A 231,924-nucleotide genomic window follows, 5' to 3' on the forward strand; every position below is an offset into this window, starting at 1 on the left:
AAATAAAAAATTCAAAGAGAAATCATATAATGGATTCAACAGACAATCCAATCAATAGCATTGCTTTTAGGCACTTTGCAATAATTCTCATACTTCCCTTTGGTTCAATGAGCCAAAATGTTGGATTGAGAAAAAGGGGAAAGTGATAAAAATTTTGTAAGTTATATTATTCATTTCCAAAGAGTCTAGCTATAAACAGACCAGGAGACCTCTGATTCATGAATACAAGATTTCTAGCGCTCCTCAAAGTGCTCAAGAACTTGTTTACCAAGGAAACCCTAGTACAAAACATGACAATGTTTCTCTTTCTCCATCAAAATCAAAAGTTAAACTGCTGTAATTTGTAGACATAACACATTAAAATTATGTTTTATAAAGCATCTGGAACTGTTCTACATATTCTGTTACTTGAAATGCAGACTCAAAATGGCCTAGTTTCCTTTGTAGCAACAACTTGACAGCTCATGATTTATTGGGTCATTGTTTCAGAGATATTTCTTTACTAAAACAGAATGACCAAGGTGGGGGGAAGCAGTGGGAGCAGGAGCAACCTCTGACTTCCTGAAGGCTTGATTATGGCTGATAACTCTCCAACAGCCAATTGGTCTACCTGGCCTTCAGTGGGCTACTACTCTACCTGATTTCCAAGAAGAAGCCAGCCTATCCAGGCACCTGAGGGTAGAACTGGTCCACTGAACTTCTGAGAGGCAGTGGATTTCTTAGAGGACATCAAATAAAAAAGGATTTAAATATTACTAACCAAACAATAAATAAAATACTTAGAGCATTAGTCTTTCTGTACAATTCTTACAAAATATTAGATGATAAGGCTGAAGATGATGACTGCATAAGGCAATAGTAGTATCAATAATATTTGGCTTTGCAATCTAGTGAGGCTTGGCAGAAAATGTTACTCTTGGGAGTTTGGCAAGGGTAATGTGACAAATGAAATAAACTTGAACCAACAGCATTTAAGAACATATAATTTTTTTAAAAGCATGAGGATTCACTGTAGTGTTTCTTGAACATGAATATTGTTTCTGTTTTGTGATGGAACTTCTAAAAGCCATATGAGGAACTGAAAGACCAAAGTCTTCTGTAAAGAGTAAAGGGATCAGACACTTTCATTACAATAATAATGCACCAATATCTACCACCCTTTCCATTGAGAAATAACTAACTCTTGGTCAGCTGGGGCACACAGACAGGAAAATGAATACAAATTAGAACCTTGGAAAAATAGAACAAAAATATAAGGCTGGAAGCTTCTAATTGCCATCTGTTAATTTTCTGCTCTACTTATGCCATTTCTAATAGTTGAAAAAAATAAAAAATTACTTAGGGTCCTAGAATCTTGTTCTGTTACTTTTTGAGTAACAATCAGGAAAAGGCCTGGTAAGAAATATAAATTTGCAATAGAATTTTCATCATAAAAAGAAATACATATGAAAGAAAATGTGGCTGCAAGATAGAAAATGAATCATCTCAAAAGTCAATTTTCAATTCCCAAAATAATTTTACGATATGCTGAGTGTTAAATGGTTAATTTCAAGAATAATCCGTAAGTCTGATATTTTGTGATATTTTGTTTTTGACCCTAAAGCAAATCACTCCCACAAAAGAAGGACACATGCTAATAAAAACAATCACTTTTTAATATTTGAGAAATACAGTCTATGAGAAAGAAAGTAATAAATATTCAAGACTAAATAATAGCATTAAGAAAGATAAATTTACTAAGATGAAGTTAACCACAATTTGGGTTTTCACACTTTGTCCTCCACTCCATCAGAGATTTTGATTTCATTAAGTTTGAATGAAGGTTTGATGCATCTTAGGATCATTTAATGGAAAAAAACACACTTGCTTTCATAATGGCAGAAACAACTAGTTAACATGTCACAGCATGGTCATCTAGGCATCAGCCAGACCAGCAGTTGGCAATACACTGGGAATGGGCATTGCTGGAAATACCAGAGAAGTCAGTCACATTTGGCATTCCCTCATTCTTTCTTGAAGGGTATCCTCCATTTAGGAATGCTTCCTCTTCTTCATAGTTTCTGCTTTGACAGCCAAGCTCTTTGCACAGATGGTCAAGATCACAATTAGGACTCCAACCAGGAATGTGACCACTGGCCAAAGGAAGCAGTGCAAAAGAACCGATTCGTCATGTGTACGTTGTAGCAATACATCATCTGGTCTGTAATAGGAAAGACAGCAGAATTATGGGTGGAGAGTTAGAATCAGCCATCCATGAAAATAAAAGATATGTTGTTTGCAACATCATCAGAAACAATACACTGTCATGATTTCTCTACATTTTTACAACAATCAGATTTGTGGGGAAGAAACTAAATTAAACACAATTGATCTTGATATGTTCTTGGATATGTTAATATGTTTTGGAGCCCTGGTGGTGCAGTGGTTAGAATGCAGTATTGCAGGCTGACTCTGCCCACTGCAAGAAGTTCAATCCTGACGGGCTCAAGGTTGACTCAGCCTTCCATTTGCTGAGGTCAGTAAAATGAGATTGTTGGGGGCATTATGCTGACTCTATAAACCACTTAGAGAGTGCTGTGAAGCACTATGAAGTGGTTATAAGTCCTATTGTTTTGCTATTGTGTGCAGTTCTAAGTCTCATGAAATAAAAATGCTTGCTTGTTTTTTTAATTGTCCCTTATTTGTGAAAGCTAGTGGAATAGTGGAAGCTATTGCATATATAGCAGTGGTTTTTCTGAGATGGTTTGTTTTTAATCTGTGAATGCTTCCACTGCATTATACTTACTGGCACCCACTTTCAGCATGCATGCGCACAGTTCCTAACAAAGTACAAAATTAAATACAATATACTTCTGCAAATCAAATTGCATGTTTAACTATTTATATGGAGCTGATTGTACATTTAAAATAAGAAACAATGAATATAACAAGCATGGGAATGAATGTCCTTCCAAGATATGCTATGTAACACATCAGTTGAGAGAAATAAACATTTCTAAGGTGTTTAGAAACAGAAAGAAGGATGGATATCTTAGAAACATATCTCCAAATTAAGTACTTATAGGAGAACAAAGAAATTCATTTAGAATTGCCTTTCATAGACCCCAAACTTGAAGATTATTGAAAAACCATGTGGAAATCTTAAACATGCAGTCAATGTAATAAACATAATGTTGGAACCTGACAGTTTGTCAGAGCTGCCACCTGGTGCTCCCCACCAACCTTTTTTTAATGTATATTTTTTTATTTTTAAACAAACATAGACATAAAAATGTCTTCCATTACATACAGTGTGTCGATTGGTTACAAGATTTTTGTGCATCCTTTCCATAATCACCACTTAAACTTTATATAAAGTCACATATTATCAGTCGGCTATATTTATATGCATTATTATTATAGTGCTTCTATAAAATTGTTTATCTTCTTGTATTCTAATTTCATATGTCAACTTACTCATTTCAGCACATTCCATTATTCATATCATCAATCTAATATATATGTATACAACTATTATAATTATTGAACATTCATTGAATATAACTATTATTACATCCTTTTTATGTGAAGCATGCTAAATTTAGAATAGATTTATATTATGGCATTTCATTACATCATCTTTAAATCATCCAGTGGTATTACATCTTTATATTCCCACTTACAGTTTATATAAAATTTCATATTATCAATCTAGTGTATATATGCATTATTATCCTTGTTAATCATTTATTGGGCTATAACTATTATTACTTTGTCTTATACATAATACTCAACATTTAACTAAGTTTAACTTAATTTTATTGTAACATTTCATTTCATCATCCTCTATACTTCCAGTAGTAGTGCCATCCAATATCTCTTGCCATTTGTAAAATCTGTATTCTATTTATTTTCTTGATAAATCTCATGTGGACTTATTTTGGCAACTTGTTGTTCATTGCATATCTTTTAAGAACTCGAAGCCCTCCATCTGTTCCTTCCATCAGCTTGCCTTTGGGTATCATTGGTGCTTCTGCCAAAATTACTCTCATTGTTTCTGCCAGATTTTATCCCTTTTCTTCTTCCATGTTTTGAGGTCTGAGATAGAAATCCAGTTCATCAACCTCTCCTTTCAATATTCCACACATATCATCTCCCTCCACTCTTGGTTTGCTGTCAATGTCAACAATTTTCTTATCACTTTGTTCATGTTTTTCTGGAATTTTTTGAACTCTATCTTCAATTTTCATCATTGTTTTGTAAATATTCTCAGCTCTTCCCTCCATTCTTTCTGTTCTTTGTTCTATACTCTCAAGACTCTTTTCAATGTTCTCTGTACTTATTAGTATTTTTTTAATTTCTAGCATAATATTTTGCAATGTTAATTCCTTTTCTTCTTCATGTTGCACCATTTTTCCAGATTGTAAGCACTGCCACTGAACCATCCAAGGCTTTTTGCTAGATTTCAAACAAATTCACTATAATCTTTCAAGTCCAGGCTTTCTCTTTACTCCAGTCCAACTACTGATAATACTCCAAAAGAGCACCTGTATAAACAAATCGTCCTCGTCCCACTGTTCCTTTTAATAAACAAAATCAAGGACTTTGAGATATAAAATATAAGTCAAATGTTCATAGGAATTAGTGTTTCCAAGCCTCTAGGTGGCAGTGTTACTTCTTTTCCTTCTACTTTTACCCTTTTCTTTGTTCCGAACTTGAGGAAAAAAAATGCTTAAAAGATGCAATCCATCCGAACGTTGCAAAAAGAGATTCCAGATCCACATATACAAAAAGTAAGGAAAAATAGAAGAAGGAAAAAAGAGACCAGTCCAATTTAAAAAATAAGAGGCATTTTTAAGAATTCCATCCATTAAAAAAATGAAGTTAAAGATAGCTAACACAAAAGAGGATCAAGATCTTACTCAACCAAAAAATTACAGACCTATGTCATTACTCAATATAGATTATAAAATTTTTACTAAAATACTAGCAAATAGGTTAATGTTGGTTATTCAGCAATTGATTCATAATGATCAAACATGTTTTATACAAGGGAGACAAATGAGAAGTAATGTAAGACAAATTGTTAATATATTGGAATATTTGGGAAAGAATAACCAAATCCCTGCTGCGCTTATATTTCTAGATGCCGAGAAAGCCTTTGATCGAGTGAATTAGCAATTTTTATTGAAATTAATGCAAAAAAATGCAAATAGGAGAGCATTTTTTTACAATCAATTAAAGCAATATATCAGGAACAAACAGCTCAAATCATAGTCAATGGAAGTTTAACAGATCCATTTAAAATTGAGAAAGGTACAAGGCAGGGTTGTCCTCTACCCCACATTACTGTTTATTATAATTCTGGAATTATTGTTGAACAAAATACGGGGATCAGATGATTTACAGGGAATCAAGATTAGACATCAAGAATATAGAGTACCGGCTTTTGCAGATGATTTGGTTATAACATTAACCCAACCACAGGAATCTAGTAAGATTTTAATTAATATGATTAATCAATATGGCCAAGTGTCCAGATTTAAAATAAATTTAGGGAAAACAAAGATGCTAGTTAAAAATATGAACACTAAACAAAGGGAAGAATTAGAAGGAATGACAGGGTGTGAAATAGTTAAAAAGGTTAGGTATTTAGGAGTCTATATTTCAACCTCAAATGGGAAACTATATAAGTATAATTATGAGCCACTATGGCGCAGCATACAGATAGAGATGAAAAATTGGGAAAAATTACAATTATCTTTGATGGGAAGAATAGCAGCAGTGAAAATGAATGTTTTACCTAATTTTTTATTTCTTTTTCAAATGATACCAATAGTTTAAAAAGATGCAAATTTGCTAGAATGGCAGAAGGGCATTAATAAATTTGTATGGACAGGGAAGAAGCCAAGAATTAAACTAAAAATAATGCAAGATGTGCGTGAAAGAGGAGGTTTGAAATTACCAAATTTAAAACTATATTATGAGGCAGTAGTTTTATCGCTAATTAGTGATTGGATTAATTTAAAAGATGATAGAATACTTAATATCGAAGGGCATGATTTGGTATATGGTTGGCATGCTTATTTGCTATATGACAAAAAGATAGATAAGAACTTTAAAAGTCATATTTTAAGGAATGCTCTACTGCGGGTCTGGAAAAAATATCAATATAAACTAAATGATAAGATACCTGTTCTGTCCCCCCTTCTCTGCTCATTAACAGACGACAGGCAAACAAACTTAAAAGGAACTCTCTTTATCAGTTCTCGGTTCAGACTGGCTGCGAGCCCAAAAATAAACATAAACCAAGTCTCTCACCAGATAACAGAATACAAAACAAAACTCTTACAAAGCAATGCACTTCTCCAAGTCTCTCTCACAAACCATGACCGATGAATGCTGAACGAACCAATGAACGTTGACTCCTGCAACCAGGGCGTGGCACCATCCGTCCTTTTATCACCAGAATACGCCACTAACGAGCCCCAGCTGCATTGGTAATCTTGCATCCCGAAAAGACTCACAGAAGACGTCTGCTGAGTCACAACAGATACCTATGTGGGCAATTCCTAGACACGCAATAGAAAACATAAATATAGTACAAAAACAAGATGTAATTACATACAGACAGCTTCTTACCTTAGAAAGAGGTGTATTACAACTAAAACCCTTGAATGTACTAAAAGAGGAAAAGGTAATTCAAACATGGTTTCAGTACGGGCAGTTACAGGCCAGATGCAGAATTAGTTAAAGACTGTATGATAAAATGGGCACAAAATTTTGAAGAACCAATAATGTTGGATACATGGGAAAAGATTTGGGTAAGAAATGTAAAATTTACACAAGCCCAAAATTTGAGAGAAAACTTTTATAAGATATTTTATAGATGGCATTTAGATCCTAAAAAACTGGCCTCTATGTATCCGAATTTACAACCTAAATGCTGGAGATGTGATTGTGCTGATGCTACATACTATCATATATGGTGGACTTGTAAAAAGGTTATTGGATAAAAATATAGTGGATTATGCAAAATGTTCTTTAAAAAAGGATAAAGTTTACCCCTCAGTTATTTTTGTTAGGTATAATTACTGATTGTACAGTTATGGAGACTAACTTAATTTTGCATTTAATAACTGCAGCAAGACTGTTGGTGGCGCAATACTGGAAGAAGGAAGATTTGCCTACTATTCAAGAATAGACATTAAAAGTAACAAACTTAGCAGAGATGGCTAAAATATTGGCATATCTCAAGGACCATTCCAATGAGAGATATAAATTGGAGTGGAGAAGATGGATTGACTATACTCAAAATAAATATGGGACTAAGAAATTCCAGATAGCTTATGACTGAGGCAACAAGGAATGACATAATCTGTTTAGAGTTAGCCTAGCAAAGAGGAGTTAAAGCTCAAATGATAGAGGATATTAATTTTTTACATTTAAGTTTACTTTAGAATATTTTTGTTAAAGATTTATACCCTGTATTGGTTCTGGGAAGTCGGGGGAGAGAAGGTTGGGAGGGGTGGGGTTTGGGTGGGGAGGGTAGGGGGAGGGAAGTAAACATTTGTAAAAGGTTTTTTTAAAAAAAATCAATTAAAAAAAGATAGCTAATTCTGATTCAAGTTTAATTCGCCACTTACTGTCTTCTGTCTTCAATTTTAATTTTGCTCTAAGACTTTTTGGGTGTTCTCTAATAGTAAAACTTTTCTCAGAAATTTTGACACATTCTCTCTCTCCTGCTCTACTTCTGTTGCAGAGGGCTGTCCCAACGTTGTGCAGCTTCAATGACTGCTTCTCTTGTAGCTGGAAAAAAGAGCTTCTCCTGGATCGACCAGGGGCTTTGCGATGCCCCTGAGATCAGCAGGATGTGCCCTTCTCTATCACTGTCTCTGCGGGACAGTTTAGGTCCAAAAAGGACCATCCAGCAGCAGAGATATCAACAGCAATCCTGGAGCCCCAAGACTGCATGTCGTGTTGTAGTGACATCAGCCCTGTCTCTTCCCCACCACCTTTTATAGCCATGAGAACAGAAACCCATGGACTTCATCGTGGATTTACCAGACAGCCAAGGGAACAAGGTCATTTGGACAATAATACACTTGTTCTCCAAGCATGCTCATTTTGTAGCATGTACTGGCCTTCCATCTGCTAGGAAACTGGCCAAATTGTTTATTACCCATGTCTATAGATTCCATGGCATCCCCAAAAGGATAATTTCAGACAGGGAAGTGCAATTCATTGCCCGGTTCTGGCACAGATTTGTGGCAATGGTGGGGGTCTTCACAGGGACTTAGTACAGCCTTCCACCCCACAACCAATGTTGCTGCAGAGAGAGCAAACTTGATGGTGGAGCACTACTTAAGATGTAACGTCCAGTACCAACAGACCGATTGGGCTGAACTCCTTCCCTTTGCAGAGGTTGCATATAACAATTCAGTGCACAAAAGTATGGGGCTTACCCCATTTCATGTGGCTACAGGGCAGGAGTTCATCCCAATTCCGGAGTGTCCTCAGGTGCGCCCAGATGACACGACCTTGCAGGAGTGGATAGCCCGGATGCAAAAAGTTTGGAAAGTGATGTCATTCTTTTGTCACATATAAAAAGAGTGCTGATGGAAGGCGCAAGGACCTTTCCACGTAGGCCAGAGGGTATACCTCTCCACTAAATATCTCAGGCTGCCGTTGCCATGTAAGAAACTTGGGCCCAAATTCATTGGGCCTTTCCCAATCATGCTAGTTATTAATCCAGTCATAGTGCAGCTAAGACTCCCCCCTCTACTGGGGAAAACACATCTAGTCTTCCACTGCAGCCTGCTTTGATCAGTTCATGCATCTGATATCAAAGGAGATTGGCTACAGCCGCCAGCCCCGGTTACTGTAGATGGGGAGCAGCACTATGTAGTGCAAGATATACTAGATACCAGGTGGCACAGAGGACGGTTACAATACCTTGTTTTATGAAAAGGTTATCCCGTCGGAGGCATTGTGGGTTCATAGCAAGGACTGTAGGGTGCCCCACCTGATAGTGAGATTCCACTGCAGACATCCCACAAAACCAGGGGGAAGGGGTCCTTCGACTCCTAATTGAGTGTAATTTTTAGCTCCCCAAATGCTGTCTCTGTGGTAAGAGGCCGCATGTCAGCTCTGGCCAGCCCAGAGGGCTGGAGCTGCCATTCAGGAGAGAAAACCAGGCCAGCTGCCAAGACTCACCAGGCTTCACTCCTCCACAAGCAGCTGAGTAAAATACAAAGCTATTGATAACTGACTGACAACAATCCATGATTAATTGCCTTATTTGTTGCCCATTTATTCATTGCCATAGTGTTTTGTTGGTCAGTTCGTGCCGGAGGAAGAATACAAACTGCATTTACAAACCATTTCTGTGTTTGGCTGTTTTCATTAACCCTCCAGAACCTGAGACATAAGGATATTCCTGAGCTAGAAGAACAGGAAGCAAGTCCAAAAACAAGAATAGAAAGGCTCTTAGCTGGGTACAGAAAACATTCAGAAGCTACAGATTCAGGTTCTGCCATCAATTTCATGCTGCTTCCATCACAAATGAGAGCATCACAATTTTTCAACTACTTATGTCAACAAGGATTTCAGCATAGACACATTTTCCACTGTGAAAGACTTTGGGGGAAAATACTGTACCATTTTGCCCATGTATAGTAAAGTATTGCTTGGAATAGTTCCAAATATTGCTTGTCACTTGCTCTCAGCACTACAATCCCTGTGCAGCAGGACTTCTCTGAGATTGATAAGACTTGTACTTTCTTCCTCTGTCCCCCTTCGGCTCTTTCTAACAATGAGATTATTGATTTTCTGGAAGTCCAGCATTCTTAGAATTTGTAAATTTAAAAAATCTTAACTGTCAGGCAAACAAAGTATATGAAATTAAGCTGAAGGGAGCTCTGATTATGTGCCTACAAATTCACTCCTGCTCCATGTTCTATCTTCCTTAACCCCACCAACTTGTTAGCCAGGCTATTTCTTCTAGAAATAGTACTAGCACTAGCAGTAAATATTTATTTTAGTACTAGCAGTAGTTATTTATTAATATCCAATAAATCAATAGAGCGCAGTTGGGCCATGAGATAAAGCAGGAGGAAGCTCTGCTGGTGTTCCTGTAAGCTCATTCCCTCTTCCACCTCACCAACTTGTTAGACGGATATTTCTGGAATAAATGGGAATATTGATCTTCTGAAAGACTGGCATTCCCTAATCAGAAATTCAAGTAACTCTGTATTCACTCAGAACATGGTTAATCAAACTTTCCATTTCAAGCTTATGCCCAGGGATCCTCAGCTCTGCCTTGCAATGTGTATGAAGACAAATTGATGGTTGTTTTTCTAATGGCAGATGGTGCTGGATAAAGAGACAAAAGAAAAAGTAATCAAAGAATTAACCAATCACTGCTTTGAAATATTTCCTTATTAAAGCTGTAAGGTCGGTACCACTTGCTAACCTTGTTCCAGAGATACATGAAGCTCAACTGACTAAGTGACCTGCGCAAACAATGTAATTTTTGCTGATATACCTTTTCTGATTGATTCAAGGAATGCATATTAATCTTGCTACCTGAAAATGCTTTTAGTTTATTTTTTATAAGACTAAACCAGAATCTTCCCACTTCTTTAATCAACAATACAATATGTGTAGTTTATAACCATAGAGCGACAACTAAGTTAAAGTGGGTTTAAAGAGTCTCTCTGTCTGCATTTGGATTCAGCACTTGGTTGCCACTCAAAAAAGAAAACAGCCAACTAAGATGACAAAATAAAGGTTGGCAAATGTTCTATTCTCTAAAAGCAGAACATTCTATTCTCTAAAAGCCCTTATTACAGAGGGTTCCTTTGCTGCAACAAAGCAATTATCCTAAGATGGATGACTCCGAAGTGCAGCATAGTGCTCTGCAGATGGTTATTATCTATTGCATTCTTTCATTTAGTAACTCTAAACAAATATTTGGGCACAGCATTTATCCTGACATAGAATAAAAGATATTCATGTTACAGCTGCCAAGTCACAATGGAAAATAAACAGTGGACTTAATTTGGCATGATTGAAGAGATTCATACCTGCCGAACTCTAGTGTTGCAGAGAATGAGGTAGAGAGAGAGACACAATACAAGTCTACTGTATGTGTGTAGAGAGGTAACTATATACTGCATGGCAGGGGTGAAAACATATTTCACTATAAGCAACCCTGTGTGAAGATTTCTCCCTACTGCTATGTAATGTGTGCCAAGAGGCCATGGTGGAGTCTCCAACCTTTTTGAGCTATAGGGTTGCTGTTGGATTCTGCATCTGTTGTGAGTGTACTTATAGCCTGGTTGCCTACCAGCAGAATAGCTGCAAAAATGGTCAGTCCCAAAAGGACTATTTGCTGAAAGACTGTCTGGTGAGGCTGTATTAGCCACCCACTAACTCCCAAAAGACAGTTTAAGTTTCCAACTCAAATATGTCTAGTACATTTTCAATTATGAATTTTCTCCTGCTTCCCTTTTATAAATTATTGTTCAGAAAAGAGAAACAAGTCAGAGGCAAACAGTGGTGGGATTCAAATAATTTAACAACTGGTTCTCTGCCCTAATGACCAGCTGAGTAGGCGTGGCTCAGTGGTCATGTGACCATGTGGGCATGGCCAATTCAACGTCACTCAGGTCAATGGGATCTTCATCTTAGCTGTTACAATGTAATAAGGGTTAACCGGAAAGGCAGTTTCTGTAAGCAAGGCACTAAAGATTAAGCTAGAAACAACACCAGAATGTTTCCTTCCTGCCTTCCTTACAGGATTAGCCCTGAAAAGTGGGGGGGGGGGAACAAAAGGTGGTTTCTTCCAACAACTGGTTCTCCGAACTGCTTAGAAAGTTAACAACCGGTTCTCCCGGCTAGGTGCGGACTGGCTGAATCTCACCACTGGAGGCAAAAGGCTAAAATGTCATTGCCAGCAGAATTTAGTTCATGAGTATGAAACACAAGGAGTTGAAAACCAAACTAACCAGAAGCCCATGCAATCAATTCCAACATTGAGATCACAAAGTAATGAAGACCAAGGCTATAAGTCAGCTCTACAGCCATACATTGGTTGCAGATCATCTCTCAGCATTGTATTCTTTTTGGCTGTTTGCTTTTGAAAAGGATTGTTCCTGAAGGGACTCCTGAACTTCGAAGTTCAGGAGGTGGGGTTTTTTTTTGTGAAAGAGATAAATCAACATAAAAAGCACCAAAGTGTACTGTATACTGAGAATTATTTCAGGAAAAAAGATAAATCCAGACAAGAAGAGCTGGAATAATGTTATTATTTGATAAATCTTGTGACCCCAAGCACAATGGAGATTCTGGTCATCTGAAAAGTTCTCCTGGATCTTTTTGTGAGTCTCAATCTCAGGATAGGAGTAGGAAAGCAACAATGGGCAATTTGTATGTTGAGATTATGTTGTGGGCACTATCACAAAAAAGCTAGCAAGTGGGAGGCCACCTATGTTAGTCTGTAGTGGCAAAAATCAAGACTTTGGTAATCCCTTTTCTGACTAGCAAATGTTATTAAAAACCATAAACTTTCAAGAACTGCAGCTCGATTGATTGATTGATTGATTGATTGATTGATTGATTGATTGCCATCAAGTCAGTCTTGACTCTTAATAACCAAATAGATAGGGTTTCTCCATGATGATCTATTCTTAATCTGATATTTCAGGTTTTCTATTGTTGCGTAGTCACTGTAACTGAGTCCATTCACGTTGCTGCTAGCCATCCTCTTCTCCTCTTTCCCTCCATCTTTCCCAGCATTACAGCTTTTTCTAGGAAGACAGGTCTTTGCCTAATGTGTTCAAAGTAAGATAATTTGAGCCTGATGATTTGCACCTTGATTCAGAATTCTGGATTGATTTGTTTGATGATCCATTAGTTTGATTTCTTGGCTGTCCTTGGTATTCGCAGGAGTCTTCTCCAACCCAATACTCTTCCTATCCTGCTTCTTCAAAGTCCAACTTTCACTTCCATAGGAAGTCACAGGGAGAACCATTACAGGCTCTCCTGGAGTTATGACTAAATTTGTTCAGCAACTGTATGAAGTTGCAGCACCACTGAATGAATGGCATTTATGCCGGGTCCCTGAAGTTACAGTTGTTGCAGTGCTCCCATAGTCACCTAATCAAAATTCAGGCACTTGATAGCCTCTCCACACTTACAACTGCCAGGGCTCTCCAACTGTTCCCCTCCCCATCCCTGTCCTGCAGAGTGGCACTCCTCAACAGCAGTGGCAGTACTGGAGCTGAAGTAGAGGCCAAAGGCTTTACGTAATTTCATCCAACCACCACTAACCCCAGGCTTCTACTTCAGCCCCAGGGCCACTGAGCAATACCACCTCAAGCCCCAACCATTCCTTCTACTTTTGCTGCCCTGCACTCCATTCATCCTAATACTTTGCTGTCTATCAGCACTGCTGCCCCAGAGGACCTTCGCTATTTTTCTCCTATTGCTGATGAGATGTACCCAGCCCGGTCCTACAGTTGCAAAAAAAAGTATGTAACCCCTTGGGATTACGTGGAGTTTTGCATGAATTGGTCATAAAATGTACTCTGAACTGCATCTAAGTCACAACAATAGAAAAACACAGTCTGCTGAAAATAATACTACACAAACATTAGATGTTAACTGAACATAACATGTAAACATTCACAGTGCAGGGAGGAAAAAATATGCGAGCCCCTAACCTAATGACTTCTCCAAGAGCTAATTGGAGCCAGGAGTGAGCCAACCTTGACTACAATCAGTGTGATGATATTGGATGTGTTGCTGACAGCTGTCCTGCCCTTTAAAAAAACACACCTGTTTTGGGTTTACTGGTTTCAAGAAGCACTGTCTGATGTGAATCATGCCTTGCAGAAAAGAGCTCTCAGAAGACCTACGATCAAGAATTGTTGATTTGCATGAAGCTGGAAAAGGTTACAAAAGTATCTCCAAAAGCCTTGATGTTCATGTGTCCACGGTAAGGCAGCACTGTTGCCACTCTCCCTAGGCGTGGTAGTCCTGTAAAAATGACTGCAAGAGCACAGCGCAGAATGCTTCATGAGGTGAAGAAGAATCCTAGAGTGGCAGCTAAAGACCTACAGAAATCTCTGGCACATGCTAACATTTTTGTTGACACATCTATAATAAGGAAAACATTAAACAAGAATGGAGTACATGGGAGGACACCACGGAGGAAGCCACTGCTATCCCAAAAAAATATTGCAGCACGTTTGAAGTTTGCAAAAGAGCACCTGGATGTTCCACAGCACTACTGGCAAAATATACTGTGGACAGATGAAACCAAAATTGAGTTGTTTGGGAAAAACACATAACACTATGCTGTTCAGAGCACATTTTATGACCAATTCATGCAAAACTCCACGTAATCCCAAGGGGTTCACATACTTTTTCTTGCAACTGTATATAAGGCAGATGCTGCCGCGGTTAGGCCTTCTTCCCAAGACTGCCCACACCGTTCTCCAAATAGCACAGACCACTGTCACAATGTTTCTGAGGCTTTCTAAAATGTCACTGGAAGGCTGCATCAAATCATGTTGGCCGTTCTACAGTTTTTCAGACAGTGTTCAAAAAGTTTCTGAAACCATATCAATAGTTGATGATCTATTACCACAACAAATGACTGAACTTACAATTAGACTTTCAGAATTTTAACTGCCTACTTCACAGGTGGTACTGTAATTTTATTGTCTGGATATCACAAGTGGGTCTCTCGTGTCTTTGAATGGTCCCAAACCAATGTTTGAGCAATGTAACACAAAAGAGGGAGCCACGTCCAGTCCTTTTAAGACAAAGTATGGGTTTTCCCCCCAGTTTTCAGAGCAAATGGCAATCCAGTTGACTCATCAAGTCAATTAATAGTTGCACTTCTGCAAATTGAAGCAGTCATAATGCTGCACCGATTCTAGAATCATCTAACTCTAGCTTGCTGTTATACTTGAGATGTTGCATTGGATATTTCTGCCAGGTCCCTGCATCTCCTTTCTAAAACTTGCCAACACTGGTTTTTTCCAAGGCTAGTAGATTCTCTGGGCTTCTATAAATCTTGCCAGGGATATAAGCTGTTTCCCGCATTTCCATCTTCCCCCAAGTCTGTTATGTGGCTTCTAATGCTGCAACTGAGTCACGCTGGCCACCACCTTTTCCAGATGCTATTACTGCAGCTACTGCCAAGTCCCTTGACAATGATCTCATTCCAAACCTTTTCCTTTGGATATTCTTCAATCAAGCCACTCTAATCTTTCTCAACTGTCTTTGCTGCATATGGTGCACCCAGCACTTATCAAACCTCTCTAGCTTTTTCCTCTTCTTCATGGACACTTCCTCCACCATTCCCAGCATACTAATGTCTCCCATGTCACCACTTCAGGTGCAGCAGGGCAGATGGCAAACCCATTTACAGAAATGCAGCCATTTTAAAGGAGGAAACTCAAACATTTCCTCTTTTAGATTAGATTAGATTTAATGAATTTATAGGCCGCCCAATCCCGAAGGACTCCGGGCGGCTTACAACAAATACATTTAAAAAATAGAAGGGTTAAAACAGAGAAACATAGATTAAAAAAACCACATCATAGACCCAGTCCAATCGGGGCTGGACCTCAGTCATGAGGTCAACAGCCCGGGGCCTGCCAGAATAGCTAGGTTTTAATAGCCTTTCGGAGGCCATGAGAGTGGGTAGGGCCCAGATCTCTGGGGGCAGTTCATTCCATAGGGTCGGAGTGGCTACAGAGAAGGCCCTCCCCCGGGTGGTTGCCAGCCGACATTGTCTGGCTGATGGCACCCGGAGAAGGCCCACCCTGTGCAATCTTATCGGTCGTTGGGAGGTATGTGGCAGAAGACAGTCTCGCAGATATCCGGGTCCTAGGGCATGTAGGGTTTTAAAGCACCTTGAATTGTGCTCGGAGACCAATAGGGAGCCAGTGCAGCTCGCGGAGGATAGGTGTAATGTGGGTGTACCTTGGTACACCCCATATCGCTCGCACGGTTGCATTCTAGACTAGTTGTAGTCTCCGAACACTTTTCAGGGGCAGCCCCATGTAGAGCACATTACAGTAGTCAAGCCTTGAGGTGACGAGGGCATGAGTGACTGTGTGAAGTGCCTCCCGATCCAAATAGGGCTGCAACTAGTGCACCAGGCGAACCTGGGCGAAGGCCCCCCCTGGTCACAGCCGACAGGTGATGTTCTAACGTCAGCTGCGGGTCCAGGAGGACTCCCAAGTTACGGACCCTCTCTGAGGGGAGTAGATTTTCACCACCCAGGCATAAGGATGGACTAACTGGGCTGTCCTTGGGGGGCAACATCCATAGCCACTCGGTCTTGTCAGGATTGAGTGCGAGTTTGTTTACCCCCATCCAGACCCTGACAGCTTCCAGGCACTGGAACATCACTTCCACCGCTACACTGAGTTGGCACGGGGCAGAGAGATACAACTGGGTATCATCCACATATTGATGGTATTTAATCCCATGCCGACGAATGATCTCACCCAGTGGCTTCATGTAGATGTTAAATAGGAGGGGGAACAAGACCGAGCCCTGTGGCACCCCATATTTAAGGGGCCTAGGGGTCGACCTTTGTCCTCCAACCAACACCGACTGCGACCTGTCGGAGAGGTAAGAGGAGAACCACCGTAAAATGGTGCCTCCCACTCCCACCTCTTCCAGCCGTTGCAGAAGGATACCATGGTTGATGGTATCGAAGGCCGCTGAGAGGTCAAGGAGCACAAGGATAGAGGAGTGTCCTCCATCCCTCGCCTGCCAGAGATCATCGATCAGCGCGACCAAAGCGGTTTTGGTGGAGTATCCAGGCCTGAATCCAGACTGAAAGGGATCTAGATAATCTGCTTCATCCAAGGTCCGTCGGAGTTGTAGGGCCACCACCTTCTCAACAACCTTCCCTAAAAAAGGGAGGTTGGAGACCGGACGATAGTTTTTGAAAATAGCTGGGTCCAGAGAAGGCTTCTTAAGGAGGGGTCTTACCACCGCTTCCTTCAAGGATTGCGGGAAAGATCCCTCCTGCAAAGACGAGTTAGTAATCCTCTGGAGCCAGCCTCGTGTTACCTCCCTGCTGGTCGAGACCAGCCAGGAGGGGCATGGATCCAGCAAACAGGTGGAGGCACTCATCGCTCCCATGGCCTTGTCCACTTCCTCAGGGGTGACAAGCTGGAACTCGTTCCAGGAAATCTGAGCAAGACCTTCCCTCCCTAGACTGGAGTCTAGGTCTGTCTGAATCTGAGTGATTTTGTCCAACAGAAACTGAACAAACTCCTCAGCCCGCCCCTGTAAAGGTTCCCCCGCATCCTCCCCTTTTAGGAGCGAGTTATCCTAAACAGGGCGGCTGGGCGAGATTCTGCGGACGCAATAAGAGCGGAAAAATGTACACATTTTGCCGCCCGTATCGCCACTAAATAAGTCCTAGTGAAGGCTCTTAGTAGTGTTCGGTCAGATTCGGAGTTGCTAGCCCTCCAACGTCGCTCTAGGCGTCTCTTTTGGCACTTCATCTCCCGGAGTTCCTTGGTGAACCAAGGTGCCCTCCTGGATCCACTGCCGCGGAGAGGCCGCAAAGGGGCAATCCGATCCAGAGCCTCAGTTGCCATTGCATTCCAGGTGGCGACCAAGGAGTCTGTCGGAGTGTGGGCAAGAGAGTCAGGTATCTCCCCAAGTTCCATCTGAAATCTCAGTGGGTCCATCAGGCACCTGGGGTGGAACCATTTAATCAGCTCCACCTCCCTGCGGAGGGGGAGTAGCTTCCGAAAGTCAAGCCTCAGCAGGAAGTGATCTGACCATGACAAGGGCAATGTCTCTATCCCCCTTAGTTCAAGATCACGTCTCCACTGCCCCAAAAGAAACACAAGGTCGAGTGTGTGTCCTGCTCTGAGTCGGACCCTGAATTACTTGGGTCAAGTCCATGGTTGTCATGGAAGCCATGAACTCCTGCGCCCCATCAGAGCATTTGCCCAGAGACGGCAAGTTGAAGACCCCCAGTACTATTAGTCTGGGGAACTCAACTGCCAACCCGGATACTGACTCTAGGAGCGTGGGCAGGGCTGTTGTGGCACAGCTGGGAAGTAGGTACATCAAAAACAAGCCCACTTGAACCCCAGCGCTCACCACTCCCTCCTTTGGGCGAGGCATAAACCGCCTCACCGGTACAGTCCGGGACCAGTCCGCCGTCTCCTCCGGCAGCAAAAGCTGGCAGCGAAGCCAAAAGCGCTCGCCACCCGCGCAATGCTGCCGCCGTCGCCGCTGTTCACACAGTACCGCCGCCGCTGTCGCCGCCGCCAGCCAACACAGGAACACCGAAGCCGAAGCCGCCGTCCAGGGGCTGCCCGAGAACGAGCCCCCCCCCCCAGGTAATCACTTCCCTGTGATGTCTAGTAGCTGATCTCCTGCCAAGACCTCCTATTGCAATATCTGGAGTCTCAGTCCCTTTCACTTTGTCCATTTGTCTTTTCGTATGCCTAAGCGGTAACGCTTGGCAGCCATTTCCCATCCTGCACATGCACAGATCCTCTTTGTCCTGTATGTCCTCTTTCCAGATTTGCAGTTGACCATTTTATTCTAGGAGGGTCTATTTGGAGCCCAGGAACATTCTAAATAAATAAAGTGCTGGTTAGAAGTTGATGCTTTACCCAGAAGCAGGTTGTTTCCTCCCCTTTTAAACTTTTCAAATTTCTACCTGAAATTAAAACCAGGAAAGACAAGCACTAACAAATATTGAGAAAGATGAAGTATGCCTGTGAAAAAGTTGCTCTCTTTGTGCTATCCAAGTTGAAGTTTGGGAGCAGAAATATTTTTCATCAATTCCTGGTGAATTGTTAGGTTTTTCCAAAGTCTTCAAATGATAAAGACAATGTCATAAGGAAACAATAGATAATGATAATGATGATGATAATTTAAATTTGTATGCTGCCTGATGTTTATGCTCTTGGTTAGAGGCAAGTTGGGAAAGACCATGAATCTTAATCTAAATTTCACTCTAGGGACTTGCCATTCATTCTAGATGAATGGCATACTCATTCCAAGGAGTATATGCTATAATCAACTAAGATTATGGTTTAGACCTCTGGAGTCTAAAGATGCCTATAGCTATGACCTATAATTGCACAATAGCCAACTGCAAAGAAATATGGGAGCTTCTGTTTCTATTTCTGTATCTATACTAAAATGGTACATGTAGTCCTTGACTTATTACCACAATTGAGCTCAAAATTTCCATTGCTAAGGAAAATATTTGTTAAGTAAATTTTCTCCCATTTTGCTATCTTTTTTGCCACACTTGTTAAATGAATCACTACAGTTGTTAAATTAACAACACATTTGTTAGGTGAATCTGGCTTCCCCATTGATTTTGCTTATCAGAAGATCACAAAAGGTGATCATATGACCCCAGGACCTTGCAACTGTCATAAATGAGGCAGTTGCCAAGCATCTGAATTTTGATCATGTGATTATGGGGGAATGTTGCAATGGTCATAAGTGTGAACAATGGTCATAAGTCCTGTTTTTAAGAACTGCTGTAACTTTGAACAGTCACTACACAAACTGCTGTAAGTCAAAGACTACCTGTATAGGCAGGGGGTTGGACTAGGAGACCCCCCCAAGGCCCCTTTGAACTCTGTTACTCTACTCTACTCTACCCATCTTTGTTTACATTAGCAACATCCTGCTCTTTTTTTTTTCTGCGCATGTGCGAGCTCTCAGAACGGCCGATACCCCCAGCGGGATAGAAGAAAGAACCGCCCGAAAAACATCTGATTACTAGCAGTGAGCCCCGCAAGGAAGGAGCTGTCCGGTAAAATATGACTTGGGGACCTTGGCCAGTCGATTTGTTGGAGGGTTGGCTCCTTGGGTTGGTTTCTAGCCTGTTTGGCTGCCGAAGTGCCTTTTTCCGTCCCCGGCGGCTTTGAATAACGCCGGTGTTTTCCAGCTTGGTTTTTGGACGTGGGACTTTATTTCTGGTCTAGACAAACTCAGGAGAATCTTTGGAGCCATATTAATATCATCCCACCAATGAGGGGGCGGTCATCTGGATGGCATTGAGTGGAATCAAGCAGCTGGCCTGGCTACTGCTGCCGCAGCTCCCCCCCCCCTCACATGCTCTTATCGTATCTTGGTTTGCGGCGTCCCGGCGGCCTCTGTCCTTACCCTTCTCGAAGTGGGAGAGCCCCCAGAGTTTTTCAGAACTACTTTGGCCCGCAGTCGACTTCCTCGGAGTGGGTTGGTTGGCTTATGTGGCGCTGGACGGAGGGGTCAGCTATTTCTACAATCCCTCCAGGCGTTTCCCCCACCCCCACTCCATTTGAATTGCCTGGCTTTACATCGTGGCTTTTTTCTCTGCCCTGTTATGGTTGAAAAGCTTCTACAACTACTAAAACCTATTACTCGCACCACCTGGCTCTCCCTGCCTCTGTTTATGTTTATGGACCTTGGACTGCCTATGGATTTTGGACCTTGGATTCTGGACCCCTGGATTTCCAGACTTTTTGATCTTGTTACCCTGTTCCGACTATTGCTGGCTACCATTACCTCAAGGACACTATCTCTAGATTGGACCTTCCTGCGAACCCACCAACAAATTTAGCTGAACTTGCACATTTTTTAAAATCAACTGCGCAATTTTCATTTTCTTTTTCTTCTCTTTTTGTATGGGGAGTGCATGTGGTACATATGTGTTGGTTGAATGATCCCACAGTTTTTAAAATTAATGAATTTTTTAGCTATTGTATTGTATTAATTGTATTTGATTAGTGGGGTATGTATGTGCAGAATGCTTGGCCGGTATAGATGGGAAGACTGAGAGCGCAGTCTGTAGCCCCCACCACTGAGTGCACCAGCAGAAGTGGATGGGGGCCCGGTTCTGCCTCTCACCCTAGAATGTGTGGTATGAACGGCCTGCCGGGGAGAACGGAGGCTTCGGGAGGGTAAGTAGGGTCTATGGGTGCGGGAATGGGCCAGTGCATCCCGGTCATAGTTGGGAGAGGCAGGTTTGACGGGAGCTATAGGGCTAGCCATTACCGGGGAAGGAGGGTTCGCTACGTCACAGCGATCCCTCCTTCTGGCCCTGTCAGCTCTATTCCAGGACCAGATGGCGAGAGTTGTCAGGGCCCTGGTCTCAGGCTGCTGTTGCTAAATGCCAGGTCTGTGGTTCACAAAGCTCCCCTCGTCCGGGACCTAATGCTAGATGAGGGGGCAGACCTGGCATGTATTACTGAGACCTGGCTGGGCCATGAGGAAGGAATCCCCCTCACTGAAATATGCCCAGAAGGGTTTCAGTTGCTACATCAGCAGCGACACAAGGAAGGGGTGGGGAAATGGCAGTCATCATCCGAGAGTCCCTAGTTCCTCGTGGGATCCCTGCTCCGGAGATTGTCAGGTGTGAGTCCCTTCTGGTGAAGTTGGACATTGGGGGTCAAATGGGTTGATTAGTGGGGTATGTATGTGCAGAATGCTAACATACCTACCTCCCAACAGCGTTACAACTGCCCTGCCTGTGCTCCTCGAGTCAGTAGCCGAGCTGGCGGTTGAGTTCCTCAGGCTTATAGTGCTGGGGGATTTCAACCTGCCGTTGCTCGGTGAATGCTCTGATGGAGCGCAGGAGTTCATGGCTTCCATGGCAGCCATGGACTTGACCCAGGTAATTCAGGGTCCGACTCATTCAGCGGGGCACATGCTCGACCTTGTGTTTCTCTTGAAGCAGTGGAGATGTGATCTAGATTTGAAGGGCATTAAGATCTTGCCCTTGTCATGGTCAGATCACTTCCTACTGAGGCTCGACTTTCGGAAACCAATCCCCCACTGTAGGGAGGGGGAACCGATTAGGTGGTTCTGCCCCAGGCACCTGATGGACCCTATGGGATTTCAGACGGCACTTGGTGAGATACCTGACTCTCTGGCCCACAGTCCGGCAGAGTCCTTGGTCACTGCTTGGAATATAGCAGTGGCGGAGGCTCTAAACCGGATTGTGCCTCTCCACGGCAGTGGATCCAGGAGGGTTCCTTGGTTCACCAAGGAACTCCGGGAGATGAAGCACCAAAAGAGATGCCTAGAGCGATGCTGGAGGGCTAGTAACTCCGAATCCAACCAAACACAATTAAGACCCTTTATTAGGACTTATCTAGTGGCGATACAGGCAGCAAAATGTGCACATTTTTCCACTCTTATTGCATCCACAGAATCTCGCCCAGCCGCCCTGTTTAGGATAGCCTGCTCCCTCTTGAAAGGGAGGGATGCAGACAAACCCTTACAGGGTAGAGCTGAGGAATTTGTTCAGTTTCTGTCAGATAAAATCGCTTGGATCTGGACAGACCTGGACTCCACTTGGACGGTACCAGCCGACGCGCCGGGGGAAGGTCCTGATCGGATTTTATGGAGCGGGTTTCAACTTGTCGCTCCTGAGGAAGTGGACAAGGCCATGGGAGCAGTGAGTGCCTCCACCTGTTTGCTGGACCTGTGTCCCTCCTGGCTGGTCTCGACCAGCAGGGAGGTGACACGTGGCTGGCTCCAGAGGATCGTTAACACCTCTCTTCTGGAGGGATCCTTCCCGCATCCTCTAAAGGATGCGGTGGTGAGACCCCTCCTTAAGAAACCATCCCTGGATCCAGCCATTTTAAACAACTATCGTCCAGTCTCCAACCTCCCCTTCGTAGGGAAAGTTGTTGAGAAGGTGGTGGCCTTTCAACTCCAGCGGACCTTGGATGAAGCAGATTATCTGGATCCCTTTCAGTCGGGTTTCAGGCCTGGTTACGGCACAGAGACTGCTTTGGTCACGCTGATCTATGATCTCTGGCGGGCCAGGGATAGAGGACATTCTTCTATCCTAGTGCTCCTTGACCTCTCAGCAGCCTTCGATACCATCGACCATGGTATCCTTCTGCGACGGTTACAGGAGATGGGAGTGGGAGACACCGTTTTAAGGTGGTTCTCCTCCTACCTCTCGGACAGGTCGCAGTCAGTGTTGGTTGGAGGACAGAGGTTGGCCCCTAGGCTCCTCAAATATGGGGTGCTGCAGGGTTCGGTTCTGTCCCCCCTCCTATTTAACATCTACATGAAGCTGCTGGGTGAGATCATACGCCGGCACGGGATCAAATATCATCAATATGCAGGCGATACTCAATTGTATCTGTCTGCCCCGTGCCAACTCAGTGAAGCAGTGGAAGTGATGTGCCAGTGCCTGGAGGCTGTCAGGGTCTGGATGGGAGCGAACAAGCTTGCACTCAATCCAGACAAGACCGAGTGGCTATTGATGTTGCCTCCCAAGGTTAGTCCAGACATTCCACCTCTTAGCCTGGGGGGTGAAATTATATACCCCTCGGAGAGGGCCCGCAATGGGAGTGGGCGGCATACAAATTTTATTAAACTTGGAAACTTGGAACTCTTCAAGCTGTTCATTATAACTTCTGGCCAATATGGAATATAAGAACTATCCTGTTTTCATTATTGTTACTAGTAGAAGTATTTTAATAGGTCTGAAGACAAATTGTTATTTGTGTGTTTTTACTACAAAATTCTATTCTCAAAGGGAATCAGCAATCAATCAAGATTTATATAGGGGAAAATGTTTTGTACTCAGGATACCAACCAGGAATCTACGCAAAATCTAGTAGTTTGACCTCCAAGGAGACGAGGTTGTATTTAGACCTGAGCCCTGATTTAGCTGAACTCTATCCCTAAATTTTGTGCACAACAAGTAAAGGTATAAAAAGACCAGGAAGAGTGTAGATAATATATACAAGTCAACTCATAGATGTGTGAAGATACTTACCTGAGGTGCTGATTAAAGTAGCAAGTGAAAGGCTGAGAACCTACTTCGTCTTCCCAATAAATCTGCCAGTGCATTACAATATCAGAGTTCTTCTCATTTTCCCGTTCACAGGGGGGGATGTATGAACACTGTGGAAATAAAAGGTCATTAAATGGCGTCTTTTTAGTATGCAGCATTTCAGTTTGGCTCTTCCTTAACAGTTTTCATAATTAAACTTAAACCATATGGCTCAGAAATTCAGCAAAAAGACAAGTGGGAGATTTAAATGAATACTGTTGTGAATATTACTATTCAAGAATGGTCACTGAACACTGAAATTCTATTCAAAAGAACTGAATTTTCTCCATCTCTCCCTGTGCACATCTCCAGCCTCTAATTTTAGGCAGTTACATAAAAAGGGTGTGACACAATAGAATAAATCTGTTAAGAACATAAGAGCTCTCTAGTGAGACTAAAGCCTTTCGAGGCACAAATTGAATTTTTATGAGAAACTCATAGAAACAAGGACAAAAGCTTAGTAGTTACTTCCCATATTCCCTTTTACACTAAGTTATGTCTTGAGTAAATGCAATATAAGTAATTGTCAATTTATGACCACAATTGAGCCCAAAATTTATGTTGCTAAGTGAGAAATTTGTTAAGTGAATATTGTCCCATTTTATGACTTTTCTTGCCACAGTTGTTAAGTGAATCATTGCAATTGTTAAATTAGTAACATGGTTATTAAGTGACTCTGGTTTCCCAGATTGACTTTGCTTGTCAGAAGGTCACAAAAGGGGATCACATCACCCCGGGACACTGCAACCATCATAAATGAGAGTTAGTTGTCAAACATCTGAATGTAAATCACGTGACCATGGGGATGCTGAAACAATCATAAGTGTGAAAAATAGTCATAAATCACTTTTTCAGTGCTGTTGCAACAGTCATTAAGTGAACTGCAGTAAGTCAAAGGCTACCTGTACATTTGATGAATATGCGTTGCTAGCATTTCCCTACATGGCTGATACAAAATAATATTGCATTCACTAGGGAAGCTTCCCATTCAGTCCAGAATCTGCCCCAGATAGGCAATTCTGGAAATAGGCTTTCCCCTCCTAAAGATTATTTCTCCGGACACACAAATCTTCCCAAACAGGAACACTTAGCTTCTGAATGAGTCATGCCTGACAATGTGTAAATCCGAGGGTTGACGACTGGCAGCCCTTCCTACTGGTTAGGAAGAACAAATGTTTCAAGAAAAGGGTGTTGGAGAAATCTTTTGCTTCAAAGGTAAAGGTTTCCAGTAGAGGAGCTGTAATCAGAGTTGTTGATTTGTTTATTTAAAAAAAAACAGATTTATTGTCTCTGGCATCTTGATGACTCTGGTAACTGTCTCTAGTTACTTTTTTGTCAAAATGTACTGCAAAGTCAAGTTTTGTGTTTACTTCTACTTCAAGCTTTGAGCTACAATTTCACTGTGGATCTGTGACCAGTCTCCTCGCTGCTTTTTATTAGAGACTGATGTTTAAAGAATCATTTGTGATTTTATGCTGCTCAGTGCTTTATTGACTTGCTTGTAAAGGTTTTGATAGTTTGACTACTTAAGATTATGATGATGTTTTTTATTGTTCTTATTTTTAATACATTTTTAAAAAAATTTACCTTGTGCTTCTCTGCCTCCATTCCAAAAAAAGAGAAGGGGGAACTGTTTTCTGTGGTCACCTGGCTTGTGGGTACAAAGGGCAAGAGCTCCAGATCTTAATTTCCTTTTCCATTACTATTAACACAATCAATACTGTAATTATTATTTCCAGTCTACTAACTAGTATGTGTTCAGGGATCCCTATTTGTCCCATATCTTATGGTTAATGAGGGGGTAGAAGACAAAGCAATTTCCTATAAGGCAGTTGCCATAATAATTATCAAAAAGCTGCACCAAAGGAGGAAAGTAGGAATGTAAAACAGTGGATTTCTGAGAGAGGAAAGTTGAATCCCCCAATCTTTTAACCTACAGGCTCAGCCTCCCACTGTTATCAATGTATAAATATAAAACATGCCATTTTTATTTCTAATCAAAATTTTAAAATTAGATCCAGTTTCAGAATGTGCATTCAATCTAACAGTTGTCTTATGAAATATAATCAAGCAATATAGTGAAGTCTGGCATCATCACTGGCCACTTTATGTCTGAGAGCAATGAGGAATTAGCAACACTGAGCAGCTAAGACTAGGAAACCAATCTGCCACCATTTTGGGATAGTCATCATCTCCCAATGTGCCTAAGAAATAGAAAGAAAGTTGGATTGGCTGCGTAAAATCAAACAACACATAGCACAAACCTATAGATTTAATACTCGACTAATCTGTTAGGTCACCATTAATTATAACTACCACAATATAACTATCTCTGAGAACTCTGCCTCATCAATGAGAATTGCTGATAAAGATGAATAACCCAAATAAAACTAGAATGCAGAGATTTTTCAGGAGCTCATCAGCAAAGAGCACTCTAGAATGTCTCTTCCTTTCTATTTTTCATGTGGAGAAGATTCTTACCATTCATGAGATTGAACATTCTGGATACAGCACAAGAAGTTGCAAATAGACAAGGCAGTGAAATATTATATACTTTCATAGCAGACAGCTGCCTGGAACTGTCTTTCTCTGGTCTCCACCTCCACTCCAACCCCCTAACAGTCAGGACTGTCAAACTGGTAGGCCTCGTGCCAGATATGCCATGTGCAGGCCACACCCACCCCAGCTCCACAAAGGCAAAAAACACCACACTATGTCCCAATCTGACCCGTGATGCAATCGAGTTTGACATTCGTGCCTAACTAAATAAAAATGCATTTTGTGCTCTTTTGGAGATAAAGTCATAGGCACTTTTGGCTGTATAGCAGAACCAATGCTCAGTTGACTGTAACCACATGCACCAGGCATCAGTACTGATAAACATTTATAGTGCTAGACTATATCAGTCTAGATCAACATTCTCTACTCTGATGAGTATGACTTGCCCTGTAAAATTGGAGGTTTGTTCCAAACAAGAAAGGTTAAATACTTTACAGTAAATGAAAATAATAAAAATGAGAATCTATGCAAAAGATGTTCAACCCTTTTCTAATTTTACCCCTGTACTTCCCAATGCTTCAAAGCTGTGCATCTCAGGCATAGACTAATACATTCATCTACAAAGATCACTATGGTTATTTTAATTTATCTTCAGAACTGAAGGTTTTTAATTGTATTGATTTGAAAAAAGAAAACTCAGGATATTTTTTCTATAGTATGTAGTTTATTTTTTATAATAAGTAATATATATTGAGGACCTTGTACCAATGATAAGAGTCCAATGATGCATGGCTCAGGAAATAATCTATAATTCTGTGATACTTGCAAGACTATATGACTAGAGTTATGGTTTTGAATCAGACTATGATACTATAGAAACTAGAAGATATTTTTATTGCTCCAAGCAGTTTTGGAAAGATTTCAAAAGGCAGCTAATTTGGTGTTCTATGTAGGTACACATTGTGCTACAATATTAATTTAAGAGATGGTAGATAACTCCACTGAAAAATAAAAGGGTGGGAAGAATTTTAGTATGTTTTTTAGTCTTCAGATAAAGATAGAAATAACAATTCAAATCATATTTTTAATTCTTTTAAAAAGAATCTATCCAGCTGAATAACATACTATAGCAGGGATGGCTAACCTCTTTTGGCTCGGGTGCCGAAAGCACAAGTGTGATAGCACATGCACACGTGCCCATACCCATGATTCAATTCCCCCCCTCGCACAACCCTACGCATGCGTGCATGCCCCCCCCTCCTGAAGCCTGGGGAGGATGAAAATGGTCTCCCCTGGAGGCCTGTTTCCAAACTTCTGGTAGGCCCGGTAGGCCCATTTTCCGCCCTCCCCAGGCCTCGGAGGCTTTCCTGAAGCCTGTGAAGGGCGAAACGCCCTCCCCCAGCTCTCCAGAGGCCGAAATTCAGTTGGCCGGAGCGTGCATGTGTGCTGCAGTTGACCTAGGGCAATGGCTCGCGTGCCCTCAGAGATAGCTCCACGTGCCACCTGTGGCACGTGTACCATAGGTTCACCATCACAGTACTATAGTGTTTCTCAAACTTGGCAATTTTACGATGTGCGGACTTCAACTTCCAGAAATTCTGGAAATTAAAGTCCACACATCATAAAGTTGCCAAGGTTGGGAAACACTGAATATATTAGGTTAGTGGCCTTCACTTTTCCCTAATCATACACTATGTGAGCTGAACATATTTGGAGAAAATCAAATTAGAGAAAACATTACTGATGATTAATGGCATATTTAAGGAAATAGGCAGCTGATTCACAAATGCATGTCTCTCACTTGACTTGCAAGTGTAAATGAATCTCACCTTGGGATTTGTTTTTAAACAATGAAAAGTGACCAAATTTTAATGAATAAATGAACTACTATACATTTAACGATGAAAGAACATTCATATTATCAATACCACTAACATTTCAAACACAATACCTGTCAGTGAACAGTTAGTGATGAACTGGAATGCATCCTTGTTTAGGAAGCAGAATGATCTATATCTGGTTTAGATATAGTAAATGTAACCTTGTTGTTTTTGCAAAGCAAAGTTGTTTTTGATAGTCAACAAAGCTATAATTCTAATATCTTTCAATATAGGCTGCATAAATGTTGAAAGTTCTGTAGGAAAAGAATTCTGACAAAGCATCAAATCCTTCAGAATGTGGAAATATTTGTCCCTTCACAATTCAGTGTTAGATGTTGGGATGTGAACCGTATTCTTGCCCCTGAAACAAATTCTTCTATAGACATGACTAGATTGTCCCCAGAAATATACTCTACAGCTGAAGGGCAATTTATCATTCTGAATGTTCTTCCTTGCCACCATTAAAGGTTAGCTAGTAGGGTATGCAGAGATGGTATTCAGCTGGTTCTCTCCCGTTCGGGTGAACCGTTAGCGGCAGCTGCAGGAGACCCCATCCACCCCAACATAATACACAATCTTCTGCACATGCAGACCAGTAGGGAAAGTAAGTGAATCCCACCACTGAGTGTATATACTTATTTGGATGTTCATGAAAAACAGTACACATCAATATAAACTTCCAATGTGAACAAATGCAGCTTTGGGTTATATATTATTTTGAATTTAGATTGCAATTCTATGCTTTCATATGAGGAAATAACATAGAAGGGAGCGTGCAAATGACAACATGACTAAATAGTATTAATCAGAATATATATCCAACAGTTAATTTTTCTAGGCTTTATCTAATTGAATTATCCCCAATGACCTTTATTTAAACAAATATAGCCACTATTCTATTGTTAGTCTCATTCAATTAATTAGGGCAGCACAAGCCAACAGGAGCATTATTTCTTTTTAACACAGGAAAAGGTAACTATTTTCAGTTCAAGGGCTACACCTTGTCTTTGGATGTCTTTGTTTTTGAGGTGAACTCAAAAAGTAGGAACAAATGGAACAGAAAAGTGGACAAGGGACTTTTCAAAAATCTTTTTAAAATCCTTTCCTCCAAAAACAGGAAGGGAGGAACAGCTATGCATACTTTAAAATACAGATATATACAGTATATATATTTTAAAGAAGCCCTTCAATGCCTCCAGGTTGTTGACAAAAACTTAATGAATACAGTGGTAATCTCTCAGATTTGCACAAGAGAATTGCAGGGCCTCGTGCAGAAATTGCTCGTCCCCTTTTTAGCACATATTGTTTTGTTCATGCAAAACTCTTGCAGTTTACTTTCTATCAGTGCTGCTTTCTGAAAACTTTTATTCCTTGCCTTTTTTCTTTATTCTTCAAAGTCAACTCATGCACCTCTTAAGCCATTATTTTACAGCCAGAACTACTTGATAAATGTAGTTCCAAGGAATGAGATCCAAGAGGAGAATCTTTCATATTGGAAAAGGAAACCTTGACCTTCAGCTCTCATCTCTCTACAAGCTTTAACTCATAATACAACATATTTTGGAACCATTTAGATTTTATATCTTGGCAACATAAAGAACTTCACTAGGCACCAGAAGAAAAAAAAGCATTATCTCCATTCCAGAAATATTTAAAACACAAAATAATGTTTTCTTCCTCTGCTACAGATCAGAAATGAACAACTTTGCTAGAAGGCATTTAAGATTATTATTTGTTAAATAATATCAAAGGTAACAATGTCCATATGAGTTGGACAATGTATTGGTTAGACAGAAATATTTGGTTGAAAATATATTTTACTGTAGAATTTGTTATGTGGTCTTGAGATGATTCTGTTGGACCAGCAGAAGTGAAAGAAGAAATTGAGCCCTTGAAAAAGGGGCAATCATGTTAGACATCAGAATAAAACTTGTTTCAGCATCTTGAAGATTACCCGTCATCTTTCCACCAGTATTTACATATCTATAAAATTATAATTTCCCCATATTTCCTAACAAACACACATCTAATTATCAATCTTATCCCGTACATGATTCTGAAAATACATGAAATTACCAATCACACATCTTTATCTTACTCCCTATTTAGTGTGGTACCATTCTATTTATTATCACACATGTATTATTTAGTTATTTTATTAGTTATAATTATAAGAATACCCAATTCAGCAGTGTTTCTAGGGCCTCTATTATATGCTACCATTATTACGGTCAGTAGGTAATCCTAAATCTCATTCTTTAGTATCTTTCCTTTTCTTTGATGTTCATTTTTTTTTCCAGATCCACTCTTGACACTCTCAAATAATACAATGTCATCCATTCAAACCCTCTCATCATCATCATTATACTCTTCACTAACTCTCTCAATCTTACAACATAAACAATCAAATAAATTCAGCTTGCAATTCATTCTTTTTCCATTAATGTGCATGAACTTGGGTGGTCTAAGAGTCAGCCTCTTTTCTGCACTTTCCTATCTTGTCCTTTTCATGTCACCTACCAGAAGAAAAGGATTTCTTTGACTACAAACTCTAGTTGCTTTCCCAAAATTAATTTGTTTCTTCTACTAATATCATTGCCTGAAGCACAACAGGCATTTCTAACCAAGGTAAGAATTTAGACAACAATCTAGATGACACCAATTCATACTTTACTGCCCTTTATATATTTCAGCATATATCATTCATAACTAAACCTTTACCATCACTAATCCATTCCAAGAAAATTAAACCACTTTTATTCAGACCTACTATATACTTCCCTTGTTCTTAATGACAGACTTCCTTTCCTATCTTTCTTTCTTTCCTTGCATTCACACATTCATGCTCTCTGGTATTTCCTTCTTTAAATTCCAAGTCACAGTCTTGAACAAGCAATACTTTAGATTTAGTCATACCTCCCCTATCTGCTTGATTCTCCACTAACAGTAAAGACAAGAGCAATCAACTTGGGCCCATTTGGGCTAGTATATCACAAAAGATAGCCAAAGCCCAATTTTGCCAAACAGGTTCATATTGTTCTGTACAAACTTGGATAGCTTACTAAAGGATCTCATATATATAGTGTGTGCGCGCACGTGCATATAAATAAATAAATAAATAAATAAATAAATAAATTTATATTTTTTATTACAGCATTTCATGAATGTCTGAGTTCTAAGCATATCAGCATATCATATTTGGATGGAATATTTTCTTCTTTTATGATTAATCGCCCTGTAATTGAGGGGACATTTTCACTCTGTAAGGAGGAACACACCTTTCAATTTCTTAAGTCCGTTTTTAGATTGTTTCATGCATTGTAGAGGATGGCAGTTAGCAGGCAACAGATGCTCTTGGAGAATAGTTAATCTAAGAGACTTTCTCCTCACAGATATGCCCCAGCAATTTGTTTTAGTAGCTTTGTTGTGTCTGCAACTAATGTCTGAGGCAGGCAAGTCTCACTTCTAACGTTACAGTGGATTGAAGTAGTTTGTTGCTACTGTACTTAAGAACTTCCTCCTTTAAATAACAAGCCACACTACATAGGATAATAGATGGGGTTAGTGCCATTGTAGGCTGCTGCAGGTTCTGATCATTGTCCTCTGCTTTGAGAAATGGGTGAGTCCAGAGCTTTCAAACCACCTTTCCCCTCTACAAGCCATGTTCCAACCGAAATCCTTATGTCAGATCCCTGGATGATGCCAATGATGTCAGAAGGGGGACTGCACAGTGGATAAGAAGAGAAGCAAAGATTTGATTGGAGAGTAAAAAGAGCCTCTACTTCCCCTTTGCTTGCTGCCTTTCCTAACCTGAGTGCTTATCTAAAGGCTGGAAGAAGGGTAATGGCAAGTAAAGGGAGGTTAAGTTCTGATACAAGGTGTCCAAATGAACTTCATTGACTTGAACTGATTTTCTGTGATGTCATAAGCAGTGCCTGTTAACATCATTCCAGCTGCATACAATAACAGATCCTACTTATTTCTGGTTACAATCAGTTATAATCCCAAAATAACCCCTTTGAATCAGGCTCTGCTCAGCCTTTACTACAGAGCTGAAACAAAACTGTTAGTGTTGCTCAATTAGAGAGGAAAACACGCAAAGGAGAAGAAATTAGTATTCAGGAATATTGTAGAAAATAGTCCAGAAGAAAAGGCATAAGTGTCTTAGATATGGATGGTCCGGTTTGCCTCCGGCCTTCTGCTCTAACCCTTCGGATCATTCAGTGTGTTATGCAACTACACTGTAATTTGCCTCACCTTGGAGTGGCTACGCTGCACTGCCACAACCTCCCTAACTTTTCGGAAAAAGAGCCCCTATTTTGGGAAGCCCCTATTTTGGGAAGAATCCAGCCCTTCCACCGTTTTTCAATCAAAGACCAAGCCCATCGTAGCCCGGCTGAGGGACGTGAAGAAAGCTGCTCTGCAACTCCAGAAACCCCACAAGTTCCCAGCAGCTTTTGACCAAGGAGGTCTATGGAGATTCTCAGTCATCCAGGTCAGGGTTGCCCCAAAGGTGCTTTTTTCCAAGAGGCAACTGGACTTTCTGTTTTTTTCTTTGAAGACGTTTTGCTTCTCATTCAAGAAGCTTCGTCAGGTTTTGACCCAGGAATGCTGTGCAGTTCCTTCTGCCCCCTCCTGGGGCGGGGGGAATACAAGTGGTTCACTCACCAACTCTAACAAGACTTCCGAAATTCCGAGCTTCAAGTGCCAGGGGCTGGCTTCTTTCAACTACAGAGCTCTCCATCTGAGCCCGCTGTTAGCGTAGTCCAACCTTCCTCTACAGGTAACCCTAGATCCTGCCATCCTTGCAGCTTCTGCGTCCTCAGATACCTTGGCGGGCCGACCTTTGCCCAAGATCAGAGTCCTTCGGGATTGGGCGGCATACACATCCATTAAAACCTTTAAAACCTTAAACCTTAAGATCAGCAGAAATTGTCGCCCCTTTTCTCTCCAGCCCCGCTTCCCTAACCCCGGTTCTGAGCTACGCTAAGACTAAAGCGGCATCCTCTGATATATGCCGAGAGGCGGTCCGGCCGGCCGGGGCTTGCTCGGCGCTTACCTTTGGGTTGGTGAGGAGCTGATGCTCGTCCGGGTGCAGGAGCGCCCGGGCGTTGGATTCGGAGTTGTTGACGTAGATCTGGAGGCAGGGGTACAGGGAGGTGCCCTTGCAGTCGGCGCCACACGTGAACGTGCACTCGAAAACCTCGCTGATCCGTTGCACCGACAGCACGGTACAGTTCGCCGCCTTCCCTTGCAAGTCCTGCAGGGCCGGGTTGAGCCAACAGAAGCCCAGGATGAAAAGGGACAAGATACCAGACACGATGAGGAACAAGCCCAGCCGGATGGTTTTGTCTTCAGCTTCGGTGTATTCGTAAGCCACTCGGATCTTGGCCATCGCCCCGCCTCAGAGCATGGAAAGCAGCGGAGCGAGGAGGGGGGGCGTGATTGGGGAGGGGGGGGGAGACTGGAAACAATCGCAGCAATGCCTGGGGGTTGCTTTCCGCCCACCGGGAAACGGAGGGAAACCAGCAGACGAAGGAAGAGCTGGAGCGCCCGTCGAAGAAACTCCGGCCACTCTTGAGTGGCCGATCCCACCTGCAGGGCTCGCTCCGGCTGGAAGGCGGCCCGGGAAGCGATGCCAGCCAGCAGCTGGCGCGCAGATCCGTTTGCGAGGCGGGCGGGCGGGCGGGCGGGCGAGTGGGGAGAGAAGAAGTCAAGGCAGGGTGCGAATCGCCAAGGAAACGGCCCCTGACTGCACCTCCTTCCTAGCGAGGCAAGGGGGCTTTCCGGCTGCCGGCCTCCTCCTCCCACCAAGGGATCGGAGCTGGCCGGGAGCCTGCCAACATCTGCCACGAGGTAAGCTGCTTAGCGGAGGCGGGGGGGGGGGCTGAGCGGGCTCCGACCTTGATCTCCTGCCCCCTCCCATTGTTGGCCTCGTGGGACTCGCCATTGACCAGCCGAGGGACTCTCCGGCCAGCCTTCCAACCTCCGCCTCCCCCCCCCCGCCCCACTGGGTTACAAGAAGGGAACAGCTTGGCTCGGGATTATCCGCCTTGGCGATTTAAGATCGGGAAGAAGCATCTGATTGCTTGTTTGGGTTAGGAGCCGCGAAAGGGAGGGTCCCGCAACCCTGAACTGGGCAATGCCGCCGCCACGTGAAAACTTGGAAAGCTGGCTCTTTTGGCGTGGAGGGAAAGGGCGGGTTAAACCTCAGGGAGACACGCGGTGTTTTTTTTTCTCCCGCCTCGACCTCGCACCCGAATCAGCAGAAGAGATCGGGACAAATGTACTTGACGTCGATGAATGGCGGTTGCTTTCTGCCCATTTGTGTTGTTTTGCAAGAGGAACGGAGTCATAAATCGTCGGACCGCCGTTTATCAGCGGGCAGAAATGGTCAGGCTCAATTTCCCCCACTCCAGAGACATTTTGCAAAGACCCAGCTCTCTAGCAAAGGCTCTAATCTGGGAATGGTGGAATGAAGGACCAGAGGACAATCAGTAGAAGAGGAGATGGACTCGGTTACAGCAATGTTGTGCCCACCATGGACCAAAGACTTCAAAGGCCCGTTTGGGAACAGACCCTCCTGGAGAAAATCTGATTGTTAAGAATTGATAGTGACTTGATGACCCATAATCAATCATCATTACCTGAACTGGAGATAGAACCACCATTTTTAACAAAACAGGGCCTATGAGCATTCTTCATCTGTGATTCTTCACTTTATTTCATTAAAGTTGAAATAACCGGAAAAACAATAAAGGTACTCAATCAGTCTATCACAGGAACCGGCCACTTTATAGGCCTCCTATCCTATGAATTCAGCTAATTCACAATGTATGTTTAGACCAATTTTATTTATTTATTTTTATTAACAAACATGTAAAATACACACACAAAACTTAGACATACAATATATGTTTAAACAGATACATCACCTGTTACTGAAACTTAGGAAGCTTGAAGTATTGCAAAATGTCAGCACTCAGCTGTGGAGTCACGCAAAATGCACAGCTCTAACAATAAGTGAATACAATGAAACAAGTTATAGTAGCTCAAGACAGAATGCCTTTAAGATGGATTTTTTTCAAAAATTCAAAAGTCATGGAATCAACAGAATAGTATAGCCAGGGGACAGAAAGTAACCCTTTCAGCCTTTTTTGTGCTCATACAAAATACTACTTCCTCTGAAACCTGTATTTACTTGGAAGATAAAGCCAGAGTGAGGCTTAGGTTTTACTTACTCCTTTTTTTTAGAAATGAACACTTCCTTTGTTCTTTATAAGTTAAAACAAAATGGCTCTTTTGTATTACTTTGATGATTTCATTTTAGTTTTTATTATGCTACCCCTTCCCTGAAAAATCTGAAATATATCACTTTCTTTCTTCCATTATCACCCTGCAATCTTGTGAAAATGTAGGCTAATTGTTTAAAAAGAAAAGCAGGAATATTCAAAGCCCATCAAGTACTTCTTTACATAACACTAATTAAATTGTGGCAAGTGCTGCCATCAGAGGTGATGATTGGAAACTGTTTTCACAAGGAGCTAGACAAATTCCTGGAAGATTGGACTGTTAAAAACTCACCAGCCTTGGGTTACAAAAGGGCTCAATGGCTCAGCAGTTAAAGAAGCTAAGCTTGTCAGCTGGAGAGCTGACTGTCTGGGTTCCAGACCTGAGCTTACTTGCTCCAGCTCCTGCCCTCCTAACAGCTCAAAAGCATGCAAATGCAAGTAGATCAATAGGTACCACTTCAGAAGGTAATAGCATCCTGTGTGGCTTTGGCGTATAGCCATGCTGGACACATGACCACAGAAATTTGTATAATCCCCGACCTCCGGTCCTTCTGACGCGCCCTAAAACATTGGCTTTTCCAGCAAGCCAGCCTGGCTTGAACAAAACAAAATAAATTATTGATCATTGTTAATTTTGATCAATTTTTTAAAAATGTTATTGTTAGTCCTAATTGGGTTTGTTTGGGATATTCTATTTAATTTTTTTTAACTTTTGTAATATGTGTTTTTTTAATGTTGGACACCGCCCTGAGTCCTTGAGAGAAGGGCAGCATATAAATCCAATAAACCAAACCAAACCAAACCAAATTGTCTTCAAACAAGGCTGGCTCCCTCAGCCAATACACAGAGATGAGCATCATGCCCTAGAATCGGACATAACTGACAGGGAGACCTTTATCTTTACCTTGACAAGCAGCCTAGCTTAAATTCCACCTGCTAGGGAATAAAGGTGCTTATGCTCTTCTGTTGTTCTTTTTTGAGTTTTCCTGGATTCCAATCTTGAGCATTGGTCTAATCCAGTGGTGAAATATAAAAGTTTTTCCTACCAGTTCTGCAGGCATGGCTTGGTGGGCTGGGTATCATGTGACTGAGTAGGTGTGGCTATGTAGTAATGTGGCTGGGGGTCAAAAGACAGAAACTCACTTTAACAATGTCCTGCTAGAGAAGGGGGTTGGACTGGATGACCTTCAGGTCCCTTCCAGCCCTGGATTGCTGTGCTCTTTCAAGATATCCTCTGAAGCTGCATCTAGTACTGGTGGTCCTTCCTCCCCCTCCTTTTCCCTTCCTCCCTCCCTCCCTCCCTCTCTTCTTCTTTCTTTCTTTCTTTCTTTCTCCCTTCCTCCCTTTTTTATTCCCATCCCTCTCTTTCTTTCTTTCTTTCGCAGCAACAGGCAGATTGGAGATCTCTGGTTTTCTTCCTGACAGCATCCCTCTGATCATTGATAGCTGCAGCCTACATTAAAAGTTACAGTCACTCCTTTCTCTCCCTCTTTTTGCTTTCATGGGCAACGGTCCTTCTGCAAAAAGAAAAGGTGGCATTTGGTGGGCATAAATTTGATGGGAGATGACTTTCAAAATTATAGCAAGAATTGCAGATCAGCTTCTTCCTACTTACTCTAAACCATAGAACAATCCAACAGCATCTATAACAAATGCAGTAGTGGCAAAATTACAATACAGTGGTGTCATCAGATATGTGACATTTATGTACAGGTAGCCTTAGATCTCACAGCTGGATTTGACAACTCAGTTCTTAAGTAAAACATTTGTTAAGTGAAAGTGCTTTCAGACCTGTAAAGATTTTGTGTGAGAGAGAAAAGGGGGGAGGGGGAGGGAGACAGAGACAGAGAGAACGTACATATAGCATAAACCAGACAGGAAATGATATCCTTTAAATACCAGGGTGTTTAACTTGGGGGCGGGGGGACTGAGTGGAATATGATAGCACTTTTAAGTACCTAGTGGAGTGCTACACAAAAGGTGAAAACGTCTGTCAGTTTAGAAGGCAGAATAATGGTCTTGAGGTGTAGGAAAGCAGATTCTGGTTAAATGTCAGAAAAAAACTTCTAAGAAGAAAAGTTTGAACATGGAATCAATTATCGAGCTGCTGGTGAGCCTCCTTTTGCTGCAAGTATTCAAGCAGAAGCTGGATAGAGATTTCTTGGGAATCCAATTTGTCTTCCTGCCCTGAATAGTGAAGTTAAAATCATAGTTTGAACTGTCCCCTTCCAGCTTAAAAGATTCTGTGAAATACTCTGCAGGAGTTCGACAATAGCAAGAGAGAAAAACTCAAGAATGATCAAGGCACGAGTAGAGCGAAACAGTGTCAGAATGTAAGTGAATGAAAATAATGGTTTCAATACATTGTTATACTTTTTTACCTTTAGGGAAAAAATGTGTAACAGTAAAATAAACTGCTATTGTTAACTGTTGTTGATAAGTTTGATAAATGGTCAGATATGGGGATCAGATGTATCTCTAAAATTATCATTTATTTATTTATGTATTTATTAATAAGTACCTCCTGCCAAACTGCAACTTCAAATGTGACAGGAACACTATTAAATACATAATTGGAAATTAATGATTAATTAATGTAGTTGTAAATGAAATGAAAAAATATTTTCCCTCCTGGATTCCACTCAGCATGCCATTCAAAGGTTATTTAAGTTTACAGGAAAAAAATTGCACTATTCTAAGTGTTCAGTGATTCAATGGTTGATGCAAAATCATCCCGATAATATTAGATTTCAAAATGGACTGCCATGTTTCTAGTTCAGCACATTTAAGTATTTAACAGTACAACTTTTTAAAAAAAAACTTAAACTCAATTCCTTTGGTATGCATTCAGAAAACTCTTTAAAAAAAAAAAAGGCCAATACTAGAGAATCCACTAGTTGCAAGGTGTTAAACTTTTTACTTTAATTTACTTTTCCAATACAAAAGAAAAGGAATAATTAAAATAAAACCAAATCAAAGTGATTTAAACAATTTTAAAAATTGCTCAATATTATATCAGTCAATTACACTAAAGAGCTTTGATCTGTTGATTAATTTATTTTCTAAGCCTATTTCCAGAAATGTGCTTTACAGATAAATTGTATTAAGTCTTACTGCTAAATTAAGCTCAGTCCCTTCAAATATAGCATAATTTGTGTAGTGTATTATATTGATATATAGATGAACACACATTAATGCTCAGAAATTGAAATCTTCCAGAAACTATACAAAACATTAAGTATCCAAAATATGACTTGAAAAGAATTAAAAGTAGTTATTTAATATCATTGCCATTTTTAATATATTTTAATATATATATTTGTATTCACGCTTAAATACTTTCCTGTGTGAATTACTTGTTTTAAAATTAACTCATTCCAGTGATATTGTTGCCAAATAATGGCCTGAAATGTTATTTTTAATCTTGCATTTTACAATCTACATTCTTGTTTTAAATCATTTTGAACCTATAAGACTAATTTTTATTTAAAAAAGAAAATGCCAAAAAGGTATTTTAGCTTATTTAAAATATTTTTTTAAATTGAGCCAATGATAAGCATGTTAATAAGTATGTACCATACACCAAAATTCATACTGCATTCATTATGCAGTATCAGTAAAAACTGCAGCAGTACATAAAAGCACTGATTGGGTTTAAATATTTGCATGTTCCTTTTCCACTAAGTTTAAATGGGCCCACTCAAAATATACTAAGTCTACTCAAGGCAATTTGCCTTGGTTCGTTAGAACTCTTTGAGTAGGAACAGTGTTGGATAACATATGAATCAATGGTAAATATAGCCAGGTCCTTCTTATGCTTTTATCCACAGTGGTGAACGTAAGTTGTGTCTTGGCCTGATTAAAGTGATGGCCTAGAAATTAGGATATACCTCCATTAATCATGAAAATCAGCTGGGTGACATTGGGCCAGTCACTCTCTCCGTCCAACTCAACTCATGGAATTGTTGTGGGGAAAATCGGAAAAGGAAGGAGTATTAGGTATGCTCACCTCCAATATATATATTGGAGGTGAGCATACTTAATACTCCTTCCTATATTATATATGTTATTATTATTATTATTATTATTATTATTATTAATCTTCTGTATTTATTATTCTTTGTAAAGGTATCTACTATAATTGACTGGATTATGGAAAGAGACCATGCCCTTACTTGAGTAAAGAGTAAATGCCACCTATAACAGGGGAGCGTTCTCCATTTTAAGAACATTCAGGGATCCTGGTCTGAGATATTAACACTTTTATATTTGCTGCTATGGCAATCCTCATTTTACCTGTTTTGTCCTTTTGATATTCCAGGGATGGTGCAGAAATCCAAGATACCTATAAACAATCAATGAAAAGAAGTGCTATGGCTGTTTTGTATTTTATTTGGCCCTTTAGTGTTGATACAATGTTCACACCATGCAAATCCATGTCTTCAATCTTCAACAGAAGCGGAAAAAATAATATAATTCTTGTTAGGAATATAATCTAATGGTTGGGTTGGCAATATATAAATCATGTAACAATGTAGTACCTGTTTCTTTAAATCATGCTGTAAAATGTGATTGGTTGCTGTTTCCTCAATCGGCCATAAGATGGAGCCAGAATCACTGTTAGATGCTGATCTGACCTGAGTGTTTGGAAGCTGGCTGCTAGAAGTGCGGTATAGTGATCAGTGTGAGCTATTGTAAGTTTTGCAACTGCTAGCAAACTTTGTGTACTGGACTGCTAGTATAATTATGGACTATGTTATTTGGAGTATCCCTTAACTGAAAGACGTTGATAACTGACTGTCTTAGCTGTGTATGACTTGGACTATTTGATGGACTCTGATACCTCTATTTCCACGGAAATAAAAGTCTATTTAAACTGCAGTGTCTCTGTATGCTGGTTTGTGTGTTCTCCAATACCACTCTCACAATGCTTCTCTGAACGTTCTAGTGATACACTTCTTGATATGCAGGTGGCTGTCTTTCTGGAGCCTTCTTAATCTTTGACTGAACGATCATTGGTCCTTGTCTATTCTAACAGGTAGCGAATTGTCACCTAACTGGTCTTTAAAAGTAGATATATAGCAATGAATCTAGAATGTACAGACTGAGCTATAGATTTTATATACACTCATGTCATCTCATTGGGATTTGGGACACTTGGGAGTGGAGCGGGTGACTGAATCTCTTTGAACTCAAACAAGTGAAAATAATAATCACAATATGCCAACAACAAAGGGAGACTTACAAATAAATTCTCTTACCATCCAGACAATATAACTATGGAAAGCTCTGTAATAATGCAGAGCGTTACTAAAATACTTTATATGAAGTCCTACTGAATTCAGTAAGTTACTGAGAAAGTTTCTCCAAGTTTAAATGAATAAACATCTATAGCAGAAAAGTACCAGCCGAGGTGGCGCAGTGGTTAAATGCAGCACTGCAGGCTACTTCAGCTGATTGCAGTTCTGCAGTTCGGCTGTTCAAATCTCACCGGCTCAGGGTTGACTCAGCCTTCCATCCTTCCGAGGTGGGTAAAATGAGGACCCAGATTGTTGTTGGGGGCAATATGCTGACTCTGTAAACCGCTTAGAGAGGGCTGAAAGCCCTATGAAGCGGTATATAAGTCTAACTGCTATTGCTATTGCTACCAGAAGAAAATTGAATTGACCCAAAGAACATTTTATAAATACGAAGGTAAGTTACTCAGTATGTGCCTTTAAGTCAGTGATGAAGCCCAGCAATTGCCCGGACAGTCTCTGGAGTTTTCTTGGCAAGATTTCAGAAATGGTTTGCCCTTGCCTGCTTTCCACAGCTGAAATAGAGCGACTGACCCAACTTGGCTTCATTCATTCATTTTATTCATGGACTGTAGGTTTCTACTTGAAGACTTAACCACGTCATCAAACTAGCTCTTAAACACCAATGGTATATACAAAATTGTGCAGGCAGAAATTTTCAAATGGCTCCCTATTCCATTTTCCCTGAAATCCCCAGCATCTGCCCTGTTTTTTAATTGAGTAGGCTTGCTGGTTGCCTAACATACATTCCTATTAAGAACATGAGGGTAAATACCCTGTTTTAAGAAACATGCTCTTTAGGTCAACTCCACAAATTGTAAAGATTTTATATTACAGAACAACCATTTTATGTTTGCCAGTTATATACTATTGCAAGTTATAGTAAAAGCTTCCAGTTTTTGTTGGCTTTATTGCGACCAGTTAAAAATATCCTGCTTTGAGGAATATTTAAAATCAGTTTTAGAATGCCACTGTTCCTGAAAATATTGATTCTGTATCTGTCATGACACCCATATGAGTAGCGCCCAGAGAAATGTACATTTAAGTCCCACATGAATCAATGACATAAAATTTGACTGATAATTGACCAGAAGAAAATTAGAATTAGACCGTTTCCAAATGTACTGGATAATTTTTTTCACCAACTACAGCAATTCTTAATATGTTCTACCCAAACATTACAAGTAGTCTTCAATTTATGGCTGGTTTATAATAACTGTTCCAAGTCATGAGAGACTTTAAAAAAGCTAATTACAACTCATCCTAAACTTAGGACACCCAATCACGTGACCACATTTCAGATACTTGCAACCAGCTTGGATTTATGACTGATTGCAATGTTCCTCAGTCACATAACTGTAATTTGCAATGTGCTTTTTTGGGGGGTGGGGGATTTTTCCAGCAGAAAACAGAAGACATATACTGAAAGACAGAATGGTTCACTTAAGAAACCTGTGGTTCACATAACCAGAGTGTCTTGCTTTACCACCACGATAAAAATGGTAAAAAAAAATCATGTCCACTCATGTGGTATGTCAACTTATGATCAAAATTCTGGGCTCCATTGTTGAGAAGTACCTGTATTTACTCCTGTATAAAATATTTTGTTTCACGTTACCCCAGTTATAGTTGCTATGTGATCCACAGCAATTAGAGTTGTTTAATTGCAATAAACCTCTATGAGATTTACCAGATAACATTATTGAGGTTTTGTATATAGAGGAAATCTTCTGTTTGAAAAAAATGATAAATCAATAAGGTTTGATATTATTCAAGTAATTTTATTCAAAATTGGTTCTCATCTCAAAATTGCTGTTTTGGTTCAGATGTTTTTTAACAAATACTGAAATACAGTATTTTGCTCTGCCTCACGAGTATTTTAAGAATCCAGAGAATATAGTCCCTCAAATAGCTTTAGTTCCTAAATGACATTGATTATAAGGGAGCACTTTCAAAAGTGGCTTTTTGTTTATTATAGACAACATTGAGACATGAAGGTCTGATTCTATAGTTCTAAGTGCAAAAGACACGTGTGTTTCCATTGATAAAACATGCTCAGCGTAGAATATAAATAATCCTGAATAATCCAGGCCTAGCACAATAGTCTAACAGTTGGTTTCTTATCAAGCCTTTTGGTAAAATGCATGTCCTTCTATTGTTGTTCCTATAACTAATACAAATATAATTTGGAGAACTGCCTTGCCCAGCTCTTGGTAGTTTTGCCCTCCATCCAATCCACTTTTAACCCAACCATTTTATGAACATTATTCTATGATGTAATGAAGAATACTTTGTTTCTGAATTTATTTTAATTGTTTTAATCCCCTCCCTGAGCAAAATCAATATGGCCTCTCTCTAGTTTACATGTTTCCTTCAGGAAAAGTAATATTAATTGCTGCAATTTCTACATCATCCTTAACCCCCTCTTTTACTTATTATTTAACAGCCCATCTATTTTCCTGGTTTGTTTTCTTCTTGAAATTATCAGTTTTGAAATTCTCATTGCTTCCCTCTTTTTTTGCCCATATGCTTTTTTGCATTCCAATGTGACACCTCACATTTTCTGTCAATGCTCTTTGTTCTCCTTGTTAGGACTGGTTTTCTTGGGAAGGGCTTAATATTTATAACCTCTTTAAGAGTTCTTGAAAGCTAGGCCTCTTACAAACTTAACATCCTTTCTTACACTGTGGAATACTTTCCAACTGAATATGTGCTATTATGGCTTTCAGTAACTTCCAGGTATTCTGGGAAAAAATGGCCCTTTTTCAATCATTTTTTAAAAGCCTTATTTTCTGGCATAAAATGTGCCTGTTGGACTCTGCTAGCTTTTTTCTCTTGAAAATAAGCTAAAATGTTAATAGCATTATGCAGTTGCAATTCCAAAATTTTTACATCTTACATTAGATCAGGGGTGTTAAATTTGCATCGTCAAGGCGTCGTTACATGACGCATTGGGACTTTCCACCCCTTTGCTAAACTGGGTGTGGGCGTGGCCAGCACATGAAGCACCCAGTCCACAGAGCGGGAGTTTGACGCCCCTGCATTAAGTGATAGATAATTCATCCCTATATCTAATGTATATTTAACTGTATATGTTATACTCTCTTTTATAAATAAAAGCAAATCTGCCAGTGTGCTCTTCCGTCCCAGAACGAAGAAACTCACCACAGCCAACTCACTGCAACTAACTCGCCGTAGGACAACTTGACATGGCAAACTCACTGCGGTACAATCAACCATTCAATTTAATCATTTAAAATTATTTCAAAAATATTTTAATTTTTGTCATTCATATTTTATTGTGTTCCTCCCTTTGCATCTTTTCTTTAATGATTCTATTCCACAATTTCTTCAATATTAATGTAACTCTTGTCTTGCAGTAAGCTGGAAGCAGCAAGTCATCCTAGACTCTCTATGTCCTTTCTGTTGTTTAAAATGATGGAAGCAGAGTAGAAAACACTATAAGTAACACTAAATTGATAATGGAGCTCACATGGTGCAGTAATTTGGTGCAGTAATTATTTTTAACTAACCACCATTTACAGGGTTGCTACTATCAGGATAACACTTTGAAGAATCAATCTCTAGCAAATGAAATGCAAGATATAATGTATAAATATGACATTAACGTCTTATGTTTTTCAGAGGACAGGGGAAGATAAAGTAAGAACCAAATTGAAATAAAGGACCATACATATAAACCTGGACCCAAATATTCTGTTTTATCTATCCCAACATGTGTCAACATTTACCCACCATATACTTATCCAAAATACCATAAAAAAATAAAAATAAAACTGTTATAGAAAGACAACAACAAGAGGCAAGCACACTTCCTATTTTGACTCAACTATAACCTCAGACCTTAGCCATAATCAAAACTACAATCTGGGTGGTATGCCCTCACAAACTCAAATAGAACTTACGCAGGCCTCCAAAGTAAGTCCTATTAAAATCAAGGGTATAATAAAACCAGTTGGTTTAAAGGCCAACTTAATCTAAAGCCTAAGTTTAGATTGCTTCTGAGCACGACACCATCACCAACAAGCAACCTATCAAAGGATCAAACTATAGGCTAATTGTGTTTATAAGTGCCAATTTCCAGATTCATCCAAATTGAGGATGAAGAATTAACTTATTTCCCTTGGTATTTTGATTTTCAAAATATTATGTCTTTCCCATAGATATTGGAAGAGGGGGAAAACTGTATTATCTGATCCAGGTATTTTTATTAGATATAGGTTCTGGTTCTGACTTCCAAACACTGGGCTGGATTCTTCTACATTAATTAAAAATATAGAAAGGAAATGAATACTTCTAAAAACATAAACACATATGTAATACTTTTTAAAGTCTTGAAATTATTATCTCTAATAGAAAGCACTGTAAACTAAAATACACAATTTAAAGAGGCTATGTGAATATCTTAGCAATTCTATCATGAAGATATATCAACCAAAATATTTCTTTGGGAAATGATGATTGTTAAGAAAAACCAGCTAAGAGTAGAGAAAAATGATACTCATCCCTCTATGCTACATAAATATGATAAGAAAGATATTGCAAGGATGGAGAGCAATATAAAAGAACACAATAAGATTTCTTCAAAGGCCCTGGCCTTAAAATGCACTCCTGTGGACATTGTCACTGGCAAGCTAGTGTATACAATGACCCCTTTGCATCAGATTTAGTGTTACATTAAAAACAGATCATGTAAATTTCCTGCTGAAAAATGTTTTTATCTGTATCTTGCGACAGTTGTTTACATACAGAATGAAATAAAAACATAAGGGGATGTTAGAATGAACTGAAAATAAAATTAGTTTACTAACTTGAGAATATATATTTAGAAACTTATTTGAGGTGTTTCAACTTAAGTGAAATTACATTGAATCATGATATTAACCACCATACCACCACTCACTTGGATTACTGCAAAGCAACCTATATGGAGATGACTCTGAAGACTGCTCAGAAACTACAATTGATGTAAAATGTATCAGGTCCTAGATAGCCAATCAAATCAATTGTATTCTTACATCTATTCTATGGTCACAACAGGGGTTACCAATGTATTTCCTGGAGCAATTCAAAGTGATGGTCTTAACATATAACCATGGCAGCAAGGAAGAACCATCTTCTCCACATAGAAGCAGCCTAACTTACCCTTTGCACCATTGTTTCACCATCTTTTAATGATGCCTCAAATACATGAAGGGACTGCAGGTAGCATTTTTTTGCTTAGAATTCTCTTTTTCCAGTGTTTTTCTTGAAATTAGGCTGATGCCTTCTTTGGCAGTCTTCTGGAAGCTATTAAAGACAAACCTGTTCCAGAGTGATTTGGGGTAATGAATTGCAACCTCTGTGCCCAATGTATTATGACAGATTTGTGTTTTATTTAGATACCAGGTTTTTATTCTATTTTATGTTTTATGACGTAAGGCAGTAAACTGCCTTAAGTTGCTTTCTCAGTCCAGGGGATACAAATGCAATAAATTATTAAATTTATTGCAATAAATAATCACTATAAAATTATTACTTATTTGCTGTAAGATGCAGTTTCAGTAGAGCCTATTAATGCTATTAGAGCTATTCAAGAATAAACGGATTGTAAACACTCTCTTACTTCAATAAAAGGATTAGTTTAATTAATATGGCTTTATCAAATGCTTCCAGTTTTAATTGTATTTTTCATGCAAAAATTTAAGTCTTTTCTGAAATTTTCATAAAAGATTGCTGGAACGGCTCAGTAAATATTTTTCTCTTACATACATATTATTCACAAAATATGAAATTCAATGTTAAGTAGATCACATGTAATAAGTTGAAGTGCATGGTTGTTTGGTAAATCATCACTGTCAATTCTTGACTCCATATTAATGACAATCTAGGTAGAATTTCTTTAATTGACAGCATGTAATGCTTTATTTTGTTAGCATTAACATATAATGGATCCTGTTCTTGTTTAATTTAACCAAAAGGTTTGTAAACGTACAATATTGCAAATTAGACCACAATAAAGTGCATCTAAAGTTGTATTTCTTTTTTAAAAGCCATGGTCTTTTGAAACAGCAACATTCTTAATTTAGATACATTGCTTAGTTGGGCATGAACTTGTCCTGCAATCACCCCATAACTTTAATTTTAAATAGCACTTGACTACATGAATTAAGCACACAATGGAAAAATCAATTTAAGAGATCACAGCTGTATTAACAGAATTTTTATGACATAATGTTTCTAGGTCAAGGTTGTAAATATTATGAAATTGTGAATATTTTCATTCTTTTTGAAAAGCTTGTAATTAGTAAATTGTATTTAAATAATGGAGCAACAAATATTTGCATGATATATGCTACCAGAAATAACTTTGCTCAGCCTGAGGAAGTGCTTTGCGTTAAATAATAAAATGACAGTTGTCTTTTTTATATTTTTATGTCTGCCAGTTAACCCAAAATACATATAAAATGTAGAATTTTATTTGCTGTACACCTGATATAGAAATATAATACTAGCAGCTGATTTCCCAAAGTTTTTTTTTAAAAAAGCCAACAATTTTCTTTTACACTATATAGAAAAAAAAATAAAACATTTCACTGACATTATTCTGCTGTATTTTCTTACTTTGGTAATTTCAGATAAATTGCACCAACTTTTAAGATCTGATTGCAATATAATAGCTGAGTTAAATTTGAAACAGTAAAGGGATATACACTTTCTTCTACTCACAGTCTAAATAATATAGTTACAGTGCTTTTCACAAATAGAATGTGTTCATGTTGGTTTGGTTTTGAACCTCCAGGAAAAAAAATCAAGCATCAAATGAAATGTTTCTCTCCTCTCAAAAGTTTAAAACAACATACCGACACAAAGTTATTTCAATGTGAATTTTTGGACCACCTTCCTTGATTGCTCAACTAATCCATCCCAACGGCTTAACATACATTATTTTATTATGCTGATCTGTTTGGACATGACAACATGTTTAATCAAGCATTTAGGCTATAGTGGAAAAGTATGCAACTCTTATTCATGAAATGTCTGCAGCAAAACTACTCTTCATATTAAGTGCCACAATCATCTTATAGCTTTGCATTTTTAATACTTCAACTTTTTATATATTTTCATTGTTGAAGAAATGATATCACAATTTCAAATCAAAGTCAACACTGCAGTGAGGAGAGCTTTTCTACTTTATTACAAAGAGAAGAAGCCTTTATGTGGTCAGAAAATACAAGATTGATCTTTTTTTTTTCTCTTCCTATGAAACGCTGCTGTTCAAACAGCCAGAGTGAATAGTTTCAGTTCACTTCGTTAAGTCCCATCACATTCACTTGGGTATGGATGTCCTTGGCTGCTGAGATCTGGCCCTTTAGTGCACAGGGCGACATAGACGTCCCCTGACCAGCAGTTCCAGAATGTCCCGTTTTCATATATTGCATCCATGCACACCTCCTAAAAATGAGGTACAGCAGGGCAAACATTTTCCAAAATAGATGTCATATATATAATATATACACATTCGTACATACATACCTTTATTCATGTGATGTCCAAAAATTTAAAAAAAATGTACACATTTATTACAAAATCGTAACAAAGACTGGACAGTGTTTTGCTCATTCTGGAAAGATGAAGCTCAGTTAACACACAACTTTGGAAATGAACCATAAGTTGTGGCAATATCTTTCTTCTAAACAGATATTCTTGCATTAAGTTGGCGAAAACTGCCTTTTCAAAAACTGAAGGGGAAGTAAAATGAAGGAAGCAGACCTTGCTCATCTTTCCAAATGAAATACGAGAAGGATCTTCACATAAAAATGCACAAACATTTTTTTTATTACCAAGAGTGCTACAATGAACAATGCAAATTTTATTGTCTATTTTGTTTCTTTTTTCCTTTTTTTACATTTTGGAAACTAAGTAGTAAACTTTTGTCAGTGTACTTGCTTGTCTTTACAGACCCAAGCTTGTCTGCTGGCAAAAAAATAAAAATAATATAAAAAAAAATCCGACCCTGCTCAAACTAAAGGAAAACAAATTATAAATTTAGTTGTTGGGCAGCACATAATTAGTAAGGCAGGACTTCAAATGGTGACCCTTTTGCATGAACCAATTGCCAGATCCTCAAAAGGAATTAAAACCGGGATGCCTGAGCCACTTCAGTTTTGCAGTTATGTTGAGTATTGTGCTGAGACAGCCATACCCCAAGACAAGAGGGAAGTCTTCAGAAGGCTTGCTGAGCAGGGTTGTAGTTGAAAGTAGATGGCAGATGGGGCCGTTCTTCTAGTTTATCATATTCCAAATGGAACTCCTACAAACCCAAACAATGGTAATTATTCTACTATCAGCCAACAGGTCATTAGAATTAATGATTCATATAAGTGCATAATTAACTCAAAAAAAGCATTGTTTCTTTCAAATAGATAAACTTCCTTAGAAAAGCCTTTTACAGCCTAAATTTAATATTTAAAAAGTCACAATTTTTTGAAGTTTGCAATATGTCTTACATTTATTTTATACCAACTACATGAGATCTAACTGCAGCTAGTTTAAGTTTTTAAAAATGAAGAATTCAAAATAGAAAGAGATTTATTAGTATTGTGAAAATACAATTCTGTGAGAATGCATTTGCTTCCTGTCAGATTTTCTAAATTTCTGCATATTTTTGCCAATGAATGTTATCAGAATTTAATGTGGGTTCCATAAAGACATAAATGTTTGGAGCTTATTTCAAAATAAAGATAATCCAATATATGTGCCAATATGAAAAGTAATCACATTCTTATATTAACTACACCATATTTAGCTGTAAATATAAACAGCCAATCAGTCTTCCACATCACTATGTTCTATTAGCCTAGTTTTTTTGGTTTTTTTATGGACAAATATTTTAAATCAGTGACATGGGAGTTTTCTAGCATGAACTCCTATTTCAACTCCTGCATTTCAATGAGGCTGAGGTCTGGATTTTGACTTCACCATTCCAAACTACCAATTTATTCTCTTATTCCAGTCCATTGTAGCCTTGCTTATTCATTAGGGACCACTGCCTTCTTACATGACTCACCTAAAACTCAGCTAGTGGACAGAATTCTTTGTGGAATTCTCCAATACTGTTAACATTTTAAACTTTCTGTAATTATGATAAATTCTTCAACTTTTGAGGCAGTAAAACATATTCAAACCATGACAGGTCTACTTCTATGCTTAATAGCTGTGATATTTTTATTATAGAATACAATATTTCATTTCTGTAAACTGTAATTGAACTGACTAAACCAGCGAGGCAATTATTTTTCACGTTTGCAATGCATATTGGATTATTTTAATTATGAAATAACTAAAATCAACAGAAAACAATCATTGCTTATCAATATATCAATATATGCTCTGTGAAGCTTGGGTAATATTTAGCAGCAAAGATATGCAACCATTTATAAAATCCAAGATGGATGAATATTTTCTCAAGAATTGTTTTTAAAAGTACCTGAAAAGAAAACAATCAAATATTAATTGCTAGAAATTAGACAAAAGATGGCACAAATGTTTCTCTTTCATTTCGGTATCAGGGATGAATCTCAATAGAAGTTAATATGTGTAGCTTAGGGTTGCTGAAGGCTGATTGGCTCTGGTAAGAGATTTTTTTTTTTTTCAAAATCTTAGGTTCAAGAAAAAGAATGCCTTCCTATCTTCAGTGATCCTTGTGATAGATCAGTCAACAAGTAGACTGGTACATATTCTGCAAGAAACTATTTGTAGTATTTGTTATGCAAAGAACAAAATCAATCTCCATCTATTCCCTCTAAAAGTAAAATATTTATCTTGTCATACTTGAAGAAGCAGAGAAAGGTACAAATTATAGTTTAATATCTCCCTATTAAGAGGCATATTTTGGAGTGGTAATTAAGTAAAATGCTTTTCATTATTAAGTGCTTCAAGAATATTACTAGTTTTCTCCCACTGATAATATTATATTTCTATTACTTACACACAATAAGGACAATTTATTCACTTTATTAGCACAGTATATATATATTCGTAGATTTTCACGGGTGTAGGTATGTTGGTCTTGTTGTATTCGGGTCTTTTCCCATGTAATCTCAATCTTACATGGGAAGAGACCCGAATACAACATTTTGTTTCAGTAAGTGGAATGATTGGTTGTGTGGTTGTATCTTGATTGGTAGATTGGTGCTGGCTGTGTGTCCGGTGTTGTTTCGTGTTGTAACAGTCTGGGTGGTGGGTGGGACTTGTTTGTTGACTAGGGTTGATTTGCAGATGTCTGGTAGGTGGGAGGTAACAATGGACACACAGCCAGCACCAATCATGATACAACCACACAACCAATCCTTCCACTTACTGAAACAAAGCCAGCACTCCACATACACCCACCAAACCCAGCCTGAAGATGGCGAGTGAGACCTTGCCGAAACGTTGCCAAGACAATCTCAACCTTACATGGAAAAAGACCCGAATACAACAAGACCAGCATACCTACGAAAACACACACACACACACACACACACATTTTTGTAGATTTTCAGAGGTGTAGGTATGCTGGTCTTGTTGTATTCGGGTCTTAGCCCGTGTAAGATTGAAATTGTCTTGGCAACATTTCAGCAAGGTCTCACTCGCCATCTTCAGGCTGGGTTTTGGGCTTAAAGTGTGATCGGAGCTGCCATCTTTCCTTTATAGAAATACATATACATATACACATACATATATGCCTTGCTATTTCCAGAAACTGAATGGCATACGGTAGTAAGTAATAGGATTAAAAACAGAAATAAATTAATACAATCACAACAATTCAATCCAATAGACCATTATTTGGGGATAGTGTGATCTTATTAATTTCCAAATTGTTTTCAAAGTCATGTTTTTGCAATTCTTCAAAAATGTAGTAAGAAAGCAGTGGACTAGTATTCCTCAGAAGGAAGGAGGCCTTCATCAAGAAGGCTCAAATTCAAACTCCCTGAAGATGGCATTCACTTTCTCCCAGATATTGTTAGAATAGTAAATTCAATTCAGAGATATCCTAGGCCCTAAGCAAGGCTTTCTGACACTTTCATTCAGAAAGTAACTGATAGCAACACAGCTCCCACAATACTACTGTGGCATGGGCACTCATAACTACCTCATCCAAACAGTTTTCAAGGTAGTTCCATCTACAGTAAACTGCAATAATCCAACTGGTGACAAAGTGGCAAGAACATGTGTGGCTACAAGGACTACCAACCGAGGAGAGACCACAATTAATACGCAAGTTGAAATTGTGCGATGTTTCTCCTGGTCATAAAATCCACCTGCTGTTCAACTAGAAGCTAGGACTCCAAAAGGACCTCAACTTGCAAGCCAATTCTATCAAAGGCAATAAAATGAATAAAAGATGAACTATTTCTATATTCAGTTGGATTCAGCTATAACCAGTCTTTCTTTGTATGTCCTAACCTATTTTCCCTCCTACTTTTCCCCTAAAAATCCTCAGGCACTGGGTCAGTCACTACATCTCTTGTCTGGCTGAAGTAGAGACACATAATGGCCTATTATCAATATGCTGTTTATATGTCACTCTGTGCCAGCAACTGAGCTCTTCCATAGTTTTACGTAGATGTTACACTGTGGGAAAGCAAGGACCAAATAGTAAATAAATGGCTGAAAAGTGATCTCCCTTCACTCCCATCACTAACTGGAATTGGCCACTTAGGAAAGAGTATACCCAATTAAGGGCATGATAAACGATACTGAAAGCTGCTGAGAGGGCCATCAAGATAAGTCAAATCCATCTATCCTGACCCTATTAAAGGCCATCAATGAGACTAAACAATATGGTTTCAATCTCTCATGGCAGTCTGGCTTGAATCCTGACTAAAATCAGTTGATTTGATATAGCCAGGTTCTTTGTAACTATGGTTCAATCTCTGCTAATGTCCCTAAAAAGAGAATGGTGTCTGAGAATGGCCAATTGCTAGTTCGAGCTATTGTTTCTTGAGATGCAAGACATCATCCCCTTTTCTAGTGGAAGGCATCACTTCCTCATTCAAGGATGCATTTACCCAGCATTTTCTCATCTTCCTATACTTTCACCAAATAGATACAGCAAGAAACTAATCTATAGGTAGAAGCTAATAGCACAGAGAACCCTGTTTACTTCTTCAGGGTTCACAGATGCAGATCAATCCGAGATAACTTCACAACACAAAGCTTGTATTACCTCAGCTGAATCAGCTCATCCCGTATCTGTTTAATTAAAAAAAAAAGCATATTGAAAACAAAAAAATAAGCTTCATTTAGTAGGGAGTCAGGATATGTTTCTGATCCATAGAAATAAAAGATCAGTTACAGTTGAAATAAAAACACAGTGCATGAAAACTGACCCAAGGCAACTGACATTAAATAAATTTAAAACAGTTTTCTTCCACCATATATGCACCTTCATTCACCTGGTACAAATTTTTAGAAATGAGATGTCATTGCATTTTAAACTAGTACTAGTCAGCATGTCTCAGTAAATAGAGAAGCCTGCTGAATAGCAGTAATTTTTTTGCAATTATCTGTAGTGTGTTTTCTAAACTCCAAGCATGTTTACTAATCCAAAAGACTCCATACTCCCAAATAAGAATCTTTAATGAAAAAACCCTACAGTAATAAATAACATGTATTTTAAAGATCTATCTAAAAAAATACCTTCGCTACTTTTCTCCAGTTAAGACAATCAAAGAAATAGTATGTTCCCCTCTCATATGTATTGGTTTTCATTGTTGGCTCCATGCCTGGTGCTCTGGTAATCCATACTCTCTCTTCTTTGTGGTATCTCCAGTCTCGATTAAATCTTTCGTCATCCAATCAGGAAAAAGAAGATTCTATTAGCTGGACTGATTTAAATTTGTTAAAAAGCAAAATTAGAATTAACAAAATACCTTTATCTATACAACTATATTAAGTATGTTCTATATGCAACAATAGCTTATAAAACTATTTTTATACTATAATTTTCCTTTCAGCACTTAACCTAAATAAAATGGTAGGTTCATTGAAGGAAATATTTAAATATTTAAATTGGAGCTGCTTGCCTTACAATATTTGAGAGTTTTATAGAAAAAAGAAACACTTATCAAAACTGACTATTTATAAATACAGGAGTCTGCTGAATAGCAGTCATTTTTGTGAGCATCCATAATGTCTTTTCTAAACTCCAGGCATGTTTACTAATCTAAAAGATTCCATACGCCTCACATACTTCTGCACCATGAAGAAAGTCTACAAGTAGAAGGTTTTTTTTTAAAGAAATTGAATAGTTTTTGCTTGAATTTCCATACTACAGTAATTTGCATACTAGAGTAATTTGTTTTTAAAAGAAAAGCTATTCATGATTTTAAAGTGAATCTGAATATCCTCTATGACAAAATTCACTAAAACATGACATACAGCTCTACTGCTGCTAATAGTTGTAATACATCTCCTCCATTCATATAATAGAGATAAAAGAGTAGATCTTCCCCATAGCGACCAAGCTTTATTGCAGCCAACTGAAAAGGGAGAAAAAAAAAGACTTTCAAAATCCAATTTAAGTTTTATTTATATTACTAAAAGATGATTAAAAAATAAAGATGTTAGAAATGAATTAATTATTTGATGTTACACATATACATCTATGTAGTTGGTAAGAGACAGAAGGGCTGCCAGAATTTTTAATTGGCTTCCCTAAATTTCCCCAATGTTTATTCTGGTACCTAAGTTCCAGTGGTGGGTTCCGGATCCCATTGCAACAGGTACGCTGCAACTGGGTCAGGTGCCCACCATGAGCACGTGTGCAACGCGCACATGCGTACCCACCGCCCGCGATGCTCCAGCTGCTCAGTGGAGCACTGCGCAGGCACCGTACACTCCGTGAGCGTGCACAAATGCCCCAATCGGCTCAAATAGCGGTAAGGAGAGCGAGTAGGCGGGCCCTCCGGAGCACCATACCAGAATGGTACCTGGTGCTCCCAGCAGGCACTGGTACGCACTGCTATGTTCAGTAAGAATGGTAAAACAAACCAGAGAATCTCTGTCCATTAGTATTAAACCTAAACCAGAAGTACTATTTCTCAATAAACCAAAATCATTACCACACACATAACTTAAAATTCCTGATAGTTAGGAGAGATTGAAACCAAACCTCTTAGTACTGATATAATAACAGACAAAACAGCGGTAAAGATTTCCTAGTCTGTTTAGCTATTCTTCTGTCAGGCATAACTAAGTAGAGATGACAAGCAGCATCCATACTTGTATTATATTTGAACAGGATCTAAGAGAATGTGCATTATGAACCACTATCCAAGTATATATTTTACTTTAATGCAATAATGTCAGTGTGTGAAGTATCCTACTATAATTTACTTATTTGGGAGTAAGAATTAGAAAAATTTTACTTTAGAACTTGTTTTCTATCAGACCATTATAATTCTGTACTCTGCCTGTAGATAATTAGAATTCTGGCCTTTGATAAAATAAATCTTCTGCAAATATAATTGTTTTAAGTACTTCATCAGACTGCCATTTTTTACATACATGCAAATTCCGAAAACACAGTAATACTTTTTCAATGGAAATAGCAAAACTGTACAATATATAGATTGATTATACTGTTAAAGTAGAATGTATGTTAATAAAAAATGTCTATCTATTCTTCCAAAATATAAACTAAGAGCAAATGAAATAATTTTATTTAATAAAACTTTTTAAAACTATTTATTAAGATACTTTATATTTTAAAGAAACTTCTCTAAAATATAGAATAAATGCATACCATAAAAGGAAAATGTAGGAATAATATTTAGCAATTATATAGAGATTTTTTTTTAGCATTGGAAACAATTTACATATATTCATCCAAAAAACAGCTCATTAAATTAATATTACTGCAGAATGACACTTTATTTATGCCATTAGATGTTAATACGATATATACAGATTGTCATAAATATAACAGCCTGAGAATTTTTTTTATTTCTACTTTATTCTGTTAAGGGACCATAAAGTATACTCACCTTATCCCTAATGTGAATATTTGTTAAGTATTCAGAAGGAACATGGAAGTCTGGATAAGGGAATGAGATGTGATTTAATTCTTAACTCATGATACTGATTTTCAAGAATATTAAGAGTATATCAAGTTAAAAATAGATATATTAATTGATCAACCTTACCTATGTCTTGAGGTCGACAGGGTGAAGAAGCCCAAGGTGATGCAAATTTGGGGTAAAGATTTCTGTACAGAAAATATTTATATATATATAATTGATAAAGATTATTCCTTCTCAAAATGCTGTTTCTTCAAATATAAAAACAGAGGCTGGTTTGCACGCTATCTAATTTAAATAGATTATCTGGAACTAGATTAATACCAAGAATTAGATATTACAATAAATACAAAACACTGATTAGAAATAGTGAGAAAATATTTAATAATATTCAATACTAGAAGAAATCTGTGATTAATTTTAACAAAATAGGATGTATCAATATTTACATATTAAATTAGAACCTAATATTCAGTATAAAAAGATATGCCAAAATGACTTAATTATTTTCACGAATTGCTATATACTATAATACTCTCTTATCAATACTACCAATACTTTATTGATAATAACAAGTAACTTTGTTAGATCCTAAGTAGGCCAGATGAAGCAATTAAATATAATTCTATATTGTGGTATAATGTTGTCATTGAAGAAATTATGCCATTATGTCAATACAACATAATACCAACTTCTGGCAATCATAATAATCACAAATAATGCAACTCATAATTTATTCTGAATTAATAAATGTACTTCTGTCATTTGACTCTTATATTTTTGAAAGAATTGAGATGTTATAGACCACGGGTATCAAACTCGTGGCATCACATTGCTGTGATGTCGTTTTATGACATTTTCCCCATTCACGGAGCTGGGGTGGCCTGTGGGCGAGGCCAGTTTTACACCCCTGTTATAGACAATCCCGTCCTAAAATTAATGTATTAAGTTGATGTTTCACCGTGTTACTGTTTTGTCATTGTCATTACATGTTGTTGCAGCAATCAATTATTAACATACAACTATCAACAAACTAACACTTTTTTTAGTCATATTATTTTTATGCGTATCATTAATCATATGTCATATTAGTTTTTGATTGTGACTAAATTAGCATTATTTCAATATTTGAAAAAGATATATGTTGGAATAACTATTAAAATATGAATGAAATTTGTTTTTATTAATCTGATATAAACTTAATTGGATCAAAAAATGGTGCAACCATACCCTACTTGTGCAAAACTTTTGATAGTCTCATTTTATTCATAAATAGTGGTAAAATATGAGTAAAATAATTTTTGCTGAACTCACAATTGGCTGAGAAACTACATAAAAAATGCCTCATAATAGTGTCATTTCAACTTGGAAGAAAGTCTCATCGAAATGCCACAGGACTATTGCTTTGGTTCTGTACTATTCAACATTTCTATCAATTAGCTTGGATGAGGAAGGTGGGAAGATACGTAGCATGTTTGTAGCTCAGACAAAGCTAGGATGACCAGAACCAGAGGGTGAAAACTGCAACTCAGATGCAATTTAACAAATAACTTCCTGACTGAATATGTTGCCAGCTAGTGAAAAAGGTTGCATATATGAAGTGATTTCTTTTTCACTACTGGTCTTCAAACAGAGGCTAGATAATCAATTGTTAAAAAATGTTATAGTGGATTATGTACTGAGTAGACATTAATGGTTATTGTTGTATTATTTTGAGGGGACATTTATACTGTTATACAAGCTGTATACTCACTACTTTATGCTGTAGTCAAGTGTCATTTCTTCAGTGTTGTCATATGAAAAGATCTCCTTAAATATTTACCAAATGTGAGGGGATGTATTCACTTCTATGATATCACAAATTTGTGGTTTTTCTGACGTGTTATTTTTATGAATATTATCCCCAATTTATTAAAATATTGTTGAATTATATATTAACATCTTGAAGCGAATTGCATGAATGCATATTTTAATTAATTTTTAGTTTACCTTAGTAAATAATTTGGAAGTGTTGTTATTCAAAAATAAGTGACTAATTTATATTAAATAATGATATTAATTTGAAAATACTTACTCGGGAGAATTGAGATTGAGACCTAAAGTTGTCAAGTCACTTCCTAATGCAAGATGTACCATGCCAGGGTCTGTCTCTGCTGCCCTGATGAATGTTAACAAACCAATCATTCCAAACTGGTCTGTCACCATCCCTTGTGGAATGTTGGTAACCCGACCTAGAAAACATAAATCAGAGTATTATCTAATAATACAGAACCAGTGTCATATGAAACATTAGTAAAAAAATTTACATTAGTAAAAAAAACAGCAGATTTAGCAAACATACCGTCAGGTAACACCTGAATCCCCTTTTTCTGCTGGTTATTGTTTTGCGTTGTTGAACTTTTATCTCCAGGAAATTTTGGACCATCTGCACTAGATGATGTTTTGCCTGATGTATTCAAATTCTGTTAAGAGATATAAAGAAAAAAATCAATATAAAAATTGTAAAAAAATACATGACCAGCTAATTTAGTTAACTGGTGTTTACAAAACAGCATCCTACAGGAAGTTCTCTCATCTCTTATATTTCAATATTTATATGAAGTAAGATCATCCATGTATCAATACATTGTTAGTAACAAACAGCTTCTCTATTGTGTACAATTCAAGGGTGATAGATAGATAATAGATAATATTGTCTGGAATTACTAATGGTTTTAATGACAATAAATTAAACTTCAGTCCTCCCAATATTAAAGTTCTGTTCAGGGAATTCAGCTATTTTTAGGTTTCTAATCCAGGGTCTGTGCAAAGCCATATGTATTTTACTGGATAAAGTAGACACGCCAAACAGAGAGAGACTATGATTAACCCCTTCAAATTCTTAAATACGATTGAGGATTCCAAAGACTTTTGGTTTACATGGCTTATATGTACTGTATGAAAACTTAAAATTAAGAAATATTAATATAATGTATTTATTTAACTTTGCAGACCCCCTGAAAGGATCTTGGAGACCCACAGAAGTCCCCAATTCACACTATGAGAACTGCTTTCCTAAAGCATTTCTCTGAATGGTTCCCTTTAACCAGAAGTGAAGCAAATGGAAATTGGGCAAATTTCCATTAATAAATACAGCAGAAGAATATTGTCCCCATGTTTGCTAATTACTTCTGTTATTTGATATGGTTGGGCAAGGAGGACTGGTTTACTTCTTTGTTCCTTTATTTTCCATCATTATTTTTCCAAATAACTCAAGCCGGCAAACAAGCCCAACACACCTTCCTCCTCCCATTTTCCCCACAACAATCCTCTGAGGTGGGTTGGGCTGAGACAGAGTCAGTGGCCCAAAGTCATCCAGCCAGCTTTTATGGCTAAGGCTTTTACCCATGATTTAACTGCCTTCTTAAAGATAAATACATACATAATACATACATATAGTACATACATTCATGTGTGTGTATGTGTGAATTGTTTTTTCTTTAAATTACGGCAAACTTACAGGTTTACTGTCATCATTACTTGATGTTGGATCTTTGTAGTTGGAGCCTGGTAATGCTGGAAAATCTTCATTGTGTATTGAAAAGTCCTGGGTTTGCTCATTTGCTGGTTTTGTTACCATCCCAACTACATTGGGAGATAAATACACCACACTGAATTATTTAAATTATAATAGTTTTCATTTTCATTTTATTTCAATTTATTTGTACTATTTTATTATTATGGATTTTAATTTTCATGTTGAAAGTGAACCTCAAAATATTTGAAAATGAAAGAGACGTAAATTGAGTAAGTAAAACTACAATTTGATAAAAAATTTCCATAGCATATGATTTTACTTTAACAAATATAGAAAAAGTAAAATATCAATCTCAAACCTTCTATTTGTAGAAACAATAATGAGTTTAGAGGAATATATTGACCCTATTCAGTTTTTGATTTCTTTAAATAGTCAAAAACATTATAATTTTTATCTATGAAGCTAACAAGATTTTTAAAGAAATATATATATTTAATGTAAATGTGTAAATTAGGTTTTAAAAAGCACTAGCAGTTAATTATTTTTCAAATTTGTTTTGTTACATTACTACAATATAGTCACAAAATTTGTAATATTCCAAATTGTACTAATGATTTATAGTAACTAAATGAAAGTATAAAACTGTAAGAAGAAAATACACGGTTGAACTACTAAAACTAATTATATCTAAGAACAAAGGTATAGTTTATGCACACACATTGGATACACAAGGTAGAGGTGGACAAAATGGCTATATCAGCCGAGTCCTCTCATGCTGAACCTTTGTAAGTTTAGAGTGATGGATTGTGTGAAGGAATCCTTTCTTATTCTGAAATTAGCTTGTCCTGATTCTAAGTCTTTGCCTTCTGTTACTCTTCCTTGCAGAGAACAAGAAAAACTATTTATATTTACCGTTTAGTATTTCATATGTATTACAATAGGATCTTAATCTATTCTGGGCTCCTACCTTTATCACCAATATAGCTATACCATGATAACTAGGACATCTAGATTTGCCTCCTATTGCCTCTGATGAGTCCCTGCATTTTTTTTTGTTTTGCAAAGAAATATTTTGTTTTGCTATTGCCTCCTTCCTTGGGCTGAGAGAGAATGACTGCCTCAAAGTCACTCAACTGGCTTTGGGCCTAAGGTGGAAACAAAACACGGTCTTCTGGTTTCTAGTCTTGTGCCTTAACTACTACTCCAAATTAATTTTCTAGGCTCTGGTGTCATCTTTAAAGGTGCTGGTGACTACCTTTAAAGTCCCACTTGGCTGGAGGGGGGGGGTTACTTACAAAACCACCTCTTCTCATTCATTTCTATGTGTCCTTCATTCTGGCAGGAGAGACATGCTGTAAGCACCATCAGCCAAGAAGTATCAGATAGCAAGATGTTGAAAAAGATCCTTTTATGCCATGACATTTGACTTCTGGAGCATCATTCCTTCTGAGATTAAGTTGGTCTCCACCCTGCTGGCCTTTTGTAAGGCCCTGAAGATCTGGTTTTATGTTCAAGCCTTTGGTACCAGATATGTGACAGAGCCGATGTATTGGGTGTGTTGAACCCACACAATTTTAAACTTGTCTGTTCAAAATTCCACTCGATTCTATGCATTTACTAACAGCAAACAGGCTTTGGAGTGGCAGCTAAATAACTTACACACAATTTTCTTTTAGGAACCTTCATTTCTCAGGCAAAAGACAGATTAAATAAATAATAACCCTAGGCCAAAGGTTACATTTAGCAAAAGCTGTTATTAATTATTAAGATATCATATTATCATTACTGTAAGGACACCAGATTCACACTCACCATAGGGTGCCCTTCCAGCTAGAGGGTTTATTAATGGAGTTGGATTTCCACTTCCTTCCCTTCTATTTCTGTCCGCTAGTGCTGGAAAATCTGAAAGATCCAGTCCTGTAACATTTTCACTGCCATCTAAAATAAAATATGTTGTTTTTAAGTTTATAAATGTCCAATAATGTATTTGGAGAACCATACATACATATCATAAATACACAATTCTGTAGAAACTTAATGATAATTATATTCCATTTCTTCCAAGTTATGATACCTGTAGCTTGGGAGAAAGAAGACATGGGGTAGAGGAGAGAGAAGGAAAGAACAAATAGTGATTTAGCCTCTAAAAGAAACAAGCTTAAAAGATAAGTATTAGCCTTATGTAGCCTTATGCACATGATACTAAAAACAGGAGAATTCAAATATGTTTATATCTGCTGGAAATCTATCTATGCCAAGAGTCAGAGGTCCAAGAAATCCCTGTCCTATCTTGCTGCCAACTTCACTTGTCAGAAGATGGTAGAAAGAACAAATGGGTAAGATATCCCAGACATAATCCTTACCAACAGGGAGGAATTGAAGAAGTGAAGGTGACAGGAACCTTGAGAGAAAATGGCCAGGTTATCCTTGAGTTCATGATATCAGGGGGAGGAGGAATAGAGAAGAGTCAGACTTGTATACTGGATTTCTTGAATTCAGACGGAAGGTAGGAGGGATCAGGCTTGAAATCCTGAGGAGAAAAGTGTCTGGAAAGAATGGGAAATCCTACTAAACAAGGTACCGAAGGCACAAGTATAAACAATTTGTACCAGAAGGAAAAACTGGAGACATCTTAAGAGAACATGTGGATACATTTATACTGTCTAAATGTTAAAAAGAAAAAGGGATATGGATACAAAGTGGAAGGAATGGCAGTAAGGAAGGATACAAGGCAATCAGCAGAAACTGTAGGGTATGTTTCAGAAAGGCTAAAGTGTAGAATGAGCGGAGGCTTGCAAAGAAATACTTCAAACAACAAAAAGGCTTTTTGGAGGGGGTGAGGTGTACATCAGAAACAAAAAGGCAAAATAAGGTCTGCTGTGAGCAGAAAGAGATAAATTGGTGATGGATGATGAACAGAAGGCAGAGAAGCTCATATTTTATATGTCTACTTTCAGAAGTGAAATTACACCTTCATTGGCCATCTATATTAGATTAGAGTGTAGTATCAAATGCGCTCTGTGCTAGACAATGTGCTTTTCAACATTTTTAATAATAACCTCGATGAAACTGAGGGAATGATGATCAAAATTTATGATACCACAAAACTGGGAGGAATAGTTAATACTTCAGAAGAGAAAGAGAAGATCTAAATAGGTTTGAACACTGGATCTCAAAAATAAACAGGATGAAATTTAACAGGAAGAAATGTAAAAAATTGCATCTGAGAAAGGCACAAAAGTATAAGATGGGAAAGTTCATGTGAAAAAGATCTTATAGATATATTATATAAGCCAGCTGTGTGATGAAGTGTTGCTGAAAAGGTAAATGCTATTTTGGAACATATTAACAAGAGCATATAGTCCAGATCAGGGGAAATAGTTTTTCCACACTACTGTATTTTGCATAGTTCTGGGCATCACAGTTTTTTTTTTAAAAAAAAGACTGATAAATGGGAGTGCATCAGAGAACACTAAGATGATGAAAGCACCAAGCCCTATGAGAAACAGTTAAAAAACTGTGCATGTTTAGCCCACAGAAGAGAAGACTGAAGTACATAATAGCAGTCTTCAGGTTCCTAAAGAGGAAATCTATTATCCCATATTCAGACAAGAGCTGAATCAATAACTTAAAGTACAGGAAAGGAGAGTCAAGTTAAATATTACGAGAAACTTCCTGGCAATAGGAACTGTGAACCAGTGGAATAGCTGCCCCAAAAAGTAGCATGTCCTCTTCGCTGGGGGCAGGATAAGCATCTGTCCAAAAGGCTTTAGCAGATCCTGCACTGAGCAGGGCATAGAAATAAATGACCTCAATTAACCTTTCCTATCCTATGAAAACCAACTAATACTTGTGATCCAAAAACTACAAGATATTCAACCTAGGCTTTTCTGTTCCTGGGTAGTGTGAGAATATCTACTAGCTGGGAATAAGCAGACACTTTTTTTTGCTTATATTATAGATTTAATTGTAATTTGAATTTCCCTTTGGTTTGTTTATTGTATACTGCCCAATAACATGATCAAATTGAGTTGGGCAGTATATATGTATGTAATAAATAAATACAAAAAGCCCATGATTCCAGAACTGTTACATTCTGCTTCATTCAGTTTTGCAGATACTAGACATCTATGGCAACATATGGATTAGTGGATTTGGTTCATTATTAAAACTGGAGGGCAAAGGATATAAGGGGCTATGGAAAAACTGGCAGAATCACCTCTTTCACTTATGAAAATGAAGTCTACTGAAGACTATGAATACCTATACAAATACTGAGAAAGTAACATAAAATACACACACAATAAGCTTCCAAATGAAACTCTAAAGAATGAGGATTTAAAATAGGCTTACCTGTTCCATTAAAAATATTACTTGATAAAGAGTTATTCATTCCAAATGCCTGATTCCTATTCATTCCAAATCCAGACATGCTAACATAAACAAAAACAGAAAAAAGAAAGCTTACATATATCCTCTAAATAATCTTCTAAATAAATATAGATCACCTTAGTTTGACCTGCAGGAGATTAAAAAAATATACAAAACAAGCACATCGCTGGTATTGTCCTCAATGGATCAATTTAAAGATAACATAAAAGAATATCTTGTCTTGATAATAGAACCAACTAGCAATAAATGGTTATCATCTGGTTGGTAGCAATTGCTTCTCATTTGTGAATAAACACTCTGGCTAAAATAGGAAGTGAGTTACTGACTCCAATTGGAAATTAAATTCTGTTTTCTAAACTGGTAATAATCTAGGCTGATAACCCATCTATGAACTCTTAATGACTATATCCCAAAACCAGATAGGAGCCTGATGGAAGAGTCAGCCCATAAATGCTATCCAAGAATTATAACCTCAGTACTGCAACCTTTAACAGGACATAACTGCACATTGTTATGTTAATGCATCAAAAGGTGCCCTGAAATATAAACTGAATTGGATATAAAGCATTTAAAAATTAACACTCTGTGTGTTCCAAGGCTATTGTTTGAAACAAATGGTTATCATAAAAAATGTTGGGCTGATACTATCTGTTACAAAACAGAATTGAAAGTAAAATGCAGCTGTGAAGATACGTAAGCATGATCAGCCCCACAAGCTTTTAAGAATCAAAGAAATCCAAAACTACTTCAGGAAGTTACAACAGTACATATCATCTATGTACCCTAACCCTAACCTTTACATGGTTTACAAACAATGAAGATACTTCCTTAATGTCACATCTCATAATTCATAAGAATAGGGCTCTTTCTACTTTGTCTTTCTTCTTGTTTCTCACTGTCACCAACTGTTTTTTCCTCCCATTTAGCCTTTTCTTTTTTATATATAAAAAACAATTCAAGAGGAATATACCACTGGTTTATTTGTACCACCTATGCTTGAGAAAGGACTTAGTTATGAATATAAGATTATATGCTTATTAATATGTTGTCCATAATAGATCAGATGCAACACAAATATTAATTTAATCATTTAATTGAAAATGAATCTCTAATTGGTAAGTTAAACACGCCGGGAGGAAAACTATTAGAAACAGGAGTAATTCTAACACTATTTACCTGTTTCTTAGAAACATTGTATTTGATATAGATATTTTCCTAAACAAGTGTTAATAATTACTATCGTCAGTCAACAAGTAACCAAGACTGATACATTGAGTTAATATAATGATGGAAAAACCTGCCTTAAGGAATCTAAAAAAAGAAAAATAAACCATGAATTCCTACTTAATATTTGCTTTCCCCCCACAATCTTTTAATCTTGGATTGGAAAAATGTAATGAAAGAGAATCTAATCCAAAACAGGCTTCAGAAGTCACAAATGATATAGCAAATAATTTTGGAAAGAAGATTAATTTGTAAAACATGAGGAGTTTGCTCAGAACTAAGGATATTATATCATTCCAGGGATGAAAAAACCATAGCAAAACACAATTTACCTGCCTGTTGTACATTTTGAAATATGCTCCACTTCTTTATCAGAAAAGTAGTGTGCATAGGAATGGAGAGGAATGAAAATGGAAACTCTTTGTGTTACTGAATGACCTTCATATAACATAGGATATATTACCCTGAATTTATCATACCTGTTCACAGTAAAAGGTTGTCGAGAGGGTTGTTGCTTTGGCATACAAATTATGCTGGGTGAACTTCGATTAGGACTGCCTAAACCTGAACTGCTCATGCTGTTTGTCCTGCTGGGAATTCCAATGCCCTGACCAACCTGGGAGTGGTTCATCATATTCCTAGGATTCATAGGCAATATACCCCTGAAAAATATGATACAAAAAATAATGAATATGTCAACGTATCATTATTTCTACTTTGTCCAAGCCAATCGTTTCTAAGAGGACATTTTATACACACATGAAATGAATCATTTTATAATGAAGACCACCAGTTGTCCATCTTTTTCATTTGTATCAATAGTAATTGGTAGTGTTTTTGAAATTTTAGATTCATACTGAGCTCCCAAGTTCAATTATGCTCCATGAAAGCTCTACATGAACTTGGAAAAATCAGTATGGTCTTAATAGGCTAGAACTGTTCCCAGACTGTGCACTATGGTGCCTCAGGATGCTGCAGCAAACATATTTTATTACTTAATAAATAGAACTGTTAGTAAATTCACTGCAGGTCCGTAAGCTTCAGTTAAGGAACAGCCAGGGCCGCTGAAGGAAGGAAGTCCAAGAACCCCTAAAGCTAATGTACAAAAATTACAATTCCTACTTGAATTTGGAATCCTGAATAACATCAAGTAATGCCAGCAATAACACTTTCATTATATGAAATGTATTTTATTTATTTTACTTAAATGTATTTTAATTTTTAAGTTTATACAGCTGCTTACACACCAAGCAACTATTTTATCAATGCTGCAAGATTTTCCTAAAAGCATCCACCTATCTACCTCAACAAAATGTATAAATTATTTTCTGTAGTAGAATCAATATTGCATTAGAAGTTTTTGCCCTACGTGTTCACAAAGCAGAAGCAACAATCCAGGAAACAAACACTTGGTTTATTATTTCAAAAATATCTAGAATGCAAATACTTCTAAGGAAATAAAACGACATAATAGAAAATATCCTGGGGAAATATTTGTTATCAATAAATACCTGCTTGGAGATGGAGGCGTGTGAAGTGACATTGTTGGTACCCCTGTTGTTGGTGTTACGTGGCTTGGTAACTGAGTGCCTTGTGATAAGCTGCGATTTAACTGAGGGGTATTGTTGCTCATCCCCCTCATTGGAAGGCCTAGTGCACCTATTGGGGGGGGGGGGAAATCAAAAGAAGGAAATGGAGAGAATTAAGGGATAATCTTATCTGTTTGCTTTAATAATCAAAAACAATATCTTAATAAATATCAAAGGAACATTTAGATAAGCATACCACCATTTTATGAAAACAAGATTTAAAATTCCCCGTTTTCAATTTCCAAATTTTATTTTTTATTTAAAAGCTTAAGGAAAGGATTTTTGAGTAGAATAATTATGGATTAAATATGCAGTTTAGTTTTTCCCCCAGAAACACTTGAGAATCAAAAATGTGTTTTTTTTATGAACAAATCCAAGCTAAATAGTTTCTATGTCTATAGGAATTCCCTAAATGTCTTAGTCAATAATCTGCTTCATACAGTTTAACCCATTGTTTAATTGATTGTTGATTATCAATTATCAACAATTAATTCTTAAAGATCAGGATAGTTTGCAGAGTACATCACAAGTTTGCATTTCCAACATCTATTAGCTGATATGACACATTTATACTCCAATTACAGTCACAGCTGAAATCTATGCCAACTTACTAAACAATAACAGTAGACTTGCATCAAACGTATTATTGTGTACTATTAATTAATTCAATGGTGTCCATCTGCAAGTAGAATGAATACTGCTGGCATAATGGGATTTTTTTCTATTTTCCTCTTAAAATAATTCTCCAGGGAGCTTCTGGAGAGGGGAAAGGCAATGGGAGTTATAAGATGGGAAGAAACAAAGAGAAAGGAAGAGAAACAGATGTGAAATTCCTCTTCCCCTATGTCTCCTGAGTAATATGAGTAGGACAGTGCTGTGTTTTGGTCACAAATATAAACATTTAATTTTGATGCAAGCTATGCTTCAAAACCCTAATTTAAAAAGGCCAAATGAAGATTTCCTGGAGGGATCTGAGATTTAGTAGCTTATGTATCATATAGTCTGCTTTTTGGAGACAGAAAAATAACAGACAAGGCAATATACATTTGTAATTCAAAACTACATTTGAATTTATGTAACAAATCAAACTATTCATATTATTCAAAAGTTACAAAAATAAATTGCTTTCTTAAAATATTTAAAAACATATTCCTTCTTTCTGTTTTTATGTATTAAATATTTTAAAGATGTCTATTTACATCCATGGGTGTTATACACCCATAAGTGTAAGACAGAAAGAAGATCATATGAAAATATTAAGGACAGTAGTAAATAAAAACATATAATATATTGCTCATTCTAATTTAAGCAATTCTTTTGTAACAGGATAAAGAATTTAGAAGAACATATTTCAAGAACTTCAAGAACATATTTCAAAAATAGGCTTATGCAGAAAAAGGAATTGAAAAAAGAATGGCTTTTTATGTGCTATTTTAAGTCAACTATAAACTACTATTTAAGGTAAGACTACAGACATTTATACCAATACAACCAGCATACAACAAAGGATAAATAAGATGAAATGTTTATCCATGCTGAGGTGGGAAGGACTAAAGCTATGACTATTTGTCTTTAAATTTTACATATACATGCATACACATATAGACATACATGTGGATGTGTTATTTGGTATAATGAAAAAAGACATGCATATTACCATCTCCCTAAATGAGAAGGGAGCACTGCTAACAATGTTGTCTAAAGGGACAAATTCATTCATCTGTATCTGAGAGAACTCCCCAACAGCTTAGAACAGCTGCTAAGGATATGATTATTCTTTGCTGTAAAAAAATTCTTAGAGCTTTCACTTTATATGTCAAAATCATAATTTCCCCTTGAATGCTCTGACCAGACGTTCTATCTTCTGCTAGTCTTGCATGCAGGTCACAGGTCTGAGAGAAAAAGGCAAATTTCTAAAATACACCACTACTCTGTTCTCTTACACGTGAACATGAAGAAGAGAAACAAAGCATTCTGAGGAGCCACTTAATTTTGGAATGGTAAGAATTCCTAAAGCATCCTAGTCAAGAATTGCAATAAGGTGCCTCCATCTTGGAAGACAGCGTTTATATCTTTGATACCCAAAGAAGATCAAGATACCACCCAACCAAAAAATTATAGACCTATCTCATTACTTAATGTAGATTATAAAATTATTACTAAAATAATAGCAAATAGGTTAATGCTGGCTGGTTATTCAACAATTGATACACACCGACCAAACAGGTTTTATACAGGGGAGACAGATGAAAAGTAATGTTAGATTAATTATTAATGCATTAGAATATTTGGGAAAGAACAACCAAATTCCTGCTGCGTTCATATTTTTGGATGCTGAGAAGGCCTTTGATCGAGTTAACTGGCAATTTCTGTTGAAGATATTGCAAAAAATGCAGATAGGAGATAGCTTTTTACAGTCAATTAAAGCAATATACCAACAGCAAACAGCACAAATCATAGTCAATGGAAGTTTAACAGACTCTTTTCAAATTGGAAAAGGTACAAGACAGGGCTGTCCTTTGTCCCCACTATTGTTTATTATAACTTTGGAAGTATTGTTGAATAAAATACGGGGCTTGGATGGTCTAAAAGGGATCAAGATTAGGCAGCAAGAATACAGAGTGCACGCTTTCGCGGATGATTTGGTCATAATATTGGAACAACCGCAGGAATCCAGTATGGTTTTAATGAATACGATTAATCAATATGGTCAAGTGTCTGGTTTTAAAATAAATTTAGGAAAAACAAAAATATTAGCTATAAATATGAACACTAAACAAAAGGAAGAACTAGGAGGGATGCTAGGATGTGAGGTAGTCAAAAAAGTCAAATATCTTGGAGTTAATATTTTAACCTCAAACGGGAAATTATATAAGCATAATTATGAACCACTTTGGCATAGTATACAGATAGAGATGAAAAAATGGGAGAAATTGCACTTATCTTGAAGTGAAAATGAAATGTTACCTATACTTAAAAAAGATGCGAATCTTTTAGAATGGCAGAAGGATATCAACAAATTTGTATGGCCAGGAAAGAAGCCGAGGGTAAAGATGAAAATAATGCAAGATGTACGCGAGAGAGGAGGCTTGAAATTACCTAACCTAAAACTATATTATGATGCAGTGGCGCTATCTGTAATTAGTGATTGGACTCATTTAACTAATGATAGAATATTAAATATTGAGGGGCACGATCTGGTATATGGTTGGCATGCCTACCTGTTATTCAACAAAACATTGGACAAGAATTTTAAAAGTCATATTTTAAGAAATGCTTTACTGCGGGTCTGGAAAAAATACCAATATAAATTAAATGACAAGATACCCATGTGGGCAATTCCTAGACACACAATTGAAAATATGAATATAGCACAAAAACAGGATAGAATTACCTACAGACAGCTTCTCATTTTGGAAAGGGGGGTACTACAACTAAAATCTTTAGAGGTATTAAACGAGGAGAAGGTAGTTCAAACATGGTTCCAGTATGGCCAATTACAGGCCAGGTGGAAAATAGATCAAAAAATTGGTTTTATCCAAATTGAGGATAATCTGTTTAAACAAATAAGAGATCAAAGCTTAATGCATATAAAGAGGATATATAATGTACTAATACAGATGGATTCAGAAACAGAATTAGTTAAAGACTGTATGATAAAGTGGGCTCAAAATATTGAAGAACCAATAATGCTGGATACATGGGAAAGAATCTGGGTAAGAAATGTGAAATTTACACAAGCTCAAAACCTGAGAGAAAATTTTTATAAGATGTTCTATAGATGGCATTTAGATCCTAAAAAGCTGGCTTCTATGTATCCGAATTTACAGCCTAAATGTTGGCGATGTGGTTCTCTCGATGCTACATATTTTCATATATGGTGGACCTGCTAAAAGGTTAAGGCATTTTGGATAAAAATATGGTGGATTATGCAAAATATTTTTAAAAGAAGGATAAAGTTTACTCCTCAGTTATTTCTACTAGGTATAAGTACTGATTTTACAGTGGTAGAGACTAACTTGATTCTGCACTTAATAATGGCAGCAAGACTGTTGGTGGCGCAATACTGGAAGAAGGAAGACTTGCCTACAACTCAAGAATGGACATTGAAAGTTACAAATTTAGCCAAGATGGCTAAAATATCGGCATATCTTAAAGATCATTCAAATGAGAGATATAAACGAGACTGGAAAAAATGGATTGACTATATACAAAACAAATATGGGACTAAGAAATTCCAGATAGCCTATGCTTAAGATCAGGAATGATTTAAACTGTTCAAAGTTAGCGTAGCAAGAAGAAGCTAAGATCAATGTAGAGATGTTATTAACCCTTTTTTTTCTTTATTTCTTTTTTCTCAATATATTTTAGACTGTGTTTGCTAAAAATCTATACCGTGTACGGGCTCTGGGAAGTCGGGGGGGGGAGGGAGGTGGGGTGTTGGGGGGGAGGGGGAGGGGAGGGAGGGATATATACTAGGTTGGGTTAGATTTCAATATAATGCGACTTCACATGTATACTGTTTTTCTTTAATTTCTCTGTAAAAATAGGATGTTAAGTACATTGACATATAGTGGAAATACACCAAGGGGAGGAGGAGAGGAATAGAAGAAAGAGGGGTAGAGAGGGAGGGAGAGAGAATAGGAGGGAGGGTGAGAAGGAAGGGAGGGAGTGGATCGGGAGAGAGGAGTGGTAGAGGGGGAGGGGAAGTAGGGTAGAGGGGGATGATGGAGGGAGGATAGAAAGTTGGAGGGGGTGGAAGAAAGAGGTGTACGGAGAGTGGAAGAGGTATATTGGATTGCTATTTTTTGGGGTATTGTTGTCAAGAGGAATTGCTGCGATTATTGTTTAATGTTGTATGGCTCCAGCTATGCACAGTATATATGTGAGTGTATGAAAATGAAAAAATGGAAAATAAAAACCCTTTTCAACGAAGAATTGCAATATAATCATTCAAATACAGTCACTTGATTATGTCACTTCAACTCTAATGAAGAAAACCTACAGTCTCACAGTACAATTAGAAAGACATCTAGGATAGTTACAAACTTAATAATGTACATGGAAATTATTAAATAGAAGCAGAAGTAATTTTGGAGCAATTTAAAATTTACCCATATCTGGAAACATTTCTGACCCATTTTATTATAATGAAGGGGCCAGCAAAATAATACCCTCGGTACTGATGGTTTTTATTTAAAATCCAAGAGGATGTTGCCCTTCCTAAAATATGATTCATGAATATTCCCTTTGTAACTAATAAAAGTTTGCAATTTATTTACAGAAAAAAAACCTACTGCCAGATGAGAAGATATCTCTAAAATATAATCCAGTAATAGTATTATTGATTCTCGAGTAATTTAAGTGATAGGAACCTAATATGAACAACTGAATGTTCTGTAGAAGTGTTAAAATTAAAAAAGCTATTTATGAAGGGTTCATTTTTAATGTCCTCAACTGAAACAACTGCTTACAAGCATATTACAGGAAAAAAGTTTGCATCATATTTTAAGATGCAGTTATGCTGAAATTATTAAGGATATACAAAGCAATTAAAATAGGTTTTTGCATGCTAACATGAGCAAAGCACCTGTCTTTAAAGCACAAAAGTAGTAACAGTTTTTGGAACACTTTTGCATCTGCTCTGAAGCTTGTTTCCAGTTGTCTGCATTGGACACTTCTGCTGACAAAGCAAAGCAGCTGACTATGATACATATGTACAGATAATCAAAGACAGCTTTCAAAGCAGCTGTGCAGGACCTCCAACGACTCTACCTTTTTTAAATACTCTGAACAGCTTTAAAAGTTATATCAATAGAAAAAAGTCTACATTAAATGAACCTAATTTAAGGTAACTTACAAATACATACAACCATTGGCCTATTATAAAAATAGATTTCTTACTTTGTTGCCCATATAAACTTGCCCCAAACTGAGACAGCTGACCTGATGTTGATGGTGATGCCAGCATCTAAATTGGAAATCAAATATTAAAAAAATAGTCAAGGATAAAATATAGTGGTTATGAAATATTAAAAGCACTGAAACTCATTAAACACTGGTATTATATTATGTGACAAGGAGGGACTTTTAAGTTATAACAAGGAGTATGGTACCCATAAAAGCTGGATGACCTCATTTTCTCTTACTCCAATTCACCTCAAAGGGTTGTTGTTGTGAGGAAAACAGAAGGAGGAAGGAATGCTTGATGTTTATTGCCTTAAATTATTTGTAAAAATAATAAAGATAGGATACAAATAAATAAAATGCCTTATTATTTAATTAATTTAATTATTTAATGTTCATTATATGCCCAGTGCTATGAAAGAAACTGCAGTTTGTTCTGTCCTTGGGGTTTCCTGGACATTCAAGATGTGAACAACTAGTATCCAATTATAAATATCACTTTCTTGAGCAAAGTAATAGAAAAATAATGACCAGTCAGCTACATATACACTCAAGAGAAAGCCTATGATAATTTCAGTTTGGCTTCAGGCCTCAAATCATCGGTTCAGGTAACTGAGGAAATTTAACACAGGTAACCCTTGACTTACAACAGTTCATTTAGTGACTGTTCAAGGTTACAACAATATCTAAAAAATGACATGACCATTTTTCACACTTACAACTATTGTAGCATCCCCAAGGTTCATATGATCAAAATTCAGACGCCTGGCAATTGACTCATATTTATGACAGTTGCAGTGTCCCAAGGTCAAGTGATCCCCTTTTACGATTTTCTGACAAACAGTCAATGGGGAAGCCAGATTCATTTCACAACCCTAACTTTACAACTTCAGTGATTCACTTAACTGTGACAAGAAATATCATAAAATGGGGTAAAATTCACTTGACAAATGTTTAGCTTAGCCACAAAAAAATTGGGGCCCAATTGTCATCTTAAGCCAAGGACTACCTTTACTGAAAAAATTCTTAGGTATCCGAACTGATTAATTTTACACGTAGATAATACAAGTGCTACCTTTAGATGTTTTAGATATCTTAATTGAATTTTGTACTATTGGCAATTTTAGTTGCTAAAGTGACACTGCAGGAAATGAAACTGAGATGTTGTTTGCAGCTCTATTTGTAGGACCACCACTGAAGAGCATTTGACCCAAAACTCCACCCCCTTCTTTCTTGTATTTATATAACGCCACTGAGGAAAGTTATCCAGCAACTGAGAACATAGTTATCATCATTAATACAACCATGATATACCTTTACAATTTTGCAGAGCTCTCTGTGGTTATAAGAGTAAGAGTAATAACTATAGCACTTAGTAATGGCACTTAGACTTATATTCGCTACATAGTGCTTTACAGCACCCTCTAAGCCAGGGGTGTCAAGCTCAAGGCCCAGGGGCTGGATCCGGTCGACTGGGTGGTCAGATCTGGCCTGTGGGGCCACCCAGGAAACAGTGAAGGACTGGTCCATGGTGCCTCTGCCAATAAAAACGGAGCTTGGGAGGGCTGCTCACAGCAGTTTACAGAATCAGCACATATTGCCCCTAACTATCTGGGTTCTCATTTTACCAACCACTTTACCGAAGAAGGCTAAGTCAGCCTGGAGCTGGTCAATATCATAGTTCTGGCAGTGGCAGAATCAGCCTGCAATAATGCATTCTAATTACTGCATCATCACACTGTATAGTAAAAATAATTGTGTTTGGAGGGGGGGGGGGGGGTAATTCTGTACAATATTATAAAAACCTACTCTCATTAAGCCTAAACTTTAAATTTAAATATAATATGCACAAAAAAACTTACATCTTTTTCTGATCGATGTGGGAACATCGATGACTGGCTGTAGTACATATTTTCATCATGGTAGTCACTGTCGACCCCCTCTACAAACTTCTTTCTTGAAGCACCAAACATGCTGTTTGTCACCTAAATGATAATAAAGAGCATTGTTCCCTTTCGTTATTTATAAAATAAAAAACCCTAGTATTCAAATAGCATAATTATATTTATACAGATTTATGCAGGTTTGATCTGATATATCGTAATGCATTTCTGTATGTCTTAACATTATAGGAACAAACTTTCAGCTTTTGAACTCTGTACCAGTGTAATACCCACAAGGACTTGTTTTATATTCAACTAATCAATTTATTCTTTTCACCTCTCTAGAAATTAGTTTTAATTATAATGGAGATAAGCAACTTCAGACTTCATGATTCAAGGTTGTTTTTATAAATTATAGTTACATAATCATTGTTTCAATTTTAAACATGAACAATAAACTATAGTTAAATTGAAACTGGAAGCAAAACCTTATGAAAAATTGCTGAGGATCATAACAGAGGGGAAAGGAAGTTCAAAGCTTATGCATATGATTCTGAACTTCGGATCAGAACTGTCTAAACATTTATTTTAAAGTCAAATTCTACAGTAAGAAGCAATTTAATTTTTTAGCTACAGTTTTTAAAATTACTCATACTTATATGGATTTTTATCAAAAAAACCCATCATATGCAGTTAGGCTATTTGTGCAATTTGTTACTTATAATATTTGGTTTTTACTACTTTTTAACAGCTTCTCTGTATTGCTTTTTTATTGTAGAACTGTATTTTTGTCAGAGAATCTAGGTTATTAGACAACAAACATAACATGTAAACATATATAAAGAATTGTATCATGTCCCGTTCTTTGTAACAATCCACTGAAAGTAACTTTCATATCCACTTTCCTGATGAATAATGGAGATACATGTGCAAAATTTTGCCCAGTCATAGTAACATTTTACCAAGAAGGCTATATGTTAATATCTGCATCTCTGTAGTACTGCAATCAGAAAAATCAAGTCATGGAGCCTACAATAGGATGGTTCCTTTTGTGTCCAGTCACTATGACACTGAGTTTAATTGAAGGTATTGTTTCTTAACTTCCATTTTATGAAAACCATATCCCATCTTCCTCCAATGCATTTAACTAGTGTTCTCACTTTATGATTACCACATCCCACTACACAAATGTAATTATCACCTACAAAAGGAAATGCTTAACAGACCACAGTGATTATCTTCTCCTTTATTCTAACTGGGCAAAGTAATGAGAGGAGAAATCTTGAATGGCAGGGATGAAAATCAAAAACAACAAAATACTATTCTCTATATATTTAACCAGAGAGAACATTCTGTAAGATAATTCTTTCCTATTGCTTGTAATTTGGGAATATCACAACTAATGCCAAGTATCAGATATTTAAATTAGAAACAAGCTGCAACTGCTCCCATGTATTCAGCCTTGATACGCAGAATCCCATTTCCACACTATGTAGTTTGTTAGATTTACACCTCACCTTCCTTCAAGAACTTGAGGTATCATACAGTGCTCTGGTTCTCAGTAGAGCCCACCACTTTGTCTAACTACTAAGAATGCTGAGACCAGTAATTCTTAAAACAAAGAATGCCATGTTATGTTAATACCAGGTATTAAGTCAGAAATATTAGACATTATTGAACCAAGTTGTATGAGTTGATTGAGTACTGCAATTTATGTATCTTTTTACGATCTATACTGTGTATAAGATTCTTATATGACAATGGATATCTTCAATTAGTGGGGAAAATGAGTGTTGACTTACCTGAATGGACGTTCTCTAGGCGCTGCGGGAGTGTCCAAGCATGGGTTAACTTCAGCTTGCTGCCCAAGGACTGAGTTCAAAGTTTGTGTAGCCACGCCTCTTGCTCCCTTCAGAGGCTCAGTTTAAAAAACAAAGAATGAATCCCAAAAGGAAGATGTATACAAGTGATCTATGTCCTCAAAGGTGGTAACATAAGCACCTATGGACGACCCCAGGGCGGGGTTGGACACTCCCGCAGCACCTAGAGAACGACTATTCAGGTAAGCCAATGGTCATTCTCCTAGGCACTGCTTGGAGTGTCCAAGCATGCGACATACCCAAGGTATGTAGTCCCAGGGTGGGAAGAAGTGTCCAGGCCAGTGGAAATCCATTGTAAGACCCTTCTTCCGAAGGAGGCCTCCGCAGATGCAAAGGAATCTAGTCTCTAGTTCCACACGAAAGGAGATGGTGACGACCAGGTCGTGGCCCTGTACATCTCCTCAATGGACGCTTGCGTGGTCCACACAGCCGAGGTCGCGGCGCTCCTTGTGGAGTGTGCTGTTATATGAGAAGGAACTGGTCTAGCCTGCTGCTCGTAAGCTATCTTAATACAGGCCATTATCCAGCAGCCAATGGTGGAAGATGATACTTTCCTGCCCATGGAAACGGACTGGAAGGACACAAAGAATGATTCCAACATGAGAAAAGAAGCAGTTCTTTTCTTGTATATGCACACAGCACGGCGAACATCAAGCTTATGCCACATGTGCTCCCTTGGATGGCTGGGTCATGGACAAAAATCAGGGAGAATCACCTCTTGTATCCTGTGGAAGACACTGTTAACTTTCGGAACAAAGGCCGGGTCCAGTCTGAGAATGACCTGTCTGAATGCACCATGCAAATGTCCTCTCTGACTGAAAGAGCTACCAGCTCAGAAATCCTGCGGGCCGAGGTGACAGCTATAAGAAAGGCTGTTTTGAGAGACAAGTGATGCAAACTAATGGATCAAAGCGGTTCGAATGGAGTGACGGTCAGAGTCTGTAGGACAACGGACAAATCCCAGGTTGGGTATTGGTGTATTGCAGGAGGGCTGAGGTTGGTAGCTCCTTTGAGGAAGAACCTGAGGATGCCTACTAAGCAGAAGAGATGAGTCTGTGGACAGAATGGTGGCCAAGGCTGCTGTCTGCCGACAGAGCGTGTTGGGTGCTAGGTCCTTGTCCAGTCCCTCCTGTAGAAAATCCAGGAGTTGCGGAATAGTTGCAGAAGTGGCGATAAATTGATGAGACTGGCACCAAGATGAAAAAGCACACCATGTCGCCTCATAGATTCGGACTGTGGAGCGCCGTCTGGACGCCTGGATGGTATGGATGACCTTGTCTGAAAACCTGGTTAGCCTCAGGAGATCCCCCTCAAGTGTCAAAAGGCTAATTGTAGCCACTGAGGGTCAGGGTGTTAAATGGCCCTTTGGCAGAGGGAGATTTGCTCCTGAGGTATGCGCCAGTGTTTGGTCACTGACAGGCTGACAAGGTCGGCGAACCAGGATCTCCTCGGCCAGTGTGGTGCAACTAGCAACACTTCCGCCCCCTCCGACAAAATTTTCCTGATCACCAAGGGTATAAAGGGGAGAGGCAGAAAGGCATATAGTAGGCCGGGAGGCCAGCAGCATCGGATAGCCTCTGTCCCTTCCACGACGGGGCACTGAAACCTGGTGAAGAACCGGGGGAGATGCGTGTTGCCCGGAGTGGAGAACAGGTCAACTTTGGAAGGCCGAACTTTTGCAACAGCTGACGGAACAGCGATAGATGGAGCCGCTATTCCGAGTTGTTGATGGTAGTCCTGCTCAGCCAGTCCGCAGCCACGTTGTCCTCCCCCAAGATGTGGTCCGCCCTCAGCGATGTTAGGTGACACTCTGCCCATCGGCCTAGGGTTTCCGCCTCTGCCATCAGGGCTTGTAACTGAGTGCCACTCTGGTGGTTTATATATGCCTTGGTGGCAATGTTTTCAGTCAGTATTAGGATGTCGCGGCCCTTGATGTCGTTAGTGAAAATGTGAAAATGACGCAGGGCTAACCTGGCGCCCCGGAGCTCTAGCCAATTTATGCTGTGGGTGAGCTCCGTTTACGACCATCTGCCCTGTATTACATGAATCTGAGCGCCCCAACCGTATAGGCTGGTGTCCATTGTTATGACCAGGTGCTTCGGTTCCTTGAAGAAGGATCCCCCATGCAGGGCTTCCAACTGCCACCACCTGAGTCACCAAACCACCCTTGGTGGGAGGCGTACCATCCTCCTGGTGTTGCTGGCCTTGCGTCTCTGGATTGGTAGCAGGAACTATTGAAGCTCTTGCGCATGCAGATGTGCCCAAGGTACCACTGCAATGTACGAGATTAGTTTTCCCAGCAACTGGGAGAAAGACACGATGTACCCTGACCCAATCGCTCGGATGCATCTCACCAGAGATATGATGCTTTCCACCCACTCCTGTGTGAGAAAGACTTTGCAGCTCCTGGAGTCGAACACCATGCTGAGATGTTGAATTCTGGATATTGGAGTCAGGTGCCTCTTGTCGAAATTGACGGAAAAACTGTGATGTTAAAGAACGCGGATGGTGATGTCGAGATCTCTCTGGGCTTGCCCCCTGGATGATGAGTGAATGAGAATGTCATTCAGGTACTCCTTTCCTTTATTTCATTTATGTGCCACCCATCTTGTTGAGAGACAAGTTTGGATAACTTACAAAGATTAAAACTACCACACATTAAAATAATAAAGGGGGAAAAAACCCTACCAGTCATAAATTCGGTTAAAAGACCGGGAGGAGGAGAACACTAAGTACATTTAATAAAAACTTCAGTTAATGAAGCTAGTTGTGTTTGAGATTTTGCAGAGCTGTGTTTGGGATTTTGGACACTGCTAATCTTCATATGTGGAAATTGGAGAAGATTCCTTCAGAGGAAAACTACATATTTTTTTAAAAAAAGAAACCATAACATTAGAGCAAAAATCTGACACAATTGAACAAGAATGTGTTGTTAGAAACACTAAAATAGGATGTTAGAATGCCTGACTATGGCTTGTTGTTCAGTCCCTAGGTTGTGTCCAACTCTTTGTGGCCCCATGGACCAGGCCCCCTTGTCCTCCACTGTCTTCCTGAGTTTGCCCAAATTTATATTCATTGTGTCAATGACACTATCTAACCATCTCATCCTCTTCCGTCACCATCTCCTAGTGCCATAACAATGTATTTATTTTTATTTGGCTTTGTACAACTACTGTGAGATTTTGTTAATTATATGTTTAAATTATAAGTACATTCTTATTATCCTTTACTGTAAAATTTCATTAATATAAATATGAAAATTTATGCCTAAAACTTTTCGTTCCTTATTTCATCAAGCTGGAACCAATTACCATATTTTCCATAGAAATATTACTTTGAATAGTGCAAATTGTAATAATGTGACCATTTCAAGGGATTTATTAACTGTATTAATTGAGATTTATTTGTATCTTGTTTTTATAAATTTAATATTTACAATCAAAGATAATTTTCAGTGAAAAGCAATTTCTTAACCTCCCAATTTTTGTATGTTGCTTTTGGTTGGCTTTATTTTCTTATTTTTTAACCCTACACACCCAATATTTTCTCATATGGTCCGCAGATTAGATTCTCTTTTACAGTACAGGTAGACAAATAACAATTAATCCCTGCAAATCATAAAACTAGGCAATAGTTGTATGATTAGGTGGTCAATAAAATGAAGCTGAATCCTAAAATGGTAGAGGCATTATGAATTTGTAGTTTATAGGTCTGGAAAATTGAAAGGCTTTTGTCTTTGAACAAGGATTCAATGTCTCTGAAGGAATAAGTGTAGAGACTGGGTAAATTTCTGAATGTATCTTTATTACTCAAGGTCTAGGTGACATATATTGTCTGGAATGCATTCAGCAAGCTTCCCTTGACAGGGATGGTCTCTCCATAGTAGTCTTTAGTAACATTTTGGTTTCTTGTAATACCTTTTATCTAAGTTTGTCCTTGAAAATTATTTGAAAATTGCAAGAAATACAGAATACAGCTGTGAATCTATTCTAGAACATTCTTCAGAAATCATATAGCATTTGTCTTAAAAAAGCCTCTATTAGCTCATAAAGACTGATAGTTCTAGCAGTGATTTTTAAGGCCTTTAACAATTACTTGAAGATAAACTGGCCCAGATGTTAAGATGTGCAATGTAGACATTCCTATGTCTCACAGCTGGAAGAAATATGTCATTCTTTTGTTCTGCTACTCTGGCCTTTAAATTCCCTTTTTTGACAGTAATATTCTATTCTAGATGAAATTTAGTTTTTTACCCTTGCACTTGGGATTTAGCAGGTTTTTGGCTCTGAAATGCCACTCTGTACTACTTCTTAATTGTTTTTAATTAGTTGGGTATATTACAGAATTTTATTCTTGTTTTTATGAATTGTAACTGGCTTACAAATATTCCAAATAAATAAAATTAAAAAGTAAATGACCATTGGCTTACCTGAAGGGTCGTTCTCTATGCGCTGCAGAAGAGTCCAAGCAAGGGTTAGTCTGGTTGCCCTAGGACTGAGTTCAATTTTTCTTCAGCCACACCTCCTCTTCCTCCTTATGGCCAGTTTTTCAACGATCACTGGAACCAGAAGGTGTGTGATGACATGACGTGGCAATTCTTCAGGTGTTCCTGAACCTGGACCTGAAAAGACCCTGGGCAGGGTTGGACTCTCCCACAGAGCACAGAGAATGACCCTTCAGGTAAGCCAATGGTCATTCTCCTGTGCACTGCTTGGAGAGTCCAAGCATGGGACATACCCAAGTTAAATGTCACTAGAAAGGGCAGAAGATTTGTCCAGGGTGTCAGATGTGGAGTTGACCCTTTGTAGTACCCTCTTGCTGAAGGATGCCTCGGCAGAGGCATATGTGTCCAATTTATAATTCCTCACAGACGACGAGGGAGACGACCATATTGCCATCCTGCAAATCTTTTCTATCGTCGCCTGGGTCGCCCAGGCTGCCGTGGTGGAGGAGCTCCTCATAGAGTAAGCAGTGATATGATGAGGAATAGGTAGAGATTGTTGCTCGTACAGCAATGCTATGCACACCCTCAGTCATCTGTCTATGGTCGAAGATGTCTCCTTCCATCCTATGTATCCTGGCTGGAACAACACAAACAAGGCTTCAGATTTGCGAAATCCCACTGTTCTTTTAATATAGCAACGCTACGCCCGTCTGACGTGTAGGGTATGCCAGGTTCGTTCCCTGGGGTGGCGAGGGTGTGGGCAAAAATTTGGTAAAATTATCTCCTGCATCCTGTGAAACCAAGTATTGATCTTGGGTATGAACAAAGGTTCCAAGCAAAGGATCACCCTGTCTGGGTAGATGATGCATAAATCGTCCCAGACAGACAGAGCCGCTAACTCAGATCTCCTAGCCGACGATATGGCGATGAGGAACATGGTCTTAAGAGTCAGGTGCCACAGATTGGTAGAACCCAGTGGTTCAAATAGAGCTGATGTTAGAGCACGCAAGACCACAAAAGCTGCCAAGTTGGGTAGCGATGAACCACCAGGGGGTGCAGATTTGAAGCACCCTTGAGGAAACTACGTACCCTTGGGAGTCTGCTGAGAGGCTGGGACGGGCCTCCTGATCAAACGATGGACAGCACAGTGACCTGACGTTGAAGGGTTTGGTGCAAGTCCCTTATCAAGGCCCTCCTGTAGGAAGTCCAAGATGTGTAGAACAGACACTGTGATGGGATCAAGGTCTCGCGTGGAACACCATGTGGTAAAGAGAGTCCAAGTGGAATCATAGATTCTAGTGGTCGTTGGCCTTCTGGATGCTTGGATGGTCTGAATCACTTTGTCTGAAAAGTTATGTCTCCTCAGGAGATCCCCCTCAAATGCCAGACGGCCAGTTGGAGCCACTGGGGATCCAGGTGGACAATGGTGCCCTGGCTGAGGGAGACCTGACCTGGAGAAATGCGCCAGGGATTGGCCACTGAGAGGCTAACAAGGTCGGTGTACCAGGATCTCCTGGGCCAATGCAGAGACACTAGGAGGACCTCCACCCTCTCTGTGATATTTTGAACCACCTGTGACAGAAGAGGCAGGGGTGGAAAGGCGTATAAGAGGCATGGGGGCCATCTGCAATGAAGGGCATCCATCCCCTCCATTTGGGGGGAGCAAAAACGGGAGAAGAAGCAGGGTAGCTGTGTGTTCTTCTGGCTGGCAAACAGATCGATTATCGGAACGCTGAACCTCTGTAGCAGCTGGAGGAAGAGATCTGGGTGCAAACGCCAGTCTGAATTGTCTAATGTGGTCCTGCTCAGCCAGTCCACTTGAGTGTTGTCCACCCGAGATGTGGTCTGCTCGAATTCAAGTGACGCTCCGCCCATCTGCCCAGGGCTTCTGCCTCCGCCACTAGGGATCGGGATTTCATGCCCCCTTGGTGATTGATGGCCACATTGTCTGTCATCAACAGAACATGCTGGTGCTGAATGTCCTGGAAGTGATGGAGGGTGAGCCTCGCTGCTCTCAGTTCCAACCAATTGATAATGTGAACTGACTCCTCCAGTGACCACATACCCTGAATTACTTGGTGGCCGAGGTGAGCACCCCAGCCAAACAGGTTGGCATCTGTTGTTACGATGAGGCGATGTGGCTCCTTAAACAGGTACCCCTTCTTCATGGATGGGGACAGCCACCACCTGAGGGAACGCCTTACCTTTGGGGAGAGATGAACCATCACAGGAGAGTTGCTTCTGTTGACTCTTTGGAATGGTAGCAAGAGCCATTGGAGCTCCCTTGCGTGAAGCCTCACCCAAGGGACCACCGATATGCAATATATCATTTTGCCTAATAACTGGGATAGAAGCAGCACAGGAACCGCTGTGCTCCCTGAACTCTGCGAACTAAGGCTCCTATGCTGTCTAACTTTTCCTGAGACAGAAAGACTTTGCAGGCCAAGGTGTCTATCTGCATGCCTAGATGTAGAAACCTGGTAGTCGGAATCAAGTGGCTTTGCTCCAGGTTCACGGAGAACCCGTGGGCCTGGAGGACCTGCATGGTGGACCGGAGGTCGCGGATTGCCTGTTTCCTGGATGGTGACTGAATGAGTATGTCATCCAGGTAACACTGGAGTTGCACCAGTCTCTGTCTGAGGAATGCTGTGACAACTGAGAAAATTTTGATGAAGGTCCTGGGGGCCAATGACATGCCAAAGGGTCCTGTATTGGTAATGTCGACCCCCGTAAAAGAACCTCAGGAACCTTCAATAATGAGGCCGAATTGGTATATGTAGGTATGCTTCCCTTAGGTCTACAGACGTGAGTAGATCCCCTTGTCTTATTCCTGCTAGGATGGTTTGTAGGGATTGCATTTTGAACCTCCTGTAGATCAGGTGGTAGTTGAGGCCCTTTAAGTCCGGTATTGCTCTCCACCACCACCCTGAGCTCTTCAGTACCAGGAAGAGGATGGAGTAAAAACCCCTCTGTTCTTGTTCTATGGGTACCCGTTCTATGGCATTGATTTCCAGATGTTGGATCTCCTGGTGCATGAGCTTTCTTGGTTGGACATGAGGGAGTGGGGCAACAGACGAAGGTTCTCAGGGGAAGAGATACAAACTCCAGGGTGAGACCTTGTGTCACTGTCTGTAAGACCCAGGAGTTCGTCGTGGTGAGTTCCCATTGAAGCTGCCCCCAATAGGAAGCCACCTCACTTGTTCTTATGGAAGAGCCTGTGGGAGGCCCCGCCATGATTTGGTCTACGAAAGGAGTACTGCTGCCTCCTCTATCCAGGAAAGGACTGCCTGTCCTGGGAAAGGTCAGAGGGTTGAGAAAACGGTCTGTTAAAGGTAGAGGTTTGAAAAGATGAGTCAGGCACTCAAAAGGACTGCCTCCTGAAGTAAGGAGGGTTCTTCCTTTCCTATTTCTTGCTACTGGTGGTAAGTACCTTTCTCTTATCCTTTGATTCTACCAGGACCAAACCCAAAGCCTCCCCAAACAGTTTATCCCCCTTAAAGGGAGCAGCCTTTCACTTCCACTTAGATTTTGTATCTACTTGCTAATGGCGAAGCCAAAGGAGGCGCTGTGATGTTACATTGGACGCCAGGGCTCTGGATGCGAATTTCACAGCATTGAGGGAGGCATCCGCTGAGTATTGAGTCGCTGAAATGATCTTATTCACATCTTGGCAGAGATGTTTGTCTTCTGCTGGTAACTTGGACTGCAGTTCAGGTCACCAGAGAATGGAATTTTAAAATCCTATTAAAAAAGGAGGTGGAGGTAGAGGCCTTAATGGCCCAGGTGGCTGTTTGATGAATCCTATGACTTGCCTTCTCTGCCTTCCTATCCTTGGCTTTGAGGCCTTCCATGAGGTCAGCAGGAAGCATCGAATTAGAGATCAATGAGGATACAGGGAAGGTAATTTTAAGATGGTTTCCAAATTAGGTTCAAATGAGTAGAGCCTCTTGTCACCCCCACTGGATGTGGCTAGGGAACCAGGGTTGATCCAATGGTGTTGCACCACATCCATGAAAAGATCAGGCACAGGAACCAAGTCCTAAGGCGGGGCCTGGAACATACTATCCCTGTGGTTGGGAGTGATCACTTCATTACCCCCTGAGCCTGCCTGGGCTGAAGTACCCAGATGGGTGATGGACTTAGCTTTATGTAGGATAGACTTAAAGGTAGTAGGCTGAAATAAGCCTGAAAAGGCAGGGGTGTCTGGAGGAAGCTCCTTATCCTCAGACAACTCCTGCTCATCATGTTTGTATTCTTCCCCCACAGAAACCTCAATCACCAAGGATTCTAGGGATGGATGTCTCGCTCTGCATCTACTGACTCCAACCCCATCCTTCCTGGGCCTGCTGTCTGTGCAAGTATCCCTAGGTTGAAGGCCCTCAGCTATGCTCTGAGAAATGGCTTGGGCTATCACCTCTTGCATCACTGATAACTTGGGCCCCTGATCTCCCCTGCGGCATCTAGCCTGAATGGTGGGAGGCTCCGGCCCTGAAAGAATGGGGGGGGGGTGATCCAGGTGGAGAATCAGGTTCTGAGGGCAGAGATTTGACCGGGGATCCAGAGCTAATCACCGAGTTGTCAGGGGACAATTCTAATAGCTCCCCTTCCTCCCCAACAACCTGCATAGGCTCTGGGCGTGGATCAGGGAAATAATCACCCTCCCCTGGTGGCCCGGCCTGTTATTCCATTGCCCTACTCAAGTGCTGGGCCTTTTTGAACTCTCTCTAGGACACGTAGGCAGCGTTCAGCATCCTTGCCTCAAGCCTTGGAAGTCCTGCCTTTCTGTGCTGCCTTGCCCTTCCCTGCTACCTTGCCTTTCCTCTTGGCTCTGCTTGCAGCCTTGGCCCCAGCAGAGCTGGATCTACCATGACTGTGGTCATCTCTGGAAGGGCCAGGCTGTTCTGATGCAGCGTGAGCATCAGCCATTCTGCAGACGAGAGAGGTTGGGCTGTCTTTTGCTCACTTCCCAGCCTTCAGAGGCTCGCATGAAAGGCTGTGGCACATGCAGGAGATTTGCTCCTGAAGCCCAGGCCACAATGGAAGCTGACCATAAAGGTATAGCGCCGAGCAGGTCCACCGCGCCTCAGGGCAATTATCATTGGTGTAAGGGTTTCGTAACATGCCGATAGCTGGGGTGGCCAAAGCTCTGAAACCACCTAGTGCAAAAAAGGGGGGATGGCTGTGACCCAACTGGCAACCCGGACAATGTCGCACACCATCTGGCAGCAGTCCTCCTGGAGTCGGGCAGCATGGCAATAGGGCTACAAATAAAAGCGTGTGAAGTGGAGGCTTAAAATGGCCACCACACACATTGGGGAACTGGTTGGAAAATGGCGGCCATCAAAGCTCAGCGGCACGGAGTCCAGTGAGGAGAGTTCTTTTCACCTGATAGCTGGAAAATACTCCCCAAGCATGCCAATGACCAGGGCAAATAAGCAGCCTTGTCTCTGATGTAAACGCCACGGAAGACAATTACCCCAACAACCTGCTCTTTCCTCACTGGAGATTCAAATGAAAAAAGGGGGAAAGTCTAAGTAAATGAATAAAAAAGGAAAAAAATAAACTAACACAATAAACCTGCACAAAATTTGGAGAGTCGAAGCTAAAATACTGAAAAAGCTGGAACCCACTCAACTGTGTCCTTACGGTCCAGACTGAGTTGAAAAACTGGCCATAAGGAGGAAGAGGAGGCGTGGCTGAAAAAAAATTAAACTCACCGCTAGGACAACCAGACTAATTTAAACCATGCTTGGACTTTCCAAGCAGCAGAGAGGAGAATATAAGCACTTTTGTCCCAATTACACTAAGAATCAATACCTTTAAATGCAGCTTCTGAAATTAGTAATATACTATCAGGAAGGTACTCACATTAATAGAATAGAAAGCAGAATTGGACAGCACTGTGGAGGTCTTCAAGTCCTACCCTCTGCTTAGGCAGGAAACCCTATACCAGTGATGGCTAACCTTTTTGCCATTGCATGCCAATGCAGGGGGGATGCAGGGGGGTCGCGTACGTGTCCACACCCATAATGCAATGTCCCCCATGCACCCGCTCCCCACCCACCGATGTGTGCCGCAGCCCCGCCTGTTTTGGCCCTGGCAAGCCTCCCTGAAGTCTCCTGACACCAAAAATGGGTCGCTGGAAGAGGGGGTGCCACTGGAACCCAGAAGAGTGTCAATGAATTGCCCCCCCCAGCCCACCACCAAGAACAATCCAGGGCAGCCCCCCTCCCGCCCCTTCTGTCAAGGGAGTGCAGCCACTTCCTAACAAGTGCATCTCTTACCCTGGCACTGGCTAGACGTTCCTTTGGCGCGGACTCCCCTCCTGCCACAATGCTACTTGTTCTTGGTGGCAGGCAAGGGAGGGAGTGGCCACCAAGAACAAGCAGCATTGACCCTGCTATTCTCCTGGGGTGGTGGGGGCTGCACAAGAGATGCATAGCGATTTTCACCCTGCCGCTTACAGGCGGAATGCTGGAGAACCCCCCCACACACACACAAGCAGCACTGCCCCTGCTATTCTTTGGGGTGGTGGGGTGGTGGAGTGGTTTTCATACTGCTGCTTGCGGCTGGGATTCTGGAGAACCGCCGCCCACCCTCCTTCACCAGCCACCGAGAACAAGCAGCGTTGCTTCTGCTGCTGCTCTTCTGGGTTACCCGAGCTGGCCAGGTGCTCCGGATGAAAGATGCACATTGACATGGGCTGGAGGGCTGGGTCCCTGCAAGAAGCTCACTTGGGCAGGGAGGGAGGTAAGCTCCAGCCCACCAGTCCTGGCTGACAGCTCTGCTCCCCTAGGAAGCGACTGCTGGGATCCCGTCTGTGTCCTGTCTGTGGGCCGTTCTTCTGGCATGCATGTCAGAAGCCAGAAGACCAGATAGCCAACGTGTATGCCGGAAACCAGAAGATAACTTCCCGCTTCATGCATGCACACCAGGCAGCTGGTCTTTTGGTTTCTGCCACTCCCATGTTGGTGAAGACCAGCTGGCTGGTGCACTGGAACCCAGAAGAGCAACGGGTGATGGTTCTGTGTGCTACTTCCGGCACACCTGCCATACGTTTGCTGTCACAGCCCTATACCATTTCAGACAAATGGTTGTCCAAGTTCTTCTTTAAAAGTTCCAATGTTGGAGCATTCACAACTTCGGGAGACAAGATGTTCCACTGATTAATTGTTCTAATTATCAGAAAATTTCTCCTTAGTACTAGGTTGCTTCTCTCCTGATTAGTTTCCATCCATTGCTTTTCAGCTTATAATGTGAACTATCAACAGTATGAAACTCACCCAGGCATCCCAATTACTTTTACATGTAAATAGTAGTACAAGTACTTTGAAAAATACTGACAACACTGAATCCATGCTTTAAATACTGTCCTGCCAAGGAAAAAAGGAAGCAGTGTTTTTCTTGATTAAATATGGAAACCAAAGTGCTTTGATCTTTGCTAGTCTTCTGAGTTTCATGAGAACATTTTTTCACTTCAGTTACTGAAACAGTATAACCTCAATAGATAATTATAATTCTTGCTTACTTGGATTTATGATCTTTTAAACCACAATTCTAAGTATATTTCCATTTCCTTCAATATCCAAAGTGCATTTATATACACTCTCTTCAATGGAAAAACTCACTCATTCTAGAGAAAAATTAAGATTTCAACAAATCTATTAATTGTATTGGCGAGCAAAGCTGATTTATATTCTTTAGCAATCTTTTTACCTCCAGATTAGATATAAATTGATTATCAAACTTTGTAAACAGGAAAAGCCCCTGAAAACCTGAGTATCAGTAGAAATTATCCAACCATATTAAAGAGATATCAATACACCAATACCTACCAGTTCAATGAAAAAATACTAGTCATGATGACAATGAAATCCTGAACTACACTATATAATACCGTGTTTCCCCGAAAATACAACATGTCCTGATAATAAGACCATGCCACGTTTTTCGGGTGGGCAAAAATATAAGCCCTCCCCCCAAAATAAGGCCTCTGGACAACCCCCCTCCAGCCAGGCAGAGCACCACTCACTGACCTAGCGGTATCCTGAAGGCGCCAAGCTGTAGGAACGGGGTGGGGGGGCAAAGGCTCGCATTGCTTGGCGCCTTCGGGATACTGCTAGGTCGATGAGCGGTGCTGTGCCCAACTGGAGAGTGGGGGTTTCCGGGCGGTTGCTCTCTTGTGAGCGGACTCCCGAAGAGCCGGGCACAGCCTCAGGGTTGAATGGCTGTGTTGCGCTGTTGCAGCAGCACTACACAGCAACCATGAGGTGACCATGCTCATGAGCAGCCGCCCGGCAACCCCCCTTTCCAGCCGGGCACAGCACCATTCACTGACCTAGGGGTATCGCCAAGCCACATGAGCGACTGTTTGCCGCTCTCTAGCTCCCACAGCTTGGTGCCTTCGGAATGCCCCTAGGTCAATGAATGGGGCTCTGCATGGCTGGAGAGGGGGGTTGCACGAGCGGCTTTTCCTCTCTTCGCTCGCGCACCTCCCAGCCTCACAATGTCCTTGCCTAACTCTCCCTGCAGAACCAGGGCACCTCCACTGCCACCACTGCATTGCTTTTTCTGCGGTTTTCAAAGCACGGAGGTAGGATGCCAAGTCTTCCAAAAGTTGCCACTCTGGGAATACGCTCTATGGTTGTACGCTCTGGAAGTACGCTCTGCCTCAGCCAGCTCACAACCATAGAGTGTACTCCCAGAGCAGCCACTGCCGAAAGACTCGGCTGTGGATCTCTGGAGTTTGGAAGCTGGAGAATAGGTTATGCTCGGAGCGCCACCGCAGCGGCAACACACTGGTCCTGCAAGGAGAGTTGGGCAAGGGCATGGTGAGGTTGGGAGACACACCAGCTGAGGACAGAACAGGCGCTCGCACAACCTCCCTTTCCAGCCAGGCAGAGTGCCATGCACTGACCTAAGGGTATCCCGAATGTGTCAAGCCACGGGAGCTGGGGGGAGGGCAAAGCACCATGTGACTTAGCGCCTTTGGGATATTACTGGGTCCATGAGTGGTGCTGTCTGACTGGAAAGGGGGCTTGCCGGGTGGCTCCTCATAAACGTGGTCACCTCATGGCTGGTATGTTGCATTGCTGCGACAGCACAACACAGATGTTTGCCCCGAGACTGTGCCTGGCTCTTTGGGCACCCGCTCTCAAGAGAGAAGCCACCCGGCAACCCCAAAACAATAAGCCCCCCCAATAATAAGACCCAATCAATATTTTGGGGGGTCAAAAGAAAATGAGACCCTGTCTTATTTTCAGGGAAACACGGTAACCATCCTGGAATTGGTACTGATTCCTTAGAAACTATGGGAAGAGAGAGAGGCAAATGAACCTGTCAGCTGGAACCTGAAACCCACAAGATGTGACCATGCCAAAGACATCTCCATCTCTCCAATTACTTGATTTGACTTATATTCTTTTATTTTACAAGTAAATAGGAAATGACTGTGCTGCAAAGCACAAACACAAAGAATACTTTTTTTATTTTCAAGAATAGGACTGGATTCCCAAATACACTTAAGTATCTTTAAAAATTCAGCATTGACAGGCCTGTGGCCCACTACTATACTTGAACTCTAATCTGCTGCTCCCCAAAATGAATTTAAAAAGCATCCAACAAGAATCAAGGAAATGATGGAGCATATTATTATAATTTAATTTTCTGGTAAAAGGGCACCATGTGACTTTCATCGCATCACAGCAATTGTTTTGTGAGAATGCCCATGTCATGTTATCAACATTTCAATTACAGTCCCCAAATATTAACCAGAAAAGCTCAAAAATATTGACCCCAAAATTCTATATCAATCTCAATGTGAGATTTTATCAATTAATAATTTTGCGGTCCAATAAATGTTTGCATTTTGTGGCAATTGTGACTCACATCCTCACCACTATGAGGAGGAATTAGGCGATATGCCATATACATTGATCTGCATTGAAAACTATTTGAAAATTAATTAATCTAGACTGAAACTGCCCATGTGCTGGTGGAGAAAGACTGTCACAACCCTGCAACAATAGTAATACAATACTAGTTTTATTTAATTTTTTCAATTTTTATTGTTTTCATTATAATCTTTGCTATAGTGGAAATATCCATAATTGCTAGGCATTGCTCTTAAATTAGCGCTGCCCAAATAATATGTAAATGCATACAACCAAATTACATATATTCTAGATTGATATTTGTCCAGATTAGAGATTCAAACTGGTTGAAAGAGCCAACATGATGATCACAATTTTCTTCCCCAGCTTTCAGGCCTATAATGCTACTGCATTAAACATCAGGTGGCTATGGCTAGAAGAATCTTCAGTCAAGTATTGGTAAGTTACCAGGTAAACCAGGTAATCTACAGTTACAAAGATAGATTTATCAAATAGCAAGCAGACCATAAGACAGCCTGACAAGGTGACACATTCAATAGAGAGACCAGATGCAAGATCTATTTCTATTTCTCCATATTAGCTAAGTCATTCAGGCAATAATTAAAGGTCCAGTAAAAACAAGTAACCACTTGGGAAGTAGCTTCTCTAGTGTTGGACTTGCCAACCAAGCCAATGCTTCTTTCAAGGTACTACACAAAGTACCGTACTTTTCGGAGTATAAGACACACCAAGGTTTTGAATAGGCAATTTTTTTAAAAAAAGTAGGTAGGTAGAGGGATAGAGGGAAGAAAAAGAGAGAAATACAGTAGGTAGGGAGGGAGAGAGAGAGAGAGAGAGAGTAGTTAGGGAAGGAGGGAGATAAAGGGATAGAGAGAGAGAGAGAAATACAGTAAGTAGGTAGGGGGAGAGAGAGATGTGTAGGTAGGTAGGCAGAGGGATAGAGAGAAATAGAAAGAGATAGAGAGAAATACAGTAGGTAGTTAGGGAGGGAGGGAGGGAGGGAGAGAAATGGGCATTTGGAAAAGGTTACATTTTTCAATATGCTGTGCAAATAATTCTGTAAGAGTTAAAATTATTATAAATATTACAATTAATTGCTATGTATAATTCACTGAGAATGCAAACAGCAGCAAATAAAAAAATGCCAATTCAATTTAAAGAGAGTTAATTTTTAGTACCATAGCCTTAACATTAAATCTATTCCAGGAGGTACAGTCCTATGTGGACCTCATTTTTTCAACCATACATATATTTAACAAACAAACAAAGATACAACAAATTTATCTTATTATTCCTAAACATCTTCAAATGTTTAGCAAAGAAATACTTTTATCAACCACTTAAAAGTCTTCCTAAAAGAATCACCTAACACACACTAGGAAAATATCTACCTACCTAAAAACTGTAATTTTGCCCATTAATTTTTTTGTCTGTTGAAGCAAGCAAGCTTTGATGGATACTTCCTGTAAATGAAGTAGATTGGGTTATTAGAAAAGTTGTGTGAATTCACAACATTATCAAATACAGTAAGTTTTATTTTATTAAAAAAGTCAAACATCAATCTTCAAAAAAGTTAAATTTATTTCTTAAAGGAACCCTTAAAGTACAACCCAAAACACTACAACAATTTCAAAACATATGCTATCTATGAATTTGTCTTTATTAATCTCTGTTCCAAATTTAATCATCAAAGGTTAATTGTACTTTTCTTTTTCTTAAAACCTAGTTTAAAGTACTCTCAGACTTCTAAATCTGTTATTTAATACGCACTTACTGTCAGTTTTAAAAAAAAACCTTCTCCAATCTTAGTCACAGAGGAATAACTCTACATAATACATATTGCTGTTGATTTGATTTGATCAATCATAATTAATTTATAAATACATACAGTAAAGTGCAAAATATTATTTAATGCAGATAGATCTTCATGAATGAGCTCAATTGAGCCAAAAAATTCTGTTGCTAAGAAAGACATTTTACAAGTGAATTTTGCCACATTTTACAATCTTTCTTGCCATAGTTGAGAAGTGAATCACTGTCTTTGTTACGATAGTAACAAATTTTTTAAGTGAAGCTGGCTTCCCTACTGATTTTGCTTGTCAGGTCACAAAAGGTGATCACATGATCCTGGGCCACTGCAACTGACATAAATATGAGTCAGTTGCCAAGTGTCTGAATTTTGATCACATAATCATGGGAGTGGTTAAATGCATGTGAAAAATCACATGACCATGGGGATGGTGCAATGGTTATAAAATGTGAAAAATGGTCATGTCATGTTGTTCAGTGCTGTTGTAACTTTGAATGGTCACTAAATGAAATGGATTACCTGTACTGGATAATTTACTGTCTCGTTTTTTTCCTTTTTAACTCTACATTTATGAACAATGTTAAAGACTGTACTATGCTCATTATAAATCTTAAAATGCAGCTTTTTCTTTTTCAAATATCTTCCTAGCTTAATACTTCATTTCTTAACTCATCATTTCCCAAAGCAGGGTACTTTGTTATACATCACTATCACTATTACTAATACTGTTTATTTTCCAATTCTGAACTTTTTTTCTTCAATAAAAACAGACTATGAAAATTATTTATTATGGCAGCAGCACCATATTGCTGAAACAGACAAGCATGGCTATGACAATTTTCCAAGACACTTACATAACAGATATAAAGAAGATTCATTTCTTGTTTCTTATCATTTTCTCTTAATAAGGAATTGTAATTTGTGGATTTATTCCACAAACTCCCTCTATCATTCAGACAGCAGAAATAAAGTACATGGGGAAACAAATGGAAGGACATTTTAAAGTGGAAAAAATTGAAACTTTTTGTAGAGTTGAATTCTCTCTTAATTAACATATTGCTACAGCAGTTTGAATCAAGAAAGCTAAATTATAGCGATGGCTCATATAACAATGTAAATTTGAGAATTCTGAAATTAGTTAAATAGTTAGATGAGAAGAACAGTTACAAAAGCCAGAAACTAACAACTGAAATAGCTTACAATTGAAACAGCTAAATAACAAACATGATAGAAGTGTAGGACTCTCTATAATGGTTCAGATTAAAGAGAAAATTAATGAGGATTCTATTTTTATTTTAGGGAAATGGGATTATAGAACTGGAAATTATGTTGATGTCATTTTCTGACCAAAAGTTTTGCCAACTGCCAATTGTTGGGCTAAAGTTCAGGGATATAAAGCTAATAAAAATGAGCGATACCAAGCAGCTATAAGAATAATAGGTAATTTTATGTTCGAGACTTCCAAACAAAATAGGTAGGGTAGAAGTCAAGTATTTCACGTATTTAAAAATGAAAATAATATTCACACACTATACCTACACTTTCCCTTTGAAACATAAATGGAAACAAGTTAAATTTAGGAATAAGAATTTATTCTTCCTTAAGCAGACCAATTCTGAATGTTTAATACCTATACACTAAATATAATCTACATAATTTTAAGTAAATTGAATAAATGAACCTGGATGACTTGAGAATCTCTACAGCAGGGGTGTCAAACTAGATTTCATTGAGGGCTGCATAAGGGTTGTGTTTGATTTCAGGGGAGCGTGGCCAGCTTGATGTCACTCATATCGGGGCCACCTGTAGTGGCCCAAATGCTCTGCCAGCGAAAACGGGCTACCGAGCTCGGCTTTCAGCTGGGACGGTCTCCTGAAACCCTCTGCCAATGAAAATAGAGCACGAGAGGGCCACACATGGCCCTCCCAAGCTCTGTTTTCACTGGCAGGCACTTGAGGCCGATCTTTCGCTGTATCCGGGGTGGCCTCGCAGGCCAAATCTAAGCACCCTGCAGGTCAGATCCAGCTCCTGGGCCTTAAGTTTGACACCCCTGCTCTACAGACTTTTAGCTATACAATTTGGGATGAACATCTTTGGAATGGCGTGGGAGTAGGAATGGATTTCCAGAGAAAACATTGCAGATTACAGGAACCATGAGCACTACTCAGGTGACCCTGAAGACATAGATAAACCTCCAAGCAAGCTTGTGTGATAGCCTCCTGCAACCTTCTGCCAATGAAAATGGAGCTTGAGAGAGCCGTATGGCAGAGGCACCATCAGCCAGTCCTTTGCTATTTCAGGGTGGCCCGACAGGCCTTGAGTTTGATACCCCTGCTCTAAAAGGATGCAAATGACCAATTGCCTCCTGAAAAAAACACCTTTGGGACAACCATGACCTGGATGACTGAGAATCTCTACAGACTTTTAAATTGAATGAAGTAGCAATGCATAGAGCTTGTTGGTGCAATGGTTAAAGTGCTGGTCTGGAAACCATGTGACTATGATAGTTCTAGAATCTAGACCTTCCTTAGGCATGAAAACTAGCTAAGTCAGTGATGGTGAACCTTTTTGGCATGAAACGGGAGCGCGTGTGCACATGCACACCAGAAACCAGAAGAGCAGCCACCCAGTGTACATGTGTGCACCAGGTGGCTGCTCTTCTGGTTTCCGCCACTTGGTCTTCTGGTTTCTGATGCACACTGGTACACACTGGCCAGCTGGTTTTTGCGTGCACATGCAAGCCAGAAACCAGAAGACCAGGTGGCCGGTGCGCATGCACGTGCTGCAAACCAGAAGAGCAGTCATCCAGTGCATGCATACACACCAGCAGCTGCTCTTCCAGTTTCCAGCATTCCCACATGTGTGAAGACCAGCTGGCCAGTATGCAGAAACTCGGAAGAGTAACGGGTGATGATTCATGAGCCCAGAGAGATACCACTTCCGGCACGCATGACATAGGTTTGCCATCATAGAAGTAGATGATTTAGCCAGTCATTCTCTTTTAGCCCACAGAGTTGTTGTAAAAGAACAGGAGACAGGAGTATTGGATATGTTCACAAAATTTATATATAAAAGAGATAAGATAAAAATGTAATAAATGATCATGATGATGATGTATATAAATGACAGTAGGTCTTACCTGAACTGTTATTTTAAGAGGTGTTTGCAGGATGGGCCAGTGATGGTATTATCACAGCCAATTGGCCTCGAGACTGGGTTGAAGCTGAAGCCACACCTCTGGGCTCCTCTCCTCTGACTCCAGTTTCAATGTAGTATGTTTTCCCGAAATCCTGAAAACAAGTCACAAAGGAGACACCTCCAACCCCAATACTGTCTATCTAACCTAGGGTGGGAACTGGTCCATCCTGCAAATACCTCTTAAAATAACAGTTCAGGTAAGACCAACTGTCATTTTCCAGAGTGGGTTTGCAGTATGGCCCTGTGATGGGATATACCCAAGTTTCCGTCCCATAGAGTGGGCCCTCACTGATCCGACAGGACCTGTTGCAGGATCCTGCGGCCAAATGTTGCGTCAGAGGATGTGAAGGCATCCAGTCTGTAGTGTCGGATAAAGGGCGACGGGGAGGCCCACGTAGCTGCCCTGCAGTTGTCTTCTATAGGGGCCTGGGTGGCCCAGGCCGCTGAGGTGGCTGCACTCCTGATGGAGTGTGCCGTGATTCCGGCTGGAACCGGCAAGTTTTGCGCCTCGTAGGCAAGGTCAATGGCCAGACGAATCCACCAACTAATGGTGGACAGGGAAACCCTCTTCCCTAGCGCCGAGGGTTGGAACGATACAAACAGAGCATCAGACCTCCGGAACTCCGCCGTCCGTCTTAAGTAGATCCGTAAGGCCCTTCTTACATCTAAGCGGTGCCACCTGACCGGATCTGGGCAGAAGTCTGGGAGAACCACCTCCTGGGCACGGTGGAAGACCGTGTTCACCTTGGGCAGGAATGCCGGGTCAAGGTGAAGCACTACCCTGTTGTTGTGAAACCTGCATAGATCCTCCCTGGAGGAGAGGGCCCCCAGTTCTGATACTCGCCTAGCCGAAGTGATAGCCACCAGGAACACAATCTTACAAGTGAGTAGCTTCCGGCTGACCGTCCCAAGCGGTTTGAAAGGCTCGGCCGTAAGGGCCCATAGCACCATGGGAAGATACCACATAGGAAACCTATGGATTGGCAGTGGATGAAGGTGGGCCGCCCCCTTGAGGAACCTTTTGACTAAAGACAAATGAAGCAGCGGAGTGGGGCTTTCCCCAGGAATCACCAAGGCTAGTGCTGCTAACTGTCTCTTAACAGTAGCTAGGGACAGTCCCTTGTCCAGACCCTCCTGGAGGAAATCCAACACCTGGGGGACCGAGGCCCTGGCAGGGGTCATGTGGGCGGCCTGACACCAGGAAACAAATGTCAACCAGGTGGCATCGTAAATCAGTTGGTTGACTGTCTGCGGGAAGCCTCAATGGTTCTGATCACTTTCTGGGACAGAAGGGTGCCTCTCAGGCACTCCCGCTCAATCTCCACAAGGCCAGTTGGAGACACTGTGGGTCTGGGTGGATCAACTTCCCCTGTAGTAATCTCACCTCCCTCCGGGGAATCCTCCACGGTCTCCCTGCCGTCAGGCTCAGCAGGTCCACGAACCAGGCCCTCCTGGGCCAGTAGGGGGCCACTAGGATTACCTCCGCCTGCTCTCTGACTGCCTTCTGGATGACCCTGGGAAGGAGAGGCAGGGGGGAAAGCGTACAGCAGCCCGACTGGCCACCTGGAGCAAAGGGCATTGACCCCCTCCATTCCCTGAGCTGGGAACCAAGAGAAGAACTGCGGCAGTTGAGTGTTGGACGGAGTGGCGAACAGGTCCACCACTGGTCTCCTGAACCTCTGGCAGATCCTCTGGCAGAGCTTCTTGGACACTCTCCGTTGTCTACCATCTCCTGGCTCAGCCAGTCCACCTGATGGTTGTCTACACCAGTGATGTGTTCCACTCGGATGGAGCGTAGATGTTTCTCCCTCAGTATTCCAGCAACATTGCCTCGGAGTGCAACGCTCTGGATTGTGTGCCCCCGTCGATTGATGTGCGCCTTTGCTGTAACATTGTCTGTTAAGACGAGGATGTGGTGACCTTCTACCGAGGTTTGGAACCGTCGTAGGGCGAGGAGGACCGCCCAGAGCTCCAACCAATTTATGTTGTGTCGAAGGTTGCTCTTTGACCACCAGCTGGGAGTCTAGTGTAGCCGCCCCAATCGAGCAGGCTGGCGTCTGTTGTTAATATGAGGTACTCCTGTTCCTTGAATTCGCAGCCCCTGAGCAATGCTGGGGACATCCACCACTTGAGAGACATCAGCACCTGCAGTGTTGCTGGTACCTTGAGCGTCAAGTTGCTGGAATTGGCCCTCTGATATGGCAGCAGCCTCCATTGGAGCATCCTGGCATGTAGTCGCACCCATGGGACCCCTCCGATGCATGAGATGAACTTTCCAATCAAGCTGGAAAGAAGAGCTACGGGAACACAATGACCCTTCTGGATCTGGTTAATTAACTTCAACAAGCTGGGGTATCAATGACCCACTGGAGATCTGACCTAATCTGGGCAGAAGACGCCCCCTGAACGAGGATGTCATCCAGGTAACAAAAGAGCCTGATGGGAATCTCCCTCAGGTGGGCAGCCGCTACCGCTAGCACCTTGGTAATGGTTCTGGGGCCGAAACCCACCCAACGGAAGCACCCTGTACTGGAAGTGAGCCCCTAGATAGGAGAAACGTAGGAAACGCCTATGCTCGGGGAAAATGGGGATGTGCAGGTAGGCTTCAGTGAGGTCGATGGATGCCATATAGTCTCCTCCCAAATCCCTGCCAGGATGGACTTGAGAGGCCATTTTAAAGCATCCGTATACCAGGAATTGGTTCAGGCGTTTTATGTCTAAAATGTTTTTCCATTCCCCCGATTGTTTTGGCACTAGGAAAAGGTTAGAGTAGAACCCCTCGTCCCTCTGGTCCCCAGGGACCGCCTCTATGGCCGCAATGTCAAGCAAGTGTTGGATGGCCTTCCGCATCTGCAGATGCTTATCAACGTTTCTGGCCGGGGGGGGAGACACCCAGAAACAATTGGGGGGAGAGGAAAGGAACTCCAGACTGAAGACCCAGGCATCCGTGGAAATCTCCACCCAGGCATCTGCGAACAGAGCCAGATGGCCACCAAAGGGTGGGGTCGTAGGGACCTACTTGCCCCGGCGGAAGGGGCGACCCCCCCAAAAGGGCGGTTTGTTCTGGGGCTGGAAGCAGGATCTGTCCCAATTGAATCCCCTGTCGGGTAGCCTATCCGACCTGCCGGGAGGATACCTGCTCTGGTGAGTTTCCTGCTCCTGTGGTTGCTGTGCAGACCTGCGGTAGTAGAACATGGTCCTCTGCTCCACCTTCTTGGTTGATGATGGTAGCACCTTTTTCTTGTTCTTGTCCTCCACCAGGATTGGGTCAAGGGAAGCTCCAAAGAGGGAGCCCCCTGTATAGGCTGCTGAGGCCAGCTGCCACTTTGCCTTGATGTCTGCCTGCCATCCCCGGAGCCACAGGCAGCGACGAGACGCGACGGACAATGCCATAGCCCTGGAAGAAAACTTCATAGCATTTAAGATTGCATCAGCTGAAAACTGAGCAACTGCCACTAATTTGTTTAGGTCCTGGTGTAGACGAACGTCCTCCGGTGGAATGCGCGCCTGGATCTGCTCCATCCAAAGGATGACCGTACGACAGAAGAATTACACAGAGGCCGCCACCTTAATGGCCCAAGCCGATGAATGGATGCTCTTTCTGAGGATCATCTCTGTCTTCCCGTCCTCTGCCTTCAGGTTGTCTGTCACATCCTTGGGTACCAGCGAAGCTGGAGCAGCTAAGGCCACCACAGGCGGATCCACAGAGAGCATCTGCAATGCTTGGGAGAAATCTGGTTCGATATTATATCTGTCATTACTGCCTGGAGTAGGAAAACCCCCAGGTGTCTCCCACTGCCTCCTAACTACTTCCAGGAATAAATCAGGAGCCGGGATCTCCTCCTTAACAATTTTTGGCTCAGAATATACTGGGCCCTGGGGTTTCTTCGCCGGCTCCCCTTCTTTTGCCCCCTTCACCCCCCAGCTGTGTCGTGGCACATGCTTTGCATAGGAGGGACCGGAATAGGGTAGGAGGGAACAACCCAGTGAAGGTGGGGGGGGGGTCAGGCTCCAAATTCTCCTCATCTTCAGAAAGATCTGGGTCTCGCTGTGCCTTGTCCCCCAAGACTGATCCCTCACTCGCCTGGGTAGGGGACCCAGGAGGACAGACCGGCAGGGTCGGGCCCTGTAGCTGGGATGATGAAGAACTGGGGACCATGACCTCACCCTGAGGTACAGGCCAAGGCACCTGGCGCTGCATGCCTGCAGCCATACCTGAGGCAATGGCTCTTTCAATGAGATTCTGGAGGCCGACAGGCAGATCCTCCATATCTAAGGAATCCCAGCTGGGTCCCACTGGCACCTGACCAAGGTTGGGGATAGGTGCCAGGGAAATCCTGGATGGGTCTTTCCCTCCCCGCTGTGTCTCTTGAGAAAGAAATTCAGCTTGATTGTCTACCTGGTTAAGGTCCTCCATGAAAAGGGGGGGAATGGGCGCCCCCCCCACTGCACTCCCTCAAGGAATCTGGTGATCTAGGGGGAGAATTCTGCCTAGAAAGACCCCCTAAGGTGATCTGGACCTGGAGGGGGAGGGACTGATCCTGCCCTGCAGAGCCCTCAACTTCTCTGTCCTGGAAAAAGTTCTCACTAGAGCCCTTTGCCTCCTAGCTTCATCTCTTTGGCTGGCACGGGAAGGGCGAGGATCAGCCGAGGCTTTAAGCCTCCTGGAAGAAGCAGTGGGACACTGCCTGGAGGAAGTCCCCTCCCCAGGGGACATGAGGGGAAGGGGATCTATCCGCCATCACGCAGCTACTTACGACCACTCCTCGTGTTTCCTGTGGTTCGCTCCTCACCTCCACCTCCACAGCCAAAAGGATATAGGTCCTCACTCCCTTCGCTGTACTCCCCAATCTTTTAAGTGCTGCAAGGGCGCGTTTCAGGGTTGCCGCGGCTTCTCAGGGAGTCCGTTGCTGCCACTTGCCTTCCCAGCCACTTCTGCCGCCCCTGGGGCTTCAGCAGCCTTCGCGCTCTTCTGCGCCCTCTTTCAATCCCGCTGCAGTGAGGCACGCTCTGTACTAGGCTTCTGGGCTGTCGGGCCGGAAGCCCTTTAGCCCCCACCGGCTCTGATCTGCCCTCTCAAGGCTCCACGTGGTCACCGGCCAAAATGGCCACCGGGACAGCGACCCAGCCACAAGTCTCCAAGCCTTGAGATTTAACCCTCGAGTAGCTGGAAACACCCACAGCTATCGGCAGGGACTTACTGGGAGGTGAAGGAAGGGTGTCCTTGTGAGAAGGAAGCAAGCTGAGTCAAGGATGGTCCAGAAAAGGTAAATCAGATCAGGATTCAATAAATTTCAACCTCTCTTTGGCCAGACTGGATTGAAACTGGAGTCAGAGGAGAGGAGCCCAGTAGTGGCTTCAGCTTCAACCCAGTCTCGAGGCCAATTGGCTGTGATAATATCATCACTGGACCATCCTGCAAACCCACTCTGGAAAACTCATAGATACCATATGATAAAATTAAGATTCAAGAAATTGCTACATTTTCTTCAATTGTAAAATAATCTAGAATAAATTATCTTGTTCCAATGCATTTAATAACATACAATAACTGATTCTTGAGGAAGATTTTTAAGAGAATCTCCAATCAGTTTTTGGAATTTTTAATTTTAGGGACTGACCATGAGCATGAGGTCAGCAAGCAAGCTTAAAATGGAGCAATTTATTGATTGTTTTCATTTCTGTTGTCATCTTAGCTCCAGAGAAAATCATACTGCTGTTAAATATTGTGAAATACAGAATAGTACTATGTAATATAGTTATAGTACGGTAAGAGAATATTAGGACATCAAAACATGATGGTATTATATTTAAGTCAATGTAATAAGAAGCATTTAGGAGGAAAGTATTCTGACTTATCTCTAGTTGCTATATGATCTGAACAAGGTCATGCAACATAAACAAAGTATGTTATTTCAAAAGATTTTAGACTTGACATTTACTTGATTTTGCTGACAGATTGTAAAACTTTTATATGAAAGAAATTACAATTCATCCAAATTATACTGATTTCCTCAAGAAAAAAATATAAAACATAAAGTTTAATGTAAATCAATATGTTAGACTTGGAATTTTAGGTGGGGAAATCCCATGATTAGGATAATTAGAAATGTTACTGAAAATAAAAAGTCTATACTGCTCTTTTACAGACACATGGTTTGTCCTGTGTTAATTCTTCTGGTCACATTTGGCAAAAGATGTAACAGAGCTAGAAAAAAAGGCAAGCGGCCAATCAAAAGAATTAAGGTTTCAAATACTTCTTTCTGGAAAACAAATTTAGGATGTTTGAGACCATGCCTTTGGGGAGGGGGGGAGATAACCAAATGGAGACATAATAGAGAAGTATAAAATCATATATTGATTTTAGGCCTATGAAGCGGTATATAAGTCTACTGCTATTGCTATTGCTATATATGGGGTAGAGAATGTAAAAAGAGAGAAAAAAAATAATTTTCAAAAGACTAGAAATAGGCTACCTAACACAATTGATTGTAAGGAGATTTAGAAAAGAAAAAGAAAGCATGTATTTACAGTGTATATACTAATCTGCTGCAAACATTATCGCAAAGTGTAATGAAAATCATTGGTTTTAAAAAGAGAACTGGTTAAAACCATAAAGATTTACAGAACTCAGCCTCAATCTTATCTTACATTTCTAAGTATTAATTGCAATGGAACAGTAGTGGGGAAAAGTATGTCTCCATCTCTTCCTTTTGAGCATACAAGAAGCACATGACTGGCCACTGTGAAACAAAGTGCTGGACTTAAAATAGGTCTTGGCTGCATCTAATGCAACTATTCTTATGTTCTTCATTCATAACAGTCATATTCAAGAACACAAATAAAAACTCAGGCACTGAAAAATTATTCAATGAGAAAATATTATGAAAATGTTGTATCTTTTGTAATATTTTCCTTCTGTTAACCCTTATGTTTTAGAATTTAAGATGTGTTTCTAAAATCTGCCTATTCCTTAATTGAAAAAAAAAGCTAAACAAAATACTAATTACTGCAGAACCAAATATGAGCATCAGCAAAAAAAATATTTGGAGGAATTTTTGCAATATTCAAGAGACCAGGATTTTTGATGCTAGAAAGAAGACTCAGCTTGCTTCTGAAGTACAAGGTTGACTGTGATTCTATTACCTGAATATATCAAAAACAATAGAAGAGAAAAAATGAAGAGCTATATAAGAGGATTCATAGAACAGATGCTACATGTATCTGTGTTACGAAAGTCCATAGCCTTTTCTTTACCCTTCAGAATTTACTAGTTTGTGCAAATCTGTATACCGTATATACTCGAGTATAAGCCGAGTTTTTCAGCCCACTTTTTGGGCTGAAAAAAGCCGCCTCGGCTTATACTCGAGTCTACAACTGGATCCGGCAGTGCTGTTGCCTGTTGGAGGAGGAGGAGGCGAACCAGCCTGCCATCGCCGGCCACCGCTAGCCCTGCCGCTCTTCCCACCCCCTTCCAAGCCCCACAGTCCAGCGGATGGAGCAGCGAAGCCCCGGGGCTTCGCTGCTGCTCCCCGCATTTTCTGCACGGGGATCCCTTGGAGAGGGGATTCCAGCCTGCCATCGCCATACGGTAGCTAGTTTTAAGTTTTCTCCCCATTCTTCCTGTGCTTACCAGCATCAAGCGGCTTGGGAAGGCGGGGTGGGGTGGGGTATGAGCGGACGGCTAAAACGAGACACCTGGTCGTTGGGATCAAGGAAAGATGACATTCGAGATAAATAATGATAATAATAATAACAACAACAATAACAATTGCTGTTGTTTGTCCAAGGTGGGAATCCGTCGGATCCCTAGCCTTAGTTTGATGCAACGCACGCAGGAATCAGGTCGGGGGAAACAGCTGGTTTTCCAGGGAAAGGTTGTTAAGATTGCGCAGCCGGCGCGAGCCTGTCTACAGCTGCTTCAAGGCAGGAGGACGGGCGCCTCCACCACACCCCCATCTTCGTGCCCCTCCGCCAGCCTAACCCGGCTGTTTTAACGGGAGCGAAAAGGGGAGGTTGTACCCCCCCCTTTTCTCGAGGCTTTTCTGGTGTTTGTGTGTGTGTGTGAATTCCAGCGACGCCTCGCTGATAATTGTGGGGAGGCAGCAGGCGAGCGGTGGTTCCGCTGGATTGGCGACTGCGGGGTGCGCCGCGGAGAAAGCATGCGATGGAATGTGCTTTCCCTACGCGGCTGAATTTTCAAGGCATTAGTGGAGATGGGGGCTTTCATGTGGGTGGGGGAGTTTGGGGAGAAATAAAGCCGCCTCTCCGGTGAGAACTAAGAAGAGGGGCGAGGGGGAGAGGAGTGGAGAGGCGGCTTTTTCCTCAGTCGCCCCGCCATTGGGGCGCTTCCATTCCTCCCAACCTTCCCCCCTCCGAGAATTCTTGGGGCGCTTAGGAAGGCTTTTCCCGCGCCGCCCCTTGAGGGGAAGCCTCTGCTAAGAGAAAATGTACTTCGGTTGGTTTGTTTTTCTCTCGGGTCGGCCCGAAGCTGGGAACGCAGCGAGAAGGCTCGGCTTGTATTTATGGACGCGGCTTAAAGGCGCGTTTGAGTGCAAGCAAGTCTTCTCAGCGGCTGGAAATAAACAAGCCGTTCTCGCCGTCGCGGGCGTCTCTGCTTAGCGCCTTCTTGAGCGAAGGGGAAATGGCGGGGCAGAGGAAATGGGAGGCTCAGCGGCCGCAAGACTCCTCGGTAGTCGAAATAGGGTAAACCCGGGGAAAGCGACTCCCAGAGAGGGGATTAGAAGTCCATTAATTCGAATGCGATGGCTTGGGGGAAACGTGGCGGTGTTGACGCCCAATAACTTGAATGGGACGACCTGTGGGGCTTGGAAGGGGGTGGGAAGAGCGGCAGGGCTAGCGGTGGCCGGCGATGGCAGGCTGGTTCGCCTCCTCCTCCTCCAACAGCACTGCCGGATATCCGCCCAACGCTGCGGGGGCGCCAGCGGGAGCTTTGGCGGCTTCACCTCAGCCGCAGCGCTGGGCAGCAAATGTGCTGGTGCTGTTGGAGGAGGAGGAGGAGGCGGCGGCAGCAATAGCACCTGAGGACAGGACAAGAAGCAATGGAAACTTGTCAGAAGGAGACTCAAGCTGGAAATAAGGAGAAATCTGACAGTAAGAACAATTAAAATCCTAGGAAAATGTCCTTTCATGAAAAATTACTTTTTCAGTTAACTCTGCCTGACATTAGTTGGGCGAACAGAAATATTAGTTGGCCAATTCTAAAAGGGAGCACCAGAAAGAACTTAAAATATTTTTTAAGAGAGCTGGGTTTTTCATTTATATTATATGTATGAACAGAATTAACACAAATTGCAGATACCAAACATAAAGAAAAAAAGGGTGAAATAATGCTCATTTTTAAAAACTCAGTGAAAATAAAAACAATATACCAAGAAGGTGGCATACTGGTTGTGATTTGATCTCTTCGTGGGATCCCGGGGATCCCCTATACAAGTATTTTAATATTGCAGACTTGCAGTATTATAAGTCATACTGATATTATAGAACACTTTAATTAAGCGGGTCCCTTGAATAAACATAACTTTGAGTTTCAAATAACACTGATTTTTTATTTTTGAAATTTACCGTAGCTGCTGCATTTCCCACCCTAGGCTTATACTCGAGTCAATAACTTTTCCAGCTTTTTGGGGTAAAATTAGGTGCCTCGGCTTATATTCGGGTCGGCTTATACTCGAGTATATACGGTAACTGAAATCTTAGCAATTTATCATGACTTCAAACTAACAAAATGTTCTAAAACAACAGATTCCTTCATTGTTGAATATAGCATACTTACAACTATCTCTAAAAGATGCTATGATTACAAAGCTACATTTGTCATATATAAATAATATGACTGGCCTTCAAAACATTTTACAGCAGAAAGGAGACAAATTATTTCCACAACTACTACAAAGCCTTCAGCTTAATACAACATCCTCAACAATGGTAAGCTTCTGGACTTGGAGGGGTGGGCATTATCTTAAGAGTTGTATTCTTCCTACCTGAGGATTCATTTTCATTTGAGAAAAGAGATGCTGGGTTCACAGGAATTTTAATGTTGGATGCTACAAGAATTGGCACTTTTTCTGCTGTACAAATACATGAAGCTGCTTGGAGAGGTCCATCAGCATGAGGTGAAAGATACTCAATTATATATTTTCAACTTAAGCCAAACAGTGATGCAACAGAAGCCCTAATCTGTTGTTTAGGGACTATGAGAACCTGAGTGTTGAAATATATATTCTGGCTAAAACCTAGTAAAATGGACTGAGCTAGAAATACTTTCTTTCTCTGTGCGCTGCGGGAGAATCCAAGCATGGGTTAACTTCTGTTTATCTATAACCATTAAGATGCTGAACCAGAGCAGAAAGCCCCAGGTTCCAAACCTTGGAAGTTCATTGTGTGACCCTCGGGCAGTGACTACATGATAGAATTGCTCTTGTAGTGATAAATAGACTGCTGCACAAAAGGTGACATATATTGTAATTTTTGGAGTGTAAGAAAAATGTAGGGGGGGGGACTAAAAGTGAAAATTTGGATGCATCTTATAGACCAAATACAGGCATTCTTGGCCTTCTGAACCCTCCGTGCGTTTTTGCCCTCCCTGGCCTCCAGAAGCACTCCAATGGGTCTTTCTGAGCTCCCAAGCCCTCTGTGAGTGGTGTTTTTGCCCTCCCAGGCCCCTAGAAGCACTCTGCAGTGCTCCACACATTCCATTTTTTCCAAAATGGGCCCGTTTTTGGGCTCCCAAGCCCTCTGCACATCACGTTTTCGTCCTCCCCAGCCCTCAGAAGCACTCTGCAGGCCAAAAACTGGCCGTGTGGAGCACTGAAGAGGGTTTCTGGAGGCCAGGCAGGGCAAAAACGCGATGCATCCAGGATGTGAGAGCCCAAAAACAGGATGTGGGGAGCACTGCAGGGTACTTCTGGGGACTGGGGAGAGCAAAAACATGAGGTGCAGAGGCCAGAAACTATTTTTTTCTTGATTTCCTCCTGTAAATTTAGATGCGTCTTATAGTCTGGTGCACTTTATAGTCCGAAAAATACGGTAAATCTAATAAAAATATATTAAACATAGAATTAACATAACGTAATACTTTTCCATTTTTTTCTAAAGCCCTTAAACATTTAAATTCAGCCTTCACTATTTTGCCATTATCTAGTCCTTCACTACATAAAACCCTGGCACAGGACTTACATGGCCTAAACAACCCAAATATAAATGAGAAACATTAGCTGATGTATACTATACTGAAGTATGCTTTAATTCAGTGTTTTTCAACCTTTTTTGTGCAAAGGCACACTTTTTTCATGAAAAAAATCACGAGGCACACCACCATTAGAAAATGTTAAAAAAATTTAACTCTGTGCCTATATTGACTATAGGCGGGTGTTTTTCCCACGGCACACCTTACACTATGTCACGGCACACTAGTGTGCCGCGGCACAGTGGTTGAAAAACACTGCTTTAATTCACTTAACAACTGACTTTACAGCAAATACTTTTTCCACATCCTCAGATTACAACAGCTGAAACTTAAATAGCTTGGACAAATCTTTAAAGTTTGGCATCCAGGCCACCAAAAAGATAAACTATTTTATTTTCAAACTATTAGACAAGCTTATTCTTATTGTAGCAGATCTTCTACATAACATGGCCCCAAAAATGGATCATTTATATGTGAACTGGGATCTAGGTTTTCAAAGCAATATTCACAATTATGAAAGTTCGTTACTTTTAAATAATCCAACTTTTCTCCATTCTGCTGTGCTTTATTTTAAAAACCATAAAGAACATTAATATTTTGAGTTGAAAGGCTGTTTTAAAAAATAGAAAAAACAGATTTAAACTGCAAGACCTCATATATTTTACTGCACATTACAATGGCATAATTTATACTCCTGTTATGAAAGACATTCAGTTGTGTTATAATTTCATTATTTAGCTTCTTTGAAATAGCATATGAAACTCTTCAGAATAGTACTGAAATTTATCTTCCTAATTCCACTGTCAAAAAGCAATTTTAAAGAAATTTGTGAAAAATACATTTCATATTACACAAATTAATAACAATTACATTAAAAGACTCTTAAAACACCAAGAAGCTACTTTTTACATTAAAAAAAAATAACATCAGCACCTTAAAAAGTAAAATAAGTTTCTCTTGTGTTGCAAAAATATTATATTATTTTTTCTCTAGATAAATGGAAATGAAATTCTAGAAAAGCAGTTTACAATGCTGTTTTCTATAAAAATATTTATGTACTTTAACAGATTAAAAGAGTTGGAAGGAACCTTATAAGTCATCTAGTCCAACCCCTCGCTCAAGTAGGAGACCCTACACCATTTCTGACAAATGGCAATCCAATCTCTTCTTGAAAGTCTCAAGTGATGAAGCTCCCACAACTTCCAAAGGCAAGCTGTTCCATTGGTTGATTGTTGATGTGATTTCACTTATTTAAACTCGGATTCAGGAACCAAAAGTACTGACCAATACTTATGTATTACTCATCAGCACAATGGAGAAGGAGCATTGGTCTTACCTGATATGCTCCTTCTCGGTGTGCTGAGAAAGAAACGAGGAATGGGTTGATCTTGTCTCCTGGATTCCCTCATCAGCACAATGGAGAAGGAGTGTTGGTCCTACCTGACACGTTGCTTCTTGTAGGGAAGGGAAGAGGATCCAGGAATGGATGTTGCTCTGCTCTTCTGCCTGGAGACTGAGCCTGTCATCTTTTTGGCAACGCCTCCTTAGGCGGGAAATCCTCTCAGTTTTGGCGAAGGCGTGACAATGCCGAGGCTTGTGACCTGTGAAAATATTAGCTCCTCCTAGACTGTGGACCAGATGGTCTCTTAGGGTGGGGCTGGATCCTCTTCCCTTCCCTACGAGAAGCAGTGTGTCATGTAAGACCAACACTCCTTCTCCATAGGGGAAGGGAAGAGGATCCAGGAATGGGACTTATCAAAGCCCTCCAAGCTCACGAGTGGGTCGCAGTCTGGGCCAAAGTCCCTTGATCCACGTGGACCCACTGGAGGACCCTCCTGCCAAAGGCCGCCTTGGCCGAAGTGAAGGTGTCAAATTTATAATTGCAGATGCAAATCTCCTCTATAGAAGCCTATGTCGCCCACGCAGTCATTGTGGCCACACTCCTTGTTGTGTGGGGCATGATACGTGTAGGCATGGGAAGATCTTGTGTCTCGTAGGCCCTGGCAATGGTCGCCCAAATCCATCACCCCACCATTGTCAGGAAGACCCTGCTACCCAAGGAGGAAGGCTGAAAGGAGACAAAAGTGACTCCGTCCTTCAGAAGGAGGCAGTCCACTTGATGTAAATATGCACAGCCCTCCTAATGTCTTAACGTTTTCCCGGGCATGAGTGGGCCCCGGGCAGAAATTTGGCAGCAACAACTCCTGGGCCCTGGAGAACCAGGAATTCATCTTGGGGACGAAGGAGGGATCCAAACACAATACCACTTTGTCTGGATGGACTATGCAGAGGTCCTCCCTCACCAAAAGGGCCTCCAGCTCCAAAATCCTTCTGGCTGATATGATGGCAACCAAGAATGCCACCTTGCAAGAGAGGCAAGTAGACCAATCTCAGCAGTTTGAAGGGGCTCCAAGTGAGTGCATTTAACACCTTTGACAGGTCCCTTCGATAGGTTGGGTACCTATGAACCACAGGAGGCTTTAAATTGGTTGCGCCTTTAGAAATCTGCGGACGGTAGGATGTTGTGAAAGCAAGCCCAGGGGTCCTGCTCTTTGATGCCATCTGGTGACCAGGAATGGAAATAATAGGGCTGCAAGAGGCTCGAGTCTTCCAACAGTCGTTCCAAAGGGTAGGAAAAAATGGATTTCTCCTGAGGGCAAATCCCCGGCCCTGTGCCTCTTGCTGCTTTTTTAGCCTTTGCAATATGCCACTCTAGGGCTTTTTGCCGCCTCTGGGCATATTTCTCAACCACCTTAGAGGCTTTCGTGCTCTTAGAAGGTTGAGCTTGGCTTCTGATTCTTGCTGCTGAGGCAGCAGACCCTTGGCTAGTAGAAGGGGCCCTGGAAGGAGAATCACGTCCCTTCCTGTCTTGTACCTGAGTACTTTGGATGCTGGACCCTGCGAGGCTGTCATGTCTCCACGCGGCAAAGCAGGCAGGTTCAAAATGAACAGCAGCTGATACAGCTTTGAAATTGGTGCCAAACGTTCCACCACTGTCAGTGTGCCCGGACCAACCCAAGTAGACTGTAATCCTTTGTGCCAGAGCCCTTGGACCCTTAAAGGGGTGAAGCCCCTCTCCACTGTGTCGCAAGGTGGCAGGGGTCTGGCTATGAAGCCAGACAAGCGGCTAAACCGGCGGACCATTTAACTGTGCGATCACTAAAGAGTGATTTCTAGCGATCCTTTTTTTCCTTTCCTTTTAAAATCCAAGAATGATTGTTAGAGGAGCAAAATTTAATATGTCTTGACTGGCAAAAGACTAAGCTGAAACTGGGAGGATTTCCCGCCTAAGGAAGTGTTGCCAAAAAAATGATAGGCTCAGTCACCAGGCAAAAGAGCAGAGCAAAACCCATTCCTGGATCCTCTTCCCTTCCCCCTATGGAGAACAGAAGAAAATATTTGAAGAATCAGGCATCTTGAAATAAGACAATACAAGAGATCTACTTTGTATTTTTAAAATTAATAATGCCAATATAATGGCTGTCCATTCAGAATAACTAAAGAACCAGAATCCCCTTTCTATGGAAATCTGTAACCACTGTCATTTCAATTATTGGCTAAAATCTTTTAAACATTTAGGAATAAATATTACATAGAAGTGCTCTTCATCTGTAGATGTAAATATATCTTATATCAGACCAAAATAGATATAAATTGTTTAAAATGTTACTCAGTGCAAGGGGAATAAATTTGTAAGTTATGGAATTTCATTGACATATATACTTAGAATGAAATACCTTTAAATAACTTTAAGCAAAATTTAGATTTCTAGCACCAATTAGGTGCAGATAATCCTCGACTTAACAACAGTTCATTTAGCGACCATCTGAAGTTACAATGGCACTAAAAAATGATTTATGATCATTTTTCTCATGCATTTGACTACCCCAATGATTTGATATGTGATCAAAATTCAGACACTTGGCAACCAATGCCTATTTGTGATGGCTGCAGTGTTCATCTTTTGCAACCTTCTGACAAGCAAAGTCAATGAGGAAGTCAGATTCACTTAACAACCGTGTTACTAACTTCAGTGATTCACTTAACAGCTATTGCAAGAAAGGCCATAAAATGGGGCAAAATTAATTTAATAGATGTTTCACTTAAAAGCAGAAATGTTGGGCTCTATTGTGGTCATAAATCAAGGACTATTTATATGTAAGACCTAGGATACGCATCTAGCTTGTTTAAATCTAAATTATGGTTATCATAATATAGTTTTCTAACTTTTCTGACCTTCCACTTTATAATACAATGTATTTTGCTTTCAAGATAATTAATCAGGTTGAAACAAACCCACAGGAATAATTACAAAGTCGCTATGTGTCCCCTTTAACATCATAGCAGGGTCTTGGATCTACATTTAGCCACAACTCTACAATATTGGATTCCTACTGTACATAAAAAACTGCAAGGTACGTTTAGCAAATATTGGTACAGAAATGTAATTTTGACCTTTGCTCACAAGATAAACCTATTCCTTGGGACAGCCTCAATCTGAAAATAGCACTGGGGAGAATAAGGACAATTAGTCATATAAATCTGTATTATGAGCTTATTAATTATGTTTGCTAAACATATGATTTATTACAAGAGGATTTTGGATTATATAAAATTTCAAACCAGATCTTTATTACTAAATTTATACTTTGATTTCACAATTCAGCCTTAATGCAGTAGCAAAATTTAAAATTCTTCAATTACTATTAGCATGATTCTGAAGAATACTGTGATTATATGCATAGATAATACTCATCTCATGTCTACAATTGAACCTGGAATTTTTCTGACTTGATTTTTGACCATTTTTTAATGCTTGTTAAGCGAGTCACTATGGTTATTAAGAGAATGACCATTATCAAAAATTATTACAAAAGCAAAAATCATCACAAAATCCATTCACATGACCTGGAACATTGCAATCAAGTCATAAATGAGTCAGTTGCCAAGAACTTGAAATGTGATCATGTGACTATGGAGGTGGGACAGCAATCTTAACTTCCGGGTACATTGTAACTTTGGTCGTTAAGTGACCTATCATAAGTTGAAAATTACATGCATTGTTGTTATCATATCTGACCCATCGCGACCCCATAGACAACGTTCCTCCAGGCCTCTGGAGTTCATTTAAGCTCACGCTTACTGCTTCAGTGATTCCATCCAGCCACCTCATTCTCTGTTGTCCCCTTTTTTTTCCAGTGAGTCCTTCCTTCTCATTAGGTGGCCAAAGTATTTTAAGTTTCATCTTCAGGATCTGGCCTTCTAAAGAGCAGTCAGGGTTGATCTCCTATAGGACTGACCGGTTTGATCACCTTGCAGTCCAAGGGACTCGCAGGAGTCTTCTCCAGCACCATAGTTCAAAGGCCTCAATTCTTTGCTGCGCAGCCTTTCATAGCCATACACTGCAACTGGAAAAACCATACCCTTGACTTTTGTTGGCAGGGTGATGTCTCTGCTTTTTAGTATGCTGTCTAGATTTGCCATAACTTTCCTCCCCAAGAATAAGCATCTTTTAATTTCTTGGCTGCAGTCTCCATCTGCAGTGATTTTGGAGCCCAGGAAAATAAAATCTGTCACTGCCTCCATTTCTTGCCCATCTATTTGTCAGGAATTGAAAGGGCCAAATGCCATGATCTTAGTTTTCTTAATGTTGAGTTTCAAGCCAACTTTTGCACTCTCCACCCACATCCAGAGGCTCTTTAGTCCCTCTTCCCTTTCTGCCAGTGGTATCATCTGCATATCTGAGGTTGTTGACATTTCTCTCAGCAAACTTAATTCCGACTTTTGATTCATCTAGCCCTGTCTTTCTCATGTGCTCTCCATAGAAGTTAAATAGGCAGGGTGATAGTATACAGCCTTGCCGGACTCCTTTCCCAATTTTGAACCAATCAGTGGTTTTGTGTCCAAACAGTGGTTTTGTGTCCAATCAGTGGTTTTGTGTCCAATCAGTGGTTTTGTGTCCAATCAGTGGTTTTGTGTCCAATCAGTGGTTTCGTGTCTCACTGTTGCTTCTTGACCTGCACATACAGGTGAAACTCGAAAAATTAAAATATCGTGCAAAAGTTCATTTATTTCAGTAATGCAACTTAAAAGGTGAAGCTGATATATGAGTTAGACTCATTACACGCAAAGCAAGATAGTTTGAGCCGTGATTTGTCATAATTGTGATGATTATGGCTTACAGCTCATGAAAACCCCAAATCCACAATCTCAAAAAATTAGAATATTGTGAAAAGGTGCAATATTCTAGGCTCAAAGTGTCCCACTCTAATCAGCTAATTAAGCCATAACACCTGCAAAGCATTCGAGCCTTTAAATGGTCTCTCAGTCTGGTTCAGTAGGAATCACAATCATGGGAAAGACTGCTGACCTGACAGTTGTGCAGAAAACCATCATTGACACCCTCCATAAGGGGGGAAAGCCTCAAAAGGTAATTGCAAAAGAAGTTGGATGTTCCCAAAGTGCTGTATCAAAGCACATTAATAGAAAGTTATGTGGAAGGGAAAAGTGTGGAGGAAAAAGGTGCACAAGCAGCAGGGATGACCGCAGCTTGGAGAGGATTGTCAGGAAAAGGCCATTCAAAAGTGTTGGGGACATTCACAAGGAGTGGACTGAGGCTGGAGTCAATGCATCAAGAGCCACCACACACAGACGGATCCTGGACATAGGCTTCAAATGTCGTATTCCTCGTCAGTTCTGTGTTGCTGCAATGTCCATAAGAAAAAAATTGGCTACAGAAGTATAGTTGTTATCTTGTACCAATTATCTGGACATATCTCTAACAATCTTTGGACCATTGTATTTACTCCTATACTTAACAGCGTTGCACCCAGGTAAACCAGGGAGTGACCCAAACAATCTGAGAACATGTATGTTATTTTCCATTTTTAACGTCAATACCTTTTAATTATATCTTAATGTCAGTATTTTTTAACATAGTGTAAAAACTAATGTGTATTGCTGGTCTTTGACCGTAATAAAGATTTACTTACTTACTCTTGTCAAGCCGCTCCTGAACAATAAACAACACCAAAAGCGTCTTACCTGGGCCAAAGAAAAACAGACCTGGTCTGTTGCTCAGTGGTCCAAAGTCCTCTTTTCTGATGAGAGCATCTTTTGTATCTCATTTGGAAACCAAGGACCCAGAGTATGGAAGAAGAATGGAGAGACACACGCTACAAGATGCTTGAAGTCCAGCGTGAAGTTTCCACAGTCTGTGTTGATTTGGGGAGCCATGTCATCTGCTGGTGTTGGTCCATTATGCTTCATTAAGACCAGGGTCAATGTAGCCATCTACCAGGAGATTTTGGAGCACTTCATGCTTCCTTCCCAGACGAGCTTTATGGGGATGCTGACTTCATTTTCCAGCAGGACTCGGCACCTGCCCACACTGCCAAAAGCACCAAAATCTGGTTCAATGACCATGGGATTACTGTGCTTGATTGGCCAGCAAACTCGCCTGACCTGAACCCCATAGAGAATCTATGGGGCATTACCAAGAGAAAGATGAGAGACATGAGACCGAACAATACAGAAGAGCTGAAGGCCGCTATTGGAGCATCCTGGTCTTCCATAACACCTCAGCACTGCCACAGGCTGATAGCTTCCATGCCACGCCGCATTGAGGCAGTAATTGCTGCAAAAGGGGCCCAAACCAAGTACTGAGTACATATGTATGCTTATACTTTTCAGAGGTCCGATATTGTTCTATATACAATCTTTGTTTTATTTATTGCATGTAATATTCTAATTTTCTGAGATTGTGGATTTGGGGTTTTCATGAGCTGTAAGCCATAATCATCACAATTATGACAAATCACGGCTTGAACTATCTTGCTTTGCATGTAATGAGTCTATCTCATATATTAGTTTCACTTTTTATTACTGAAATAAATGAACTTTTGCACAATATTCTAATTTTTCAAGTGTCACCTGTAGGTTTCTCAAGAGACAAATAAGATGGTTTGGTACTCCCATCTCTTTAAGAACTTGTCACAATTTGTTGTGATCCAGACAATCTAAGGCTTTAGCATAGTCAATGAAGCAGTAGTAGATTTTTTCTGGAACTCCCTAGCTTTCTCCATGATCCAGCGTATGTTGGCAATTTGATCTCTTGTTCCTCTGTCTCTTCGAAATCCTGCCTTGTACTTCTCGATCTACATACTGCTGGACCCTAGCTTGTAGGATTTTAAGCATAATTTTGCTAGCATGTGAAATGATGCAGTAGTTTGAACATTCTTGGGCATTGCCCTTCTTTGGAATTGGAATGTAAATTTTCCAATCCTGTGGCCACTGTTGAGTATAGCACTTTACTGTATAGTCTTTTAAGATTTTAAATAGCTCAGCTGGAATACTGTCACCTCCACTAGCTTTCCTGTTGCTCAGATTTTCTAAGGCCCATTTGACTTCACATTCTACGATGTCTGGTTCAAGGTCAGTGACCACCCCATCTTGGTTATCAGGGATGTTAAGCTCATTCTTGTATAGTTGCATGCTACATGCATTATTTGCAGGTAATTCATAATAAAGAGAATATACAAATTAAAAAATCTATGGCTAAATACCTTTAAATTATTAAGAAACATCTTTATGATCTAGAGAGTAGTCTAATTCAACTATTTTGTCAATGTTTTGACCATATCAGAAAATGTTTTAAAAGGGCTTGTTACTGATTTCATTATGCTAAAATGGTTGAGGAAGCACTTTCTCATAATATGGGCGTATCTTATTATTACCCCATTCTGGTTTGAATTTCGATTTGTTTGTTAATATGGTTTAAATATATGAAAGTATATTTAAATTATAAACTAAAAACTTTATCATATGAATAATTACTGTTTTATAAAGCAGAGTAAAAAATGATTATTCTTCAATGTTGCAAAAACAATTTACAACCCCAGGTTTACATCCTGAATTTCTGGTGTGCATTCATTTTATTTTTATGAGTTACTTATCTATCAATGTAATACAAGACCAATCAATATTATTTTGTGTGGTCACAGTTTAATGTGTTAAAATACTAGACTGAATGACTCCTTGTAGGTAACTTGCTTTTGTTATTTTAAAGCCTCTTTTTTTTCCTTTCTTTCTGTAAATTAAGATGATAAAACAGCAAAATTAGAGATTCTTAATAACTGTCTCCACACTAAAATATAATTTTCTTATCTATTTAAATTCCACTGAAGAAGAATGGAGATTATCAAATAGAACAAAATTAAGAAACCTGTTCAATTCCAGAACTGATGGATGTGGGGATTCTGTCCCAGATGGAAATGAGAAAGACAAGGATATTAAATCTGATATTATTGAGAAACTAACATAAAGAAAAATTTTATTAGAGCTAATGAGGCAGTCAAAAGTAAAAAGAGGAAATTCCGACATTGGTTTACAATCTGTAATATTATTAAATGGATTATCATTTAATTCAGCAACTGTCTCAATAATTATATGTAAAATTGGCTGACTTTTTAAATATCCCACTTCATTGCAAAATTTACTTATTAAAAACTAGATAAATAAAACTAGATAAATAAAAATATCTGGTCTAATCAGGTTTAACACATTTAATAAATTTCCAATTTTGAACCTGCATGGTTTTTTATCTTTTGATCATATAAATTTTATCTTTGAATTCCTCCGTTAGATAAAAAAGGTAGAAGTACCTAAAAAATGGAAAGTAAGAAGAGATTCTACTATACATGTGCTTTACCATCATATTACTGAACATTTGGCAGATTTCCAAATTGCACTTTTAGAATCTAAAGATGTTTATATTTGGCAGTTTTAGACATTACTTTTTTCCAACAGCTTTTACTAATGTTATTTAATAGATCCAGTGACATAATTACTACATCATTTCTGCTTTTGATCTAAATCTTTGAAGATATCTGCAGCAATATAAAAGTTATGTAATTTTAAGTCACTAAGTATTTTACTCTTCAAAAGTGTTGGGGGGTTTTGCCCTTTGGCCTCAAATAAAAAATGAGAATACTTCCCTCCTTATTCTCATATTTCAAATATTTACTGAGACATCCTTAAAGAGACAGTGTTTACTTTCTTGAAAAAGGTACTTATTTCTATAGGTGAAACATTACATTTTCTACCATGGTTTTAAGATTCCTATTTATAATAACAGTTTATATCACTTTTAGCCCAAAACATAGAAACACAGAAAACTGACAGCAGAAAAAGACCCAGTGGTCCCTTGAGTCGGCCTTTGAGTTTATTTTTTATAATTTTTGTCAGATGATGGACATATGTGTTTATCCCAAGTATATTTAAACTCAGTTACTGATGATTGGGCCATTACCTCCACTGGAAATTGGTTCCAAGTATCCACTACTCTTTCTGTGAAATAATATTTTCTAATATTAATTTTGAACTTCCATCTTGTCAGTTTGAAGTTATGTCTCTGAAGTTTACCCAATACTTTTTTAAAAACAATGGGTCATAGGATTCCAAAGATAAACACATTTAAGTATAATCAACTTTAATATGACAGCTAAGGATATTCGTACATATTGTTACCTGAAATATATATACACTTGGCCCAAACATGTCAATATTACAGGTCAATGTTAAACTATAGATGTGTTCAGAACTGTATAAAAATATAGAAAAATGAAGATTTTTAGGCTGCTATATAAATTATACTTACATATAAATATTTTCTATATAGCTTTGTGAAGTCAAATTTCACACTTACTGGGCATGCATTCTTAGATCTCATAGATATATCATATTTGGGTGGTTCCAGGCGGCGGGGATCTTCACTTCCACTCAGATTTTGATAATGAGCTTTTTTATCCAATTAAAACAAACCCTATCACCCTATGCGTATTTAACTGGAGGGGGTGGGGTGGGATAGGATTTTCATGGGGACAGAAGAGGGACTTGGCACTGAAGGCTTCACTCCTGGATGCCCCATCTTCCTACCTATAACCGTAAGCATTGAAAGCCTGGCTTTCTTGCAGCAAGCATGATAGACACGCAGCACTTTAGTCCTGCTGGACACTACCATCTCATAAACACATTGCCAGGCTTCCCAGCTAGCCCCCTACACCTTTGCTGCTTCCCAAAGTGGCCCTGGGAAGCGCAGGGGTTGGGACTCTGTTGGCGAAGTGGGCACTGCGCAGGAGGCATAAGGCAGTTGCCGTGATCTCCACCGCCTGGAACGCCTTCGTTTCAGATCCGCTGCCTTATGCACGCCCAGTTGAAGATCCACCAGCCTCTTTCCTACATATTCATACGATAGGACAGCTTTATTATCATGACAGTTGTTGAAGCGGAAGGTGAACTGCCTCTGCTTCTGATTGTGATCCACCTGGATGGGGAAGAGAGCAAGGAATGGGGGGGGGATCCATCCCCCCAAATCCTGATTAAGCAGTCCTTTCAGGCCAGCTGTCATGGGAGCAATCCATGTGGTTCTCCTACCAGGAAACTTTGTAATGGGAAGAGGGGGGAGCAAGAACCTATCTGGCTGCGAAGCCCGCATTTGGCGACAAGGGCCAAAGCAGCTTTCCACACACCAGGTTTTTTATATCGGGAAGGAAAGCTTTTCCGGGTGGCACCGCCATGATTCCCTCCCCGATTGCAAAAACGGTGCGTGCAGAAGGTGGTGGATCTGAAAAAAAGGCGTTCCAGGTGGCGGATCTCACCAGGAGGAAAGAGAAGGTGAGTCTGCAGTGCCCGCCGCATGCGCTGTTTTTGCAATCGGGGAGGGAATCATGGAGCTAATGGCCCTACATTTTTTTTAGTTCAGAAAGGATATCCCTTCATCATAGTTACTTTTCATACCATTCCTGTAAAAAGTATAATAAACTTTAATAAATTAAAGAAATTTAAATAAAATTCTCCAGATTTATAGTATTTTAAAGAAGTGAATAAACTTACTTTAAAGATACATTTCCTCTTTTTTAAAATGTAGCTTTGCTTAAATTTAGGGGGTTAGCTTTCTGAAAAATACGCTGATTTTTTTAGCACTGAAATATTACCAGCTGAAATATGAATATTTTAATAAGTAAAAAAGGAAGATTTGAACTATAAAAGCATGATCCGCGTATACTGTAGGTACTACTGAGATCTGCCAAAGCCTTTGTATACTAAATTATTAATATGTAGAAAAGTCTTCAACAGAAGTCTTTTAGATAGGGAAACTACATATGCAACTGATCATGTGCAGAACATCACACCACATATTTTTCAATGCAAATCTAACCTGCAAATCTAAAATCAGACAAAGCACCTAATCATGAAATTTTTCTTCAGAAATTTAGCAATAAACCAACTGACTATAAGAACTGTAAACAACGTAAGATTAGTTAACCAATACTTCAAACTGCAATCCTAGACTGAATTACCTGAAACTAAGTTCTATTTAACTACCTATAGGATTGTACTGTTAATTCTTTAAAACTCAAAAAATACAAATGATATGCTTATCAACTAATGTACTCTGACAAATGCAACTGACAGAGAAGTAATTCAAAACACCAAAAGATATTCTTCTTTAATATGTTAAATTTTGATATTTCCCAAAGTTTTTTAATCCCAATATTCAAATAATCTTACCTGCTTTACACTCAAAATTATCTCTATTACATCAAATGTGTTGTAGAGCATCCTAAGGAAGTCAGAAAACCTGAGAATCTGGAGAACATGTACTGTTTCCAACCTATATCTACAACATTTGAGCCACCTAGAAAATTGTATATGAACCACATAGTACAAATGTCAAATGCATATACAATTCCCTTAATTGTACTGATTGTAAACATAGGTTTCCTAACAAAATGTAGCAATCTATATTTTATAAATCATAGTTATTAGATACTAAACTGCCTCAAATACTTCTTTAAAAAAGAAAAATACAGTAGGATTTTTAGAATATATTGTGAGGAATTCATCAAAAAATATCACACAATCCTGGTCTAACAAGCTGCAGTGTGAATAAGTTCATACTCTTTACTCAATATGTGTAAATAGAAAAATAAAACAAAAAAGAGAGCCTCATATGCCAAAAAAACCATATGCCAAAATCATGTTGATTTTGTCGAGGACTACAGGTAGTCCTTGACTTAAAACAGTTCATTTAGTGACCATTCAAAGGTACAACAGCATTGAAAAAAGTGACTTATAACCGTATTTCAGTTACCACCTTTGTAGCATTCATGTGATGCGATCAAAATTCAGATGTTTGGCAACTGACTCATACTTATGACCATTGCAGCGTTCTAGGGCCATGTGATCACTTTTTTGCAATCTTCCTGAAAGCAAAATCAATGGGGAAGGCAAATTCACCTAACCAGATTACTAATTTATCAACTGCAGAGATTCACTTAACAATTGTGGCAAGAAAGGTCGTAAAATGGGGCAAAACTCACTTAACAAATTCTCACTTAACAACATAAATTTTGGGCTCAATTGTGGTTGTAAGTCAAGGGTTATCTGTATTCAATATTCAACAGTTAAAAGTCAATATAAAAGAGGAATGCACAGAGAAAGGCATTTATGTTGTTTTTTTATTAAGGCAAACATCTTACTGATTAGATTTACAACCTGCAATATGCTTTAACATAATTTTTATATTTTATTTAACACTGTGCGATCCTAGCTATCATAGCTGGTTTCACAGACGATGGTTAAAACAAATCACAGAGTACCATGATATCTGAGCCAGTTAGTATATTCAAGTTCCATTAAAAAGTGAGGCTATAAAAATATGTATCGGAACAATTGAAATAAAGTCATTTTATATTATCAGTAACTATATCTAAATACCCTATTGTAGGAGAAACAAATTTTTGATGTCCCAATATTACTTTAACATTTGGAAGGACACTGACACTGAGAGCCATATTACAAATGGGTACAAATGAGCAGTAGTTTTTAATTCAGCAACATTATATTAAGCAACACTTAATATAATATATTATGTTGGACCACTTTTCACTAAGTTCTGATTTCTTTAACTTTGGTTTGTCAAATTAATGACAACTGACTAATTTTGGGCAACATACAAAGAAAAAGTATAGTTTATACATAACAGTGGGCCTTCTCTGCTTTGGCACCCAGGTTGTGGAATCTTCTCGCCCGGGAGTGACAATGGTCCCATATCTTCTGAGCTTCTGAAGATCTCTGAAAATGGTTATGCTAAAGATCTGGAATACCAGGGGACTGATAAAGTAGTGAGGTGGCTCCATTATAATTAACATCTCTTCATCTATTATTATTGCTTTAACTCTCTTCTTATATTTTTTAATTTTTTAATTATTTAATGATAAAGATTTTAGATATTGTTTTGTTGTACACTGGCCAGAGTTTCATTTGTGAAATAGGTGATTTTATAAATTACATAAATGAATAAATACACAAAACAAAAAACAAAGCAAGCTATATTATACATTATGTTTTAGCAGGAGTCTGTATTTCTTAACAAAAAAGCTTAACAATTTGAGTGTTCCATCACTATTAATCCAAAACGTTTAAAATACTAATCAATCTTTGTACAATACTAAACTATTCCTCAGGTATCTGACATTGCACTCAGGTATCACAATAAGCCAGAAAGATAATGAATTCTGATTATAGATTCCTCAAGATAAGACTTGGTGGAAAAAACATGTACAATTAGTCAATCTAAAGAAAAGCCTCAAAGAAAAATCTGTTTACAGCATAAAAATATCTAATAAAAGTATAAAGTATAGGAATACATTCAGACAAATTTTAAAATATAAGAACAGCCTATTTTCCACTACATAGTACCAAAGTTTTAAAAACTGGTGTTGTGATTTTTAATCAGAGTTTTTCAGTTTGACATTATGGGGAAACCTGTTTGTGGTTTAGCTATTGGGGGAAGGGGAAAGTTTGAGCAACTAGAGAAGAGATGACTGATTATATATTTATCTACAAATGCTTTGCCAAATATTTACAAACTATAAAGCAATTCATATTTAATATTACTTATATCTCACACTTCCTGGAAATTAAACAATAAAACGAAGACAGGGATACTACAAATTGCTGTTAAGAATACAGCATGGTCCTACAGGTACTTCAGAATTCTATAGTTTACATATACATGACACCATATGTATGTTTTGTAAAGGCAATGCACTTCTTCATTTGCAACAATAGTTTCTTCTCCCAAAAGCAAAAAAAAAAAAAAAATATGCACAAAATTCAAGTAACCAGTTGTAGGATGTTTTGACACTCTTGAAAACTTTCCAAAAGTTTAGGAGGCAAAAACTGATACCAAGAACACTACATGACACATGCTAATTGTAATTTTTAAAGCCACCTTATTATTTAAAAAGTGGGGGAAGAGTGGATAAGGCTGGTATTAAAATACAATAATACATCTAGTCGTCCATAGAGCAACTACAATGTAGAGAGCAAATTTCTGTTATATATAGGGTATCAACCTTTACATACCTGCCACATAAGGAAAGGATTACATCATGTTTTAACCTGAGTGGATGCACTGAACAATTTGTCTCACCAAAACCTAACTCCTGTTCACTAAAATGTGACAAGTCTGATCACGTCCCTACATGCAGCAACAATGCAAACAAAGGATGGCTTTGCATTTTGCAGTAAGGAAGAAAATATATTAAATTTGCCCACTTAAGCTTATGAGCGAGGAGCTGCAGTGCTTATTGCAGAACCAATGCTTTCGAACCAAAACAAGACCTTCAACACCTCGTCCCGAATTAAAAAAAAACCGAAACCGAACAGCTAGAAGTTTCTCCTGCAAACATCGCTGGGCCGGAAAGAGATTTTCTTACAGCTGCCCGACGAAGTTCTTGAGGCAACAGGATCTAATAAGGGCCTTTTTCACCGGGAAAGCAGGCCCCGAAAGTAATAGTCCACCTACGAACCGACACTCTCACCCCCACACACTTATTAAGGAGGAGCGGATTCTGCACTGCCCGTTTCTTACCCCGAGTTTCAGGCATCAGGGGGAACTCGATGCTCCGACGCGGACCCCGAACGGCGCTCGCACCCCGGAGGCATAAAGGGCAAGGAGAGAGACAAGTAGGCCGAGCGCTGCCTCCGCCAGCGATGCAGAGGAGGGGGAGGCTTGTGGCGGGAAACGCAGCTGCGGGGCCGGAGAAGGAGCTAAACCGGGACCCTAACAGCCGGGCTCCCTACGCTGCCTCCCGCGGCGGGGCCTCCCCCCTTGCTCCTCCAGGCGCCGAGGAAGGAAAGGCGGGAGGACGCAGACGGGCTGGGCCTCGAGGCTCCTGCGCTCCCGTGCTAAGCGCCGCGCCACCGCCGCGACGTGTTCCTCCCCCTCCTGTTTCCCTCACACATCTCCCCCCCCCTTCTCGCTCCCTCACGGAGACAAAAGCAAACGGAAACCGAGGGGGACGAGACAGACCGCAAGGAGCCCAAACCGCCCCGGACCCGACCGAAGCCCTTCCCCGGCCGCCGGCGGATTCCCGGGCAGATTCGTAGTTGGGCCGCAGCAGAGGAGGTGGCAGCGGGGGAAGAATAATAGGGCCGAACTCACCGCATGAATTTTCTTGTCCCGAGGATCCAAGATGGCTGAGCACCCCGCACGGAGGATGCTGGGGGAGCGACCTTTACCCTCTGACCCCAGCGCTGCCGTCGTGACCCCGCCGCCGCCGCCCGGCAGCGACTACGGGACGAGCGGGAAGGCGGACGTGATAGGCCGGCCTAGAACGGCTTCACCGACCCAAGACTCGCTCCCGCCGGGGGCCCTGACAAGAAACGAGGCCTCCTGCCTGCTTGGGCACGCGGCGAGTATTCGAGTCTCGTTCCCGCCGCGGTTTGCCCTGCCGGAGCGGCTGAAAAACGGCGAGGGGGCCGCCACCGCCGGGATCTCGGTGCCCAACTTCCGAGAGAGCGGCCTTGCACGGACCGCGAACTGATTCCGAGACATCCGGGGAAAGGGGGAGGGTTGTTTGTTGTTTTTTTTTACACGGTGGAAGGAGGAAGCTTCGCGCGCACACGCTCCTTCGGGCCGTTTGGGAAGCACGGAAACGGCGGCCGCAGCTTTTGCACCATATTTAGAGTTGAAATTGGGGCGAACTTGCCGCCGCCGCCAAGCTGTAATACTTTGCAGTTCCTCTTCCGCAATCACTTAGGGATGTTTTCCAAAGTGACATTTCCGAACATGTAAATAACGACCCTGGATTCCTTACAGGTGTATTTCAAGAGGCCTATGTGCTGCTTCCTCATTCTGTTGTACATGTAATTCTTTTGTGTAAGATTGTGACCACGTTGTGCAATCCTCAGAAAAACAGCCTGATAATAGAAGGACATGTATTTTCTATTTCTACCCAATGCAGAAGGAGGGATGGATTCATATTCCAACTAGGAACACAGCAAGTCCAGTAATATGCTTTCAACATTGATTGAAATAGAAGAATCCCAAAGCTAAGTCACTGTTGGGGATACACTCCCTTTGCCAGTCTATTTTTCACCCCTCATACCTTTGGTATTTGTTGTGAGAATAACAAGGACAGGAGTATTAAGTATAACATCCTTAGTTTGGAAAACCTTCAGTAAATAATAAAATTCTAGAATTGGGTATGGTTCCTTTACACAGGACATCAGATGCAACACTCTATACCAGGGGTAGTCAACCTTTTTATACTTACCACCCACTTTTGTATCTCTGTTAGTAGTAAAATTTTCTAACGGTCCACAGGTTCCACAGTAATGGTGATTTATAAAGTAGGGAAGTAACTTTACTTTATAAAATTTATAAAGCAGAGTTATAGCAAACCCCTATCGCCCACCATGAAAGCTGGAACACCCACTAGTGGGCGGTAGGGACCAGGTTGACTACCACTGCTCTATACCCTAGGAGTTGCGTTTAAACTAAGGTCTTAGGACCCATGTATGTGGTGATAACATTCTAGCACCACACTAATTCAGTGTGCTAATCTTAAAAGCAATTAATTTAATTTTTGTAATTAGATCAGCCATATCTATCGCATACAATCTTCAGTTCATGTTTAAATTTGGGTTTCTTTCCCAATGAAAATAGAAATAGTGCACAACAGCATCTCTTGTACTTAAACGACAGTTTGAAGAAAACACTTCAAAGAAACAACTCCCACAAATATAATCTTGTAATTCCTGATCTTTGTAGATCACAATATTTTGAATAATAAATTATTCTTTTCCCATGCCTAGTATTCTATATATGAAACTGGTACAAAATTGATTTTTTTAATAAATGAAACAATTGGGAGGGACAAATATTTAAATTGTGGAACATAAATTAAGCACTGTAATTTAAGGTAGTGGTTAAAGCACAAGACTAGAAACACAGACAGTTCTGGTCCTACCTTAGGCACAAAGCCAGCTGGGTGTCCTTGGCCAGTCACTCTCAACCCCAGGAAGGAGGCTGTGGCAAACCATCAGGAAAACTGCAGGAATTTGCCTAAGCGGTCATGAGGAGTCAACATTGACTCAAGCATAGATACAAATTGTCTAATAATGATGTAAATACATATAAACATTTTACAATGAAGAACATATTTGTATTTAGAAGGTTGTGTTCCCTAAAAATGTGTTTAGAATTGCAGGTTTTAACAATGCTTGAATTTTATTTGTGTTACCCATGCCAAAATCTTTGCACCTAATTGAAGTCAGTATTTTTACAGAAGAAATTCCTTGTAAGTCTCATGTAAACATTCAGATTTTAATGTGTATAAATGATCCTCAGCAAAGAATGTAGTCAAACGTAACTCCTGGTAACTTCATAGACACATGTTGGGCTTTCTTGGTAAAACTACAGAAATGACTTTCCATTGCTTTCTATTATGTTTTTTCAGCTAAGCTGTTTAGCCTATTTTCTAGTGGTGTTTCATCCAAGTTTTACTGTGTCTAACCTTGTTTTTGAGATCAGCCAAAAGTACTTCCACACCCTATGTAGAAAATGTATAATACTAAAAGTAGCATTAATTGACAATTATGTTGGGAAATGCCCTTACTGAATTTATTTTTTAGGGAAGTATAACTTGTTCTACTTGAATTAGGAATCACAAACCTTTTTTTAGTAGACAATTGTGAAGCACTACTTAACTATTGGCAATAAAGATAGCAGCCCTTATTTGACCATGGCTCATCCTCCAAAAGCTGAACAGCATTGGACCTAGTTAGTGTATAGGTGAGAAACCACCAGGAAATAAGACTGTAAGTTGGATTGAATGGTTGAAAAAATATAAATGACAAGCCATTTCTATGCTACTACAAAGAAACTATGTAGACTTGTCCATGTTGCTTCCAAAAACTGAACTGAATTGAAGTCTTAATTCCTGTTTGCTTGATCATTCAGTTCTTTATAACTCTTTGCATACAGTGAGTTAGTGCAACATTGGAAGAGGTAGAAAGACCCAGCTTATGGAATTGCCAAAAGTCAGGCATAACTAAATTGATATCATCATCATACAATATCTTACAGTGGGCAACAGTTTTCCAGTCTGTTGGTCACTATCTGCTTTTCTGAGTATTTGTGAGCTCATGCTCATGATATTAATGATAATGTCTGGTCACCTTTTCATTTGCTGGCTTCTTTCTAAATTGCCTTTAATTTTTCCAAACATCAGTCTACTCCAAAAATTCTTGCTTCCGTATTATGAATCAAAAAAAGTTTCACTATCTGCTTGTATATTCTAACCTAATCATCCTAATGAATGCTATTTTCATGCTATTGGAAAAAAATCCTCTCAGCAGTTTTCTCCAGCACCACTGTACAAAAGCATCAATTTGTATTTTTTCAGGTTTATAAAAAATTTACAAATCTTTCTAAATTATTGCTTGTCAGTATGGTTTTTGAGTACATTTCTTATGGCCTCCAAAAAGCAGATGTCATTTTGTTTCATGATTACAGTCTTCAGTGCAACATTTTTTGCATCCAGGAAGATAAAGTCTGCTATTTCTCCCATCACTTCTTCAGGTATTTGCACTGGACTGATAATAATAGCTAACTTTGTTTTCCTTCAAGTTACTCTTAAAAACTGCCTGGATAAGTTCCTTTGTGTTTTTTGACAACATTTTGGGGAACTGGTTTGATGTTTTAGGTCTGAGAGAGAATTATTGATGCAATCACCCAGCTAGATTTCTACTTAACTCATGGTCTCTGATTTTAACCATTTAACCAACTGGCTTTCAACAGCTGGCATGACCCTATTTTAAAAAAATATTGGGCATAAGAGCAACCTTTGTAACTTCCACTTTGATCTTCAATAAGACATAACTTCAACACAGTTCATCACAATCTTGAATTAGTTATTCCATGTCCTATTGCTTCCTAATCAACATATATATTTTAACTTGCAGATAAAGTACTGTAGTCTGATAATATCTATGTTTTAAAGGACAATTTACAATACATTATAGACTGCAACTCCTGCAATTTAAAATTTTAATATAATCAATGCAGCAAAAATAAATATATTTTAATCCTCTTTTGCCTTTTTCATTACCTTTTGGAAATTTGCAATGTGATCATTCCTCTAATTTCTCTGAAATCTTCCCAACACTAGTAATTCTTGTTCCATATATATTGTTTGTATGCGTGCACTTATTTAGTAGTTGAGCATTCTTTAGAACGGCTCTTGTAGTATTGAACTATATAAATTAGTCTATTCCAGTTCTTTGGCCAACACTGTTTTCTATAACTGCTTACAAACTTACAAGTTGTGCTTTAAAACACTTCTACCAGTATTTTATCATAAACTCCTAAAAGGAGTTTTTGTTAGCAATATTTTCTAGAGCTACTTAATTTAGTTTTGAAAATGCCTGGTTCTGGATTGGAGCTCCAGAATTCCCTCAAGCCACTGCTGGACATCCATCTATGACTATATCTACTCACATCATGGTCTAATGCTTTTATTAATTCTAAATACAAGTCTTTATTGGTAGGTGTGTTTTTCCTGACCCACAAGTTTTAGTCTAAATTTTATTATCTCAGACCTTCACTTGGAAACAGTATTTCTTAAAATGTCCCATTTCTCCATGCTTGAAGTATGAGAAGGCTGATTTGTCAGGAAGTTTAGTCCCTGGTTGCAGATTGGGTAGAATCATAGAATTGTAGAAACGGATAAGTCCACCATGATCATCTAGTCTAACTCTTTGCAATGTGCAGTAGAACCAATGAAAAAGTCCTATGAGAGCTGACTGTTCAGATTTTTAAAATTCTTCAGACATGGAATACCCATCTGCCTATGTAGGTAGCCTGTTACACCTTGTACAGATGTCATTTTATTTAAATAAATCTAGTACAATTTACAACTCTTATTTTTGGTCCTAGTTGACAATCTTCCCTGCAATTTCCTTTATGTGCTTGAACACGTTACTTCAAGTCTACCTTCCTCCACATTAAGATTTTTTTTTCAGCCTATTATCATAGGGTATGTTCTGAAATCCTTGTATCAGTTTTTCTGCCTTGTCTCTAACCTGTCAATATCTTTCTTGAAAATTGGTATCTGGAATCTACAAAGTATTCCCAAAGTGTTCCCCACTGTTGAGTATAGAGGAATGTTAACTTCGTATTTTTCTGATACAGTGCTTCTTTTAATGCAGCTAGATTTCTGTTAACCATTAACAATTCTGGCAGCTGTCTCATATATCTTGTTGTCGATGATCGTACTACATCTTTTTTGATGTAGCATTTTCAGGCCACTAATCCCTGTTTTGGCAGTCATAGAATGGATCCTATTTGATAAAACTTGTCCACAAAAGAGACCTGATGGACGACATCAGCAAGTATTGTGGGCGCAATTGGCAAAAGAAAGCACAGGACCATATTGGTTGGAAACATGCGGAAGAGGCCTTCATCCTGCAGTAGACAGACAATCACTAGATGATGATGATGATGATGATGATGATGATGATCAACAGCAATAACACCTAGACTTATATACCACTTCACAGTGCTTTGCAGCCCTCTCTAAGCGATTTACAGAGTCAGCCTATAGCCCCCAACTGTCTGGATCCTCATTTTACCGACTCGGAAAGAGAGAAGGCTGAGTCAACCTTGAGCCCATTCAGGATCGAACTCCTGGCAGTCAGCAAAATTAGCCTGCAATATACTGCATTCTAACCACTGCATCACCAATGAATCCCTCTTATATGTATACCCTTCATTTTTTCTCACTTATTTTTATTTTATTGTGGTGCATTCTAAATGACATCTAACCTATTTTATCTACTTTACAGCTTATTAACAATAGCAATAAAGAACCAATGGTATGACCTGGAGGGAAATGGACAAAAATCAAGAAATAAGCAAAGAAGACTGAAACATTCCTTTAAGACCTTGGAAACTTGGTAGTATTTAGAATAGATTTAGGTAAGCCTCCCTAATTGACTAGACCCCACAAGGGTCGAGTGGCGAACTGCGGCTTTTCTTTTTTTTTTCTTTTTTTTGAAAAAGTTTTGTTTCAATTAAACAAAAACAAAAAAAAAGAATCATCTTTCATTACATCTTGTAGAAAGCGTGTCGATTGGTGACAAATACATTTCGTGCGTTTCTTCCACAATCCTTACATATACTTCATTCAGATTGAATTATACATTTTAAATCAAACAAGAAAATTTATGTATTTTACTACCACTGTAGCACAATTCTCATTTAATTACAATTATTTAAACATGTTTTTATCTAAAATCATTTCTATTTAAAGACACAGCCACTTACTGGCATTCATTTGCCGTTTCAATAAACCTCCAATAACATTACACCTTTATAATATATTCTGAAACAAATTCAGTTAGTAAAATATCTAAGCATTTCCCCCCTTTCCCCCCAACTCACAGTTTAAAGCTTATCTCCAATTTGCTTTTACTAGTTATATATATATATATATATATATATATATATATATATATATATATATATATATATATATATATATATTAGATTTTTTTACAACCCCCGGTATGCCCAAATATGGGAGGAAGATCACTACTTCCATTCTCTGTCCTTCGGCTCGTCACAAGAGACTATCCAGGCAGAAACCCAATATTTTTACTGTTACCTTTTTGCCTTCAGCACAAATACAACAATATATATATATATATATATATATATATATATATATATGTATGTATGTATGTATGTATGTATGTATGTGTATGTATGTATGTATATGTATGTATATGTATGCTTAATGGTTAACACATCTGCCTAAGATGCAATACAGCCCAGGTTCGAATCCCAGTAAGGGTATGGCTAGCTGATGAGAGCTAAACAGCTTGAAATAGATCTATACTAGTCTCCCTTTATTTATTTATCAGCACAAATACAACAAAAAGGCAACAGTAAAAATATTGGGTTTCTGTCTGGATGGTCTCTTGTGACGAGCTGATGGACAGAGAATGGAAGCAGTGAACTTCCTCCCATGTTTGGGCATACCAGGGGTTGTAACTTTAAATACATACGTACGTATACATATACATATACATATACATATACATACATACATACATACATACACACACACACACACACACACACACACACACACAATTATCCATTAACTTTTCCTTGTTTTTATTATAGTTGGCTAAGATTATTTACTATTTATATCACCTCTCCTCTCATCAGGCCCAAAAGGAATTATACCTTTATAGCAAGCTCTAAACAAAAATTTATTAATAAAATTTATAGGTCTTTTCCCTAAGTCCCAAATTACAATTTATATCCAAGTTATTTTTACTAATTAAGGTTATCATTTCATTATTATTATAGTTAATTATATGTTAACAAATGAACATTTAATAAAAAATCTAAAACAATCTACAAAATGCTAACATTCCTACTTATTAATCCCCAAAAATATCCATTAAAATTTCCCTGTTATTATTGTGATCAATGAAAAAATTATTTAGTATTTATGTCATTTCTCCACTCTTCAGACCCAAAGTAATTATACCTTTATAACAAGCTCTAAACAAAAAATTATTAATAAAATTTATAGGTCTTTTCACCAAGTCCCAATTTACAGTTTATAACCAGGTTACTTATACTAATTAATGTTATCATTTCATTATTATTGTCGTAGTTAATTATATGTTAATGAATAAACATTCAATGTTAATCTAAAACTATCTACAAAATACTAAAATCGCTACTTATTACTACCCAAAAACCAGCTAACTTTTTATCATCAACTTTCATTATCAACCTGTCTTTCCAGTGGCAAAACAGTCTTATCTCTCTTGCCAATTGTTGTGTCAATTCTCTTTTCAGCTCCTTTATAAAGTTTTTATAAACTTCTCTCCACACTTTATTGCTTAAAAGATCTCTCAAATAGACTCGTTGCCCTTGAATTGTTATTAACATTAGCTTGTCTTTGATTTTCAAACTTATTTCTGAGTAGGTTTCTCTTCTTAGCTCCATCATTATCACCCTTTTTTTCCCTCCTGTATCTTGAACTCTGGGATAAAGCTCCAAAGTGTCAAATTCACTTTTCCATCTTTCCTTCTTTCCGCTTTCACCCATTTTGACGTGATGTGCCAGTGCCTTGAGGCTGTTAGGGTCTGGATGGGGGATAACAAGCTTGCACACAATCCGGATAAGACCGAGTGGCTGGTGTGTTTCCCTCCCACTAATTGGCCAAGTTTTCCATCTCTCAGGCTGGGGGGTCAAACAGTACGCCCCTCAGACAGGGTTCGCAATTTGGGAGTCGTCCTGGACCCACAGCTGACTTTCGAACACCACTTGTCGGCTGTGACCAGGGGGGCATTTGCCCAGGTTCGCCTGGTGCACCAGTTGCGTCCCTACCTGAACCGGGAGGCCCTCACAACAGTCACTCGTGCCCTTGTGACCTCTAGACTGGACTACTGCAACGTGCTCTACATGGGGCAGCCCTTGAAGAGCATTCAGAGACTTCAGCTTGTCCAGAATGCAGCCGCGCGAGCGATTGTGGGTGCACCTCGGTTCACCCACGTAACACCTATCCTCCGCGAGCTGCACTGGCTGCCTATTGGTCTTCGGATACGCTTCAAGGTGCTAGTCGTCACTTATAAAGCCCTTCATGGTATTGGACCTGGGTACTTGAGAGACCGCCTGCTGCCAATTACCTCCAATAGACCGATCAGATCCCACAGATTAGGCCTCCTCCAAATTCCATCCGCCGGCCAATGCCAACTGGCGACTACCCGGAGGAGAGCATTCTCTGTGGCTGCTCCCACCCTCTGGAATGAGCTCCCCGTGGAGATTCAAACCCTCACCACCCTCCAGGCCTTCCGCAAAGCCCTTAAAACCTGGCTGTTCCGACAGGCCTGGGGCTAAAGAGTTTTTGCCCCCCTTCTCGAATGGTATGGTTGTTGTGTGTTTTTAAATTTTGTATTGTTATGTCTTGTCTTTTTTTATCCCCCTGTCTGTACCCCCTTCCCTGATTGAACTGTGAGCCGCCCTGAGTCCCCTTCGGGGAAAAGGGCGGCATATAAATGTAATCAATCAATCAATCAATCAATATTTGCTCCATTAAAAAAAATCTATTATCTTGTCTTTATCTTCTATATTTTCATTCTCTTCTTTAATTTTGGGGGCTCCAACTCCATCATCTTTTGCTGTGATAAACAATAGTCTATCCAACTTCTTCAAAAGTACAAGTTCTTTTGTACATTTCAAAGGAGAAGGGCTCTATCTTTTTCTTTCCTTTTCCTTCTCTAGCCAAAATATTTTCCAAGAGCACCTGCAAAAAGCAATTTGTGTCCTTGATTCTTTATCAAATTTTGTAAGCAAGTTGCAAACCCTTCAGTTACAAAGTCAATAAGATCAAATAGGAATGAACAAAGGATACATTGTTTCAAAGAAGGAACTTCAGACTCTGGCTTCTGAATGGCAGATCCCAGTTTTTCATTATTTTTTTCTCAATTTTATGGAAAACAAAAATCTTTAACTGTTTTTGGTGGGATTTAATAACAAATAGAAGGGAAAATTTATTAAAATAGAAAAGAGAGTTTTAATTTAAGCCAAAAAATAAGGTAATAAAAAATAGCGGGGGGAAAAATCAATCCTTTCACTTCAAGCGGAGAAACAGGAAACGTTGCAATCACTTCAATCTATAAAGTATTGTTACAAGAAAGAACAAACACTTTTCAAGGCAGTCCAATAAGAATTAAATTCGCCGCTTTATTCTTTTGCTTAAAGGACTAATTTGTCTTTTTTTTAAAAAAGTTTCTTTGGGCAATCTTTCTCAAAGTAAAAGAAAACATCATCCGATTGACTCACTTTCACTTCTTTCCTTCCAGAGCCGTCTCCAACTTCATCAGCCTGGGGGCTGCCTGTTTGCTGCCGGCTTGAAGCGCTTCCCTTGAGTCAATCAGGGACTTTGTGGTGTTCCTGAGACCAGCAAGGCTTTGTCTTCCTGGTCACCGTCTCTCCGGGACGGTTTAGGGCCTGCTGGACCATCCAGTGGCAAAAGTGTCAACGGCTGCCTCGGACTGACGAGACCACATGTGTTGTTGTGACGTTGGCTCCTCCTTTGCTTAATCTCAGGGTCTGCAGTCACCGTGCCCTATCACAGCACACTCCACACGAAGCGCAGCCACTTCTACGGCCTGGGCCACACAGGCTTCATTGACTGAGATCTGTAGGGCAGCCACGTGGTCTTCCCCCTCACCTTTCGTGAGGAACTACAAATTGGACTCCTTTGCCTCGGCAGTGGCATCATTTGGTCGCAGGGTGTTACAGGCTGTTCACAAGGCGGGGGACATGTCCCACCAGGCATAGTTTGGCCATGTTCCTTTCATATGTTACCCTCCCTAGGGACGTGTAGGCTTTGGTACATCCCATCCTGGATACTCCTCCCCTCACTATGGAGAAAGGGCATTGGTACTTACCTGATACGCCTCTTCTCATAGTGGGAGAGGAGTATCCAGCCCCTCCCTGATATGGTGATGTAGCATGTGTTATGTTGGTTGTTACACTGTTATGTTGAAGGTATGACTCAATAAAAGTTTGAAACTAAAATAAAAGTTTGGAGTGGATGGCACAACGAGTCGGATACAGTTCTTCGCCGATAACTGGGCAGTACCTGGTGACCAGGGCATGTCCCAAAGAGCTTATCTGACTCAGTCCAATCAACGAGAGGACAAGGTCAACCCATCCTGGATACTCCTCCCCCCACTATGAGAAGAGGTGTATCAGGTAAGTACCAATGCCCTTTCTGATGTAATGTACCTCAAAAAAGTGTATCTTTATTCTTCCTATGGAATCTTCTTCATCTGACACTCTTGAAATCTTGTTACAAGTTTCCTGAAATCAAGGTAAACTATATCCAGAGCATTATGGCTATCTGCTAGAATAATTGCACTGCCAAAGAAGGAGACAAGATTTTTTACCAAGTCATATTACCACGACAAGGGACGGAAGGATAAAGACAAGATGAAATTTTATTAGTAAGAAACAAAACAAAAAATAAATCCTTTTAGTTCTAAATATTCAAATGAAGGAAATCTGTGTTGAAAAACAAAATTTACAGTGCAGTTCTAATCTGAAGATCCAACAATTGCAAATGAACAAGAAAACAAGTTCCAAAGAATATATAAAAGTAAATGCTAAAAATCAGCAGACCATAAAATGGACATTTTCTATTACAAATAAGAGAAAACTGGTTTTAAGAGAACAGTAGCACAGATTTCCTGAATATTTTGTTCAAACTGCTAGAAAATACAATATATGCAAAAAAAAATTAAAATGTTTGCAGTATATACAAAAGACAAAAATTAAACTTTGTTCAATTCTAATGAGATACAAGCAGCTTATTTCTCAGTTGCACTGACTTAGGGTGGTTATAGTACAGCTAAAGACTGATCCTAGCCATCAGTGATAGTGATAAGACTGTCACGCTAGTACTGCAGAATTAATTTTATGGTATTGCAAAACCATTTTCAGTGCTCTGGCAGACATTTAGCAAGCAGTTATGTGTGATGTGATTGCTACATACCATATTAAATTGCGACTCAAAGACTGGTTTAATCATTAAGTGTATGGCTTGAAACTTTGTATTCAAATGGTGTAGATGATTTTGACAAAGAAAATGCATAATGATACAGGGCTTATAAGGTTGGGCAGTGCAGTGATTTACAAATTAGATGTCACCCTTTGGGGAAAATTGTTTTAAAATGAAATAAATTCTGATAACTTGCATATGATTTTGGGGGAAGTGGATCATTTTTTCTCCATTTGAGATAACTTAATATTAGTAAGCTATTTTCCCTGTACCACTTGAGTTTGGTTCTTTTCAGTGCATGTCAGGTGACAGTTGACCAGGATGAAAAGAGGGAAGAGAAAAGAAGGCAATTGGCAAAAAAGAAAGAAAATCTCTAATGTATAAATACTCAGGCTTACTTTGTTGGTATACCTTGATAAAGGTAATAGAGGTAAGATATGAATTCGAAGAACAGGAAGATATAGGACTGAAAACATGGAGACAAATGGAAGTAAAAATCAGAGAAAGCTAAAATTCTAAGGAAATAAATTATGTAATCCAAAAATGAGAAAATTTATTGTTAAGGAATCTGAAGAATAGAAGCATGAGGGAATTATTGTTGTGGGCTTCTATAAGAATTGGAGGGTTAATCAAAATTATAAAATAGCATGTAAACTACTCCCCAATGCAGTGGTTGCAATACACCCATTTTATCATTTGCAGAATCCCATGATTGATGTAAAAATTAAGAGTGCAATTAATAAAAAGTTAAATCACAAAAGCCCAAATCATGTAAGTGCTGAAAAGATGCAGTTTTTAGGGAAATGTGTCTGAGATAATTGAAGATAAAAGACAAAGTTCAATGTATAAATGAACAGTATAAACCAGCGTGACCAACTCAAGGTCTGTGGACCACATGCAGTTCCCCAAGATACTAAAAAAATAAAGTTTATATAATATTATATATATATATATATATATATATATATATATATATATATATATATATATATATATATATATATATATATACACACACACACACACACACACACACACACACACACATTAACTATATACAGTATTTTGTATGTGGCCCAGGACAATTCCTTATGTAGCCCAGGCAAACCAAAAGATTGGACAACCAGGGTATAAACTAAATGTGAATTGATAGTATTCCTTTGGTTTTTGCCTCATTCCTATGGAATATCCTCTTGTCAGTGTTCAAGAGAATTAATAAAATATGGAATTTTAGAAAAAATGACTTCATGAAATTCATCTCAAGATGCAGCAAACTTTTAAAATTATCTCTCTGACAAATAAAACTGCTTTCATATGATACCTTTAAAGCAATTGTATGCACAGTTTGATTTTTTTTCTCCAGAAAAAAGTGTGTTGATCTTGATATACCAAAGTAACATAATATTAGATAGGACAGAATTTTTGTAATTATTAAATAAATGATAAGACAAGAGTAAGATACACAGTTTAGAATATATGATAAAATTGATTCAAATCTAGTGTTTTCAATTAAATGAGCAGTTTCAAGTTATTTTCAAATTGAGTATTTCTAAACAGAAAGAATTTAGCCTGAAAGACTTGTATAATTTGTTTTGGTCAGTTTTGGCCAAGGAATCCACAGTAAAAGAAATGCAAAAAAAGTTGTGGGAAATTATGGCCAAAAGGAGCCAAAGAAGGCTGATATTGTAGTTTCATTGGGGGCCCAGTGGTTGACAGGAAACCAGAACCATGAAATGAAGTGCTACAAAAATAGAAAACAATTTTATTCATATCCACTTTTTAAATGTCAGAGTATGTGTGATTTTGGCTAAAAAAAGGAGGTGGATGATTGTCACAGATGCTATTTGTCAGTTACATTTTCTGAACTAATGGATAGAAAATGAATTGTTCCTAAAGATTAGGAGGCAAAAATCCTTTAAAATTGTCAGTATTGGGTTAATACTGGAAAGAGGGCTATTTTCAATAGATATAATGGAACATCAATCTGTTACCATTTTATTAATGAAACATCATGATCCCCAATAAAGGTTTGAGGAATTTGGAAAAAGAAACAAGAAAGCTGCTTTTTACTGCAAAAAAGCATGCAGTTAACAGCAGTAAACAATTCAGCAGTAGAAGAAGCCTTAGTAAATGTTTCAGGTGAGTCAATATAAAAATAGCAAATGGTCACTGCTGTTAAGAAAGTATTCCAAAAATGTCTTTGAAAAAGATGCAGTTTTCAGTTAAAGATGAAGGCTGTATTTTCCTGATTTTTTAATTGTATCACATATATACACATATATTTATGAACAGCATATTTTAGACAGCTTGGCTTAATACAAATTTTCCTTCTGGGGCCTTTTATCATATAATGCCTATATTTAAGTTGACTGTTCTGAGTTTAAAAAATTATATAACATCTCTTTTCTGCCATTACCCAGAACCAATCTGTCACAGCAGTTAAAAACAAGTTGGCAATATGGCAAGGAATAAATTAACATACAATGAAATATTAGAACCAATATGAATAATGGCACAGTATTAAATTTGCAAAAATATTAATGTGAAGTAATATGAGTTCTGTTATAATACAACATATTTTCAGAGGATTGTCCCAATACCAAATTAGATTTATCAGAATTCCAAATAATTCAAGCACTAGTAGTGTACCATATCATGAGAGGCACTAATCATCAGTATGCAAAAGACCATTCCACAGAGGGCATAGCAGCTCATACTTGTAAATATCAAGGCCAGTAACACAAAGATCTAGATATACAAGTGAGAAGTTCATAAAATAAAACTCTTTGCATAAATAAAAATGTCCAACTTTATGCAATATATGCAGGACTTGTGAGTTGTGTAGAATCCCTAACAATAATAAATTGAATCCCTAACAATAATAAATTGATATACCTTTTAATTCTATCCCTAAAGGAAAAAGCAATCCAAACACCCAGACAAAAATTTCACATTGAAAGTGCAACTCAATTTCTCCAATTTATTTTTAAAAAATGATTTTGAAGATGGATTTAATCAAGAATGCACATACAATTTTGACTAAGACATAATCCTGTAAGCACCCACATCCAAATTCCATTAAATTTATTATTCTACATTTGCCATATCTTCATGCTACTATAAATTTAATAAGCCAGCCTATTTTTATATTCTAGTGACATAAAAAGATTTATTTAATAGTGATCTGTTCATGCAGCAGTTGCAATTCAAGGACAGAACTGAACTATAACATCGTGCAACATTTTGAAGCACATGTTTTAACAATAAATTACCTTCACTGACTTGAAAAAAGGCTCAAAGAAAGCAAGTAAATTATTATCAAACACCCCCTCCAAAAAAAGACCATGGAAGGAGAAATGAGTCAATAGAGATTCAAATTAATTTAATTTAAAAATGAAAGAAAATCAAAAGTGAAACATTTTGTAAAGTAACAATTTAACCCCTAAAGACTATACAGAAAGAATTGTTTTTGTAGAAGAACAATATACTATGCAAGTGAAAATGGAAAATGATGGAACAGAAAAAGTGATCTACAAAATATGGCTATTAAAGTTCATGGTCAATCTTAGAGATCAGGATGGAAGGAACCACTGAATGTTATGCAATGTAGTGAGTGATCCTAAAATATCCAGAAATGTGAGGATTAGCTTGGGGGCTAGATTGAAAACTAGCTTTCATGGATATTTCAACTTCTTAAAACAAGTGCCAGTCAAGATAGACAGGTGTTGAATATATTTTTTATTCATCTTATCAAAATGATTACATTTACCTAATAATTGATTATTTTAACCAACAGTAATAAGAAAGTTTTTAAAGAATACAATATACTACTTTATTTGGCCAAGTGTGATTAGACCTATTAGCAATACATTTAGTAATTAGTAATAAGTCTAGTAATTAGTAATAAAAGTAGAAATATTATAGATTGTGTCTTGATTCTTAGTGTGCTAAATATGAGTGTTGATTATTTAATCTGTTATTTTTTTATTTCAGTTTATCTGTCATGATCCTTGTAGAATTAGTACATCATGTGTTCTTATTTTAATATATTAATATACCCGTACTACACAGAAGTTGTCGGAATTTTACTAATTTCATGACACACAGACCATCTTTTTTCCATTAATGCTACATAATTCATAAACTCCTTAATCTATTATTTAATTAAGTTTCTAGGGTTTACTTCTGCAATTGAGGTGTGTGTGTGTGAGTGTGTGTGTGTGTGAGAGAGAGAGAGAGAGAGAGTACTTGCAAGAACTTTTTTGTTAGCAAATTAGTATTTACTGATTTAGTGTCCATTGTTAGGTTTAAAGGTGATAAAAAGTAACTATGACTAGCCCTTGTATTTATAACCTTTGCAAGTCTGCAAAGCAAAGGAAACCTGAAGAAAGATTGTGCTAAGCACAACTGAGGGTTTTGCTTAGCAAAATTGCTTAACAATCAAGTTGCCAGTCCCAATTGTGATTGCTAAAAAAGGACTACCTCTATTGTCAAATCGCATGCAGCTGGGCAATATTAAGAAATCAAGAGCAACAGGGACTTCAGAAAGGTATTTTTACTGCTTATGAGGAATTAATATAGATTCCTAGAAATTCTTAAGAAGAATTTCCCACTTTCATTTATAATGAATTGATAAGATAGAGTCTCTATGAGTGACTTTTTCCCAGATTTTTCACCACTTAGTCTAAGTTGCCATTTATGAGATAAATGAAACCAAAAGCAATCTATAAGCAATGTAGAAAATAACTCGGGATGCTATAGCATGGTATTAAAAGAAAAAACAATGTTATGGATTTTTTGACAAGGATTTAATAGCGAATAGCAACTACTATTGTGTGTGCGCATGTGCAGAAATGGCTGCCCAAGCTAAACGCTGGGCTTACAAAGAACGAAAAGAACGAACAATCTGCGGATTGAGATCCCGGTGATCAGCGAAAAGGAGTCCTGGCAGGAGATTAACTTACTGGGCAAGCCAGAGAGGCATCTGGCTTACGTGGGGGGCTGCTGCTGGACGGCCCCTGGATGGTTTTTGTGGTCCCATTCTGGCCTCAGCGGTGTTGAAGACAGCGGGCGAGTGGCGGGCGTTTTTCTAAGCTGCGCAGCGCTGCCGGTGAGACCCTGGGTTTGGGGCTTGTGTTTGACTGCTCTGGGTGGTGTGCTACATGAGGCAGCTTGCGCCTCGCCCTGAGGAAGGGGCGGCTGTATTCCAACGGCAAAGTGGTCGGGACTGGGCGGCTGGTTTTGCCGCCGCCGCTACAGTTTCCCCAGGCCGCCTCCCCCCCACCCCCCTTGTCTCTCTGGTGTGGCTCCTTCGCTGCTCGCTGTTGCCGCTGCAGGCGGCGGGCAGATGATGGCGGCGTTTCTTTCCATCCCTGGGTGCCTGCAGCATCTTTCGATGGTACCCACCCGGTTTGCTGAACCCCTGGGGACTTTCCTGGACTGCCTCCGCTCCAGAGGGGGAGAAAATGATCTGGGCGCCCGTAGAGACTGGACGAATTGGGCGGCTGACTACAATTGCCACTGCCATAGCCCTTCCGGACGTCCCCCCTCCCCTCCCCCTGTAGCTCAGCCTTTATATTATCACTGCCCTCGTTCTCTCCTGAGCTCTGTTTGTTTGGACTTCTTCCCTTGGTGGATTGGGAGAGTTTCTCCTACAGCCTGTCATCGATATTGTGGAGCTTTTGTCTACTTCCCTTGCTGGTCATCTGGCCCTTTTCCAGCTGTGCTTTTAAACATCAAGTTTTGCCTAACCATAATCCCAGGGCCTCTGGACGTGCTATCTCAGCCCCAGCTGCTTTGACTATTATTAGCTGCAACTGCCCTAGGAATGCCAGTACCATCTTGAACAGCACTTATTTAATTTCATCTATCATAGTGCCTTGGTTTTTGGACAAACGGGGATGCCCACTGCGCATAGGAAGGCCTTCTGCTCCCCTCAACCACCTTAGACTCTTGGGACCTTTTCAGCCTTACCGGAGGGGGGAAAACGCGACTCCCCCCTGCATACTCTCTGTGGACTGCTGCTGGGCTTTTAACCATCTCAGCCAACTTAATCGTCATAGGAAGGGAGAGGAGCGGAGTACCTCTCCCTCCTTCTCCTCACTCCTGTTTCATCTAAGAACTGCGCAAATTTAATCTCTCCGCAATTTTATGAATGAGGTGTGTATGGTGTGATTGCTGATGTGTGTACCCACTTTTTAAATTCCTATTATCATTGTAACTTGTTTTTTTAATTGATTCATGTGCGGATTGTATGGGTGAGTGGCTGTGTATGTTTGAGTGGATTGGGAATATAGTCTGGTGCCTCCTCCACTGAGTGCTATTGCAGAAGTGGTAGGGGGGCCCAGGCCTACCTCCTATCCTAGAATGACTGATATAAATCGCCTGCTGGAAGGAGCGGAGGCCATGAGAGGGGAAATGAGGCCTACGGTTGCGGGGGTGGGCCAGAGCATTACAGTCATTACGGGGAGGGGCAGGTATGACAGGAACTTCAGGGCTAGCCATTACCAGGGAAGGAGGGTCCGCTACATTACAACGATCCCCCCTTCCGGCCCTGTTAGTTCCACTCCAGGGCCAGATGGCGAGAATTGTCAGGGCCCTGGTCTCAGGCTGTTGTTGCTAAATGCCAGGTCTGTGGTTCACAAAGCTCCCCTCATCCGGGACCTAATATTAGATGAGGGGGCATACCTGGCATGTATTACTGAAACCTGGCTGGGCCCGGAGGGAGGAGTCCCCCTCACTGAAATGTGCCCAGAAGGATTTCAGGTGCTCCATCAGCCGCGACCCCAGGGAAGGGGTGGGGGAGTGGCTGTCATCGTCCAAAGGTCATTAGTTCCTCGTAGGATCCCTGCTCCGGAGCTTGTCGGATGTGAGTCCCTGTTGATGAAGTTGGACCTTGGTCAAGTGGGCTTGTTGTTAATGTACCTACCTCCCAACAGTGTTGCAACAGCCCTTCCCTCGAGTCAGTAGCCGAGCTGGTGGTAGAGTTCCCCAGGCTTATGGTGCTGGGGGATTTCAACCTGTCCACACTTGGTGAACGCTCTGACGGGGCGCAGGAGTTCATGGCTTCCATGACAGCCATGGACTTCACCCAAGTAATCCGGGGTTTGACTCACTCAGCGGGTCACACACTTGACCTCGTAGTCCTCTCAGAGCAGTGGAGGTGTGATCTGGAGTTGAGGGGTACTAAGATCTTGCACTTGTCATGGTCAGATCACTCCCTGCTGAGGCTTGACTTTCGGAAACCAATCCCCCACTGTAGGGAGGAGGAACCGATTAGGTGGTTCCGCCCCAGATGCCTGATGGACCCTATGGTATTTCAGACGGCGCTTGGAGAAATACCTGACACTCTCGTCCACAGTCCGGTCGAGTCCTTAGTCGCTGCTTGGAATATAGCGGCGACAAGGGCTCTAAACCGGATTGCGGCTTTGCGACCTCTCCGAGGTAGCGGATCCAGGAGAGCTCCTTGGTTCACCGAGGAACTCCGGGAGATGAAGCGCCAAAAGAGACGCCTAGAGCGCCGCTGGAGGGCCAGTAAATCTGAGTCAGACCGAGCACTGATGAGAGCCTATATCAGAGCCTATCTCATGGCAATACGGGCGGTGAAATGTTCGCATTTTGCCGCTCTTATTGCATCCGCTGAATTGCGCCCAGCCGCCTTGTTTAGAATAACCCGCTCCCTCCTGAAAGGGAGGGATGCAGATGACCCTTTGCAAGGTAGAGCTGAGGAATTTGTTCAGTTTTTAACGGATAAAGTCGTTCGGATTCGGACAGACCTGGACTCCAATTGCACGGTACCAGCCGAGGTACCGGGGGAAGGTCTTCAGCGGAGCTTATGGAGCGAGTTTCAACTTATTGCTCCTGAGGAAGTGGACAGGGCCATGGGAGCGGTGAGTGCCTCCACCTGTATACTGGACCCGTGCCCCTCCTGGCTGGTCTCGACCAGCAGGGAGGTGACACGTGGCTGGATCCAGATGATAGTTAACACCTGTCTCCGGGAGGGATCATTTCCGCTCCTCCTAAAGGATGCGGTGGTGAGACCCCTCCTGAAGAAACCTTCTCTGGACCCAGCCATTTTGAGCAACTATCGTCCAGTCTCCAACCTCCCCTTTGTAGGGAAGGTTGTTGAGAAAGTGGTGGCCTCTCAACTCCGATGGTCCTTGTATGAAACTGATTATCTGGATCCCTTTCAGTCCGGTTTCAGGCCTGGTTACAGCATAGAAACTGCTTTGGTCGCGCTGATCGATGATCTCTGGTGAGCCAGGGATAGGGGTCAGTCCTCTATCCTAGTGCTCCTTGACCTCTCAGCGGCCTTCGATACCATCGACCATGGTATCCTTCTGCGACGGTTGCAAGAGGTGGGGGTGGGAGGCACCGTTCTTCAGTGGTTCTCCTCCTACCTCTCGGACAGGTCGGAGTCGGTGTTGGTTGGAGGGCAGAGGTCGACCCCTACGCCCCTCATTATGGGGTGCCGCAGGGCTCGGTCCTGTCCCCCTTCCTATTTAACATCTACATGAAGCCGCTGGGTGAGATCATACGCCGGCACGGGATTAAATACCATCAATATGCGGACGATACACAATTGTATCTGTCCGCCTCGTGCCAACTCAGTGAAGCGGTAGAAGTGATGTGCCAGTGCCTGGAGGCTGTCAGGGTCTGGATGGGAACGAACAAGCTTGCACTCAATCGCGGCAAGACTGAGTGGCTATTGATGCTCCCTCCCAAAGATTGGCTAACTATTCCATCTCTCAGGCTGGGGGGTGAAATTATACGCCCCTCAGAGGGGGCCCGCAATTTGGGAGTCCTCCTGGATCCACGGCTGACATTAGAACATCATTTGTTGGCTGTGACCAGGGGGGTCTTTGGCCAGGTTCGCCTGGTGCACCAATTGCGGGAGGCACTTCAGATAGTCACTCATGCCCTCGTCACCTCAAGACTGGATTACTGTAATGCGCTCTACATGGGGCTGCCCTTGAAGAGTGTTCGAAGACTTCAGTTAGTCCAGAATGCAGCCGCGCGAGCGATTGTGGGTGCACCTAGGTACACCCACGTTACACCTATCCTCCGCGAGCTGCACTGGCTGCCCATTGGTCTCCGGACACGCTTCAAGGTGCTAGTCGTTACTTATAAAGCCCTGCATGGCATCGGACTTGGGTAACTGAGAGACCGCCTCCTGCCAATTACCTCCCAAAGACCGATTCGATCGCACAGGCTTGGCCTTCTCCGGATTCCATCTGCCAGCCAATGTCGGCTGGCGACTCCCCGGGGGAGGACCTTCTCTGTTGCTGCTCCGGCCCTCTGGAACGAGCTCCCCGTGGAGATCCAGACCCTCACTACCCTCCCGGCCTTCCGTAAAGCTACTAAGTCCTTGCTGTTCCGGCAGGCTGGGGGCTGTTGAAGTATCCGGCCCCACTTCAATTGTGAATGTTGCTGTATTTTTTAAGTGTTGTATTGTCTTGTATTGTCTTATTTATCCCCTCTCCCTGTTTTATTGTAAGCCGCCCGGAGTCCTTCAGGAGTGGGCGGCATACAAAACCAATAAAACTCTAAAAACTCTAAAACTCTAAACTATTACATTTATGGCACAAACACATATAAACTTCTCAAGAGACTTCTAATAATGCCATATAAACAGCAATATTGCAGAAGAAGCACCACCATGCAGCTTAAAATAATTGTAATAAATATTTTCTTAGATGCTCAAAAGGTGTAAAACACTGGAAACATAACATTATAATCTTTCATTGGAATACAGATAGTTAAAAATAACAAGCTACTTTGGTCAGGAAGATAACAGCACAACAATGCTTTATTCTTGTTTAGTCTTGAAGTTCTAAAAAGAACTTCAAGGCTAAACAAAGTTACAATTTACCCTTTATGTTACATACTTAATTAATGAGAAAACCTCTAATATAAATATCTTCAAAAGAAAATTAAATTATGGGTCATGGATTCCACTAGCTATTAGCAACTATGATAGTTTTTCTTCCCTATAGACTCATGCAAGCAATAGTATTTTCTGTGAGACTGCATGAAAGCAAAAGTGTGATTTTGAAGAAACAAGATAGTAAGAGTATTGATGCTTTTGAACTTTGGTGTGCAAGAAAACTCTTACGAATAATGTAAATAGCAATAGCAATAGCATTTATCTGATTACTAAGAGGAAGTAAGTTCAATGGCATTTGAACACACAGCTGTTTTGAGTGCTCTAGGTTAAATGGCTAGGGATACCTGTTTAGCTAAAACAGATGTAAGGAAAGAATAAATTGGTATGATTGTTATAAAACATTCAACATCATCATTATAATACCTACTGTAATACAACTGTATTTTTGATAGAAATATGTGTATGTACTGAAGGCAGCATTGTTCCAAACTACTTACTGTTGTAATGCTGATATTTTAATATATGTCAATATAGGCAAAGATTAACATCCAAAGCATGAGCTTTGCTTGGAGAAAAAGGAATCAGATTATTTCAACCAATTGATCTCTTGTACTAATCTGCATAGAGCTTGTTTCAAATAAAAATATGTCATTGGCTAAATGTGAGGTGAAACACATTTCTATTGAGATAGAAACAGGAAAAATGTTAAAATACATTTTCCCATTCAATTTTAATTTTCAACCATTTTCAGCATCCTATGGGATCTCAACAATTGCACATTATCTCTTATTTGACAGTTTGCTACAGAGATTATTTCATAATGACAGTGTAAGTTATGATTGTTAATAAACCAAATGCTGAGCCATGGAGGCACAATGGTTAGAGTGCAGCTACTTCTGCCGACTGCCTGAAAAGTTGGCAATTCGAATTCCATCAGGCTCAAGGTTGACTCAGCCTTCCATCCTTCCTTCTGATGTGGGTAAAATGAGGACCAAAATTGTTGGGGGCAATAGGCTGACTCTGTAAACCACTTAGGGCTGTAAAACATTGTAAAGTGGTATAAATGCTATTGCTATATAGGAATTGAGGCCATGTCTTGTTATTATGCTTGGGTTTTTGGGCTGAACATAATAGATAGCATAGTAGCTATACTATAGTATGGTATATTTTCATAGATAGATAGTAATATGGTAACTGAACTGAAGAGTGACATATATAAGGAAATGTTCCAAAGATGATTGATGAGAGATCAAAACCCAAACAACTGAAGATGATATAGATGGTAGCGCAGACTGCACTATGCAAGAGACATGCATGGTATTATTCTTTTAAATGTTCTTTTAATTGTTTTTATAGTTTTGGAATTGTAAACCATCCAGAATCATTGTTTGAGATGGGCAGTTAATAGAAAATTGAATGAATGAATGAATGAATGAATGAATGAATGAGTGAGTGAGTGAGTGAGTGAGTGAGTGAGTGATGTGAGTGACCCTACCACTAGGTATAAGCTGAATTTTAGGGAAAGGCAGACCAAACCTAAACTTACGAAGTTGTTTCTGAAACAGTAAAATTGTACAGTTTACATTGCTTTGTTTTATAGATGCTACCCTTTGAAGCTCTGTATAAACCACAAGGCCTTAGATTATGTTTGAACTTCAAAGCCATTCATCATTTGAAAAAAATGAAGGGATTAATATTTCAGTCCAACACTTCACTTGCTAGTGTCTGCTATAGGATTCCACTTTTCTGAAAGTGCAAGTTTATTGCCAGATATATCTTAGGATCTTGTAGTTTTGTTTGTTTGGATGAGTAGGTGGTAAATCATTCTCCACAACAAAATGTGACGGTGTGAAATGTTTCATTCAATCATTTAACTCCTCCATAACATTTCCTTTCATTCTTCCTCCCAGATATAATGTACTCCCCTCTCCAAACAAAAACACACGCATACATGTTCATCATCAATCATACCCTCTCAGTAATTATTTTCAGCTCACATTTAGAGTTTTTATTCTTTTGACTATTTAAGCAGTGATGTTCTTGCCTGTGTGTCCAAAATAGAAAGTAACCGGAAACCACTCAATTTTAAATGTGTCCACTGCTACAATACAAAAAGCCCAATTCCGATTTACCGATACACGAGTAACTGTACTAATGATGGATAGTTTGCACATAGGGATAAGGAGCCAAGAGATCACAGCAGTACTGTAGTGCGCTATTCAGTCAGTAAATCATAAGCGGTGCTGCTACTGCTACTATGCCACATGAAGACTGACTCAGAATCCATCCACATGGAGCTTTTGAAAAAGACTGAAATGGTATTTGATCTCTTTCCAAACTCTGAAGTAGAGGCAGGGGGATACAACTGCTGTTACAGTCCTGTATAAACAACATGAATTACATCATCTCTGCTATTGCTCTTTATCACTGGAGAGAAATTTACAGGTCATAAAGAAATAGAAACAGAAAAAGGTGCAGCTGCAGAAGGAAGAATGCCAGGACAGATAGAGCAATTTCTGTTCCTTTTCTATGAATCTGTTTTAGCAAAGATTGCTTTCTGTATACATAACATGTCAAGCCAAGCCCTATTTCAAAGGACTTCCTTCATTGTGCCCCATTTGATGGGAACAGTACTGCTCTCAGAGCACAGCTGAACAAATGGCTGAACCCCTGTGTGGAAAATGAAGGATTATCTCTATATGTGCCTGTTGTGTTGGCTTCCAACTGTTTCACTAATATACGGCTCCAAATTACCTCCTGCCCAGTCTGTCACTCTCTTCTTTTAAGGAGGCTTTAAACAGTCCTTCCCTAAGATTGTGTATCAGATACAGAGGGGAGCTTCATAAGCCCTGGGGAAGATGCAATTATGTTGAGATGTTCTTGAAAGGTACTGTGTGGGTATTTGAAAACACCTTTTGTCCATGGAAGCCCGAGTTTTATTTGACATGCATATACTCATACACTGACATTAAAACTATTTTTAATAAAAATTTCTCTTTCTATGCAGCATTAGTAGTGCCATTTTGTGAGACCATGGCTTTCTGTTCAGCTCTCAGAAGCAATTCCATACTTATTTAGTATTATAACTGAAAGAAAACCAAGCAGGTCCTTTAAAACACTGTAACCTTTTATTCAGTAGCTGAAGGAGTGTAACAAAACTCGCAACAATGTAATAATTGAAAGCCGGCTGGGCGGCTGCAGGAACAGCTGAAACAATATAGCAATCAGCAAGGTTGTTGCTCTAACAAGACAGTTAACTGTTGAAACGGCTTGCCTTTTATACTGCAAGCACCTGGCTCGTGTTACAGCTCGCGCGGATGACAGCTCGGCAACTGACAGGCGCGTCTGATTGGCTAAGACGCGCCTGGCTGCTTCTGAGCTGTCATTCGTAACAGCGAGGACTTTCTTCAATACACAACACTTCTTCCCCCCCAGCTGTGCGCAAGCACGCGTAGTCTTTTAAATAAGCAGGGGAACGACGGATTCGCTCAGACCGCCTTAATTCTATTGCAGGCGGATCCTGGCAACGATGTCCTTGTGGTAATTGTGGAGGAATTGCACAACTAAAAGGTGAAGTGTGTGGATGAGACATGGTGGCAGATGATGCTGGAGGGGCATTAGGCTGGTAGTCTGCCTCTGAGGGGTTTGGGCTATGTATATAAGGATCTGGAACCCTTGGAATGGGAGGAGCATTTACACTGGCTAGATTTTGTTGAACTTGCAGTTGAAACCCTTGAACATCCGCTTGAGAAGCTACGGCTGCTGTCTTCCGTTTCCTCAATTGATCCAGGTGTCTTCGCCATGAGGATCCATCGGATAAGTCAACCCTATAGGAAACGGGTCCTGTTATTTGTGATATAACTGCTGGAACCCATCTCAAGTCCCCTCCATAATTTCTAGCCCAAACTAGATCCCCCAGTTGGAAAGAACGGGATGGGGTTGGAGGCCCCAGGTTGCCAGACTGAATTCCTGAATAGACGGGATGCAATCTATCCAGGGTGGTCCGCAGGCGCCTGCCCATCAACATCTCCGCGGGGCTCTTCTGTGTCAGAGGGCAAGGTGTGGAATGCTGTGCCAATAAGTAAGCATCCACCCTAGCCTGCCAGTCACCACGGTTTAGCCGGCCCAAAGCCTCCTTGGCCGATCTAACCGCCCTTTCCGCTCGGCCATTGCTTGCCGGGTGGTAAGGGGCAACCAGCGCATGTCGTATCCCTAGTTCAGCCAGGAAAGTTTGAAAAGTTGTGGCTGTAAATTGCGGGCCGTTGTCAGACACCACTGTGTCTGGCAACCCATGGGTTGCGAACAACCGTCGCAAAGCTCGCACCGTGCTGTCAGATGTGGTGGAGTGCATTAGCAATACTTCCACCCATCGAGAGTACGCATCCACAACTATAAGGAAAACCTGCCCATGGAATGGACCAGCGAAATCAATATGTAACCTAGACCAAGGCCCTCGAGGCATCTCCCATTCCCGGGAGGGAGAGGAAGGAGGAGAAGGCCGGGACTGTTGGCATGTCTCACATTTGGCAACCCAGGCTTCAATGTCGGCATCTAACCCTGGCCACCAAACAAAACTGCGAGCAAGAGCTTTCATTCTACTGACCCCAGGATGACTTTCATGAAGGCGTTGCAAAATCTGTTGTTGCAGGACCGTTGGGATGACCACACGGTCGCCCCACAACAGGCAGCCGGAATGAATTGAAAGCTCTGCTTGTCTGTTTTTAAAATGTTTGAATTGAGGTGGTAATGTACCAGAAGGCCAACCTCTCAGGACCCAATTAAGAAGTTTTGCCAAAGTAGGGTCAGACCGAGAGTGGGCTGCTATGTCTGTAGCAGACAAAGGCAATTCTAGCTCTGCAATTGCCAAAACTGAAAGGCAAGGAACTGGTTTAACTTCCTTCAATGGAAGTGGGCAGCGACTCAGGGCATCTGCATGCCCTATCTGCTTGCCCGGACGGTATCGTAAGGCGTAGGAGTACGCCGCTAAGAATTCCGTCCATCGTGTCATTCTTGGGGATAGAATAGGAGGGGTTGGCTTATCACCTGCCAAAAGCCCAAGGAGTGGCTTATGGTCTGTAAACAAGGTGAAATGCCGCCCGTATAAGTAATCGTGGAATTTTTTAATTCCTGACACTGCAGCTAGAGCCTCCTTGTCAATTTGGCTGTAATTCCTTTCTGCTGATGACAGTGTCCGGGAGTAAAAAGCTATGGGAGCTTCTGAACCATTGGGCAGGACATGGCTCAGAACGGCTCCCAAACCCACGGGTGAGGCATCACATGCTAGAGTCAGAGGCATCTTGTCACTGTATTGGACTAAGACTGCATCTGACGTCAGCAGGGATTTGACAGCTGCGAACGCTTGTGCTTCGCGGCTGCCCCATTGCCAAGGCGCTGATCGGTCCAGCAACCGATGCAGGGGCTCGGCCAGTGATGCCTTGTGTGGAATGAAAGGTGCATAAAAATTTAAAAGCCCCAGGAACGATTGTAGCTGCGCCTTGGAAGTTGGAGCAGGTGCGTCCCTGATAGCTGCCAATTTTGAAGGGGTAGGGTGAATTCCCTGGGCGTCAATTGTGAAGCCCAGAAATTCCACTTGGGGAACAGCAAAGAAACACTTGCTGCGTTTCAATTTAAGTCCCGCGCCCCTGAAACGGTCGAGGACTTTCCTTAGAACTTTGATGAGGTCTGATCGGCTGTTTGCAGCGATCAGGACGTCATCAAAATATGGTACCACTCCTGGAAGCCCATGGAGCAACCGCTCCATGAGACTCTGGAAAATCCCCGGGGCAACGGATACGCCAAATTGTAGGCGGCGACAACGGAAAGCCCCCCGGTGGGTGACGATGGTTTGGTCAGCCGCCGCATCGTCATCCACAGGAAGCTGCTGGTAGGCTTGCGCCATATCCAGTTTGGCAAAAATACAACCCTGCCCCAGGGAATGGAGCAGATGTTGTACAACAGGGACTGGATAAGGGTTTGCTTGCAAGGCGAGGTTGATGGTGGATTTGTAGTCGGCACAGACCCTAATGGAGCCGTCGGGCTTCACTGGAATGACAATTGGGGTCTCCCACGGTGAATGGTCGACTGGCTCCAGTATGCCCTGTGCCACGAGCTTGTCGAGCTCGGCTTCAACCTTGGGCCTTAAAGCAAAAGGCATCCTGCGGGCCTTCAGTCTGATGGGAGCAACCTGGGGATCCAAGTTGAGAGAGATAGGGTTACCCTTGTACCGGCCCAGCTGGCCATCAAAAATGTCAGCGTAATCTGACAAAACTAATGCCACATCAGCAGAAGTGTCTGTCATGGAATGAATTCCATGTATTGAGAGACCCAGTGGGCTGAACCAATCCAAACCTAGAATGGATGGCAAGGGCTTAAGCACAATTAAAACAGGCAAAATTGTACAATGCTGCCCATAAGAAACTCTGACATTATAGGAACCAACAATAGAAATGCTAGACCCCTGATAGTCCTTTAAGATAGAGTCAGGAGGAGAAAGGTGACAGCGTTTAACATGGGGGCACAAAAGAGAAAATTTGTCCCAAGATAACAAGGATTTGGAAGCTCCAGAGTCTACTTCCATGTTGCAAGGTTGACCTTCGATCAATGGAGTGACAATTATCTTGTTCGTACCCTCTGAGGAAGAATTGATGGAGACATCAGGAAGCGGCAGGCCAGCTTGCTTGACGTTGAAGCAATTATCCTGTCGTTGAGCAGACGCGCGGGGCTGAGGACTTCTGTTTGAAGCAGCTGTCCCATAAGGAGGTGGAGGAGCAGACAATGCAGCTGTAGCAGGCTGAGCAGCTCTACAAACTTTGGCCAAATGTCCTTTTTTTCCGCAACGGCGGCAGTCTGCAGCCTTAAAGGGGCAGGAAGCCCTGGCATGTGGACCACCGCAGCTAAAACAGGCATTTGAATTAGAAAGTGGACGGCTGATAGCCTGCTGCTGACACGGTTGCTGTCTGCGGGGCTGTGCCCCAATCCTGTCCACCTGTAAATTAAGTAAATAGTCTGGAAGAGGGGCAAGCTCATCAATTAAATTGGTGATGTACGTTGGCTGTTGTAGTGGAGGAGTAACCAAGGCAGTTGAGGCTTGACCCGTTGGTAAACTGCCAGCAACTGTCATCTGCGCGAGGTAACGTTCTATCTCGCTGGATGACGAATCTGCCAACTCCGCAGCGCGAGCCTCATCTATGGCATAAACTAACGTGACTTTAGGCTTGCCCAAAAGCCGGCGTCTGAGGAAAATGTCTTTTAATCCACAGACAAATTGTTCTGCAAGGTTAGCCTCTAAGTCAGGAAAATCGCACTGTGCTGCAGCAACTCTTAAAGCTTGCAAAAACTGGTTGACATTCTCTGCAGGCTTTTGGACGCGCCTGCGGTAAGCAAAACGTCTTGCTATTTGGGAGGGGGTAGGGGCATAGTAAGCCTGAAGCCCATCTGTGAGCTCTTGCCAGGAGAGGTCATAAACTGCTCTTGGGGCGGCAAAAGACCTTGCGGTGGCAAACATTTCCGGACCGCAAGCTGTAAGAAAAAATCCGCACTTTCGCGCTTGAGAATAACCCTGGCAGTTATTTGCGATCAGAAAGCACTCAAACCTTTCCAGGAATGCTTCCCAAGTCTCACCTCCGACTCCAAAAGGTGCAAAAGTAGGCATACCAGCCATGACGGTGAGGAGAACTCTAAACAACTGAGAGAAGAAAATTGCAGTTGATTTTCTTCAGGTTACAGGTCCCCAGTCTTCGTCGCCAGTATTATAACTGAAAGAAAACCAAGCAGGTCCTTTAAAACACTGTAACCTTTTATTCAGTAGCTGAAGGAGTGTAACAAAACTCGCAACAATGTAATAATTGAAAGCCGGCTGGGCGGCTGCAGGAACAGCTGAAACAATATAGCAATCAGCAAGGTTGTTGCTCTAACAAGACAGTTAACTGTTGAAACGGCTTGCCTTTTATACTGCAAGCACCTGGCTCGTGTTACAGCTCGCGCGGATGACAGCTCGGCAACTGACAGGCGCGTCTGATTGGCTAAGACGCGCCTGGCTGCTTCTGAGCTGTCATTCGTAACAGCGAGGACTTTCTTCAATACACAACATTTAGGATTGGATTAAAAATACCTGATAAGGCTTCCTAAGTACATTTCTAATGGTACCCCCAAACCAGGAAGCTAGTTAACTATTTATTGATCAATTATACTTCTAATTTACACAATAACAGAATTCTGATTATGAAAGAGTGTAAAGAATGTTAAATCTTAAACTAATCAGCAAGTTCACACCTAGGATTTATGCCACAATAAGCTATGTCACGTGAAGGTGGGAATACCATCTGATTTTTTTTGTTTATTGTTCGTTCATTCTCTGTTGGCTTCATTTGCTAACTTCATCAACATTTGCCTTTAGTTCATCTGTAGTAGTTGCATAAACAATGAGAAGGGAATATCAGCCAGTTCATGACCTTTTTAAAGATATGTGTGATATGCATAATAAACTAAGGAAATACGTTAGAAAATTCCAAATATTAATCCAATATAAGAAAATCTTCCTCATGTAAATAAAACTACAATAATTCAATTCAGTAGAGCTGGAAGGTACCTTGGAGGCCTTCTAGTCCAACCCCTTGCTCAAGCCGGAAACCCTATACCATTTTAGACAAGTGACTGCCCAGTCTCTTCTTTAATAACCTCCAGTGATGAAGCACCCACAACTTCTGAATTTAAGCTGTTCCACTGGTTAATTATTCTCACTGTTGGGAAGTTTCTCCTTAATTCCAGGTTGATTCTCTCCTTGATTAGTTTCCATTGTTTCTTGTTCTCTGGTGCTTTGGAAAATAAGTTGACCCCTGCTTCTTTGGGGCAGCACCACAAATACTGAAATACTGCTATCATGTCACCCCAAATCCTTCTTTTCTCTACACTAAGAAAAAGGACTAGTAGTGACATGGTCACAGTATTCCAATATTTGAGGGGCCTACTGATGTCTGTACTGATGCCAGTATTTGAGGGGCCTAGTGATGCCTGGTTATCACATCTTTTACTTTTCTGGCAATGTTATGAAAATGGTTTGTCATTGCTTTTTCTTATTATTTTCTCTTCACAGACCAATTACAGCTCAGGAATATTCCCAGCTTGTATACCATTAAATTTTAACTAGGGCTGACCCTGTTTAGCTTCTAAGGTCAGCCAAGATTGGCAAGGAGTTGCCATTTGCAGGGATACTCTTATAAATAGAATAGCTCGCTTTCCTTCCCCAGTAGGACCACTTTCATTTCATCATATAAGGAAATGACATAGCAAAAGTTTAACAACACAGTCTGATGTACTGCTGTTGTACTGAGTTCAGTCGGAATTACTCACATCTTATTAACATTAGGAAATACACTAAAGAATTCAAGAGTATTTCAGTACATTTGTATGGCTGGATTGTATACCATATTTAAGGAATTCTTTTTTCATCAAAGCTAGATTTAACAAAATGTGTACAGTGTTTTTTTGGATCAGAACTGACGTTCTGGACATTGTATACTAAGTTCTGTCTTAGTATGATATGAGAACTAAGTCAGTCTTGAGTGGAAGAAAGACAGCACAATGACTGATGGCATGTGTTTAAGGGGTTTAATTTTCTGCAAAAATAAAAACTGGATAATTGCTTGATGGCACTCATAATACTGCTTGTTTTTGTCACATATTCTAACTTGGATGAGGTAATCATTTCGATAAAAAACCATCTAAAGCCAAGAATAATAAATTGGACAGTGTGGTACTATGTGACACAGTCGCATGGATTCAGATTGTTTAAAAATCCAAGTAAGAGTATTTCATGACAAGAATTGGATGCACAACCCTTAATTAGCTTTGAATAGAACTGAAAGGGGCAATTTATATTTTTCTTGTTTCTCCACAAAGAATAATTTTTCCTTTGCTTTTTCAAAGTTTCAGGGTCTTTTGTTTTTTTCATTCTAAAAGTGGATGTTAAATTGCTTTAGCAAGCATTATTTGTTATTATAAACTATATTTCATGATGATAACAACAAATTGCCATATTATATTATGCATACATTACCAAGCTAAACAGCAGGCCCAAGTACTAAAGGTAGAATAATATAGAAAAGTTTGCTAATTTGGCATGCTGAATGCAAGGTGGAGTGAGGATTAGAGGGTACTCATTAGTCTCATTTACATGTATAGGATCTGAATGCAAAAGGAGTTGCTATTTCCAAGAAGCAAGTGCCCAAGTCCAATCAAAAGATAGCCACTGTTGTCAAGTCCATTCTCATGGGAAGGGGGAAGGCAGGAATTTACACAATTTCTAGTTAAATTGATGCAAAAACTGTTCAGACAATGGCTCTCCTCTCTGTGCAAGAATTAAATAACAAAAGCTACTTCACTACCCACACAGGCGAAGCCTGGGTTCAGGCTACAAATTTCAATTCCTATCAGATATTTTCCATGCAAGCAGTTATTAAAACTACAAAACATGTTGCTTGATTTATCGGTTATACGAAACCAATAATACTTTGCATTGTCTGCTGTAGGAAGTGGGAAGTCACTCCTGCTCCAACTACTTTTTTGCCCACCTGTGGTTATTCTGTTTATCTGTTTAGGTAAGTAAATATTGACTTATTACTGAAGTTCATTCCCACTACAATTACAGATGAAACTCGAAAAATTAGAATATTGTGCAAAAGTTCATTTATTTCAGTAATGCAACTTAAAAGGTAAAGTTAATATATGAGATAGACTCATTACATGCAAAGCAAGATAGTTCAAGCCGTGATTTGTCATAATTGTGGTGATTATGGCTTACAGTTCATGAAAACCCCAAATCCACAATCTCAGAAAATTAGAATATTGTGAAAAGGTGCAATATTCTAGGCTCAAAGTGTCCCACTCTAATCAGCTAATTAAGCCATAACACCTGCAAAGGGTTCCTAAGCCTTTAAATGGTCTCTTAGTCTGGTTCAGTAGGAATCACAATCATGGGAAAGACTGCTGACCTGACAGTTGTGCAGAAAACCATCATTGACACTCTCCATAAGGAGGGAAAGCCTCAAAAGGTAATTGCAAAAGAAGTTGGATGTTCCCAAAGTGCTGTATCAAAGCACATTAATAGAAAGTTATGTGGAAGGGAAAAGTGTGGAAGAAAAAGGTGCACAAGCAGCAGAGATGACCATAGCCTGGAGAAGATTGTCAGGAAAAGGCTATTCAAAAGTGTTGGGGACTTTCACAGGGAGTGGACTGAGGCTGGAGTCAGTGCATCAAGAGCCACCACACAGACGGATCCTGGACATGGGCTTCAAATGTCGTATTCCTCTTGTCAAGCCGCTCCTGAACAACAAACATTGTCAGAAGCATCTTACCGAGGCTAAAGAAAAAAAGATCTGGTCTGCTGCTCAGTGGTCCAAAGTCCTCTTTTCTGATGAGAGCAACTTTTGCATCTCATTTGGAAACCAAGGACCCAGAGTATGGAGGAAGAATGGGGAAGCACACACTGCAAGATGCTTGAAGTCCAGTATAAAGTTTCCACAGTCTGTGTTGATTTGGGGAACCATGTCATCTGCTGGTGTTGATCCACTGAGCTTCATTAAGTCCAGGGTCAATGCAGCCATCTACCAGGAGATTTTGGAGCACTTCATGCTTCCTTCCCAGACGAGCTTTATGGGGATGCTGACTTCATTTTCCAGCAGGACTTGGCACCTGCCCATACTGCCAAAAGCACCAAAATCTGGTTCAATGACAGTGGGATTACTGTGCTTGATTGGCCAGCAAACTCGCCTGACCTGAACCCCATAGAGAATCTATGGGGCATTGCCAAGAGAAAAATGAGATATGAGACCAAACAATGCAGAAGAGCTGAAGGCCGCTATTGAAGCATCCTGGTCTTCTATAACACCTCAGCAGTGCCACAGGCTGATAGCTTCCATGCCACACCACATTGAGGCAGTAATTGCTGCAAAAGAGGCCCAAACCAAGTACTGAGTACATATGCATGCTTATACTTTTCAGAGGTCCGATATTATTCTATGTACAATCCTTGTTTTATTGATTGCATGTAATATTCTAATTTTCTGAGATTGTGGATTTGGGGTTTTCATGAGCTGTATACCATAATCATCAAAATTCTGACAAATCATGGCTTGAACTATCTTGCTTTGCATGTAATGAGTCTATCTCATATATTAGTTTCACCTTTTAAGTTGCATTACTGAAATAAATGAACTTTTGCACAATATTCTAATTTTTTGAGTTTCACCTGTATTTTTCTATTTATGCTATATACTCCTCTTAGCTGATCACAGGACCACCCAGCATTGGAGTAAAAAATATTGTCAGCCTAAAATTTAATGTTCCTTCTGATCACATCTATCTGTACTACCTTTTTTCAAAGGTTGTCTAGTAATTACTAATCTTAAAAAAGGAAAGGAATGTAGGAAACTGTTGTCTTGTTATCTAAATAGTTATCTCAAACTAATTGTTTAAATAAACCAGGGTTGTTAGTAAGTATGCAATTTCTTACACAGGACACTCCCCAAATGCTTCCTTACTGCATTAAGACTAGAGTTTTAAGGTTGAAATATTCTGTTTTGCTAGCAAAACCAACATTTGTTGGAGGTACAATGTCTATTTATTGCACAAAATGCATCCTCCTCAGTCACAGGATTCAAGAACAATTGATGTACCGACATATATGCAACAAATGCCAGTCTTATATGCAGGTATGCTGTCATCCTGGTTTTCAAGCATCTGAAGAATTCCCTTTTGTAATAAGGGAAATGGAAAAACTTTCAAGTTGATGATACAAGGAGAGCTGGAACTTTTCTCTAATTATGTTGTGAAGTGATCCTACTAGGAAGGCATCGATGCATTTACAACACTGTTTCTCAACTTTGAGAACTTTAAGATATGTGGACTTCCAACTCCTAGAATTCCTCACCAACATGTTTACTAGGGAATTCTGGAAATTGAAGTCCACACATCTTTAAAATGCCAAGGTTGAGGAACGCTGAATTGTAACATTGAAAGGTGTCATGAAAAAAAGATTTTAAGATTGAGATGCTTCCTCTAACAGAAAACAACAATAACAAAAAGTTGTTGGGTCACTGACATTACTTCTCATGGCACACTGGGTTATGACATGAAACTCTCTGATTATATAGGGAAGGGGCAGGATGAGTTCAATTATTGCATTGTTATTATTGCTATTCTTAGCTTCTTTTCCACAGGGCCTTAAAATTGCAGTTCTACTATCAAACCTCAGCAACCTCCCATAGCATAAAATACAGGAACTTTGCAGTATGAAAGTAGTATTTTGTTTTACTGCATTTTAAATTTACTACCCTTTAACTTAATCAAATATTCCCGTTCTTGTGAGGCAGAATATGGGACACAGAAGACTAATAATATTATATCCATTACAATCAGTCCCTTGCCAAGTCAACTTCTTTCCAAAATAAATAATCAATCATTTCCGTAGGTTTTCATTAAATGCTGATCTCATCATACACCTAAAGCTTGTTCTTTAAAACATACCCGTTCAGCTGATGATAATCAATATAATTTGCCACAGCACATACTCTTCTCCACACACACACACATATGTGATCAGCTTAATAAAGTTCTTTTATTATATGCAAGTTTTTTTTTAAAAAAAATCTTCACCATTTTAAATAAGGCTTATTTATTAAAATACAAAAAAGTTACAACCACAATTGAGCCCAAAATTTCTGCTATTGAGACATTTGTTGAGTTTTGCCCCATTTTATGACCTTTCTTGCCACAGCTGTTAAATGAATCATTGCAATTGATAGGTTAGTAACCTAGTTGTTAAGACAATCTGGCTTCCTCATAGACTTTGCTTGTCAGAAGGTTGTGAAAGAGGATCCCAGGACCTTGGGATACAGCAATGGTCATAAGTATCTGTTGTCAAGTATCTGAATTTTGACCATGTGATCATAGGGATGCTACAAAGGTTGTAACTGTGAAAAATGATCATAAGTCGCTTTTTTCGATGCCACAGTAGCTTTGAACAGTCAGTAAATGAACTGTTGTAAGTCAAGGACTACCTGTAGTTCCAAATATCACTTATGCCATACTCCACTACCCTAATAGTTACTTAGAAATAAGAAGATACCTGTAATTGTAACTGGAATTGATCCCAAACCCATTTTGGTAATTAATGCATTAATAAAAACTGATATTTTAAATACACAAGCAATGTTCCCTCTAAGCTGTGCGGCTGCGTGGCTGCGCACATGGTGGTTTTTGTGAGACGCTTTCCACGATAATAGGAGAGGAGAGCCAGCCTGGAGACAACAATCAGTTCTAGGTCCAGGGACAGGCTCCCAGCAGCAGCTGCTCAGATTTGCTTTCTCTCTGTCTCTCTTCTCTTTCTCCTTCTTTCCCACTCTCCTGTCACTTTCTCTCTCCTTCTCTGTCTCTTTCTGTCTCTCTTCCCTCTTTTTTCTTTCTCTCCCTCACTCTTTTATCACTTTCTCTCAGGGGTGGGTTCCTCCCGGTTCGCACCAGTTCGCACGAAACGGATCGTCGGTGAACCCGGAAGTAATTAACTTCCGGAACACCGGTACAACTCCTGGCCCCTGTTGCTGGGTGCCTGCAGGGTTTTTCTTTTAAAAAAACGCCTCTCCGGATGATCTTGAAAACCTGCAAGGTTGCTTTGGAAGGGGACAGATGGGCAGCATTTCCCCCTGCCCCCCACCCTGGGAGCCTGCAGCCTTAAAGTAAGCCTTTGCACAGTAAAGAAAATCTCACGAGCAAGAGAAGTTCTGAATTGCCTTTACTGTGCAAGTTGCGAACCTTCCAAGGCTGTAGGCAACCAGAGATGGGGTGGGGGAATGCTGCCTGTCTTCCCCCTCCCAAAGCAATCTCGCAGGTTTTCAAGATCGTTTGCAGAAGGAGAGAAGGCAGTGAGCAGTTAGCAGTGAGAAGATGGAGTTTCAGGCTATTCCTGAAATTCCTCTATACTGAAGGATTTTTGGACGGGTTTTTGAACCCTAGCTGTCCCGGAGACGACAGTGAAAGGTGAGGGGAGACCCAGTGACCTCAGAGACGTTCGCAAAGTCTCTGGGGGGGGGTATTAACCCCTCTTGCCAATTCCTTTCTGGATTAGCTGCGTGCTAAATGAAACTGCAGGTTGCCCCTAAGAATGGCAGAAGTGATGTCATCTGGTAAGCTGATTTTATTATTCAAGAGAGACTGTCTGCACTAAAAGCTCAAGCTAATTGAAACCAAAGAATAGAAGAATCTAGCGGCGAATTGGTCTTTTTTTTAATGGATTTATGGCTGGTGGCTACTTTATTTCTTAAACGCTTCAAGGAACTCTTTGACATCCCCCCCTCTGATTCTCTCTAAGTGGATCGTAAAGTTTACTTTCTACTAATTAGCCCTTCACGATCTGACATTTTTATTACTTGGCTGTGTTTACGATCAGATAAGATTGCACAGTTTCCAGCGTGTCTTTACTTGTAATTTTTAACTGCGACACATCATGGCGTATGAAAATACATCTAAGATTTCACTCCAGATTCTTTTTTCCGCATGTCAAGAGCTTTTTGACTCTTTTCAGAGATTGGAAAGAAAATTGGATCATCTGATTTTAAAATATGAAGGAAAAACTGAGATTGTTGAATGTTTGAATGTTCCTGAAATACAAATGGAAAATGTGAGAAATGGCGTCTGGTCTATCCCAGAGGAAGAAAGGAGGGGGGGAGCTATAAAGAAGATTCATTTAAAGAGACAGAGTGTAGGAGAAATGAAAGCTCCACCCCTGAGAATTAAAGTCAATTTGAAAAGTTTTACAAGCCCGGGACAACATTATTATTTCATCACCGACATTCAGAGCCAAAAGGTGCGAAGATATCTTTGTTTGGACTTGCTTATAAAAACATTTGGTAAATTTATCCAATGCGTGGCAATTGGTTTGAGAAGATTTTGCTATTGGAGGGACACAGGCTGACAGATGGAAGAACGCAATTTAAAATTAGCTAAATCTGATTACTTTAATTTGTAATAGATATAGCTGAATAATGACTGATATGGATAGTAATGTATATAATTTGGAATTGGCTGATAGACTGAAGAATACAATTGAAAACTAGCTAAACCTAATTGCTCTTTTTTGTAACAGATATAGCTGAATAATAATTGATATTGATAGTAATGTATATAATGTGGAGTTGATATGATAAATAACAATTGGATATGAGAAAACATTTTTGGATTATACATAAAGAGTATTAATTACAATAATTATCACTATTAAAAAAACTAAATAAAATACATACAATCAAATGTTAATCAATACTGGGAAAATGTTATGATATATGATATAATTAAATATTATGGATGTTCAGCTAAAATAGGACATGAGGACTTGATGATAATAGAGGATTTTACAAGTAAGTAAATGAAATGTCAGCATGTGTTATGGATTAATTCTTTGGCATAGCTAAGGATGAAGGATGTTTAAATAACTATAGGTAATTAAAACTGGAGGTATAATGATGTTGATATGGTAAATATTTGAGTTAAGATATTTGAATTAATATGAGTTAATAGAAGAGAAGCACCAAAGCATGTTGTAACCAGTTGATATACTTCTTCTTTTTTATAATAGATACCTGTGTTTTGTTTTGTTTTCCTGCCTTGTCCTTTGTCGTTTTTGTCTTTTTTTTGTATTATTTTTATTTTATTTTATTTTATTTTTTTTGCCTTTTCTTTTTGATTTTTTCTTTTCCCACCGGTGTGGGCAGGTATTGTTCAAGATTATTACTTTTATTAATATCTTTAAATAATAATTACAGTCAAATGAAAATGGATATATAATAATGCTTGAGTTAATATGAGTTATGTTGGTTGACTGTGGAGGAGATGTACCAAAGTTTATCTGTAATTGATTGACACATTTTCTACAAATGTAAAGAAAGATGCTGTACCTGTTTCAAATTAAAATTAAAAAACATTTATTAAAAAAAAAAAGATCGTTTGCAGATGTGTTTTTAAAAAGAAAACAGTTTTCTTGGGAGGAGGAATGGGCTGCACTCAGAGGAGCCGGCGGTTGGGGCGCCCTGAAACAACGCATCCCCGCCGCCTCATTCTACTCAGCAAGCGGGGACATCCCATCTGTGCCCGCTTCTGCTGCCGCCACCTCCGCTCCCAAATGCAACTGTCAACTGTGAGCAGGTGCCTGAAGCTGCTGCTTGCAGTCATTTACAGCTGCAGATAGATTGTGCCTGTAGCGGGAAGCTCTTCGTCCTGTGAGAGCTCCTCTCCAGCACTCCTAGTTTGGTAACGTCATCAGTGCTAGAACGGAGTGGGGTTGTGGGGGAAGGAAGAGAAAGTTAGGACAAAAAAGAAAAAGATAAGGAGGGAGAGGACTGTGGGGTCCTTTGGTGTTCTCTGAACGTGGTAGTTTTTAATTATTTTAGGGAATTTTTATTTATTTATTGTTTATAGAATGTTTATTACAAGAAATGTTATTCCTTTTTGCAAATGTTTTATTTGTGATGCAATATGTTGCTTTTAAGTGTTCAGACCAGGTTTATGTGTCTCAAAGTGGCTGCTTTTCTATGGGCAGGCCAGGTTTGTTGCAAGGCAGTGTGTTTCACCCTCCTTGTTTAGGTAATTCTGAGGTGGTTGATGGTTCTGTGAGCGCCTGTCCTTTATAATTTTCCACATTGCCTTGATGGTTTTTATTCCAGTGACTTTGTCTTTCCTGTCCTTAGGCTTAGGAAAAAATATCTGGTTTCATTGGCAGTCTTTTTTTTCGGGGGGGGGGGGGGTGTTCTTATTTTTTTGGTGTTTTCCTAGCACTGTCATAGTTTGTGGGTGTGGGTGTGGGTGGGTGTGTAATGTCCCACAGTTATCTATGCATTAATAATGATCTAGTAATATTAATAATATCTAGTAATTAGTAATATCTAGTAATAACATCGTCTTGGCCACTCCCATCTGGTCACATGGGTGGCAAGCCATTCCCATCCGGTCACATGGGCAGCAAGCCACTTCCACAAAGGAGGCCACACCCACAGAGTAGGTTTGAACAATTTTTGAAACCCACCCCTGCTTTCTCTCTACCGCCCAACATGTCCCCATACTTATCTTCTTTCTTTTTTTTTAAATATAGTTTTTATTAAACATTATTACCTTTAAAAAACAGAAAGAAAAATACAACATAAGAAAGACAAATCATACATAACAATATAAAGTAAATATACAGCCTTTTGTATCGGCATTCATTAGTTATACTTTTTTTTTTAAGCGTAAAACATACAGATACAAATACCGTTTTAAACATACAACCACCACCACCCCGCAGTGACAGTCATTCACAGCCCAACTTTTTCTTTCCTTCCTCATTGTTAGGTCTCTAAGCCACATCTTCTCATTGCAAAGTTCAGGGATCTATTACAATACCCATGTTAACTTTCCCCATTTTAAGTCCCTGCTGTTCTCCTTGTCGCCCACATATACCATAGGTTCCAGCTAAGATAATGTTCCGTTTCTCCTTTGTCCCTCAGCCAACCCGTCATTCTGTCCATTTCTGCACATTCATAGATCTTTTTAATTATAGCATCTTCCGACGGTATGGTAGTGGATTTCCAAAATTGTGCATAAGTTATTCTTGCGGCCACAATTATATGTAGGCTCAAATGCCATATTGAACTGCTTTTGTTTTCTGGTTTAATGCTTAGTAGAAGGTTCTCGGGTCTCCATTCCATGTTTGCCCCGGTAACCTCTTTTAACCATTTTTTAATCCTTTTCCAATATTTCGTGGCCTCAGTACAGGACCACCAAATATGGTAGAATGTGCCATCCTTTCTTCCACATTTCCAACACAATGGAGATAACCCAGGGAACATATTGGCTAACCTCGTTGGGGGGAAGTGCCACCTATAAACCATCTTGTATATGTTTTCTTTGAATGCTGTAGATGTTGTAAGTTTAATGGTCTTACTCCATAGATCCCACCATTTGCCCATTTCAATTTCATAGCCAAGGTTTCTCTCCCATGCTATTAGAAGGCTTTTGTCCATCTCTTCATTAGCATCTTGGCAGGTCAAAAATTGGTAAATCTTCGATAACATTTTCTTGTCTCCACCAAACAGGATCTTATCTAGCCCCTGAGGTTTTGGGTAGATCTCAAAATGTGCCTTATCACTTTTAAACCTGTTTCTAATCTGTAAATATTCCCACCATTCCAAATTCCTGCCCTGTTGCTCTAATTCCATCTTTGTTTTCATGTTGCCATCTTCTGTCATGATGTCTTTATATGTTATGTTTCTTGTCCAATTAAATACACTCGGATGCGTTAAGGCCTCTAATGGTGCCAACCAGCAAGGAACCCTAAGATAGTATTTTTTCCTCATCTTTTCCCAGACCTCCATCAAAATCTTCCGAATATAATGTCCCATGAAGTACCTATGGGGGGTGTCTCTTTCTTGCCAGAGGGAGGCATGCCATCCCTGGGGGAGGTCATGTCCCTCTATAGCCAATAGGCGCCTTCTATTCAACATCACCCAATCTTTCACCCATGTCATGATTGTGCGTTATAGTATGCTTCCCAGTTGGGTACTCCGAAGCCTCCCAGTTCTCTACGTTTTTGGGCTTTGATTCGTGCTTTCTTGCCTTGCCATATAAACTGTGTCACTATTGTCTCCAAAGATTTTAAAAATTTTTTGTCCAATTTAGTTGGTGCCGTTTGAAACAGAAACAAAAATTTTGGTAATACATATGTCTTGACTGTCGCAATCCTGCCCATCAGAGACAGTTGTTTGCTACTCCAATTAGTCATATCTTTAGATACCTGTTGTAGCAATTTCATATAGTTATCTACCTTGATAGAGGAACATCTCTCCGTGAGCCAAATTCCCAAATATTGTACTTTGTGGGCCATGTTGATCCCTAACAGGCTTTGTACTTCCCTTTTCTGGTTCAGAGTCATATTCTTAATTAACAGTTTTGTCTTCTCTTTGTTTATACGTAGCCCCGCTATCCTACCGTACTCCTCTATTTTACGTAAAAGTTATATCCCAGAAGCCATAGGATCCTCCAGGATAAAAACAAGGTCATCGGCGAAAGCCTGGACCTTAAATTCCTGAGCTTTAGCTCGTAACCCTTTAATTTGTGTGTCACTTCTCACTATTCTAAGAAGGTGTTCTAATGTGAGGATGAACAGTAGGGGGGATAGCGGGCATCCTTGTCTTGTGCCTTTACCAATCTCAATATCACCCGCCTCTTCTCCGTTTACCAATATTCTCGCGGTTTGTCGTACATAAATTGCCCGAATTGCATTTAAGAAGCTTTCTCCAAACTTCATATTTTCTAATTGTGACAACATAAAGTTCCAATTTACCCGATCAAAAGCCTTTTGTGTGTCAAGAAACATAAAGGCCACTTGTTTATCCGGCCGAGCTTCATAATATTCTAAGGCATCCAAAATAATTCTAACATTATCTTTCAAATGCCTTGACGGCAGGAAGCCGTTCTGATCAGGGTGTATAAATTTGTTAAGGAAAAGTTTAAGTCTATCTGCCAATATAGCTGCAAAGATTTTATAATCCACATTCAAAAGTGAAATGGGCCTATAGTTTTTAATTTGGGTGCGGTCAGCTCCAGCTTTAGGCAAAAGGGTTATATAAGCCTCGGCCCATGATTTCGGTGTGATAGAATCCGTCAAGACAGCATTAAATATTACTATCATCTCTTGTCCTAAAATTTCCAAAAAAGATTTATAGATTTCAACTGGCAAACCATCCATGCCAGGAGTTTTGTTGTTTTCCATTTTTTTGACTGCCTTTTCTAATTCATCTATTGTTATCTTTTGGTTCAGTACCCCTTTTGCTTCATTTGAGATCTTGGGTAGATTTGCATTGTCTAAAAATTCCTTAATTTGGTCCTCAGAAACTTCTTCCCTACTATATAGTTGCTGAAAAAAACCTTGGATAATTTCCTGTTTCTCCCCCTTGGTTTCTACTAATTCCCCTTTACTATTCTGCAGTTGAGCTATACATCTGCTCTCTCTTTCTTTTCGAAGTCTATAAGAGAGCCAACGACCCGGTTTGTTAGCATGCTCAAAAAAGTTTTGCTTAATCCCCCTAAGTTTTCGAGTGACATCCTCCTGGTCTAAAAGAGAGATCCCGTGCTTAATTCTAGCCATTTCTTCTTTTTTCCTATCATCTAGTGGGTTCTGTTGCAAGGCTTTTTCTACCACCTCCAGTTTAGTTACCCATTTTGCCCTCTCTTCTAATTTTTTCCTGTGTGTACCTATTGTATGTTTAATAGCCAGGCCTCTCATATAAGCCTTGGCCGTATCCCAAAGTATTTGTGGGGTTACTCCTTTCCTATTTTCTTAAAAAAAAAACCTCATTTCCTTTTTAAACATTTGCTGAAATTCTTGTTCTTTCACTATCTCTGTATTCATCATCCACCTTCTCTTCCTCCCCTGCCTTACTCCTTTCCACACCAATAAGAGTGGATTGTGATCGGCCCAGGTATTAACCTCAATTGCTGCTTCCTTAATCAAGTCCCCAATTTCTGGTGTCAACCAGGCCATGTCGATCCTAGAACAGGATTGGTGTCTATGTGAAAAGAAAGTAAATTGTTGTTTCTGTGGGTGGAGTTCACGCCATACATCCTTTAATTCATATTCCTCCCTCATGTCTTCAAAGGTTTTGGGGAGAACTCTCCTCCTTTCTCTTAATTCCCCCCCCCCTTTTGGATGTTTCCTGGGTTGTAATCCATTGTCCTATCTGCCACTGCGTTATAATCACCCACCACACATATATGATCATAGCCTAACTCTGCAATTTTTAAATGCAACCTTCTAAAGAAAGTACTTTGGCTGTCATTCGGAGCGTATATGGCCACCAGCAAGATTTTATATCGACCAAATTTCAATTCGACCATTAAGATTCTACCCTCCCCATCCGTATACACCAATTTAGAATCGATATGGTCTTTAACATACAACACAATGCCCCTTTTCTTTTCATCTGCTAAACTTGTATACATTATACCCAGCCGGGGGTAATACAACACATTTTGCTGGTGGTTCGCTATATGTACTTCTTGCAAGTATGTCAAATCACAATTCTTTTTCCGTAGAGCATTCAGTATTTTATTTCTCTTTCTTAGTGAATTCAAACCATTTATATTTAAGGAAATTAAGCGGAGTTCATCCGCCATGTTTATTTGTTTAAGGCTTTAGCTTTTGTTGTTTGCCTCGTTTGCGGTCTCTCATCTCTGCTTTGTTTCTCATTTCCCCCTTTCTCATCTCCCGGGACACTATTCTTTCGCTCCTCTCCTTGGCTCTTATTGTCCAGTTCTCCCTCATTATTCTGAGTTCCCTTCTTCAACTGGCTTTCCATAAAGTCTTGTGCATCTTGCAATGATTCAATCCGAAACCTCTGGCCTTGCCAGAGAAAAGATAGCCCTTCTGGGAAAAGCCACCTATACATCACCTGAAGTTTCCTCAATTGTGTTGTTAGGTCCTGATATTTCTGCCTCCTTTCCCTCACTCTTCTTGGTATCTGTTTTAGTACTATGACCATTTCCCCCGCATACATGGTATTCTGGTCACGTGCCTTCTGGTAAATTTCTTCCCTCAGGGATCGCTTAGTAAACATCACGTGCACTTCACGTGGCAGTTTCTGTCTCCTAGTATAAGAAGTATAGACTCTATATACGTCATCGATGTCACTCTGTATCAATAATTTATCTTTCTGAGCGATCCCTGCTATCATCTCCACCATAATTTCCTTCAGTTTCTCCCCTCTTTCCTCTGGAATATTTTGAAATCTGAGAAAGAAGGCTGACTTTTCTAATTCCAACATAGCAATCTCATCTTCCAACCTTCTATTAATATGTGGCTGCCTCATCTCCCACCTCACCATATTCTCTTCACTTTCCTTCATTTTTACTCCTAACTCTTGAATTTGACCCTCCTGTTTCTCCATTTTTGCCCAAATCTCCTTTTGCTGTAAATTCAGCTGTTTCAGTTCACCCCTCATGTCTCCCATTTCATTTTTGATGTCGGCCAGGGATTTTTCAGTGATCCCTTGATTCCTAGCAATATTATTTTGTATCGATAGCAAAGTTGTCTGTATATTTTGCAATGTGGGTGCCTTCTCTACCCCAGCCATATTGTCTAAAGTTCTGTGTGTTATTGGAGGAGTTGTAGATGGGGACGGCTGAGTAGGTAATGCTGAGGTTTTTTTCCCCCCCCTTTGCCCAGCTCATATCAATTAAGTTAAGAATATCCCACTGCTTCATAAGCTATCTGCTACCAGTTTAAGCAATGTTCCAACTTACTTTGCTGCTATCTATACGGAAAAATATATATAAATATAGTCCCATAGAGAGGTCTAAAAAAGGTACAGGAGGGGGCTCATATCAGGAAGAAAGGAAAGAAGGGGGGGCAAATACATCAACACAAAAAAAAATCAAACCTCAAAGAGAAGAGAATAAAAAAGAAGAAAGGTTCAGCTCGAAGTGTTCCCCTTTCAAGTGTCCAACGCCAGCTCCAAAAGGAGAAAAGAGAAAACAATGCACACGGTGGATATAATATTGACTGTCTCAAGTGGAGCCTCAGCACAAAAGTTTTCCAAAAGTCTTGGTAGCAGGCAGAGCAAGTCCGCTGATTACTATCAGCTATGCCTCTGGGTAAAAAAACTTCCCTCTTCTCTGTTTCCACCAACCTAGGCCGCCTTCAACGACTCTTTATGATGTAAATCCGTCTTCAATTGTTAGTTCATTTGCTCCTGTTTGTCTTAATTGCCGCTAAAAGTCCCATCAAAGAGGGGGAAAAAAGATTGCCAGAGATGCAGTAACCAAATAGTAAATCCAACTTACTCTTCAAAAAAATTTAGGACGTCCAGATTCACTCCGAAAATCCTATGCCAGACAAAAGTGCTGTATCATGGCTGGGACAGCTCACGCGTCCCTCTCCAGAAGTCTGGGATCAGTGCTGAGCCTCTGTCTTGCCGAGGAGATCGCACTTCCCCCCGCCTGCAGAGAAGCACCTCTGTTCTTCGCTGAGTCCCTCCAAGACCAGCGAACGACTGCTCTCTATGCCGCCAGACCCCTGGTTGTCAGCTAGGCTTCAGAGCTATCTCCAAGCCTGCCGCCATAGCCAATGACGTCACCGGAAGTCCCCCCATACTTATCTTCAACTGATCATGTTTGCAATAATTTACCTTCTTTTCTAAATAGGCACAGTTCCCTTACCGGATCCCTCGCTCACTCAAACACACACACACACACACACACACACTCACTCACTCACTCACTCACGCACGGACAAAACCATTTTTCTCCATTCCAATTCAGATCCTATAAATCAATTGCTCTGTGAAACATCTGTGAAAAAAATTCAGGCGCTCAGGCATGAAATGTGCCGCTCAAACACTATACTTTTCTGCACACACTGAAAAAAAATTAGAGGGAACATTGTATGCAAGGTACATGAACAATGTTTGCATAGATTTTTTTAAAAAATGTGATAAGCAAATATTTGGAAATATTTTTATTTGGTTTGTAAGCTAATAAAACATTTTTCACTGAAAATGAAATGATGTAAAAGGATATTTCCTGTTATATATAACCGGAGTAACTCTGTAAATAAAAACTATTTGAACCACATCTATGTCTCAAAGTAACTGCCAGAAAGAAAATCAAATGGATTAATAGGCATAAAAACAAGGTTAATATTCTCTTTTCATGCCAAAGAAACATCTCAGAAACTTTCAAGATTAAATTCTGCATAGATGGACTGAACTGAATTTAAATTCAGAGCTGTATCAGCGAACACATTTATTGCACAGGGTGACTGCAGTATGCATTATTCCTCCTCCTGAAGAAACCAATTCCTTACCTGGAAGCATGAAAAACCTCCTTGCTGCAATTTTTATTTCACATCCCACCCATTTATTATGGCGATATCATCTCACACCCAATCGAACCTGTTACTAATGGCAAACAAACTAATACAGAAATTGGACAGTTTCTCTTATGTAGATATTATCCACATTCTAAATTAGCTCCATTGCTTTTAACTCAAAGGAGTTAAAAGTTTCATTTTTTAATATTATCTTTTTAAAGAATGTTGTCATGCCTGATAGTGATTCTGAGAAGACCAGTCTATCCTATAAGCAGATAATGAGATTTTTTCCAAGTCATTCCACTAATTTTTCAATACATTTACTGGAATAGTCTCAATAGTGTTTGTTTATGAATGAAACTATGCTATTAATGTCTTTCTTTTCACTGTTGCTCCCCACTCCCTTTGGATCAACTTAAATATAAAATTCTATTTCTCCCTGCAGATTTTATTTTTTAGGAAAAGTAAACAATAAATTCAGTACAGCAAAGGTTGTACCCCAATTTACATCCATAGTACCATAAATTAATTCAATTATTTCAGCAAATAGAAATATGATATCTGTAAATAAGTATAGAAACACCCCTCAAGAAGGAACGCAAGACTCATTAAGAAGTCAAACAATAAATAGAATACCATTACAGGTAGTCCTTGACTCACAACAGTTCATTTAGTGACTGTTCAAAGTTATAACGGCAATGAAAAAAGTGACTTATGACAATTTTTCAACACTTATTAGCGTTGCACCATTCCCATGATCATGTAATCAAAATTCAGATGCTTGGCCACTGACTCATATTTATGACGATTGCAATGTCCGAGGGTCATGCCTTTTGTGAACTTCTTACAAACAAAGTCAATGGGGAAGTCAGATTCACTTAACAACCATGTTACTAACTTAACAAATGCAGTGATTCACTTAACAACTGTGGCAAAAAGGTCGTATCATGGGGCAAAATTCACTGAACAACTGTGCCTCATTTAGCAACAGAAATGTTGGGATAAATTATGGTTGTAGGTAGAGAACTACCTGTATTCCTTGTGTTTTCTGTTCCTTGATTTGGCTGTTTCAAAGGGCTAACACTCTCTCAGGTAAATTGAGCCTACGCCACATAAAGCTCTGAAGATTGGTTTGTTCATCCAGAAACAAACGCTCCCAACCCATATTGCATTTCCCAAGACCTAGATGTTCTCCTATGCACTTCAGATGGTTAAAGAAGTCCTTTTGGTGGATTAGTTTATTTGGTTGTATGGGTTAAAACTGCTTTGTTTTTAGACCCAGGCATAGATTATATGTTATTGTTATTTGAGTTCTATCTGGCATGTTATGTTTTGGTTTTAATCTTTTGTGTGCTGCCCAGAATCCTGGCTGTGAGATGAGCAGCTATAAATTTTATAAATAAGTAAAACAAACCTGAAAAACAATTAAGGCCTTTAGTACCGCTATAATATGGTCTCTTTGAATTCTTCCAGAAGCCAGCCTGATTGCCAAGTTATGTACCAACTGAATATATGAGATCAGATGTAAAAACTGTAGAGCATATAGCAGTCAACCTAGAAGTCACCAGTGTAAACACTCAGATGTTTAAGTTACTTTCATGTAAGAAAGTATACCATTTAATAGGTTTAGAAACAGAATTGTATAGAATGGTGTATGGCTCATTCTGGATATTTACACTGCTTCTTTTAAATTAAAAAAAAAAGTTTTGGAGGAGCAGTGTACCCTCTTATAAATAGTGCAATCTAATGAAGATATTCCACTATTTCCTATTCTAATGGTAACCCTCAGTGCATGATGGTAGCCTTTTTGAATCATGTCTTCATAGAGTATTTTGGTAAAACAATAAATTCTCCAGTCCTCTTCTTGATTCTCTTATTGCTCAATAAAACAATTTAAACTCATCCCTGGGATTTAATTAAAACAGCTTCTTTTGTGATGCAACAGCAGATATAGTGCCCCTAATTCAGTACAAGTCTAATATATATGAAAAGCCAAGAATAACAAAAATATTTCTACACATCAGCCATCTGTTACTATATGTATTTTGGTATAATACAGGCTATATTTGTTGCTGCACTTAATAGCGTTCAAAAAAAACACTATAAAAATTTTTATGGCCCTGTTATAAAGCTTTTTGGCTCATTTAATGATAAATTAATAAACACACGTTTTAGCCAAATCCCTAATTGTAGATTCTTACACAATTCCATTGGATTGGTGCTTTGGGAACTACTTTGAATAACGAGCCCCTCTCACCCTTTGGGATCATTTAAACATTTTTTAAATTCATATTTGCAAGAGAAAGGCTTACTTCCCATTTGTTTTGGGAATACTAAACAAAATAGGGTGTCAAATATGAAAAAGTGAGACCTACAGAAATGACTTTTGTAATGAGAGAGATGATTACATATATTCACATGCCTATGGTTAAGAGAGATTTTATAAAAGCAAGCCATTCAAAAGGTAGAAAAGTCATCTGATTCTGCAATAACCTTGATACAAATAAATTAAGGCCTGAGCAAAACTCAGTGCAAGATGAAAAAGATTACAATGTATGTATAACAGCCCTTGAAAACATATAAAAGAACCCCCACTGATGTAGTTATGATGGGAGATTAAAACAGCCAAGCAAAGTAATCAGAATTTATAGCAAACTCCAACTGAGGAAAAGAGGAGAAAAACTGTGTTGATTGTAGAAAAGGAATGCTGACTACAGAACCCTGAAATTTTGTCTAGTCTGAAAAAAAAAATTTCAACAACCTTGCATTTTTCATTTTAAAATATATCTTGAAAATAAATTATATTACAACCTGAAATATATGCTATTTTATTTCCCGTCTCTTCTGATAAATTAAATGCATTTTAATTTCTTTTAAGACAGAATAATAGGGTTGGAAGGGACTTTGGAGGTCTTCTATTCCAATCCCTTGCTCAGGCAGGAAACCCTACACCGTTTCAGACAAATGGTTGTCTAATCTCTTCTTAAATGCTTCCAGTGTTGGAGCACCCACAACTTTTGAAAGCAAGTCATTCCACTGATAATTGTTCTGTCAGAAATTTTCTACATTGAGGTGGAGATAGCATCCAGGAATGGGGTTGACCTCATCTGCTCGCTGATTGGACTGAGTCTGTCAAAGCTGTTTAGACTCTCCCCTGTTGCTAGGGCTCCCCAGCTTTTCGACTCAGTCCCTCAGCATGGGCGGATGTGTCAAAACTTCTCTGGTGGCGAGGGGTAAAACAAACCCCTTCTGGTAGCAGATGGCAAAAATTTTCTCTTATCCCTGGTCTCCACCAATGGGAGACCGATGGGATCTAGGGATTCACCGAACAAGGATGCCACTTTAAAGGGGGCTGATGCCAGGCGCCACTGGTGGCAAACATCCGTCTGCCACTGACAGAGCCAGTGACACATCACTACAGATGAAGCCATGGACTTGGACGCAAATCTAGCAGTGTTGAGAGTAGCATCCATGGAAAACTGGATAGCTGCCACCAGCTTGCTGACATCCTGGTGCACCCTGGTGTCGTTCATCGGGATCCTCTCCTGCAGCTGTCTCAACCAGAGCAATGAGGCTCGGTTGAAGAACAAGGTAGATGCCCAGACTGCTCATGCTGCTACTTGGTGGCTCCTCTGTAAAGTTAGATTTGGCTTCAGGTATTCTTCCGGCCCTCCGGGCATGGTGGAAGAAGTGTAGAGAGCTGCTATTGGTGTGTCTACTGTAGGAAACTGTAGAGTCTGGGCGAGTTTGGGTCCCAAATTATAAAAACACTGATCAACTGAGGTAGGCATAGGATGCCTTTGGATAATGTCTATAATGAGTCTAGGAGATGGAATTGTCTCCACCTCAGTGGGGTTGTTCTGAGAAGAGTGGGTCCACTGAGGAGGTCGGGATCTGTGTTGCCGGCAGGTATTCTTAACCCTGAGGTTTGCTGAGGCTTTAGCTTTGAAAAGCAGCAACTTAAACAAAGTCAGTTGGGACAATCCAGTGAAGCTGGCTGTTCCAGAATCATGCCCTCATCCTCTGACAAGTCTGCCTTCCTTATCTCCCCCTCTTCCAAGGAAGGAGAGTGACTGTGTTGTGAATTGGCTGGTGAGTATGCCCCCAGGTCTGGTAATGCACCAGAGTGCTGTGGGTAGAGTTCAGGGCCCAAGAAGACCTGTCTTGCAGTCCTGCCGCAATGCCTTGCCTAATTGCATTAGCAATTATGTTCTGCAAATTTGGCTGGGTCAATGGATATGGCTGTGATTCTGGCAAAGGCCTGCAGCTGTTGGTGTAAATGTGGCTTCTGGGATTGCCCTGACTGATGACTGAGGTTGATCTGCAATGGCAATTGGAGTATGCAAATTTGATACTGATCCCCATAGACCAGAGGTACTGATGGGGAAGACCAGGCTTGGGGGAGAAAAATGCCCTTCAGCACCCTCTGGTGACAGAACTAATGAGTGTCTGCCACAGGCATGGCTTGACTCACTTCTGGCATGTGAATCTTGAATCCTTTGGCTACTAGCCTTTGAACAAGGGGCCTTATCTCTTTCCTTTTCGAACTTTGTAATAGCTTAGGAGCCCCTGCGGGATTTCGCCTTTTTTTGAACAGCGTTGGAGCTGTGCCTGTGGCTCATTGATGTAGAGGGATGCAAAGGTGGTGGTGGGGGCTGCCAGTGGCTCTGGGATAGCTGCTCTGTCCCTGTCAGACTCTTGATCACTGAGACCGATGACTATTGCCACCATCTTGGCTCACTGACATGCAGCTCACTCCTGTCAGAATGCTGCTTTGTGCCTTTTTAAAAAACAGCTGATTTGCGCCTACTGAGATTGCTTACGGTGATCGAGGCCTCACACCTGTCACTCTTTCTGTGAGTGCGATCTTGCAGTCAGCTCCATGGGGTTGGTTAAAACTCCTGAGCACTGAGGAGACTTAAATGCACCAGCATTTTAAAGGGGCTTGCGACGCTTCACGACTAGTATGATGCCCGGAGAGCGTGAAGCTCTGCTTGGCTTTGGTGCAGCTGGAATCGAGATCCCAAGGCTTCCTGCTGCCTTGTAGAGCAGTGCATAATCTGCCTCCCTTATCTTCGCTTGCGATTGCTGTCTTTGTTGGCCGTAAGAAAAAAAGAGTGCAAAGCTCTTAAAATAGCCACTGGTCTAGATTGAGCCTCAAGAGATATAGCCAGCATCGTGACAGCCCCAAAAAACTTGGCCTTGGCTTGTAGACAGGCTCTGGGGGCCCTAATGTCCTTTTAAAGGTGGCTGGCTAGAGGCTTGGGCGGAGAGAAGCTCCTGTTGCCCAGTAGGCTCAATAGGTTTCAAATAAGCCTTTAAACTGAGTGCAAACCTCAGCCAGATACCAGAGGCCTTCGTATTCAACAATTTACATTGAGCTTTGAGCCAAAGCTCTGCCACCAAGGGGAAACCAGCGACTGCGAGTGAAAGGAGTCAGCTGACAGAACTCATGGATTCGAAAATAGTTCAATCTCTTGTAAATACTATATCTTTGTCTTTTTCTAGACAAGAGCTCTTCTATGGCTCTTTTTGCCGACTGATGGGAGGAAATTACCACAGATGCTTGGGTCAGAGATACGGTGAGGTCAGGGCTCTCCCTTGAATTCATTTCCACACCCCCAAGGTTTTTCATTCAATGCAGAGTCTCAAACAATCTGGCAAAGAGGGCCCTCATGCAAGCTGCAATTCAGCACCTGCTGGAAATTCAAGCCATACAGCAGGTACCAGAAGGCGAACGAGGGGAGGGATTCTATTCAATTCTATTTGTGATACCCAAAACCTCGGGGGAGATGTATGAAGAGTGATTCTAGACCCCAAACTCCTGAACACCATCTGCTTTACAGGCATTTTAAGATGCACTCATTGCAAACCATTCTGGGGAATGTACAGGAGGGCAACTTCCTCATGTCTATAGATTTAACGGAGGCTTATCTCCCTATTCCCATTTTGCCTCTCCACCAGCAATAACTTCAATTTTTATTATGCAGGCTGTCACTATCAGTATAGGGCCCTACCATTTGGACTCTCTTTGGCACCCAGGGCATTCACAAAAGTCCTAGCAGCATTTGCGGCTCATCTGCGGGCTATGCCTGTGTGGGTCCAATGCTATTTAGATGATATATTGATCCAGTCCTTCTCTATAACCCGAGCTAAGGAGGATCTGAGAGTCACAGCCCAGACACTGCAGTACCATGGTTTCTCTATTAATATAGAGAAGAGCCAACTTGAACCAACTAACCAGCTTCTCCACTTGGGAGCACTTATTGATATGGTGGCATGCAGAGCTTACCTGTCAGCCTCTGCTTTGCTGCTGCTTCGGCTGCCATTGTAACGGGGAGGGGGGTCATGGTATTTGGGAGGGGAATCATGATGTGCTGGAGAAAGATTCTAGACGCTGACCTGACCATCTTACTGCGCATGTGGAGGAAGGGAGTTTCCCGCCAAGGTTAACTGTCCGGCATTCCATCTTGGTGATGTCTTTTGAAGTTATCTCCCACCCGACATTTGGGTGCATTATAATTGGACTATGGACTGGGGTGCCAAGGGAAGGGGATTGAATGATACATGATATTCTTTGCTTTCGCGCCTAATTAACCAGATTCAGCTTAGTTTTGCTACTGTTCATTTATAATTAGTAAAAGTACACTTGATTTCAAACAAATGGAGTTGAGTGGTTTCTTTCCTGATTATTAAATGAAGTCGCAGCTGACATTACCTGTCCCAGGAGCGAGAGATCAGCCTCAGGGACCTAACAGGGCAGTTCAAGAGGGAGCAGACTGTATCCTAGGCCAAGCTCTCACAGGTCCTGAGCAAAATGGTGCCCAGTATTTCCATCATTCCATGGACACCAGCCTCTATGGATGGGAGGGAGGTGCATCTTCAGTTGTAGACGGCCCACGGACAATGGGACCAGAGGAACCGGACTCACAATATCAATTGGCTGGAGCTACGAGCAGTCCACCTGGCCCTCCGTCAATTTCAACAGACAGTCTCAGGTAGGCATGTACTGATCCTGACGGACAATGTGGCCCACGTAAACCATCAGGGGGGACCTGCTCCAGGTCCTCCTGCAAGAAGTGACTGTGCTTCTGGGCGGAGAGTCACCTATCATCTATCATGGCAGAACACATCTCCGGGATGACAAATGTGTAGGCGGACTGGCTCAGCCGAGCTTCAGTGGACCACGCTGAGTGGTGGCTGCACTCGCCACTATTTTGAAAACTCACGGACTGTTTCAGTTTCCTGGTAGTGGACCTCTTCACCACCCCAGACAATATGCACCTACCAAGGTTTTACACCAAGTTTACAGCACCAGAGGTAGAGGGGGTCAATGCTCTTCAGTGCCCTTGGCCTCCAGGAATGCTTTATGCCTTCCCACATCTTCCCCTTATCTCAAGGGTAATACGGAAGGTAATAGAGAAGGTGGAGGTCTTGCTTGTTGCCCCATATGGGCCAGATGGCCATGGTTTGCCGATCTACTGAACCTGTCAGTGGACCGGCCCTGGAGGATCCCTCAGGACAGGATCTCACTCAGCCAGGGGTCTCTGGTTCATCCGGAACCACAGTGGCTCCATCTGACCATTTGGAGCTTGAGTGGAGTGTTCTGAGGGAGGACAATTTCTCATCCAGGGTAATTAAGACCATCCAGGCCTCTAGGAGGCCCTCCACAAAACACATATATAACTTGTGGACCTTTTGTATCTGGCGTGCTAGCGAAGGCATCCATCCCACAGGGGTGATAGTGCTCCAGATCATGGATTTCCTCCAGGATGGACTGGACAGGGGTCTGTCTCAAAATACTATCAGGAGACAGGTGGCAGCACTGGCTTCAGTGCTGACTTGTGGAAACCTACAGTCTCTCAAACAGCATCCTACAGTGTGCATTTCCTAGGGGGCGCTACAAAACTCAGACCACCGGTGGTGCACAGGTACCCTACTTGGGACCTGTACAGGGTTTTGAACTCTCTCACTGGAGCTCCCTTCAAATCTTTGCAGATGGCCACCTTATGTTTCCTTACCCTGAAGGTGGCATTCTTCGCAGCAATCACCTCAGCCAGGATTTTAGAACTGCAGGCTTTCTCCATAAGGGAGGACCTGTGTATTTTCCACCCCAACAGGTAGTGTTACATCTTGATCCCCCCCTTCATTCCCAAGATGTGCCCCTGGTTCCACAGGGCCCAGGAATCTATCCTACCAAACTGTGCCTGTGGCTCATTGATGGAGCCTGGCTCCTTCTCACCCCTTGGAGAAGAAGTGGCACACCTTGGATGTCAGGAGGGCTCTCAAGGTCTACATAAAGAGAATTTTCCCCTAGGAAGTCAGAGTCCCTAATCCTGCCCTTCCAGCCTTCATCCCTGGGCAGGAAAGTAACTTCCTTGATTACAGGTAGATGGCTAAGGGTGTGTATCACCAAGTCATATGATTTGCCAGTTCGAATCACCACTCACTCTACCAGGAGTGCAGCCACTACTGCAGCGTGGGTGATGCAGGCATCATTGGAAGAGCTCTGTTGAGCGGCCACATGGTCCTCTCCTTCCCCATTCATTAAAAACTATAAACTGGACAGCTTTGCCTCATCTGAGGCAGTGTTTGGTCAAAGGGTGCTGCAGAGTGTTCACACGGGATAGGGAACCTCAGACCGGGCTCTAGTCAACCCATAAGGACAAGCCAACTTTGGCATGTCCCATTTCTGGATGCTATCTCCACCTCAATGGAAAAAGGGTGTCTTACCTGATACGTCTCTTCTCATAAGGTGGAGATAGCATCCATCCCCAACCTAACAGATGCTGGTCCTCGCTTCAAACGAACATAACTTCAACACAAGACACGTCGGGTCTGTCACTTCAACTTTGCTGAAAAGCTGAGAAGCCCTAGAAATGGGGAAGTGTCTAAACAGCTCTGACAGACTCAGTCCAATCAACGAGCAGACAAAGTCAACCCTGGACCCTATCTCCACCTTATGAGAAGAGGCATATCAGGTAAGACCAATTCCCTTTCTACTAAGTTCTAAGTTGCTTCTCTCCTTGATTAGTTTCCACCCGTTGCTTCTTAGACATAGGATGGCTAATCACATTATATGGTTCATCACTGAATGCCTGTAACATGGCACCAAGGTAGCCTTTGAAAAAACACACAAATTGGGGACATATGATTTTTGGCATGAATGACCAATAAACCCTTCAGAACCTTCTGTGATATTGCAGAAGATTTAATCTTTATTTGCTTTGGACCCATTGGCTTAAGTCCTGCCTAATCCTGCTGTCCTTGAAATTAATGCTAACAATTTTTATTTGATGTCCTCTTTCACAGCAAGATGTTTGTATGCATCTTTATATGTGTGTGTGTTATCAATTATGGGCATTTTCTATTTTCTGTTTTAAAAAGAAGCTGACAATAAAAAATTTTACACTTACAGTGTCTGTGGTATTTCTTCATGCATCGTTACTCACAAAGGGAAGCTTCTGTAAATTCTAGAGCAGCTTGTAGTGTAATTGAATATGTGCAGCTTTTATGAGACTTTCAATATCAAGGTGAGGGTCACAGTCCAGAAATGGAATGTGTTAGAACACAATGGAACTTTGAAATTGTCATCTAATTATATTACATTTTTAATAAAACTCTGTGACAGATCTGCACAAAATGACGCGTCCTCAGGATCTGTAAATAAGTTTCCCTTCACTGTTGACTTAAAAAGAAGCTCATATTTACAGTAACTATATCTTTCTAATTGGATGGATTGACCAATTTTATTTGCAAATAACATTTGGCAAAAAAGCAATAAAGGAGAGATCTAATAATCAGAAGAACAATTTTATACTGCAGCAAAAACTTTTGTAAGGGTATTAACATACAAATTAGTTTTCTGAGGCCTGTGTGTTTTAGATAGAAAAACAACAAAACATTTAAAATATTCTGAATTTTTTAAAAAAAAAATCTGCAGGGATGGAATATAAAACTATAACTTCAGAGTCATTATTCCATGGGAGGCATATCTTATTTATCTGGTGTCATCCATTGAATTCTAAAGTAACCAAACACCATAGTGAACAAGATCTTATAATCATATAATAAAATCCTTTAGCCACAGTGCATGCTGCATCCTCTATGAAGGAACTTAAATTGAAGCATACTGGTCTGATAGTTGTCTATCTTCTGCTTGAACTCTTCTAAGGAAGGGAAGACCTTCATCTCTTTAGATCACTGTCAAAATGCTCTTACATCAAGAAGTTCCTGCCCCCAAACATTCAGTAGTATCTGCCTTGCTGCAGCCTAAATCCACTATATTATGACCTGCACTCTGGAATAAAACAGACCTTGATCTTCATCTATATGAATCATTTCAAGTGTCTATTACATCATGCCTCATCAGTCTTCTTACAGCTAAGCATGGGGTGATTTCAAAAGTTAGATGTTAATTTGAGGACAAAATCAACCACCACCATCATTTAAAATAATCCAAGAGAACAAAAGGCTAGTATACACAGAATAATTGAACAAAAACATCCTTATCAAACTAACAAATAGTGGTAGGTAGGTAGGTAGGTAGGTAGGTAGGTAGAGATAGATAGATAGATAGATAGATAGATAGATAGATAGATAGATAGATAGATAGATAGATAGATAGATATGATTAAACAGAAAAATCTGAGATGCAAGTACTATTTCCAAAATATTTTGTATTCTTTTAAACTGCAAAAAATGATCATTTCCTTTAAAGCTAGCATTTGTAATAAATACATTTAAGGACTTAAAGAAAAATAGTAAATAATGATGGATTACATCTGTGGTAAACAGTTTTTGCAAATGAATTACTGTGGATGTTGGTCATTGACCAATCTTATTTAACTTAAAACATCAATATAAGATAAAATGGAATAAAAGATAATATAAGTAATAGAGGTAAAACTTTCTTAGTTTTGATAAAGCACTTTGAAAACTAACACTATTAACTTCAGTAAAAAGACCACTGAAATTACAGCTAAAACAAATAAATGGGAGTTTTAGGAGTTATTGTTATTACTAAACTTGGAGCAACTTTAATCAAGTCATGTACCTCTAAGGGAATTGTTCAGACTTGTATTTTAAAATAGTAGATCATAAAAATCTTTTAAATAAATAATCTGTTGAATCTTGTTGGTTATTAAATAAAACTTAACGGTGATAGAGTGCATTACTATGGTCAGATAAAAGATAATTGTAAGAAAAAGAATCCGTATGATCTGGATATTGAACTAAAAAAAGTTTGATAATTTTGCATTTCAGATCTCTGTAGGACTGAAATTAAGAAACATTTGACTATTTCAATGGCTAATAATTGCAATCTTACTGTTCTTCTTTCTCTTATTTAGTACACATCATTCTTAATCTTCATACGTCATCAATTCTTTTTTTCTTTCAGCAAAGAGTCCATATAAAGTTTCCAGCCTTTCAGAAATGTTTTTGTTGTTTTCTGACCAAAAGGTCAGTTTTTCTGTTTCTGCAAATTCTGACATCATTCATTTCTTCACCATGGGAATTCTATTATTCTTCCATGCTCTTCAAAATTTTGTATAGTGATAAGCTCAAGAAACCTGGCAAGCTTAAAACTGGTAATTTGATTGCCTAAGAAGACATCAGGAATAATATTAATGCAATATCGGGTTTTCAATTTAAATTATATAGCATGTGAAGGATGTGTATTTGTGTTTTTATTTTTATAGTTATAATGTACACTGAAGATGGCATTTAATTTCATTGTATGATGTGCAATGACAATAAACTAAACTAAACTAGGAACTAGGCTATTCTCAATTTGATGGTCCACATCAATTATTCACTGTCTAATATTCTTCCTGGCTAATTATACCCCAACAACATTAATGGCATAGGTCCTTCAACCCTGTTTTTTCATTTTGACACAAAGGGGTCATCCAATGATTAGCCAACCAGTTGTGGCTAAATTTACACAGGAAATAACAAAATTTAGCTTAAATTCAAAGATTTAACCCCTGTTCCATCTTCAACTATAAACAGTACTACTTTTATACAACAAACTGCACTGGACACACCCTCAGGCACTTGGAAAATATGTCTTAGGAACTGTATTAAGCACGTTCAATTCTTGAGAACTTGAAATAAATCTCAAGTTGCACTCTATAAAACACATGAGCTTTTTCTGAAAGGAATTTTACTGTAATAGGAATAAACCAGGCACCCTGAGAACAGTAAACAGCTTGGCTAGCTGAAGCAAATTTACTGGTACATGCATTTTGTGTCACATAATCTCTATGGACATGTCTTATCCAATACATGGAAGTTTATTTCAAGATATTTAAAGCAGTTTACTTGTTCTAACCTGTGCTCACTTAGTGACCAATTTAGCATCCTTGGCCTTTTAGTGAATGTCATTATTTTACTTATGTCATAATTAATCTCTAAAGATTGGTTGTCATAGTAGGAAGCAGGAATGGGTAATGCTGTTTTAAACCTACTGGGATTTCAGAGAGAATCATCATGTCATCCATGGAAGGAGAATATCAAGAGGTTTGCTTGCCTGTTTTGGACAATCATAGGTAGGAATGTCCATGGTAATACCTTTTGAAAACTTTTAAATGTAATAAACCACTAGGAAAGAAATATTTTCTGGAGAATAAATGTATACATATATAATATATACTGTATATTAACTACTGTCTTTCAAGGCAGTCTTTCCTTGGAAAGTTTTAAAATGAGAATAAAAATAAGATGGATTTTAGTTAGTATATAAGTTAACAAGCTAACTTATTTATTTATTACTTATTTATTTTGTATACAAAGATTTTGTATGCCCTAGTTTGCAGTACAATGTTACCAGAGAAGAAGCTTTGCAAAATTAGGTTAACAACTCTTAATGTCTTTTTGCCTTAATGCCTGTTACAGTGAGCTCTGGGGCTTAAATCGTTTGAGATGAGTACTCCTAGGAGGTCCTTGACAGAGTGAGGGTCGTCTACGAGGTCATATCCACCCAGCTTGTATTTGATGTTTTGATTTTTATTGCCAATGTGTAAGACAGAGTATTTGTTGGTTGAGATTTGGAGTTCAACCATACTGACACATAGTTAAAGTTGCTTTGTAAGGCAGCAGTATTGTTGGTGCATTTATAATATGATTGCGGAGGTCATTTATGTAAAGCAGAAAGAGTGTGGGTCCTAAAACGCTGCCTTGGGGGACACCGCTATTAACTGGTGCACAGTTTGATAGGGCACTCCCTATTTTGACTACTTGTTGCCTGTTTGATAGGAACGCAGCTATCCACTTGTGCAGGGATTTGGAAATGCTGTAAGAGCTTAGTTTTAACAGTAGTTTGTCATGTACCACTGAGTCAAAGGCTTTGCAGAAATCTATGTAAATTGCATGTATTGCTTTACCCTGATTGAGTTGTGTAGTCCAAATGTTTCTGCAGTGTAGGAGTTGCAGATTACAGGACACATTTTTCCTGAAACCAAAATGCTTGTTAGAGATTAGGTTGTTTATCTCTAAGTGGAGGGTAGTGGGTTGGTTTATAATTGATTCCATGATTTTGCAGGTGATGCAAAAACAATGAGATTGGTCTGTGATTTTCATCTAGGCTGGGGTCTCCCGTTTTGAAGATAGGAATGACTGTGGCTAATTAATTAATTAATTAATCGAATTTATTTATCTGTAAATAAAAACATCTTCCTAAATGCAAATCAGTTTTTAGCTTAGTTTATTGTAGACAGATAGGGAAGAACTCATTGGCTTCAATTTATCTATCAGCTTTTAATTTATACACTAATGAATTCATGCCACCTCTTAGCAAAATATAATGAAATTATAGACTTTGCTGCCTGAAATCACAACCAGATCTATTTATGGAGATCTATTTTGATGGATGACAGATCAACTATTTGATCCTAAAACAGATACATCTTGTCTATTTCCAAGGTTTAAGCATACTTGCAATGCAGCTGAGAAATTCATAAATCTTGGCTGCATTCATACTCATAAGAGAGTCAGTTTAGTGAAGTGGTTAATGCACCAGGCTAGGAACCATGAGACCATGAGATCTAGCCCTGCCTTAGGCATGAGCCTTGGGCCAGTCATTCCCTCAGCTTTAGGAAACAGGCAAAGACAAACCATTTCTTGAAATTTTGTCAAAAAAACTGCAGGGATTTGTCCTGGCAGTCACCCGGTTTGATGGCACAATAATAATATCTCATATTGTTGGCTGTCCCAGTCTGCTTACTGCTGTGCAAAATACATATAATGCTGAAATCAGTGGCCCATCCCAAATATCCAGGCTGGTAGCTGTCTCCATCTCTCCCTTCCATGTTTGGAAAAAAGGGAAATAAAACCACAACTATGAATAAAAAAATAAATCTGTAGAAATGGCCTAAATTAGCTTTGTTCTGAGCTGCTCTAAATTTTTATGTCACTGCAGAAAACCAAAATAGAGAATTAACCAGTGGTGGGATACAAATTTCTTTTACTACCAGTTCTGTGGGCGTGGCTTGGTGGGCGTGGTGTGATTTGGTGGGCATGGCTTGATGGGTGTGGCAGGGGAAGGATACTGTAAAATCTCCATTCCCTCCCCACTCCAGGGGAAGGTTACTGCAAAATCCCCATTTCCTCCCGATCAGCTGGAACTCGAGAGGCAGAGAATACATGGAGGCGGTGGCATTTACCGGTTCTTCAAACTATTCAAAATTTCCACTACCAGTTCTCCGGAAGTGGTCAGAACCTGCTGAATACCACCTCTGGGATTAACCCTATATTAACCAACACCTCTTTTCCATTTTTACCTGGTATGATGGACCAAGAAAAGATGAAATTCCAAATAATGTTGTTTGGGTTAGGTTGAATTAAAAATTACCATTTCCTACCTTGTATATCTGGTTTTATATTTGCAACGTACTAGCTCACCCTTGAGAGTTCAATATGTTGTGGGAAGATAGCTATTATTAACCAAATATATGTTCTGAGAATGAATGCAGCAAAAAATAGAATGCAAAAAAGCTTTCAGGTAAAATATACTGTTAGCTTTCTTCCTTCCCCCATTCAATGTCTTTCATCTTCTGTCACACTGACTTTATCTCATAGATGAGTTGGAACCTGTGGCCCCCTGGATATTTATAAATAGCAAGTCTGAGCTGCTCACCAGGGTGGTCTATTATGAGAAAAAGCTGGGGATTAAAGTGCAGCACCACAGTATCTTTTTTGACACTGTATTATATACAGTTGACAAGGATACTGTGATGTGGTAATAGACTGCCAGTGCTAACATAACATTGCTTATTGTTTCACTTGTTGATTTGTTTTCAGGAATGAATGTCCTCTTTTCAGCTACCATATAAATTCACGAAATTAAGCTGCTTATGTCCACATGTCTGCTTTTTCTCTTCCTATAACTCTTGTCCCTATTTTCCTATTGTTTGTTTTTAGGTTCCCATCCCCATTAATGAACTGTCCTTTAACTCAGTGTTTTTCAACCTTTTTTGTGCAAAGGCACACTTTTTTCATGAAAAAAATCACGAGGCACACCACCATTAGAAAATGTTAAAATTTTTTAACTCTGTGCCTATATTGACTATAGGCGGGTGTTTTTCCCACAGCACACCTTACACTATGTCACGGCACACTAGTGTGCCGCAGCACAGTGGTTGAAAAACACTGCTTTAACTTAAATTGATCCTTGTTTGATGTTCTAGGACAGTCTTATCTGTTGCAGCAGTGAAGCCTTATTTTAAAATCAGCAGTCTTAAAATGTAAAGATCACTCCTTTGCCTGAAGATCATAGTTTTCTGGAAGGACATTAATATAATTCCTAAATAACATCATGAGGTGTTCCACACTCATATAGATTCTAGTGGTAAATTAAGTTATTTCCCAAAGAACAAAGACATTGGATTAAATCCCAGAAAGTATAAAACTTTGGGACTATGCTTAATAACATTAAACTATATGTGATTTACAGCTGATCATACACAACTGAATGTATAACATCAAGGATTTTAAAATAAAGCAAGCAGCAACTGTCTAAGAGATGTATATGACAAAGCCTAGATATAGTCATTTAAATTCATTACCAAAGTTATGTATTTAAGTTGGAAAGTTATATAATATTTACCAATAAATAAATAAACTTTGCAAAAGTGACAGAGATAGGCATGAAGTGAGGTGCTGGATTCATGGGGAATCTTGGGAGGTTGGTAAGGAGGTCATCTATTAGTGAATGACGCAACTGATATTTTAAGACAAATATTGGAAATCTATGATTAGACAAGAAAAACTAGAAAGCAATATTCAGATCAAATAACACTAAGCCATGATTTGGCTGTTTTGGCTGGATATGCACAAGACACTAATCCATTTATTATAATTTGGATTAGATTAATACTAATTTATTAAATTAACATGCTGATTAACTCCCAGTGACTCTGGAAATTATATGATTGTTAAATACATTTTAAATCAGAAATTAATACAAAAAACACATTAAAAAACCCAGCACGCAATAGAATAACAAAAGCAAAGAAAACAAACCAGGAGGGGAACAAGAAAGAAGAAAGACATATCAGCCATCCTCACAAAGACCTGGATGAAGAATTAGATTTTTAAGGCTCTTTGGACTAGCAGTGGGATAAAAGCCACTTGAATATCAAAGGGTGGATCATTCTAGAAGACAGAGAAGATTTCATGGTCCTGATATATAAGATTGTTTAATTAATGGAACTTGAAGCATGCCAATCCTGCTATATTGAACCAGCTGGGAAAATATTATGGGAGACAGGCAGTCCCTCAAGTAACCAGTTTCTGGAAGAAGGCGGGGCTTAGCAGTGAGAAGACGGAGTTTCAGGCTATTCCTGAAATTCCTCTATTCCGAAGGATTTTTGGACGGGTTCTTTGAACTCTAGCTGTCCTGGAGACGACAGTGAAGGTGAGGAGAGACCCTGGACCACAGAGACACCCGCAAGTCTCTGGGGGGGGGTATTAACTCCTCGTGCCAATTCCTTTCTGGATTAGCTGCGTGCTAACTGAAACTGCAGGTTGCCCCTAAGAATGGCAGAAGTGATGTCATCTGGTAAGCTGATTTTATTATTCAAGAGAGACTGTCCGCATTAAAAGCTTAAGCTAATTGAAACCAAAGAACAGAAGAATTCAGCGGCGAATTGGTTTTTTTTTAATGGATTTATGGCTGGTGGCTACTTTACTTCTTAAACGCTTCAAGAAACTCTTCGACATCCTCCCCCCTCTGACTCTCCCTAAGTGGATCGTAAAGTTTATTTTCTACTAATTACCCCTTCACGATCTGACATTTTTATTACTTGGCTTTGTTTACGATCAGATAAGATTGCACAGCTTGTAAAGAGACTAAGAAAAGTGCTTCGAAGTTTGTGAAAAAAAAGAGCTTGTAATTTTTAACTGCGACACATCATGGCGTCTCAAAATACCTCTAAGATTTCACTTCAGATTCTTTTTTCCACATGTCGAGAGCTTTTTGACTCCTATCAAAGACTGGAAAGAAAATTGGATCATCTGATTTTAAAATATGAAGTAAAAACTGAGATCATTGAATGTTTAAATGTTCCTGAAATACAAATGGAAAATGCGAGAAATGGTGTCTGGTCTATCTCAGAGGAAGAAAGGAGGGGGGGAGCTGTAAAGAAGACTCATTTAAAGAGACAGAGTGCAGGAGGAATGGAAAATCCACCCTTGAGAATTAAAGTCAATTTGAAAAATTTTACAAGCCCGGGACAACATTATTATTTCATCACTGACATTCAGAGTCAAAAGGTGCGAAGATATCTTTGTCTGGATTTGCTTATAAAAACATTTGGTAAATTTATCCAACGAATGGCTATTGGACTGAGAAAATCTTGCTGTTGGGACACAGGCTGACAGATGGGAGAATACAACTTAAAATTAGCTAAATCTGATTACTTTAATTTGTAATAGATATAGCTGAATAATAATTAACATTGATGGTAATGTATATAATATGGAATTGGCTAATAGACTGAAGAATACAATTGAAATCTAGCTAAACCTAATTGCTCTCTTTGTAACAGATATAGATGAATAATAACTGATATTGATAATGTATATAATGTGGAGTTGATATGATATATAACAATTGGATATGAGAAAATATTTTTGAATTATACATAAAGAGTATTAACTACAACAATTATTACTATTATAAAAACTAAATAAAATACATACAATCAAATGTTAATCAATACTGGGAAAATGTTATGATATATGATATAATTAAATATTATGGATGTTCAGCTAAAATAGGATATGAGGATTTGATGATAATAGAGGATTTTACAAGCAAGTAAATGAAAGGTCAGCATGTGCTATGGATTAACTCTTTTGCATAGTTAAGGATGAAGGATGTTTAAATAACTATAGGTAATTAAAACTGAAGGTATAATGATGTTAATATGGTATACATTTGAGTCAAGATATTTGAATTAATATGAGTTAATGGAAGAGAAGCACCAAAGCATGTGGTAACCAGCTGATATACTTCTTTTTTTTTTATAATAGATACCTGTGTTTTGTTTTCCTTTCCTGCCTTGTCCTTTGTAGTTTTTGTCTTTTTTTGTTTTATTTTTTCTTGCCTTTTCTTTTTCTTTTCTTTTTTTTTTCCCCACTGGTGTGGGCAGGTATTGTTCAAGATTATTATTTGTATTAACATTTTTAAATAATAAGTACAGTTAAATGAAAATGGATATATAATAATGCTTGAGTTAATATGAGTTATGTTTGTTGATTGTGGAGGATCTATAATCGATTGATACATTTTCTACAGATGTAAAGAAAGATGCTGTACTTGTTTTAATTAAAATTAAAAAATATTTATTAAAAAAAAAAAAAGTAACCAGTTTCTGTGCAGGATATCCGGCTGATGTTGTGGCAAGATTGGATACGAGAAGCGGGTCTCTGTGCTCCCACGCCTAGTTCTCACTATTGGAGGGCTTCAAAAGGAACTAAAGCCACCCTAGAGGGGTGGTAAAAAAAGGAGGGATGCCCTGTAGGTTGCAGAGAGTTGCATCTCTCCCACTTGACCCAGGGTTCTTTTCCCTCTCATCCACAAGGAGAAGAGGCAACCATCATAGCTGCCGTGAAGCTGGGACAGCCGAGACAACAAATAAAGTGCAGGAGTGGTATAGATGAACAGTGATTGGATCTGGGTGAGATGATTCCTTTTGTACCTAGAACCTAATCCTAAAAGGAAAAAAAATTAAGAAAAAAGACTCTTAGAACTATTTGTTAAAGCAGCGAATAACTACTTAGAGAAAAATCCCAGACCCAAAAGAAAGGACTAAGGGGAAGAAAGCAAAAAACTTTTAAAACATAGAGAATTGGACTTTTATACTGGTAGGCATTGTTTTTGGAAAGGTATTTTAAAGTGATGGAACTATTACTTAATAACTGACTTTGCTTCCATAAATAGAATTAAAATTGGATTAAATACTTGTGAGATCTGAGACAATGCTGGAACCTAAGCTGAGGGCACCACCTTCTGATGAATGGAAAATATACCTTACCCCTACAAGTCTGGGAAAAAAATTGATAAGAGAAATAAACAACATTTATCTGGAAGATTGCAGTGATACCTACTCTTAAGTACTTGGAGTAATCTACATGTAAATAGCCTTGTAAGTAGTTTTCACTCAGGTCCGCTGTTACCAGCAGGAATTCATTCAAATCAAATTGATTGGAGGCCCTGCCTGAGCCCTATAAAAGAGCTGTTGCTGAACAGTGTCTTTGCTGGATTCTGAGTCACTAATAAAGAGCTGTTGTTGCTGAAGCCTGAGTCTGCCTCATCCATTCCCACAATCTAACATTGGCAATGAGGATGGTATAGGAAGGAAACCAAGAGCAGAAACGATCCAGCAAGTAATCCAGCCTGGAGCAAAATAATGGCAGTGAGAAGCCATCTTAAAGTGGCAGATTTGAATCAGCTTCAAGCAAGAAATAAGATGACTATAGATGCCCCACCAGCTCTGTTCGACCCAGCCACCAACACTGGGAGTCCTACATGATGAGGTTTGACTGCTTCCTCGAAGCCAATGACCTCCTGGGCCTGTCCGAAGGCCAGAAGAAGGCGATATTTTTAAGCTACTGTGGGCCCGAAGTGTTCAAGATGGTGATGGACTTATCCGAATCAACGCCACTCTATTCAGTCGCTTGATCAGTACTCCAACAGGTGCTTAGGAGCACTACGCTCCCAAACCGTCCAAATACGTAAGGAGGCACGAATTCAACCTCCAGAATCAAAGGGAAGGCAAGACTATTAATCAATATGTTGCCGCGCTCTGAAAAGCTGCAGCATATTGTGAATTCAGAGACCTGGACGAGCTCCTCCTTGTGGGATTCGGGACATTAACTTGCAAAAGAGGCTGCTTGCTAAAACTAACCTCACACTCCAGATTGCCTTAGATCAGTGATGGCGAACCTATGACACGCGTGTCAGTGCTGACACGCGTAGCCATTTGGGGTGACACGCACAGGATTTCATGCGATTCATCCTCGGCTCCTGCACGCCCGCCGAGGATGAAAGAATCTGTGCTGGAGGAACGGGGGGGGCGGGACGTGTGATCTCCCCCGCCCACATTCACTTACTGTATCGCCGCTGCCCCTTTCTGAGCGCAGGGGCTGCTGGTAAGGCGTGCGTGCCGTGCGCACACACGTCATCAGCGCGGCGAGGGAGGACCCGCAGGAGAGGAGCGCGGGAACAGTGCGCGCCTCTCTCCAGTCAGGCCGGCACAGAGAGTCTACTCCTGGGACTGTCGGTTACGACCGCACCACACTTATCTCAGTTCACGGCAGGGCTGTGGAGTCTGCTGCTTCCAGCTCCACGTCCTCATCAACATGCCGCTCCGGCCCGCCCCCGCTATGAATATTCATATTCTTCGCCCTTGCGTCACTAGGAATATTCATAGCAGGGGCGGGCTGGAGCGGCATGTTGATGAGGACGTGGAGCTGGAAGCAGCCGACTCCACAGCCCTGGTTCACGGCACCCCAAACAAGTTCAATAATATCAAGGGCAACATACGAAATTGACTGATGAACAAAGAAGTTACTAAGCAGGTATGTTAAATAATTTGTTTTTGGTTTATTAAATACAATTATATATTGCAATTATACATTTTTGTAGTTTAAACTATAAATTGCGCAAAATTATGTTTTTGTCGAAGTGACACACAACGCGAGTTATGCTCAATTTTTTGCCGATTTTTGACACACCACGCCAAAAAGGTTGCCCATCACTGCCTTAGATGAAGCCAGGGCCACCAAGCCCTCGACCAAGTTGACAGAAACGTTGCAGAAGCAGAACAGCCCAAAGAGCGCATGCAAAACCACCAGCGTGCATCACGAGACCACAGAGCCAAAAGCGTCAGACAGCAATGACGATGTCTATTGCATGCGCACTGATCACAAGGAATCAGCATGGAAATTCGAATCACAGTTTCCACCCTGCACCAGCTGCGGAGGCAATCACCAAAGATCGGCTTGCTGTTTCAGGGACACCATCTGCCAGCGTTGCGAGTGGAAGGGACACATTGCCAGAGTCTGCAAGAGCAAGTTCCCAGCAGCAACCTGATAGCCACAGAATCAGCCGTCGTACCCAAAGCCATAGAGATGTGGAACATGGCAACCGTGACCCAAGCAGCCAGAGGGAGCCACTGGAGCGACTTACCACATGACCATCGGCCAAACCTGCATCACACGAACTGCAAAGCTGAGAGTCACAGTCCTCCTTGAGGGATCCCCATGCTCCATGGAAATCGACACAGAGTCATCACTGACCATTATGTCCTGGGCTACGCTCAAGAACATTGTCCCCAACCTGAAGATGCACAAGCTGCGAGTTCCAGACATCCGCCTAAGCAACTACCAAGGGAACTGAGTCCCGGGTCTTGGACAAGGCACTTTCCAGGTGCAATACAAGTCATCCAATGGACTGCTTCTGGTGATGGTAGTAAATGGTGCATTGCAAAGCCTCTTAGGATTGGACTGGTTCATCAGGAGATGAGTGTCCAGGAGGACCCCCGAATTGCAAACCAATCTGGGTTTGCATCTAAAGTCAAAGCTATAATATCCCTAGATATTGTAGTTCAAACACGCACAGGATGGCTTCTCCTTGCTAACCAGCAGGCACTGGAACCAGTTCCAGAGAAAGGAAGAGAATCACCATAAAATGGTACCCCAAATTCTCAATCCATGGAGCCAGCTCAGGAGGATACTATGACTGATAGCATCAAAAGCTGCCAAGAGACCTAGGATCACAAAGATGGTACCCCAAATTCCCAATCCATGGAGTCAGCTCATTCATTCATTCATTTTCTATAGCTGCCCAACTTAACCAATTGCTACTCACTGCTGTTTATTTTGTCCCCTGCAGCCTAAAGAACAGATCAGACCAGTGATGGGTTCCTATTGGTTTGGACCGGTTCGGCCGAACCGGTAGTGGTATGGCAGCCTGGGTTGCTGGAACCGACAGCGATCCAGGCCTGCCATGCCCCTGAACCAGTTCTCCGGTATCTTTTGCTGTTGCCGGCATGTTTCTGCACATGCATAGAACAGTTTTCAGTCAACTGCGCATGCAGAGCAAAGTGCCCTCTCAGCGAACTGGTAGTAAACCGGTTAGGAACCCACCACTGGATCAGGCCAATCTGCAAGGTTTGTGCAGGAGAGAAATAAGTCCCTGATGGTGACCCTTGAAGGAATTCGAGTCTTGAAAGAAGCTTCTCACTAGTATTAGGCTGATACATGAAAGGTAAAAGGTAAAGACTCCCTTGAGTTGTGCTTTACTTTTGGTAACTATAAAGGCATATCCATATGGCTTGGATGGCCAATAGTATGGGCAGTGATTTGCATGGCCATCTTCCAGGATATTTTCCTTCTTTCTTTTTTTAAACTTTCCATACTCTGACCATAGGAATTCCTGGTGATCTCACATCCCTGTTTATCCCTGTTTATTTTTTCAGGATCAAAGTTGGCTACTTGCTGCCACCTATTGTGAAAAAAGCTATATAAAGCCTTTAAAACCAGCATTTTGAAGAGTTTAATAAACCTCAATTAATTTTGCCAATTACAAACTAATATTGATGATGGGACACTGTTGGCTTTATAGTATCATGATTTTTTTTAAGGGAGTTGTTCAAAAAGGATTTGTAGGGTTTGTTGCGTATTTGATTTCATCTTTGAGGTATAGTTTGTAGGTCCAGATCTTAGATCATTTTGACTAGAAGCAAATGAAAGCTATCCATTTAATCAAGAATCCCCATAGACTATATTTTCTTCTGAGGATTATAAACTCAAATCCTCCAAGAGTATTCTTTGATCTTAGCCATAAGCCCGTCTCTTGGCAGCAGGGTGCAGCCTGAATAGATCATTTGCAGAAACATCCATGTCATTCATAGCAGTGGAAGACACAATATAAGGTTAATTTTAAAATGAATAAAACTAGATCATGCCAATAAATTTCAATAAATTGGTGAGGATAAACAACTGAATGCTTAGCAAAAGCGATTACATTCTGAAGTTATAATGTGTTTTTCTTTCAAGAGAACAAAAAATAATTTGAATAGGAGCCATAAAACATAAGAACATAAGCAATGCTCTGCTGGACCCCTGACCCAACCAGTCCAGCAATCTGTGCTAACAGTGGCCAACAAACTGCACAGAGGCCCACTATGCCTCTTATCAGTATCCAAGTATTCAACAAAAGGGAAAAATATTAAAAGTTGATCAAATAGGTCAGATATCTATCTTAATCAGAACTTAATGCTTATAAAGAAAAAGTCTTACAGAACATGCCCACCCACCCCCAGTAAGTGTTTATCCACAAATATTTTCTATTTAAGGTCATTCCAGAGCAGTGGTCCCCAACCCCCGGTCCGCGGACCGGTGCCGGGCCGTGGAGTACCTGGCACCGGGCCGCGGAAGCCGGGTGTTAGCTGTCCCAGGCGGCCGCGCTGCGGGGAAACGGAAGCCCCGAGAACAAAACAGGCGTCAACGCAGAGAACGGGAGCCTCGCAGAAACAGCCCTTCGGGCGCTTCCTCTGCAGCCGGAAGCTTCAGCGGCCAAGGCGGCTCCGCTTGAAGAGGCTCTTCGAAGCTTTTTCCGGCGCCGAGAGGAGGGCTAACCCGCCCTCCCTAGCCAGGGCTCCGGCTTCGCCACATGCGATGCTCGGCGCATCCCCCGCTGCTGCATGGCCTGCGAACCCCGGCAGCTCCGCTTTCCGGCTGCAGCGAAAGCGACAAGGCACCTGCCGAGCGGCCCCAGCCCAGTTGGCAGCGGGCATACGGTCCCAGCCCAGCCAGCCTCATCGCAGCGAGGGGCTCTTAGGGAAGCCGCCTTGCTCGCCCCCCGACCGGCTAATTTGCAGGGCGAGGCTTCCCCGGATGCAGTCCCGGTGACTTCCCTTCGGCTCGTCGGAGCTGCCCCGCGGCCAAGAAGTAGCCGGGAGGGCGGCCGCGGCTCCCCTGGGTGAGGCCTGACTGTGTCTCAGGAGGCGCCCATGTGAGCATGGCTCAGCCAGCAGCCGGGCGGGCCTCCGGAAGCACTGGCGTTCCTCTTCAGTGGGATCGCCGAGAGGCCGAGGGCAGAGCCACTCCCTTCCTCCCCATGGAGCCCACCTGGGGAGGGGGCGAGGAGGGAACCGCCGCCCGTCCCGGCAGGTGGGGGTGGCGGTTCACCGGGGAGATGATCCGGAGGTAAGCACGGCTGACGACCACGCCCGCCCACCCACCTCCTTGCGGGCCACTTTGGCCTCGGCGTGCCGGAACTTGGACACCCTGAACAGGCTCATGCACCTTTCCCCGCACCTCTGAAGGACGCCGACCAATGACCGCCCTCTGGGCTAGTGCCCAGAACCGCTTCGCGGGAGCCCTGTGGGCGGAGGTGGTGGGCAGGCAGGGGCGCAGGGTCGCGAACAACATCCCCCCACCCCTGCGCGCGCTCAGCGGGCCACGGTAAAATTATCAAAGGCTGACTGGTCCGCGGCGATAAAAAGGTTGGGGACCACTGTTCCAGAGCAATTGAATTTCAATGAAAAATAGACTGAGGAAGCCATGAAAGTACATTGCCAAGTTCTATTGTCAGTGTGTGAAATCTAAGAAGGCATAGACAAACAACATTCTGTTGGATCCCCACATACTCAACACTTGCTACACAAAAAGAATTTATTTTCTGTGGAAAGTATGCATTACAGGAGGTGGCAGCACTTAGCCAAGGTTGACTTGGCTCACAAGCCAGGTAGGGTCAGATATAGTATGCAGGAGATTTCCAAAAATACCAGGTCTGCAGGTTAGATGGAAAAGTTTTTTTTTTTTTAAAGAAGGCAGCAATGGCAAACCTCTTCTGTATTACTATCAAGAAAATGACATGGATATGTCAATTTAAATCATGAGGTATTGAGTGTTACTTGATGGAAACAAAGGCTAGCATGTGAAGATCAAGAACATCACTGATAAGGTGGTTTATGGAACATGCTGGAATATGTATTAATAGCAAAGGAAACCAGTTACTGTGAATTGTAAGATTCCCTCTCCCTCCCTCCCTCCCTCCCTCCCTCTCTCCAAACTTGATTGCAGAAAATGTGACTTCAGCAATAGAGTGATCAATGCCTGGAATGCAATACCTGACTCTGTTGTTACCTCCCCAAACCCCCATAATTTTAACCTAAGACTGTCTACTGTTGACCTCACCCCATTCCAAAGAGATCTGTAAGGGGCGTGCATAAGCACACCAGCATGCCTACTGTCCCTGTCTACTGTCTCCATTTATTCATACCCATTTACCATGTTCATATTTATATTTATACTTATACCTGTTGTCTTTTACATGTTTGACAAACTAAAATAAAACAATAAAAATAAAGCCTAAAGGGAAAGAATATTGCTTTTTAAAAAAAAACTAAAAGCAATCTAATTCTTCTTACTCTGCAACCATTTGAATATAAAACGTCACCCAGTTTAAATAATTAAAAAATGTAAAATCATTAAAATTCTTTGTGATAACTATCTAAATAAACATATACATTGGGGGTTCATATTATACTATGCCTTATTTATCTTGCTACAACTATTTCCAGGAAACCTTCTCAACTATTAAATTTGAACTTATCCTTTTTGGTACAAATGAAAAAAAAATAGACAGATGATAAAGACATTCTTGAGATAAAATAGAAATAATTCATAACTGATTTTGATTTTATGAGATCTTTTCATGCTAATACATCTCCATCACAATATTTTCATGAGTTTACAAACTATTCAAGGTGTTTCTTTGGCAAAGATTTCCCAAAAGTTGTCACTGTATTTACAATTACCTGTAAAGGTGGAATTAATTTTCTACTACACACTTTCAGGTTCAAGCACTGGGGATACATGCTAGCATCAATTACTGTCTGGAAAGGGGAACTTTCAAATTCACCTACTCTTGTAGTTGAGAGGTAGTAACTAAGTAGTCTCAGATCCCAGCATGAATTGGGATCCCCGCTGGTGAAGAACCAGTTTCATAACACACTGAATGCTGGAAAACACTGGGCATTTCAAATATAACTTTGACCTATTTACTCCTAAGAAGCTTACGTTGTGGGATAATTGCAGTTTAAAAGTGGTGTCTACATCTGTTTGGGGGATAAACTGGATCTCTCACAGCATTATTTCTTTATTATACAGCACTGGAAGGAGAAATTTGTAGCAATATATTGTTGATAGTTTTGTTTGTCGACATTTCAAATAATGATGGTGTGCATGTTTTGTTTTATTAGTTTTTATAGTCTTTGACAAAACACCAGGGAAGAAGACTCCTCACAACATGATGAATGTTTGTGCTGTTGTTTATAATATAATTTTCAGCTCTACTTTTTTCTCTTTTTTCTTACATTCTTTATTGCTATGCTTATCATTTCTAACGTTCTTCCTTTAATTCTACTAAATACATTTCTACTTTTATTGTGTTTATTAGTTTGGCCAGTTTGGTGTAGTGGTTAAGTTAAGGCACCAAGCTAGAAAGCCAGAGACTGTGAGTTCAAGTCGCGCCTTAGACATGAAAGTCAGTCACTCACTCTCAGCCCAACTCACCTCACAGGGTTCTTGTTGTGGGGAAAATAGGAAGAAGATCTGTTGTATGTGATGTGTTCACTGCCTTGAGTTATTTATAAAAATAATACGATCAGAAATCTTTCTCCCTTCCATCTCATTAAAAAAAGTTTAACTTTGCCATCTGTCGCTCTTGATTTTTCAAATGAGAAGTTTGCAGTGTACCTCTGGGTTAACAATCTGGAATTACACTAATCTGATGGTTTCTTAAGATTAGTTTATAAAATGAAAGTATATGAATTGCAAAATATTTTATACTGTTAAAGGAAAAATGTTTGTAAAAAATGTAGCACAAAGGAACAGTACTTGTTTTTATTTTTGTTAATCAATATATTTTTGTGAGGTTTCCTTTAGGTCTTTACCTTTATTTTTGTCAGTTATGTTTTTTAGTATATCTGGCTGCATCCATTTTCTACCAATCCCAGGCAATTCAGCATTTTTAAAATTTTGCTTTGTATTTAAAGGAGAAATATAGTTGTGAAACATGCAGGAATTTTAGCCATTTTTGTCCACATCTCTAGACTAGTCATTCTATTAACTTCCTTGGCCTTTTTAAAGGCCAAGGAACATTAGTGGCCTTAGAGCAGCATGCATCATTAATATACCTCCTGCTACCCCACACACCTTCAGAAATAGCTCATTTTTGCCTTCCCCAAAAAGATTGCCCACCCGTATCATTTTCTGAAACTTGAAAATGGTCAAGTAAAGCCTTCAGGCTTCTGTCATGAAGTTGAGCAAGCTTGTAGTGACCTCAAATGCATATTTCTAAAGTGAATGTATCAGTAGACTGTACCAAGATTCATTATGAGAAAGGGTGCACTAGGAATCGATTGTACTTATTCAAAATTCATGGCTGATTTTACGTGGTGGAAAGAAAAACAAAGGAAGGAATGGAAAACAGTGTCACTAATTATGTTTTTTCTACATCATTGGTTTGTTTCCCTTTCAAATTATCCAAAGGCAAGTTTTTGCATACGGTAATCAGAAGCTCCATAATAAGACAATCAAGATTTGCTAGTACTCCTTTGTGAGGTTTTCTGTCATGCTCACATATATAGTTTAGTATAGGATGCATGGGAGAACATGTGTTGGGTCCCAGAGAGTTTGTGTACTGATAGCTTTTGGCAAAGCTGCATTATTTCACAGAAGATCTTCCATCTGTCACTGTTGTGGCCTGGCAGGAGCCATTGGAGCTGCCACCAGACTCCAACAGCGAGGGGCCTTATGAGTCGGCCCTGGAGGATGTGGAGGACCCTGGACAGGGTTCCGACTCCGAGCAGGGCGCAGAGAGACTGGTTGGCCACCAGGTGGCACCTGAGCCTTGGATCAGTGGGGAAGAGACAAGGGAGACTGATCCAGAAACCACCTGTGAGTTGTTCCGGGATGCACGCCGTCGAAGGGCTACTTGGTGTCAAGAACAACTACGTAATTACAGGAGGTAATTACGTTCAGATGATACTCTTTAAGCTCCTCTCCAGATTATAAAAGGGACTGCTTGTGCCACGCCCTTCTTGCAGAAGACAACATTAGGGACTAACGAGAAACAAACTTGGCAGGCTGGATTGCTGCCAGAGTTTGTTTGCATTGCTGCAAAGTTTTGTAGGACTTGCTGCCAAAGTGCTTATCTGTCTGTTGATTTGGCTTTTAACCACTGAGAGTCTGGACTTATTAAAAAACATTCTTATTTACGTTTGTCTCAGCTTTCGTTTCTGGATGGAGGAGGGGGGGTCAGAACATGTCACTATATTTAGTTACTGAAACTGACCTTAGTGGACTCAGGAGTTCTGACAGATTAACATTTAATGATGCTTTCAGCCTAAACCCTTATTATTTTTCATTTTCCAGGAAACTGACACAGCACAAAAGCATATTGCAACCCTGGATTAATCATTAAGAAAAATAAGCATTTTTTTAGTACACTTGGGGAAGGGGGCACTCACCACATAGTTTTACCTCTAGCTATCATGCCCTTAACTCTTATCCCTGCCATACGTATTTATTTATTTATTTTATGAAATATATTTATATGCCGCCCAATCCCGAAGGACTCTGGGCGGCTTACAGAAAATAAGAGAAAAAAACATGTAACGAGAAAAGAAACAGTTTAAAAACAGCAACACCCTCATACATTCATTCTAATCGGGGCTGGACCTCAACAGTGAGGTCAACAGCCCCAGGCCTGCCAGAACAGCCAAGTTTTTACAGCTTTCCTGAAGGCCATAAGAGTGGGTATGGTCCGGATCTCCGGGGGTAGCTGGTTCCAGAGAGTCAGAGCAGCCACAGAGAAGGCTCTCCTCCGAGGGCCCGCCAGCCAACACTGTCTGGCTGACAGCATCTGAAGGAGGCCCAATCTGTGGGATCTTACTGGCCGCTAGGAGGTCTACTTGTCTTTAATTTTCACTATATTTTTGTATTTGCATTTTTCACTTATAACAATTTTATTAAAAATACACTGAGACATGGTAATTTTCATTTTTCTGTTGTCCCAGTTGTAAGTAAATATTTTGCTTATATTATATATTGCTATTTAGTGTTAAATAGATTAAAATGTTTATATTTAATCTCGATGGACCGGAGGACATTTTAATCTCTAATTTCACTTTCAACATTTCTTGTCAGTTAAGCAGTGGAAGGAAGTGTTGATTTAAATTGGATTTTATTTACCCTGGCATATTGTAATAGGCTGCTAGGACATACTTTTGCCATTCCTGCCCTACAACCATGAATCATTTTTGGATAATTTGATAATTTGAAGAAAAATATGCTATCTACTCTCTAAGAGGGAATCTACAATAATCAGACAAACAAAATAAAACCATCTTTCTTTATAGATATGAAAAGTCAACAATTGCCTCAAAGTTGTATCCCAAGTTGTATTCTACATTTAGGCAACAAAAATGAAATGCACAGGTACAGTATAGGTGGTACCTTGCTCAATAGTAGTAACTGTGAAAGGGATCTTGGAATCCTAGTGGACAACCATTTAAATATGAGCCAGCAGTGTGCAGCAGCTGCCAAAAAAAGCCAACACAGTTCTAGGCTACATAAACAGAGGGATAGAATCAAGATTATGTGAAGTGTTAATACCACTTTATAATGCCTTGGTAAGGCCACACTTGGAATACTGCATTCAGTTTTGGTCGCCACTATGTAGAAAATATGTGGAGAGCCTAGAAAGAGTGCAGAGAAGAGCAACAAAGATGATTAGGGGAGACTGGAGACTAAAACATATGAAGAACAGTTGCAGGAAAGAAGGACTAGGGGAGACATGATAGCAGTGTTCCATTATCTCAAGGGTTGCCACAAAGAAAAGGGAGTCAAACTATTATCCAAGGCACCTGAGGGTAGAACAAGAAGCAATGGGTGGAAACTAATCAAGGAGAGAAGCAACTTAGAACTGAGGAGAAATTTCCTGACAGTGAGAACAATTAATCAGTGGAACAGAAGTTGCCTCCAGAAGTTGTGAATGCCCCAACATTGGAAATCTTTAAGAAGATGTTGGATAGCCATTTGTCTGGAAAGGTATAGGGTTTTCTGCCTAGGCAGGGGGTTGGACTAGAAGACCTCCAAGGTCCCTTCCAACTCTGCTATTGTAAGATGCTGGTGTCTCTCCACACCTATAATGACTTCCTATTCACTCATTTTTTATGATGTTCACAGTCAATTTAGTTCTCTGTGGAATTATGAACTTCAAATGTTATTTGCTCTAGGATGCCCACTGCATGTTCTAGAATGCAATGGAAACAAACTGCTCATTCATACCTTTCACACTGGCTGCAGCTTCTTATTTAACACTGGGAGTCTTTGTTCAAACTTGAGCAGAGTGTATGAAATAAGCTCAAATTATATTGATTTTATTCTTGAGGTTTTTTTTTAATAACTTAGATTCCCAACAAATTCTGAAACATACCTAGGCAATTTCAAGTCTATTGCTGGAACATTCCTAACAATAATTTTAACATTTTAAAGTTGGGAGAAAGGAAGCAGTAAGTATTGATTGAATATGATATGAATGCAGCACTCAAATAGAGAGATAAAGTGAGTAATTTATATGGTAAGAGCTGGGGGTGTCTAATGCAGATGGACTCCACTGGTTGTGCTTCACAGCCTCTCCTTTTAAATACTGTATGTGATCATAGCTCACAGAATTCCCCAGCTGTCATACATATTGTTGAGAATTCTGGGAGTTGAAGTCCACACACCTATAAGATGTTGAGATGGGGAAAGTTATGGTGACCTGCGACAAAAAACTGCTTCTCAGTTGTACCAATTGATAGTCCTCAACTTTCAACCACAATTGAGGCCAAAATTTATGTTGCTAAGTGGAACATTTGTTAAGTGAATTTTGCCCCATTTTACCACCTTTCTTGCCACAGTTGTTAAGTGAAACATTACAGTTCTTAAGTTAGTACTGTTTTAAAGTGAATCTGGCTTTCCCGTTGACTTTGCTTGTCACAAGGTCACATACGCTGATCACATGACCCTGGGACACTGCAACTGTCATAAATATGAATCAGTTGCCCAACATCCAAATTTTGATCATGTACCAAGGGATGGCTCTAATGGATGTAATTGTGAAAAACAATCATCAGTTATTTTTTTCAATAAACAGTCACCAAATGAACTGTTGTAAGTCAAGGACTACCCGCATTCATTGAAGCAACACATCAGTTAAGCTTTTGGGTTTGCATATCACATTAAGCCATAGTTTATACCTGTATTAACTCTGATTTGTTGAAAAATCCAAAATGACCTGATTGTGTATAACACTAGCCCTAAATTGGTGTTATAATTACCTTCATGTTTCAGATAAGCCCAAACTGAAACAGACATATTATGATTTAAGTTACTGTAAACAATACATATAATAAGTAGTCATAGTTTGATACCTTCTTATTATTATGTTTCATTGCACATTCAGCCAAATGTTTAGACAGGATTTGGCATTTTAATCCATCTATTGAGTACTTCCCAAGGTCCTGAGATAGGGAGATGTTGTTTGATTGTGCTAAAGATACAGTATCATTGCAGGATGTAAACTGTTCCAAGTGAAGCTGCCTTTTGCAATTGACTGATGATTATTTTGTCAATGCTGATATGTTCCAGTAGCACTTTGGATATTCTAGTATTGGTACTATCTTTGCTTACTTTTTATTCTTATTTATTAAACTTGTATGCTGCCCAGATCTTAATGGGCACTACCTAGAATTACTGAATGATTGTATTTACAATCATGCTTTTCAGTGAAAACCTCAAGGAACCATTCTATTATAGTCTGAGTATAATATATTGTGGTCATTTTTCTAGCAACAGCAGGAAGAATTAGTAGAGTTAGGTACTACTACATTATAGCATGTTAATTTTTAAGCTTAAAGGAGGAACAAATTTGGACCCAATTATAATTTATAAATTCCAATTATGTAATAATCTCTGCCTTTAAAAAAATCTCCAAAAATTAAGGTCTTCATTGGTCTGTGTGTTAAATAATGGTAAGAATCATTTAAGTTTCAGGACAAAACCTTTTGTACCAGCCTCTAAATGTTTTTAGTGTAGAAGAAGGCACAATTACATTTGGTGACAAACAGTTTTCTTTAATGGAGTAATTAATGGAGATTTTATTCCAGTTTCTAAAATTGCCATGGTAATATGATCGCCTGCTAGAGAGATTGCAGCAACTTTAACATTATCTGGCAGAAACTGAACAATAAATCAAGTTTTATATCCTATTTTTCAGGATAACAGTCCTCTCAAAACTGGCTAACCAGCAATTCGACTTGTAATTAACTTAAATAATCATTTTCTTTAGCTTCCTAAATTAAAAAAGTTGGGTATTTGACCTCGTATGAAGTTCTAGAAATGGTCATAGAATTGTTGTACCCCAAAAGAAAAGTGCTTCTGTCCATCACATTAATCCTTTTTTCCATCAATCACCTAGAATTTATATAATGCACAACTCCAGATTTTCTATTCAAATACTAATATCAATAGATCAAAAAGAACATTTCGAGAGAACTTTCCAAATTAAATGCTGCATTTAGCTCTAACCAGTAGCATTTAATCCACTGTATTTCAGAATACCGTTTCATGTACACACAAATTAAATCAAGCACATCATCGTCTCACATGTGAGAATCAAATAAATAAATAAACATATAATATTCAGGTTATAGTAACTTAGTTTAATTTAGTGGATGTTAGGCAATCTGAAACTGTGATTTGTAAATCATGGCTTAAAGCTGAGTGTATTGTAAAAACTATTTTAAAGAAACATGATTCAACATGGCTTGTTGTAAATGTGCAAATCCATTACCTTTCTTATAAGATTGTTTACTAAGACAGCTTCTAAAAATGTGTCATAGCCAAAAATCCTGCAAAAACTTCCTCCTCAATGATTAAGGTTATTATATAGTGTTTGTTAATTTATCTCACTCCTTGAATCAAGTGATGATAACACGGCCTACAACCAGAATAGAAATAGAAATCACCATTCTTAGTTGGATAAGTGAGAAGTATAAATAGTTCTGTAAACCATTGGTTTTCAAATAGTGGTCTGTGGACCTCTGGGGGAAGGGCACGATGTCATCACATGGGGTCTGGGAAGGCTTGAAGAAATGTTATGATTTAAATATTGAGTTAATATTGAGTTAAATGGTATATGGCCATGAAAAGTATTTAGGGGGGGGGTCTTTGATGAAGAAAAGTCTGAAAACTACTGCTGTAAACAATTCTTATTAGTAGTATTGAAATTACAGCAATAACAACGTATCCTTTCCACCCTCTCAAATAATGGACTGTGAATTTTTGAGATTATGTTAAATATGCAAACAAATAAAAGGGTGGAAGTACAGTATCAGCAGACAGGTTCCACCACAAAACCGCGTTCGACTAAAGCGCGCTCGATGAAACCGCGTAGCTGACGTCATCACAGCACGACGAAAAAAGCACGCTGTGAACGCTAAAGCTAAAATTAACCCCTAAACCTAAACCTAACCCCCCTAAACCTAACCCTAAACCTAACCCTAAACCTAACCCTTAACCTAACCCTAAACCTAACCCTAAACCTAACCCTTAACCTAACGCTAACCCTAAACCTAACCCTTAACCTAACCCTAAACCTAACCCTAACCCTTAACCTAACCCTAACCCTAACCCTAAACCTAACCCTTACCTTAACTTGAATCGGCTTGCTTTCAAAGCGCTTTTTAAAGCGCCCTTTTTTCTCCGCGGTCGCTGTTGTCGCGCTGCTGATGACATCAGCGACACAGTTTAATCGGGCGCGCTTTAGTGGAGCGCGGTTTTGTCGTGCCACGCAGCAGACATCATTGCTGAAAATTGTGGATACCTTTGGGGTTAGTCTGAACATTAGCCATGATTTGAGATAGGCTACTTGCTTGAGGAATTTCATTCTTTCACCAATAGATAAATGTTCCCAGTCTTAGAGAAAGAGATCATGTTCAGACTTTGCAGTTTGATAAAGAACAGAGTAGTTTCACTACGTTTTAGGTATACCATATTTGAGAGTGATATAATAGTGTGAGATACAGGGTTCCATGCTGAATTGGAGAATGAAGCCCTAATTATATTGCAATAATACTGTTCATACAAAATCAATATGGCATTTCTAAATATGATAAAATTGTGAATATGCTTTAATACTGGTAGTCAATGGAGAATTCATTTTAATTTTCATCAAAGAAAGAAAAAATATAGATTGGAAAGGTTAAATGCACATTCATAATTTTATCTATATACAGGTCAGATTTCACTCCAAGAATAATTAACAAAAATTATGCAAAATGGTGCAAGCTTTTATATGCATTCTGAATTCAATTAAAAGTCCAGGATACCCAAGTTGTTTAGGAGACAGTTAAATATGCCGAGGGATTGTTTAAAGGAAGACAACTTTTGTACAAGTATTGTGCACCAATAAAATAAACAATTAAAATCAAATCCAACTTGATCAGACATACATTTGAATTTAATTTCATTGATTTTTATTGCCTAAATCAGTTTATACTAAAGTAGGCTAAATGTTTCATTTGTTAGTAATCATTTAGTTTTACCAGCAATGGCTACAAAGAGTTCTAACAAAAGAAAGTGCTTCATTTTGACTTGTTTCCATTTATTTCCAGCACAAAGGTTTTGTATTAAACCAAAATTTAGTGGATATTTATCAGAGGGAAATGGGTATGATAATAAAACTCTCAGTAAAGGGAGTCTTTTATTTAGAAACTGCCTTATTTAGCTACCGTTCACAGTTCTGCAGTGATTTTTAAAAATGTAATTTTGTGGTCTATCCTCACATTTACGACCTTTGTAGGTCTGTAAAGCAAAAGAAAGCTGAAGTAAGATTATAAGCAAAGTCTCAGTTTCACTTTATGACTGCTTTGTTTAAGGATCAAGTTGCCAGTCCAAGATGTGATTTTTAAATGAGGTCTCTATACCAATATTCTTCCCTTTCTTTTTGTTTTTCAGAAAAAAATGCTATCCTTTCAAATACAATTGTGATAAAAATACATGTAATAATTATATTTATATTAATAAACACACACACATATATAATCAGAGTAATAAAATATAACAAGTAATAATTGTGTGTATATATGTATAACATAATAAGGATATGTTGAACAAATTGCTAATGGCAGAAAACAGAACAGAAGACTAAAGCACACCGAAAGCATCTGTATGTTCCATTCCCTTTGAATCTCAATTCCCTTTGGAAATAGGATTTACTGAAATAGCACCACAAAAACAGTGCAGACATTTAGACAGGGGGATGAAAGGAAGAAGCCAAACATCCTGCAATCCTTATATTACCTATGAGAGGGAAAATGCCGCTAAATTTTGCATTTTTGTGACCTGAGTCAGATCAGCAAATCCACTTCTTCCATCTAACTAAAGCTATGTAATTGTTAATTTCAAAAATTGGTTGAGATATACTGCAAAGATCTTCCCATGCTGCCTATTCCAATAGCCATAACGTTATTTTTGGGTACCACATACCAAAAATACATTTTGCTTCCAAAGTCTTAAGTTCCCTAACTTTACAAAATTTGTTACATAGTTAAGCATTTTTTAATATATCTAAATTGATACTTTTTCTAACCATCTCAACCTAACCTATTCTGGTGTTCTGGTCCCAGACAACTTTCCTGTTCCGGCATATTTTTTATTATAAGGGATAGAAAAATGGGCTTAAAACAATGCATTAAGTAAAACGATTCTAAGAACAGTACAGAGGTGGTATTCAGCAATGGATTTGCAAGGCAATGGGATGTGCATGCGTGAAGAAGATGGCAGCGATGGTAGTTGCTTTTTCGCCAACTTGAGGGCTTTTCAGCAGCCTGTGGCCAGCTGCCGGCCTCTTTCAGAGCTGGTATGCAAAGAAGCAGCAGCTGAGAGTCTTCTTTGCCTGTCAGCCATTTCCCAGCAGTAGTGGCTGGCTGGGGGCCGCCAAAAACTCCGGTCAGCTTGCCTGCCAGACTGGACCAGCTACTGCGGAAGGTAAGCAACCAAAGAGGGGGAGGGAGGAAGCGGGGAAATGGGGTGGAATAGTAAAGGGAGGGCGGAGATAGATACCGAAAACTAAAACTTTTCCTACCTTTCCCTGTGGGCATGGCTAGTTGGGGGGGCATGTGACTGAGTGGGAGGGGTGGGAGTGATATCATGTTGGCCACAACCACTCAGTCACATGGCCCTGCCCTCACCTAGCCATGCCCACCAAACCTGTAGCGAAAATTTTTGAAACCCACCACTAGGACATATTAAATAGCATATGCATCAGAGGTGGGTTCCCACCAGTTCGGACCAGTTCGGCCAAATCAGTAGTAACATGGCTGCCTGGGTCGCTGGAACTGACAGTAATCCAGGCCTGCCATGCCCCCAAACTGGTTCTCTCGGTGCCACTGTAGGTGCTGCCATCTTGCTTTGGCTGGATGGAATCACCAAAGCAGTAGGCATGAGTTTGAATGGACCCCAGAGGATGGTAGAGGACAGGAGGGTCTGGAGGAATGTTGTCCATGGGGTCACGATGGGTCAGACTTGACTTCGCAATTAACAACAACAAAAAGAAAGAATAACAGAAATAGACAAACACAATTGTTGCTGCTGGCTACTCTTTTCTCAATGCATATAATAGAATAGTTAAGGAATTTAAGGGTTGGATCACATGGCACATCTGCTTAATCTAGTATTATCAGGTTGACTTTGTGCTTTGCAAAAAAATAATAATCCAGATATACAAGAATAATTCTCTTCTGGAACATACTAGAGACATCTATTCCTGCATTCTTCTTTCTGCAATGGTTAACCAGATGTCCCCAGAACTCAAAGTTCCTGAGCAAAGCAAAATGAAATAATAATTGCAGCAACTGTGACATGGCATTTCCATCAAAGTACCTATTATGTCTAATATTAATGTTGTTCGCCACCCAGTCATTTGTTGAAGAAGGCTATACAAATTGATTAAATAAATAATACTTTTCTTCTATGGATTATTCTTTTCTTTTTCTAAAACTATGTAAGCTCATAGCTACTATCTTGTTTGATGCCTATGAGAATCCTGCACATATGTAAGTTATTGCATAACATTCTATTAATCTGTATCGATTTTCATGTTTGTTTGTTTTTGGCTGAACCTAAAATTATAACTTATTTGTTTTCAGTGTATGGGAAGCTACCAAACTAAATCATCTCATTTATTCTCCTGCTGCCTTCACATCTCTTCTTGTGGACTCCCTTGATACTTTTTATTCCATTTTAGAATGGAATATTTCTATATTTACAATTTGGATGAAAGGAAATTTCTTCTTTTTATTAATTGGAATAGCAAAAACGGTTTTTGAAAAGTTCCATTTTCTCCAACAAAGGAAATAATAATGGTTATAAAACCAAAATGCCATAGCAGCAATCAAAGTAATTACAGTGAACTGGAAAATCCTGGAGCTCGACCATGGTTGCCTTTTCTTTGTAATATACTGTATATCTAAAAGTGGGCTCACTGCTTAAATGGAATATGGGCTCACTGCATAAATGCTTAGACAAACTGCATCTAGAGAAAAAATACACAGAATTTTTAAGGCAAACATACTCCATATCAATGGCTTGGGTCACATGTAGCATGGTTTATTGGATGAACTGCAGAGTCTACTAAACCCATAAAAGTGGATTCAGGTATCATATTAAGCTAGTAATAAACAAGATGGCTTAATGTTAAATTTGACCCTAAGCCTCAGAAAAGCAACACATTTTTTAAAAAATTACTTAAAACTTGCTAAAAAGTTTTTGTTTTATGGAAATGATTTTCTTGATACCAAGCAAGCAGCAGCTTGACTAAATTTCCTAGAATTATATATCCATTATTAAAATGTATTACTTTCCTTCTCTGCATGTCAGTAAATAATGACATAAGCAACGTTGGAGAAGGAAGGTCAGAAAAGATGAACATTTACAGGAAGCAAAAATCTACTGATAGTTTACTGTCAAAATGAGTTAACTTAGAATTATGAATCCCATTTTTCCCCACAGAAACTGCAATAGGAAATTGGAACCAATGTCTGTTTGAAAATGGTTTGTGACTAGAAAAAGGGTTGCTTTAATGCTGGGGAAAAAAAGAGCTGTGTTGCATCTACAGTTAATTGCCCTGGACCATTGTGCAAATTTAATGCACTATCACACCAAAATACTGTTTCAATTAGTGTGATCCCTAGTTGTTAACTATATCACAGCAGGCATCTGAGGGTCTTAAAGGTTTTGCTCTCCAAACAGTTTTCTGAAGACAGGTCCAGATTTTACTATCAGGTTTATATTCAGGCACGTCAGATGCTGCTGATAGGTTCAGCTGAACCATTTATCTTGCAGTTCCCAACACAACCACCCAAGGGGGAAAAAGACAGATGGAAGTCAAGAGTCCCTTGTGCTATTCTGAAAAGAGAGTATTTTTTTTAAGAAGAATAATAAACATAGGACTAAAGAAGTTGCTGGTAGTCTCGCAGGCTTCCTGTAAGGGACTAAAATCACATTACATTAAATGCATCTTTTAGAAAAACAACAAAGTTATTTTCCCTCCTTTATACTAAGTCAATTCAAACACATGGTTGGATTAAAATGGTTAAAATAGAAAGTGTCTTAAAAATATGACAAAGTTGAATGAACACTATTCAGCTCACATTATACTGTATTATGTATTAATATTTAATGAAATTTTAATGCATAGAAAAGTTGCTATATTGGGGTTAAGGTATGGAACCTCCAGATGTTTTTGCATTACAATTTTCCTGGATTATTGGGCAATGCTCGAGAATAATATCTTAAAAATGATGGGCATCAGTTGCCTTTCCCTCTCTGTATAAGGAGGAATTAGAGATGGGTGAACCAGATTTATTCTAGTCCATATCTCTTGCATTTCTCATAAATCCATTTGGATTATCTCCATATTGATACATAATTTTCAAAGCAGAAAAGAGATTAACTGAATTCTTAGAAACAGCTAATGCTATTGATTTCCCCAATAACATATTAGTTCAGGTTAGCTTATTTCGTTTAAGACCAAAACAAGTAGATTATTCATTTCTTAATAGACCAGATATACTTACAGTACTTTAACTGAAGTTTAGGTACCTACCATATTTTTGGAGTATAAGATGCACCTGTTCCCCCCTAAAATAGCATGGAAATGTTGGTGCATCTTACACACCGAATACAGCCATTTTTGGCTTCCTGAAGCCCTGTCCCCACATCCCATTTTTTTTTAAAAAGGCCCTTTTTTGCCTTCCCTCAGTCCCCAGCAGCCCTCTGCAGGCTTCAGCAGGATTGGGGCAAGGCAAAAACTTTTTTTTCTTACTTACCTCTTCAAAATCTTATACACCGGTGCATTTTATAGTTCAAAAATATGGTACTTAACTTCTTAATGTTTTTGGAAAAAAAAACAAAAGAATTAAACTATTGTTATTAGAAGGCTCTCTAATTTTGATGAGACCAGGGGTCACCGGTACATTGACAATTGCATTTGGTCCCATAAGGACCAGATTGCCAACCTCTGACATTAAAATTCATGAAGACTGTATCCAAAAGTAAAAACACATATTTAGGCAGAAGTGGGTTCTTACCAGTTTGGCCCGGTTCAGACAAACTGGTAGTGGTATGATGGCCTGGGTTGCTGGAATCGGCAGTGAGCCAGGCCTACCACACCCCCAAACTGGTTCCCCGGTCACCGCTGCCATCTTGCTTTTTAGTTCTGCGCATGTGCATGCATCCAGCATGCAGTGCACAAAACACACACCTGAGCGAACCAGCAGTAAAGCCAGCCAGAACCCACCCCTGTATCCAGCCTATGTAATTACTTCTTTACAAATGCTGTTAATGAGACCATCTTAAAACAACTCACACACATCATAAAAATGGCATGTGAACTGATCCAAAAACTTCATTGTATTTATAGGGACTTTATACACAATAGGAAGGGGCTTGTGCTCCCGTATGCACAATTAAGTCTTCCTATTGTCTTTCACTCCCACTCAACATAAAATTAATTCATTTCATCTTTTATTTCTCTATGGAGGTCTAACTATTCATGTGATTTGAGAAAGGTTATGCAAATACTCCATAACACTGTACTTGGTGCATTTACCGCTTGTGAGTAGCATCTGGAATGTTTCTCTGAAGCATCCAACAGTAGTCTGCCATCATTGTAATGCTCCATTTTCCCTGGTATCTCCTTTCCATCTCTTTAATGTCTTGGTGGAATCGTTACCCTTGTTCCTCACTCACAGCTCCCACTGTACTAATTACAATGCTCCATTTAATACAACTCTTTCCCCATGCCAATGTGTAACATGAAATCTGCCATTGGATTTGAATGAAGCAGGAATTATTATGGGCATATTTAAACTGCTGCACCATGTTAAAGCCATATAGGAACATTATTTGAAATGTCACAGAGTTTTTCTATTGCAATAGAATCAATATTGTATACTCACATATTCTGTATTATAGATAACAAAACCTAAACAGCATGGCCAACTCACTGAATTAATACATGCGAGAGGTTCACAGTTCAGGTACTGAAAAATATCTTCAAAGCATTTCTGCCACTGAAGACCAGGAATTTATTGTGCAGTTCCTGGCCTTCTAGTACTATTATGTGAATTATGTTTAGGAAATATGTGGCATTAAATAAGTAACATAAAAGCCCAAAAAGGGTGATTATCTGGACTTCATATTCAGTAATAGCAGTCGTAGCATTTTTATTAGTAGTGTGTATATCTAAACATGGTCAACACCTATTCTTGGATCACCTTTCTTAGATCAACTGCAAGCTGTGAGTATTCTTTTGTTCTTCAGCACTCAGGTTCTCTTCCTAATGTATGTATATGGCTAGAAAAACAAATTCATTTTTCTGAGTGCTAAATCTTTAAAATGGAGATTTGGTGGCTTGACCTTGGTATCTGTGTTTTTAGTTATCTGTAAATGCCATCTCATGGGGCCCAACTACCTTAGATGAGCAAACTGCTATTTAAAAGAAAGAAATCCTTCTTTTGTATAGCTAAGACTGCACTCTATACAAATTCTATTTGTAGGGACTCACTATATCTATCTGAAACCTAGTAATCTTTTTTGCCTGCTGGATTCTAGCTTGTGGTATTGGAAGTTAGAGATCAATAACTTACCTTTTAACAAATGATTATATTTCTTGATGTTTCACAGGTCTGCAAAAAAAAAAAAAATTCAAGAGCTGTTTTGGTTATTCCACATAATCTTTATGTTTTTTGGTGCGCTGAATCCGAAAATGTCCTCCATTTTGTCATAGGACATCACGTTTCCTGACAATTTAGGTAACTATGTTAAATAAGGCAATACCTTAAAATAAATGGAAATAGACTTATAAAAATTAACGTTTTATTACAATATTTTCATGAAAATCCTTTCTTGAACTGAAATGAGCTCACCTACACACACTAAACTCGATTCTTCTTCCTTGTGAGGCTCCTCTTGGTGCATTTACGCTTGTGAGTAGCATCTGGAATGTTTCTCTGAAGCATCCACAGTAGTCTGCCATCATTGTAATGCTCCATTTTCCCTGGTATCTCCTTTCCATCTCTTTATGTCTTGGTGAATCGTTCACCTTGTTCCTCACTCACAGCTCCCAAATTTTCAGGAAAGTAGTCAAGGTGGACTGGAGGAAATGCAACTTTCAAACTCATCAGGCACCTAAAGTTTGAAATGCTTTCAGCATTCTTCCGACGATCTTTTTGTAGTGAGGATCTTTGTTATTGCCTAAAAATTTCTGTACGACTTCTTTAAATGCAATCCACCCTTCTTTTTGAGGATCCGTCATGGCATTGACAAACTCTTGATCAACTATAACCCTTCTAATGTCTGGTCCGATGACACACCTTTATTTTATTTATTTATTTTATTAACCACATTTATATGCCGCCCAATCCCGAAGGACTCGGGCGGCTACAAAATAAAGAGAGAAAAAAAACACATAACAAAACACATAATGAAAGAACAGTTTAAAACAGCAACATCTCATACATTCATTCTAATCGGGCTGGACCTCAACAATGAGGTCAACACCCCAGGCCTGCCAGAACACCCAAGTTTTTACAGCTTTCCTGAAGGCCATGAGAGTGGTATGGTCCGGATCTCTGGGGGTAGCTGGTTCCAAGAGTCGGAGCAGCCACAGAGAAGGCTCTCCTCCGAGGGCCTGTCAGCTGACACTGTCTGGCTGACGGCATCTGAAGGAGGCCCAATCTGTGGGATCTTACTGGCCGCTGGGAGGTATGTGCCAGTAGGCGGTCTCGAAGGTACTCTGGCCCTAAGTCATGTAGGGCTTTAAAGGTGATAACCAACACCTTGAATTGTGTCCGGAGACCAATTGGTAGCCAGTGCAGCTCACGGAGGACAGGTGTAACATGGGTGTACCTCAGTGCACCCAATATCGCTCGCACAGCTGCATTCTGGACTAACTGCAATCTCCAAATGCTTTTCGAGGATACCATGGTCGATGGTATCAAAGGCCGCTGAGAGGTCAAGAAGCACCAGATAGAGGAATATCCTCTATCCCTGGCCCGCCAGAGATCATCAATCAGGGCGACCAAAGCGGTTTCCGTGTTGTACCAGGCCTAAAACCGGATTGAAAGGAGTCTAGATAATCCATTTCATTCAATGTCCATCGGAGTTGAAGCGCCACCACCTTCTCAACAACCTTCCAACAACTTTCCCTAAAAAAGGAAGGTTGGAGAACAGGATGATAGTTTTTTCAAAATAGCTGGGTCCAGGGAAGGCTTCTTGAGGAGGGGTCTTACCACTGCTTCCTTTAATGGTTGCAGGAAAGACCCCTCCTGCAAAGATGCGTTAGTAATCATCTGGAGCCAGCCTCGTGTCACCTCTCTGGTGGTCGAAACCAGCCAGGAGGGGCACGGGTCAATAAGCAGGTGGAGGCACTCATCGTTCCATGGCCTTGTCCACTTCCTCAGGGGTGACAAATTCGAACTCATCCCATAAAATCCAATTAAGACTAATCCTCGGCATCTCGGCTGTTACTGCCCAAGCGGAGTCCAGGTCTGTCCGAATCTGAGTGATTTTATCCGACAGAAACTGAATGAACTCCTCAGCTCTTCCCTGCAGGGGTTCCCCCGCTCCTCACCTTTCAGGAGGAGCGGGTCACCCTAAACAGGGCGGCTGGGCAAGATTCGCAGACGCAATAAGAACGGAAAAATGCATACATTTTGCCACCCGTATCGCCACTAGATAAGTCCTAATAAAGGCTCTTAATAGTGATCGATCAGATTCAGAGTTACTAGCCCTCCAACGTCGCCCTAGGGCGTCTCTTTTGGCGCTTCATCTCCCAGAGTTCCTTGGTAAACCAAGGTGCTCTCCTGGATCCACTGTCACAAAGAGCCTCAAAGGTGCAATCCGATCCAATGCTCCAGCCGCCGCAACGTTCCAGGCAGCGACCAAAGACTCGGCCGGATTGCGGACAAGGGAGTCAAGCTCCCTCTGAAATCCCTCGGGTCCATCAGGCACCTGGGGCGGAACCACTTAATCGGCTCCACCTCCCTGCAAGGGGTAGTAGCGTCCTGAAGTCAAGCCTCAGTAAGGAGTGATCTGACCATGACAAGGGCAAGGTCTCCATTCCCCTTAACTCCACTGGCCGCGAGAGAAATACAACGTCAAGCGTGTATCCTGCTCTATGAGTCGGACCCTGAACTACTTGGGTCAAGTCCATGGTTGTCATGGAAGCCATGAACTCCTGTGCCCCATCAGAGTGTTCACCAAGAGACGGCAGATTAAAGTCCCCCAGTACTATTAGTCTGGGGAACTCCACCGCCAACCCGGCTACTGCCTCTAGCAGCACAGGCAGGGTTGTCGTGACGCAGCTGAGAGGTAGGTACATCAACATCAAGCCCAATTGAACCACTAGGTCAACTTCAAGAGGAGAAACTCACACCCCACAATCTCTGGGGCAGGGATCCTGCGAGGAACTAACAACCTTCGGACAATAACTGCTACTCCCCCACCCCTTTCTCTGGTGTCGTAGTTGGTGGAGCACCTGAAACCCATCTGGGCACATTTCTGATAGGGGGACTTCTCCCTCTTGGCCCAGCTAGGTTTCGGTTATACATGTCAGGTCTGCCTCCTCGTCTAATATTAAATCCCGGATGAGGGGAGCTTTGTTCACACCGACCTGGCATTTAGCAGCAACAACCTGAGACCAGGGCCCTGTACAACTCTGCCACCAGGTCCTTGAGTTGAGCCTGAGGGGCCAGAACAAGGAATCGCTGTAATGTAGCGAGTCCTTCTTTTCCGGTAATGGCTAGCCCTACAGCTCCTGTCATATCTGCCCCTCCCAGTCGTAACCGAAATGCTCCGACATCCCCCCATCCCCGTAGACCCTCCCCCATGGCCCCCATTCTTCCCGGCAGGCCACGTGTACCATTCATTCCAGGGCGGGAGGCGAGTCTGGGCCCCCATCCACTTCTGCTTCTGCACTCAGTGGAGGGGACTCCAGGTCGCACTCCCGGTCCTATCATACTCACCAATCAAACACTCTCTTCAGACACACCCCACAATAGTTATTAAAATACAATAATACAATAATTAAATTAAAAGAGGGTACATTTTCTCTCACATTCATACACTCATACACCTAACAAACCAGCTAAAAAAATGCCGTTCCTAAATCGATGGCAATTAAAATAATTTAGGAACGGTAAAAAAAATTGAAAGTCCCGATCAGCGGTTCCGAACAGTCTTGTCCCCGGAAAGTCACTTAACTGTAGCAGGGGAACCTCCAAGCAGGGGGTGTTATCGACTGCTTGGGGGAGATCTTGGGTCGGCGTCCTCCGGGTCTCCAGCTCTGGCATGGGGTTATCCTCTGTTTCCTGCAGCCTGGCCCAAAACCAACCGTCCGAGCCCCGCAGGGAAGGACCTTCGTCCGAGCCCTGCAGGGAAGGCGCTCAGTGCAAGTCCGAGGCGGCTGGACCCGGTGGTAGTTGGGGGGGAGTTCCTCGTTCTCCTCCTCTGCGGGGCCTGGAAGCGGTGCAGGAAATCTGAGGCAGCTAGGGCAGCTGGCGATAGTTGGGGGGCAGGCTCCCCGTCCTCCGATCAGTCCTCTGGTAAAGAAAGGCCTTCGGGATTTTGCCTCCGATAGGCATGGAAACTTGGTGACCAAATATTTGAAGCATTCTCCATCTCTTGGAAGTGATTTTACGAATTGCTTCATCAATCCCAATTTTACGTGGAGAGATGATAGAAGAACTTTATGGGAAGGTACCAAAGTTTCTCAGAGGACATTTTTTTTACCGACTGTTAGCACCCTCGGCTGCCAACTCTTCTTGGTCTGATTTTGTCGGTCTCAACTGTCCTATAGACACAGAAAACAAGAGTATTTGGTATACCCAGCTTGTTGCCCAAGCAGCATGCACAAGACCTTCAAGTCCCCACATACTTGCCAACCATGGTCTTCATATTTAAGTTTACAAAGAACCAATTCCAAGTTCTCGTAGGTTTCCTTCAAGTGTATGGAATGACTTACAGGTATGGAAGCATAAAAACCATTGTGGAGTAAAACTGCTTTGAGACTTCTTTTTGAAGAATCTATAAAAAGACGCCATTGCTCTGAATCATATTGGATTTTAAATTGATCCATCAGACCTTCGACATCGATGCAATAAACCAACTTGTCTTCTTGGGCGAAGTAAGGAACGAAGTCCTTTTTACTATGTCTGAACCATGAAGATGACACTCCTGGCAACAATAAATTCCTGCTTTTCAGCCTTGATCCAAGTAACTCAGCGGCATCTTTGGGAAGATTCAAGTCTCTTACCAAATCATTCATCTCATCCTGAAAAAAACAATTTTGATCTTGTATCATCCTCAAAGTCAGAATTTGATTCATCATCTGGTTCAGGTATGACTTCACCTTCATCAGAGCTAGGTATCTCTTCCAAGGTAGCAGGGGGCTTGGGTACTGGTATATCTGTGCCATGGGAGATGGGACAAATTGCTGAATGAAGATTGGGGTATGAAATGGAATGCTTCCATTTGGAATTAAACCCTTTCACATTGCATGAACAAAAGTCATCACTATGGTTCTTTTGCTCTCGCCATATCACAGGAATCCCATAACGGAAAGATTTTTTCTTACCCTTGAACCAGTTTTGGAGGTCCTCAACCCACCATTTGCACACTTTATGAGGCAGCCAAACTTTATCTTGATCTCCAATTTTTAGTCCAAAGTATGCAAAGTATACTTTTTTCACAAAGTCTGTAATATTCTGCTGTTGCTTCAACATTGTATATTCACCACAGATGAAACAGAAACTGTCTGGCGAATTAATACACTTTCGCGGAACCATAACATAAAGGTTGAAGAATCACGAGCTAACATGAATTGCGATGAAAATGTGTGAACAGCCTAGAACCAAGAACCTGATGATGATTCGTGCACAAGTGTGGCATGCAGGAGAGAGCAGCTCTGTGTATGTACATGAGATGTCACAGTGCTGACCATGTCCCCTGCACTGACCAGAGATGCTGCTATCTGCCCTGTGTCTCCCTCCCACTGGATTCTTCAGGACAGATTAACCCCTTCTACCATTAGAAGCACAGACTTAAAACTTGCTTAGGTGATGTATATATTGCTGACCATCAGATGTACAGTGCTATATTTTTTTTACATAACTCGGACAAATCCTTTAAGGTTTTTTTGGCATTTTATATCTTAAATGCACTTATGTGAATTAATTAATAGTAATTTGGACTTTAAATTTGGTTAAAAACCCATAATATAAAAAATACCAAAAAATTAAAAAAAAATGATAAATTTGAAGACAATTTTGCATGTTATGGCAAATCATGACATCTAGGAGTTTTTTCAATATTTAATTTGTTTTCAGCACACCAAAATACATGGAGATTAGATGAAAATAATCAAACAGATTTTTAGTCACCGACCTTATCAAACATCTATTATTAAAGAGATGTTAATCAAATTTCCCCTTCTCGCTCCCAAGCATCCTTTGTCTTTTCCCTTGGCATTTTATTTCCAAGAATCTCTGGACACCAATGTGGGCCCAGATTTGTTAACATAACTGAGATGATGCCAACCCTCACATTTCTTGTACCAAACATTTCTGAAATATTTAGACATATTTTTAATTAGTAGGTCCATATATTCTCCAGGAATTCACAGTAGTTTATATGGGTATCTCTTTAATGAAATTGAATCCCCGCAGTTACCTTGTGAGGTAAATTAGGTTAAAAAGAATTACTGGTCCAAATTCAGCCAGTAAGTTGTCCTGGGTTCAAAATCACATTCAGTCAATCTCCTTGATTTTAATCCAACTATATTGGATAAGGATAACTAAGGAGCCCTAGTTGTGCAGTTGTCAGGCCTGCAGTTATATTCCTTTTTAGGATCTTTGGTCTGCCACACTCTCCCTTATTTCATTAAGCTGGTTCATTAGTGTAGTAGTTGGGAGGGGGGAATAGAAAGGACTAGAATTGTGGAATGTGTTGTTGTCATTCTTTTCTAAAAGCCAAGGTCATCTTTTGTCTCCGCACCTCTGCACCTGACCGGAAGCAGCTGGGTGGAGATGCCAGCGTGGAAGACGAAGATTGGACCATGTGATGGATTTGTGGGTGTGGGGACAAGATCATGAACTTTCAACTGGGTGGGAAACAGATGTAACATCCAGAATTGGGATTTCACAGATGTGCTAAGACATCTGATTTATTAAATTGGAACTTTAAGGATCGTTTTGCCTTGGACTCTGAATTAATTCTACATGATATTTGGAACGCTGACAGCAGTGGTTACAATGCAGTATTGCAGACAAAACACTGACCACAGCCTAGAGCTTGATCCTGAAGGGTCTCAAGTTAACTCAAACCTTCCATCCTGAGATCGGTAAAATGAGAACCTGGACTGACAATATGCTGACATTGTAAACTGCCCAGACAGTGCTGTGAAGCACTATAGAGCAATATATACTGTAAGTCTAAGTGCTATCATAAAATGATAGCCCTAAGAAATTGCCATGCAATGTTTTTTTTTTTTAAAATCATACTTTTTATTTAAAAAACAATAATTGTATTGGTTGTTTTTATTATGTTTTTATATTCTTGTGGGTATTTGGTTTATAACATTTTGTTGTATTTACACTTCAGTTGTTTTAGCTCCTTAGTAGTGATTTGAACTTGGGTTTCCTATCCAAAATTAGACCTAGCTCAGTGGTGGGTTTCAAACTTTTTTAGGGACCTATTCTTTAAGTGTGGCCTGTTTTGTGGGAGTGGCTCGGCGGTCATGTGATCAGGTGGGCATGGCCAACTTGGAAAATGTGGTGAAACTCACTTAACAATGCTCTTGCTTAGCAACCAAAATTTTGGGTTCAATTGTGATCATAAGTTCTCTTTTTCTTTTTCTTTCTTTCTTTCTTTCTTTCTTTCTTTCTTTCTTCCTTTCTCTCTCTCTCTCTCTCCTTCCTTTTGTCTCTCTCTCCCTTTTTCTTTCTTTCTTTCATCTCTCTCCCACTTTTTCTTTTTTTTTCTTTCTTCCTTCCTTTCTTTTTTCTCCCTTTCTCTTTCTCTCTTCTCTCTCTGTAGCTCTTTGTCTCTCTCTCCCTCCCTCTGTGTCTCTCTCTGCCATTCTCTCTCTGTTTCTCTCTGACTGTCTGTCTGTCTGTCTGTCTCTCTCTCTCTGTGGCTCTTTGTCTCTCTCTCCTCCCTCCCTCTGTGTGTGTCTGTCTGTCTGTCTCTCACTCCCTCTCTCTCTGTGTACCTCTGTCTATCTCTCTCACTCACTCACACACAGACACAGACACAGACACAGACACAGTCACGGACACAGAAACATACTGTGGTCACCACCATTACTGGCCTGTGTTTATGGCTTTTTGCAGTATTCTGCAAAATATATGGTTAAAAGTACCTGGCAGCAGTGTTTTCCCCTGGGGGGCTCCGCAGAACATCCAAAGACCAATGCTACTACATCTGCCCTCTTCAGGGACAAATCCTCTTCTGAAGGACGAGGCCCTGCTGCCCACCCCCTCACGTTCCTCATCATCCAGCTGCGGCCCCACGCCATGGAAAAGATAGGTGCGTGCATGCCCCACACAAATTACAGGCCCGGAGAGTGAAGCCTCTGCATAAGCCCGGGCGAGTGAGAACAAGTTATGAAGGCTCCGGGATGAGGGATGGAATCTTTGCCGTGCGACATTAAAGCTCCATCCGCCAGAGGCAGCAGGACCAAAGTCCTTCTCCCAGCTGGCCCCGCTGCCTCTTCCTTCCCTCCGAGAGTCTCCACTCTCTGGGGTTGTAATTGTGCAGGCTGTGCGTGCATTGCCTATGTTTTCCACGGGGGATCAGGGATGGACTCCAGAGTAGCTCCACACCTTGGAAACATAGGCCCGTGCACACAGTCTGCACAATTACAAGCCCCGGAGAGTGGAGACTCTTGGAGGGAAGCCAGAGGCAGTGGGGCAGCTGGGACAAGGCAGTGCGGACCCATGTGGCATGTACAAACAGCAAAAGTAGGAACAGGAGATGAGTTCGGCTGTTTGAAAAGTCCCACGTGGAACTCCTATCGTGTTCCTTCTTTTGCTGTTTGTACATGCTGTGTGGGTCACGCTGCCTTGTCTTTCACAGCAGCCTCATTTCCAATTGGGGCATAGATCCATGGAGAGGGACAGAAAAGATCGATTTCTTTCCCCCCCTCACCTCTAATTGGAAACGAGGCAGCTGTGAAAGACAAGGGAGCATGACCCGCGCACCTTTTTCAAACAGAAGAAGGAACAGGAGGGGAGGATTCGTTGGACAAGCCCACGGGCACGCGCTGCTCTCTCCTCTGACAGCCACCTCATTTCCAATTGAAGGGGGTGGGAAATCCATTTGATTTCCTCCCTCTGCAATTCCCCACCCTCCCTCAGTGCACCAGTCAGCCAAAACCTCCCAGAAGGCTTCTGCTGGTGGGCGAGCAGGGGAGGGCAGGCAGGGGGAGGGACCATTCTGTTACCAGGCCCCCAGAAGCCCCAATACAGGAAGGCATGCTAAATTCTTTTAACCGATACGCGCGTACCAGACAGAACCGGCTGAAACCCACCTCTGTTCTAGCTACTACACCTAAGATCTTGAGATAGACTTATATACAGATGTTACACTAAGATAAAAAGGGAAGTTGGTATGTGTTCAATCTCCCTGCAAGGCCACTGTTGTGAATAAAGAAAATACCAGTTGAAGCCAAGCAGCAAAATCCTTTTCTTGCTGGGGACCATCAGCTGCAGCAATCTTATTTCCTTTTTGTTAAGTGTAACAGAAGGTATAGGTAGCATGGACTGGGTACGTGGGATAATCAGAACCTAGAATTATAGATAAAGGTGACATTTTGCTCTAGATTTTGAACCTTTACAAGGGAAGGAAAAGAAAATGAAGGCAATTTTCACAATAGTACATGGCACAGCTTGACTAACAGTGACCTTTTGAGCTTGTTTTGAGCTGAGTTTTTCTCTTCCTCTGTGTTTTTTAAATTATTCCCACCTGGCCCAGGACCTTAAAAAAGTAGAGAATGTTTTTTTTTTTACAAAGTGTATTTCCTCTCAGAAAAATACCACAATTGAGACACAGGCGAACTCATGCAAGAAGCTACTTGTTGATTAAATCTTAGTTGTTGTTTCAGAATTTGTCTAAGCTCAATTGAGGCTTGTAAGAAATCTGAAGAATTACCATAGGCAATTCCATAGTTTCACATTCACTTGCTATCACTTTCTAAAATTGAATACTTGGCTGAATAACCATATAATCAATAGAAAAATTTGAAGCCAAACTTTTATAAGATGCATCCTAAGGTCAGAAAAAAAGGAGGTTTCAAAGGTTTCCTCTAAATTAGGGTAATCAGAAATTCTTCACACCGAATCTGAGTAAATGCTCTGTTGATATTCTGACCCCAACATTCTGTTAATCTCATCTCCACAACAGACAATGACTGAGCTGTACTACCAGCTACGCTGTGGTCATGGCAACTGGGAGTGCTAGCTAATCATTATGGTAGTTGAAATCCAATACCTCTGCTTTTATTTTCTTTATGAAAAAAGTAAAAGCTGATCCTGTTGATCATCTACTTGCTAAAGAGGTTGGTATTTATAACTGAAGAAAGAAGGGAGAGGAAGAAAAAGGAGAAAGCAAGGAACGATCTCCCCGTTGAGATCCGGACCCTCACCACCCTTCCGGCTTCCGCAAAGCCATTAAGACCTGGCTGTTCCGGCAGGCCTGGGGCTGCTGAATCTCTCAGCCCACTTGAGGGTATGACTGTTGTTGTTTTTTAAAATGTGTTGTCTTTTTATCTTTATTTTGTACCCCTGCCCTCTTCTATTGTTAGCCGCCCTGAGTCTCTCGGGAATAAGGCGGCCTACAAACTGAATAAATCCAATCCAATCCAATCCAATCCAAGAAGCACTGTAATGCTAACAGTATTTAAATAAAACATTTCTACTACTTCATCCCCAAGTGGATTTTTATGATGGGGAGATTATAGTAATCAAATATGGATTATAATCTGGAAATTGTTTTTCTTTTGACAAAAGAATAATTGAGACAGAAAAATGCATCTGTTGTACAATGTGATATCCCACAGCTGGGCTCCAAATCAGAAATCAAGAAATATTTTTCAGGTGTTTATTCATTGTTTCCAGTTTCAAGTACTCAAAATTTTGGTACGCTCAATGGCAAGAGGCATAGCCAATAATAATAACATAAACTAAGTCAAACTAAGAGAGTCTCCAAAATCACTCTGTTCTATGACCTGGGAAAATAACCAAATGGTTAGTAATTTCCAAAATGCCGTGAGGATGGGAACCACACAAATCTCTGGAAGGAAAACATTCAGAAAGCAGGCACTGCAACAAAGGGACACCTTCTGTGGCAGCCTTGTAAGCTGGTTCAAAGACATCCAGATGCAGCAATCCTTTTACTGTAAGGTTACATTAACAGAATTTTGCAAGACTAAAAGTATATCACCTATACTGTCTTTTCACTTTTGGTAAACATAGGGATTGCTCTTTCTGAGATGCTTTCTATGATTTCCTCCCACTTACAAACTGAGTTACCACTTATCAGACTATTGCTCAGGCTTGTGGGTCTTCCAAAATCATTCCCACATACCATTACGTCTAATAGATGAGACCCAGTGTGCTTAATTGCTTGAAAGCCCAAACACAATTGGAAAGATCTAAAAATAGCTCAGTTTTAGAGTTATTCATACCACCCTAATAATGTTTTTCCTTTGAAATATATATTTCTAGGAACTGTTAAATAGATCTTGATATAAAATGGTTAAGAATTACCCATAACTTCAAATTCATTTAGACATGCTGTGTCCCATCTTCTCTCTTCAAGAGTATGCTTCCCCTCTTGCTAAAGGGACTCAGTGCATTTTTAGTAAGTAAAATATCTCTCAGCAAAAATTGTCTCATATAATGTCCACTTTGGAATAAATGTATTGCTTCATGATGTATTAATAGTGCTCTTTTAAGATGTTAAAACCATAGCTGAATCATTTAATGTCATTAATATTATCCATTTAATATCATCATATCATCAAATCTTATGTTCATGGAAGATTTAGCCCTGAGATACAATTTAGATAAGGGAGAGAGGAGGGGATTTCAGTATGTACAATTAAATATCATCCCAAAAGCTTATTTATGAAATAAGATTTCAATATTAATCAACAACATTGAAGACAAATATAAACAACAGCTTCATTGAGATTCATTCTATTAATGGCAGGAATAAAATTAATAAAATCAGGCAATAAATCTGTGCTACTCTATCAGTAAAAGGAAAGCTCAAATACCCGATTGGTTAGTCTTTTATGTTGACATTAAATATTATTAAAATAAGTTTAACTATTGATTTTTTAAATTTATATACTGTCCATCTCACAAATCAAGTGACTCTGGGCATTGTACAACAAAGTTAAAAAGCATTGTACGTCAATTACAAAATTTATTAGTCAGTTAAATATTGAGACACAGAAGCAGCACAGCTGAATCCTACCATTAGTCCACTTAGTAGAGCTATGCAAGATCTTCAAGGGAGTATTTCAAAAGGATCTGCAGGAAGGGTTAAAAAAAGACAAGATGGCTTTGTGTGTGTGTGATTAGAGGCCCTTCCTTTTTGATATGTAATATCTGAAAAGGGACAATGTTTTGATCATGGTACCCTCATTGGGCTTCATTTGAAGAAAGGCCTCTTCCTACCTTCCCAGTGCTGGACACCTATATTTGCATTCTCTGCAATACAACTTTCAGTGTCTTATATGAGTTGTATGTATCTTTATTTAGGTGGTTTAGAGTAAGATATAACGTATTTTTCAGAGTATAAGAAACACCTTTTCCCTCCCTAAAAGAGGGTGAAAATTTGGGTGCGTCTTATACACTGAATGTAGCTCCACCCACCCACAGGCCCCAACCATTTAGCCTCTGCCTCCCAGCAATTTACCACTTTCCAGCAAACTGGCTTGCAGAGGCTTTAATAAGCTATAGCAATCCATGCAGCCTGTAACAGATGATCAGGAGAAATTGAAAGTTAAACTTGCTGTTTGCTCCACTTGGCAAATTGCTGGGAGGCAGATTTTTTTTTTCTTGTGCTAATCAGGCTGTTTGCTGCAAGAAGGTAAGTCAACATCTATAAATGCCTATAGAATGTTCAAATTATTAGTCTTATTTTTTAAAGACTGCTTTATTATTGTTCTAGACAACTTAACAAAATGAAGAAGCTTTTTAAAATAAATGCTTGATCTGAAGAGGCCCAGTGCTATTGTTTTAAAAAGTGCTATTTTTTAAAATAGCAGAGAATAAGTATACTTCCAGAAAGCACATCAATTTTAACAGCATGTGTACAAGTATAATCTCAAATAAACACTACAAACAGTGTATGTTGTCTGTACTGTTTGTTGCAAGGAGGCAAATTGCTGGGAGGCAGAGGCAGATATTTTTCCCTTGTTTTCCTCCCCAAAATCTAGGTGTGTCGTATACTTCGGAGCATCTTATACTCTGAAAAATACGATACATCTCAATTTATTGTAGAGATATTTGTCTCTGCACATTTATCAGACTATTTGGTATTTCTGAATACAATTTTAAATACTGAGAGGGGGGAGTGAGGCAAAGAAACCATATATTTAAAAAGTAAATAATAAAAGTAATATCGGACCATGGTATCCTTCTGCGACGACTGTGGGAGGTGGGGGTGGGAGGCGCTGTTCTACAGTGGTTCTCCTCTACCTCTCGGACAGGTCGCAGTCGGTGTTAGTTGGGGAGCAGAGATCGACCCCTAGGCCCCTAACGTATGGGGTGCCGCAGGGTTCGGTCCTGTCCCCCTTACTTTTTCAACATCTACATGAAACCGCTGGGTGAGATCATTCGACGGCACGGGATAAAATACCACCAATATGCGGACGATACCCAGTTGTATCTGTCCGCCCCGTGCCAACTCAACAAAGCGATGGATGTGATGAGCCAGGGTCTGGAGGCTGTTAAAGACTGGATGGGGGTCAACAAGCTTGTGCTCAATCCAGAAAGACCGAGTGGCTGCTGTGTTTCCCTCCCGCGAATTGGCCAAGTGTTCCATCTCTCAGGCTGGGGGGTCAAATTATACGCCCCTCAGACAGGGTTCGCAACTTGAGAGTCCTCCTGGACCCACAGCTGACCTTCGAACATCATTTGTCAGCTGTGACCAGGGGGGCATTTGCCCAGGTTCGCCTGGTACACCAGTTGCGTCCCTACCTGAACCGGGAGGCCCTCACAACAGTCACTCGTGCCCTTGTGACCTCTAGGCTGGAATACTGCAATGTGCTCTACATGGGGCTGCCCTTGAAGAGCATTCGGAGACTTCAGCTAGTCCAGAATGCGGCCGCGCGAGCGATTGTGGGTGCACCTCGCTTCACCCACGTTACACCTATCCTCCGCGAGCTGCACTGGCTGCCTGTCGATCTCCGGGTGCGCTTCAAGGTGCTACTTATCACCTATAAAGCCCTTCATGGTAGTGGGCCTGGGTATTTGAGAGACCGCCTACTGCCAATTACCTCCACTAGACCGATACGATCACATCGATTAGGCCTCCTCCGAATTCCATCTACTAGCCAGTGCAAACTGGCAACTACCCGGAGGAGAGCCTTCTCGGTGGCTGCTCCGACCCTCTGGAACGAACTCCCCGTGGAGATTCGGACCCTCACCACCCTCCAATCCTTCCACACCGCTTTGAAGATCTGGCTGTCCCGGCTGGCCTGGGGTTAAGATTCCAACCCCACCCGAATTGTGTGACTGTTGTGCTCTCTTTTAATATGTTGTATTGTTTCCATATTGGAATACTGTTTGTCTTTCCCCCCCTCCCTTTTTGAATTGTGAGCCGCCCTGAGTCCCCCCAGGGAAAAGGGCGGCATACAAATAAAGGAAATTAAAAAAAAAATCCAGTGCAATGATATACTTTAAAATATATGGAGACCTCAGTTTTTTATGAACTGCATTCCAAACAAACAGTGACTCCCTACCCATTTAAAAAGCCATTTGTGGTTTGATGCAAAGATTACTGAAAGGGAAAGCAATCAGCAACTCCTTAAACATGTTTCAGGAGTTTGAAAAACAGTTTGCAGGGTAGGGCTATAAAAGCATTTTCTAAACAAAATGAGTGTGCTGATTGCAAAGTACATAGTTGTATATGCTAAAATGCAGTCAGCACACATTTAGTTCAAATATGAAAATAATTGATTGGGGTTTTTTTTTTCAAATGAACTTAGCTAATTGCTCCTTTTCAAATCAATACATGAACTGGAATCCAGTTCTCTCTGACATTCACACAAAAATATGTCTGCACCTTTATGTGTATCTGAAATGGTAGAATAAAATATTCAAAAAACTGCATGTATTGCTGAAAATAGCACAAATAGTTTAAATTGGGCAACATTGCTTATAGAGATATGCGTATATTGAGGATAGACATAAAATGTATAACACCAATATTTGCTATGTGAATTTTAAAACAATTCCCGAATTGATGCAAAATGGATGAAAAAGCATTTAAGCCTTTAAAAAGTCTTTGCATGTGCACAACATTAAAAAGGGGGGGAAATCCATTTTTTCAATGATGATTGTTCTGCGCATGTGCAGAACAGAAAATCAAGATGGCACCGCCGAGGATGGAACCAGTACACTCCAGATAGTTACTACGTATTTGGTCGAACTGGGAGGAACCCACCTCTGCTTGTGCATCATATTTCTTACCATTCAAAGCATCACACTAAAAGACCTAAAGATTCTTACAATTGTTCATAATTATAATTAAACAGATTACTCCACAGAAATATCTGATGCGATTGCCATGTGATGAATTGATAATGTTTTTCAGGAGATGTTCATTTTAATCCATAATCTTCATAGTCTTCTACAGTACTAATCACAGTCACTGTTCCTGAATGAATGGGTGGTAGCAAAATATTTGGAATATCTACTCTAATGGCCTTTTCAATTCAGAATGTTGTATAATTTCCCCCATTTTTTCCTGATTCACTATCATCATTCCCTAGAACAGGGGTGTCAAACTTGAGGCCCATGGGCCAGATCTGGCCTGCAATGTGGCAAAATCTGGCCCACAGGGCTGCCTTGGAAACAACAAAGGACTGGCCCCAGTGCCTCCACCCTGGCCCCAGGCCAGGGCTACTAAGTACTGATTTATAACTTGATGGCCGCCATCCAGGCTGGAACCTTAGATCCATGGGGTTGCACTGCAGCCGGTGAGGGACTGCCCCGCCACTTTGGCTCCATACCCTGGGCACTTGCTGCCTCCTGTGCACACGCCCAGAGGGCAGGGACGAGGCAGTGGGGGCAGCCCCCAGCTGGTTCCAGGTAGCCCTGCAGATCTAAGGCTCACCCTGTTCCAGGCCGAATGGCCACCATCCAGTTATAGATTAGCACTGTGCCCACCATCAGCACCTCCATGGCCTGCTTGCTGGCTCAACCTTGCAGCCCGTGTGGCTTCCCTCTCACTGGGACCCCCTTCACTGCACGTGGGAAAGCCATAGCTGTGATAAGCATGGCGACCGGCAGCGCTGCCAATCTCTCCCCCTCCCCTCGGAGGACGGAAGGAAGGAGATGAGAAGGAGGGAGGAAGGGAAGGAAAAGGAGAGGGAAGGAGGAAAGGAAGAAGGAAGGGAGGGAAATGGGAATGAGAAGGAGGGAGGCAGGGAAGAAAGAAGGGAGAGAAATGAGAATGTGAAGAAGGAAGGCAGAGCAGAATGAGGAGGGAAGCAAGGAAGCTGGCCATGCCCCCAGCCACGCCCCGCAAGATCAACAACAACCCTGATGCTGCCCTCAATGAAATCGAGTTTGACACTCCTGCCCTAAAACATAATATACAACGATCAAGAACATATGAATTCCTACTTTCATACATATCCACAACTGTCTAGACGACACTGGTTCAAACTTCATGACATACCTTTTAGCCCTTCCATTTTTAATTACACCTATAACTTCTATACAGTTCATTCATAAAGTATTCAGACCCACCTTCAGTTCTGTCAATTTTGTTATGCTGTAGCCTGATTCTACGGTTGTTGAAATTCTTTTTTTTTTCTCACTAATCTACATACATACTCCATAATGACAAAGTGAAAACAGAATTTTAGAAATGTCTGTAAATTTATTAAAAAGAAAAAACTGAAATATCACATTGGCATAAGTATTCAGACCCTTTGCAACAACACATGAAATTTAGCTCTAGTCCCTCCCATTTCTCCTGATCATTGCTAATATGTTTCTTTTTGAATGGAGTCCACCTGTGGTAAATTAAATTGATTGGACATGATTTAGAAAGGCACATACCTCTCTATACAAGACATCACAGCTGACAATGCATACTGTAGCAGAGCAAAAGCCATGAGGTCAAGAAAACTGCCTGTAGAGCTCAGAGACAGAATTATTATAAGGCACAGATCTGTTACAGCAGTGGTCTCCAACCTTGGCAACTTTAAGACCTGTGGACTTCAACTCCCAGAGTTCCTCAGCCAGATTTGCTGGCTGAGGAACTCTAGGAGTTGAAGTCCACAAGTCTTAAAGTTGCCAAGGTTGGAAACCACTGTGTTACAGGCTACAATAAAATTTCTGCTGCACTGAAGGTTCCTAAGAGCACAGGGACAACCAGGACTCTTCCAAGAGCTGGTTGCCCAGTCAAACTGAGCAATCAGAAGGGCCGTAATAAGAGAAGTGACCAAGAACTCCCCCCCACCCAACTTCCATTTTTGCTGGCAGAGGGCTGCAGGAGGCTGTCATGGCTGGCCACGCCCACCCCAGCCACACCCACCTGGCCTCTGAGGTCAAATGCAACCTTGATGCAGCCTTCAATGAAATTGAGTTTTGACACCCCTGGGCTAGATGGAAGCCTCTCCTCAGTGCAAAACACATGAAAGCCCATTTGTAGTTTGCAAAAAAGCACCTGAAGGACTCAGACTGTGAGAGACAAACTCTAAGCGAGCTTTCATGCTCCAAGGTTCCTTTCAATTCTGTAATTCTGTGATAGGCCACTAATAATTCCTAGTCATTTATAAATATCAGTCTTTATATGTACAAATGTGTGCATTTAAGCACTTAAGTGCCATTTGAAAGTCAAAGAAAATAGCTTTTCTAAAAGATTTCAAATAAAGCATCTGATATTAACTGGGGGGGGCATTTTTTAAAAAATCATTGTAAAAAGGAGTCTCCTCTGTTAAAAAGGATGGAGATCTGCATCTTTATACTGTATGGACATATTTTAAGTGTTCCTAGAATAATTTGATAAGATTATTTTTAATTGCCACATAATATAAATGAATAAATGAGCAGAATCTGGGACGTGGTCAGAAAGGGAGATCTTTTCACTGGGGTATATAACCACATTAGGATTTATTGAATCACAGCAAGGGAGAATTGCCTCTAAATGCCCGCCCAGAGGAAAAACAGTGGAAACGGTTGAAAAGACATTGGAGAGACATTGATCTAATTTCATGAGCCGAAAAGAGTTGCCTTCCCTGTGGCTCCAGTTCTCTTGTGGCCCTTGGAGCTATTTTGGCAATAATTGATATTACTGGTTTCCTGCCATTTTGAAGTAAGAGTACTACAGAGCTGGAATCTAGCCCACTCTTGGCCTAAAGCCACAGATGCACTTTCATTAATCATATCATATAATCACCAATCCAATGTAAAGTTTTGTAAATTGTCTGTTGAGCAGTTTTTCCTCATCTTCAAATGTATGCCTCATTTATGAGAGAGAAAGATTATTACAATCCTCTCTTTCTATGAGAAATATTGACGCTTCAGAGCAATCACAGGATAATGCTCAAGACTAGGAGAGCCTCATTCCCTCCAGGCTTAAAGCTGTAATATAGGTCACAGCAATTCACAGTGAGTGCAGCCTGAATATGGCTTTCAAAAAAGGTGGGGCTGATGGCTGGCTGGCTGCTTGGCCCAGCAGATAATAGTGGAGTCATTCATGATCAACAAAGCCAAAAAGGTTTTTCATGGCCTAAGGGAAAACCACGTGATCAACATCATCACAGTAGAGTAGCAGCTCAGCTGGTTTATTGAAATAAGCACATGCTGTAACTACTTTTTACATTTTACACTGTAGTTACTTTTATTATTTTAACATTCACAGCAATGTTCCCTCTAATTTTTTTTCAGTGTGTGCGGAAAAGTATAGTGTTTGAGCGGCACATTTTCATGCCTGAGCACCTGAATTTTTTTCACAGATGTTTCGCAGAGCAATTGATTTATAGGATCTGAATTGGAATGGAGAAAAATGGTTTTGTGTGTGTGTGCGTGAGTGTGTGTGTGTGTGTGTGTTTGAGTGAGTGAGTGAGGGATCCGGTAAGGGAACTGTGTCTATTTGGGAAAGAAGGTAAATTATTGCAAACATGATCAGTCGAAGATAAGTATGGGGACAGATTGGGCGGTAGAGAGAAATAATAAAAGAGGGGAAAGAGAAAGAAAAAAAGAGGGAAGAGAGACAGAAAGAGACAGAGAAGGAGAGAGAAAATGACAGAAGAATGGAAAAGAAAGAGAAAGAGAAGAGAAACAAAGAGAATGAGGATGAGAAAGACAGAGAGAGAAGAGAGGAAGAGAAAAGAGTAAGAAAGAACATCTCATTTCAACCCTGAGGTGCAAATATTCTCTTTGATTTGTAATTTTATTTGTCCATTTACTATCCAATACTCTCATTTCTCCTTAGGTTCATCAAGAATTCCCTTCTTTTTATTGAATTTATCACAATACCGTGAGAATAACTTTTTCGGCATAGCTTTACAGCTATTTAAAATACATAGTAATTTAGGTCATGTTTTCAGAACATTAAGTCTATTTATAAGTCACTAAGTGCAAAGAAACAGAATTCAGAAAGTTGGCTTCCCTTTTTGCAATTGCCTATTGCCTGCTTAATTTTCTACCTACCTTTTTGATAACTGATATTCACTCTTGACCCAAGAAGCCCATTGTAGAAAGAAACCCTCCCTATGAACTTTGTTGGGTTTCCATGGAATGAAGTTTGATCTTTTTCTCAACCATACAGTAGCATATTCTTTCTAAGGAGGATATAATCAAGATAGTCCATAATTGCCTATCAATCTAAAAGTATGGCGATTGACAATCTCTTTATATTTCAACTCTAACTCTTTCAGTCTTAAAGATTTGGGGAGGAGAAATCCAAAAATTCTTTTAAAGAGGAAAAAAAATGCTTGCACAATTGCATCCATGGAGACATGTATATATACATAACACAAAGAGAAACAAACTTAACAAAGTGCTAAGCCTGCCCACCAACTCTCTCTCTCTCTCTTAATGAGAGAGAGAGAGAGAGAGAGAGAGAGAGAGAGACAGACAGAGAGAGAGAGAGAGAGAGAGAGGGGGAGAGAGTGTGAGTATCCCTCCTTCCTTCAGCCCAACACACTCGCTGGCATCCCGGCCAGACGAGAGGGACTGCAGAGGGTCTCCCTGAGTTTAGGGCAGTGAGTCATTCGATGGGAAACTTGCCTCTTGGAAGGAATGACCCGGCTTGGCTCCCGCTTTCGATCTGCCGCCCGACGACCAAACGGAGAAGCGAAGAGGCAGGAGAGACGAAGCGGGAGCCAAGCCGGGTCATTCCTTCCAAGATGCAACTTTCCCATCGAATGACTCGCTGCCCTAGACTCAAGGAGACCCTCTGCAGTCCCTCTCGTCTGGCCAGAATGCCAGCGAGAGTGTTGGGCTGAAGGAAGGAGGGATACACACACTCGCATTCTCCTCCCTCCCTCCCTCTCCCCCCCTCTCTCTCAAATGGCAAATCTGAGCAGCTGCTGCTGGGAGCCCGTCCCATGCCTTCTCCCAACCCCCGCACCCCTTCTCTCAGCTACTTTCTGCCTTGTGATTGCTGTCTCCAGGCTGGCTCTCCTCTCCTATTATCATGGAAGACGTCTCACAAAAACCACTGGGCGGCAGTTGGAAACTGCTGCGTGGTGTTTTGTTGCCATGTGCGCGGCCGCGCACCCGTGCAGCTTAGAGGGAACATTGATTCACAGATAAATCCACTTCTCCATGTTCTCTTTATGTGATCATTTTATAATGTTGCATAATTCTGTGGTGCTGTAATCTCACACATTATTATTATTATAATATTATACTGATTCTTTGTAATAATGAGGTTTGGGGGAAAGGATAATTGTTTCTCTGGGCAGTTTAAAATATCACACATTA

At 40.3% G+C, this 231,924-nt stretch overlaps 2 protein-coding genes across 5 annotated transcripts; both read right to left on the reverse strand.

The window, feature by feature from the left end:
- Positions 1-1,850: 1,850 nt before the first annotated feature.
- KCNMB4 (potassium calcium-activated channel subfamily M regulatory beta subunit 4) lies at positions 1,851-33,637 on the reverse strand. The gene is made up of 3 exons (XM_032222095.1): positions 33,284-33,637; positions 23,789-23,916; positions 1,851-2,200 (listed from the first exon to the last, which is right to left on the reverse strand). The coding sequence occupies exons 1-3, from the start codon at positions 33,617-33,619 to the stop codon at positions 2,032-2,034; spliced, it is 633 nt and encodes a 210-aa protein (XP_032077986.1). The 5' UTR covers positions 33,620-33,637; the 3' UTR covers positions 1,851-2,031.
- Positions 33,638-47,988: 14,351 nt separating this feature from the next.
- CNOT2 (CCR4-NOT transcription complex subunit 2) lies at positions 47,989-124,498 on the reverse strand. Of its 4 annotated transcripts, XM_032220918.1 has the most exons (17): positions 123,347-124,498; positions 92,009-92,076; positions 74,376-74,498; positions 72,511-72,577; positions 66,529-66,676; positions 65,497-65,679; positions 63,755-63,834; positions 61,214-61,339; positions 59,384-59,508; positions 58,226-58,346; positions 57,959-58,115; positions 56,011-56,072; positions 55,852-55,901; positions 54,245-54,345; positions 53,504-53,648; positions 49,020-49,127; positions 47,989-48,268 (listed from the first exon to the last, which is right to left on the reverse strand). In XM_032220918.1, exons 3-16 carry the CDS (start codon positions 74,484-74,486, stop codon positions 49,041-49,043), a joined length of 1,563 nt encoding a protein of 520 aa, XP_032076809.1. In that variant the 5' UTR covers positions 74,487-74,498; positions 92,009-92,076; positions 123,347-124,498; the 3' UTR covers positions 47,989-48,268; positions 49,020-49,040. The 4 variants fall into 4 exon arrangements, with proteins under 4 accessions (XP_032076809.1, XP_032076806.1, XP_032076807.1 ...); XM_032220915.1 differs by having other exon boundaries at positions 47,989-49,127; positions 123,347-124,497; XM_032220916.1 differs by lacking the exon at positions 123,347-124,498 and adding an exon at positions 122,774-123,313 and having other exon boundaries at positions 47,989-49,127.
- Positions 124,499-231,924: the final 107,426 nt, after the last annotated feature.

This window comes from Thamnophis elegans, chromosome 7, assembly GCF_009769535.1.
Source record: "Thamnophis elegans isolate rThaEle1 chromosome 7, rThaEle1.pri, whole genome shotgun sequence".
Taxonomy (NCBI): Eukaryota; Metazoa; Chordata; class Lepidosauria; order Squamata; family Colubridae; genus Thamnophis; species Thamnophis elegans.

Bases quoted from the DNA above. Each gene is read 5' to 3' on its own strand.
- KCNMB4 (XM_032222095.1), bottom strand. From the start codon at position 33,619: ATGGCCAAGATCCGAGTGGCTTACGAATACACCGAAGCTGAAGACAAA. The intron at 23,917-33,283 runs GTAAGCGCCGAG...TTATTTCCACAG, and splicing joins AGCTCCTCACCAACCCAAAG to TGTTCATACATCCCCCCCTG. The intron at 2,201-23,788 runs GTAAGTATCTTC...TTCCTATTACAG, and splicing joins TACTTTAATCAGCACCTCAG to ACCAGATGATGTATTGCTAC.
- CNOT2 (XM_032220917.1), bottom strand. From the start codon at position 74,486: ATGTTTGGTGCTTCAAGAAAGAAGTTTGTAGAGGGGGTCGACAGTGAC. The intron at 54,346-55,851 runs GTGAGTATACTT...CTCCCTTTTCAG, and splicing joins ATATTCACATTAGGGATAAG to TTGGCTGCAATAAAGCTTGG. The intron at 53,649-54,244 runs GTATGTCATGTT...GGATGACGAAAG, and splicing joins CTATTAGCAGCAGTAGAGCT to ATTTAATCGAGACTGGAGAT.